General features: G+C 37.3%; 1 protein-coding gene across 4 annotated transcripts; it reads right to left on the bottom strand.

Annotated features, from left to right (window-relative positions):
- Window positions 1–36,146: 36,146 nt before the first annotated feature.
- On the bottom strand, window positions 36,147–222,039 carry CSRNP3 (cysteine and serine rich nuclear protein 3). Of its 4 annotated transcripts, XM_023623064.2 has the most exons (7): window positions 221,920–222,005; window positions 205,351–205,521; window positions 181,206–181,294; window positions 107,520–107,690; window positions 56,322–56,581; window positions 43,020–43,316; window positions 36,147–40,998 (listed from the first exon to the last, which is right to left on the bottom strand). In XM_023623064.2, the coding sequence occupies exons 3-7, from the start codon at window positions 181,216–181,218 to the stop codon at window positions 39,946–39,948; spliced, it is 1,794 nt and encodes a 597-aa protein (XP_023478832.1). In that variant the 5' UTR covers window positions 181,219–181,294; window positions 205,351–205,521; window positions 221,920–222,005; the 3' UTR covers window positions 36,147–39,945. The 4 variants fall into 4 exon arrangements, with proteins under 4 accessions (XP_023478832.1, XP_070098080.1, XP_001496053.1 ...); XM_070241979.1 differs by lacking the exon at window positions 181,206–181,294 and having other exon boundaries at window positions 221,920–222,039; XM_001496003.5 differs by lacking the exons at window positions 181,206–181,294; window positions 205,351–205,521; window positions 221,920–222,005 and adding an exon at window positions 126,107–126,531.
- Window positions 222,040–260,889: the final 38,850 nt, after the last annotated feature.

Genomic DNA, 260,889 nt, shown 5'->3' with positions numbered 1-260,889 from the left:
TTTAAAGTTTCCATTCTTCTCCTGAGTTTCTCAATTGTTCATGCATGTTGTCCACTCTTTTCACATATTTTTTTAGCTGTTTTAAAGTCCCTATCAGTTATTTCCAACATCCATCCACTCTCTATGGCTGCTTGTATTGACTATGGATAACATCTTTCTGCTTCTTTGTCTTTCTTCTTGTTCTTTCTTCTTGTTATTTTTGTATTTTTTGCTGAGCATTGTATATGAAAGAACAGTGGAACCTGAAGTGATTAATATTTACCTACAGAAAAGAGCATGCTCCTTCTGTCTAGCTGGCGGAGTTGGAGACTGGGCCAATCTAATCTGTTTTTAAATTGCATCTGAATTTTGTTACAACTGTAATAGGATTCAGTTCATTACTGTCTAATTGTATCTTGAGGACAGGATTAGGGTCTTCCCTTGAGCAGAGCTTGAGGTTTTAGCATCAGTGAGATTTCAGAGATCTCTCTATGATATAGGCGAGAGAGCTCTCCCTACTTTATAGCCTGACTATCCAACTCTGTGGGTCACTGGGAATTATATTTTCTGTCTATGATGGTTCCCCTTTTCTTTAACTTGGGATCCTTCTCTTTGACCTGCACCCGTTTTCAGTGGGCAGCTGGTGAGGGTCCACTGCCTCTCAGAGGGACTTCTCTTAGCTCTCCTGCTCCACTACCAGACTTATATTGAGATGGCTTCAGAACATCCCACTCAACTCTACTGCCCCGACTCCAGTCTTTGGTAGACTGCTGCCAAGCACTTGGGGAAGCACTTTGCTCCTTGGGGTGGGAGGTATATTTCTCAGCTCTTATTCATACCCCTAGTCTTTTTTTTCTTTAAGATTTTATTTTCCTTTTTCTTCCAAAGCCCCCTGGTACATAGTTGTGTATTTTTATTTGTGGGTCCTTATAGTTGTGGCATGTGAGACGCTGCCTCAGCATGGCTTGATGAGCGGTGCCATGTCCGCACCCAGGATTCGAACTGGTGAAACCCTGGGCTGCCGAAGCAGAGCTCACGAACTTAACCACTTGGCCACGGGGCAGGCCCCCATTCCCCTAGTCTTTATTATGCCACCCAGCAGCAATTTTTAGATCTGAAGTACTGATTTTGTTTCATTACATTATTTTATTGAGAACCTCAAGGTCGTCTATCCTTGTCAATTATTCTTTTCTACCAGTGTCTTCTGAGAGATGGCAAGATTCCTGTTTGAATGAAAGAATAGGTGTTTTCTGTCATGTTTAAAAGCAAAAATTAATACTTTTACTGTTTTGTTGTATATGCTAAGCAACTTCTCTAGTAATTGTTTTAAAGTCACATCAGTTTTGTGGTGCTATGATTCTGTGATCTTTGGGAACTTGCAGAGACTAAGTATGAGGAATTTTTACATTTTCCTTTCATAACCTATTTTTATAACAGATTCCTTAATTGAACACATTTTCATCTATTTCCATTAGAGATAATAGATAACAAAAAGGTTTAAGAAATATGTTGTTCTAGTGCTTATGTCTTGAACTGTATTTTTTCTCATGTGCTTCTATGCTTAAACTACTTTTGACTAATAACTTGCAGACTTGAACACACTATTCGCACACTTAAAAGTCTATAATGGCTTCCTTCTCTGTCAGATAATGTCCAAAGACCCAGTGTAGTATATAAAGATCTTTGTAATTTGACCCCAAATTATATTTTCAGGCATTTCTTCCCCTTACTACCTTTTCTAGCCACATAGATCCAATGCACTGACCTTATTATTGCCTGAAAATGCCATTCACCTTTATATTACCATATTCGCCTCTTGTCTCTTCACTACCTTCCTTAGTGTTGGAAATTTGTATTGGTCTTTTAGACCCATTTTAATTATTTTTGTGTGAAAATTTTTTTTCTATGCATTGTTTACATTCTTAATTACACCATAAAATGAGAGCACTTACTACATTTTTAAAAATTCCCGGGCTCCCAATATTTAGTATACAGTGCCTAGCCTCTCTAAAGGCTTTCAATAAACATTTGATGCATGAAAATGTACACACACACATGCAAAACTTGTTGTTCTTTAATGAATCACTTAGAGATTGAATTGTAGACATGATAGCTCATGATCCTTAAATATTCCACAGTATTTCACACAAAGACACTCTCCCACATACTAATAATACAACCATCTAAAAACAGATAATGTTAATACAACAATACTGTCTAATCAATTCCAAAGACTTCATTCAAATATCCCTAACTGTTCCAATAATGTCTCTTTTTCCTTCCTGGAAAGGATGGGGTTCTGGATCATGCATTGCATTTAGTTCTCGTATTTCTTTAGTCTCCTTCAATCTGGAGCAGCTCCACAGTCTTTGCCTGACTTTTATGTAGTTCACAGTTTTAGAGTATAAAGAATGTCAGTTAACCTAGAAGCACATAATATTTCTTCATGTTCAAACTCAGGCCATTCATACTTATTAGGAATAGCATAGGAATGATGTTATACTCATAGTATTACAATTACAGGAGCCCTTCAATGTTGAGGCTTCTTACTGCTGGAGGTGTTGACCTTGATAACCTGTTCAAGTTGGTATCTGCCACATTCCTGCACCATAGGGCCACCATTTTCCCCTTTGTAGGTGGTATTTTGTTAAAAGATACTCCAAGACTATACAAACACATAATTCTTCATCAAATTCCTACCCACTGGCTTTAACATCCACTGATGACTCCTACCTGATTCAACTCCCACTCTGACGTGTGTCATCACTCCTTCTACATTAACTTGTTGGCATTATACTGCATTATACATCTCTTCTTATTCATTCATTCATTCATTTATTCTGCCTTGATGGATTCCTACTTCATTCAATGGGTTATAATCTGGTTACTATTATTGTTTATTTTCCTGATCCAGTTGTCCGAAATTTGGCCATGAAGCCTCTTCAAGCTAATTCCTATGAGATCTTTTAGCATATTCCCGTCATTCTTTGGGCGCTTCTGTACTTTCTGACTCATTTTGTACTTTCCCTGGTCCAGCCTTGGAATCAACCATTTCTCCATGGAGCCTGGTTCTTTCTCGTGGAAACGTTTGGAAATCAAGATCTGAGTGCTCAGTGTGCTCATGACTGTTAGGGTATCATCACTTCCAGACCCGCTTGGCAGACAGAGATATGTTTATATATCTATATCTATACTATCTAATTATATATCTATACACACATCTTTATCTATTACTGTATATCTATCTATCTATCTACCTATCTATCTATCTATCATCTCTCAATTGTAATCCAGTACCTTAGCCTTTACATTTCTATCTTTATAAATCCCTTCTCTGACAGTGACAAACCTGGCTCCCATTTTCTTCAATCTATTTACTTATTTGCTCAATCCCCCTGCATGTAACCAGTCTTCTGACTATGTCATCAGCCTTCTTGGTCTCTGGTGCCAATATCTTCTCAGCCCTTAGCAATGCCATTTCCTCCTTGTTCTTCTAACTTCCTCAGCTCCCAGCCACCTCCAAGAGAAGGGAAAGGAAAAGGAGAGAAGGAAGAGTTGAGGAGAAGAGAAAACAACTTCTTGTTGTTTATTAACACTTCTTAAAATAGAGAAAAAAATATCTGAAGCCAAGCTAGACCACTTAAGTTTTGATCAAATTTTATCTGCTTTACTCTGATTGAGAATAGAAGTATGGTGAATGCACTTAAAAATAGCACAAGTCATCAGGGGCATTTTGATAGCTTTGCAAAGATTCTGTATATTAAAAAAATTGGAAAAACATTTGCAACATGTATATCAGTTTCCTACTGTTGCTATAAAAAATTACCATAAAGTTGGTGGTTTAAAACAACACAAATTTGGGGCCGGCCCGGTGGCGCAGCAGTTAAGTTCGCACGTTCTGCTTCGGCAGCCTGGGGTTCGTTGGTTTGGATCCCGGGTGTGGACATGGCACCTCTTGGCAAGCCATGTTGTGGTAGGCGTCCCACATATAAAGTAGAGGAAGATGGGCACGGATGTTAGCTTGTGGCCCGTCTTCTTCAGCAAAAAGAGGAGGATTAGCAGTAGATGTTAGCTCAGAGCTAATGTTCCTCAAAAATAAAAAACACAAATTTACTACCTTAAAGTTCTGGAGATTAGAAGTCCAAAAGGGGTCTCACCGGGCAAAAATCAAGCTGTTAACAGAGCAGTGTTCCTTCTGGAAGCTCTAGGGGAGAATCTATTTTTTTGCCTTTTCCAGCCTCTAGAGGCCACCCACATTCTTTGTCGCTCCGTGCCTCCATCAGCAAAGCCAGTAGTGTAGCATCTTCAAATCTCTGTCTGACTCTGATCCCTCCTCTGTCTCTCTCTTCCACTTTTAAGAATGCTTATGATTACATTGAGTCTACTGGATAATCCAGGATAATTTCCCCATTTTAAGGTCAGTTGGCCAGCAACCTTAGCTCCATTGTTAACCTCAATTCCTTTTTAACATATAACATAACATATTCAGAGGTTCTAGGGACTAGGATGTAAACATTTTTGGGAGGCCATTACTCTGCCTACCACAATATAAGACAAACAAAAGGTTGACATCTTTAATTATATAAATAACTCTTACAAGTCGATAAGAATAATAATGCTCTAACAGAAAAAGAAGCAAAGAATATTCCTAAGTAATTAATAAAAGAAAAAGTAGGGGGCTGGCCCAGTGGCGCAGCAGTTAAGTTCGCACGTTCTGCTTCGGTGGCCCGGGGTTCACCGGTTCAGATCCCAGGTGCTGACATGGCACTGCTTGGCAAGCCATGCTGTGGTAGGCGTCCCACATATAAAGTAGAGGAAGATGGGCATGGATGTTAGCTCAGGGCCAGTCTTCCTCAGCAAAAAGAAGAGGATTGGCAGCAGATGTTAGCTCAGGGCTGATCCTCCTCAAAAAAAAAAAAAAAAAAGAAAGAAAAAGTAGAAGTGGCTCAAAACTTTTAAAAGGTTTAATCACACTAGTAATTAAAGAAATGCAAATTAGAGAAAATATAGAAGACAAGTTTTCACTAATCAAATTGGCAGAGATTTTTTTTCATAATTGTCCTCAGTGTTGGTGAAGACTGAGAGAAAAGGACACTTGCATATTGCTGGTGGGAGTTGAAATTGGCATAACCTTTCTGGATGGCAGTTCAGTGTTATGTATTACTGGCCTTAAAATTGTGCAAACCATTTGACTCCACAATTCTATTTCTAGAAGTTTATCCTAGGATAAAAAGAAAGATATTTGTAATATTTTAGTGTAAGAATATTCATCAGAGTTTTGTGAAAGATTGGAAAAATATAAATGCTTATTGGAAGGAGATTGCTTGAATAAATTTTGAGGTATCCATATTATGAAATATATATATATATATGTTTTATGTACAAAATATATACATAGTGTGAGAGTAATAAAAAATATTCATGTCTTTAAAATCATGGTTAGACACTCCACCCATCCAATCCTCCCCATAAAAAGCCCACTTTTCTGAATTTTGTGTTTATTTTCCTTTGTCTTTTGTTATGATTTTACTATATGTGTATAGATTCATATACAGACATTAAACGTTATTGCTTTAAAAGTGTATTTATTGAGATGGGAAAACATCCAGGATATAGTGAATGAAGAAAATCTGATTAAAAAATGGTATGTTCAGGGTGACTCCATTTTTTGTGAAAAACATGTATTAAATCTGGGAGGATATACAGTAATGTAACATGGTTAATTCTTGGTAATGGGGTAATGTCTGATAATTTAGATATCTTCTTTTTACCAATTTTTATTTTATAGCCTCATTATTAAGGTGCTTATCATCATAGAAAGCTATAGTTAGAAAAGATTATTTAAAAGATAGTAGCATTCTTAATACTTTGTTCACCTGCTGTTCACCTCCTAATCATAAGAGTAAAAACAACTTCCAGTTGTGTTTAAAAAGTAGAAGGAGATGATTAAGTCTCATTTTTATTTATTTAGTACAATACACATGTGTTTGGTTTTAGGCAGAAAAAATGAAAGTGAAAAATATTTTTTGTAACACCTTATTTCATGTGCATCACTGTGGAATGTGCAGATGACACAGTAACTGAAATATCTGCATGAGTTGTGACATACCTGAAGCCAGGAGAATGCAAGCAGAATTCACAGAAGCACCTTAACAGAAGAGATACTCAAAAGTCCTCATTCCTGATAAAGTCAGGGTAGCATGACCGCATATTCTGCCTTATGCTTTTTGATCTTGGTATTTAATTTCAATTAGGTTTGTACACATTTATAAGTTAAACATTGGGTGACTTATTAAAATGAATAAGATAAAATCTATTCCCTCAAGGAGGATCCAGTTCTCCCATGAGGAAGTGGTTATAGCTGGGGATAGAAGTTAGCACAAAGTGCACAGGGAGTTGAAGGGGTGACCCTGCATACAGCATGTGTGTGTGGGTGTGTGGGTGTCAGGGAAGTTTTACTAGAACACAAGACGGTGAGCTGTACTTTGAAGGACTCCTAAGAGTTAGCCAGGTGACTGGCCTTTAGCTTCCCACCAGTAATCTGGAGTTCACTGTTTGCATAGGATAAAAAGGGTGATCGTTCACCTATTCTTGAGAGCAGGAAGTTCATCATGGTGAACTTAGAAGCAGAGAAGGCAGAGCTGACCCCTCCCCTGACCCCTTGGCTGCCAGACCTCCAGCTCCAGACTCATACCCCAGATACCCCAGCTTTGGCAGTCCCACCTTCCCAATCTATTTCCTTCTGCTTCCCTATGAATGACTTTCATAAACTCCCAGGGAAATGGAAGCCATGCTATGATGGAGAGCCTGTCAGCTTCTTTTGTTCTAGGAGATGTCCTCTATCAGTGGATATTGATCTTTTTCTTACACAGATGGGCTTGTGATTGCTACAGAGTTCTAAAAACTAAACCATGTATTGTTAGAGCGAAACCATAGTAATAAAACTTTAAAGAATAGCAAAAGTCTGGATTAACACAAAAGTCGGGATAGCGGTTACCTTGGAATTTGGAAGGACATGGATGTGATTGGGAGGGGACACAGGATTGTATAAGGTACACTCTTTCTTAAGGTGGGTATACAGGTGTTCATTTTATTATTATTCTTGAAAATGAATATTTATTTTACATAGCCTTATGTATATGTATGAAGCATTTCATAAGGAAAAGAAAAAAGGACAGGTGAAAAAAGCAGGAGTGTGAGGATGCTGAAGAGGTAAGTGAGGGCAGGTGCAGAAGTGGGCATTTACATCACAGGAGATGTGGAACTTAAAATATTTAAATACTTAAAATACTTTATATGGGCCTACTGGATATGAAGGCTGAATAGCCAAAGCAGAGAACATTGAACAAATGCAGCCTGAAAGGACTTGCGTTATGTTCCAACCAAAGAGCAAATGCATTTAATGGAGTTATAAAGGAACCATGGGAATTGCGTGTTTATATAAAGCAGAGTTCAAAGGGAGTTGCCACGATTTCAGTTAGGAAAGGATTTGTGGAGGAAGCAGAATTGCTGGAGCCATTTGATAGAAGTAGGAGAGTTTGAAATGGAGGGAAGAAAATATTTCAGGCTTTGAATTATTTGTGGTCCTGTTGCTATTTTGACTACTATGGAGCAGGAGCTGCCTGCATGGTGATCACTCCAGGCCTGCAGTGAATTGTCTAGGAATGCTCCACTGCGGCTTCCACCTCCTCTCTGGCAGTGCTTGCCCCAGACCACAAAACCCAAATGAATGTGTTTTTCTTCTAAATGGGCATGGCTTTGAATATGAAACCAAAATTTTTGGTTTGAGAAGAGTCAACGTTTTGATGGCATTTATATTTCTGGTCCTTATTTTTCAACTGTAGCAGCAAAGATAAACTATCCTTCTCCATGTGTGCTTACGTCTTTCTATAATGAACTGAAAAGTGGACACCACAGACTCACCATGTTTATCACTCATTCTTGTCTGCTTGTTACTTACTGTTAGATCTGCTTCTCTCAACAATTGAAGTGTGCCTGCCCTTTGGCATTCAAATTCACTCCATCATGAGAGAAGAAAAAAAGTTGCCAAAGGCCTTATGAGTCAATGTTTGGGAAAGATTATTTCAGCATCCTCTCACCTAACTCTGTTTTCTACTTCCTTCTTCTATGCTCTTATCCCTTTTCATTGTCCTTCCTCCTCCGCGTCCCAAAGTCCTCTTGTTCTTTTACCCTCCATCTAGCAAAAGTCTCCACATTGGAAAGACTCTGATAAGTTCCTCCAAGAGAAGACTTGACATAATATATCACTCCCACCCTATTGTCCATCACAGGAAAATTTTGCCTTCACCATCTAGAGGATGAAGGACATAATTATGAGTCTAAACCATTGCTTAAAATTGGCCCTAAAGAAGTCTATTTATTTTTGATAGAAATTTTATCCAGTCATGGAAGAAGTAAAATGGAATTATTTTTATATTTTCTATGTAGAAAATGACACTTCAAAATCTCATTTGAAGAAAATGTGCAACTAAAAAATGCAGGAAAAAGTACTACAGAGACATGTTAGTTAATTAACAAAACTATTATTTTTTTTATTGATTTGGTGACATTTATGATATTTGTCAGGTTTTAAAAATGTTTGTTTGTTGAGATTTATATTCCCATTGTAGATATTTATCTTTATATTTCATGTTCATAATTTTATGTTTTATTTCCATAGCATGAATCCCCCAAATTGTAAAAGCTTCCACCTCCGCAACGCTTGGATCTGCCCTTAGTGCTCAAGAAAATAAACAGTTGCAAATGTGAAAGACGAGCAATAAAGGAAAGCGGCTTATTTCCGTACCCACTTAGGAAAATGAAAGGGAGCTTCTCTTATGCTGTGTTTATGATGTTCCTGGTTCTGCTTCTTAACCCATCTTTTTACATTTCCTGCTATTGTTTAGAACCGTTTTTCCAAATAGTCAAGTTCATGTTGCACTCAATCATTTCAGAACATCCACCACCTTCTAATTCAGAACTGTGCTTTTCGATTTCCTGGAAACCTGCCCAGTGGGCATTGCCGTTGTGTACCCATTTGATATAGTGCTTCCACGAACTGATGTTTAATAAATATTTAATAGGGTGTGTTCGGCTAAATTAGGTCAGCAGCTAAGGTGGGAGGGAACTGTATTTTTTTTAATATGGGAGCAGCTTTGGATGTCAGAAGGCATTAGAAAGCAAAGGCCCTGACAGGTTAGACAATAGCTACTGCCCTCTTTGTTTCAGGGGACTCCAGAAGCTGCTCTAAATTCCTGAGGAGTTTCAGTCAACAGAAGCTTGAGTCTAATGTTGATCTGAAAGCCCAGAGAGAGAGAGATCCTGACACTCCAGCCCATGTGCTTCAGAGGGTTTGAAGACTCACCCAGCCAGCAGAGTGGATCCAACTCACTGTGGAATATTAAAGGATTTAGTGGTGAAGGGGAATCATTTCTGGGGCATACACTCAAATGATTCAAGAGGAAAAATATTTGAGCGATAAGTCACAGATGGTAAAATGTAACATTTGGGGGATCTGAGTGAAATGTATACGGAAATTTTCTGTACCACTCTTGAAACTTTTCTGGGAGTCATTATGTTAAAATAAAAAGTTAAAAGAAAACAACTACAATAAACTAAAAACAGAACAAGACAATAAGAAAATAACCGTAGATCTCTATTTTGATCCTACTTTTTTCCTTAGTGTAATCAAATGACTGTGATACAAACCATTTAAATCAAGGATTGGGTCCATCTCTCTTTACCTGCTGTATTATGGAGAGCTGGTCATTGTTGAGATTTTTTTGTAATTTAAATTATTTTAAATGCTGCCCATTTAAGAGACCTGGTGATGCGGGGGTCGGTGAGCTGAGGAGTCGAAAGAAAGATTTCTTGGAGTCTTTAAGATCTGGCAGTAGCGCTCTTTTATTTAGAGAATAGTATGGAATAGCATGGGGACAGGACACACGGGCAGTCAGAGCTGCTGCTGGCATGGGGAGCTGCTGCTGTCGCTGGCATGGGGACAGGACCCATGGGCAGGCAGAGCTGGTGCCAGCATGCTGCTGCTACTGCTGCTGCTGCTGGCATGGGGAGCTGCTGCTGCTGCCGGCATGGGGACAGGACCCACAGGCAGTCAGAGCTGCTGCATGGGGACAGGACCCATGGGCAGGAGGAGCCGCTGCTGCTGCTGCCGCCACCTCCGCTTCTACTGCAAACATGGGTGGAGAGTAAGGCTAAATTTAAGGCATAGTTATGTGAGTTATCTCTTTACAAGACAAAGGAAAGAATATGTAAAAAATTTAAAATGGTATCAGTGCCCGTAGGGTCCGGCCATTGGGCAGTCCCACAACTTTTAGATAAGAATCAAACCGGATTGAGTAAATGGCAGAAGTCACCGCTTAAATATTATCTTCAGCTAAAGACAAAGGAGGATTGGGGGTGGGGGGGAGGTCAGTTACATGAGGTAAACAACTTAAGTTCTTGCCTCTGGCATTGATTAAGAGTTTCTAGAGATAAGGCCGTCCCCCTTCTTCCTGGCACAGAGTGGGAGGCATCTTTACAGATGGAGGTTTCCCTTACAAATGTAAATGTTTCCCAACAAAGGGCAAGCAAACTCCAGTCCTGGGAGCCTGCTTCTCATCTGCAGTTTTAAAATTAACCAGCCTAAAATCCTCATCACTGGGACTGTCTATGAATGAAAGGAGTTTGAATCTTTTAGGACTTGATAGAGAATTTCTTATTTCAAACAACATAGGTACTACAAGCAATAGCACTCTCAAGTTTTTTTGCAGAGTGGGATAAAGTTAGAGGCCCTGGCTTTCTTGCATGTAGCCTGATTTCATTGTTTTTCTTCATTTTTTTATATTGCCTAAAAACAAGGTAAGTCCCGTTGAGATGGTAAAGGGATTATGAAAGAGATCAAGGCTTCCTGTTAAATTTAGCAGAGATTTTCACACTGTGCTGGAGGAACAAAGAATTTGTTTGCTAAGCAGAGGAGAGCTTTGACAGGGGTGATGTCAGCCCGCTTGGGGACTAGCTATGAGGGCACCACAAGCCAGAGGAGAGAGGTGCAGAAAAGACAGTGAAAGATGAAAAATCATTTCCTTATAGTAGACCCTACATTCAGAAAAGAAGAGGAAACACATTTGCCCTTTTTTCCCTCTTTTCTCACTTCTTTGTGCCTTCTTCTCTCCATGACCCTCCATTTCCAGAACTTAAGATAGGTCTATATGGACTGTTCTTCTGCTGTGTTATTTCAAATAGACGTTCAGTAGCTGCAAAAAATCTAAAAATGTATTAAGCATTTGCACCATTTACAACCTCTTCTAAAAGATATTTATTGTGGTTCAAAGCAAATAATTTAGAGGTGCCTTTAGGAACAAAGGCTGTAAACTAAGAAATGCATTATGGATTTTCACTTCTGAATCAAAACAACTTTCAGTTGTACATATACTCAGTTGGGTACAGCTCTAGAAGAGGAAACCTGATCTTAGCCGGGAAATTGGGAGTCTCAAGTGTCTTGTCCCGTATGCAACAGCAGCTGACTGACTGTGTCCCCAGCAAATCTCTGCCTTCCCTGCTCTTGATTCAATAGGTCTTTAGCAGCCCATTCTCACAGTCCTGACAAAAGTTCCCATTACATTGTTTAGTATCATTTCTATCCCAGAAGTCAAGCCAACTGCTTTCTATCTTTAATGTTCAACTTTGAGATTTTTAGTCTTTTGAAATGGAAAGAAGTAAAAGATATAGCATCAATTCTTTAGACCTAGCCAATCACTAGGATCCTTGAGGAGCTTTTTTTAAAAAAATTTTTTTATTGTGGTCATAATAGTTTATCACATTGTGAGATTTCAATTGTACATTAATATTTGTCAGACACCATATAAGCATGCCCCTTGATCCCTTGTGCCCACCCTCCACCCCCGTTCCCCCTGGTAACCACTAAATTGTTCTCTTTGTCGTAAGGTTGTTTATATTCCCCATGTGAGTGAAATCCTGCAGTGTTTGTCTTTCTCTGTCTGGCTTATTTTGCTTAACATAATGCCCCTTGAGGAGCTTTTTAAAACACAGATCTTCAGATTTCCACCTGGAGGTCTGGAGCAGATTCCAGAATCTGTATTCTCAAATAATAGCTCCTAATCTAGCTAAGTTTGGGAAACAATGCCAACGGAAAGAGGAAATTGGAAAGTCTCCCAAACGTTACTGAATCCCCTAGTCACTCATGCAGGGAGACATCCTCATTAACTAGTATCCACGTAAATGATGAGCCTCATTGTGTTTTCCCCAATGTTCTTTCTTTAGGTAGTCTCTGACCTAATTTCTCTCCCTCTCGCCCACCCACAACAGTGTTGTAGGTGAGGCAAACATTTAAAGGGAGGAGAAGCAGCTAACGTTTATGGATCACCCATTACAGGAATGTGGCACTAGACATAGTATTGTTTTTAATCCTCAAAGCACTTCTACAAAGATCTGTATTATTATCCCCATTTTCACAACGATGGGAGAGGGACTCAAATAAGTTCAGCATCGTGGCCAGGGTTCTCCTGATGGTGGGTGGCAGAGCTAAGATTCTAATTTAGACATGTGTGACTGATACTGATGTGGATTAAGGCTGCCCCAGGTAAAGAAGCCCAAGGTGACCTGGCCTACATGCCAAACTATATGACCCGGTGGATTTTTATGGTATGAATTAGGGCTGCCCCAGGGAGAGAAGCCCAGGGCATCCTCACCTACATGCCGAGCTATATGACCAGATTCGTATCTAAAGTTATATGACCACACAATAACCAAACCCCATCTGCACTGAAATCATTTAATGACTTTTTACATCATCTTTTCTTTTTCCAGTAAAAATAAGTCACGTACCCATGCCTTATAAATTTAGCCCTAACCCTCAACTCGGGGCAGCAGCAGGAGCTCTGACTGCCCTTGGGTCCTGTCCCCATGCAGCAGCGGCAGCAGCTCTTCACTGCCCATGGGTCCTGTCCCCATGCTATTCCATACTATTCTCTAAATAAAAAAGCACTACTGCCAGTCCTTGAGAGTCCAAGAAATCTTTCTTTCGACTCTTCGGCTCGCCATCCCCGCATCATGACCACCAGGTAAGTGCTGCTAAAATGTTGTTTTCTGGGGAGCAGTATACATTCAGACCCTGTCTTTTCCATCTGTGGTAGCAATAAGACTATTATGCAGATGATAGGCTTGAGACTATGCAAGAACTGAACATACAATATTCACTATGCTTTATTTACTATGGCAGGAAGAATAAAGACATCTAATGGGTTTTTTTCTGATTAACCTTAAACTAGTTTACCACATTTATTGGGTTAATTAGTTCTTAGAATCTACAATGACTTCTGATAATTACTATTGAATATGAGTATGCATGTAGTTTGCCAGATTTTCTCAAAAACACAAAACGGAATAAAATAAAGAAGCCACCTAGGTGATCTGATACTAGAGGACCTGGCAGTCCCTCTAGCTATGTATAAACTTTCCTTCTTCCTTTGACTCATCTCCCAGAGGAGCAAGACCTCTGGAAATTGAACCTTAGCTCCAGTCTTCTTTATGACAGGCACTATGCCAGCATTTGTCATACAATCATAGCAGGCAGTGCCTTGGCCTCATGGAATTTACATTCCCAAAGGAAAGAGAGAATCAAAAAACGTAAGAAGTATCAGATAATGAGCATCATGAAAAATCTGAAACAAAGTAACAGGGTAATGCATTTAGAAAGTAACTGAGTGCCACAGATTGGATGGTCAAGCAGGGACTCTCAGAGGTTCGAGTGGCAAGACGAAGGCAGCCATTCAGCCATCCCTCCAAATTTCTTCACAGCTGGGAGAGTGTTCTTTCCACCCATTTCCTGTTGAAGTCCTAAGATTGTTTGCTGTGAAGGAGAGGATGCTATAGTGGGACTGATGACCTGAAATCCACAAATCTATGAAAAGGGGAAAGATTCTGGCTAGTACCTGGTAGCTGTACCCCAGTTTCTGGATTCTTATATTAATATAAAAGTCTGTGTTCTCTACAATACAAAAGACAAATAACCCAATTAAAGAACAGGCAAAAGATTCAAATAGGTGTTTCTCTAAAAAAGGTAAACAAGTGGTCTATAAAGCACATGAAAAGATGTTCAACATCATTATTCATCAGGGAAATGCAAATCAAAACTGCAATGAGATACCACTGCACACCTACTATGATGACTATGATTAAAATAAAAAAAGAAAATAACAGGTGTTGGCAAGGTTGTGGAGAAATTTGAATCCTCATATTGCTGGCAGGAATGTAAAATGGTGTAGTCACTGAAACAGTGGGAAACAGTTTGGCAGTACCTCAAAAAGTTATACATAGGTTATCATATGATCCCACAATTCTACTCCTAGGTGTATACCCAATAGAGTTGAAAACATGCTCTCAAACGCACATAAAAACTGGTGCACAAATGTTCATTGCAACATTATTCGTATTAGCTAGAAAGTGGAAACAACCCAAATAGGTATCAACCAATTAATGGATTAAAAATGTGGAATATCCAAACAATGGAATATTATTCAACTATAAAAAGAAATGAGATTCTGATACATTCTACAACATGCATGAAACTTGAAAACATTAAGTTTAGTAAAAGAAGTCGATCACAAAAGACCACTCATTGGATGATTTAATTTATGTGAAATAGGCAAATCCATGGAGAGAGAAAATTGATTAGTGGTTGACAGGGGCTAGGGTGGGGGAAGGGGGATGGAAAGTGTCTGTTAATGGTTAAAATGTTTCTTTGGGGGGGAATGAAAATGTTCTGGAATTAGATAGTGGTGATGGTTACACAACTCTGAATATACTAAAAATGACTTTAAAATGGTGAATTTTATGGTATGTGAATTATATCTCAATAAAAAATATGGGGCCAGCCTCGTGGTGCAGTGGTTAAGTTCGCACATTCCACTTTGGTGGCCTGGGGTTTACCGGTTCGGATCCTGGGTGTGGACATGGCACCACTTGTCAAGCCATACTGTGGCAGGCATCCCACATATAAAGTAGAGGAAGATGGGCATGGATGTTAGCTCAGGGCCAGTCTTCCTCAGCAAAAAAAGAGGAGGATTGGCAGGAGATTTTAGCTCAGGACTAATCTTCCTCAAAAAAAAAAAAAAAAAAAAGAAAGAAATGTGTTTAAAAAGACCATGTTATTCCAGTGAGATGTAAATATTCAGGTTGTCATCTACAAATCAAGTAACTGAGAAGATTTTAATTGCTGAAGCGGGAAGTTATCTATCTACACTAAAAAAACCAATAATTCAAGCTCATTACTTATTATTAAAAACTTGTTGAAATAAGTTAAACATAATTCATTACGAGGTAGAACTTGAAAATCCAGGCACTTGGCTTGGATTAAAGATCTTTAGTCATCCATTCCTGCCTCAGCATCACTCTACTGAGCATCAACAAGCCCCAGAGTTTCACAGATCACCACACTGAGGAATAAATAGACTGACAGGGCATTCTTCTTTTTTTTTTTTTTTTTAAAGATTGGCACCTGAGCCAACAACTGTTGCCAATCTTCTCTCTTTTTTTTCTGTTTTTTCTCCCCAAATCCTCCCAATACATAGTTGTATATTTTAGCTGTGGGTCCTTCTAGTTGTGGCATGTGGGACACCACCTCAGCCTGGCCTGATGAGCGGTGCCATGTCTGTGCCCAGGATCTGAACCAGCGAAAACCCGGGCTAGCAAAGCGGAGAACGGGAACTTAACCACTCGGCCGTCGGGCCGGCCCTGGATTCTTCATCACGATCTCTAAAGAGTAGCTGTACTGACCCCAAAAGAGTTCAGAGGTCAGTGCTCGTCTGATGCTGGATAGCTCAGGAAGAGGCAGGACTTGACCTTGAACGAAACTTAACATTCAAGAATGTAAGGACTTAAGGAAGAGGGAAGAATATGCGCCAAGAGAGTGAAACAAAATATGTGCCTTATGCAGGGGGACAAAATATGTCTACTGGTTTGCTTATCCATTGAAGTAACAGGATAACGTGGGAAAGGCTGGACTGGATCGAGGAGGACAACCTGAATCCCAGGATAAAGAGAGAGAAGCAAGCAAACTAAGAGAATTCCACTTTTGTCCTGGACTCTCCCTAAGTCCCTGAGTGAAGTTGGATAATTTACTACACTCTTTGTGTTCAAGGTTGCTTTCCTATAATGGGAGGTATTATTGAAGTTGATTTTTACAGAAAGTGTTTTATTTGGGTTAATGCTGTATTTCATGGATCACTGTATTAGATTCTTATTATTGCTGTAACAAATCACCACAAACTTAGTGGCTTAAAACAACATATATTTATTATTTTTGAGGTCTAGAAGTCAGAATTCTAACATCAAGATGTTGACAGAGCAGTATTCCTTCTGGAGCTTTCAGAAGACAACCTGGGAACCCGTTTCCTTGCCTTTTCCAGCGTCCAGAGGCTGTCTGTCTTCCTTGGCTCATGGCTCCTTCCTGCATTTTCAAAGTGCGTCACTCCCACTGCCGGTCCCATTGTCACATCTCCTTTTTTTGACTTTGACCCTCTTGCCTCCCTCTTATAAGGGCCCTTGTGATTACATTGGGCCTACCTGCATAATCTTCCCCATCTCTAGATCCTTAACTTAATCACGTTTGCAAAGTCTCTTTTGTCATTTAAGCTAACTTATTCACAGGTTCTGAGGATTACAATGTGGACATCTTTGGGGGACAATTATCCAGCCTACTACAATCACAAGTAACAGATTTACTGGAATCTTTAAAATATACAGATTTTGAGTGGATCGCCTTGTAAACCTCCAAAAACAGGGTCCAGGAATATGCGTTTTAAACAAACTTCTCCAAGTTTGAGAATTACTGCTGTGAGAAAAGTCATGTCACTCAAGATTTTTGACGATGAATGAAATTAGTAAAACAATATTTTAACGTAAACTTTGAGCTTTATAAAATCATGTAAGAGTTAAGCTGTCTGTGTTGGGGGCTACTGAATTTTCAATCTACAATTGCTTTTTTTGGAAGAGAAGATTCTACATAGAATTTGGATCAAAAAGAAAAACAAAAGGCAGATGTTTTAGGTGTGAGAAAGCAAGCCTGCTTTTCTGGTCTGTGAACCACCGTAGTTATTAAACTCCTTTGCTCCTTATGGGAATCCTGCTTTAGAATACCTACTTTCCTACTGCCTTGCCTGCCACAGGGAAGCCTTTTAAATCCTGTTGCAACCTGACTGTGTACTTGCACTGCTGTCTATGCACACGGGAAGGAATTCAGAACAAAGTTGGCAAGTTCTTTCTTCTCCCATCAGATAATTATTTTTCTGCACTGCCTTCCTTCCACTTTTGCATGTGACAGAAGCTTCTGAGCCCTAAGGCTCAGAATGGAAAATTCTTTGTGTCATGGTTAGTCAGTCTTCAAGTGGAGAGACTTGTTTGGGCGAGGTAGCTTCCTCATCTCAACTTGGGCTCTTTTCCCTACCGCGAGTTCACAAAATTAAACATCAACCAAAATGCCAAGGGGTTTCTCCTGGAGTCGGGTTCGTGAAGTTCGAGTAGGTGGCTCAACAGAACCAGGTGTCTGCAACCACATCTGGTATGTCAGCCCTGCCTGCACACTGGAATCACTTGAGGGTCTTAAAACAAACAATCCTCGGGCCCCATTCCTAGAGATTCTGATTAAATTGGTTTGAGAAGGATCCCTGGCATCAGTATTTTTTAAAACTGTCCAAGTAATTCTAATGTGAAGCCAGGATTGAAAGTCCTTGGATTAGGGCATTTTAGGTGGGTTCGGGTTAGGAAGTAGCTAACAGTAACAATCATTATAAAGTTTTTTAAAATGGAGTACAGTTAAGAATTCTATTTTTGATTATATAAAAAGAGCATTTGGGGGCTGGCCCCGTGGCCGAGTGGTTAAGTTGGTGCGCTCCACTGCAGGTGGCCCAGTGTTTCGTTGGTTCGAATCCTGGGCGCGGACATGGTACTGCTCATCAAACTACGCTGAGGTGGTGTCCCACATGCCACAACTAGAAGGACCCACAACGAAGAATATACAACTATGTACTAGGGGACTTTTGGGAGAAAAAGGAAAAAAAATAAAATAAATCTTTAAAAAAAAAAAAGAGCATTCAATATGTTTAAATACATGGCACTCACTTTAGTGATAATTAAGAGTTGGGAGAGATTTTAGAAATATTCTTGATTTAGTAGATTTAGTAGAAAGAACTTGGGCTTTTGGAAGGCAGAATTGGGTTTGAATGACTTTTGGCTGTTTCAGTTACTAGCTTCCTTACTACCCTCCTAAGCTTCAGTTTTCTCATCTGTATAATGTGCATAATAATCCCTAATTTATGGATTTGTTAAAGGAAAGAATGAGATTTAAATAAAGCCTCTGTCATATTAGTAAACACACAGGAAATATTATCCCCCTTTTCATACAGAGGAGGAATTTTAGGCAAAAAAAACCCCTCTATTGCATGTCTTCTCTGAGAAATGCAGTTAACTAGAATGAAATCTGAGACTAGACAAGATAACTTCTAGTTAGGATCCAGTTCTTTTGCAGAATCACAGTGATGTGGCTAATATATTATTTAGAAACAGTAACATCTTTCCCCTCTAAGATGTGCTTCTAGGTATTACCTGTAATGACCCAGATCATCGTGCCTCCTTTTCCTGCTCTTTCTTTAGCTGCATAATGAAATTTACAAGAGGCAGTTAGAGCTGTGCAAGGCATATCTATGCACCAATGACAATAAAGTGCTTTAGAGCAGACAATAGGTATGTTACTTCAAATGAGAGGAAGCCGCTGAGGAAGCCTGGCCAGCTGTAGGTGGTACAACTCTCTGGGCTTAAATTTGATTCTAGAACTGTGCTGTTCAATACAATTGTCCTAGCCACATGTAGCTGTTTAAACTAAAATTAAAATGAACTAAAATTAAATAAATTTTAAAATTTAGTTACTTGATTGTACTGGCCACACTTCAAGTGCTGAGTAACCACATGTGGCCAGTGGTTCCTGTATCGAGCAGCACAAATATGGAACATTCCCATAATCACACAAAGTCCTGTTGGGCAGAGCTGAGTTAGAGGACAAGTTTGTTCTTTGGATGTTCCATTATATCCAAATCTGTGAGTCACTCTGTTAAGGACTGTTAATTATATAACTATAAAATGGGAAAAAAGGTTGGGTATGATATGAAAATAAGCTGAGAGGGAGAGTAGAGCAAGAAAGAGAAAATAGAGTTCGTCTGAACTGACATCTGGCTATTGATAGTTCAAGCAGGAATAAACTGTCCCTTAAGTTAGTGAGCAGAAACACCCTGGCTGAAGAGTTCATGCTGACATCTGAAAGGCTGGGGAAGGTCCACGGTCTGATACAAAGGTCTGGCAGCCAGTGTGCCTACTGGGCTCCCAGTGGGTTCCCACTAGCAGCTGTCACCATGGCAACGCTCAAGCTTGAGGCTGCAGCCCTGAATGCAGCTACTCTCATGCCATAACCCCACTCCTCACACGCATCCAGACTGGCCCTAACCAGAGTCTCACCAATCAATCATGGTAAAATCTCCAGAGAGCTCAATTTATTGCAGTAAAAAGTAAGACTTAGAAGTTCAGACATTACACTTAATCGACAAAGATAATGTTAGGCCTCTTTCTGTTATTAAAAAATCAAAATATAAATTTCATTGTGTCCTGTTGCTGTACCTGATCTTCAGCTAAGAAGCACTGTCCTCCTTCCTTGCATTAAGATAAAGTTCCCCATTTCGTGTGAGTGTGGTAGTTACTAGTGCTGTTCACCAACTTCCTGTTCTCCTTCCAAGCACGTAGTAGGATAGCATTACCCCACCCCCTTTTTTTCTATGAGAGATCAAAGTATCTTTGTTGGGAATCAATTAAGACAATAAGAAGCAAAATGCAATTCTATTTCTGTCCTTCCAATGTATTTTCGCCAATGCAGTGGTAGTGGAAGTGACATTACTTCCACGTTACTTCCAGCTAGAAACTTTTAAGAGGCAGTGCATAATTAGTCACATTTCCTCCTCCTGCCTGCATGGTTCCAGTGGTAGCGGCTTCATCAGTCTCAATGCCTGAGTGAGGACAAGTTGCACCAGAGCATCTCACTCATTTAAGATGGACCTGAAGTGAGACCAGCCTTTAAACCATTGAGATTTAGAGGCTTGTTTAACTCTAAACATAGCAAAATTTAGAAAACCTCTTCACTAACACAGTGGATATACTAAAATAAAAATAAAAGAGTGAAAAATCTAATGAACAATTTTAATATAAACTGTTAATTTCAAGAGTATCCTATCAATTGCAGAATCAGCTTAAATAAAAAAATCAGTGTACTAGTGTGATTTTTTCTTCCATGCTGATATCATTTGTCTTGGAAGCCAGATTTATTAGTCTTGGTTTTAGATTAAAGCAAAAAATTAACTTTGTACTAGTGACGGAACTGGTCTTCTCAGACTTCTTGATGACAAAATGCACATAAAAATATTTGATAATATCTATGTGTAAATATTAAAAACATTTTTAAAATAAAATATTCCAGTCCTTATATTTAACTAAATAGCCATATACACAGCTTGTGGGAAAGGTGAGTGATATATACTTAGTACATTATTTAACATTTTTAAGATTATTTTGGGGAGAATCCTGGGGAACAATTTGGAAGATATCTATTTTATTTTTATTTTATTTTATTTTATTTTGTGAGGAAGACTCACCCTAAGCGAACATCCATGCCAATCTTCCTCTATTTTTTGTATGTGGGATGTCTCCACAGCATGGCTAGTGAGTGGAGTAGATGTACTCCTGGGATCTGAAGCCGCAACCTGGGCTGCCAAAGTGGAGCACACAGAAGTTTAACCACTTAGCCACAGGCCCACCCCCATATTTTTATTATTTTAGGTACAATGGTTTATTAGTTCATCCATGTTTTAACATAGTCGATTCTGAATAGCTTATGGATGTTACAAATGTCAAACAGATTTTAAAGTATTAATATTTGCCACAATTAAAGCTATATTCCAAACCATAAATCAAAACAAGAAATTCAATATTGCTTTGAACAATGAACAGCCTCCTTACCGTAAGCCTATAGACTCCCCCAAAATGTAGCTCATTTACATGTATCAATCCTGATGTGTGTGTTTGTGTGTGTATCTCACACATCACCTTAAATAGTTTTTAAAATTAGATGTGATATGAACACTTAAAAAGTTAAAAGATTTAAAGCAGTCATAGTATTTTATAATCACGAATCCTAACATCAGACTCTCTAAACATCCACTGAGATTAAATAAAAATCACGAACTAGTTCTAGAGGATTTTATAAATGCCATGACTGAGATTTCCCTTCTTTTACTTTGATCTTCCAAAATAAAATCCGCTTTAGCAAGTTTTTTTTTTTTAAGGCAGGAAACGTAGAAGTTAAGTAGGATGCTCAGTGGTGTGTCTCCCACTTCTCTTCAGGATCTAGGACGTTCTGCCAGTTGGCCAGTAAGGGGAGCCATCACAAAGTGGTTACAGATACATTTACATGACAACATTTCCTCATAGAATTAAAGTTTGTGAGGGTTTTCTAACGTACATCTTGCTCTTCAGTAAATTTTCTAGGTCATGACTGGCCATGCTTTGTCTGTATGCTCTCAGGCTGTTATAGCAGCGGGCCACCAGATAGTAAGCGCTGTGGAAAAGCTCAGACGCTGTGCTGTTTCTTTGGAATCCTTCTTTCCCTGCGTCTCATGCTGTTAGAAAAAGCTTCTATTACATAGGATCCAGGCCAAAGACTCTGATCTGAGTCCCGCTGCTACTTTAATGCCTGCCCCTACTCAGGTCTCTTTATTAACTCCTCTCACCCTTCCAATAATAAATGTAAATTACATGTTGCTTTCAAGTCCATCTACCCACTTCTTTAAGGACAAGCCATTGTTCCCATGCACCTGGAGCTAATTCTCACTTCTTGCATCTTATCCATTGAGCCAACCTCCTGCCCTGCCGCCTCCTCTCAGACTCCCCAAGATGCCATTTTACCTCTTCTGGAGGCTTGAGCTGATGTGTTTTCAGGCTGGCCCAAAATGAAAGAATTCAAGTATTGAGTTTTCCCAGATACGGCATTTCTTTGCATTGTTTCAGATACCTAAAGAGATGAGGGCAAGCGCTCGAGTGTGGCACCTAGCCAAGCATAGTTGTTTCAAGAAAAGTCAATAATGCATATTACAAACATGTTTTGGTGACCAAACACAGCCTCTCAGCTATAGGTCTCCCCTAGAAAAGTGAGGCAATTATCTCAATCAGTCAAGTGAAAAGGTCCATTTATGCTTCACTTCTCTAGCTAATTCAGGCAAAAGTAAAATTTTCATCTGAATGATCTCAGTAATTGGCTTGCTGCTTTGCTTTACCAGTGAAAACTTGACAAAGAAGCAGAGGCTGTTCCATACCGACAGGGTGGTGGTAATCATAGGGAACTTGTGCATAGAAAACATCTATGAGAAAGCACATTAGCAGAGACTTTGTTGAGCAATTTCAGCAACGATAGCTCCTAATCATGGATTATTAGGTGAACGTTAGAATTCAGTCTTTCTTTCCTTCCCTTGCCCACCCACCACTCCTCCGTCAGTGTTTCCAGTCTAGAGCAAATGTACCACTAGTTGCAAATCAAGAAATTGCTCTATTATCCTTGACTCCCTTCATCTTCATTCAGTCTTTTACACATCTTTTGAACATGTCGCCCCTCTATTTTCCTCACAGCCATTATCTTAGTTCAGGCAACCACTGGTACTTTGCTCAAGCATTCTCTCATTTGATAGATATTTATTGAGGCTCTTCCATTTGCAGTTATAATGCCAAGCACTGCAAATACAATGATGAGCAAGACAGACAAGGTTCCATTGATCACAACTACTCTTAATTGGTCTCTTTGCTTCCTATCTTGTGCACCTCCCCTAATCCAGTTTACCTTGCTGTCAGAATTACCCTTTTAAAACTCCAAGCTGGTTGCCACTGCTTAATAGCCAAAGTCCTGTGTATGACTTACAAGGACCTTGATGATCTGGCACTGACTACATATGCATTCTCCCTTTTTGCCACTCTCTGTGGTCTTATATTTGGTGAATCTGAACTTTATGCAGTTGCCTGAGATCACTGCTTTGATCAGAAATGCCCCCCTCCCTCCCCTCCAACTGGCTAATTTATACCTGTACTGATTTTTCATTTGATTTCAATTACTAAAATTATCTTCCCTATATTACGACAACTTCTGCCTTTCTAGACTTTTAGCTACTAATTCCACAGGGAATAATTTCAAGCCTCTCTAGGTATATGAAGAAAACTTCTACTTAGTATAAACATCAATTCTTTTAACTAGCCCTCTTCTGTTGTTCTTAGCCCCTTTACAAGTCTGATCATTCTCCTCTGAACACACTCCAGGATGTGGATATTCCTCGTAAACTGCAATAACCAGAATTGAACTCAGCACTCCATGTGAGATCTATCAGGAAGGACAAACCTGTCCTGGTAAATATATGTGTTCACTTTTTAAACCTAAGTTCAAGACAGTACATCTATTTCATAGCTATTACATGTCTTTACTTGTTCTTTTGATGTGACGGACATGGAGATGTACCACTCAAATTCATATTGAGGATGACTTGTTATCTCTCTTTCAGAGATGGCCTTAGCTGCAGAGAGATGCCTTGCTCAAAAGCGTGACCTACCTGGGGTACTCACATCCATTGACTGATCACGGCGGGGCGATAAAGACCTGACATTTTTGGCTCACTAGGGGGCAACTCCAGTGGGCCATATTGGCTCTGGAGCTCCCTGTGAGTTGCGCTGAGGCCTTCAGACCTGCATCACAGCTCAACTTATCCCTCTGTTCAATTGCTTCCTCCTCCTTGCTTCCACAGGTGTTGATACCTAATAAATATACTGCATGTCAAATTCTGTTTTAAAGTTTGCTTCTAGAAAACCCTGCCTGACATTTGGTACTGGGAATAGTCCCAAAAAGCAGTTAATAATATGCAGTTTTGGAGCTATACTTGCCACTTGGCCAGTAATGTGGACCACATCACTGATGGTATATGGAGCACAGATATTTCCTGGCCCAAGGTGGCAGGCCAATGGGGATGACAGAATTCTAAAACAATAGAGGACAGGTGGTGGCACGGAACTGCTCAAAGCCAGGAGGATGCAATTGTCATAATAAGCAGCAGAGTCAGAGAGGCAGCCAAGGGGTCCTGGCCCACAGAGAGTTATGGAAATGGTTAGTAGGAACTGGTATATCTAGAGACAAAATAGATGGGCAGCCAACATGGGTACTTCTCAGCTTATACCATCAAAAGTAGTTAGGATCGATGACCGGGAGGAGCCTGAAGGTAGTCACTCCAACAAAATATAATATCTTTTGCCCAGTTTCCAGACCCGAGTTATTCAGACCCTACATCCATTGACCAAAGAGGAGGCCACATCCCTAGGAGGAAGGACACAGCTACATCATACAAGTGTACATGGTAATGCTTTCCCTCATTCCTTCCAAAAAGGGACCTACCAGCATTTACTAGTATGACCGTGCACCAGGGAAAAAGAAATTACCCAAACATGCGGAGGACTGTTTGACACTGGATTAGACTTGACAATGACCTGGGGAATTGAAGCCTCACCCTGTTCAAGAGGGTCTATAAAAGAACCAGATAATACACAGAGTCCTGGTCAAAGTCTAGCTTATAGTGAGTCCACTAGGTCTGTAGACCCAGCCAGGGTCACTTCCCCATCTCCAAGTACATAATTGGGATTGGTATATTTGGCATACATGCTATCCCCACACTGGAGCTTTGGTTTGTGGAATAAAGGCAATAATAGTGGGAAAGGCCAAGAGGAAGTCTCTGAAACTGTGCCTGCCTCCTCCCCCAACAATCAGGGTGAAATAAAAAACAGGTTTGCATTCCAGGGAGGGCAGTGGAAATTAGCAGTACCGTTAAGGACCTAAAGGGTACAGGGGTGGTGGTCTCCATCATATCCTCATCTAAGTCACCTTAATGCAGTGAGTAGCGCCTGCAGAATGCAGATGGATTCTGGAGAATGAGAGTAGATTATTGCAAATTCAACCACGTGGCAGCCTCAATTGCAGTTGCTGTGTCAGATGTAGAACCTTTGCTACAAGGCTAACCAACCTCAGGTAGATGGATGAGGCCATGACTTGGCAAATGTATTCTTTTCTATTCCAATTAGAAAAGAGGATACAAAATTGTTTGCTTTCACATGAGTGGGCAACAGTATATACTTAGTTTTGTACTCTGTCATAATACAGTATAAAGAGATCTCGATTCTCTAGATGTCCTGAAGAATAACACTCCATTTATGATATTATGCTAATCAGGGCAGATGAGCAATAAGTTGTCAGCATGCTGGAGGCCTTGGTAAAACACATGTAGTCTGAAGGGTGGGAGATTAAACCATTTGAAGATTCAAGGACCTGCCATGCCAGTGTAATCTTTAGGGATCCTGTGGTCTGGGGCATTCTAGGACATCTCCTTCACAGTAAAGATGAATTACCGCATCTTGCATCTTCCACCAGGAGGAGGGAAGCAGAGGCTTATCAGTAAGTCTCTTCACGTTCTGGATGCAGCATATTCCACGTGGGGAATGCTGCTCTGACCATAAACTGGGCAATGTCAAAGACTGTCAGCTTTGAGTGGGACATAGAGCAGAAAAGGTCTAGGTAGCAGGGCGTGGTTGCAGTGCACAAAGCCCTTCTGCTTGGGCCCTGTGACCTGGAGACACTACAGCATTAGAGGTACCAGCAGTGGCAACAGATGTAGTGTGGAGGTTATGGCAAGCGACAGTCGTAGAAGAACTTAGGCTCTGAGATCCAGTCGTTGCCATTTGTGGCAGTAATTTACATGTCTTTTAAAAACTTCTGATACATTAATGGGGGCTTATAGAGACTAAGTACCTGGCTATGGGATACCAAATGACCATGCCTCTGGAACCATGAATCATGAGCTGGGTTCTAACAAAGCCACTAGGTGAAAGGATAAGACAGGTCTAGCAGTAATTCACTGTAAGATAGAAGTAGAAAAACTGGGATCGGGCATGAACAGGACTGGAAGGCACAAGGAAGTTGCATGAAAGATAGCCCTGTCTTCTATGTCATCCACCACTATTGTACCAGTACCTCTTCCTCAGCTTGTCCCTCACTCCGTACGGAGGATTCCTTATGATCGGCTAATGGAGGAGGAAAAAACTTGAATTTTGTTTAGTAAGTGGATGCAGTGCAAGCTGAAAATGGATGGCAGCTGCTCTGCAACCTCACTCAGGGGTAGCTTTGAGATACAGTGGCTGGGGAAAACCTTTAAAATGGGCAGGTCATTGGTGGTACACCTGGTTGTTCTCTTTGTGTGGAAGACATGGCTCTGTAAGATTATATATGGACTCATGGGCAGACATGAATCGCCTGGCTACTAGTCAGATGCCTGAAAGGAGAGGGATTAGAAGACTGGGGAAAAGGAGAGCTGGGCTAGGATCACGTGGATGGACATATGGGAGTGGGCACACAGTGTGAAGATCTTAGCACCATCACGAGTTAACACATACTAGAGAGCATCCACCACAGAAGAGGCCCTAAGACCAGTATGGACCTGTGCTGTTCAGTACTGTATCCACTAGCCACATTTGGGTAGTCCAAATGAAACGTACTATAAGTGTAAAATACACACTGGATTTCAAAGACTTAGTGGTACAAAAAAAGTAAAATATTAATGATGATTTTTTATATTGATTACATGTTGAAATAATATTTTTTATATAATAGGTTAAATAGAATATAATATTAAAATTAATTTCATCCATTTTTAAAAAACATATTTAAGTTGGCTACTAGAAAATATAATATTACATATATGCAGCTCACTGATGTGGCTCATATTATATTTATTTTGGATAGTATTGATATAGACAAAATAACGTGGACATTTGACAGCAGCAGCCTTAGCCACTGGCTACTCCAGTGCTGCCATGACAGGCACGTGATGTGGGTGGCAGAAGGAGACACGAAGGCTATGTCTGGGCCCAGGAGCACAGCTTTCCATTTACGAAGGTTGACGAAGCTACCACTGCTGCCAAATGTACAGACTGCCAGCAGCAGAGAGTGATGCTGAGCCCTCAATGTGGCACTGTTCTCTTGGAGTCTCACCAGACACTTGCTGGCACATTGATTATTTAACTTCTTCCATCCTGGAAGAACCAGAGGTTGTTTTTTTTTATTTTAATTTTTTGTATGTATATATATTTCAAGTCTGATTTGCCTTTCTTAGCTGCAGGGCTTATAGTGTATTTGTTCTACCTATATGAGACCCCACATAACATTATTTCAGAGCAGGTGAACTAACTTACAGGAAAGGAGGTATGGCAGTTGGCCCATGATCGTGAGGTCCACTGGTCACATCATAGACTCAGAAGCTCCTAGCCTGATAGAGTGTTGACAGACCTGCTGAAGGTGCAGTTGGAGTGCACGTTTAGAGGTGATACTCTGCAGGATGGGGTACCATGCTCCAGGATGCAGTATATACATTGGATCAAAAACCTTTATATAGTATTATGTCCCCAGTAGGAAGAATACATGAGTCCAAGAACCCATGTGTTCCTGCATGGGATGAAAGCAGGAGTGGCCCCATTTAACACATCTTACTGGGGGAAATTGTACTTCCTATCACACAACTCTGTAGGCTCTGCCAGGATAAAGGTCCTAGTTCCCAAATGGGACACATTTTTATCAGGGGACTAAAGATTCACTTAGAACTTAAGCTACTGCTGCTGTCTGGGCATTTTGGGTGGGGAGAAGAGTCACCATGTTGATAGAGGTAATTGATCTTGATCATCAGGAATAGATAGGTCTACTGTTATACAACAGGAACAAGAAAGAATATCCACTTCAATGCCTCTTGGGTCTGGGTCATACCACAAAGTGAGCCACTGAGACTAGCAGAAGTGGTTGCTGAAGCTGAGGACAATGTAGAATTTTTAGTGAAAGAAGGAGATGATGAATGTCAGTTGTGGTTCTAAGACCAGCTAGGGTGGCAGGGGTTGTAGTTTATTCTACTAACCAAGCTATTCTAAGTTTTCCAGAATCCTAGAGAGCCTGCTTCTCGAAATTTAAATGAAGACACAGATCTGAAGGATGAACTGTGGAAGACAGAGAGCTGTGCCACCTCCAAGTATTCCCTTTCAAGGAAGGCCTTTCCCAGCTTCTGCAAGAGCTGTCAGCAGTCTCCAGCTTTCAGCTCTTTTCAGGTGTTTCCACTACTACAGAGCACCAACTCGGCCCAGAGCCCTCCCTTCCTGGAGGAGACTTTATCTAGTGACTGACTGTGGAGTGGCTATAAAGGCCCAGTCATTTTCAGGCCACCAGGCTCAAAGGAGCCTTTTACGCTCCAGAGCACCCAGGTGGGGCTGGCCTGGCCAGTGACACACTCATTCACTCCAAATCTTACATCTTTATCTAAGCTCTAGACTCATACTTCCTTCTGTCCATTGGTTAATTTCATTGAGTATTCTAGCATCAATTCAATGTCCAGAATGAATGTGTCTCTTTCTCCTTATAACATCTTAATTTCTGTTAATGATGAATCTATTCTCTTAAATACTTCTCCATACTCCCCCTACAATATTTTAATCTTGCTGTCACTCTTAATCTCCCACGCCCAAATAGATCTTCAAATAACTGGCCTTTTCTTTGCCAAAATCACCTTGATCCCTGTCCTCACTTGTCTGAAGGTCCCTGCCTGTCTTGTTCACTGTTGCTCCCTTGTTCTTTAGCACAGTGTCCTAAACAGAGTGGTCCTCAACAATTATTTTTTGAATGAACAGTGACTGCAAGAACTACAAGGAAGATTTTTACTCTGGCATTCCCATCTTCCCAAACCGTCTGTGTACTGCAACCACACTGATTCCACACTGCTAAACATGACTCTTACTTGGTCGAACTTCCTCTTCCAATACCAGGAATTCCCTATTTCCCGAAGAGTACAAGTCAGACTCTTTGGACTGGTCTTCAGAGCTTTGAAATATCTGAATTGATTCTCATCCGATTGCTCATTTGTTCCTGAAGGTAAATCATCCGCTCTTAGCAATGTCTTGCCCTGCACAGAAGGGGTGACTTGGTTCTGACTCAGCCTTTCCTCAAACTGTTCCATAATGTGGAATACGGAATATCCCCACCAGCTGAAATACTCCCTCCCCCGAATGTGACACCTTCTCCAAGCTTTTAGCCAGCCATCTTTCCTTCATCTGAACTCCTGTGAATGCACCACTCATTTTTGTACAGCACATATATCAATAAGCATGTTTTAAGTGTCTACTATGTTCCAGACACTAAGCTGGACGCTAAGGAGGACAGTAACAAGACACATTTTCTGTTTCCAGGGAGTCCTGTAGAGGGAGTAGATGCACAAATAAGTGAGTATAATGAGACTTTAAGGGGCTCTAAGAAAAGTCTGCATTGGGCATAAAAGAGCCGATAATAAATTTTCAGAAGAATCAGAAAGGCAACATAAAGGAAGGGATATTTGAATTTTCTCTTGAAAAATAAGTAGATGGTCATTATAATTGTGCTGTCAGAATGGGTTTGTGGGGGTGTATAGTCTGGGCACAAGGAGCAAGCTGAACAGAGGCAGGGGAAAAGGTAGCTGGTGAAGTCTAAGCAATCTGTCTTGTGGGCAAGGGAGGACCTGAGAGGCAGAGAGTTTGATGAGCAAAAAGCCTGGAGGGTTTGCTGTACCCAGATCTTAGGTGATCTTGTGGGGCATTCCAAAGAGTTTGGACTTTATCTTGTTGGCGATGAGGAAGGAACACTGCAGAAAATTTTTCAAGTAAGTGAGCAACATGATCAAATTTGAGCTTGAGATGATCAGACAATTTACATATTATTATTTAACTTTGAAAAACATAGCTCCAGTGTCTAGATGTAAGAAAACAAATTGTTTGCATATGAAGGGAGATGAGGAAAGATCTGTTTTCTTTCTTCTTTGTTCTACTGTCAAGGAATGTAAGTTTGCTTACCTTAAGTCAGCATTATTAAGAAGATAGGCATATATACGTACATGTGCGTACACATACATTCTAAACACCAAGTCACACAGAGTCTGCTTTAAGCAAAGCAAAACAAAATACTACTAAACAAGTGAATTACAAGATACTACTTACAAAAGGTTGGATTTGTGTTGGTAAAAATCTCCTAGTAAATGTCATTTGAATAGGGAGTTCCTCTCTGGCCTTCATGTTTGTTTACACATTGCTTGATGAAGGGGTTGAATAGTTGAGGAAGAAAACTGTTATTAAGCATCTCCACTTAGAGATCAATCATAATAAAGTTAACACATCTTTGAGATGATAATGTAATGAGCCATTTCACAGGAACGGGCTTCACACACAACTTTTCAAGAATGTATCTGTTACACAGAGGGAAGGAGATATTCTTGCCTTGTGTTGTGACAGCTCAGGATGTAAGAACAAACGATTTACACAAAATGCAACAAAAATGCAATAGTAGATACAACTTAGAAACCGGTTTTACTCTGCTGCAAACAGATGGACAAGATATTGTACAATATATGATAAAAAGTACAGCATAATACAAGTGCCACTAATAAAAGAAACTTAAAGATAAGACTTAAAAATGCTTATTTGTAATATATATATATACACACTGCAATAAAAAGCCACAATAAATACACGAATTTCCATGTCATTCATAATAAATACTGAAAATATAAATACAGAAGACTACAGCTAATAGGAATAAATTATTACAACATAAGGTCCAGGTTAAGTTCTGTTGAATATTATTGTAGCTTATTTTATATACCCTTTGGCATCTTTGATGTTATAACTTATACACAAGAGAAACCAATCTAGAAATTGTGTGACATACAACATGACATTTTAGTGTAAAGTGATTGTGTATATGAACTGTAGTTTGATTTTCTTCCCTTTCAACCTTTCTAAGTTACTAGATTGAACACAATGGTAATAAAATATCTATTGAAATTCTATTGATGTTGAGTAAAAGTAATAACAGAAATCATCTAAAAGATAAAACCAATCACAATGTAAAAAAAAAAGTTACAGTGAGTTTATCTCACTGCGTTTTACTTTTTTTTTGCCAGCAAAAAGCAAACAACAAACAAAACCAAAAAGACAAACAGTCTCAAAAGACTTCCCTTGTGTACAGACCATTCCCGATGTCCGAACGTTTCAACATAGACTGAAGGATAACACCTAAGTGCTTTGGATAATTTGATCTACTGTTACATTCAGCTCACTAGAATTCACCAAAATTTGCAAATGTACCAAATTTCTATGGCAGCTGGAAAGTGGAGACACAATTGATATCTAAGACTATGGTCAAGGTAAAGATACTGCAAAAAGTGACATTTGTCTATGCAACCAATTATACATATATATTTTAAATGGGGAAAATGCATTTTTGACTAATGTCAAATGACCTTTTCCTATCAAATTGATATACCCTGTGACATTGAGGGAAACACATTGAAATAACAAAGTGCCATTTTCTGCATTAACAGGCATTAACCAGTACATATGTATTAATAATTCTATCTTAAGAGGCTATTACACCAGAAATGCAATAAACTAAAATGAAAGCAGATCAACGTTACTAAGACACAATCAAGGCTGAGGTTCTTAGGAACAGAGTTGTAATCTACAGGTTTTTAATGTTTTTAACTATTTCTGTACTGTAAATGACTAGCGTTTATTTTACATCAAACACTTTTGAAACATGTTTCACAAACTACGCCTCAGACTTATTTCCATAGAGGTACCTAGAGTCAATTAAAACATGGGCCAAATGATTCAACATTCTTTACATAAGCATTCTATAGCTTTTTTTTTTTTTTTTTTGTAGAAGCAAGAAAGGGTTATTTCCCCTAGTGTTATATGTGGGGAGCAACCACACTGATGTGGCTGTCATTTCACAAGAGCATCCGAATTGGGGAGATGAGCAGCTGTACTGAGATTCAAAAAAATCCCATGGAGAAAGGAAACTGACTTCAGGGGTGCTCCCCATCTTCCAGAGTTGGAAGCAACTCTGAGCAAACAGAAAATGCTCTGAAAGCTGCAGAGGGGGCTTGGATCAAGTGATGTAATCAGAAAAAATATCACCACCCTCCCGGACTCCTCCCGTCATTTTCAGGCCTTGTCAAGATGACAGATTTTTTAATCATTTCGCTGATCCCTGAGCAGGCAAGCAGCCCTTGTTTAAATACCATGGGGACAAAGGCTGGGATCAAATGGTGGCTGAGTAATTCTCTGGAGTCATTTTATTCCACATCAGACTGTCTACAACTAGTCACATCTTCCCCAGAAAGAGTGGAAAAACTTGAGATTCTTATTTGTCATTTTAGGGTAAAGAAAGATTAACGAGAAGGTACTTATTTAGAAGCAAGAAGGTAGAAAATGCTCACTTTTTGTAATTGTAACTTCTCAGAAAATTGAGCAGTTTAAAAGTTGAGAACTTGATCCTAGTTCTGATGTTTGTCACTGGGGATCTGAAACAGTCACTTTTCCTGACATTGCCTCCTGACATCACAGCAATGGTAAAACAAAAATACAAAAACAAAAAACAACTCTAGCCATATTTGTCAAGAACAGGTCATGTTACTGAGCATTGTCTCAGTACCCACATCTTTATTTTTAAAAATCTAACTTCTTATGGAATCATCAAATGTAATAATCATCAAAGGTAGGGGAAACCCAACTTTTTTCGAGTCTCCCAGGACAATGGCCCAAATCACCACAACTGTTGCCAGGTGCCTAGCTCATAACGAGTGGCCAAGATATTTTCTTATTGTGAGAAAAACCTACGAGAACCGGATTGTGTTACCAAGGTAACCGCCTTCCCTAAAGATGTTAAGAATAGATGGGTATCTATCCTGTTGGGCATGCCTGAGTGACAGTCCTCTCTGGAGGTAGATGGATGAGCCAGATGACCTCTGGAGATCTCTTCTAGTCTCAGGACTATAAAATTTGAAGAATACAGAAGAATATCAAGCTTTGCATTATTCACACACAGTTGGCCATTGTATCTTTGAAAAGATTAAACTATTCTGAGACTTCCGTTTGGCATGACTAGTGCCTAATGAATCAAGATTCATACAGTAAACTTTGGTAGTAGACTCAATTTGCTTATGGTACAACAAACAAAATGAGTTTGCCAACGAATACATGTAAAATCTATCAAGTTCAGATTTCATTTAGGTATCATTAAACCATCCAACGATCAACACAAAATTAAAATAAAACAAAGCAAAACTAAACTAACCTCAGGCAATTTATTTCGTAGGTTTAGATATTTAGGTTTTTCCTCTTTAGGAGAATTTGAGATTTTGATTTTATTTCATTTCTTCCTTCTCGCTTTCATATTTAAGTAAAATTTCAAAATGTTGTCTAGATCTTTGACTTTGTTTTTAAGATGGATGGTTTATTTAGGGCTCAGGAGAAAAGGTTGGTGGCCAACATAAAACAGAGGAACAAAACAAAATTGGATAAATTATGCTACAAAGTTAGAAATTTCAATTTCATTTTTTATAGGTTCCCTATTTAGAGACAACAGCAAGACCACATTAGGAGGCCACATCCTGACAAGAGGGTTTCTGGTCTTACCCAGCATAGCAGTAAGACTGGCTGAAGATCTCTGGTGATACACGCTCCTAGATAATTTTTAAAGAGATATTTTCAAACTCAATTGCCTTCTGAATACTCATTAATAAATAAATTTTAAGATACTCCAAAGCCAGGTCAAAATAATGAGAGAAAGACAAAAGAGAAGGATATCTAACAAAGAAGCCATTCCAAAATTACAACTGAAACCATCAAAGCAGGTCACATAAATTAACTTAGAGAGAGGAAAGGCTAATTTCTACCATAAATTTGTCTTCTAAATCCTTCTAATCGATATACATTATCTTAAAAATATTTAAGTGGCCTCATACATGTCACTAAAATGAGTTATTGAACTGACTTGACTATCACCATGGTAATGAGTAATGCCGAGAAAGGAATGACGTCATTAGCATGTTGAATACAAACATTGTCCAAAAGAAATTCTATCATATTCCTTTGAAAGTATAGTTCTGCCAGAAACTTTTATGAGATGAAACAAAATGACACACTCGAGTTGGCTTTTCTTGAATTATAAGCAAGCATAAGGTATCAAATAAAAAGCAATTACCCTGTATAGTGAGATATTTACCACAAGTGGAAAAAAGCAGTAACAACGTGACATACATCTTTGAAATTACTTCATTTTCCATGAATGTAACAAGTGCCTGTATTTACTACAATTCCAGGCTATATGTTAATTAGATTACAAAAACTGCATACAGGAAATGAACTGGTTTAGGCTTTGAATCTGGCTGTATACACGCTTCCCATAATTCTGTCTGAATCACCACCGTCAGGATATAAAACCTAAGGCATAACATTTACTGTCCAGACAGCACAAAGTTAGACAAACCCCAGGACTGCTCACAGGTAAAACCCAGGTCATATTAAGCTTTTGAGATTGAACTTCCGATAAGAAAGAAAAAAAGTGAAATATCTGCAATGCTTAGGAAAGGGGGTCTCATGGTCTAGATTGAAAGCTAGGAGAGGAGTTGAAGCAAAACTTAGAAGTGACTGTTTTTTTAAAGAGTCCCATTGAATATACAGATTTGGCAGGTAAAATGGTAAAGAACTCTTTTATTTCCATATTCATTATTTTTGACAGTCATTTCAATATAAAATGTGTTTAAACCTTAAAAATAGTTTCTTTAGCATGTTGTAGCTCTTTTTTTTAATTTTTCAAAGCCTCAAATGATTTGTAGATTATAAGACATAATTGATGTGGATGGTGGGCAGCAGATGTGAGTACCAACTGGGTTGGGAGGGTGTCCACATTGTAACTGCCCCTTCTAGGGTTCGGGCTGCCATTTGTGAATCTAGTTTTTCTAGTATAATAAAGTTCTAGCATTTCAGCTCTGCTAAAACTTTATGGTTCCTAGAAGACACCACCACTTATTAAACTTATATTTTATCCTCACCCCACCTGAACTTCCATAATTCTGGTAAGTTTTCAATTTACTGATATTCAGTTAAATTAAGTCAATTAAATTCTTTAATGCTACAGAAACCATCTGATGAACTGTGTTGTTTGTGCAAATCTGTGGCATTTGGCTTAAACGTTTATGTTACTTGAGCACAAGTTAGCAGATCTCAGAAAGAATAATGTAATCTGTAGTCACAAATTCGTGTTTAGAGCTAAGAGTGATTAAGGCTTTAATAGTTCCAGTTTCAAATTACAGACAAGTCTTGCATTTGAAAGTATGAGGGTAATTCCCATTTCAGGTTGATATTTTATACACTGACTTCAATAATGACACTCTTAACTCTGTGAGAGAATACGGAGTAGATGCCATTTTAAAGAGAAAGATTAAGTCATATTTGGAGAAATGGAAGGCTTTGTGGCATCTTTTAAAAAGGCAGTCTCTGGTTGACTTCTGAAGATGTCAATTTTCCACTTGCTAATTTGATGGTTTGTCACCCCAGCTAAAAGTATGGGGGCCAAATGACCTCTCTGTTTTCTACAGGTTGCATGGTAATGCCTTTGGAACTTGGAACTAGGGTTTTGCTATTTCGATAGGCTGTTTAGAAATAGAAGTAGCAGTGATTGTGCTCCACATTGTTGTTTCAAAGGTTTCCTGAAATGTTTCCTGGGTTATGCATGAGTCAACCTGCCTTTGAAACTGTCTGGTAGGAGTTTGCTGGTGTAAGTTTAGCATCATTTCTCTAGGTCTAACACTGAAGAAGCAATTAGCTCAATATTTCTTTTTCATTCAATCCAGTTCTTCTAGCTGAGTCCAGATTTAATTCATAAATTTCAGATGGGGGAGACAGAAGGAGGATCCAGCGAGTTCCATTAATTTTCGAAAAAGAAGTATCCTTTTAGTTGCAGCTTGCATATAATTAGATGAGAATTGATGTCATTTTTCTAATATCAATTTATAAAATCACAAATTAAAAGGATTACATTGAGGCTTGATTATTTCATACTACTCTTCGTCATCATCATAATCCCTTAAAATTTGTATTGTTCCCCTCTTTTTACCACATAGGACAGCTCCTCTAACATAGTAGGTGTTCAATAAATATTTATTGAAAGAAAGTACTGATACTTAATAAATTCTAAATATCAATGAAAGGGTTATAAACTTGTACAAAAATGTCAGAGGTTTAATCAAAGAACCAGTGATATATCAATTTATACGAAATAAATCATGACATATTTTCCTGTTTAATGACAACTAAATCAGAATTTTGCCTAGAAGTCATCTGTCAGAGTGCAAAATTTTAAAGAACATAATCACTTATAATCTCTTTGCTTCTCTATTAGTTTATGGCCAGTGTTTCTGTAAGTCATAGCTTTTTCTTCCGAGGGTGGGTATTGCTGGGCCATATATGATTGTGAGGATTTTATCACTCTAATAAATATTAATTTCACATTTTATATGTGGCTGGCACACTGGGAAAAATACAGTTTCATCACAAGAAAAGGCTTGGCTGTCAAAAAGCAACTATGCTATTCAATTAACCAAAAGACATGAGACAAACGGATTTTACTTAGGTCTTAATAATCAAAGATCAAGAGATGGAGAAAAAACTTAAGTAAATCTCTTTCATTGACTTTCTTCTCTCAAAGGAAACCTAGAATAACAAAGGAAATGCAAGCTGCTTCAGCCACTTGACTTGCAAATCAATTTGGCCTGGATTATAACTGGGAATTAAGCCCCAATAAAAGGTATAGGGCTGGTACTAAAACAACAGGCACCAAGGCAAGAAGCTTTGCCATTGACAGTGAATGACTAAAAAGCTGTGTGTCAAAAAAGACTATAATTTGGTTAGATGTGCTAAGGGGGCAATAGAACAGCTGCAGGTCAGGTTATTGTGTCTTGGCATAAAGATCTTAAATATCCCAACTGGCTGCATCTAGCTCGATCCCCATTTTAAAAAGCTTAGAAAAACTGTAGCACTTTCCTGGCATGTGGGCAGTTTTTGTTGAATAAAGGGCTATTAAAGGAAAAAAAGTCAGATGGAACACTCTGTTCTCTCAGCTTTTCTGGGAAAGTAAGTAACAATGAAAATGATTTCATCACTAGTATTCTTTGCAACTTTGACCCAATATTTTCAAACTATAGCTTTAAAAATTATCCTCTTTTCCAGATCGCATTTTTAGATCATAAAACCCAACCAGATTCTAGGGTGGGAAAAATTCAGTACTCATTGGCCATTGCCTAAAATCTGTCATTCTCCAGTGTGTGGTATACATCTATTTGTGTGTGTGTGTGTGTGTGTGTGTGTGTTGGGGCGGGAGGAGGAAGTAGGGATGTTTTAACAGGTAATCTGTGTAGGTAGATTGTGGGAGATGTTTAGGGGTTAGATTATGCATATGAAAATTTGGAATGGAAGCTGTCATGATTCGAAGGTTAGTCTTCTGTGTAGCAGTAACTTTCAACCCCGGTTAGACAGATAGGGGAAAAAGCTCTGGTTTTGTGTTTGCCTGTTTCTAGGTTAAGCATCCTTTGGGAAATGAAGCTACAAAACAGAGACCCAGCTAAACGTAAAGAAGTAGATGTCAACCTTCTTGTGAAAATAAAGCTGAACTAAATTAAATATCCATACTTTCAGAAACTGGACTGACATTCTACCTTTCAACTCTGCCTGCCCCAGCCAGTTGCCTCTCCCCCACTCTGCCACATTTTGTTTCAAGAATAAACTGAGTGCTTCACATGTGAATACTTCAAGGGCTTGTAATGATCCAGAAAATATGGCACACATGATTCTTTCACGTGCTTGAATGAAGGAACAGTAGCCGTTTGTCCTTTTCTCTTTGGGCCTGTGCTCTTTAGATTGTATTGATGGGGGAAAAAAGTTGGAGATCAAGCACTAAAAACTGTCACTTTGTAGTCAACATGGGATATACTACAGAGATTTGAGCAAAACCCCAATCTGGTTAGCCCAAAGGGCTTATCATTCAAAAGGAACATCCCTGCCCTCATTACTACTACCTCCATAAGGACAAACCCCAAACTCCTTTAATGTTAATATTTATGGTTATAAATTTGGCCCAGTCCTGGGTAGAGAAGGGGCAGGAACCAACTGCACAGTGGAAGAGCTGCCAAGTAAACATGTTTTCCCCGAATCAAGTTTTAGTAGAAAGTTTTCCATTGGAGGACTTTCTCTAGATCAAAGAGTTTGATCTCTAGATCAAAATAATATTTTTTTAAGGAATTAAGAGCTACAAAACATTTATATCCATATTTCTAAACATCCAAGGCTAAAAGACATAAAAAGCAAATAGCAATGCAGTCACTGAATAGCAAGGCATGTCCACATTTCAAAGAGGCATAAAACGTGAAATGATAAGGTCAAAAATGTGAAACAGATTTAGCATAGTCATACTGCATTGAAAAAAATGTAGAACACACTATTTAGTTACCTAAATTAATTTACAGGAAAACGGGATCTTAGAAGTCCTCCGACGAACCAAGTGCAGAGAATCTAAAGGTGGGGAGGGCATGTTTTATTTCTATCTGTCCCCTTTAATAAGAGAACGTGAGGTAATTAGAAAGTACTCAATGCATTCTGGACTATTCTGCTAATTGTCCCAGGCAAGAGAAATCAAAATGCTTCAGAAAAGTAAGGCCTCGCTGAGTATTCGGGTAGAGGCCCCCCTTCGATCAGCTAGTCACTAAATGGAAATGTCATTATACACTCATTTTGTAGAGATGGATTAGTCACGCTGTAGAAAAGGCTGGTCGCTGAGGATGTGTCTCTTCCACGTTCCCTCAGCCTCCTCTGCTTTTACAGAGTTAGGTCTTCAGAGTGGCGAAGGAAAATAGGTCATTTTTCCTTCGTAAGGTATCATTGGATGATTCCTCTAGATTAATTATATGAACCCTATAATAGTTACAGATTTAAAAAAAATTTTTTTTAATTTTTCATCTCAAAGAGTTCTCAGTCCCCACCCCTCAGAAGGTACCATGAAGGGGCACTAAAGTGCATTTTAATGTAGGGGAGTAGAGTTTAAAGGTGCTGTCCAAGCTAAGAACCAAGATGATGCTGTTTAAAAAAGAAAGGCAATTCCTTCTACCTCCATCTCTGGAGTCAACTGAGGGAGGGCAATGAACTCGACCCTCACCAGAGGATTGTCCTAACTCTTAACTTTAGAGAAAACTGTGTAAGGACCTGCACATATAGACTCATTTATTTGTCCAAAATAGCAAAAATAGGCCTATTTCACCCTTAAGAAAGTATTTGCAAATCTGATCAGTCATGATCATAAAAACGTGAATGGATTTCAGATGCAATCCATGTGGGCATGCTCGGTGGTATCTAACTATGCATCTTCAGCTTAAAAGAACATGCTGCTGTTCATTTTCATCAAAACATGACTTCTAACTACCATAAATAAAATACACATGAAACGATTAAATCTTTTTCTTACAATAATTACTTTTACATTAAAAAGTCACCATCATCTTCAGATATATCGAAAATTAGGACTCTAAATCTTATTTCCCAGTCTTAGTTAACAATCTTGCACAGGCCCGATAATCCAAAACTTGGAGCTCTGATCTACACAGCTTGGCAGGTTTCACACAGTTTGACAGGTAGGCAACTGTGAGATATGCTTTTTTAAAATTAGCATTTTCTATCAAAACAGTCTGAAATCTTTTAAAATCCGCAGAGAGACTGTATTTGTGCAATGCCACAGTCACGTAGCTAAAAAGGAGAAAACAAAATACAGTCTGGAAGATTCACCACAGTCCAAGTTTTCTTGGTCCTCAGTTTAAACCACCATGAGCCCAGGAAATCCAATTAAATACAGAGCTTTAAATAGGAGAAGAGTTGGTCCTAGAATAACTTAAGCTACTAAACAGGGACGGTCTCAACCACGGGTGATTTGATGCACTCTTCGTGCAATCTGCTCTTTTCTGCAAGGCTCAAAGTATTTTCAGCAGGATGCTCTGAAATGTGACTGTCACCATTCAATGTAGAGACAAACCCTTCCTGGGAGGGGCCTTTCAAGTATGAGTGAAATTCCACTTGAGGATGACTGGACCTGTGTTCAGGATATAGGCTATTGCAGGGCACACTGCTGTCATTTTCTGAAGAGGAGCAGCAAACGATGACCGAGGGGTTGGCAGCTGGGTAGTGGGAGGTGCCGTAGGCTTCTGCTTGTCGGGCATAGTCAACGAACTGCTCCGGGGTCATGGTGTAAGGCACCAGCGAGAGGGTACCGTTTTTGACAGTATCTCTTTCAGAATAGTTCTCAGAGATCTGGTTAGGAGTTCCTGGAATGTGGCTATCTATTTGGTAATACAGAGTTGAAGAGTTGGCATAAAAAGAAGCATTTTTTGTGTGGCTTTCGTGAACGGCAGTGCCGTCCGAATAACAAAGGACGGAAGGAAGAGGAACAACTTCAGCGTGGGTACCCAAACCTTCCACGAAGCTGTCCCCTTTCTCATCATCATCATCCTCTTCCTCCTCCTCCTCTTCCTCTTCCTCTTCCTCCTCCTCATCGGACTCGCTAGGTGCCAAGCTTTGTGTACTAGAATCAGTGACTCCGCTGCAGAAACTGCTCCCGTCCTCCTCCTCCTCCTCCTCCTCTCCTTGGCAATCTAATTCCTCAGCAGACTGCAGGTGCAGCACAGCAGCCTGGGGTTCAGTTTCAATCTCAAAATTGTCTGCGATAGAATATTCTACGGAGTGAGCGACAGGGCCCATGGAACTACTGTGAGCACTTATCTCACTGTGGCAGCCGTTCAGTGTGGGGATTTGCTGCTCTCGGTTTTTCTCCAGTTCAAGTTTCATTATTGTGTGCAAAAAGTGAGTCCGGACACGGATAGGATTAAATTCAATTCTACCTGCTGTGTTACTACATCCTTCTTTAGTGCAGCCACATGGGAAAGACATTCGATCCACCTTGGAAGGAAGAACACAGATTAGCCCCATGGAACGCTTACAGACCAAATAAAACTCCAGTATCTTTCCGCAACCCCTTTGAATCTGGGATTACTTAATTCCACTTATGCCAGAACAAATGACCATCAAACTGCAAGCAGAAATGAAAAGGGGGAAGTAAAGGCTTAAAACTTAAGAGTTAACCTAATTTTAAAACCTGTATTCAAAATAAAAATAACCTGCGGTTATAAGTGTATATTTTTAGTGCAGTGACCCCTCCTGTGCTTTTGTTACCTTTTACTCCATTCTCCCTTTTTTCCCTTCTCTCCATCCCATTAATTTTGCTCCTATTTGTCAACGCTTCTATCCTTCCTCTAAGCTCCCTTTCCCTCCACTGTGTGTCAGTTCACATGCCCAATTTTAAGCAAACAAACTTACTGCCCTCATCTCCACCTGCTATTTTTGATCTAAATTATATGACATTTCCCATACTAGCCATGCCCTTTTTTCTTTCCCTATTATAAAATGAACTTCTCTGCCCAAGGTGTCCAGATTGACACCACTTAGTATCATGCAGCCTGATAGTTTGCTCTCATGGATTTGCCTTCTCATTCTTTCAGATCCTTTGTACGTGGTGCATGTATGTGGACTGCAGGGCTGCGATGGGTATGCACATTTATGACTGTGACTGGTGGACTTGTGTTTAGCTCCTGGCTCCCTTCATCCCCTCCCCATTCCACCAGACTACAAACTTTTCACGGGAAGGAGACGTTCATTTACTCAACATCCCCAAATCAGATAGAGTGATTGGGTTCAGCAAGAGCCACTGGACTGAACTCTTGACTCAGGTGAGAAGTGGAATTGCGGGCAATCCAAACACACTCCTAAGACACTTGCTAATTGTTTCAGACCCCACCAACTAAGCTGTATGCAGGCCAGAGCACAGGCAACCAGAAAGAACTTGCCCTGCTTGTCACCTTATCCAAGTGTGGGGAATTTCGTGTGCCACAGAGGAGAAGCGGATGGTAGCATGATCATCCTGGTCCCAATAAAAAGTAGTAGCAGATGTCCGAGCCAGAATCTATAGCTGTTTCCTTACTCATGAACCCCTTTTCTGTGAATCCACCTCAAGTAATTGTTCAGCTGATGAGAACCGTCTTCTCCTTTTGCCTGCCCGAGGGCTCTCCTTATTGGAAAAGCCAAGTTTCCTTGTAAAATAACACCACCTAACTAATCATGGAGTACTAGTGACATTATAGATGGATGGAGACCTGAGAATCATCTAGCCGAGGGGTTGGTAAATTTTTTTGTGTCCCTGATCAGAGAGCAAATATTTTAGGTTTTGTGGGCCTTATAGTCTCTGCGGTAACTATTCAACTCTGCTGTAGAAGAATGAAAGTAGTCACAGAAACATGTAAACAAACAAACCCACAAAATATGACTGTGCTGCAATAAAACTTTATTTACAAAAGCAGCTGACAGGCCAGATTTGGTCTGTGAGTTATAGTTTGCCACCCTCTGATCTAGTCCAGTCCATTCATTTTAGTGATGGGGAAACTGAGACCAGAAAGTTTGCCTGACTTACCGATTTTACATAGCTGGCACAGAGCAGAGCCAGGAGTAGAACTTAGTTTTCTTAAGTCTCAGTCTAGTAATTTTTCCACTAGTCTATACCACCTCTAACCAATCATCATTTTATGACCCATGGATGGATCAGAAAATACAAACTTGAATATTAGGGATGTCATGATCTCCCTGAAGCTTGTAAAAAGCTAAAATAAGCTAGTATAACAAATGAATCCAAGAGGAAATAATTTCAATGGGCTCAACTGCAGCTTGGGTTGCCTTTCACATTATATCTCACCTGTATAAGCATATTATGTGCACCCATGAACGTCCTTGACTTTGTGTTTCTCTCCGCTTGAATCACGTGTCTTGCCTTGCCCCAAAGTTTCCTTCCACATTATCTGTAACACGACTGCCTCTTTAGAGGGTGATGCATAATGTCTCGTCTTTAGATTCCCTGAAATCCCAATCCTTACCTGACACTTAATGCCTGCCAGGCTGCAGGTACATGTTTCTGGATCACAGAACACTCGGCAGTCACAGCCACAGTCCTCTCGCGATAGGCGGATGGCTCGCAGCTCATGCTTTTCTTCCACATCAATCTTTTTCACTCCAGAGGCCCGCAGCAGTGCCCTCCGTTTTTTGGTTGGCAGGGGTTGTAGAAAGAAGTACTCGTCTACCTCTGTGTTGTCTAAATCAATATCATCATCAGAAATGTCGTCCACTGTAAGAGTGCTAGCTTCTTCAGATTCCACCGTGCCGTTCTTAGTCATCTAGAAATGCAAAGCCGCAAATAAGAGACTTAGCACGGGCAGGGTTTAAAATTCCCACTCTCACACTTGGCAGGAATGAAACTACTATATAACATCATGTCCTCAGAATCAATTAAGTGTTTGTGGGTCAAATCATTTCCTTTTATTTTTCTCTTTAGAGAAGTCAAAGGGAGGAAAATGAGGCATCAAAATGCGAGGCTTTTAAGTGTCCCGTAACAGAGGACGTAATTGTAACTCTAAGCTCCCGAGGTTAGGAGCTACAGCTGTTAGAGCTTTCAGCCAGTGCGACGCGAAAGAGACCAAAGGTTACGGATGCCCATCAGTGAAGGCTATCTTTAGACTCAGTTTGTGATGGGCAGCTCTGAGTTGGAATAAATGTGTCCTTGTTCAGAGGTGATAGCATCTTAGCGGAAGCCATTGCCACCTCAATCAGCAAACATGTTGTCCTTGAAATAACAACCCTGTCTTGGGCTCCAACAAAACCATGGACGAGGAAATAAAGTTATGTTGCACTGTGCTGTTGGGATTACAAACACGGTTACCCTACCGAACATTCCAAGAATGAGGGCTTGATATGAAGTAATCAGTTAGGTCAGCGTGCTCTCAGAAAGACAAGGAGCAGAGGGCAGTGCTGGCGGGCTCTCGCCAACAGGAAACTGAAACAATAAACTCAGCCCTCAAAGGAGTTCATAAGAACCTTTGCCCAAAGCAATAGCTTCTGCATAATAGCTCATGTGGACAACTATGTCTCATATACCCTTAACTATTCTGCTTCTATTTATATTTCTTTTCTAAATTAATTTCATCCATCAGTATTTCACTTTTCACTGTTACACCACCACATATTATGTTTCCTTTGTAACAAAGCATTTAGAAAGAGATATTTTGTTTGAATATGAGCAAGAAATGTATTCTGAGAAGCAGCACAGGAATAAATGCAAAAACTTCATAAGGGATTATTCAAGAAAGTTCTAAATACAGAAGCTATTTTAATTTTTTAATTTTTCAGTGTGTTGCATCATAAACTTCATCAATTGTAATTATTACCATGTTTTTTGATCTTAACAACAGTTCCGTCTTTACACAGTTAAAATACTCTGGTGACATCTGACATCATTCTCTCATATTTATAGGAAGAAGACCAACATTTAGATAGGAATACTTATCATTGACCAAAAAGTCGCAAACCAGACAACTGTGAATGCATTGAAAACAAATAGAAGGCTAGTCTTTCCCCTCAAGTGGAGGAAACAATGCAGTATAAAGCGTATATTAAATATAGGACAAAGGTCCCTGAGAAGCATTTTCAAAAGCTACTAAATTATATTTTTTGAATATTTCAGAGCTTAACTCTATGTTCTTGCAAAGATAGCCACTCCCTTTTAATGGGCTTTGTTTCTTGCTGTGATCTGCAATGCGTTTCCTTTCTTGGTATTTCTTTATAAATATGTACTGGTTACACTGTTCATGTTCCTGTGATGTCTGCTATTAGGATGCTACTTTGATTGGTTGCTGTCATCATTTTTGTTAATTCTTACCTGCTAACAGAAGCATCTTTCTATCTGTAAAGATCTGATTGTCTACGGAATTCGAATGTGTAATTGCCTCATGTATACTCAATCCTCTGTGACTGGTAAAGCTGCATTAACAAGCAGGAGAGTTACTTCCCAACTTGTCACCTCTGTGGCATTTAGATTTGTTTTCATTAATGCTTGGCCTGCCTACGTGAATTTCATCAAGCTTCTGACTCCACAGCACTTGTAGAACACCCAGGGCTGGATTAGCATGATTCATTTCAATACTTCCTTCCTACTCAGTCTCCGGGTTCTCTAACACTTATCCTCCTTTGTGTAACTGGTAATATCACAAAAACAACAAAAAAAAATCCCTATTTTATATTAACAGGTTTTGATTTTTAAAAAAATAATGGTTGCTATCATATTAATGAAAAATTTTAGGGCAACGTGAATAACTAATTGGCATCAAAGAATTAAGAAAACCCCAACTGTATCTCACATAAACTACGGATGATGCTTACTTCAAATATAAGTGGAATAAAATCTGCATCTCTTACTCCCACATACAAATCATGGTAAACAATTTCATTTCAAAATAAAAATCCCATTAAGAATCTAAAAGTCCTCCTCATAGACCTACACACTGTTTTCACTCTTGTCCAGAAACCCACAGGGGCTCTAGTCTAGATTTTCAAAATCTCACATTAGTATTGAAGTGACCTGGCAAGGTTTTCTCCTTGCCTCTTCAATACCATCTCTGCCATTTCTAATGAAGACTGGAAATATTCTAGTTCACCAATTGGCTTATCTTCCCCTCCTCATAGTTTCCAGTTTGGTGTATAGCCATTGAGAGAGATTATTCTTTGCTATCCCCTCAGAAGTCCTTTACCAGCTATCTCCTCTGGTCTACAGCCATTTCCTTCTTTGAAACCCTGGTCAAATCTACCGGATTTAAATACTCTTTAAAATAAGATTATTACATAGATTATTTTCAAATGCATCTTCTAATATTAGAGCAATAGGGAAAAAAGTCAATGAGCTCCCTATTTCTGTTCGCAACTAGTGCAAAGAAACCAGGGAATCATCCAAGATTGCCCCATCTACTTTTTGCTGACTCCTTTACTCCTTTGAACCCTTCTTCACAAGAATGTTCATTTTGTACATTGTTTTTCTCCTCCCCTAACTTTATAGAGATATAATTGATGCATAACATTGTGTGAGTTTAGGGTGTGCAATGTGTTGATTTGATACACTTATATATTGCATAAAGATTACCACTGTAGCATTAGCTAACATCTCCATCACATCACATAATTACCATTTCTTTTTTGTGGTGAGAACATTTCAGATCTACTCTCTTAGCAATTTTCAAGTATATAACACAGTATTGTCGACTACAATCACCATGCTCTACGTTAGATCTCCAGAACTTATTCATCTTATGACTGGAAGTTTGTACCCTTGGTCCCTCATCTCCCCATTTCCCTCACCCTCCAGCCCCTGTTAACCACCATTCTACTCTCTGTTTCTGTGAGTTCTGTTTTTTTGAGATTCCACATATAAGTGATATCACACAGTATTTGTCTTTCTCTGTCTGACTTATTTCACTTAGCATATTGCCCTCAATGTCCATCCACGTTGTCGCAAATGGCAGGATATCCTTCTTTCTCATGGTGAATAGTATTCTATTGTATATATCTATATATAATATATTTTACTCTTGAGATGAGTGTTACCTTTAAATGTCTTTTTTTATATGGCAAAATAGATTCATTGAATCTTCAGACTTTAGTTCATCAGATGCAGCCTCTTTATATTATGCATAAGGAGGCCCAGATTAATTTAGACCTCTCCAAAACATGCTTATAAAACTAATTCCCTAACCCCTATTTTGGAATGCTTTTCCTTATATGTCACAGATAGATTCCAAGTTTCTGATAGTACATAATGCAGTGCTGGGACTCCAACATGGAATTAAACACAATGTGTCTAAAAGCTATTCTGTTTATAAAATAAATGCATGCAAAGTAATCAGCACATTCGAAGGAATGCTTTCTTTTGAGATAGATCCCTTAGAAGGCAATCTGGGCCTTGGACCATTTCTAGTTCTGTGCTCTCTCCCCAAAATAACCTTGCCTTCCCAAGAGCTCAAAGAAAGCGTGCCAAAAATGTGGCTTAAGGAGACCAGCAAATAATCTTAATTCTCAAACCTGCTTTTGATCCTGTGTCCATGTGGGTGTAAAAAAAAGAGAGATTGGAGGGAGTGAAAGAGAGGTGGGAGAAAGAGATATGAGATGATAATATTAATAACAACAGTTGTTGAATCTGGGTGCCCGGCATTGCTCTAAACACTTTATCTACATAACTTACTTAGCATCACAAAAAATCTCATAAGGTAGATATTATCATTATCTCCATTTAACTGATGAGGAAAGTGAGGCATAGGAATGCTAAATAACTTGCCCAACATTGCAAGTAGTGAGACTGTGCACCAAGTTACAATCCTGGATATTTGACTGTACAGCTTGTGCTCTTAACTGCCAAGATAATTACATATACACATTGTTTTTAATATATATTTAATATATACTGAATAGTCTTTTGTGCTCAGTTTGTATTAGGCATTAGTTGTATCAATGCGCAAGACACAGGTCTTGATCTCAATGGATTGGAGTAAAGAGGTGAGGAATCTAGTAATTTTAATCTAGTTCATGAGGATTTTCTAGCTGAGGGTGAACACAGGGCATGAGAGTATGTAGGAGGGGCACCTAGAGGTGGGGCTGGCGGTGAGGTGAGGAGAGAGGACTTTCACATCTAGGCTTAACTCTCAAGATGGAGTAGCAGTTAGATGAACAAGGGGAGGCAGAAGGCATTCCACACGAAGCAACAATAGTTTCAAAGGCCTGAGATGGCACAGAGCATGATGCTTTCATTGGCTTGCAAATTATCCAGATGACTGGACTTGTATGGTATCCCCTCCTGTCTTGGTCCGTAAGCAAAAGAAAATAAGTAAATAAAGAGTAGCCTTTACAGATAGCTCCTCTGTTCTCCTGCCTTACCCCCTTAGAGGTGATAAGTAATGACTTAACTCATAATCTGATCTAACAATCTTTATCTTATTTTATACTTATCTTACATATGTGTGCATTTATTTATATTATATTGGAAGGATCTCAAGGTCAAGGACTCTGGTGTGTGTGTGTGTTTGCTTGTTCCAATGATGATACTAAGATGAAACTCACTTGTTGAGCCACTGTGTAAACTTGTCCAGACTCATTCTACAAATGACTATAACTTTTTAAAAATAGGCATAATTTAAACATCTTAATTTTGAAAATTTGTCTGATTTATAATGATAAGTATGAGCAAACAGTTTCCAAAGCCCAGTAAAGTAAAACCTTTGCCCATCTAAACGCACTTGAAGGATGGGACACATAACTGTCAGAATCAGTGCAGTGATTCTCAGACTGCTTTGGGTCAAGTACAGCGGCGGCTTAAATAAAAATCAGCAGTCAATCTTTCTTTTTTTTCCCCATATCATGTAGTGGCTGAATTCCACTATAAATCCAATGAGATGAAATTTTGGGTGAATTAAATGCCTGAAAAAAACTAATTCAATGCAAAATGATTGTGGAGAGGGAAACAATACCGCAAATGTGGACTGACTAAAATGAGCAAAACAAAAACCCACAAAAATAAAAACATTTCCTTTCAGCAGTTAAAAGGTGTTCTTAGTAATAAAATTTCCTGGTTATTACAAAGTTATTAACACATGTAAAACTGATAGTGGGAATAAGAATGTGAAAACTAATTCAATTCCACAAACACTGATTACTTCTTATTATAATGACAATGATCCTGTTGAGAATGTTCCAAGCTCCCATATATTGAAAACCAGTAAGTGAGCTCCATACTTTATATAAATTATCTCGCCTAATTTGCACAACAATATAATGAAGTATTTTTTTATAACTGAAAAAATTGGAGACTTGAGAAGATAATTTGCCAAAATGTAGCTACATAGTTAATTAGTAATTGCACTGAGACTCAAACTCAGGTCGATTTGACCTCAAAGCTTAAGCAGACTCACAAGACCAGTTTACAGGAAAAATTCTTACAGTAACAGTAGAAAACTATATATAAGAAAGAAAAAACTATGGTTGCAGCCACACTCCAAGAGCTGATTTCAGCGCTGTGGGGCAGGAGACGAAAGAACAGTACAAGCTTCCTGAGAATTAGCTCATTCAGAAATGAAAAATATGATTCAGACACAGAGAAACAGAGCTCAGAAAAGAAGAAAACAGGAAACAAGCTGAAAATACATCTTCACCAGTTAGCATTTCCTCTGGGTACCTATTTTGTGGGCAAGTGAAGGTGGCCTTTTTTTTTTTTCCTGAGGAAGATTTGCACTGAACTAACATCTGTTGCCAATCTTCCTCTTTTTTTTTTGTATGTGAGCAGCCACAACATTGCCACTGATAGACGAGTGGTGTAGGTCCACGCCCAGGAACTGAACCTAGGTCACTGAAGCAGAGTGTGCCAAACTTAAGCATTAGGCCACCGGGCCGGCCTTGGAGGTGGCCATTCTATAAAGATGCCAGCAGAAGCTGTCCAAGTGATAGCTGCTACTGTTGAACTAACGTGTTACTCTTGATTTTCTCAGCTGACTTTTAACTTATTTACCCTGGCCTGCATTTCATCAGCATAGTATGCTGCCTCATTTTGTAATAATATATTAGTTTTGGTGATCGGTTTTATGGATGTTTCCTCCATCATAATGTGAACACAGATTATGTCTGTCTTGCTCATCCCTGTATCCCCAGTACCTTGTTAATTGCAGTCCTATAGTAATTGACCAATAAATATTTTTTGAATGAATGAATCAATATTCTTAATCACCATGCCATATTACCAGTTACTGTACTAAGTATCAGGGTTTACGATATATGGCAATTCTGCCATCTAAGAAGCTTCCAGTATGCTGGGGAGATAACCATGCAATAAATACAATATAGTGTGGTGAGTGCAACATAAAATATGTGCAAAGTATAGAAGTAACAGGGAGGAGGAAATGATAGACCAAGAAAGTTGAAAGGTAGATACAAAGACACAAAGCAGAATTATTTGCTTCCTATTCTGATGTCATAGTGTCTATCAAGGAAAAAAACCTTCCAACCAGAAATTGGAGAACAGATATGTTAGGAAGGATTTAATATAAAAAAGAAGTGGGGAGACAGTGAAAGAGTATTCAGCTATTTTATATAAGAATCCCCAGTCCAGACAATTTATGCTTTTGAGCAATAAAAACCCTTGAAGTTATGATTGCTCAGTCTAATATCTGTGAAGAGTCATAGGGAAAGGAATTAAAAGATGATCAAAATGGGAATGAATTGTTTTTAAAAAAAGCCAATTTTAGGTAATTCTAGAAAGAGTTATTTAAACAGATGGTCTCTACATATGAAGAAAGACAGCAGGGACTCCTAGAGTATTACTTGGGCTCACTAAAGAGAGAATGTCCATTTGTCAAATTAAACTCTACGCAGAACCTCAACATATAAAACAGATAAAAGTAGGAGAGAGGTGTACGAGTCTTAATCCCATGGAACACAACTGGGAAACCACTGATCTAGTCCTGAGATTTTCGGACAAAATTTCTTATGTTCTTTACATGGAAGAATGGAATGTGAGCTGATTGAGAGTATGGTTAGATACATGAATTTCTTGTTATTTGAACAGTTGAAAGTCTCTCCAAAAACAGCAATGCTCAGCTCTTTTGCACCACCAGTGGGGCTGGGAATGAGGGTGTGGCACATATACATCCTATCAGTGGCAGTGGCCCACCCTGGGCGTGAGTCTCAATGGAGGTCATGGTGGGATGGTGAGGGGGAAGCTCCCCCTTTGTCTCCCGACGATCACTACTCTGAGAAGATATCCTGCACTTGGCCCTGTCTCTTTAAATTGTTTTTAAATCATGTGTTGTGTGAAGACCTAAAAGGCAGGCTTATCACATCTGCAGATTACAAGATCATGTTTATTCAGATTAAAAAAATAAAACTTTATTGATTATTCTTTGTATCCCATGTCCAGCACTAAAGAGGATTTTTGTCCTGGAGATGTTGTAAAGTTTTGATTTATATAATGATGCAGACCTGGCTTATCTGGGTTTTGCTCGTTTCTTGCTTGCTGTTTTTCGTTGTTGTTGTTTTACCTACTACCAGCTTAATGTGAAGAAATAAACTGATCAAGGTCCAAAAAGCTACTGTAACTTTAGTGCATACCCATGGATAGAGCATCCACATCTTGGGGGTGGGTGGATAATGTAACATGTTCCTATATACTGGACAGACTCCTTCTGCAGGACCAAGTCCAGATCAAGTATCATATTTTGGGACAGACACTAAATAAACAGCATTATATCCAGAATAAGGTAACCAGGGTGATAAAGTGTCTGAAAACCTTGCCCTGGGAGGTTTAGTGAAAAGAATTAGGCATGTTTAATCCTATAGAACAGAAACACTTGGAACCCACATAACCTATTGCCAAACATTTGCATGTCCATCAACACTGCTTTCAAACACCTGGAGTTTGGAGACTAGGGACCAGATTGATTCTGTACAGTTAGAGTGCAAAATTAGGATCAAAAGGTATAATCAGATGGTGGCAGTTTGGTCAATGTAAAGAAGACCTTTCTAACAATTCAAGCTGCAAAAATGGAATGGGCTATCTCAAAAAGCAATGTGCTCTGGGTCACTAGAGATGTGCAATAAGAGGTTTCACATAATACATATTGGAATATCCAAATACATATTGGATATGTATTTGAGAGAAGGAATTCCTGGTTTTATGGTATGAGTTGGATAAATGACCTAGTGACTAAGGTCTCTGGCAAACTAAAGGAAAACATTCATATCATTTTGATATTCGGTCAAAGCTTGCAGTATAATTCTTTGGCTCATTAGCTGTTAATTGCAGGTGGCAAATTGGAACCAATTTAATTACGCCCTCAAAGAACCAGGACGTTTGGTTGTTTTGTCAGCCTATAGGAATTTCAACAACCTGAATTTATGAGTTCTTGACGTACATATCACCACAGAGGCACCAGAAAGGATGATAATATCAACATGTAAGACATATAAACTTTTCATACCTTCCTTTATTTTCCCTTCTGGTTTAGACCACCATTGCGAGCAAACCACCAAGCATTGCATAAGAAACACACGGCTCAAAAATTGAGAAAACTATATAACCCTGGAAAGCAATTGGAAATCGTACCAGAGCAGAGATAGACTTTGATCTCAGAAAGGTGAGGAAGAACAATTAAGATTGAAAAGCATTGAGAAAGAGAGGCCAGTCAAAGCAGTGAAAGCTAAATTAGATTTCCTACACCAAGGTGGTAGAATCCAGTAAGATACAACCCAGAGGCAATTGGAATGCCAAGGCTCTTTGAAACATACAAATGGCTGCCTAATGCATTTTACAGATACGTGTGAAATGGGAATAAAGGCTAATGCAATTGTTCAACAATGTGGTGCAGATGATGAAATCTAAGCACTTAATTTGGAAAAGAGTATAGTATTAAGATGACTACATTGATTACTGTGAAGAGTATGACAAGTTTGAATGGGCTCGACAGAGAAATAGCAGTGTGCTCTGTAATTTAGAAATCTAAAGCTTGTTATTTCTTCTAGGAACATGCATTTTATTCAATCAGCTTTCTCTGTTAATTGTTTTTAGACAGTATTTGGAACACCAACATCACGAACAAAAAAGACACATTTGAACCCCCAAAACTGAATCAGATTTGTTCTATAAATCTAATTGAATAGATTATTTCTCAATATTTAACCCATAATTTGATTGAGATGAATTACTAAATAAAAAGCAATTTTAAAATCAAAAAGTAAATTTCTATTCTTACTTTGTTTCCAAAATATTTATTATAAGGAAACATCAAGAAGCATGTATGTGTAATGGCTTTTTTTTTTTTTTTTTTTTTTTTTACTAATCTTTCACTATTAAGGCCTCATTGGGGGAGTGCCATTGGGAGAAAGAGAAATTTCTTACTGTTCTGGGGCTGTTTCTCAAATAAGTAGGAAGGAAACTTCCTAGTCCCAAGTCCGGTGAGTTTCTTGTGGCATTTTATCTGGTTTCCACACTGAGGGCTTTGAAAAATGTTTGATAATGAGGGCTTTGGAAAGTGTTTCCCTTGTCAGACGCTCCCTTCGCTCTTGTTACTCAAGAGAGTTCACTGCCGTTCACAGAGGGCCACCTCCGGGCAAAACCAAGGGGCAGAGTTTGTCTTTAACAATCCTCGCTTTCCTCTTCCGACTTTCTCTGGGTCAGTAACCCTCCTGCTGCCCCAGTTAAAATAATGGAATCAATTTAACTACATTTATTTTGTTACTTACCACAGAGGTATTTATATTTCAAAATAAATGTTATATTAAAAGTGAAATTTCAAATAGAGTGAATTTTTGGATAGCTTGTTTTTGGATAGCTAACGTTAGATTTTGGATAGTTAAACCTTAGACAAGTAAGGTCAATGATATTTTTAAAATCATAAAAGTTAATATACTAGAGGAATTACAGTTAAAATATACGTTTTCCTCCATTAATTTTCCTCAGGGTTTTTAGCAAACGGGTCCACATTTCTGTGATCTTTTATTAGTTTCATGAGACACGTGTTTCTGAGTTTCTGAATACTTTCTGTACAGTGAGGCTAAGATCGGATCCCCTTAGAATCCATGGTCTTTTTGTTTGGTATTCATTTGGAAGGAGCAATGATATCCAGAGGCCTCACGTTTACATCTTCACCAAAAAGGAAACCTTCATGTTTTCACTTATACATGACAAACCAAGACGTGACACCCACCTGGATGAGTGCGTCTGCAACTTCCAACACTAAGCACAATGCAAAAAAGGAATCAATAATAAAATGCTCCTTTTGCTTCTTTTCTTCTTCAGCTTGTTAAAAAAAAAGCATAGACGCAGCTGAATACAAATCGTATTATCAGAATATATCACTGCCTGATACAGAGGAAGGTTCCTGTAGGCATGTGGCTCCCCCTAACATTCATCACATGCACTATGTGCCTCAAAGTTCACCACAATAAATCTTTTGGTTCTCAGATAGAATTATAGTCTCCCAGCTGTTAAAAACCACGGAACACAGTACCAACCCCAAGAAAGGGCTGGCTCCCTATGGGTACAGAGATTGTCTTTCCCTATGCCTATAGGGGATAATCAATTAATTCTAGAAAAGGAAATAACAAGATAATATAACCAGTTTTCTACTGCGTGAGCCAGTCATTTAACATCTTTGTGCTTCTTTTTCTTCAGTTGTACACATGGTCTCATAATTCACCTAACCCACTGGGTCTTTGTTAGGATTAAATTAAATAATGTTTATAAAATGCCTGGCAAATAAAAATCACTTAGTGAATGGCAGCCATTGCTACTGTTCTGCCAGTCTTTGAACTGGAGAATGACTTCACTCTTGGAGTAGGGGACAGAGTTGGTTTGCAGTGGGTTAGAAAGAGAGAGGGTGGATTTCAGAAGTAAATCTGAGAATTATTATTAAATTAAGCTACATACAAAGCAATCATGAAAAACAACAACAATAATAATGGATTGCTACCAAAAAATCTTAAGGGACTCTCAATGAAATCTGTCAAAAATATCACCAAAGGAAATATGAGCCATGCTTTAGGCTAGGCTGTGCTTAATTTAAGGAACTGCCTTCTTTTTTTTTTGTAAAGATTTTATTTTTCCTTTTTCTCCGCAAAGCCCCCCACTACATAGTTACATATTTTAAGTTGTGGGTCCTTCCAGTTGTGACATGTGGGATGCCACCCCCGCATGGCCTGATGAGCGGTACCATATTGCGCCCTGGATCCGAACCAGCAAAACCCTGGGCTGCCAAAGTGGAGCGTGTGAACCTAACCACTCGGCCACAGGGCCGGCCCCCAGGAACTGCCTTCTTGTACAATTGGGAATAATGCACATACATAAATTGCAAAATACATAAAAACAAGGCATTTAGAAACACATCACACCTCTGCCTCCTGACTTTATACTGGAAACTAAAGGTACAGGTAACACAGGTGTGCTTATGCTGTTTCATCTATTTAATGAATGGCCCTTTATGTTAAGTATCCTGGATTATCTAGGAAATATTTCCTTTGTCGTTAGATAATGATAGGACAGCATTTCCCATATAATGATAGGTTGATGAATCAATACAAAGAGTGCCTCTGATCAATGAAAGAAGTTTCTGAGCTATGTTTCTCTCCACTTGATGTCTAATGTGGCACAATAGATATCTCCACCTGGACATCTCCCTGCCATCTCTTTAATAACGCAAAAGCCTCTCAAAATCAGTATGTCCAAAATTGATCTCATTATCTACCCTATTCCCCACCAAGCCCCAACCTACCAGTCTTCCTGGATTCCTTGTCACATCCTCCTCATAGAGAAAGGTACATTCACCCACAACCTGTTCAGTTTTGCAAGCCAGATATTTAGGAGTCATTCTGGATGGTCCCCCTCTTTTCCTGCCAAATCCAGCCCATCATCAAGGACTGTTGCTTTTACTTCCTAAATTACTCCCTCTATCTATCTCTCTTCATCACCCTGACCATCAGTCTAATCTAACCTTCCATCATCTCTCTCCTGGACTATTGTAATAGCCTCTTAACTGGTCTAACTCCATATACTGCCCCCAAACATGGTGCCCCTACCCCAAAACTATTCTCACATCATAGCATGAATTAGATCATCTTATCCCGCCACCCCAACTCCACACTTAAAACTCTTGGATGACTTCTAAGAAAATGCCTTAACATGACCTACAAAGCCCGGCCCCATGTCCTTCATGTTGCTCCCCTCTTTTTTTCTCTGCTCCAGCCACACTAGCCTGTGTGCATTCTCTGTGCTTCCTCCTGACACAAGCCAGCTTGGGTTCTTCCTGCTGCCTGAACTACTCTTGCCAACCCTTTTCACCTTGTTATCTGTTCAGATTTCAGTTCCGACATCACTTCCTTGATCTGCGGACCACATCCATTCCTTGTTACATACTTTCATAGTTCCTTGCAACTCTCCTTCACAGCACTTAATGAAGCTGTAATTTTATTTTGTCTATATAATTAATATTTTTCTTTCCTATTAACATATAAGTCCCAGGGAAGAAGGGACCACATCATTTTTTGGTACCAGTGAGCCCCAGTCCAAACACAGGGTCTACAATCTAGCAGCAGTCAATAATAAATATTTATAGAATTAATAAATAAACAATGCCAGGTAAGCTTTCCACATTGCTTTCAGTGAAGAGACTATAATGGTTTTGCTTTAAAAAAAAAGCCTCAGCAGGCAGTCTCTTGTGTGAAATGCCCAGTTTGGCCTATGAATATAAATATGAAAATGGGTAACGCAACCACATTGAGGTAAGAATATGAGGTTTTGCAAAAAGCGAGTTTCTACTGTTTTTTACCTTTAGTTTTAAAGAGTTCAGTTTTTCCTCCCTGAGGTGTTCTCTCAACATCTCCCGGTGGAGCCTCTCCTGCTCTCTCGCAAATTCGCCAAGAGTGTACTGGCGCACGCTGTTATGACGGCTGGACATGCCCAGGGTGCTGCCCCCTTGACTGGGCACGCTGGTGAAGCCTTGCCTCCGGGTAAAGTAGTACACGGTGACACAACTAAAATGCACATTCTTCGTCCTCAGCCGCTTCTCCCTTTTGAGAATGGAGGAAGCTGAAAGAGAAAGAAACAATTCAGTGAACACCTAGGGCAGCAGTTTTCAGACGAGGCGAAGGATTAGAAAATGCCACTTGATGATCTTGAATCTACGGTCAACCCTTTTTGGCTGGGAGACACTGAAAATGTTATATCCCAGAGTTAGTACAGATTTCTATTTCCTTTCTTAAATTTTCTTCTAGCTGTGGTGTAGACTTTTAAGTCCTTCTAGAATGGTAGTCTAAGCAAACTTTTACAAAAGTTGTCAATAGTCTGTGAATCACTGGCAGAATTTAATTTCTTATTTCCCCTAATCCCTTAAGTTTTGGTTTTATGATTTTCACATGAGTTGCATCATACTATAATCAGAAAAAACACATACTACAAACCCATATTTTGATATGGAAGGTGATTAGCGTGAAAAAAAATGTATATTTTTGAATTTTAGAGGGGCTACTCCCATGGAGTAGTAGTCTGGTATGCTCTGCTTTGGTGGCCTGAGTTCACGGGTTTGGATCCCAGGTGCTGACCTACAACACTTGTCAAGCCATGCTGTGGCAGCAACACAGATGCAAAATAGAGGAAGATTGGCACAGACGTTAGCACAGAGTAATCTTCCTCACCAAAAAAAAAAAAAAAAAAAGAAGTCCATTTTTGAATTTTAGAAAATTCCAAAAAGAAATAAAAATTCATGAAAAAGGCTCACTGGCACTATTTAGATATCTTTATAATCTAAATCGAACATAGCTTTCATTTGCTAAAGACCCCGCTAAATAGCATTACAGACAGAAGAATTTTAATCCTAGTATATATTGAGAAAATTGAAAATGTCATGAGATATATCAGAACCTTTATTATTAGTTACAGGGACATCAAGATGCACACAGCATCATGGAGGGTTGAGACACACACTGTAGTTGAGAGAAAGAGAGTCACACATTATAATCATGATCTTCTGGAGCTGGAAGACATGCGATTATCTAGCCCAGTCCTTTTATTTTATAGTGAAATAACCCAGGCTTGCAGAATTTGAGTGATTTCTTTCAATGTAGATAGTTAATGGTAAAGCTAAATTTACACCTAAAAACTCCTAATCTGGTGCCATATTATATGACACTTCTCCATTGGGGAAGGAAAAGTACACTGAAGTGAGGAGAAAGATACAGAATCATGCTGTTATGGTTTGAATTGTGTCTTCCCCCGAAAAGTATGTTGAAGTTATAACCCTCAATACCCCAAAATGTAATCTTATTAGGGAAGAAGGGTCTTTACAGAGGTGATCAAGTTAAAATGAAATCATTAGAGTGGGCCTTAATCAAACTTGACTAGTGTTCTTATAAAAAGGGAAAATTGGACACAGACATGCATAAAGGGATAATGTGAAGAGACACAGGGAGAAGCCCATGTGAAGATGAAGGCAGAGACTGGGATGACGCTATCACTGCCAAGGAATGTCTAGGGCTACCAGAATCGGAAAGATGCGAGGAGAGATCCTTCCCCTACAGCTTTCAGAGGGAGCAGCATGGCCTTGCCAACACCTTGATTTTGATCTTCTAGTTTTCAGAACTGTGAGATAAGAAACTTCTGTCATTTTAAGCTGCTGAGTTGGTAGCACTTTGTACCAGGAGCCCTAGGAACTAGTATACATGCTCAAGTAGACAAACATACAGAAACAACGAACTCAGAAGAAATCCTTGGAAGTCAAAAAATAATATAAGCTATCATTTATGGAGTACTTCCCAAGTCTGTACCATGTAAAGAACTTTGTATGAATTATCTCATTTTATCCCTTACAACTCCTTGGGTTGATATCACCCATGTCTCCATTTTGAGGAAGCCAAGTTGCCAAAGTTTAAATAATACGGCCAAGGTCTTATAACTAGTGGTGAAACTGTAATTCATTATTCCAGAGCCCAGGCTTTTCACCATCACATCACAGCAGAGAGCTGAGGCTACTCTAAAGGAGCTTAACAAGGCTGAGATTTGGTGTCCTACTATTTTTGGTAGATGTCAACCACTGCTGACTTTCATTTCCAGTGATGAGAAACTCAGACAGAATGAACAGGCTCAGAAGATTATCAAGTAAGAGAAGGGTGACATTTGGACAAGAATTCAGCTTCCCACCTTTCTCTCCTCTCCACTCTTCTACTTTCTCCAGAAGAGATTGCCAGAAAGCAAGTGTTTTCAATCATGTACATAATTTTCCCATTTATTTATGTATATGTTCACGGCAACATACTTGTACTCCCGGCAGCAGAGACAATTTTCAACTTTGATTGAAAAGCTCTGAGCTATTTCATAACTGTATGTTTAAATCATCTTAAAACAGAGAAGATTTGTCAAAACGCAAAAGATCACCATAGAAAGCAAAATTCAACAATGTGCCCAGTAATTTGCTACCTTATCTGACAACCTCATCCATCACCACCTTACGGCAGGCTAGAGACTCTGGCTTTGGGTGATAACCTTCAACCTTTTCCACTCTTGATATCATGAAAATGATGCCCTTAAGACATATCTTTCAGGGCCATAGATTTACAGAAAGAAAAAAAGGTTTTAGTGTATTCATTTAAAATAATTACTATAAACACCTCTGACGATTTTATTACTTATTTTTTAGACAATTCATGGTACTCTAGACAAATTTCCTTTTTAAAAATTTGTTTAGATCTTGTACCTGTATTTTTAGATTATAAGAAGAATTCTTCAACTTTCTGGATGACTCTATTGCACCACCCTTTCCCAAAGGTCAGATCACCCTTTCCCAAATGACAGAGTTTAGAGATGATTTTTAAGGTTTTGAGGATGACAATAGTGGCAGAGAACAGGGGCCCTTCACCCAGGCTCTTGGCCTTGCTAACACTGTCAAAGTGTGCTAGGATTAGTGCCTCATCCTATCCACTAGGGCTTATAATTCAAATGTACTTATGCTTGTTTTCACATGTGCACATTATAAATAGCACTGTAAAAACAATGATTGAAAAGCCTATGGAATATATTTAAAAAGAAAGCTTTGAAATACTATAAGATCAGCCTTATGGGGAATATTTTAAGTGTGGTTTTCCCAAACTTAGGAGTCACCCACATCTCTCTTCTAATGATTGAATTGGAGCACTAGAATGGGCCTTTATGGGCTATTGCTTGCCTCTAGGCCCCAATTTGACTAACATCACAAAATGAAGTCATAAAAAAAGAGTCTGTATTCTTCAAGTCTGGGAAAAACAGACTAAATTCACTCAACACATCTGCCTTAGGGAATCGGAAACCTTCCTGATATACCTACCTAGTAATTGGTGCCCTTTGCAGAATGATTGAACTCTACTTTGTGTCTCTACAGAGTTCAGTATTCATTTTACTACTTGTGAAGTCAAGAGCAAGAAAAAGAGGGAGGAGAAAGTGGCTTTCATTACTGCTTTGAAAAATAATTAGTCTGTTTTCATGCACAATACTAATTTTTTGGAGTCTTTCAGCTCCTTTTCTTTTATCTCATTCACAGTTACCACCCTGGAGCAGAAGTGTCTAAATGCAACAATACTTTGTATACTGCCCAGGACACAGCTCTTGGGAGTACCATTATGGTTAGCACAGCAGAGCATCCTGGTATTACTGTAAAATGGTCACATAACAGGGACATAATATTGACCTTTGTAAATTAAAGGAATAAACAGCACAGAGTGGCTGATATTAACTATCTGCAGAAACTATCCATCTTAAAAATGCTTTAAAACAGAATGGAGAAGAGAATTTGGAAATTGACTAATTCGCAATGCTAGGGTAAGACTGTCAGCAGATGAAATAAAATAATCTGTACCATAAATTATATAAAGATTTCATGAACAGAGTGGATTAAAAATGGAATAGAAGCCAAAACTAAGAATTGGACAGTGTGTTTCCAGGACCATCCAGGGGAGCCACTGCTCTGGGCAGACAAATATTCTGAATTTTCTCATCCTTAGAGAAGACGAGTATATCGAGGTATCAAAGTTGAATTACATTAAGCTTTAAGAAAATTCAACCAACTTTGCTCCATTTCCACACTCCTAAACCAACCTGTTCACACAGATTGGAATATATTTTCAAATCAACAAGACTATCTGGTTGACTTGTCAATTTTATTTCTTGCTGAAAATAATCAAATTTGTTTTCAGAATTATACTTCAGCCATTTATGAATGTGGTTAGTGAACGTATGTCATTCCATCTGAGACTGCCTTTTCTGCATGCACAGAGACCATCACGTATCCAGGCATGTAAAACTGAAGACCAGATTCCGGACCATTGATTCCACCATAGTGCAGCCACTGTGGAGCTGATGCTTGAGCAATGAAGTGGTCACCCTCTTAAGGTACACTTGTTCTTTTTAGTGTCAACAACTTTCAGCAAAGCCCTGGTATAGCTGGAAAGGCAGAAAGTAGTAAACAGAGCTATGTATTTTGGCACTTAATTTGGCACATGGTCCAGTCTGATATTAAACAAGGGGTAAATTGTGGAAAATAGTAATTCTACCATTTGGGTCTGAAGTTAATAGTACACTTCTCTCTCCTACGCACTATGCTCAAAAGGAAAATACCAGATGATTTATGTCTATATTTCGGGTTTATTTTTCATTTATTTGGGGCCAATTTACCAGAAGCAAAGTGAGAGTGCTGAAATTAATTTGTTTATCTTGGTAAATCCTGGGCAATAAAACCTTGTGTTTCTAAATCATACTGACCAAATTAATCAGGGGCTCTCAAAGTGTGCACATTGTTTCTTACCTTTTGAAAAACAAATTAAGATCAAATCAGTTATAAAGTCATGAAGACTAGCTTACAAGAGAAAATCCAATTTCATCAGAAAATATTTTGTATAGAAATTAGCATAACAGCTTGGATATTAAGTCAATTTCCAATGGTTAAAGTTATTAAGATTAAAAAAATACGTCCTTAATCTTTACAAGTGACTTCTGCAAATTTTCTGTGATCATATTCTTGCATCTTCTCCAGCTTGACATGATTGCCAAGGTTGGCTGCTCTTGATCAGGGAGAGGTCCCTTTGAAAATGAAGCTGAGTTTCTTATCAAAAGCAATCCTTCCTTGTTCTAACTGCCCATCTTATTCCTTTAAGCTACATCCTTATGTTTCCCGAATACACTTGCCCCCGTCATGTCTTTCATTGTTTTGCTCAAGTAAGGTATTTAGGACAATAATAAATTATTCAAGTGGGAGAAACTCCAAAAGACTGATAACAAGGAAATATCTTGGGCCATGGGTGAAGGAGAGGAAAGATGAAAGTAAAGACTAATTGGATATTTTCTTTCCAAGCATGAACACAACTCAAGTTATCTGAAGTATGTAACATAAAGTGACCTATTACATATGGTCAAATCAATGTTGCATTATTTTATATTCAGTACATTATTTTATACTCAATTATGAAGGGTAAAACACACAAAAACAAAAGAAAGAGACTCTCCCAAACACTGGACATGTCATAGGCAATACTGGGGTATACCCAATATTTCTGAATTGAAGTGTTTCGTATTTCCAAAAAGGTAATCAGAACTAAGACAGAGTCAGTAAATGTAAGAAAATGTCAGAATGCACCCAATTGACAGGAAATCAGGGGCCTTTTTTTCTTTTACTCTTGCCCTTGTTATTATGAAAGTAGCATTCAAAAACAAAAATCAAGGAAAAGCAGCTCCCACTTACAGTGATGCTCGTGATGTCAAGTCTAGGTTTCTATCTGGTTCCCAATAGTGTGAATGACAGCTCTAAATGCTTTTAGAATTGTAGCACATCTTTCTCCCCACCCTCTAAATGCCACGTTTCCCCACCTCCAACCAACCAACTTATGTACCAGTAAAGCAGCAAATAGATTGGACAGTATAAATATGATAAACATACATAAGGACCAGTTATCATTCTGAGTTCAGTCCTGCAGAGGAGGAATAGATTTATAATTCACAGACAAGATCAGGTAGTTTAACCATTTAGCCATAACCATTTTTTATTCTAATATTAAGTTGAAAATATTCACAATGGATTGCCCTTGAGACTAATAACATTTTTCATGCATTGCAGCTTCTGAGTGAAATAATTCAAGACGAGACTCTTTTGTTTAAATCACTCCTTTACAAAAACAATACAAAATAAAACAAACCCTCTAATATAACACTATGTGAATAAGTTTCTATCAAGATATGTACAAATACTGCATACGCATTTAAGTAAAAATATATTAGCAAGAATAGGAGTAATATAAAAAGATGACTCCAGAGGCTGGATGACTAAAGCTTTGTTTTGGATCATGAACACACACATCACATCGTCATCTATTCAGTCTGTTGGCTATGTCTACACAAGCCCAGGTGAGAGATCTGTGAGGAGGGAACCAGCTCGCTCCTGAGTCTCTCCTGACAGCTTCAGCCCAAGCTGCTTAGCACACCGCCAGCTGAATTTGACATTATAGTGCTGGTTTAATAGCATAATCATCTATTTGCAGTTCTCAGCTGGGAAAAAACCATAAGGTTTAAGACTGAAAATTTTGATGTAAATTCAGAAAGCTGCACATAAAAATTAAGTGTAAACTTTGACCTTCCAGCTTTGATGTCATAAATAATTAAAATGATTAACTCACAAAGAGTGGTCATTTTTCAGAACTAGCTATTTTTCATCCACACATTTCTTTTTATTAAAGATGCCCCCTGCACTTTCCCTCTAATTCTTGTGAGTAATCTAAAGAAAAAAAAGGGAGGGGTTATTTTGTTCTCATACTTGTTAGGACAAAAGGAACAAATACTATATTTTAAAGTCATAAACTTGAAATTAAAGAATTGAAAGAGCAAAAATTTAAAAAAGAAATCATGTTCTCTTTTATATATAATCTTAACATATATTTGACTTAGCACTGACCCTCTCCTGCCTACAGTAAACTGATGTCCCACTGAAAATGGGATGTGACTGCAGAATGCCCAGCCGTCAACAGAAAATGCAAGTGACATTGAGGATGGTGAACTGTTAAACTAAACCAAATTTAGATTAAACTATAGATGAAAATAGTACCACTAACTGAGTGATCTACTGATTTTCATGTTACTATCCCTTTTTTCATCAACGCATCCATCAAATCTATAGTTCTAGGCATCATGACTTTTGATGTTCCAATTCTATATTTGCCATGCTGTCTTCCTTCTGGTTCAATTTTGCCTTTACATCACACATCACTTAAATAAAGTTGACACATTAAAATCTTTGAGCAAAATATTTGAAACACAATGCAATATTAAAGTGTTTTTCTAAATCTAGGCCCTGCATTCTGCTCAGTCCTGTCCAAAGCAGACCTGGAAGTTGGGAATTTTTTTCTTCTTCCTTATATTCAGCTAGCCATCTGACATTATCACGGGTAAAAACAATTTTGCAGAATTTTGATCAATATTATCAGCCCTTTTCTCTTTTCACAGTATGTATATTTCTCTAGATAACATTAAAACTTTCCAAGGAATTTTTAAGATTTCTGCAGAGACGAAGTTAACATTTACATATAAAATATGCATTATTATTGACGTATTTACTTGTTTTCTCATTTTTAAAGAATGCTTCTTTACTGTAAACATATATTATTACTAACGAATTAGAGAAAATATTACCCTATTCTGATAACTGGAAAATAATAAATTGCTAGATAATGCAATCAATTAAAAATCTGTTTTCTAATACTTGCTAAGATCCATTATACAGATTACATTAATGAGCATCTGCTTTTCTCATTTCCTCCATTAATATTTTCAGAATTATGTTTACCTACCTCACAGGAATATTATCAGAAATAATTACCGTTGTAAAAAGCCTTAAGAATCACAGACAGAAAGCATTACATACGCAGCGTACTATCTTGGTGATGTTGTTAAACCAAACAGAAAACACATTCGTTTATTATCAGTGAGAAAATAAATACCACCTACTTCCCAGCTTGTTTCCTTAATCTCTCATATGTGCAATTAAACCCTAAAACTTCACGCTTAAGAAACACATTTCACTGCCACTAAAGTAACAGCTATTTCCAAAATATATAAACCTATACTCCCGTTTTATTAAAATCACAACGTGGATACCGTCTTAAGGACATACCGTTTCTTATGGGGAAAAAAGGTAGTCGTTACCAAACATAAATAATCGCAGTTCTGGCTGCAGTCCAAGGTGTAAGCACTTTCCTCTGCTGTCTCAGCAATTCTCCTGATGTCAAAGACACATTAAAATAAATGGGAACCATATGGCTCCGCAGCAGAATACCGGCGCTCTTACAACCGAGAGGGCAATGCAATTCATTACCACCATCGAAGAAATATTTTGGGGACATGGAATATCTCAATGCAAAATAAAGCTGCATGAGGCAAGCCATTTGATTAAAATTCTCACACAATGACAGAAGGAGACATTTGCTGTTTTTCGGCTCTACGAGCCTGTTTTGCTGCTTTTTACATTTTCTCAATATCATCGTGAGCCTCTCCCATTAGAAGGATTAAACAGCACTTTCCACCTGCTCAATGACTTTCCCACACAGTATTTCATCTGGTCCAAAAATATAGACCCATCAAGCCTAATATATCATGATAATCTAGGTCAGAACATCACTTAACCACAACAACAAAATGCAAAATCCTCAACAACAACAAGAGCAATGAAACTCTTCTAAGAGTAAGTCATTCGCGAGAGCAGCATCAGGTCAAAGATTATGTGCTTGAACTTTGAACTTTGCCAGGAAGGATGAAATCTGGTAGCATGAGGGGTTTTTTTTATCCTTAATCCTAAAAAGACTTTACTATATTTATCCCAAATAAAAATCCAAATCACTGGAAAACATAAAAGGAAGAAATTCATCAAGGCTGTATTACTGGCTCCATACATCAGAAATTCTAAATTTAATTAAAAAGAGATCCAGGGCTGTGGAGTCGGGATTAAAGCAGAGGTTGGGAAGGCAGCTGGGAGAGGGGCAGCTGGGGTGACTACGGTACCTTTTGTTTCCTGGCTGTCACTGAGTGATTTGGGAGGGTTGTAAACATCAAAAACAAAAAGAAAAGCTTTTAACTATGATTTTTCTATAAACATACATATTTTATAGCTGAGCATATGCTTCAAGTTTTCATAATCCCCTCGTTGTCTGTTTAACACTTTTTAAAGCTATGAATAAAGGAATTGCTTAAGCACAATGTCTGGCATAGAATTATCATCCAATATCTACTAGAGAAATAAAATTGAGACAGTTCAAATGTCAACTCCAGGAAGCCTTTCGTAGAACCCCTAGGATGAGGTGAATGCCCTTTCTTCACATTTCCAGATCATTCCTGCCGTGGGACTGCTAATATGAGTGTGTATCTCGCACTCCTGGTTAAGACCAAAGGGATGAAGATTGCCTCTTACTCACTGGGGAACCCTCAGCACACAGCACACTGCTGGGCACCTAGGACTCACTTGCTAAGTGTTTGTTTAACTAAATTAGATGAATGAATGACTAAACTATGGGCTAAATAAATATTTACAGTTCCTAAATACGTTTTCCTTAATTTTAAATGTAAGATGACATTTGACAGTTTCCTCTGAAACCTCATGGTCAACATGTCTTCCTTCCTTAGTTATTTCTAGTCACTTTATTTTCTCAGGGTACTTTTCAATGAAAAAAATGAGGTAGTGAAGAGAGGACACATCGCTCTCATGGCTTGAGGGTATACATAACTTTTGTATTAGAAACCATTTGAAATATGCTATATTTTACATATCAGAAGATCTAACATAACAAACCAACCCTGGCACCGTAATAAACCTCTAAACAATCCATTAATAACGAGCGTGTAAACCCAACTCTAAAAAGCAAGTTGCTGGTATGGGGAAGACTTACCTGAATAATTATAAAATGATTTTGAAAGAGAAATCCTGCTGACAAAATATCACTAATTGGTACTGACCTCCAGCAAGAACATGACTGAAACTCCTGCCGTTAGCAATCTATTAGTGATAGATCTAAAAAATGATTCTATCTCTTAGTATTTAAATTGCTATCTTTCCCTTAAAGCAGTGACTGCCCTGTAAAAATAAAATCATATTACTCAAGATTTATTAATTTCCTATGAAATTTTATAATATACAGCCATGTTCTAAGACAGGTAGTTTTTCTCTTTTTGGTGGTAGTTGTGATGAGACATAAGAAAAAGGCCTAGTTGATATCCTGAGACAAGGAACAGAAATAAGCAAGGAACATTTTAAATTTTTATTAAAATATAAAAGTAAGACAACTGAAACAATGTGGGATGGAATATAAGTCCAATGAGGGCTGAGATTTATCATATCTGGGACTGATTTTACCCTGAAACTAAAAAGTTATCCTGTTAATGTTTCACTGATGGGGGCAAAAGATACAAGACTCCTGGGTCAGAAACAAACTACTTTATTATTCACAGCACAGTAAGCAGCATGAGCATCATGTTTTTGTTGGTACTCCTTGTCCCCCAAATTCCACAGGGACAATGTGGAGGGGCCAAATAAATGCTACACATACAGTAGGTCTGCATGGTACCAAAGGCACGATGAGCTTGAGAACCCACCATTTTTTAGCAAGCAATAAGCAAGACTGTTCTTTGTCCCAGACAGAGATATTACCTCATCTCTGACGGTTGCTTGCTACAAACACAACACTGAGAAATGGCCCAGGGAAAGAGGGATTAGGGCAGTGCATTCTTAGCATCCTTAGAAAGACATACAGGAATGCAAAAACCTATGGAGGCAAATCTCCCAACAGAATTTTTATTTATTTTGTTCATTTGTATATCCCAAGCACCGGGAATAGTATCTGGCGTATAGTAGATATTGAATAAATAGTTGTTTAATGAATGAGTGGAATTTATTGATAGGTTTATACTCTAAACACTGTAATTCTTGTAAAATGATAATTTCAAAAGCATGTATATTATAGCTCTCACTTAGTATGTAAAAGCAATATTCAGAACACATAAAGAAACAATTTTCCCCTGCCAAGAGTCTACAAACTAAAGAGTTTCCTAAAGAATGCTTAATGAAGTATTTTTATTCTTGTGATATATAGCATTTTTCCTCTAGGTCTCCCCAGAGCTCATATATATTTCCCTTTGCAAGCATCTTGCCAAAGGAGACAATCAGTCCAAAGATCTTTGGAATGATTTTGGCAGCTCCCAGAAGTGGTATCAACTACAGCTTTGCTATCACATCTATGGGACACACAGGGAAATATATATATATATATATATATTCCAATATAAAGAGACCAATTCCCTCACCAAAAGGGTTCTTGGGCTATATACGTATACATATGTATATTCTCAGATACCTGCTTGATTCACAGAAACAGTCCCAAAGGATCTGTGTTTACCCTTTTCTATGCTACTTTTATGACATATTTGTTACAAGAAATATTTTTCCAAAGCCAAATATAACCTCAGATTTGGACCGTATATGGGAGAAAAAAATGGTATAAAGAGGTTTCTTTTCCTCCTACATTTTAGGAGTTTATATTCCTTGGGATGGAAGAGAAAAAAAAGAGCAAAATAATGAGTACACTGCATTTTGTAAAAGCAGGATTCAACTTCTTCTATCTTTAGAGAGCATCACTTCTCAACGATTTCTGTTTCTTTCATTATCTGAAGCAAACTCAAATTCTGAGCCTTGGTTCTCAGCGTTCTCCGTTAACCAGTTCCTCTGACCTCCCTCTCAGGTACATGCAGTCTTCAGTGTCTCTAAGTCTGATTTTTAAGTGACTTCCATTAACAAAATATTCATCTCTGACCCCTGCCAGAGACCAATTCACTCACCAAAAGGGCTCTTAGACTTTAGAGTTGGAAAAAGGAAAAAAATTAGAAGCAGAATCAATTTGAGGTAGACCCTGCCTTGGCCCCCAGACTTTTGGCCTTTGATGAAGGATTCAGTAAGGACAACACAGGATGTTTCTGAGTATGTGAATAATCTTGGGAGAATTAAGGGACTATTATTGTTCCCAGATGGTACTAGACATATCCAACCACTTTCCTTCAACAGAAGTCATCCCTTTTTCTTTAGTAAGTTATTGGAAGAAAGACTGCAAGAGGCCATAGGTAGCTTTGAGCAAAGAACCCTTTGGGGAGGGGACGCCTGTGTGCAACAATCCAGGGTGCCCCAGGGCAGGTCAGGAGCATTGGAGAAAGACAAATAAGAACTTGGTGAACCGTTGCTGTGGTCTAGTTTAAAATTGCCTGCAATCTATCACTACAGCAATACACTTCTATAATTTATACATAAAAAGAATATTGGTATGCATGACAATTTTATTGATAGGGGTGTTGTAATCACAAAAGTTTGGAAATCCACTAGCACACAAGAGGTGACACTGTGTAAAAGACAAACTTGGATAATTTTAAAGTGTTGCCTCTATTAGTGACGTTTTACCATGTGCCAAGGACATTTCTTAGTGCTTTATAGGTATTAATTCACTGAATCTTCACATCAGTAAGATCATGGCTTTAGTAGGTAGAACTGTATTAATTTTATAAATGAAATTAAGGTCCAGAGAGGTGAGGTAATTTACCAAAACCTCACAGCTGGTAGCAGAGCAGCTTGATCTGAATGCAGCCAGTGTCAATTCATAGCTCAAGCTGTTAATGTTAACGATATACTGCCTCCCTTTCTTAGCTCTGGAATGGACTAATGCTTTTTCTTCTTCCTTCTTATATTCCTGAACACCTGCTCCCAGGACCCAGACAAAATCTAGAATTCAGGCAATGAAAACCTAGCTGCATTATTAAGAAAACAGGAAGAAAGCAAGCAAGTTGCCTGTGTCTCAGAAGCAGTTGGAAGTAGCATAAGTAGTAAACTATTGTAAGCCTCTGCTGTTTCATTACCCGACCACTGGTGGCCTGGAGCTATAAATCCTAAAGACATAGGATTTGAAGTCAGACACACCAGTGGGTTCACAGCCGCCTCAGATCTGTTACTCAACTCCTGTTTCCTTATCTGAACTTTCCTACGGCTGTTGTGATGAAGTAGAGGTTATAAACACGAACTCTGTAGCCAAAGCATTTAGTTCAATTCTGAGTTTGCCATTTACTTGCTGTGTGACCTAGGACAAGTTACTTACTCTGTCTATGCCTCATGTATAAAACGGTCTTAATAACAATACCTACTCATAGTGTTGTTATAAGAATTAAATAAATTAATATTTGTAAAGCATTAACCAATGCTTGGGGCATAGTAAGTACTATGTAAGTGTTTGTTAAGTAAAAATAAAGAAATCAATAAACCATATAATTTGAATTCACATAAATCATTTATATAAAGCAGTAGAGAGTATGAAATAGAGCGATCAATGTGTGTTAACTGTTTATTGGCAGAAACTAGTCCCATATGACAAGGGTTTACAAAGAAAATGCTTTATTCTGTACTTTAAAGGAACAGTATTCTGAACTTTAGATACATTTGTTTTTGTTTTTGCATTCATTTTTGGCACATTTTGGGCATTGAGTATCTGACAGATAACTGACATACATATATGTATACTTGGAATTACGCTAAGTCTTAGAGTTATAACTGTGAATAAGACATCAAATGTACCCCTAAGAGATATTTAGTGTAAGGAAGATATTTTAATCTCACTTTTGGTTAAGATGGAGAAGAAAATGGAGGCTCAGAGCAGGTCTCACCCAAGGTCAGAAGCTGGTAAATGAGACTCACGTGCAACCCTGTCTGGCTTCACGCTGGTGCGCTTTGCATTTCCCTGTCTGCTGTTTCCCCTCAGGTGTCAGCATATTGGCTTCGCTTTCTCAGTTTTGTTCTTTCTCTGCTGTGGGTATGGCAACTCCTGTCTGTTTGTCAAAATTATAGGCTTTAAAGGACATTTTTCTTTTTACTTGTTCCCTTGAAAATGAATTGATTTATATTTATCCATCCATTCATTCACTGCTTTATTCACCCATACTTATCACCATTCACCTGTGGCCAGATCACTACAATATGAAGATAAAGTCAATCTTCATTTTTCATGGATTCCATATTTGCAAATTCACCAACTCCCTAAAACTCACTTGTAATCCCAAAATCAATACTCATGGCACTTTCATGGTCATTCACAGTCATGTCTACGATGGTGAAAAATTTGAGTTGCCTCAATCCTAGCTGAGGCCCAACAAGGTGACTGCCTGCCTTCTTGTCTTAGCTCTCCCAGTGTAAACAAGCATCCTGTACGTGGTATGTTTAGTGCCACATTATCTGCACTCTTGTGCTTTTGGTTCATCATTTTTCTATTAAAATGGCCCCAAAGCGTGGTGCTGAAGTGCTGTCTAGCATTCCAAAGTGCAAGAAGGCTGTGATGCGCCTCATGGAGAAAATGTATGTGTTGAATAAGCTTCGTTTGGACATGAATCACAGTGCTATTGGCCATGAGCTTCATGTTAATCAATCAACAATATATATTAAATAAGGTGTCTTTAAATACAAACACACTAAACAAGGTATGTCTTGATCAGTGGATGAAAATGCTATGACCAGAGGCTCCCAGAAACTTAACCTTGTGTTTCTCCTAGGAGCAGTGGTTCAATATTTGCTAATTTAGTGTTTGCTGAAACTTTACAGAACATAACCACATGAATAATGAGAATCAGCGGGACTTTTTCTCTGTTCATGGGCCATTTTTCTACCAACTGATTGAAGAGCAAAGTTCATAAATAAAAAGGTGACAAGAAATAATATTCAAATATTTCAAATATCTAGTGTTCAACCTCACTAATAATAAAATAAATAAAAATCAAAACAATAACAATGTATAATTTTCTCCCATCTAATTAGCAAATAATACAAAAATTACACTAATTTTAAGTTGTGGCACTAGTATAAAGAGATGAGTACTTTTCTATACTACTGATTGGTATATAAATGATTACAGTTTCTGAAAGCAATTTCTCAACATATACCTAGAACCTTAGAAAAATCTTCATCTTGTTTGAATAAAAATAATTCTGAATCTAGGAATCGACCTTGAGGACATAATCAGAAATTTAGAAAATTACTTATATCCAAACACATTCATTATTAAGTTATGCATAATACTGACACATTGAAAACCACCTAAATGCTGAGAAACGGTAGAGACGGCTGAGTAAAACGAAGTCTGTGCATATGGGGAGATATTTTTGTAGACAATAAAATTAATAAGATTTTGCAGATGTTTTAACAATACTAGAAAATGCCTAATATAGTGTTCAGTGAAAAAAAGAGCAGATTAGAAAAAGACTGTTTAACAATATGTAGCAACTATACAATAATACACAAAAAAAATACTGAGACAATACATCACAAGGCTAATATTGGTTGTCTTGGGGTGACAGGGTTATAGGGTTATAGTTTTTAAAAAAAATCTGTTTCTTTACACTGTTTTGAACTTTCCGACTTTCATACAATGAATATCACAAAAAGCAGAAAGCTTACAAAAACTATAAATTCTCCCTTTTGTACTTTAAGAAACACTTGTATAGTTTTCTGAACATAAGACAATAAAGTTGTTTAATGCAATCATAAAGTGGCATTGCTATAAATGAGTCATCCTATACCCTAGCATTTAGGACCATATGTTTCACATTTTCAGAATTCCATTAAACATAAGCACAAGTACTTATTCACAGAAATCCATAACGCATGTTTAAGAGCATAAACCACTCCATAATGGTTATGAATGTGCTATTCCTTGCCTGTCCCATCACGACCAGCTGTAAGTACTAATCCCACCTAATTCTGAGCCAATCGGAATGAGCCTGGAAATAGATTAACAGCTCCAACTGCATGAGCATGCCAGGTATACAATTAGTCTGTTCTTCCTCTCAGGGCACACCTGTATCCACTGGATAGCAGTGTTTCTGCCAAATCTCCCTATAAAGACCCAGACAGTTGGATGTAGCCTCATTCTTGGTTCTGGGTTCACATTCCATTTCTCTGTTAGAACTGAAGCTTTCCTTGTGAGGACCCTTGTCTCATTTAGCTCTTTTCTCCTACTCAGGACTTGGTCTTGTTCCTTTAATTCTAAGTGATTTTACGAGTTCTTGCTATAGCCTTGTTGAATTAATCTAAAATCATAACTCTGTGACCTGCCTCTTTCCTTTATCCAGCAATAATTTCTGCCATACTTATTCCCACCATAGCAGACATTTTAGCTAAAAATGAAACACAAACAAAAAACTGACCTGGATCAGAACTGAGCATGCCATGATACTGCAGTATTGTGAATAAGGATGGTGGTTATCTTACATACGGGTCACCCTACTGCCCATAGTCCCAATCCATCAGTCATAAACCAAATCTTTGTGCGCTCTGCTCCAGCACTGCTAAAAACCAAGAGAATTTTTAGCTATGAGCCAACTAATGGTTAATACACTAATTATTTAAAAAATGTTGCAGTATTAGCATAATGGAATATTGGAATGGGTGTAAAAATATCCAGAGTCTAAGTTTGGCCAAAATTTAAATATGCACGTGACTTCCTTATACAAATATCATATATGTACGTTTTTACAGTCATATACCCATTTATGACAGGTATATCTGCTTGATTTGCTAATTTGGTTATACGGAAGTCTAAGTCATACAGGGTAATTGTGATCACCTCTCCTGTCTTGCACATCAATGCTGTTAGTTACAAGAACTAAATGGGAGGGATAGATTTGAATAACACAAATACATCAACATTACTGGGAAAGCATCTCAAGACACATCTTACTGATGGAGTCAGAACAATTATCCTCATACACAGATCTCTAAAAACACACAGATCATCTTCCTATGTTATTCATTCCTTCAAAGAATTCCTCACCTATACACTCTTAATTCATCCCTTCCTTCACGCATCCAATTATGCATGCATGCATTCATATTTATTCATTACTAAATAAATATATATTAAGCACCTATAACCCAGGCAATTTCTAAGTGGCTTCTGCATAAATTGCCAATCTGCTTTCACATGGGTTTGTCACTGGCCACAGCTGATAAGAACAAGGAAGTTCATTTGACTTAAGAAGGGACATTATTTCTGTCAATGTTGATAGGAATACTATTAAAACAGTGTTGTGTTTGCATAGATTCAGGAAACTCGGTTACAACAGTTAACAGGTTCCTTCACCCTTGAGTCTTCTACTCTCCATGCTGTGTTTGGATACATGAGTTTGGGAGCAGAAGCTGGAAGGAATTAAGCGGCTTTGCATAATGGAAGAAGGTGATTTATAGCTCTCAGAGGAGCAATTCAGGAGGAGAAAAGAGAATGGACATGGAGCGAGGAAGAGTAGAGCCAGGGAGCTGGGGGAAGTTTGAATGTTTTGTTGCACAATGACAACCTATGACTCTGAAATAGATTTTCAATTCTACAGAATTGTGTAAGTGTGGTCTGCAATCTGGGTCAGCTGCACTGAACCACGACCACAACAGCTAGATACCTACTGTCACCCAACAAAATCTAGATCAATCTAGACTAGTCTTACCGTTCGGTAAGATACTGTGTATAGACAAGAGAATGTTGTCTCATCTGTAAATAATAAACAAGATTAGGGATTCAAAGTAGGTATTTGTCCTGTGTGTGGACATTCTAGGAGGCCATGTTCTTACTTGAGCACAACTTACTCACTTGCTGTCTTTCTTTCTGCCTCACCAAATGCCAACCTCCCTATTAAAGCAGCTGATTATCCCAGAGAGTCAAATCTCAAATGTGCCTCTGAGCCTGAAGGTAAGGGTTTCTGAATACTTGAGAATTTAAAGTTTTATTCAAAATTCCTCTTTTTCTGGGAGGAAAATAGAGGCAGGCTTTTGTCAACCAAGATGAATCAAAGTGTTCCATGTGATGTTGGGGTACAATTTTGATAGATATGGAGAGAAAAGAATAAGAGGTTCTGCCCACTCATCTCCACTGTGATCACAGTAAGCTTTTCAAACAGAAAGGAAGAGGATGACCTCACAGGCACCCCAGGGGCCCAGCCCAGCCACACTACTTTGGCAGCTCTCCCACTCATCAGAAACGCTGCCACGGGGCTTCTCAGTGTGTACAGTAATTCACAGGGGGAGAGCAATCAGCTCGCTCTGCTGAGAACACCAAGACAGGAGCTCCAGGCGGCTCCTCCCCCGGCTCCAGCTTGAGCGCTGGCACGGCTCCCCTCAGGACTGCACTGGCTGAATCCAACAGCCTGCTGGGCCTCGAACACATGGGGACGGTAAGCACTCAGGGGCATACCAACATGAGCGACACATGGTGACTTCCTGGACGAGACTGCAATATAGTAAAGAACACAGAAGCACACGAAATAGCAAGGCAACTCTACCAGTGTCAGAATGGCTTTCCTCCACAGGCAGTATTAGTGTACTTTCCACACCCTAGAGTGCAATTATTGTCCCCAGCAGGTAGGTCTTTTCACAATGTTGTGAGCAAGGAGCATCTCCCCTGGTCTTTATACTCTCAGCACCTAGCAGGAGGCTTGCCTACCTCCTCATGTAATCCAGATCTCTGCTCACAGGCCTTTTCCTCAGACTGGCCTTCTCCTTAGACAGGCCTTCTCTAACCTGCCTGTCTAGAAGAGCCACACATCCATCATTCTCCATTTCCTTTTCCTCCTCTATTTTTTGTCAGAATCTATATCAGTGCCTGATGTATGCATTTGTCCGTTGATTACCCATCTCGGCCGTCAGAAGATAAGCTTCGTAAGAACAGGGCATTTGTCAGTCTTGTTTACCACTCTATCCTCAGTGCCTGGAACACTGCAGAAAAGGTGCTCAATACATATTTTACAAATAATACTTTACAACAAATAAATATTTGTAGAATGAATGAACTGCTTTAACAGATGTAGGCAGTGCTATGAAAGTTCAGTGAAGAAATTAATCTTGGCTACTGGAAGATCAGCAAAGGTTTTGTGGAGCAGGGCTTTGAAAGTTGTGGGTAACATTTCAAAGGTTCTGCAAAGTAACCCAAAGTTGTAAGGGGCAGAACACATCCAGGGAGCCAGAAACAGTGGGTGGCTGAAGAGGAGGTTCTGTTCATACTTCAGTTACTAGCGAAATTTAACAGATATTTATTGAGCAGCTACTATGTGTCAGGTGCTGTTCTCAGCACTGAGGAAATGAACAAAGGAATAAGACACAAGACGAGTATTCAACATGAAATAGATGAATAGGCCAGCTTGGTTTTAAGCTTAAATCTTGTGATCAGGAGATTACATTTTATTCTATACTCAGTGGGGAGTCTTGGAAAGCTTGTGAGCTGGGGGATTGTCCTTATTATGTGGAAAACAAAGAAAGGCATTAGAATGTTGAATAAAGCAAGACTAAAGAAGCTGCAATTCTCAGAAGAGACTGCTTTCATTTTTAATTAAAAAGTATCTAAATATTTTCCAAGCAGGTTCATAAGAAATTCTAAAAAAATAACAAGATTAAAATATTACTAATGCCAGAATTTGAGGCTTCATGATAGGCCATTAAAGACAGACTCAAAACCTGCTGACACCAGGAGGTGAATGTTCCATATTCCAGTTTAGTTACAGGCGATTTAAGTCATAGAAAGAAACAATAAAAGTCCTGGCTGCCTTCCTTTTAACAATATTGTTGCATCATCAGCCCTTTGGAGTAGGGCATCCCTAGGTTTCAGTCGCTTGAAATGGTATTATCAGGTGACGATCGGGATGAATGTATTAAAAGACATTAAACAAGCTTAACCACACAATCAGCGTCTGGTTCACTCAGGGGGCCCTTTTTCTAAGTTTAAGGTGGCAGGATCCTTTGCATTAAGTATGACATAAAATGTGTTTACGTATTGCAGAATATATCAAAAAAAGGGAAGGAAGCTAACATTTTTCACACGTCTACCACAGTGCTAAGTGTTTTTCAGGCTTTATCTCATTAATTCTTGGCACAGCTCTACAAACGAGATAAAGAGTTTCTATTTTGCAGATAGGAAATGGAAATTGACAGCTGGTAAGTTGCTTAGTCCATGTTGCTCAACTGAACTTGAGAGTGCAAAGGTCTAATGAAAACAGCAGCAAGATAAAGATGTGGCTGAATCATGGGGTATGCCATAATTATAATTATTAGAAATATGCCATAAAGAAATATTCATTTAATCCAAATTTTTGTTGTTGTTGTTGTTGTTTTTGGTGAGGAAGATGTGCTCTGAGCTACCATCTATTGCCAATCTTCCTCTTTTTTTGCTTGAGGAAGATTAGCCCTGAACTAACATCTGTGCCAAACTTCCTCTATTTTATATGTGGGTTGCCACTACAGCATGGCTTGATGAGAGGCATAGGTCCATGTCTGGGATCTGAACCCACAAGCCCCAGCCATCGAAGCAGAGTACGCCGGACTTAACCACTGTGCCATGTGGCTGGCCCTCCAAGTTTTTTTAATGAATCAAAATGAAGTATTCTGATGGAGAATTTATTAGAACATGAATGGTTTAGATTTGTTGATTTCTCGATTTAGATTGTAAAGATGTAAATGTAAGGCTCTAAAGTCCCATTACAGGGACAGACTGTTGTTAATAAAGAAACGGAGAACAACATTTGGCTGTTCTTATTTCACTTCTTTTTTTCTGGACAGGATGACAGATTTGCGACATTGATAAGAAAATAAAAAGAACATTTTCTCATTAAATTCAGAATTAATACCTGGGCTGTATTCTAAGCACTCACAAAATGCTTAATGGTTTCCTATTATCATTAGTGTGATGATGGTCATATTTCATTATCATTTCTAGGCCTGGCCATGCAGCACAGAAATTGTGAAAACACTACAAGCAAGTCTTGAGTCACTTTAAATGCCAATAGTATTTGAACCTATCCCTTTGAAACAGGTTCACACATTTTATTGCAGGGGCCATATTTTTCTGTAAAAGGCCAGAGAGTAAACATTTTGGTTTTGTGGGTCATTTGGTCTCTTGCGACTATTCACTAAAAGCAGCCATAGACAATATGCAATATGTGAGCGAATGAGAGTGGTTGTGTTCCAATAAAACTTTACGTATAAAAAATGGCGTCAGGACGGGTTTGACCTGCAACGGCTGTAGTTTTGCTGAACTCTGATTTACAAAATAGATTATTGCTATAAAAATGTCATTTAAACACAATGACGTATTCTGACTGTCTAATTACTGATTTGTGTAACTTATCTGTTTCCATCTCTGCCTCTTTAGCTAGATTGAGGTCTTTTTGAGCATGAAGCTTCTTGCTTTTCCTTAATATCCCTAATACACTCAGGGCAGGATAGCTGGGCAGTTGCAAGTGCTCCTATAAGGGTATCCATAATGGGTTATAGAATATGATTGTAATAAATTTAAGACAAGGTGCCATTAAAACTGGATTTCCGGGGCCGGCCGGTGGCCGAGTGGTTAAGTTCGCGAGCTCCACTACAGCGGCGGGGGGTTTCGCTGGTTCGGATCCTGTGTGCGGACATGGCACTGCTCATCAGGCCACGTTGAGGTGGTGTCCCACGTACCACAGCTAGAAGGACCCACAACTAAAATATACAACTATCTACAGGGGGGATTTGAGGAGAAAAAGAAAAAAAAACCAACAACTGGATTTCCACAGGAGACTGGCAACTTGTAAATTGGTCTTGTTCCTATCAAAGTAAACAGCTCCTATGACTGAGAATATTTTTTCACTGGCACCACTCGTCTCTGTTGAGGATACCCATGGCAAGAACACCAAGCTGCTCCTTGCAATGACAGGGAGAACCAAGTGCCTGCACATACACTGCATACACGCCCCCAGCACTAGTCAGCTGCCTGAAGTCGCAATCACCAGGAGCTGTAATTCTGAAAGTGCATGGTGCATGGCATAACTGCTGTTTACCAGGAACATGGGATTTATTTTATCATTTAAATTTAAAACTCTCTTATATGCCTCCTCAGAAGTTATCTGGTTCAGAAAATTGCAATAGCAAAGCAATTATGATTAAGTTATAATGTTACATAATGTTTAGTGCAGGTAATAAATCTCTCATTTTGAACATAATGGAAAACGTATACAAATAATTGAAAATCCTGGCCCTAATAAGAAAATGTTGAACAAATAATTAACCTCCCTGGGGGCATTCACATGTCCCTGTATGTCCCTGGGCAGGCTTTTAACACGTTTGTTGAATGAATGAGGGCAATAGGTCTTTGCTCCACCTACTCAGAAGAAATGAAGAGCTGACTTTGAACATGTTGAATATAAGCAATTTTATGATATGAGAAATAAAAGAATTTCTGACAAAATTCCCACTAGAGGATAGCTGTGCAAGGTCAATATTCCCTAAAACGGTGTTGAAACTCACAAAGGGTGAGAGATAAATCCATGTACAGAGGATGTACAAAATGTCTCCTTTGTCTTCCACCTGGTATCTGGGAGAGAAAGAGATGCGGTGTGAGAGCAGTTTGGGAGAGGATGCTGGACAGGCAGGCTGGAGAAGCTGGTGACCAGCTGAAAAGACAAAACACCATCACCGGCTCCCCTGGGTATCCAAAATGTGTCCACCCCTCACTGCAGTTAATGCCCTGGGCGGGGTGGGGAGGATGACAAACAGGAAAAAATATGATACATTTCAAGGAGAGTATCAAGGAGAAAGCGTTACAAATGGGTAAAGTGGGAAAGGCAGCAAAGCAGGGGGAATAAACACTTGGAAAAAAAGGGAGTCAGATTAAGGTGCAGAAGACATAAAAAACCACAATTCTAAATGCTGTCTTAGTAGAAAACAAAAAGACCAATTTGAAATACAAATGCATGAGTAAGATTAATACATTGTTCACTGAGAACACTAGGATTTAATTTTTCAGGCAGAAAAGGAGACAAAAAGCAGCTGTTTTATTTCTTCAAAAATCAAAGAACAGACACTCTTCTTGGATGGTTCACCCCAGGTCTTACACTAGTCTACCTACAGATACGATGATTAAGCTTTTGTATAGTCTGTTGAGAGTCTTTGAAAGTAAGCTTGTTTTAAACAATCAAATCCATCTGACGACAAAAGAAAAAGCGGCAACCTTTCTTTTAAGTGGTTGAGATGGGAACCACAGGAAATCAGCTTGGAGCCATCCAGATCTGAGAGAAGGAACAATTTGCTGAACGCAGCAGTCAGGGCATCCAGGAATAAAAGAGGGAATCCATGAAAGGTAGAGTGAAAAATGAAGATAAATAAAGATGAAAACGTTTAAAGGGAAGAAAGAAAGGGTGATTGAATAGGATTGATGCTGGGCTGCAGCTTCCGGTTTTCACAAACACGGTAATTTGATGGTTCTGGAGTTTAATGTTTACTAGTTTGATTTCTGAATCATACATGTCTAGAGCTGTCTCTAGCATTTCTCACTTGGTAAAATATTTCACGAGTGATCCTGGGGGGAGAAGATTACACTCTGCCTCTGACTTCGGCCTCTCTCCTGACTTGACAAGCAACCAAATGACCTTTGACAAGTCACATACCGGCAATGCTTCAGCCACTTCACTGAGATAGGGGGGTCATAAGTGCACTCCTGAATTCATAGCATCTTGGAGAAAAATCACGGGCATTTTACCTGTGTGAATGAGATCCATGAACCAGGGAATGAGAAAGTGTAGCTGCTACAAGTGCACTGGATGTGGGAGAGTTCCAGGGCCACAGAATCTGCTGCGGTTGCATATTATTTAATGAGGCAGGAGGAGGCAAGCGGTGAGTGCACACCGTATTCCTCTATCTGTCTCCGGAACCTGAAGCACGAAGGAGCGAGGAATGTGAGAACAAGTCGGTGAGAGCCTGAAGAAGCAGAGCACAGACTAATCCTCCTGAGTCGGGTGAGTGTCTGCTATGATCTATGAAAATGTTCTCAAACTTTAGTGTGGAACAGAAGACCTAGAGGCAGTAGTGAGCTGAGAAATGTTTAACAAATGACTCTGAAGATAAAGAGCTCTGATTTGTAGTGTCTGCCAGTTTCCATGGTGTAAATATTCTCAACATGGCCAATTTCAACCTACCAACATAGCATCCCTGAACATGCTTTGGAGGAAGAGATGCTAAGGCGCCTATACCAGCTGGCTCCAATATGCTACTACCTCGGGGGCAGATTGCTGGGCTTCACCCCCCGTGTTTCTGATTCAGTAGGTCCCACATGATGCTGATGCTTCTGAGTCAGGGACCACACTTTGAGAACCACTGGTCTATGAAGAGAAATTTTAGAGACAGTAAGTAGAGAAAGAAATTGAAAAGCGGTGGCACATTGATAAGCAAGAGGACAAGCGAAGCAGAAATGAGGGGAAGGGCATAAAAGAGTGTATCAAGAATTGAGTAGGGGCCAGCCCGGTGGCACAGCAGTTAAGTGCACACATTCCGTTTCTCGGTGGCCCAGCTTTCGCAGGTTTGGATCACAGGTGCAGACATGGCATGGCTTGGCAAAAGCCATGCTGTGGTAGGCGTCCCACGTATAAAGTAAAGGAAGATGGGCACGGATGTTAGCTCAGGGTCAGTCTTCCTCAGCAAAAAGAGGAGGATTGGCAGTAGTTAGCTCAGGGCTAATCTTCCTCAAAAAAAAAAAAAAAAAAAAAGAATTGAGTAGATCTGAAAGAAGAGTATGTTTGTGGTTGGGGGTGGGGAAATATCTCGAGTGTGTCCCTCAGGACTGATTTGTAATGTGAATCTACCAAACAAGGACAGGAATGACCACCCAGAAATCAAGTGTAAGGCCTATTTATAAAATGATGCCAGAGTGGGTTGCTCGAATTGTTGAGGCAATTCCACTGAGTAGGCTGAGGGTAAAAACTACCCATTCTCTTCAGGAATTCAACAATGGCTCCAAGAGAGTTCATTTGTTTGTTTCAGTAAGCATTGTGAGGCATTAACAGCTCCAGTACAATTTGTTAGGCCATGTGTAGTAGGCACTGGAGAGAGAAGGGCTCTACAGAAGAAAAGGCTCAAGTGGCAGCTCTCTGTTCACTGGCTGTGTACTGGAAGGGAGTTGCACAACCTTTCCGATCCTAGTTTTTCATCAATGAAAGAAGTCGCGCCCTGACCATGTCACTTGGTGGTGAGGATCAAATAAAGGCATTGGTCCAATTGCATCTACTAATGAGTGGGTCAGTATTTGTGAAAAGTGAGATGCAAGGTCTTGTGGCAAGAGGCAGAAAGCATTCCCTACTGGACAGAGTTTTCTTTTAGGTAGAAAGTGGTTATCATTCATAGAGAAGGACACCAAAATCATGGTTTACATGTGGTTCAAGCAATCAGTGTAACACAAGGGGAGAAGAGGGATTTTGAAGAGGAGAGAATATTAGTGCATTCTTTTAAAAGAGGCAGAAAAGGCTATTCCAAGCAGACTGCCACAAGTCATTTCTCAGTAAAGACAGGCTATACCTACTTCAAAGGCCCAGAAGGAAAGAGAAAAGAACTTGGGAAAGCTACTTATGGCTGTAACAGAAAGAGCAGCCAGTGCAAGAGGGTTTGCAGGGGAAACGGTAAAGGATTTCAGGTGATGGAAAGAAACAAACTAGCCAAACATGGACAATAGAGAAACCAAGAACACTGCTGGAAAATCATTGCTGAAGGGAGAGAGATGGGTGCGCTTGCATCAGAGGTAAAGGTCTTCTAGGCCAGGAGTAGAAGGAGAATAATGATGGGGGACATCAAGCCCAGTTAGATGGCTCCCTCGAGGTCTCAATGTAGTCAAGTATTGGGTGGGAATAACACTCATTAGTAAAGATCTGAGATAACTAGCAGGGGCTAAGAGAGAACAGTGAAAGAGGAGGTGAGGGAGTCCAAAGGAAGTCATGAGGAACTAACCTTTTCTAAAGAGCACAAAAGCACAAAGCCAGAAGCAACGAGTATCATGCAAGAAAGAAGGAGGCCAGTGACACAGGCAACACAATGGTGAAGGAAGTGCAACTAGAGAAAGGAAAAGAGAATCTGCTCATCGTGTTCATGGGGAAACGGGATGTAACTGAGGAAGGGGAAAGCTAGGGGCAGGAGTGGGGATTTTCTCTGGTTTGGAGACGAATATAAGTCACTTTATTCTTATATTAAAAAGCATGGAAGAATCGAGAGCTTCCACCTGTGGGAGAGATTGGTCCACACTGCAGTGAAGCCACTTGGCCACTGGGTGCAAGGCAGAGAGAGTGGTGGCAGAACACGAAGGTGGCAGCGGCAGGCACCCCGGGCTGACTTATTTGGAGGGTGGTGAAAGAAACTGTATGCCACAGGAATGAGGCAAAAGAATCAGTTTCAGGTATGTTCAGCTCTCAAATATGCTTTGGACAAGGAAATATTGAGTGTTAGTAATACGCAGAAACTTTGCAAGGGGAAAGAAAACGTTTATGTACCTGAAATACACTGATCCACATATACTGTAAGAATTAACTTAATCGTTACAAGCTTTTGAGTTAGTTATTATTAAATTCAGCCTTGGGTCTTTGCACTTTTCCTCTTGCCTGGAATATTCTTATCCCAGATATCCATATGGCTCTCTCCCTTAATTACTTCAAGACTCTGCTTAAGTTTCACCTTCTTGGAAAAGCCATTTCTTACCCTCCTTTCTTTCACCTTCTCTCTTTCTTGTTTTATTTTTCTTAGAGCACTTACAACTACATGATGTATATATTTGTTACCTGTCTCCCCACTAAAATCTTGGTTCCTAGAGAGCAGTGTGGTGTCACTCTTATTCACTGCCACACCCTAAATGCCTAGAGCTGTGGCTGGCACATAGGAGGTGCTTGGTAAATCTTTTTTTTTTTTTTGAGGAAGATTAGCCCTGAGCTAACTACTGCCAATCCTTCTCTTTTTGCTGAGGAAGACTGGCCCTGAGCTAACATCCATGCCCATCTTCCTCTACTTTATATGTGGGACGCCTGCCACAGCATGGCTGGCTGAGCAGTGCCATGTCCGCACCCGGGATCCAAACCAGCGAACCCCAGGCCGGCGAAGCAGAACGCGTGCACTTAGCCGCTGCGCCACTGGGCCAGCCCCGGTAAATCTTTACTGAATGAAAGAATGGCTCACTGGCCCCATTCTGCAGTTGAGAAAATTAACTTGGAAGTTCAGTGATTTGCCTAGGACACAACCAAAGTGATGGAGTCGGGATTTGAAACTGGATCTTTTGGACTGTCACATTGTTTCAATTATTCTGTATGACCTCTCTACAAACATTTCAAATACGTCTGAAGGGCAGTGTGACATAGCATCGGCTTCAGAGTCAGAAGGGATTTCAATCCTGGCTCAGCCAGTAGTGAGTTTCCCACCTTCTTCAGGCTGTGTAACTCTCTATGCCTGTGTCCTTTTTGTAAGATGAGAATATCTACCTTGCTGGGTTGCGGAGATTAACAAGTATAACATCTGGCACCTAAGTGATTCTTGGAGAAGGGAAGGTGACACTACTGAGGTCGACAAAATAAATAAAGGAAAGAGGTGTTAGGAAGGCGGTGGAAAGAGGGAGAGGCAGGGGAAGGAAAGGCGAGAACTTCAGTGTATTTGACTTTCCTGAGGGCTGGAGGATGAACGGACGGCTTCTTGGTTAAGAGAAGAAAACCCAGGCAGCTTTTGTGAAGAGGGATGACCTCTAAGAGGAAATTTATGAGGCACCATTTTAACAATGGATGACAGCAGCCAGCCAGCAAGGGACTCCCTAGGTACCACGGTCCCTCAAAATGAACAAACACTTACAAAGTTGCAGTTATGTAAGGTGAATAAGTCTAGAGAGCTAATGTACAGCATGATGACTCTAGTTAATAATACTATATTGCAGACTGGAAATTTACTAAGAGAAGTAGATTTCAGGTCCTCTCACCACACACACATACACACAACTATGTGAGGAGATGGATACGTTAATTATCTTGACTGTAGTAATCATTTTACTACGTATATGTATATCAAACATCACACTGTAGACCTCAAATATATACATTTTTATTAAAAATATAATAATGAAACATGTGTCTTGATCTTTCATGATAAAATGAAGAAAATCAGGGTTAGATGTTAAAAATATATCCTACATTGAATCGTACACTTTAAAAATGTACATTTTATTTCATGTGAATTTCATCTCAATGAAAAAAATACCAGGAGAAAAAAATGGTTGAACCCACAGAACGTTTGTAGTAATTTAAGTCCCTGAAAGTGAGGAAACTGTGAGCTTACATCAAAGGCGAAAAAAAAAGACTGACTTTGGAGAACATTTCAGGAAGAAGAAAGGACTGGCTTGATGGGAAGCCCTCTGTGGTGATTACAGAACAGGCACAGACGCCTTTGTTCCTTCCCTCAGGAGGTCCCACGGAACCAGGGTGGGGCACAACACATATATTCAGAATCCAAAAGCTGGGCCTGTGTTTTGATAAAGATTATTTTACCCTTTAACTTCTGAATATATCTAGAAACACTTACAATAAACAAAAATATTTGCTTAATAAAATTCCTTTATTTAAAAGCCAAAATTGTGGAAAATAAGGACTATTTTCCTTCTTTCCCTCCAAAATTTCAGGATGGTTTTCTTGAATCTTCTTTAGGGCCCAGGAAGAAAGAGGGCACAAGGTAACTAAGGTGGAGTAACAGTGCAGGATGGCTGAGACTCTTGTTATTGTTTGTAGGGATTTGGGGGCAAGAGGAAGCTGGAGAAGGATGGAAAAAGGAAGCTGAAGACTTCCTGTGCAGCTGTGACAAAAGAAGCCAGGGAAAAGCCAGACAAGGGGACAGTTGCTTTTGTGAAGAGGAGATGAGAAAGAGTCAACTCACTTGAGGTTGCTCTAAAAGAGAAGGGAAAAAAGAAAAAGTAACGGCAGGAGACAAAATGCCTAGACAACAGCCACTTAGAAGCAGACTCCAAGTCTCAGAAGTGGGAATTCAGGAGGGAGGGAAAGCGACAATCAGTGACTGCCCACCATCAAAACATCTTATGGCTGAAGACTCTGCTGTGTAGGGAAATCAAATGACCAATAATGGTAAATGTAGTACAAAGGCCTGACAGTATCAAAAGGCCTGGTATGGAGACTCTTCAGAAAGGTGAAGTACAAATGGATTTAAAGACAAGAGGTCTGGGCTGGAGGAGAAGGAAGTGGGCTGTATGAGTGTTGACTGGCAGTTTTTTCTCCAACATCCTGCCTTCTCTATGATATCATTTTAAGCTGGTCAGCTAGCCCCTGTGGCAGTTAAGTGGGGTCATGAAGTGACTAGATTTTGACCAATGAGTATGAGTAAAAATAGTACGTGCAACTTCTTAGTCTTGTTTTTAAAAGAAGTGTCTTTTCCCCCATTTCTTTCTTACTCTCTACCTACTGGCAGGAATTGAACATAGTGGCAGGAGACCAAAAGCCAGCCTTAAACACAAGATGGAAATTGTGTGTTAAGTATGGTAGATCAACAGGATAGAAATAACCTGAGTTCCCAAAGTGGAGGAGCTGCTTTCAGCCGTGGGCTGCTTATGATAGACCCCTAAGTTTAGGGAGAAATAAACCTCCATTTTGTTTAAGCTACATAATCAGCTTAAGCATAAATTATATTCTATAATGCAACTAAAGCTATTGTTATTGTTATAGCAGCCAACCCAATGCAAGCATACCAAAGAAAAAAGTATTTAAATGTATGCTTCTCTTTAATATATTGTTTTCTAAAAGGACATATTTTGACTCTTACAAAATGTACAGACCCAGAACTAACCCATCAGGAGATCTATAAAGCCAAGTGAGAATTAGGGAGGCTCAACTGAATAATAACATGGCGGAAAACATACCTACGAAAGAAGGGAAATGGGCTCCTAGAATTAAAAATATTTATTTGCAAGGAAGAACTTTTTGAATTCAATTTGAGACATACTCTTTTCTGATTGCCACAGTAACTTTAGAAATTACTTTGTTAATGTGGAAAATATGGCAGAAATATAGTAAGAAGCCTATTAGAAAGGAGATGTTTCAAAGTAGAATAGAAAGACCAGCCAAAGAGGGCAGTTCTGCCTGCCTTTCAAGATTTGTAAGAGTAGGGGAACGTGTTAAATGATCTGAAGAAAATTCTCTAAGTGGTAAAGCTGAAGACCTGAAGAGCAAAATAAACACTCTCATCTGTAGAAACATTCAACAGCACACACAGGTAGGAATATCAAGTGGGAAGTCAAAATAACAAGAGGCAGGGAATAAGTGAGAATAGGCAACAGGAGAAGCAAGATAAAGCAGGTGTGTGAAGTGTATGCATGTGCATATATGTGTGTGTACGTGCACACACAGGTATGATGACAAAAATTTGGTGAGACTGTTTAAAATATTCATTTTTTTTCAATGGTACAGACTATATCAAGAACAAGAAAAGATAGGGACAATGATGTGACCTTGTACAAAATTCTCTTGAATACAGAAATATTATTTGCAATGAAATAAAAATAAAACAGCTCAAACATCCCCTCATCTGAAAGACTTTCTTGGTCCATAGCCCTTTAAACAGTAACATTCTGCCTCTGTGCTGCTTCACACATTTTTCCTTATTCTACTGACTCATTTTATGCTTTACTGAAAACTGTTTGCCTCTTCTTTTCCCATCAGTAAAACTGGGAGTTCCTTGAGGGCCAGACCATGTTTTCTTTCTTTGTGTCTTCGATCTCAGCATATCAAATGAAAGAATACTTGAGGAAAATTGTGCCTTCTGGGAGGAAAGTGAGATGAAAAGCCAGAAAAGAAAGCTAGAATTGGCATCAATCGTATTTCAAAAAAAAGGATCAAAAGAGGCAAGCAGAACACAAATAATAATAGTTTGGTAGGAGGCCTGCAGTAAAAGCGGCCAACAACAGCTGTGGCCGGACAAGATTCAGCGTAACACCCAGGACTGCAGTGATCCAAGACTGCTTCCCAAGGACTCGTATTTGTTTAGTTTTGCTTCTGATTGTTAGCTTAAGATGTATCATAAGGTGATCATAGTCTTATGCTCTTTTACAATGGGGAAAGAAATTAAGAAAAGGTAAGACAAACAAGGTTACCTATGTGGTAGTCATTTCTCTCCTAAAGGGAAAATTTGAAGAAAAGCAGAGTAGAAAGAGGTTAGCTAAAGAACTGATCATCATATATATATATATATTTAAACATATATTAAACATATCATACATGTATATATCACACACACACACATATATGAAAGAGAAGATAATATTGGAGGATATGGATGGTAAAAAAAAGCTTGAGGCAATTTAATCCATAGGCAACTTTGACATTTTGGTTGCAGAAAATAATTATAATATAATATCCTTCAGATAAACTTCATCTATGAAAATACATGAGCATCCATTGAATGAGGGGGCACCTTATAAACACCAAATGTAAGCTATCAGCGGTTGCATTTATGGGCTACCAATATTAACACTACCCACTATGGGTTTACATTAGAGAATATAATGGAAAGTGCATCTCAATTTATCAAGGGTGTGCTTGCAATATTTCACAAATTCTATGGCAATATTCAAATAAAAGCTTTTCTGCTTTATTAACCTTCTACACAATTCTTAAACAAAATAAACATTTATGTAGTGTTGATTTGAATAAAGTAATCCATTTGGAAGTGATAGACATTTATGAGACACTAATAAGTGCTGAATGGTCTACCCTATCAACCCCATCGGACATATCTTTATTCCTGATTAAGTCGTATTTTAGTATCTAGAGCAATGATTTTTCAATCTTTTCAAGACTGAGGCTCCCTTTTAATCTCAAAATTACCATTTCCCACATTATCTTTTAGTTGGGAAATACATGGGGAAAAAGCAACTTTGAACTTGTAATTATTTTAAGTGAATATGTTTTATTTAACTTAACAGCATTTGCATAGATTTCCCCAAAAATGGGAAATTAAAAATACTTATTCACATTATAGACCATGTTTCATTCTTTTTTTTTTTTTTCCTTTTTTTGAAGAGTAGATGATCAAGTAACTTCGATACTTTTTGGAAGGTTTATACAGACATAAGCTCCAGCTGAATCAAATTAATCAAAAAGAAAAACTATAAAAATTTAAAGTTCTTATATGCTTTATCCTGTAACATTTTTAGAAAACCATGTAATAAGTATTAACTACAAAGCCACTTTTAATTATAATTTTAAAAACATTTTGCAATTAAATATTTTTGCTCATGTGGTATGTAAATCCCTAAAAATAGGAGAAGAAAAACGTATTTCCTTTGGGTGCCCATTTCAGATATATGTCCTCCATCTGAGAATTTTGCTTTGATTTCTAAGCCTTACTCTTACTAACAGTCTGTTCCTCCAACCAGAGTAATAAGTTTAGCCTAATTAATAATTAAATGAATGACTTCACTAGTAAGTTTGAAAACTCTTTAAACTCTTTATCCTTGGAATTCCTAAGTGCTTCTGACTTAGGTGGTTGTATAAGCGATTCAGTATCTTTATCTGATTGAGCTAGCAGAGAAATACCCCAGGTCAAAATGACCTATATTAGGATATTTGCGAGCGAATGAACTCCAGGATATCAGGCAAGAATTCCTGAGCCACCAACTCTTCTTTTTGATAATGCTTGACATTGTGTGTGTAGAACTTCATAACTGATCTAAAAAGACATAGTCCCTCTTGATTGATTTTGCCAGCAGCTATGAGGTACAGTATGGGGTGGGGGGGAATCACACATGGCCCCTAACCACTCAACTCACCAAGAAGCGCCCTTTGTTCCCTAGGCTCACCGATGTAAGCAAAATATTTTGTGGTAGCAAAAAGAGCCAATGTGATTCCATAGCTGTAATCTTCAGATTGTGTGAATTTGACTCAAAAAGAGTTTAGGTAAGAAGAAAAAATACCCTGTGATTTTTAATTTCACAACTCAATAAATGGAAAATTAGGACATAGAAGAAGAGATTTTCCTATAGTAAATCCCTCATCTACTTTGCATTCTTCTAGGAACAATTTTAGGTAAACTCATAAATTAGAAGAGATTTGTCTTCAGTTGCTTTTTTGTTGCTCTTTTTCTTGAATTGTGGATTATTCTATAATTCAGATATGCAGACTACTGGGGTTCCATGTACCTTCTATTAGAAACAAAGTCACTCACAGTACCTTGGGTGTGACTGACAGCTTTATGACTCTAAAGCTCTAATATTAACCATAAGAATGGGAAGGGTGGGTCTAAATGAAATGGAATGTGTTCCTGACATGTTACAGCACTTTTGAATGCCTCCTAAACTCACACCACATAAATCACAGCATTCATAAGGATAATCCAGCATAATCCTGCTCTATACTTCTTTTTCCAACCTTTAACACATTACCCAATCATTCTTTAAGTCCAACTCAAAATTTGGTTCTCCTAATAAACCCTCTCTCATTCACCCCAGAGCAATCCTCATCCTTGTGAAGGCTATTATTTCCAGTAGTCCATTATCCTTCCACATATATAATTTGCTATGTTTGGCTGTGGATGGGGGAAGAGGTGAATGCATAGCAAAGATTTCCTGATGCTGGCTGTACGATTATATGAAATGGTGTAATCGGTGTAAATGGCCATTTGTTTAGTTCTTGGGTCATATGGTCTTCCTGCTACTACTGCTCCACAATAGCAAGGGTGTCTAATTTTGTGAATTTCATAGAGTTCAATTAAATGACAGTACTATCCAGGTGTTAGTAAATATTAGCTGATGTTAATGACAATGACAGCCACATTAATAAGATAATATACTTCAGTTTCCAAGAGGGGAGAAAAAACACTCATAGTTTTTCAAGCAGCTGCTTGAAGACAGCACAGCAAAAGACCTGTCACTACTGTGTTGAAAAGTCAGAGATGGAATATTTTTCTTGGTAGGCTGTGTGTGACTATGATCAGTGTACACAGATCACGGAACACCACATGCTTTGAAGTATGTTTTTCATTTAGTTACTTGTCCTCTAGCCAGTTCCTGCAGCTTGGAAGAACGGACAGCGTAGCCATCAGATCCTGATTAGAGCTAGCCTGCGCCAATGGAGGAGGATGCGGCGGATCCAGCAGTCAGTCTGGGGCTGAGCCTGATGTTCACACTCAGATCCTACTAACTGAGCTAACTGACCACAAATCATACAAAAGCTTACAGAAAAAAAGCTTCGAAATAGTTGAGGAACATAAGAGAAAAGCTGGATTATTATTATTATTATTTTAAACATTGGCACCTGAGCTAACAACTGTTGTCAATCTTCTTTTTTTTTTTCCCCTCCCCAAATACCCCCAGTACATAGTTGTATATTTAAGTTGTGGGTCCTTCTGGTTGTGGCATGTGGGATGCCACCTCAGCATGGCCTGACGAGCAGTGCCATGTCTGCACCCAGGATCCAAACCAGTGAAACCCTGGGCCGCCAAAGCGGAGCGCGGGAACTTGACCAGTCAGCCACAGGGCTGGCCCATGGATTATTTTCTTTTAAATATTTAAATAAAAAATATCTACAAATTATCACCCAAATTCTTTTTTCATTTCATTATAGTGAATGGCATGTAATTCTTTTTTTCCCCAAATTCTTACAGTTTTAAGAATTTGCAATGAGTTAATATTTATGAAAATTAAGCAGATATCATTTTATCAGTTAAACACTAAAATTTTATGCCCAGGGCATTCGAAAAAATAAAAGTGCAGAAAACTCTAAAAACACAAAAAACTTGTGGGTTTAAAAATAATCTTAGAGCTAATCCAGTAGTATTCTGGTAAACGTTTAACTGGCTCCGCACAAAAACACATACGTTTACTACAAATTTTATTTATATAAAGAATGCATAGCCCACGATTTACAAATAATAATAAAATAGAAATGCTCTTTATAGTAATTCCATTTAATCAAGTGATTCTCACAGAATCAACTGTTAATGATTTTTGCCTAATTTTTATATCCTTTGCCAACTTCTTGTTGCAATTGACAGATGAGTATAGTTTGGACATGAACATTAGTTGACACTTTCATTTAAGTAAACAAGTGAAAGAAAAATGAAACATCGAAACGTTGAAACTTCACTCATTCCTCAATGACGTGAATGACTTCTTTGCTAGGTAGAATAATAATTTTTGACTACTAGAAGAATATTTATGCATAATGTAAAAGCGACAAAAATGATATAACTTTAAGTTTAATTTGTGTTATTCACATTTTTTTCATTGCTCTTGAGTCTACACAATCTACAAAACTATAAATTGATAGCCCTGATGTGTGGTGTTGGCCAGTTTCCATGGTGTAAATACCCCAACTATGGCTGATGAATTAAGTTAATATAATTTTTTATGAGAATGACTCAAAGTACTAAATAAACATACAGGCGAAAGTAAAAGAACTATCAGATATGGGTAAAACAATATTTTTAGAATTTCACTGTTTTGACGGTTATAACTGATATTTTCACCCATTCATCCAAAAGTCCTTAAACTTTTGGAAAAATGAACGCAGGTCAGACAGTACTCCTATACACGCTCCTCCACACATGCATAGGTCTATTATTCAGGAATTAAGGCAAGTGACTTTGCTACTCTATACAAAATACTATTTTGAAACTCGGAGAACTAATTGATTACCAAGAATAACCATAAAAATAATGTTTAAAAAATCTTTGCATATGGCATAGCATTTAATACTTTGGCAAGCATCTTGTGGTTTTGTAAATATTATCTAAATAGTATAGAGGTAATATTTATAAAAAGAGTTAAAAGCAAAAGCAAGTATGTTAAATTATAGGTGTTTTTACTTTTTAGGCAAGACAAACAAGAGCTGTACAATGAAGACTTTAATTAAATCATTTGATGATTTTATAGTTAGAAAATTAAATCACACCCACTTAGATTTTTGCCAGTGTTAAAATCAAGCCTAGATTATGAACTGCATATCAGAAAAGAAAAAGGTTTCATTGAGCAGGTCCTCTGAGGCTTTCATAGAAAGGCATATGGTTAAGAATTCAAACACTGGAATGAGGCTGGCCAGAGTTTGAATCTGGTTCTGCCACTTACTAACAGTAGGACCTTGCAAAAGTCACTAAACTTCTTTGAACTCCAGTTTCATCATCTGTAAAATCAGGATTAAAAGTAATACCCATTTCCTAGGATTGCTGTGAGAATTAAATGAGTTAACGCATGTAAAGTGTAGCAGTAAACATCACTTTTTAAAATCTCACATTTCTTTAACCATTAGAAAAGAAACCCCCTCTTCTTATGAAATTACAATTTCTGATTCTGTCTCTTAACCAGCAACTAGGAGATGCTAACTGGAACAGCAGCGATTCATTTCATAATGCATATTCTTATTTATACCCATTTGCTTGCTGTCTGTGCTGTGTGCCTGAGCCAAGCACGGGCCTCCACCCTGCAATGCTTTTCTTGCTACTCCTTTTCCTTTGCTAATCCCATATTCTGAATATATAAGTATACATTTCAGTCTATTGACTGCATTATCTTCTCTCTCCCTCCCCCCTCCCTCTCTTTGACTTTTAAGACTCAAATTACTATCCATTTCTTCTAGTAAATTGTCCTTGATAAATGCCAAAGAAAAATTTCCAGAAATACCTGTGCCAACACTTGTTTCTCTGTTGTGGTATTTACACAAAAGTCACACTTTGTTGATGTTCAGATTGTGCCTAGAGCTAGGGAGAATAAGTCCAAAAGACATCAAACGCTTGCTATGACTATTTCCCATAAATCCTATCTGGGAGTGCACTCATAAAAGCTCTCACGTTTCCATTAAGATGGTCTATAAGAGAGCTCTGTAAATGGCTGATGCTAATGAGCCTACGGATATTTTTAAAGCCTGATGTGGTCAATCAAAGGGAGGTGGCTGCCAAGACACCCCTTCTCTGTAGCTCTGAAGCACTTCCTGCAGGGAAGTGGGCCTGGCTGGAAGGTGCCACAATGCCCAGTCTTACTCCCTTAGTCATAACAATGTCAGCAATTCTTCCCTGCTTCTTTTGCTCTGAAAAGAATATACCACTCAGAAAAAGACGAAGTGGTTTAGCTTCAGAAAAATCTAAGAGGACGAAGTTCTGATTATCAGCCATGGCATTTTTTGTTTTTTAAAGATTTTATTTTTCCTTTTTTCTCCCCAAAGCCCCCCGGTACATAGTTGTGTATTTTCAGTTGTGGGTCCTTCTAGTTGTAGCATGTGGGATGCTGCCTCACCATGGCTTGATGAGCGGTGCCATGTCCGCGCCCAAGATTGGAACCGGCGAAACCCTGGGCCACGGAAGCAGAGTGCACGAACTTAACCACTCGGCCACCAGGCCGGCCCCCCAGCCACGGCATTTAAATACAAAAGTTTACGATACCAACACATGAAGGAGTTAGTAAGTAAATACAGCTTATTCACTTAGAATTCAACTCATGTAATATTTACTGAGCTTCTCTCATTTAAAATGGAATGTATGCACTATTTTATTAATTAGCAGTAGACGACTATATTTTCTGAATTGGATGCAAACTCTTAGGAGATGTTTACAGAAGTCTGAAAAGTGACGCTAGAATGAGAAAGATTGATAATGCTGCTTTCAACAATAATTATGGGAAACAATATAATATAATGGTATAAAAGTAGAGGATCCAGAATCAAACTGATGTAAGGTCAAAAGCTGGCCCCACTACTTATTAGCTTTGTGATTCTTGGCAACTGCTTAAATTCAGCATCAGCTGCTTCATAGGTTGTGCTAATTAAGTAAGACAATGCATGTAAAATGTAAAGCAGTCCCTTGCATTGAATGTTTAATGCAAGTTAAATAAATGCCACTTATTACTGCTACAATTATTATTCTGCACCCTGATGAGATTTTAGGACTAATGCTGGCAAGATTGGAAAGAGTATACTCTGGAAATTCTTATTTCTACAGCTGCTGTGGTTGAATTTCATGATGTCCCCTGAATAATGTCCTATCCCCTAGACCAGCAGTAGCAAACAGGTAGTTTGCTACTTGTTAAACAGGTAGTTAAACTGAATATAGCCTCAAGAAGAATTTCATCGGGTTAGATAGGTTGATTATTATTATTACTCTTCACTATGAAGCCTTCTAGGAAGGTGTGCTCTAGTCCCACCATGCCCTCTTGTCATATGCCTGGCTACTTTCTCACAGTTCTAAGACTTGCCTGGATCTGACGATATCTGGATTTGCATCCCTAATCTTTTCCAGCTTCTTTCTCCACTCTACCAAAAACATAGCTATCACATGTCTCTTTCCTCTGGAGACCTACTCTCTGTATAAGTAGTTTTCCAGAATAGCTGTTAATAAAATTTGCCTTGTTCCTCATTAGAAACGTCATCATCATCATCATCATAGCTAACACTTTGGGGCAATTACTAAATATGAAGTACAATGCAAAGCATTTTGCCTGTATTTTCTCACTTAAGCCACCATCAAACTTAGAATGTAGGTACTATTTTTTTTATCAGTATTTCTGGACGAGGAAACCAAACATCAGAGCTATTCCATTACTTGCCTCTGAGTAGACAGCCTTTGATGAGAATCTAGGCAATCTGGGTCCAGACATTACATTTTTAACTACCAGATGGACTGCCACCTATATGTGGATTTTAATAGTCATCCCAAAGGGATTACATTAATGGTGGGAATTTCAGTCATGTGGTAGAAGATATTTTAGGGTAAATATAGCCTCTTAAAATATACTGCCTAAATGCCTGTACATTCTGTTGACAAGTAGGGTTGACCTCACTAACAGTAAAACACTATTAGCACATAAATGAGACAAATGTAGATATTTAGTTTTATAAATAAAATTTCATGATATCAAATGACTGTGCATTTAAAAAATGTTCCAGATAAATCATTCCTTTTATTTATTCATTCTTTTGTGATTTTCTTTAGAAATTTTCAGTTAGAATATTCCTTTGTGGTAATGAGATGTTCCACAGTGAACACGTACACATTTCAGCTAAAGACAGCTTTAAAGATAATTTTTTAAAATTATTGAGTACATGAATATTCTATTTATTTCTCCAATTTTTCACTGTCAATAGACCAACAAACACAACTTCTTACTCCAACCATCATTATTTATTTTACTCATTCCTATATTATTAAACTTTTTTTTTTACAGTTCCAATATACTATACTTTGAGTGCATTATTTATTTAATCAAGATATCCCTCCCCAAAATCAATGAAAATAATTCACCTGATTTTCATTATTTTGGTATGGAATTTATAAGCTAAAAGCACCAAGTGGGAAAGTCTATTGGACTCACATAGAGGTACACTAATAATATACAAGCAGACACGTTGAAAACACAAAGATATCCTCAAATATGATATTATAAATAACCCAAGCAAAAAGGACTATAAGAGGCATATATATTTGGAGGGAAGAAGGATTACCTCAATCTTATGCAAGTTATAATTTGAAAATCAATCTATTCTCACATTTTCCAAATGACAAGACAGGTTAAATGATTTAACCCCAGAGCTCCTTGTAACAGAACTAAAACTAGAGTGAAGATCTCCTTTCTCCTAAGTTGTGGCTTTTTCAATGACAACAAACTGAACGAATTTGCAGTACAGTCCTGTTCTCATAAATTCAACTGATGCACTAGGGGAAGAAAAATCATGGCAAACTTATTTTCTTTCACAATAGCTCCCAAACACAAGCGACCACTTCACCGATGATCAGCTGAAGAAACAATATTCTCTTTTAACATCATAGGGGGAAAAATAAGCTTATGTAAGACTTACTGTATATATAGTGTAACAATGTATTGTGTATTTTATAAGCACAAGAAGCAATTTCCAGGGGTGATTTTTCTAAATGTCACTGGAGAGCCTAGAGCCTAACACCTGGTGAAGATATGGCTTCCTACATTTTTGGACATAGGCAAAAAAGGTGTGTGAGAGGATTTCAGGAAAACATTTGACAATGTCATTTGGCTAACACTGTGGACAAGATGAAGGCTCTGAATGAATATCTTAAATTTAGTTCTACTCAACGACCAAATTTGGCCTAGAAGTTTCTAACGTGCTACAGGGCTCTTCTGCCTTTCCTTATTAGGAATACAATGGTAAACAAAACAGGTATGGAAGATATACCATAAACAGATAAACAAATAGTTGAAAATTATATTACGTACTATGAAGAGAAAAAAAGAGTGCTGAGAAAGAAACAATGGGGATGAGGATGGTGGAGGTGCCCCACAGACCTTCATCCCGAGTGAAAGGTATGCAAAACTTGTTAAAAATTACAAAATATTTCAGACTTCCAGAAAATAACATGTACTGACTACCCATATTTAATGGATGTTAATATTTTGCCATATCTACTTCAGATTACTCCTTTTATAATTAAAAAATGAATAAAAATAAATAAAAGTGAGAAAGTACAGCTAAAGCACCCTCCGCCTATTCTTATGCATATTTTACTTCCATAAAATATGGTATTGTTCAGTGTGTTTTAATTATGTAAGGGCCATCACACTGTAGTCTCGCAACTTGCATATCTCACTCAACAGTATATACACGTAGACTCGGCTATTCAGTTCAATCTGTTATCCGTTTTATCATTATACGAACAAACCACAGCTTAGCCAATCCTATACTGATGGATAATTAGTCTTTCTTTTAACTTTTCACTACTAGTTTCCTAGGAGATCGAACCATCTGATGGTTCAGTGCCATGCCAACATTATGAGAGCTCCTGCTTCAGCACGTGCTTGTCAATACAAGACACTGTCAAACTCTAAAATTTTGTCAATCTGATGATATGACATGTGTGAAACGCGTCTCCTCTCAATTTTAATTTCCCTAATTCTTAACAGAATTGCACATCTGCTCATAATTGTATTAGCCTTTTTACTCCGTGTATTATCTGTTCGTATTCTATGGCTATTTTTTTTTTTTTTAAAGATTTTATTTTTTCCTTTTTCTCCCCAAAGCCCCCCGGTACATAGTTGTATGTTCTTCGTTGTGGGTCCTTCTAGTTGTGGCATGTGGGACGCTGCCTCAGCGTGGTCTGATGAGCAGTGCAATGTCCGCGCCCAGGATTCGAACTGACGAAACACTGGGCCGCCTGCAGCGGAGTGCGCGAACTTAACCACTCGGCCACGGGGCCAGCCCCTCTATGGCTATTTTTTATTGCATTAGTTCTCCCTTATTTTTGTACGAGTTCTCTTCATATTCAAACACAAATTCCTTGTCAGTTAAGGAACTGCAAATATCATCTTCCACTCTGTAGTTCATCTTTTCACTTTCTTAATGGCATATTTGGTCATACACATGAGTTTAATTTAATGTAATCAAATATATCATATTTTCTTATGATTTGTGCTTTTGCATCATACCCTGACATAAAGATATTTTCCTGTATTCTTTCTACAAATTTTGCAGTTTTGATTTTTTTTACATTTAGTTATTTAGTTCATTAGGATATTATTTTAATGTATGGTATGAAGTAAGGTCTAATTTTATCTTTTTCAAGGTGGCTGGCCAGTTGTTAAAAGGACATTTGTTAGAACAGTCCTTCCTTTCCCAACTCATTTTCAATGTCTCCTCTGTCACATACCAAGTTGCTATTTAAACGTGGGTCTGTTTCTAAGCTCTCTATTTGTTCACGTGCAGTCTGTCTGAGCTAATTCTGTGTTTGAACTAGCATAGCAATTTAAGTATTGAAATATGTTAGAGTAAGCACACTCTCCCCTTTCCTTATTCTTTTTCAAAAGTGTACTTGATCAGTTTTTAAGCCCTTGACCCTTGCACAGAAATTTTGGAATAAGTTGGACCTACACATATTTTTTAATGTATTAAATTAAACATTTAATTACATAAAAATGTGGGGAGTAGCACAGTAAACCCCAAGTTTCAACTTTTTTTCAATCTCACTTCATCTTTCTCTCTTTTTTTCTGCATTATGTGAAAGCAACCCCAAGATATCTATCATTTCTCCTGTAAACGATTTTCTGTAAATTTCTGTAAGAAAACATTTCCTGTAAATTTTTCCATACATATCTCTAAGAGATGAGGAGCGTGGACCTGCATGCCTTGGATGGGGTGATCAGGGACACTATACTAGAGAGCTGATATTTTAAGCTGAAACATGAAATATAAAGGCTCAGTCATGGGAAGACTGTTCCAGGCAGGACCTTAGGGAGAGAAATGTTTGTTATGTTCAAAGAACTGAGTAAAGGTCAGTGCGGCTGGAGTTTGGAGATGGAGGGAAGACAGGAGAGGATGTTGGGAGGGGAGCAAAAGCTCTATCATATGGGGCTGTACAGGGTTTTGGAGGCCACAGTAATGAGTACAACTGAAAGCAACTTAAGGATTTCAGTAGGAAAGTGATGTGATCAATTACACTCCTGTGCAGAGAAGAGGCTGAGCTCTGACCTGAGAAGCAGCAGAGAGAGCCGCTGGAAGGCCCCTGCAGCAGTCCAGGAGAGAGATGAAGGTCATATGGACTTGTGCGGTACAATGCAAATGGAGATAAGTGGACAGATTTGAGACATATTTATAAACACACGACTGAGGGAGAAAAAGCAAATAAGAAGACAAAAACAGAATTTAAAAAATCTCAGTAGGCTGAAATGAAGACCTAAATCTAATAAGTTGCCATTTATTAAGGCTAAATGTAAGGTTCTGATCCTGAATTTCAACCAAACCAAATAACTAAATGAACTGTACTTATATAATGTTAGTGATCTGACTTGGTAATGCCTTCTTTTTCTAGCTGATTCGAAGGATGGTGAAGGTGAAAGCAACTTGGATTTCCTCAAGTGTGTTATACAGCTACTGCATAAATAGCTGTACAGCATCCAATTAAACAGTGATGTTTCTGCCTGGGAAAGCTATATATAAGCAAATGAAAACGGAAAGCTACATGTTAGGAATACGTAATTACAGTGGGACCCTATTTAAAACACAGTCCACCATTACATGTATTCAGATTCAAAAACTGATAAATCAGGATTCTGATATATCATAATGACATCCATCAAGATCATGAATGACAGAGTTAGCTTGTAAATTGGTATTTATTTCCACTAATGTCCATGCCATTATGAAGTCCTACAATAAAAGCATCTTCATTTTTTTTTTTACTTTATATGGTTTAGTTGTACTAAAAAAAGACAATCTTTACAAAGCTAAGTGTTATTTATCAAGAATTTAACAGTAATTGAACCAGTACTAGTCTGAGTACTGAGAATACATGCTTAAGCTCTATAAATCTCCAGAAGAGATAAGGTGTGTGCACAAATAGCTCCAATGTAAAACAGAATACGGTAAGTATTGGCGAAGTGCTAAAGCGCTGTTGGACTGTAAGTTTCTACAGAAACTGGATCATGTGTCACTTACTTTTATATTTCCAGCTCCTAGTACTAGTGCAGTGAATGGCAAATAGTAAATGCTTAATAAGGTCCATTCATTCATCCATTTATGCAGATATTTATTGAATGCTTACTAGATGCTCAGCATACAAAGACCTAGTTCCTGCCTTTAATAAGCTTACACACATTCCTTCAAACCTCGTTTTGAGTGCCCTGCTTAAAGGTGGAAGGTAAGGACATGCGGATAAGGATAAATATGAAAGATGAGAAGGCAAGGAGACCTGCTGTATATGAGGTAGGAAGGGGAGTGACTTGAAGAGTCTGATAAACACTCAGTGCTTTGACATGGAAGAGACAATCAAATCAACTGGACAGTGTCCAAGTAGGATGGTTGTGTGGCAATCACGGGCAGCCGAGTTTGAAAAGACACAGTTCTGTCATTTTCTCCAAAACTATTTTAAAGTTTTCAGATGTTCTGAATAAAAAGGGAATATGGAGTGAAGGATAGGGGAGGAAAATGGTTGAGTCCTGGCCTCTAAAAAAACAAAAACACCTGAAATAATGGAGCAAATGGTAAAGGGTGGAAAGATACGTAAAGACAAGTGATGGGTGCTATGTTGGGGAAAACAAGAGGATGATGTAAAAAGTGGGTAGGAGGAGGAAGGAAGTGGAAGCAAAAGGGGTTGTGGTCTGAGTTTGGAACAGTGAAATTTGGTATGTCTGAAGTAGAGCTGTTCTATTTGTAAAAATATTCTGAGTGAGGCTGTGACATAAGCAGCTAAATGGAGTGGAGGGAAAGAACATGAGCAGAATAGAAGTGAAGACTCCAGGACAGAGGTGGTCAAGGAAATATGAGGCTAATGGTTCAATGAGCCATCACATGGCTACCGACATCATGGTTTAGTGGAAAATACTGGGATAGAAGCAAGATAGAAAAGCATTGCCAGAGTTTTGAATGTTAGTAAAACACCAGGAGACTCAGGCAAAGAGCATGAGTAGAATGAGAGACTTGGTAAAGTTTCCACGGAGGAGGAAATATTTGCTATGAACCTTGTAGCAGGTATAGAACTTTACTGAGGTTGGGAGGCAGAGAAAACATTTCAGCCTCAAGGATGATCTAAGTAAGGTCAGAGGAAGCATCAATGGTTAACTGTTTCTGATTCATTGTCTTGGATCTCTCAGATGAAATGCTCTGGAAACAATTCCATTGTATCAGTTAATGGGCTTTACAGTACAATCAAGTGAGTATTTTCTAAATGGACCACTAGCTCATATCTATCTTCCTTCACTCATAGTTCCTATATCTCCAACAAACTAAACTTACCACCTAATGATTCAACTGCTCCCTGTCTGGTGTTCGTGTTCAGTACAAACATGACCTAATATAGTAGATCTACAACTGGTTCCAGGTTTGATCCAACAAGCCCGGGCTAATTGGTTCTTTTCCAACATTAGGGGATGCAGAGAGGCTGGGGATCTCTTAATTTAATAATAATAGTAGCTTTTATAATAGCTTTTCAGAAGTGTTTTGACCTACGCTACTTATCTTCTCCTACTTGGCCTTGGCCTTGGCCTCTGACTTAAGATGCTATTTTGATCCTTGTTCTTAGAATTGTATTATCACAGAGTAGAAAAGAGCGTTTGAGGGTCATGTGATCCCACCTTTGCTCAATCAAAGACTTCCCCTGAAATTTCCATGTTCAGTTTCTGCCTGAAGACTCCTCTGTTGTTTAAAAAATCATGGATTCAGAGGTAGCCTGTTACATTTGTCTTTGCTATAGTAAGTTCTCACATTAATACCACAATGCTGGGTAAACAATCTGTCACTGTATCTCCAAGTTGTATTTAGTACTTGTAGTCTGTCATTTTGACATGTCTGAAAGCACCTACCACAGAGTCTGTAACATAAGATACACTAAATTTGTTGAAACTGAATCTAAATCCTCAACATATTTTAACTGCTTGTTAAAGAGAATAGATATATTGAATTATACTTCCAGTACAAAGTTTCATGTCAAAATTTGTTTTCTATTGATTCTTCATCTCTAATCCCATTATGAAATGTGCAGTCAGTGGGAGGGAACTGACACTGGAGAAAGGCTCTGATTTGGGTGCACACGGTAGCATATTTATGCCCCTGTGTATTCAGAGAGAAAAGGGAATGAAGGGAGAAAGGAGAAAGGAGGGAGGGACCATAGATCTTAACCTCAGCTCTTGGGTAAATTGTGAATACACCTCTGAATATTAATCTCTACTTTTATAAAATGGGTACAATAATGGCTCCTAATCACATAACAATTTTGGATATCAAATGAACTCAAGAATATGAAAGTGTTTTGTAAATTAGAAAATCTCATCCCTATGTAAGACATCCACTACCTGCTTTCACGTGCAATTTCAAGTATCTATGCTTTTACCTCTTGATATTTTCACTTCCTAAATGCTGTATATTTATTTGTGGAAACACTCTGTTTCAAGAAAAATAATGTGTTCCTTCTGGGAGGATGTTTCATCACGCAGCTTCTCATTACTCGTGTGAAGTGCCAAGAACCTTGAGAGGGCCGAAAAAAATCATTCCTCTCTAGCTTCTCTGTAGCTTTCCTTTTGACAGTGCTCAAGTACAGGCTCATTGGCTATAGAGCCACAGGGATTTGATAAAACAAAGCATTCCACAGCAACACAGAATCCAGCTGCTTCTATCTCAAAGTAAGTACAAGATATGACCTTGGTGGATTGCTGGTAAGCATGCTAGTTGCCTAGCAAAACTCAGAAGTCCAAGAAAAAAGGCATAATGCCTTTACTGATCTATATTTTGAAGCTTTTCATTTCATAATGTGATGTGCTACAAATGGAATATTTTTACATAAACCTTAGAATAGCGTGGAATTTTCTACTACCATCGCTGCTGACATGTACCAAAAAATCTTATCAATTTCTATATTTGTAATGATAACAAAATGTTATGTTACACAATATGTTAGCGCTCATAAAGCACTGAGTATATGGGGTATTTTAAATTTGAAAGATGAGCTCATGATGAGTGAGATTTAAATAGCCATATTTTAAAAAATCTCAATGTAAAACGAAATTTGGTTTCCTAATGTTACACAAATTTGACAGTCATCGAAAATCCTTCTTCACTCTAAGATAGGCAGTAATTTTTATTTTTGAAAGCAGAAAAACATATTAAAGAAATAAGATTAATCAATAATAACACTGCCAAAAGTTTAAGTCCATAGATTCACATGCAGATAATACCATGGTAGAGAAGTACATACTTTAATCTAGATAGAAAAATCAATAAAACATTTTCTAAAAATTTGTGTGTCAATTTTTGGACTAGCAAATAATCTGAAAAACATTTCTGGAATCAAGAAACCCTTCCAACTATTCCTCTCACATTGGTTAACATGCTCAGATCTTGTATACAGTAAATATTCTAGGTAGAAATTTTGTCTTTTGATTCCTTATTTTTTCCTCCCACTTTTTCTCCCTTTCCCTAACGTGAATATGGTGAGCTAAGCAGACTATTAAATAAAAAGGGCACTTTTTATTAAATCAATCATTTAATTATCTTTAAAAATCATCAAAAATCTCTGCCAGATTTCATTTAATACAAACTTAAATCATTGATTTAATAAACTATCCATTGTCAATTACCACTGATGATAAAAGATGAGCTGAAACATTCCAATAACTTCTCAATGTCATACAATATGTGTATTTTCTTCAATGGGAAAAATAATTTCTGTTGGACATAACTCATAGAAAAGTCTTAGTTGGCTGAAATATTGCATAGTTTAGCTGGTCATGCCATTCAATCTGCTGTTTGCATATATAAGCACAATCTAAACAATAGTTATTTTAGTTTAAATTTAAAATTTATTTGTTGTAGGATACATATAGTACTAACAAAAATAAAAATAAATAAAAATTAATAAATATGAATGCTCATCCTTCATTCTAATACCTCAACAAATGAAATCATTTTCAGTTTTTAGGGCACTTGACCATTCTTCGCCCTCATGCATTCTAGACTTTCCCTGACAGTACAGGTAAAATTTTGTGTTCTGCTTTTCTTAACATGATCTCATAAGCACTTTACATATTGCCATAAAGTCTTCATAACTATCAAGAAAATAAATTAATTGTGTAAGTTACCATAACTTAACGGATCATTTCCTCGCTTAGAAATGTTACCTTCCTCTTGTCTGCCCCAAGCCCTGTTTTTGGCACTACCGTCAAGCACCAGCATTTTTATTTACACAGTTTCCCCATTGTTTTTGATGTTTCCCCCTTCAGATAAATTCTCTGAAGTACAGACTTACAAATAGGAATATTATCATGGCTCTTATATTTCTAAAGTATTTTCTAAATTTGACTGCCATTGATAGCAATGTAGGTACCTACGATTTGCACTGTGACCTTCACCACCCCTTAGGTATTCGTATTTTTTATTGGAGGAAGGAGCACTAATTTCATGGAGATGAAACTTCTATGATTTCATACTAACGAAATCTCATAAGTATTGTTTAATCTGCATTACTATTACTATTGTTCTTAAATACTTTGAAATATTTGTTAATCATATTTCCTATTATGTAGATTATCTCTAGAGTTGTGTGTCTTAGTATTTATCTCAAAAATTTACGTGTGTGGTTTTTTTTTTGTTTTTGGAGGAAGATTAGCCCTGAGCTAACTACTGCCAGTCCTCCTCTTTTTGCTGAGGAAGCCTGGCCCTGAGCTAACATCCGTGCCCATCTTCCTCTACTTTATATGTAGGATGCCTACCACAGCATGGCGTGCCAAGCAGTGCCATGTCCGCACCCAGAATCCGAACTGGCAAACCCCGGGCCGCCGAGAAGCTGAACGTGCGACCTTAACCACTGCGCCACTGGGCCAGCCCCTATGTGTGTTTTTTATACTCTATCTGGAAAATAACCCTATACCATACTAATTGTAAATATTTTTTCCCAATATAGATTGTTTTACTTTTACTTTGAGCTTTGGTTTTTTTTTTGGTAGCAGATAAGTTTAATATTTTAATATTATTAAATATGTTAAGTATTTTGCAATGTGACTTTTTTCTGTTACTTCAAAGCTCAGATAATGGTCCTACCAAATGTCTGACAAATATGAAAGTTCCCCCATGATTTGATTTAAAAACATAGATATTTATCTGTTTAATCCATCTGGAATGCATTTTAGCATATGTTGGGAGATGTGGATCTAAATTACTTCCTTTTCAAACTTGCTAATACCCCAACCATTCATTAAATTCTCCTCCCATTTCCATTGTTCCATATGCTCTACTATTATACATATTAATTCTAATATACAACATGTTGAGATTTTTTATACTTTACTAGATCTAGTACAGAACCAAAAAAGTTAAATTATATCATTTTTTATGATTTGATATCTGGAATGGCTTTTCAACATTTATAGCTTCTTTTAAAAAATATCCCTTTATCATCATCAGCTTATTTTTCCAAATAGATCTTTATCATTCTATCACCTTCCAAGGAAATCCAGTTGAACATTTTATTGAGATGATACCCTTATACTTATAAATTAATGTGGAAAGCTTTAATAGCTTAATCTTTATATCCAGAAACATAACTTGTCTCTTCACTAATTCAAGTTTTTTTCTTTATTTTTTTGAGGAAGATTAGCCCTGAGCTAACCACTGCCAATCTTCCCCTTTTTGCTGAGGAAGACTGGCCCTGAGCTAACATCCATGCCCATCTTCCTCTACTTTATACATGGGATGTCTACCACAGCATGGCTTTTTGCCAAGCGGTGTCATGTCTGCACCTGGGATCCGAACCGGCGAACCCCGGGCCACCAAAGCAGAACGTGCGAACTTAACTGCTGCGTCACCGGGCTGGCCCCTCAAGTTTTCTTTTATAACTCACAATAAATAACGTTTTAAAGATATGTCCAGGGCTGGCCAGGTGGCCGAGCAGTTAAGTTCCCACATTCCGCTTCTTGGCGGCCCGGGGTTCGCTGGTTTGGATCCTGGGTGCGGACGTGGCACCACTTAGCAAAAAGCCATGCTGTGGTAGGCGTCCCACGTATCAAGTAGAGGAAGATGGGCATGGATGTTAGCTCAGGGCCAGTCTTCCTCAGCAAAAAGAGGAGGATTGGCAGTAGTTAGCTCAGGGCTAATCTTCCTCAAAAAAAAAAAAAAAAAAAAACAGATATGTCCAATAACAAAGGGTCAGAACGAAATCATGGAAAAGGTGAAGCTATTGGAGTGGGACACATATATATATCTAGGCTCAAATCCTGTGTGATCTTGGGCAAGATGCTTAACTTATCTGAGCCTCAGTTATTTCCTCTGTAATCTGAAGGTAGTAGCACTTCCAGGATTGCTGTAAAGAGTAGGGATAACATATATAAAGCTATTGGAGCATAGCCTGTTTCCAATAAACGTTAGCTCTGATCATAATTTTAAATATAACGTGCTTAGAACTTGACATTTTACAAAGTTCTTTCATGTGTATTATCTCACTTGCTCTGTTTGATCCTCAGGAAACTCCGTTACATGATAATGATGCTGTTGTTGTTATCACTATTAAGACCAAATAGGTAAACATTTCTCTTCTTTTGAATCAAAAGCACAAGCTTATTTCATATCATGCTATATGTAAATGTAATTGAAGATCATCATCACACAATGACCTTGTCCCTGAAGATCTGATGATTTTTTTTCTGCTATAATATTTGTAATTGCCTCTTCACTGTATTTCCTATTAGTTTTACTTGCTTAAAGGAATGCTGTTGATTTTAACATATTTCTTTCATTTTCAACAGTTTTGTTGAGTTCCTTATTACCTCTTAAAGATATGGTTAATTCTTTTGCTTTTCTGGGTTATCACATTTCCAAAATAAATTCTATGTTATGGAATCATGTATTAATAAAATCAGCTACTTACTGGAAAAATGGAAAAACTACGACTTGATATCTGTCTATCATGATATCATGATATATTAAAATCTTCCTGTTGGAAACATAAATTCAAGAAGATTATGTAGCTGTTACTAGTCAGTGTCCTTTGGCTTGTAGGTTGTATTATCTTAAGTATTTTTCTCACCAGTCCTTCAAATCTCACCACTCCCTGCCTGACAGGAAAGGGCTGATGTTATAGTGTGGCAGAAAAAGGACTCAAAGAGAAAGCATACGTCTGGTTTTTTCTTCTTTGTGGGCTTTAAATATCATCCTTGGGGATGAGAGAATAAAGGGATGAGAAGGGAGGAGGTATACACTGCACTGACGTGCTCACTGGGAGAGCTCTGCTGCTTTGCATCTCTTCTTAATGTGCGGCTGGCTGGGCGCTTTCTTATCATTACGTAGAGCTTCCTCTCCCAAACACACCCTTTTATTTTTGCTCCCAGAATATTGTTTCAACAATAGGATACATTTTTTATACCTGGCCTTGTCTTCCCTCATCTATTCCCAGAGTAGGGTGCTTCCTTGGAAAAGGAATGATAATAAATAATAAAATGTCATTTTTTCATTGAATCAGTTGGTTAACATGATCAAAATAATCCACTGCCCAAAGTGATCTAAGTAAGGGAACCCACTGAGTTGCTTCAAAACCATTTCATTTTTACCTAATCATATTTTGTTTTTAAATCAGTTATTAAAAAAAAAATAGCAATAAAGGTTAAAAAAAATGACCAAGATGAGACAATTATTTTCACTGTAGAACCAGAGAATCAGCTTCAGGTATGGTTTCCGTACTCACGGGGAAAATGATTAGAAGTGGATGGATTGACACTGTCCCCACTGTCAGCACTTTCACTGCTGGAAACTTCATCATCTGATTCCCGCACAGAGGAGCAGGGTGAGGAGCCGTCAATTTCTTCAAACTTCCTCTTTAAAATTCCACTCATAGCTGCAGCGCTGTCACATGTACCTGTAACAGGAGCGGGAGCAACGAAGCATTGAAATATTTGACCGCTGACTGTGTAGCCAAGGTCTCTGGAGTCATTTTTATGGGGCTTTTTATACATGAGCTGAGCTTTTCCTTGAAAGGATCACTAAGCAGTTTTTAAAAATATTTTCATATTAACAAAAGTGAAATTAAATTACATACCAGCATTTGACCATTTGGTTACCAAAATATATCAACTATTTGAGACACAGCTCAATGTAGACAATTGAGACACATTTTAATGTAATACCTCTATTCTTTTTTGTTGGCAAATTGAGAAAATCCACCCGAGTCCATGAAATTCTGTAACGAAAATAAATGCCAATGTCCCCCAAAGTCCTAAGTGATTACTCCCTTATATAAAATTCATCCAGAAGAAACACAGATAAGTATGAAAAAAAATCATACTCAAGTTTTAAAATGCAAGAAACCTAATTAGCTGAGCACAACAAAGTGCATGAAATCAGTTCTAAATTTTAAGTAGTTTCCATTTCAATATTGCAAAAAGGTGCAATGTGTCCCCATGATACTTCATTGCTGAAGATGTTGCCACTATTTTGAAACTTCCTGAGGGTATTTACCTGGGAGATAGCACTGACTGAGTGGGAAGGGTGAGGGGTGGGGAGTGGGCATCCTTTCTCCTAAATCCTTTCTCTAGAATGAATGGACTTTCCCCCTCTCCTTGGGCTGCCCTTTCTCCACCTTCCCCATTGACTTTGACATATGCACAGCCAGCTAAAGGGCATAAACTTTCCTTGCAGTGTAAGGATATTTTCAGGAATAAGCTATATATAAATTAGCTTAGACATATGTACATGGTCTTCCATTGCTATATTAGGTTAACTTAGCTGGAAGTATTATTACTAAGTCAATTCCATGCATTCCATCTTCCGTCTCATTTATGTCAGCTGATTTTAACTCTTATTTGAGTTTTAGAAGCCATTCGCTCCTTTTCCTGCCAGAATGTAGCCATCAGTCCCTGTTGATCAGGAGGAAGAAAGACCCTTAAACGATACTGATGTCCACTTAGTTACACTATCCAGGTACTGTTCTCAGAAATCTCTGAAATCACCCCTTCTCTGTGCAGATCACAGAGCAAGCAGCCTGCCCAGATCCCCTTAGCTGGGCCTGCTCTCCAAGCCCTAATTCAGAAGTTCTCAAAGTAGGATACTTGGATTAGCAGCATCAGCATCACCTGGGAGGGAAATTGTTAGAAATGCAAATTCTCAGGGCCCACTCCAAATCTACCAAATCAGAAACTCCCAGGGGTAGGGCCAGCACTCTGAGCTTTATGAATCCCTCCAGGTGGTTCTGATACACACTCAAACTAGAAGACCACTTGAATAATTTTTATTCTGCTCTCCAGTGGCTCTCTCCCTGGACTTTTCCTTACTTGAGGGTGTCCACACACCAGTGCTAGAGACTCACATAACCCTAGTCAAAATCTTGTTGGCCATCCTGGTGTGAGTTCTAGTAAAATTAAGTACAGTATTAGATGTCTCATAAATATTTATCATTAATTTCAATTTCTCCCACTTATCTAAGCACATGTTGAGTAACTGGTGTGTATATGCTTGACCCCTTTGGGTGGAATAGGAGATACAAAAGGGAATGAACATGTTACCTGCCCTCAAGGAGCAAACATCCACTGTGCTGGGCTCCACTGAATTGAAATACTCCCAAATTCATGTTCTACTGCCTTGTTTTACTAATCCATGTCTTTTGCATGACATATTAACAATGGAGATAACTGATGGCGATAAGAAAATATTGCATTGTCCACTCTTTTGAAAATAAAATCTCTATTCTGACTCTGATTTTACCACACTTCAGATTAGCATATTATTTTCTCCATCTTAAAGAGTGTGAAATGCATAAAATGTTCATGTATATCTGAGCAGGGCGAAGAGAAAAACGATATTTTAAGTAAAGTTCTTGAAATAAAAGTAGGACAGGATATAAATTTTAAAATGGTTCACTTCAAACCAGATGCAAAGTAATTCATGAGGGAGAGACTCCAAGACACAAAGTAATACAAGATGGAAACCCATGTTTAAAAAGTACATTTTTATAATAAGCTATTGCGATGGGAACAGTTAAAAACCATGTCCTTCAGCTCCATTTCCCAGCTCTCCTCCCCCAGCTTTCTTAGGAAAGGCGGATTTCTCAAGAATCAAAGACACTCAATTGGGCCACAGAGAACCATGTTTCAACACGGCGAAAGGTCGTACTTGGTGTTCTTCTCTTCCTTTCTCACTTCCTCAAGAATGAGAGGGAAAATTTTTGGAGGGATGATAAGGGAATTGAAAAATCTCTTTTTCCTTTTGTTATTCCATTTGGGACTGGCAAGACTTGAAATAATGGAGTTAAAAGTAGGATGTAATTTCTGTCTACATTTTGGGACTGAAAGAACCTGAGCCAGACCCAAGTCAAAGGAAAGAAGGAACTGACCACTTAGGGTGGGATTAGTATCTAAGCTGGAGATTAAAAATTTAAGTAATTACATGGTGGCATAACTTTAACACATACCCATGAAACTGGGTAAGTGCTAAATTGCTTGTGCAGCAACCAAACATAATACCTGTCCAGTTTCACTGCCTTAAAAAACTGTTTTGTGAGCATAACAAGATGTCATAACAAATTATGAGGGCCAAATGACTCACAGTTTACCAGTATAAAGTATACCTTGATCTAGACCTAATAGTGGAATGGTAAAGGGAGCATGTGGTTTTCTCCTGCATCATCTGACTATTTCACTAGGGAAGAAAGAATACAAGAATTTACGGAGAAGGCCCTGCTAATAAAGAAGTTGTACATACTTGTTTTGCTTGTATCCTGCATTGGTTCTTTCAGAATTTGAGGATAATATGTGACTAGTTAGGTACAGATACAAGTGAGTAGAATGAATGCCTGTCCTATGGCTGCCATAGCTTCTTAAATATCCACTTAGTATATTTTTGTTCCTAAAGATGAAGCATAATTAAACTTGGTAGATATGAAGCCAATGAAAAAATGATCAACATTTCAAACTGAATTTTCATAGCATCAAAGCCCAGAGAACAAAAGATAAATCTGGACAGGCATTAATTAAGCCTAAATATGAGAAGCTGAAACTCTAATCTTTGGTAACAGCCATTTTAACGCAACTACTGTTTTCCAATTGATGAAACACATGCTAGTCAAGGGCATCACCATTTCTCACTTGGACTATGACAAGAGCCTCCTAATTACTCTCTCCCATCCACTACAGTTTGCTTTCAATGTGTCTTCCAGGTTGCAGGCAGAACGATAAATTTAACATGCAAATCTGATCATGTCAGTCTATAGCTTGAAACTCTTAAGTAGCTTTGGATTGCCTTAGGATAAAGTTCAAAATCCTCAAAATGGCTTAGAAAGTCCTTAACAATCTACTTTGGCTAACCTCTTCATCTTCATTTTGAGCCACTGGCCTTCTTGTCAGTATTTCAGCTTTAATAATCTTTCAGTTTCTCCAATCTGCCATTTCCCTCTGGCCTCTAGGCTTGCTGATATACTGTTTCTTCTGGTCTACTTTCTAATTTCTTTTCCCATAGCATTTACCACCTTCTAAATCCATATTATCTATTTCTGTATTTCTATGTTTATTACTTATTGTTTTTACCCCCTGCTAAAAGATACAAGGGCAGGTATCTTTGTTTTCTTCACTGATGTTCCAGGGGTCTAGAACAAACAGTGCCTTATATATAATAGGTGCTCAATAAATATTTGTTCAATGTATGAATAAAACCCTTCCATTTCAATACTTAATTACCTTATCAGTGTCTGTTTTCTCTCCTAGAATGAAAGATCCATGAAGCAGGAATCATGTTCATCTCATTCACCACTCTTTCTCTCCCGACTAACAAAATATCTGGCATATTTGATTGAATGAGAATCAAAATGAGAGATAAAATTGACCTCAAAACGTCATACAACTTTTTTGCTTGCAAGCAACCCAAAAGCCAATTCTAGCTAACTTAAGCACAAAGACATCTGTTGGAAAAATACTAAACTAGTTCATGCAATCTAAGATGGAGCTGAAATCCAAAATTGAGGAAATGCACGAATTAGGACAGTTTCTAGGGTTACAGCTGCAGAAACACCTGTATCTTTTCTCAAGAGCACCACTGTTACCAGGTTTAAGTCCAGCAACTTCCCTCTTTGTCTCGCAGTTCAAATTTAATGTTCCAAGGAGTGAGCAATTTTTTTGGCCCATCTTGGTCAGGTGCTGGCCCCTTGATTACTCAACTACATGGCCAGTAGGCAGGGAGCCACCCAATTACGTACCACTCCAGAGAATCTCACCCAGAGGCTTCGATAAGTTCAATTGCATTTCCAAGCCAATATTCTCTCCTTATCTAACACTGATTCATCTTTTTTTTTCATTTATTAATATAGTCCATGCATTCACCACTTGGCCAACTTCTCAGCTTGGGATTCCTCTTTCCCCATAACCACGTGCCCTTTCTATTGTCAAATTTAATTAAGAACCACTTTATTTTAAAACTCCAATAAACCTCTTGTGATTTTGGATATCTGTTATTCTTAATTAATGTATTACTATTTATGTATTCCATATTTGTGTAAGACATAACCACTGCCCAGGAGCCTCTGAGCACATTTAATGAAAAAATAGTATAAAAGTATGTGTTTCCACCTCTCTTCTCAAAAAAATACTGATAAACTACACTAGCTGTTCTATGGTTATAAGTACAATTATTTTATTTAATATATTTCTGGCCTATTGCAAAAGCAAAGAGAACGATGAGCCCAAAGGAAAAGTATCAAAAGCCAGAAGGATGTAGAGTGAAGATAAGTGGGAGAGTTTGGCTAAGAATACTGATGGGGTTCAGGGCAGGTGGCCCCAAGATGCACCACTCGTATGCAGATTATTTTGAGCTGAAGACAAGAAAGGCTCAGAACACTCAGGAAGAACATTCCCAAAACTGCCTAAAAGAATTTAGCCTAGAAGGCCTGCTCCAGTTAGCAGCTAGTACGATAAGAGTATAATGTAAAATAGATGTGATAGAAAGGCGCCAACAAGCCCATTTTGGGCCCAGTAAAACTTGTTTAACACTTGCATTTCGATCTCCATGTAAATTGTCTTCCTCTCCTCTGAACTCCCAAGCCACTACCCCCAACATCCTCCTTTGCCTTTAGCTGAGGATGATATTTAAGGTGGCAGCTTTGGCCAGATGGCCAAGTTGCTCAGTTTTCCCAAGTTTCTCCCATGTATACACGTTATAAAGCTTTGTTTGATTTTCACCTGTTATTCTGTCTCATGTCAATTTAATTCATAGCCCAGCCAGAGGGACCTAGAGGGTAGAAGAACTGTCTTCCTCCCCTACAATTCCAAATCAAGAAGTTGGATTAAAGTGAACATTTTAACGTCTTTTGAAGAATGGCTGAAGCTAAGCTTTGGGTATTTGTTGGAATCTTGTTTATATCACTCTCTTTTGACAGGCTAAAAATTTTGCAACTTTCGTAGATAACTCAATGGGTTTTCACTATCCTATTTATATTCATCTAATGTTTTTTCTTCTTACATTGTCCCTATTTCCTAAGCTTTGCTATCTATTGTAAGGAGATGAGCATAGAAAATATGCCTTAAGAGTATCATCAATCCCTGAATTCTGTGGAGCAAGTTACCTGATTTGCAGAAGAACCACTTTACGCTTGCCAGATTTAGCAAATAAAAATACAGGACACCCAGTTAAATTTAAATTAGATAAAAATAAATAACATTCAGGACACACTTTTACTTATTATTTGTTGTTTACCTGAAATTCAAATTTAACTGGGCATCCTGCATTTCCTCTAACAACCATAACTGGTGCTCTTGGCTCTTGATGAGAAACAAATGAATTGTGAAATCAACAAAAACATCTACAAGAGAAAAGCCATCTACCAACTGGAACTACCATACATGAATATTCCTGTCCTTTACCAATCAGGTGAAACCCAGTGAGTAAAACATGTGAGGGCATTAGAGTGAATCATGAGTTTACTAACAATTGAAAAAAGATGAGGGGTGGTTGGTTGGTAATAGGTTAAGGGCAGGCATGGACTATCACTGATGCAAGAAAGTAACTTTGTCTTGGCAAGAATTTTCTTATATGGTAATGAGGAGGTCTGTTTAGTGAGATGTTGGCTCTTCCCTGGCCTGATGAAAAAAAGGATGGTGAGCTGTGAGTTCCTGGTTCATTTGACCCGGTAGGTCCTTATTCTTTGGAGGCTGCTTAGATCAACCAGGAGCCTTATGTGCTACTCTCTCAGGAACAAAGGGAGGCTAGTTGAGCCCCTCTGTTCACTTTTACTGGGAGCTTGGGATTATCCTTTGCATTGCTTCCTTGCTAGTTTTGTAATTAATCAAAGCGTGAGTAATCTTTAAATGCAAGGGTCATTAACAAAGACCCTTCCACCTTGGTGACATGGCATACATCAAGGGGGCATATTAAACAACTTGCGTTACAACATGACACGGAGGACATTTCTTCATGATTTGCCAAGAGGAAAATCATTTATTTTACGTCCTCATCAAATTCTTCCAGCAGGCACAAAAAGCTCAGAAACTATGATAAAGTTCTATTCCAACAACTTTGATACGGTAAGGCTACTTGCTTCAATCAGCAATGGGCCCCAGGCCCAGGAAACACCAATATCAGGACTAAGTTGCATAGAAAAGAAGCTTACTCTTCTTTGCTTTCACTCAGAATGGAAAGCAATTTTGATGTATCTTCTGGTTTCTTCACCAAATTCAAATGATGAGATGAGAGGCATCACAAACAAGCCGATGAAAATACTGGTGTGTGGCTCATCTGTGATAACAGGTGGGAAAAGCTTAGCTGACAAAAGCAAGATAATTCACAATGTCACACTTCATCAACCAGATTGTCTACTGGACCAGAGAGAGGATGAAGAGGACAGTTGCTTAATTGATTGTGTACAGGTTTTATTCCAATATTTAATAAAGGAGAGCTTAGCTAAAAACCCACTATACTGTGTTACTTTTATTTTTGGTGTGATATCTTTTGTTATCCAGATGTGTTTATAAACATTGGGATACAATTTTAACTAAGTTAGTTTATGCTAGATTCGTTTCGTCCTCAATTTTTTTAAACCATGATTTTGAGTAACCTGTGATGTTCTGCCCTAACACTGACACCACTAATGCCCTTACACTATCATGTTAATCAAACACTGACTATACGCTAAAGTCTCTGCTAAATAAGATAATCATAATTCTAAGAAGAAGGCATCAGATTTTAATGCCTTGCACCCTTTGCACTCCCCACGTTCTCAGAATGTTTATGCATTTCTCTTTAAAAAGGGAGATATCTTCTCTCACAATAAGAGGGCCATTTCTGCTTTAACCCATTTGGCAAGAAATTAACATATCTGCCGCCAAGAGGATAGGAATTTGGCAATGATTTCACAAGGTAAAATACTGCAAGGTGTTTCCATGGGGCACCACCAATGTGAAAAATGCTGCTGGTGGCTTGCCAATGTAAGAAGTGCAAGTCAGCCAAATACACCTCTCTTGTCCAGGTGTCTGCTTAAGCCAAGAACCCTGGAAGCACTCCTGTCTAATGAATATTTTTGTTGGAGAAATGATTGGAGGGTTCCTCAATTATGTATGAATTCCTTGTGCCAGAGTTGCTGGTGACCTTGAATTCAAGTCTGAGTTACTTTGTGTACTTTGGATTTCAGCATTTTTGTTGCTTGATGATTTGCAGTTTGAGAATTTGATGAAAGAATTGAATGCTTTCCCCAGAAAAAAGTGCACATAAACACGAATGCATGCCCTCTATCCGTGGACTCTCTGGTTAAGAACCTCTGCTCTGGTGATTTAGACCATTCCCCAGCTATGGTGGCTAGCCAGAACTTGGAGAAATGGTTCTTTGTGAACACATTAGTTCAAAGTACCAAAGAAGCTTGAGAATCTGTTGTTTCCTGTTCCTTTTACCACCAGGATCATCCACTTCCGAGGGCAGGGCTGTTTCCGGCTCCCTGTTTCTTATGCCATGTGTGCCAAAGGGTCTACTGCATCTCCTGGGGACGTTCCCTACCAATTTTTAAGGGTTCCTTTCTTCAGTGCTCTCTTGGCTGTGATGTACTACTCTACAACTACCAAAACCTGGCCTCACCTGTAACTTCGTGGCTTGCTGAATGCTTGACTAGCACGGTTCTAGGTTGAGCTACACTTTCCCAAACACAGGGTCTGTCTTTCCTAAAAGGTAGTAAGATTGTCTTGTTCCATTTATAATAATACCAGTCAGCATTTCGTGAGCACCTACTATGAGCCAGACATTTTGTACATGTTCTCTGTAATCTTATTCCAAACCCTGCAAGGGAATTTTAACAAAGAAAACTGAGATTTCAGAAACCTAGATCATTTGCCCACAAGGCCTGACCCAAAATTTCTCCAAGAAATATTTCCTGAACAGCGCCACACTGGGTTACATGACCTTGATGCATTTGTCAGCACTTATTACATATACAATATTTTAATTGCTGGTTTACCGGACATTTTCTCACACTTGACGATAAGCTTCTTCATGGACTGAATCTGTACTCCAGTGCCTGCTCAGTAAATGAATGGTCATCAATTTGGAGTCTAATCCTGGATTAGCGACTAACAAGTGGCCTAATTTTCAGTAAGAGGATTACTTCTCTGGGTCTCAGTTTCCACTTCTATCAGAATAAGGGGCAGGGCATAACTAGTAAGAATAGGCTGTAATGCAATGCAGCTCCTACTACCTGGTGGTAAATGATAAAAGCCATGGCCTCTACCAAAGGCTGGTGCCTCTAACTGTCCATCCCCTCTGCCCTCACTGTGAACAAACTGCAGAGGCTAAATTGATTTATGTCCTGCTGATAAAGGGAAAGACGGCTACTCCACTTACGAATGATAACGGGGTTCATTATGACTCTTTCTGCCCGGGAGGTCCCCACGATGTTTTCCATGTTACCTGCCATTGGGATTAGTATCCATATAAGAAAGCCAGAACTAGGTTTCTAATCCCGCTTAACCCTAAAGATTGATCACTGCTTGTATTTGGCAACATGGTAGAATAGAATACATACGGGCTGGGAGCCAAAAGTCCTTCTCTAAAGTTAACTTTCAGGATGCTCTTTTAGTTAGCAAGAGCGGAGAAAACCAATCAAGAACATGAGAAGGCTTTTAAAACCATTGAAAATTGATCAAGTGCCTGTTGTAAGCCTATTTTTCCTACTCTAACAACAAAAGTACCAATGAAAAATTTATTTTATATGCTTTCTATTAAGACTAAAGAACAGTACTTAGCCTAATTTCTTTGATGACTGGCAACATTTACCACAATTAAGGGGAAAAAAAAAGACCACGCAGACATAGAAGAATTCAGAATTATTACTGAAGCACTGGAAGATAACATTTTTTTTTCTCTTTAGCACTTAAGAAGTTTCTCTTTAGTCTTTTAGAAAGTTTCTGATTAAATAATAAAGTAGACTAGCCAGTGTAGATCAAAGGATATTTTATAGATATGATATCCTTTTCCTTCAGAAGAATCATCAGAATAGTCTGAAGGGAAAAGAACTTTGAAAGCCATGAAAGTACTCCTGGAGTACTCTAAAGTGGACATCAGAATAAAATATGGCCAAGCTTCTGAACCATACCCATCCAAGAACTGGGATCCTGCCAATGACACCGTGTGGAAAATAAAGGAGATTTAAAAAATTAGAATAAGTCAAAAGAAGTACTTTGGACGTTCTTTAAAATGAATCACCACCTTAGGCAAGATATAGATTTTTACTATTTAAGGCAGAGAACAATAGTTATTCAACCTGCAGCTGACATTGTATTAAGAGGCAATTAGTAAAAATAATACAGAGTGTAAGATTAAATACCTGGATTTTCAAGTTTCAGTGAATGTTCTACTGGCACAGATTAAAACTGGTTCACAATAGAAGTAAGTCACACCAAACTCATACAATCTTTTAAAAGTTGGAAACCCACTATTTAGAGACATTTCACCATTCAGACAAATTCACAAAAGCAGAGAGTCATATTTCTCCCCACCAATTTATCCAACACTTGTTACCAATGTATATTATCAGAAAGTACTGCTAGGTATGCTACTATTAAAATAAATTTTAAGTTAAAAATGTAGATATATTTTCTAAATTTCTTTTGAAAAACCTTGTGACTAAATCAATTTCTGCAATATTTCTAAATATCATTATGATACAGAGGAAGTTTAAAATATCAACAAATCTATGACCTGGAGATTGTTTCATGATTCAGATAAATTAGTACTTTTAAGCCTTTAAGTAGAATTAAACTCTTTAATGTTAAAATATGAAAAGATGTGCATGTTAAAATTATGAAACGCAGTATATAACTGAAAGAAAAGATTTACAAAACAATATGTATCCTTACTATGTATGATAAGATAAAAACATGTTACATGAAATAATTTTTATCCAAGGTTAAGTGCAACATTTACTCTATCTCATATTTTAAAATATTGGTTGTGAAGTACTAAATTTGATTTCATGACCTATTAATGGCTCATGACTTGCAGTTTGAAAAATATTGCCAAATTAGAATACTCTATACAGATGTTTGGCAGTGAAGAGAAGGAAATGGGGTAGGTGTGTGGAATTGAGTGAAAGCTGTTTTCTAACTTTGGTTGCTAACGCGTTTTTATAAGCTAAAGAAATCCACCAATGAGTAGAGAGTGACAGACTATATTAGAACAGGTGAGAGATGGGGAAAGTATTGAAAGAGCAAGCTGTATAAGGAACAAGGCAGGAGGAGAGAATTAGAAGAGGAAAGAAATGTAGAGACATTCTTAATAATGAATATTTTTCTTCCTTTCTTGCTTAATGGGGCTCATGAGGATTTAATTCTATTTTATTGATCTTTTAAAAGAAAAGATTTTTGGATTTATGTATCCTTTCTCATTCCTTTGTTTTTTATTTCATTATTTTGAGATATTCAGTCTTCCAAGTATTTTTTAGGGAGAGGGACTGTGAAATGTTGCTGTTTTTGGTTAACATATACACCATTTCTTTATCTTTAATCCTACTTAATATTGGAGATATTTACAGTTATATATTTTCCTCCAATTACATTCTTGTTGGACTTTAGGATCTCATATGATAGAGCCTCTTTCTCCTTGCTTTCTATGGATTGTAATCTTAGGTTATTTTAATAATATGATTACTACTTGATACACATTCATGACAAAAAATTCAAAGGTACCAAAGAGAAAGTGATGTTCCCATCCGTGTTTTCCAGTTACCCTTCCCAGTAGTTCATCCTAAATATATATTCTGTGCATAAACAAAAATGAAAAAAAAAAAGAATTAGACTCCTTATGCTCCATAACAGCATTGGCTCCACAAACCTTTCTTGGGTATGTAATATGTGACAGGCTGCCTCTGTAATTGAAAAGTCCGTAGTCTACGGATGATACAGGACCTCTGGATGGAGCAGAGATTAATAACTAACACTTTAATTGTAGAAAGTCAACATGGAAATGAAAAAATAGTAGAGCAAAGGCACAAAGATGAAAAATTTAAAAGCAATAAAGGAATTAAATGAAAGCTCAGAAAAGTACCTATTGCCCAACCACATCTGAGGATTTTGTGGAGATTGTGCTTCAAGTTGGAAAGATTCAAGGTATCCATAAAGCCACACACAGTTTGCTCGTTGATGACTATGGTGACTGCCTTCTCCACTTGCCCCACCTGAGCAGAAGGTATCAGTGCTCAGTACTACTACCTTGATATGATCACCAAAAAATTCTTCATGGGTTTCTATTTTGGGAAAACACTGCTCAGCCTCATCCATTGAAATCTAACATGTTTCATCAAGATTCTCTATACCTACGGGCTTCAGCTGAACTTGCCTTATCACCACCAGGGTATCAACTCCTATGGGTTGAAAAATAGTAACATATGCTATCATTTTTGATGCTCTTTTATGTGCCAGACATGCATTATGCCATTTGATTTTCATAAAAACCCTCTGATATAGAGATAATTATCCCCACTTTGCAGATGAAGATGAGGCTTACAGATCTCAAGTACCATGTAAAAGGCCACATGGATTGTAAGTGGCAGCACATGTCTTGGAAGTGACACCAGGGATGGAACTTGAACCTCCTAAACACTGTCTTATTCAGCCTCTTCACACTCCATGATATAGTTTGAACTCACATACCCAATAAACGACATAACAAAAGCACTTATCCATCAAGAAAACGCTATACAGTATTTTTCTTAGTTGTTCATGAATTGCCCTAAATTTACAAAGTTTTATTGTATTAAACAAAGTTACACAGGTTTGTTAAAATAGTTCTCAGGCATTTTAAAAAGCTAATGGGCAAAAGAGGACCAATACTTTGGACTAATTCTCATTCTTACAGAGTATCTTTTGACACTAAGTTCATGGAACCAACATTCCTTCAGATCTTCCAACTTCTTCAGAGTGTATGAGAACACCTATTGGCAAGTATGGTATTAACTATCCTGTGTATTTTAACACGTACATTGCATTAGTGAATTTTCAGAGAAATAGGGATTGACGGCTCAGTTGTCTTACTTTCCTTGTTTGTGACATGCATGCACACACACACACACACACACACACACGAATGGCTAAATGCATTCCTAAATGAATATGGGGATTCATTAGCTTGCATGGAGGTAAAGGATTGCCCAAGTAACAACTCTTCCTAGCTAGCATGGCGGTGTGAGGTGGGGAATCTCAAAGCCCCAAGGATTTGAGACTGAAATAGACTATAACACCTGAAATCGGCAAGAATAGGTATATGACACCAACGATCAGTCAAATGCCACAAAAAATTGGTCTGTGTGTTTTCTTTGTCATACCTCTAAGAGATTCCTCATTTCCCTATTAAACAAAGTAATTTCAAATTCCTGTTGATGGTTCAACATGACAGATTCTCATTGTAGCAATAAAAACAATTTCTCATTTATCTAGAGTTTGAACATGATTTTCAATATCCTGAACATAGGAAAAACTTAGATAAATTTTGTTTATGTTCTATGTTCCTGTGCTCAATATACTATGTATATGCTTGTGTCAGAAGTTCAGTACATAGGAGAAGTATGGAGGGATGTTTATCTTTCTCCCTTTGCCCACCAAAGTCTAAATGATTTAGAATTTAATGTAAAACAAAGTGCATAAACTTGATTTTTGATTTGCTGTCAGTAAAGGAGCAATTATTAACTGCACTAAAAAATAATAAATATTAACATGAGAAAGGAGAGAGTAAAATTATAACAATCATATAAAATTATATACAAAAAGCATATGATGGGCACACCATTTGGTGTTTGGGAACAGTTGACAAATGGTTTTATCTTTTGCAATAAGTCAATGTAATGTTGGGAACAATGATTCTTATGCCATGAAGAAAAGCCTAACCTGATTTCCACTTCGGTCCACAAGGCAGAATGATATGTACTATATTTTGCTTCTGTGAAAGCAATTAACATTTTAAAAAAACTAGCCATAAAAGTTACAAACTTTACCTATTTGGAAAACTGGTTTATTTAATACAGATTACTTTCTAACTGCTCTAGACAAAGTATTACTATAGCATTGGTATGAGTTTAATAATACGAAATGAAAATAAGATCTTTAAAATCATTTTGCTTTTTTACATTTTTATAAGTACAATTGTACTTACACTTTTCAATTAAATTGATCAACTCTATTTAAATTCCAAAATAGATGATAAAAATGCAATCATTTGTTTTGATTGTTTCTTAAGAAATGCCAGGTTAAAATAAAGAGAGAAATGTGATTGTTTTCAATACTCAATTATTTTGAGCATTTTCGTTCTATATATTATAACTAATTTTGTTCTTTTCTCTTTTTCATAGGCACCAGAAGTTCAGAAGGACAAATGCAGTGATAATACAACTTAAGGCCTACACATGTGATTTTGAGATGACAACAGTTATTTGTAGATTTTAGACCATGTTCCATACTGCTAGACCGAGTACAACATGTTTGCCCTAAAATCTTTTCCAAGCTTACAATATGGTCTCTCGTTTCAAGCGATGACAAAGACAGACTGGTAATCAGAAAGCAGGAAATTCATTTTTGAAAAATTCTTAAAGATTCCTTTGAAGTGTGATATAACGCCATTTCTTCAAGTACACTGACTGCATACCCTTCAATGACTTGTTTTCACATGACTATTTACTCTTGTACTTTCCAAATTTGATTTGAATTGCATTTACACAAATACATTTTTCTATACATATTTAAAAATCCAGACCATGAACTTACTATACATATGCTGCTGAGATCTGTATGGAAGTTGTATGGCTCCAGCTAATGCAAAAAAGACTTCAAAGTTTTGAGTGAATGTGCATACAGACATAAATTATCCAAGATATTCAAAGCCATAAATTTGCTGCAGGACATATATAGCTCTCTCGTGGGCCGCGGAAGCACAACAATTCTCTTTACTTCACATTTGTCTATTATCACATTTTCTCCAAAAACCGTCACAGGCTCTCCTTCTCTGCCCACACTGTTTTTATTTCTATATTCAGAATGTGCTAACTGGTAGCAGTTGCATTTACAAAGTTAATAGTATTGGACTGCCCGAATGAATTTTAAACAGTTCTTTCCTCCTTCCTATGCTCTTAGAACACACACAGATGCTAGTAGATGCAAACTATGGGCGCAACCTGAGTTAAAAGTAAAAGGAAAAATTTTTTTGTCAAAATTATTGGAATAAATATGGTTGACCACAAGAAAGACTTTATTTGGCTGTTTTAAAAGTATTATTATATATAATCTAATATATACATATATAAAATGTATGTATACGTACATATTTCTAACAAATTTCATATATATAAATGTATATGTTAATATACATTAATACATAAAAATATGCTGTTTGAACAAGAGACAACATATTTCATTCAACGTAAGAAGGAAACTGTTTAAAATATACTATCTTTAAGCTGCAGTTATTACTGGAAGTTTCAAAAGAGAGAGTTTAGAAGAAAATAGCAGTGTTTGCATTTTTTAAAAACTCGCCTAAAAAACATGAATTTCTTTTCCTAAAGTAATCTCAGGATCCTGGATAAATGTCATAATGTCCCCACAGAGTGATAAAGGGCGAGAATCCGGCCCTGAATGACTGCTACAGAGTGATTTCAGAAATATTTGAAATAACTGTCCTTCACTGAAGAGGCCATCCTCCTGTTCTGGTCCGCCCTCCACCCACTCCACCCCTCATTTTTAAATAAAAGATATTGTTGCCAAACTACCAAGTCTTAATCATTATAATAAAATTAACACCCTCTTTTCAGTGTAAAGAAAGTAATTAAGTTTATCTAAACATCTACCAGCTCTTTGTATGGAAGCTTCATAAAACCCACTTCTAAATATCTTATGCAAATATAAAAGCATAAAGTGGTAATTTCATGACTAAACATTATTTTGCCTCTTCATCTTTCAAACATACTTTCATGCACATACAACCTGTAATATAGACAGATGCGCACTTGATGCAAATTAAAATAACATTTCTTCCCATCAACAATGTAACTGCTGAATTGATAGATTTAAAAATTTTAACGACATGGATAAACATAGTCTGATAATGCTGCTTTAAGTTTATTTAAAATACGTTTTCTAAATAAAAAAGCAATATGAACAATAAAAGGGAGTACACATTTGTTTGGCACAGGTCAGACTTTACTATGATGTAATCACACATTTTACAAAAGTGTGATATTTAGTACATGGAAAAAAAAGACTTTCATCCTGCCTGTGACATTTATCAGGATCACTTTACAATCCAGACAACTGAAAGGAAAAAGTCATAGGAAGTTGAACATGTTGAGTCCAAAACAGCATTGTCTACAAAGTCCCCCTCAAATTAATAACAAATAGGAAAGTAGAGGCATTTAAGGATGTAACCCAAAAATAAGAAATTATTTCTCTACTAAGGTGTTTAGCAATAAAACACAGAATGAAAACTTCCAAAACCAAACCGTCTCTTAAAATGAAATGAAATTATAACTTATTAAAACTGTCCTTATGACGTTGTGTGGGATATGAACAAAAGAACTCCATTATTTAATTCCAGATACCTCACAAGAATTTTAGGATAGGAACCCAGATCTTATTTAAAATACATTTCTTAAAAAAGTGAAAATCCTCTAAAAGTTGTAAGTCCTGATATTTATCTAAAATCTTCAACCCAGATATCTCTCTGCAATCAGAAACTTTCCAAAAAAATTGGAATTATTTAGAAGACCAAACCCAATTTTTTCTCACATGAAATTATTCCATTGGAACAAAACACCCATGTTTCAAATTGAGAAAACATTAAGAAGATTTAATAATCTAGTTAAGGCATGCTGAAAACCGAGAACGCCCTGCCAATTTCCACATTGAATTAAAACAGCCAATCCTCAGCAGTGTCTTTTATGGAAATAAAATCAGGCGCATCATGAAATCTGTCACCGTACCTGCGTGCACTTTAAGCGACTACGGCACATACGCTGTAAAATCTTCACTCTGAGAAATCAACCACAGTGCATTTAACTGCTGCAAAACACTGCTGCAGAGGAGTCCAGGGCATTTTTTTTTCGGGCAACTGATCCAGCTTTCCACCAGCCCTGTGACCTTTGAACTCCCTTCTGCCCCCCCTCCTCTCGTTTCTGCAGTCAAAGCCTCAGAGCTGGTCTCATTTGCATAAGGCTCAGGCAGCCCTCCAGCAGCTGAGACGGAATGCTGGGTAAGGAATTGTGGAACCGCAGTTCTGCCAGAATACCTGAATCACCGGAGAGCCGGAATCCGCGCGGGGGAGTGGGCACGGATTTCACCCGGCTGTCAGCATCACAGCCCCCCGTGTCTATTAATGGAGAAGTGTTTTTAACCCTTTGTTTTAAAGTCCTGCTTCCCCTCCTCCCCACCAAAAGAAGCTGTCAGCAGCGACTATGGTAACCAAGGAAACCCAAATAGTCAAATACTTCATTTAAATACATGTGGAAGGCCAATTTAAAATTTTCATTAACTTCTCTTGTTTTTGAAACATAGCTATTTCTTTTCCATGGGAATACATATTGCACGCATAATCAGGGACATGGGGTATTTCTTTTTTGTTGTGGTTTAAACAGCATCTTACAGGCATAAATTTATTTTAGTTACTAGACAAATACATGAAGTCACTATAGTAATTCTATAAAACGTTAAATGTGTCCTGGTGTCTTAAAGACGATCATCCTAAATGGTGTCCAAGAAATTAATTGTAAGGAATTTAGGTCCCAGGATGCCTTTAAAACAATACAGCAGTAAAAATATACAGCGAACTTAAACTATGTATTTAAATCTAAAGATTCTTGTAGCAGTAATGCTTGCCTGCCTTTGGCAAAGATGTTCAATGTTCTGCTATTATTTGCTAGAATTATTTCTTCCCTTGCCTTCCTACACACAACAGTCTCTCCATTTAAAACATAAACTTCTCTATTGCTCATAAACCTAAGAAGTGGTTATTTTCGAGATACAGAAGGTCATGTGTGTACATATTTTTATAAATACACATGAAAGCACATATTCTCCTTTTCTAAACGGTAAGTCAATGGAAATAGGCATCACCACATAATCCATTCTTCTTTTTAAAATTAAGCTAATTTGTTTTTGTCCATTAGTGAGTGAATAATATCTATGAAATGAGGTTTTATGCAATAATATTTTCCATCTATCAAAAGAAATAGAACATGAAAAATAAAAGGCACACAACAGATTAATGTAGGTATGTAATATATTACTATAGTTAAACATAAATGCATTAAATGCATTGTCCTAGGAGCTAGCATTATTATTTCAAAATTTTCTTATTTAAAAAATTTTTTATTTAAATAATTAAATATTCCAAACCTTCCTCTTGCAGTATACCAAAAGACATCAATAAATTCTGAGTGATATATTACCCCATTTATAAGACATGTAAACTATTGCAATACAGGATTTTTTAGTACTTAAAAAATAAATTTGAAGCTTTTTATTTGAGCTATTTATTAGTAGTATCCTGCTTTATATTATTTCTGCATATATGGAAGATAAGAAGTTATTGGATGAATTTTTCTTACCCATAAATTTTTAAATAGCATAAATAACTTTTCAGTTTACTATAATCATATAAACCTTTCTCTATCACATCTTACTACATCAACAATTGAATCACCTTGGGTCAATTCAAGTGCATCCTTCATATTACACACTGCAAATATCTTGCAAAGTTTTTGTTTAAGGCAAAACACATCAGCCCATCCTAACTGAAATCCAAACAGAAGGAAGTCTTGGAGTAATTTATAAAATCACTGACCTGTTCAAATAGCTGTAGTCTTAGTCCTTGCACTCTTTATTCATTAGAATCCAAAATAAATTGATTATCATTTTAGAATATGTGTCAGCATCACCGAGGGCACTGTTCTTCCTGGTTCAGCGGAATCGTCTTAAATTTGCCAGCCCTGTGTTTTATTGCTGGTACCGTATGCTTTATTGTTCAGCGACAAGAGCTTCACTCTGCACAAAGCCTCATTACCTACTGCTTGCTGCACGGCATCAGCCTCACTGAGGCTGCCTATACGTGATCACATGGGAGTTTTGTCTGAGAAAGCCAGGCATGCCACTGACTTCACTGTGTCTATGGATATTTTTATCAGCTGAGGTCTGCTAGGAGGAAGGAATAACAGATTATGAAGCTGCTCTAAGTCATTAACGCAGCACAACTTATGGAAATCCCTTCACAAGATTTTTTTTATTATAGAAAACGTTTGAGCAGACGTTCAAAAGAAGTTAACTAGATTTTATTTTAATAAGAGACTGAATAATAATTTAAGGAAGGGGAACTAGCAAAAGGCTGTTTCCTACCTTCTGCTTTCTGAAAGTACTTTTGTAAAATGTTATAAAGAGCCTGGCTCAACTGAATAATCTGACAGTGTGTTTTAACCTTTAGATGGCTGGTGTGTCTCTTTCTTGGAGGTTATTTTCTAAAAGGATAAGTGGCTGTTTGCCTCAAACTCTCCTCGAGGAAAATCTCCATCACTAATAGATACTATAAATGAATAAAAATAAAGACATTCTAATTACTTTTGATAAAGTAGATGAGAGGGAGAGTCCCTTTTATTGATGTATGTAAATGAGGAAGATGATTAATTTATCTTCTCAAAAGATGACACATTCTTACAACAGCTGACTTAAAAGAACAATGGAGATTTCATTGTAAAGATATGAAGGACATGTGGTTCATATTAATTCTTAAAATCGCGGTAACTTATTTTAGACAGCTTCCCTCAGTAAAGCATACAGTTTACCTTATCTGATTTCAGTGTTATCAAGTAGTTTCAGAGATGACTACTCAACATATACAGGGGTTTTCTGATGTATAGATATCAAATTAATATATATACATATATATGAGTATGTGTATATGTGTCTATACACATATATATGTATGTGTTGTATATATATCTATATATACACACACGTGTATATATTTATACACACACACACACAGATTATCTTTCTAAAATATTAAAAAAAATAATTACCTAAAATTATTTCTCAGAGTTTGAAAATAAATTGTGGACTTCCAAATGAAAAAACCATTTACTTATTGGAATTTGATGAAAAAAATTGATTTCTTATCTCTTTAATAATCTGTCTAAATTGAATTGGTAATTGAAAGCTTGTTGCTTGTTAATGTCAGTGGAAATCTTATGACAAATACATGAAAAGTGTAACAAAGAGCACAGAGGGAAAAGTCAGAAACACTGTAAATGAAAAGCAGAAAACAAATTTTCGGTATAGTTAGATATATAGTACATTTTAATAGTGTTTCTAAATAATACAGTAATCTTAAAAATAGTAAATATATATACCTACTTAAGCTTTCCATTGAAATTAATTATTTTCTGGAAATAATTATAACTTAAAAATTTTCTGTGTCAACTGAAATTTTTAAAAATAATTTTAAGCCAGAATAGGGAATTGTGGCTATATAGTCCGGTCTTGATGATTTAACATCAGTCTTTATAATATTTTTTTGTAGGGTTAGCATTGACTTAGAATGTTTCATGGCTTAAATAAAAGTCTTTCGGTGGATTTTTCTTAACATTGAAAAAAATATTCAGATATGTTGCAAATGCCACCATTTTAATGCATTTGTTGCAAAATGCTCATATTCATTTTTTCCTCTGCACACAAGAGCTGTGCTAAAGCTACAAAATCTTGGGGCATTAAAAGAAAAAGGAAAACAGAGCGTCCCTGGCTTATGTATGCCTCTGGGTTCTTAAAGATATGTACATTCTAGCTAATATCTTTGATGATGTCATCATGTTAATGTACAAGGAAATAAACAAAAGGCAGCCATTTTTCTCTTACTGCATCACTTCAAAAACAGTGAAATAAAATGGTTGCCAAATGGAGGGGAAGAATCAGCAGAAAACTAAGTTACTTCCAAATTCTTGGGAGAGGGAGGGGGAAGGAGTGTGAAATTGGACATTAAAAACCATATATATGCAAATTTTGTATGGATGTATGTAAAGAAATAATTTATAATAAGAAAGAACTATAAATAAATACAAGGAATATAGAAATAGCTAGCAACTAAAACAAATTACCAGTAGAATAATGAGTCTCCAGTGGAAAGACTAGAGTCTATAAACTTAATGTATTAAATGTAAGGGCCTATTAAATTGATTAACATTGAAAAAAGTATTTAAAGGTGGACAACAGAGCTAGAGAGATCTAGAAAGAGACAGAATGATCAGGAAATAGTAATAATCTTCCCAGGACTACTATTGTCTTAAATGACTTTGGTGAGTTATTCTAGCATCTTATGCCTTAGTTTTCCAGTCTGCAAAACAAAAACAGAAAAGTCATTGGAAAGCATGTTATGGAAAATATACAGCAATATTTTTGTACTACAATTCCCTAAATTGGCTTTAACCAAGCATTGTCAACTAATATTACTAAAATGAGAAGAGATGATGTAAAATTCTAGTGATTGTTTAAAAGAATTTTAAAATGCTTTATTCTAATAGCAGAAACAAACAAATGTAGTAAGTAGATAGGACTTCTGGAAACAAAAGGTGATTTTTTTCTAATACATGCAGAAAAAATAAATTTAGTAAGTAATTTGAAACAAATCTCATAAAATTGCCTCAAGATTAAAACAAATTACAAAATATACTCATCCTTCCAATGAAAATTCTGGAACTCTCTGTCAGCAACATGACAAGAGAATTGCAGCAGAGTTTCTGATTTTCACATTACACAATGAACAACGGTGCCTCTGCTTATATAACAGTTTCATCAGCCAAGAGGTCTTTAGATTTGAAATTACCAGAGAAGCACAAGATCACAGTTTAAAGAAACAAATTCCATCCAAGATTTAAAAAATGTTTTAATTTACTTTGTAATATTAAAAGCTTTGATTTGAAAAAAATATTTTGATTCTTGCTAGAGTCTTATTAGCTTGGTTTTTCTCTAAAGACAAAGATGCATCATAGAATAATTTTGTTTACTCCCTTTTTCTACAAAATAACTAAAACTTATCAGAAGTATCCAAATTGTTTGCTACCCAACTCATGCAGTAATTTGGGCGTAGACATGCTAAATGGATGATCCCTTGAACATTCTACTGCATGAAGAAAGATGGAGATTTACTGGTACGTCACCTGTGTTTCCTAGGTCTGTATTAATTGGCATGTATACTAGTGCCTCCTGTTGGATTTACCTTTTATTAGGCTGGATTTTCTTGCTCCTTTTCATCTTCCTTTACAACACATTCAGAGAAGTCAAAAGCTTGGCCATATCTACCTCAAAATTCAGGACCAATTCAATTCAATTGAACAAACATTTATTGAGAGGTTACCATGTACCAAGCTCTGAAACAGTTGCTAGGGATACAAAAATGAAAGACACACTGTTTCCAAGAAGATTATAGTCTGTCTAGCCAAAAAAAAAAAAAAAAAAAAATTGCTGAACACATTATGGGAGCGTGGTAAAGCAGGAACATACTTTTTAAATTTGAATATTCTACTGACTTAACATGTGTTTCATGTACAATCAATACAACGTATTTATTTTCAATATTGTTTCATAAAATCAAAGTCATTATTGTAACCAAAAATCATTTATCAAATGTCAAATATATATATGATAGCTGCAAATTCTATGCTATCCTTCTCATCAAGAGATTGAGTCTAATTTCCCTCACCTTTATTTTAAGTTAGTCTTAATGATTTGCTTAACCAATGGAGGCTGTAGAAGTGATGTTCTGGAGATTCCAAGGCTAGTTCCTGAGAAACTTTTCACTTGAGCATCTTGGAACATTTTCTCCAGCAGCCTTGAGCTGCCATGTAAGAGGGTTGACTATCCCGAGGCTGCCATGATGGAGAAGCCACATATAGGCACTCGGGTCAATAGTCCCACAACTGATCCCAGCATTCTAGCCATCCCTGATGCCTGATACATGTGTAAAGCCATCTTGGACCCTCCAAACCCACCCAACCACCAACTGGACACCACGAAGAGATCCTAGTTGTCACTAAGTGAAGAAGAATCACTTAGCTGAGCTTTTCTAAAATTCTTATCCTATAGAATTCATAAGACATAATAAAATGTTTGCTGTTTTAAGCTACTAAGTATTGTGGTAGTTACTCAGCAATTGATAACTGGAACCTATTTACACGTGTCTCACAGAGGCAATGTAATAAAACTAAAAGTACCTGAAAGGGCAGTCTGATATACATATTCAATGAAATCAGTGAATTTCATTCAATGAAATGGATGCACTTAATGAGTGTATTAAAAGAAAATGCAACTTAGGAGGATGGAGAAAAAGAAGCAAAAAGATGCAGGGAGTGTCCAAAGCAAAGAAGACTGAGTTTTCTGAGAAGAGTGTCTGGCAGGAATGGGGTTTCTGAACTACTAGGAAAGAGATCGCATAAGTAGCTGGGAGAAAAGGGAATTTCCAGTTGCAAAATGATACTTTGGGAAAAGCCCAGAAACAAGGGCAAGAACTTTACTAACTATAATGAGAGGAACTTTGAGAAAATTTGGGTGACAGGAGATTTAGGCATGTGTTGGAAAGCTGAAGGAGAAAAAGGAAGTCTGAGGTTCCTTCTTGGAGTGCTCTAAAGCTTGAGGTGAGGAGATTTTTGCAATGTATAAGATGTGAAATCACCAAGGCATCAGGAAAGAGGTTTGGTCAAAGTGATGAATAAAAAAGACGTCTTTGACAGTTGAGGAGTGGCTAGATGGGTGGGGCACTGAGACGGCAGCAGGGAGGCTGATGAAGAGGAGGTAGAAAGAAATGATGAAAGCCTGAACTGAAGGTAGTAACCGAGCAATGAGGAGAAAGGAACTCATCATAGAAGAAGGAATATTTAAAATTGGTTAGATAAGCTGGTCTCCGATCTCATTTATAGCCTTGAAAGTCTCTGGTTCTGTGATTCAGCTACCAATTAGATCTGACAAGTAGAGAGCATTACACCAGTTTTGTTAGACAAATTCAGTAATTTCACAGGTGTTTTGATTTGTATTGGCCTCGGGCTGTCAATTTTCAAATATTGTGAAAAATTATTATTATCAAATATTGTTACTGTTGTGTTTAGGCTGCAAAGACTGTAAAACAACAGGATCTTCCTTAAATAAAGTACACAGTGGAGAGTATATTTCTTTCTTGTGTTTGATTTCTAAGTTAGGAAAAAAATGTAGGGAAAAGACAAATATATCTTAGTTTTGCAAAGATTAATAAGAGATAATTTTGGATAATGCAAACTAAGATTTAAAACATACACACACACACACACACACACACGCATGCACACCATACCTATTAAAGTAAACAAGCCTTTGGAGTTTTATCCTTTTGATTCTTCATTCTATCTGGACATTAGACTACCAAAGTAGCAGATGTTGAGTTAAGCGGCCAGTAACCGGCCACTAAGAATGATGCAGGTTAAATGTTAGGAATAGCGCTGTAATTGCTGCTCCTGCATACACAATATGTATATAAATCATTTGAACATGGCTGTAAAGAAGTCTTTATGCAAAATGGCCCAGAGAAGAAAGTAGCCAGATTTTCCCCCACCCTCCTGTCTCTTCATCACCACAAAGGCATCAGAAAACAGCATTTATCAAGAGAAAAGAGTAAATGAAGCAAACCTCCTCTCTGAGAACACAATGGAGACATTTATTTCTTAGTGACCATTAAAGTTGATTATAATGATTTCTTCTCATGCAGGATTGGATGTCTAACCTGGGACAAAACAAAATATGGAGGAAAACAGCATATGCAGAAGTCAAACATAATCTGAGCAGGTGGGGAAAAAAACCCCATAATTTAATAGGACCAGTCGCTTTTCCATGTCAAGGGGAAGGTTGCTCTATAATTAAAAGGGCTATGACACTGCTTCTGGAGTCAAGGCACAAGAAAAAGAGCTTCCTGTATTTTAGTTCACCAACACAACTCCGCAAATACTTGGCTAATAGATTGAATCTACTTTGATTTGTACAACAGAGATATACAGAAACAGCTTTGGCATATTATTTACCTGAGTTCATTCATTCATTCACTCACTCATACATTTATTCGTTTTACATTCACTGAGTACTATGTGCTCAGAACCTGGTTCAGTACTCTGACAGGTTAGAGAGGTGAATAAGTCACAGTCTACAAGCTAAATGGCTCTCCATCTAGAGGTGAAGACAGAGAGAAATGGATAGTTACAGCATAATAGGATAAGTTCTATAATCGAAGAATATATAAAAACATAAAGACAGGAGTGAACAATACTATATAAAAATAGCTAATAGTGATCAGACACTTATTAGGACCATAGTGTTTTATTTGACATATATTAATTAACTCATATAACCGCTGCAACACACCTATGAGGTAACTACTTTTACCATCTCCATTTCGCAGATGAAACAACTGACGCACAGACTGGTTAAGTGACTTGCCAATGTGACATTCAGTATCCAAACCCAGGTAGTATGGCTTTAATGCAGTGTGACTCTACTGGGAACATGTTACCTAAGGTAGCCATGGTGGGCTTCAGAGAAGAGGTGACACGGAAAATAAATCTTAAGGGATGAGTAGGAGTTCTTTTGTGGTAAAGGAGAGGAGTATTCTAGGCAGAAGGGCTAGAATATATACAGATTCTGAGGCAGGACCAATGTCTGCGTGAAGGAAACTAAAAATTTCCCTGAGAAAATGATAAGATTATTTGATCTTGATGGGACTGTGCATTTGTAATGCTGGGATGTTTGGAACTCACAGTAAGTTTGTACTCATATGGGTTATTTAAGTGGGTTGATTACAACCGTGTTTTGTTAGGTAATTCTGGAGAATGAATTGGAGAGAGGGCCTGGAAGAAGGAAAACCAAATGAGACTGTTGAACTATCCCAGAAAAAAGTTGTAAAGCTCTGAATGAAGACAGTGGCAGCCCTGAGGATGGAGAGGAAAGACATTGTAAATCAACGAATATTTAAGCTGAGAGTGAGGGAGAACACTGAATCTGGGAGTTTTAATTTGGGAGACATCATGGATGATGATACCATGAACCAAGATTACAAATACAAGAGGAAGTTTAAATATGGAGCCATTCAACGGTAAACATTGAATGCTTACTGTGCACCAGGCAAGAGTATAGTTTCTAAGGATACAAAGATGCCATTTTGGCTTCTGAGAGTTCAATGCCTGGCGAGGAGCTCATAGATAAAATCTATCACCCAGGTACACAATTCCCTCCATCACAGCTAAATTTTAAGAGTATAGAACTTCAGTCAGTGGCCTGATTAAAGGTTAAGAAAGAACAAAGAATGACTACCTTTTGTCACAATAAGACTTCAAATCTGGAATAGCATTGATTGTGGTGCTCATATAAGAAAACTATATAAAAGTGTTCTATGCAGATTAAAATCATGATCTGGATCACAAAATCCACCTCCATCCTTTCTATTAATCATACAACATGAAGAATACAAGAAATAAATTAGATTTCTCCTTTAGGCAAATGTTTTAATGAGCTTAATCCAGTGGCTTGCTATTAATGCTAGGGACTGACTTCTTTGAAATGAGGTATGCATTTTCTTTCCTGTTCATACAGTCAGCTTCCTATTTAGTATTCATTATTCATATCTATTTTTATCAAAGAGCACTATTGCATGAAACCATGATTCAAGCATGTTTGGCTTTAATTTTTATCCACGGAGGAAAGGAAATTATACACTGTTATTGTACTGGTATATGATTGTTCTGTACACATGTGATCATAGTGCATATGTGTTCCTTCATATTAGAAGGTGGTGCTATTAATTTGGGAGGTAATAGGACAGATATCTCTTTCACACCTGTTTTTGGTTTATAACATCAACATGTCATTGAGGAAAAACCATAGCCTTGTAAATTAACTAGTAAAAACAAGTTTTGATCACAGTCTTAATAAAGTCTATGTAGATATTCTAAGAATTTCTTATGTGAATACAAAGCACGTGGGATTAAGACTAGAAAGAAGTGTACATACATTTTATCTGAATATTATGACCCCTGGTAACTTTAGCCAATAACAGTAGATGCCACAGCAATTGCTTCTCTTTGGCGCCATAGCATGATTTGGATCTTTGCCTGTTTAATTACTGATAGTTATCTACGGAACATGCAATTACGATGGCTGAGACAAAATTGGGCATTATATTGCTACTGTTTCCCACCCATTCACAGTGAGGTGACAGTAATGTTGTCTACATATGTTTGTTCCATTGTATTTACACAATATTTCTTTGACCTAGGAAGTCTACGTTGCTCCGTTTCCCTATTACTCTAATTTATTATATGCTATGGCGACATGGAACCAGGTAGCAGCAATAGATTTATAGTTTAATGGACTACAGGAAGAATGAGGCTTTTAAATACAAAGATATTTCAAGAAACCATACTTACAATAAAACTTGAAGTCACCTAAATATACTTAATATATATTTATCAACATAGGAGAATATCAGACAGCCATTAAAATCAGAATCATTATTACTATATAAAGACAATAAAAATGTTTAAAAAATAATAATTAGTGAAAAAATTTACCAGAAATATAAACACATATGATTACAACTGAGATGTGCAGAAGAAGACTGGGGTGGAATTAAAGGAATTAAGGGATTATGTGTAAGTATAAAGCAATATACACACTGTGATCTCAATATTTTAAATATATAAACTTAAAATAATTGGAAAATAGAATCAAAATCATAATAGTTGTCTCTTGGACGTTAGGTAGTAGGTGATTTTGATTTTCAACTTTGGCTTTTTAAATATTTCACGAGTGTTCTGTTTCCTGATACTAATACAATATAAAATTTTATAAGATTAGAATTGTTATTATATTGAGATTAATTATGCTAAAATTAATTTCATAATAAGAAAAACAGATAAAAATAAGAATATTGTTAAATAATTTCAACTGCTGTAAGTTGAAGCTTTTAGATACCAAGGAAATTGAACTCTGCCTCCACACTCCACTTTTAGGCTGGATTTGACACTGATGCCATCCTGTCTCCTAGGCTCCCTAAGGACATCATTGATTTTGAGTGATAAACAGATTCCTTTTCAACTTTTTCTTCAAGCAACCCCACACTATGGTGCTTTTCTAAATTCGCTTTTGAGGCTCTACAAGGAGCTTCCCCTATCTACTCTCACTCCTTCTCTAAGTGGCAACGGACCAAAAGGGGTGATTAGAGGTGGCACAATAAGGTGTCAGTCAGTAACACTACTCTTGCCCAGCTGCTGAGCCCTATATTATGATAAATTATTTTACTTGCCTGGAGGAGAGAGATTGTATTTTCACAAAAGAATGGTAAAAGCACTAAAGAGATAAGATAATATTTAAATTGGAGGATAATCTTGAGAATTCAAAAAGAAATCTGTAGCTCGCCATTATATAGTTCCAGTTGAAATTTAACAGCAGAAAAGCTGGAAAGCCCAGCGTGAAAGCATCTAATTGGAAAAATATACCAATATACTTGGTTGGCATACTAAGTCTTCCTTGTGCCTGAAGGGCGCCTATGATGCAAAAGTCCAGCAGTAGAACTCTTGCTTTCTTGCAATTCCAGAAAGAGATGATGTTGAAGCCATCTAAACCTAGACATACTATCAGTGGGTTTTGTTATGATTATTAATTGTACACTGAAAAAGAACCAATCATAACATAGTTGGAGAGTGTTTCCCAGGCGACTATTTGAGGGGCAACTTTTAATCTGTGTTGACCAATAAATCTTTGGCTATAAATAGGAGAGTCTGAGATAGAAGCCTGTTCCCAGTCCACAGCACAGTATTAACTGTAAGGTGGTCCTCTGATTTCTTCCACTGTCTTCTTCCCTTCTTCAGGTGAACTCTTGCTCAAAAGCCTCTCTGTAAAACCTATTTCCATATCCTTTGTACGTGGGAAGAAAAGGTCATTCCTTTCTCACTCTTCCATGTTTCTTCATTTATTACTCTACTATACATTTTATGCCATCATACCGTAGTAATGTGTTTGTATGTCTAGAAAGTTACCAATAAGCCGAGATCTCAAAAATAAAGCCTCTGCCTTGTTCATATTTATATCCTTAGAGCCTACCACAAGGCTTTCATATTAGACATGATCAGCGTTATTGAACAAGTTCTTGCAAAAAGTGTTTTTAAAATACAGACATAAAGTGTACACAAGCTTTTAGATAGCTATCTTTAGAATGGCTGATAATGCTGGTAACATGCAGGTTGTTATTCAGAGGACAGAATTATTGTTGTTTAATACCAGCTTCCAATTTGTGTCTTTTGAGCTTATCTAACTAAAAAGCAGATGAAAAGCAGGAGCTATTGCACACCCTTCCTCCCCCCACCCCCACACCAGGGTTATGAGAATTGGATCAGACAGGATATCTTGCAAAATCTCTCTTCTTGTAGCCGTTCCACAGCTGGTAACACATTTTCAGCCTTGTTAAAGATTTCTCCAACTGATAAAACTTCTTGGGCCTTTTCTTCAAGTACCAATCATCATTACTACTGCCTCTGCCAATGATTTTTCTCTCCCCTCTTTTTCCTTCAAGTACAGAAAAGATGCGCTTCCATTGTTCCCGCGTCCAAGAGCAGTCCCTGTCCTTTGCACATACTTATTTATGTAACACAGTCTCTTTGAAGCCACAGGTAGATTTCTTTCAGAGTGCAGAAACTTCACACCACGTGTAGTTCAGGCTTTGCTAACGGGCCTTCACAAACATTTTCACATTTTGAATCAACATATCTGCCAATATGTAAGCCATTTTAAGAATACTATTTCTGTCAACAGAAGCTTTCTGTGTTAAATTAAATTATGTAAGATAGACTAAAATGTCCATGTGTTAATACTACATATAGAAGAGCTTTTTCTTTATATTCATTCAACATTAATTTCACTAGACTTTAACAGTCATTAACATAAGAAATACTTATTGAGACATTGATTGATAACGAGAACCCCTCCCACTCCCCATCAAACCTACAACAGATGGACCAGAAAGAAAAAGGGTTTACAAAGTAGAAATTCCTTACTAAGTTTTTGTCTACCACAATTGTCTATTCTTTCCACTTGAGGCAAGGAACATACTGTGCTGTGGAAAATAGTAATATTTCAGTTTAGTTGTGGAGAATATCGTAGCACAAAAGAGATTATAGTGTGGCCTGTACTGCAACAATTTTAGCATTGGCATTAAAATCCAAGAAGAGACAGTAAATGTAATTTTATAATATTTGTAGAGAGAACAAAATCCAAATGAACAATCCACTTTTGGATTTAGTGAATATATTGCCAAAATTGAAATGACTTTTTGTAAACTATCAAGAACACAGAATAAACAGAAGAATTATTACTGAGTTGGAAAAGTAAGAAATTATTCTTGGAGAGGAAGAAAAAAGCTCTCAACCATTCTCCCTTTATGAGTCCAATATCATATGGTCTTTTAGGGGGGTTGTGCTGCCTAACTTGAATTTATTCAACCTTTAGATGGAATTGAATTTTCTTCTGAGATGTTTTAAACATTTTGTTTCATTCTTAAGTAACCATGCAAGGTAGAAGGACCACTTGTAACTTTATCACGTTTTACTGACTGGAAAAGTAAGGCATAAATATTTCAAGCGACCACTTTCTTAGCTTAGACTAATGCTCTTTTCACTCAAGCGCTCTGGCTTTTTATTATTAACTGCAGAAATGTATTTGACAAGTGATAGTCTTTAGTAACTACTATAAGGAATTAAATTATTTCCTTTTATATGTTAGATAAATGGATAGTGTTTAAAGGGAATTTTCCTGGCCCTAAACGCACTATGTCAAAGTGGAGAGCTGTAACTAAATATGAAAATAATAGAATTTTTTGTCTCTTGAATGTTTAAGCTTCTGTGAGTCAAATCACATCATGAACAGTAGTGAAACAAACAGTTCAGAGATTAAAGCCTGATCACTAAGGGAGCAGTTCTACAGGCAAGGTACATAGAGGGAAACGTCTGCTTTCCCATACGGACCTGCATTTCATATCTGATCGAGTAGTTAAATTACACATAGATATTTTGAGCTTTGCTTTAGATAGTAACCTATCACCTGATCACTATGTTGCTTTCCTTGTCAAAACCAGAATGATTTGAATAACTCAAGCTCAGTTTGGTAGCAAACGCAACACGGCAGTCAGGCTTCTGGTGGTTTGGGTGGACGCTGCCAGAGGAGATGGGAAGGCTGTGGGGCATAGAGGGAATCACTCGGTGAGAACCATATGGCTTAAGGGTAGAGAGAAAAGACAGCATAAAGCTTCGGTTGGCTATAGAGTAACATGGAAGAAGAGGATGCAGGAAAAGAGATGGAGAGAGGAGGATTGCTCATGAGTAGCTACGAAAAGTGTGGTCGAGGTGAGGGCTAATGGGGTTGTAACTACCCAATTCTCTTTCTACACAGGCCAGTACCAGAGGTCATTTTCAAAAAAGCCTCACAAAAGTCGCTGAGCAATTTCCTCTGCCTCTAGGAGTATATCTATGCTATTTAAAATTGATATTCCCCTTTAAAAATTAATTTTAGGAAAGAAGTCCGTTCAGCTCACCATTTAAGAAGGGAGAAATTTCCAGGTAAAATAAGAAAAGGGCTTGTGAGCTTCCTAAGAAAAGTAGTAGGACCTAAGTGTAACCTTTTGTCCTTGGATTAAAGATGAATAAAAAATGGTCTGTTAATTTTTAAAAAGTATTACGCACAGAGTAATTCCATCATATGGGACAGGTAGGAGACTAGCAGGCCAACTTAAAAATGTAAATTTAGTATTTTTCCTCTTTGCTTCTAGATCTCTTAATTTAGTTATAGTCCCTTAAATTCGAATATGTCAGTGCTAAATGGTGACAGTAGAACCTGGTTCTCCTCATTAGTACAACTATTAGTTCCATTACACATCCCTTTTCTTCACTCGTGGGTGACTCTGGGATTCATTTCAAGGAATAGTCTGCTAATAAATTATGTTTTGTTCATTTTTTTTTCAATTTCAGCTTCCCAACATTTATCTTGGTCTGATGCATTTAAATGTTGTTCAGTTAGAAAACCTAAAATAAGATACTTAGTAAAAAGCATGTTCAGCCGACGACCACATCCTGTTTCTCCCGGCCTCTGTCTGTGAGGAGCTGAATACCATTTAGCACAAGTGATCTTAAAGGCACACCTCCATCCGGAGAGAGCAACAGTTGACAGACTGTATTTTTATGGTTATTTCTCTCACCTTCACAGACCAAGTCCTGTTTGTTTCTGGTACCAGAGTGATTTATTTTTTGTTTTTATTTTTTTTAAATGGTGTTTTATTGATTGCTTGATTGATTGATTTTTGAGGAAGATTAGCCCTAAGCTAACTACTGCCAGTCTTCCCCTTTTTGCTGAGGAAGACTGGCCCTGAGCTAACATCTGTGCCCATCTTCCTCTACTTACATGTGGGACGCCCACCACAGCATGGCTTTTGCCAAGTGGTGCCATGTCCGCACCCAGGATCTGAATCCGGCAAACCCTGGGCCGCCAAGAAGCAGAACGTATGAACTTAACCACTGTGCCACCTGGCCTGCCCCACCAGAGTGATTTATTAAAGAAAGTGGGAAAAACTCAAAATTTTTTATATGTTGAAAAATAATGCAATCAGAAAGAAACTAAAACTCCCATATTGAAATTCCCATATGAATTGATTAACAGGAAAAATATTTTGCTTTTTTTTTCCTTGCACATTTTGTTCTTTCTCTCCCTTTCTCCCTCAACAGCTTCTGACACATCACTTTAACTTTGTGCTGTACTATAGATGAATCAGACAAGTTTGTAGATTAGAGGCTGTGGCACAGGAGTAGGAAAATGTGCCTAGTTACTATTATGTTGCCTGTATAGACATGTTCTCTATCGTTGGGCACTACAACACTATCGTCAGTCACTTGAGAGAGTTTCCTACAGCAATCTATGCCTTACTAGAAGATGAATGATAAGGACGATCATGCCAAGATGAATATCATTACAGATCGTCACATGTATAGCTCCCTTTGGAAATGCAAAGATTTATTGGGGAGACTCAAGAACATCAGATAACTGGGTGCTTGCAAAATTAATTCTTACATTCACAATAGATTGAGTAATAGGCAAAAATCACTGACACTTTCACATACATGCTATTACTTTTTCTAAAATTTGGTGCTTGTTTATTTATCGAGATATAATCGACATAAGACACTGTGTAAGTTTAAGGTGTACAAAACGTTGGTTTGATGTATTTAAATGCTGTGATACGATTGCCACTGTCATGCTGTTACTTTTTAAGTAAACAAGAGAGATCTGGTGATTGAGGTGATTGAGGTGAATATGGGGACGTTCATATAAACATACATGTATGTGTGTGTACAGGTATATTTAAGCCATGATAAAAGTGAACTTCAAGCTGGTCATCTGGACTGTTCTTGTGCTTTCAGATAACTCTTCATTAGCAATTACAAATTTAAATACTTTTCAGGTTCGGTCTGGCAATATATTTGTAAGAGCAGGTGTAAGACACTAAAAATTGGGACAATGGCAGTGAATGAGTAGTGCATATACAAGGGTGTTAAAAGTCACTCTTAAAATTCATCATCCTGGCTAAATAAAATAACTACGGGTTGCCATTCATCCTACTCTATAATAATTTTTCACCCTTAACATTTCAACTTACCTTGTGGTTCTTATTTTCTTTCTACTTGTTAGTAGCTTAAAATAATCTGTTAATGCTTTGTATCTGTATAGTATTTATTCTTAAAACCCCTCACTGATTTATAGAATTATTCATGCTAATAAAGGAAAAACAGGCTAATTTTAATAAGAATATTAACTCTCCCTGACTGTATTGACTCCATTTAGTGAACTGAAAATTAACTGAATAAGAAGCCAGCTTCCATTTTCTTCACACCACTAAACATAACATCAAACTTTAATAAATGTGGGTCCAGACAGTAAGAGAATTAAATGCAAGGCCCTAAGGGCAGAAGTTTCTAGGAATGTGCTTATAATAGAGTTTCACCTGGGATTCAATTAAATATTTAGTGAGAGTGGCTGAAAGAAAGGCCCTGTGCTGAAAGCTGTGGGAGACAGAGATGAATACGACACAGTTTTTGTCCTCTAGAATGTCATGATCGATGGCAGCCAACACATTTAACTTAGAGTGTGGGGTATATGTGATGGTGCAAGGAGCTCTCTCCTCTTTCTCCTCCAGCTGTAAACCTGTTTATATTTGCACAATCCTATCACTCTTTTGCCCAGTTTCATAGGATGAAGTATCCTTTTTCCTGTTTGAGGCCAGTACTTTCTCTACATGTGCCCTTGATCCTATCTTCTTCCTCTCTCTTCTCAGAAATTATACTATAAATCAGTGGCCAACAAGTTTTTTCCATAATAGGCCACATAGTAAATATTTTAGGCTTTTGAGAGACATATGGTCGCTGTCACAACTACTCAGCTCTGTTGTTGGAATGGGAAAGCAGCTGTAGACAATACGTAAACAAATGGATGTGGCTACATTTCAATAAAACTTTATAAATGGACATTGAAATTTGAATTCCATAAAATTTTTATGTGTCTTGAAATGTTCTTTTTCTTTTTCCAATCATTTAAAAATGAGAAACTCTTCTTTGTTTGAGGGCCATATAAAAAGAGATAGTGGACTTAATTTGGCTCTCAGCCATAGTTTGCTGACCTCTGCAATAAACAATTGCCATTCTTCCCTATCTTCAATTCTTCCCTTTGTACTTTCTTCCCCTTATCCTATAATAAGACTAAAGAGAATATTTAAAATATTTAGCAATGACTCTAGGTACTAACTAATGACTCTGGATTCTGACGAATTAGAATAGATAAACAAGCCAATCAGATCTGATGTCAGCTATAAACAATTAGTGGATAATCCTGATGTGCACAGGCTAAATATCAGCCCAGATCACACCCCACCTGATTTGAAAAACAAAACAAGCAAAGCTCTTCTTGCACGGCCATCTTCTCTCCTCTTTATACCCAATATTTTTGAAAATTATTCTAATTTGTCATAGTTTCTCCATTCTTCAATAAGGCATCTGCTTCCACCATTTCTTTAAAACTGACCTTTCCAGAAGAAACTTTCCCATTCTTGCTTTTTCAGCCCTTTTTTTCCTGTCACTTGCATTAAATTCCCACCTCTTGTCTTCCACCTCCCTGACTTTTGATTCTTAATTGCTATGGCAGGTTCCCCTTCATCCAACTGTCTCTCCTGCAACCATTCCCACCTGGTATTCCCCAGAGACCTTGACCCAGAGCTTCCTGTTCCCTGTTCTTGCTTTGGCAGTCTGATCCATTCTCAGGTTTGATTTTCACTTTTATGCGCATAACCTTCACGTCTACGCCTCCGACCTTTACATCTCTCTAGACCTTCAGATTCTCTTCACCACTTTGATTTCCCTGAGGCACCTCAAAGTCAGTGTATCAAACAATGAACCTGTAGTCATTCCCACCAGACATCCTTCTCTCGCATCCCATATCTCAGTCCAGCAGCACCGCCCCTGTTGCTGAAGTCAAGAAACACAGAATCATCCTCAGTGCTTTCCTGCCCTCACTCCTAGTTCTACTTAATTAGGAGCGAAGAATCACTGACTTTTCCTACAAATGTTTCTTCCTTCTGCCTCTTCAGTGGCATCCCTACTACTACTGTGTTAGTCCTGGCCTCTTTGCTTAGCCCAACAATTGCACTAGACTAGTCACTGGGCTCCCTCTTCACACTGCCACCAGGTGGGCAATTTAAAACACAAATGTAATCAGCGAACTCCCCTGCTGAACTCCTGAGTGACTCACTGCCAGGTTACTTAGCACGGCAACAAGACCCTTCACCATCTGGACTCTGCTTCCTGCTTCAGCCTTATCCTCTAAGTGTTTTTTTTTATTCCCCAGTAATAAGGACCTGAAGATAAAATACTATATACCTCCATGTCTTTGCACATGTTATTCCTATCACCAAAAATATCTCCTCTTTTCTTCATCTGTCTAGTGCCTACTGATCTATTAAGATTGAGTCTCTGAATTCATAAAACTGGTCTAAGAGCCTCTCCTCATTATCTCCAGTTTATTTACCAAGTTGTATTGAAAGTACAACTTCTCTCTTCTGTAATCATCCCAGCTTCACCATGAATGAGTAAGCAAGGTATGGTTAGTCATTGCCACTCCAGCTCCTACTCCAGGGTCTGGTAAACAGGCCTAGATGAAGCGTACTTACCAAACTCTGGGAGTCAGACTGCCTGGGTTCCAGTCCCAGAAGCACAGCTCACTTGCTCTACGGTTTTGGGCTTCTACTTTCTAAGCCTCATCTTTAAAATGGAAACTCAATTCATTCTTGAAATACTTATTGAACATATACTCTGTTTCAGGTATTCTTCTAGGCACAGGAAAAATTCCTCACCCTCAAGGAGCTTTTTTTTAGTGGAAGTAGGGGAAGACGGGGACAAAGAAAATAAATAGGTAAAAATAAAATATATGGTATATCATATAGTTGTAGGCACACAGGGAATAGGGAGTGAAGTGTTGGGATGCAGGAGGTGGTGGGAAAGCTTTAAATAGAATGATTAGGGAAGGCCTCACTAAGTGATATTTGAGCAAAGACTGAAGGAGGTGAGGAAGTGAGCCATGAGAATATCTGGGGTGAGAAGAATTCCAGAAAAAAGAAATAGCAAATTCAAAGGATCTGGTATGTTCAAGGAATAATGAGGAGATGAGAGTGTTGGAGAAGAGAGGGAGGGAATGAGGAGGAGACAAGGTTAGAGATGTGGGTGAGGTGGTCAGGAAGTCAGAAGAGCTGCAATCGCTGTTATAGTTTGTCGCCTGTCGGAAGGACTTTGACTTTTACTCTGAGTGAACCAGAGAGTCACTGGATGGTCTTGAGCAGAGGAGTGAATGATATGAATGAGGTTAAAGACGACTGGTTGCTGTGTTACAAATACACTGTGGGAGAGCAAGGGTAGAAAGAGGGGCTAGTTAGGAAGCTGTTATAATACAGTCATGGGTTGCTTAACATTCTCAGAAATGTGTCGTTAGGAGATTTCATCATTGTGTGAACATCATAGAGTGTACTTACACAAACCTAGATGGTATAGCCTACTACACACCTAGGTTATATGGTACTAATCTTATGCAGCCACAGTCGTATATGCAGTCTGGTGTTGACTGAAATGTCGCTATGCAGTGCATGACTGTAATCCAGATGAAAGATTATGGTAGCATGGACCAGGCGAAGGCAAAACATGGTTTATTTTGAATATATTTCAGAACCGAGTCAAAAGGACTTGCTAGATGTTGGGTGAAGGAAAAGAAAGGAGACAAATCTTGACTCCAAGGATTCTCATTGTGCAATTACAAGGAGGGCATTGGCAGTTTGTACTGGGAAAGGCTGCAGAAGTTTTCCAAGGGATGGGTAAGAACAGGAGTTTAGGAGAGGTCAAATTAACTTTGAGATATCTATTATATATTCAAGGGAAGACGTCAAACAGTTAGTTCTCTCTTTCTCTCTCCCCCCCTTACTATCTATCTATGTGAGTTGAAGTTCATGGATGGATTTTAAGCTAAAGATAAAAATTTTCCAGTGAACAAATAATATTTACAGCCTCTGGACTGTAGGTAGAGAAGGGAAGCAGTCTGAAGACTGAGTGCTGTGTGCGCCAATGTTTAGTGACTGGGAAAATGAGGAAGAACTAGCAAAGGAAACTGAGAAGAGGCAGCAAACACGGTAAGAGGAAAACCAGGAGAGTGTGGTTTCCTGGCACCAAAGCAAAGCCAAAAAACTAAAATAGGGCAACATGCAGGAGGGAGTGATCAACTCTCCCAAAAGCTACCGATGGGTCAGAAACTGGAAGCCTGAGAATTTACAATTAGATTTGGAAACACAGAGGGCACGGTGACCTTGACAAGTAGTTTGGATGAAGTGGTGGAGGCAATGCCTGACCTGAGAGTGTAAATAGGTTTTTAAAGGCATTTTGCTAAGTGTGTGGTTAGCAATGGACCAGTAGACAGAAGATGATGTGAGAGAAAAGAGATTCTTCATTTTTAAAGAAAAAAATATATACTTATATGATGACAGAAAAGACATAGTAGAGGGAGATGATGATATAGGAGAAAGGGGTAACTACTGGAGCAATATCTTTGGGTGGGCAACAAGGAATGGGATCTAGTGCACAAGTCGAATGTCTGACCTTGGATGGGGACATAAACAGTTCATCCATAATGACAAATAGAAGGTACAGATATGCAGCAGAGCCTATGAAATTTCTCTTCTGCTGCTATTTTCTCTGTGAAATGGGAAACAAGATCATAAGCTGATCATGAGGATGGTGAAGGGAGGTGTTGGAGTTTTGCTGTAGGAAAAGAAAGAATGCCTTCTGGATAGTGAGGGACTGAGTGGACCTGGGAAATGAGATACGATTAGTGGCTACCACCAGAGCTCAGTTGAAATTAGTGGTTATGAATGTAAATAGAAATAAATCAGCATAGTTGTGCATTTTTCTCCAGCCATGTTCAGCGGGAAATAGACATGAAACAGGCAGTGTTAGATTGGACCTGGGCTGGGGTCATGCCAGACATGTACTATAAAGCAGGAGAGATGGGCAGAGGGAGTTGAGGGTAAATTAAAGGAAGTGATAACAATAATGGGCCATGGAATCCAGTTTATTTTAGGAAGAAAGGAAGATATGAGTGAAAAGGTGGTGGGATCAATGCATGGTAGGTCTCGGTGCGGTTGAAGAATCATAAGAATCAGATTGCTAGAAGGAGAGAGCTAGAAAGACAGGAGGTAGTAATTTGAGAATGGGCAGTTTGAGATTGAGATCATGGAAGACTTACAAATACTGTTTACAAAAAGTTGTATGGTATGTACACAGGAGGAAAGTGAAAAATAACACTATTGGAGAAGGTAGTCACAAAACTACCACTGGAAGGTCATCTACATGGACATTGATATAACCAAGAATTATGAAGGTGTGATGTTAAGGAGAGTAGCAGTCAGACAAGAGCAAAAATCTTCAGGGAAGGAGGGGGTGATATGATGGCTGTGTAGGAAGATAAGGATAGTTTATACCTTTCTGGTCGCTGAGGATTAAAGATATAAATATAAAGTGATTACTGGAGTAATAGTCCATGGCAAAGTCAATAAACACTAACTTTTATCATCGTACCGCATCCATTGCTGACAATTATGTTGCCAATGCCAAAGCATATAATACCTTAATACCGACTGATGAAGGATGAATTTTGACTGGAATGGCTGGCTGCTTTTCTATCCAGATTACTGATCAGGATGATTGCAGGGGTCTGAAGGGGGGCGGGGGTTAAGAGCACAGGGAGTAGAATTTCTGTGATGGGATGATTTTAGTATATAATACACATATTATTCAGGAATTCTATAAAATTATAATCCACCTATTTGTAGAAAAACTAATAGTTTTTCTCTTTTATTCCCACTTGAGCCACTCTGCCCAATATGCTTCTAAAGGAAAGATGTAGGGCAAGAAAATTCATCAGAGATTTTATGTCAGAACACTGGCCTTCCCAGCTATACGAGTTCTCCATATTTTAGAGGATAGTATTGTTCGTAAACCAAGGATGTAGGCTCTCTTGTTGATTTATCATCATGTCATGAGAATTAATAGGTGAGATTCTTCATTGAAAATAAATATGAATGCTTATACACACTTTTCATGTTTATTGAATTTCTGTATTTATTTAGCAACTCTTAAAATGTTCTCTGAAGATTTCCTTCTGCAGATCCAGCACATATGAGAACAGGGTGACATTACAGACTAAACTTGTATGGAGTTCTGAGCTGTTCTTTTTGGAATAATCTACATATTCCTGTTTTGCTACGAGATCCAGAGTGGTAACCTAATATTTTATGATACATCCATAGAGTTCACAAATCAACACTTTAGTGAACATAATTTTTGCTTTGTTATGAAGTGCTATCGTTTAGATTCCTCTGGGAATACAACTTTGTTCCACTCCCAGCTCTCTATTTTAGCAATGAACAGCTAGAATTAGAAAGGAATAGCTATTATCTAGACCTGCAGGCGCTTTTGAAACTGACTTCTGCCGTTGCTGGATACACATGAGAGTTTTTAACATGTAATTTATCCATCTCCACTTGTGAGTTAGCACTTAGGGATAACAGAGAAAGAGAAAGATGAGTGGCACACCAACAGACAGCCAGGAGTTCCCACTATTCACTTGGGTATTGGGAGAGACTAAAAGATTTTTGGGGAAATAGATAAAGCGCTATGGAAATAAGGTGTGAAGAATGCTTCATATTCCCTTAGTGGGAACTTTTAAAATGTCTATTTCTACATTCTTCTATAGAGTTCACGCTGGGGTGGGGAGAACACATAAGGTGTGTCTATCCTAGGGCTCTGCGTGGAGATGGAGTGGCTGGAGGTATTATCCTGATCTAGCAAGTGTGTGAAACAGGAGCATCAACACTCCATGTGGGAACGACCTTGGAATTACATTTAAAGCTTGGGCAGAATTGGAATCAAAGAAAGAAGCATAGGACGGGACTATGAAAGCTGTCTAGCTCTGGAAGCAGATGAAAGAAAAAGGTAAGAGAAGGTGGATCTGAAAGAACAACTTCAGAGGTGAAAGAAAATAAATCTTCAGGAGGTGAGATGGAGAAAGTGAAATTATGCGATAAAAGTAAAAATGGAGAGAAACTGTGTTTAAGGAAAGGCTGACCACTGTTATTTTATCAAGCAGCTGTTCTTATCAGAGCCCTGGATCCAGTGCGGAACAACTGATGAGAAAACATGACTCACCTGCAGAGTGACGGTGTCTTCCTAAGTCATAGTCAGCGAACACGAGCTGGAGACAGAGGGAGACAGTAGGCAGCAACGAATGGGGAAGATTCAGAATAGATTGGACCAAATTTCTCTTGAGAAAATTTATCTACATTAGTTTAAATATAGAAACTTAAAAGAATTTGTGCCTTGACAGTGTTCTAGAAAACAAGAATGGATGAATCTTCACTGCTACTCAGCAAGTGAAAGCTTTTTTGGTTTGTTCTGTTGTCAACAGGAACAAACGTAAGCACGTTTTAGTTCACATTTATGTGAAACATAAAGCAAGTTAGAATAGCTAGAATTTATTTGTCCCAGGAAGACAATGACTCTTAGCTAATTCTAAACTGTTGGCGCTTAATTGAGCTGTTAATGCCATTCCCACTCTATTCAAAATAAATTGTCCGCTCTGTTCCCCTTGATTTTTCTTTCTCCCACAGGACCGCATCGTAATTCATCCACAGGCTCACTGATATATTGAATTGCTCTCTGAAATAAGGCCTTATATACATAATATTCTACAAGATCAAAGTAACACTTTCCTTCTTTGGCATCTATTTCTTTCTTTCTCTTTTCTTTTTTTGTTCATGCATTGCCAGTGACATCTGAAAGTTTGGTGGGTTTTCATTAATGTCTTTGTTTTAGGCCTTTAATCACTAACAGTGATCAGCGTGGTCTGGGAAGAAGCTTTGTCCTTTTACTACATCTTGAATTCCTTGCTAAGACTGGATTATTTAGCCAGATCTTAGAATATTCAAGGTCCTAGAAATATAGCAGCAATTTAATTGCTAAAGCCTTGATATGCTTCTCACTCTAAAATGTTATGTGATTCTTCAGTGAGGAGGGACAGACTAAAGGAAAATGATGGGCTGGGTTGATCATTTTTTTTTCCTCTGCACATTTCCAAGGTCATTTTGATGATTATCTCTAGGCATCAATACAAATGTGAAAGGACACATCATTCGTACCATATGGGCTACAGAAAGACAGAAAGCTCCCTTAGGCTGCCATAACAATGAATCTTCATTGCACTCCAGAGCCTGCGTGGCCTTGCAGGGGGTTTTAATGGGTAGAAAAAATACGGTCTCTATCTCCTTGTCATTCTAGACTGTGTCATATTTCCCACCCCTTCAATTCTTCCCAATTTGAGTGCTAGTGAAGAGATGTGTCTTTCAGAAATTTTGTGAAGATTTAAATAGAATAACAGAAGAAAAATGTAACAGCTCATTGAGAACAATGATGTTATATGTAATTGAGGGCTACCACATTTAAGCTTAAAGTAAGGTTGAGTAAGTAACTAAGGTATATTTTGTAAGCCAATCAAAAAATTGACTGAACCCACCACTTTCTTCGTCAGCCTAGTTTCATAGGCAGACTGTTCCTATTAACTTGCACTAATTGACTATAGGTATAAACTTTCAAATTGGTCTCTTGAATTTAAATTTACACTTATTACCCTGACTTTCAACTCTCTCAGTTAAATGAATAGATTTGAGTTGTGAATCTTGGAAATGGTATCATATTTTCACATCGAAAAAAATGACAACCAATTCTGGGCCTTACCAGATTTAATAGGCTTCTGAGGTGAAGACTTCGAAACAGTAGAGTCTCTATTAGCACAGATTATAAGTAGAATCATCTTCACAATGTGAAACACCAGCTCAAAATTATTCCTTCAAGAACTTTCAGGCAATTCCAATATAGCTAAGAGTAGATTAGGTAGTCACATTCAAAGAATTCAAAAATTCAAAAGTAGTTTCTCTGAGGTAAGCCACAGGGCATTTGCTACTTAAAAAAAATCATAGACATCACCTCAGAAAAACAATTAAAAAAATAACTTAAAAGGATAGGAAAGTAAGTAGTAGGAAAAGTTTTTAAAAGCTAATTTCTCATTTTATTTAGATTGGAATAGAAATTCCTACAGGAATTTCTTCTGAAAAATGCCACAAATATGGATAGTATTAATTTTTGACATAGTTCTGACTAAACCTTCTATTTAAAGACCATCCTGTTGATGACAGATTCTTCACAGAAATATTGTGATAGCAAGATTAAATTTGCCACTTTAGTGTCACTAAAAAAAACCAACAACAACAAGAGGCTACTGGTAGGTTTCATGTGCTTGCTCATGTGCACACTTCCCCTAAGTTTTAGAACAGAATGATTTCCAAACAATTTAGACTCTTTTTGATTGAAAATAATAAATGTTATGGCCTAGCAAAGCTCTTGTGTTTTATATCACAACACTTACAAAGAAATCTCGTTTTCCATCTTTGTGATAAGACAAAGGCTTTTGGTGATAAATAAATAAGGTGAAAATAACATTATCGTCTGTATGAATCTAGCTGTAAGGTAAATATAATTCTATGGAGTAGTTTGGATAATTCAAATTCAAATCATATTTATTGGGCACTTTCCCATGTCGGGCAGAATTGCCATTTAATCCTCAGAGTATCTTGGAGAGGTCTGTGTTACTAATCCCATTTTACAACTGAGGGGGACTGAAGTAGTTTTTAATGTCAGACCATTAGTGAATGTCAGAAATGGAAATCGAATCACGTCTCCAAATCCCAAGGCTATGTTTTATCCACGATACTTCAAGAAAAGTAAAATTCTGTGATTAATTATTACTAGAGCATATTTTGAGGGAATTTCCACTTCACTATTGCTTACGTAGGCCTTCTACATGGGTCTGAATGCCAAAATAATAAGGCAGTTTTTGAGGAAGTAATTTAGCAAACCAAAAGTTCAGCTTGTGCAGGGGCAGAGGAGAGCAGGAACGTTTGAGTTCCACATCATACTTTTTTATATATTTGCATGCTTTACCTTAAGTGTACATTATTTTCACAATAAAAACAAAATAAATCAAAATTTAAAATGATACTTAGGTTTCAAAACAATATCTATAATCTGTTGTCACTTTTGGAAAATGGTATGCTACAAAAATCATGTAAAGTATATATATGTACCCAAATGTTAATAGTGGGTACCTCTAGGTGGTCACTGTAAGTGATTTTAACTTTTTTCTTCATAGTGTTAGTAATAGTTTTTTAAAAAAATTTATTTATTTAATCTTTTTGGTGAGTAAGATTAGCCCTGAGTTAATATCCACTGCCAATCCTCCTCTTTTTGCTGAGGAAGATCAGCCCTGAGCTAATATCTGTGCCCATCTTCCTCTATTTTGTGTGTGGGAGGTCACCACAGCGTGGTTTGATGAGCGATGTGTAGGTCCACCCCCAGGATCCGAACCCTCAAACCCTGGGCTGCCAAAGCAGAGCATGTGAACTTAACCACTATGCCACTGGGTCAGCCCCTGACAGTTTTTTTTATAATAGTTCTCTGCACAACTGGATCCTTTTTTTCTAACCATTATCACAATTTACTTTTATTGTCAAGAAAAAATATCCAAAGAAAGAAATACTTTCTATTTTGAAAATAATGACCTGCACATATACTGTTATTTCCTAGGTGGAATTTGGAATACTTCAGTAAAATCTAAAAGGAGAAATCACAGAGAACCTGACATATTGCGAATTCTGTGCAGGTACTTAATAGAAAAAACAAATACCAACTGCCAATGTACATATGAAAAGATGTTCAACCTTTCGAATAATTGAGGAAATGCAAATTAAAGCTTAGCGATACCAGTAAAACACACACACACACACACACACACACGAGACCGGCAGATTTTAAGACTGATAATATCCAGTGTTGGCAAAGGGCTGTGATGGTAGGCTTTTGCTTCCATCTTTGGGGAACAGCTTTTTTGTGCAGTAATTTGGCATTATCTGTCAAAAGTTTTGAATGCCCAAATCTTTTGACCAGCAATTCTAAATCTAGGAATATATTCTCTGGAAATACATAGGTGCTTATTGTAGCACTATTTGTAATAGTGAAAATTTTAAAAGAATTTCAAATGTCCTTCCATATGGAAATAGTTGAATAATTACACATTCATAATATGGAATACTCTGCAGATATCAAAATTAGTGCAATTCATCAGAATGTTCCAAAGCAGACAACGCCAGGACAACACTTTTTTACTGTACACAGAAAAAGGCTTGAAAAGAGACACAGTCAGTATTGACTGTGCTCACCATTTAGGAGGGGAGTAAATTGGAGGGAGTTATAGAAGAAGTTTTCACGTTTTCTTTTTTTTTTTGCTGAGGAAGATTCGCTCTGAGCTAACATCTGTTGCCAATCTTCTTCTTTTTCGCTTGAGGAAGATTCACCCTTAGCTAACATCTGTGCCAATCTTCCTACACTTTATATGTGGGTTGCCACTACAGTATGGCTGCTGATGAGTGGTGTAGGTCTATGCCTGGGAACCAAACCCGGGCTGCCAAAGTGGAGTGAGCCAAACTTAACCACTAGGCTGAAGGCTGGCCCCATTACTTTCTACTTGATATATTTAACATTATTCGAAAAGATTTTTACATGCTTACTAAGGTACTTCAAATTTTTAAAAAATCAGAACATAGCTAAAATTAACTTAAACTCTGTACTTTTCTCTAAGTCAGTAGGAATTCCATCTTTGAGAAAAGTAGAAGTAATTTATTTTCTGCTTTGTAATGTTTTCCAGGGTCCCAAATTATGGATGGGTTTCACTACTGTAAGCTCCTTCTTTTCCCCCACCTCCCCTTGGTTATTAAAGATAGGTATCTATCATAAAAAGCAATCTGGCTACACATCATGTTATTAAAGGAAAATTCTCTGAACATATTCAAATGTGCTTCTACATTTCTTAAAAGGCTACTAATTAAAGATACTCTTTAAGTCAAGATAAAACTGCTACTAAACAGTTCTGAATTTATGTGGTGAAGAAACTGATTCAAAGAAAACATTACTTTAGGTTTTTGGGTAATATTTGTGTGCAGGGTACTAGTGCTGCAAAAGACACAGAGATTTGTGAAGTAGAGGATTGAGTTGAAAGAGCAGTGAGTGAGACAGACCTAGGATGAGTCCAGGTCTTTCACTTCACATTGTGATTTCAGGCAAGATACTTGACATCTCTGAGCCTCAGTTTTCTCATCTATATAAATGGAATTATAATATCTTACTACATAAATGCAAATCTTATCAAATTATTGGCATTATATAGTATTTAACAAATCACCCAAGGCTGACTATTTTTCAAATATTGCATTTCACTTGAAATCACCAGTTATAGACTCTTGGATCCATTTATCTCTTTAAGATTAATAATCCTCATTCTTTAATTTAAAAAGTAATAAATACAAATGAAGGAGAAGAAAAAATATCCTCCTCACCTAATCAATCAATTAGAAAATATTTATTAAGTACCTATTTAATGTGCCAGGATCCATCCTAGGCACCAGGCACACAGGGTAGATAAGCTAGATATGGTCCCCATCCTCATGGCCCCTGGTTAAGAAAGAAGTGACAATAACCCCAGACTCTTATCCACCTGTACCCTGAATCTTGTACTTTTTGAACTATTTATAATGACCCTGTCATTATATAGTGTCAAGTATATTAAAATTTCTCCAATATGCACCTTTGCCTTATGCACTAGATCCAATCTCATCTTGCTTGCTCAAGAACACCAAGCCAGCAATTCTTTCCTTCTCCCCTGTCATTAATTGGTCACTCTCCACTCGATTCCTCTCACATAAACATGCTGTTATGTCTCCCATTTCAAAAAATTACCATCTTCTTATGACATCATTTCCCCTCCAGTTACTGCCCCCTTTCTTTGCTCCCCTATGTGGCAAAACTCCTAGAAATAATTGTCTACATACACTCTAAATCTTCTCCACCCATTCTCTCTTAAACTCGCTTAAATCAGGCTTTAATATTGCCAGTCCACTAAAACTGCTTTCATCAAGGCCATCAGCGGTCTCCGTGATGTTACATGCAATGGCCAAGTCTCTGTCTGCCTTTTACTAGACCTATCAGAAGCAAGTGGCCCAACTAATCACATCCTTCTCATTGAGGCACATTCTTCACTTGTGGCCCTGGAGCCACATCTTTTGGGTTTTCTCCTGCTTCACTGATTGGTCCTTCTCAGTCTCCTTTGCTGGTCCTCCTTTTCTCCTCAAGCTCTTAATTAAATTGGAGAGGGTCAGGTCTCAATTTTTGGCCCTTTTCTCTATTTACTGCCTTTGTGATCTCATGCTCTCTTACGGTTTTACATGTCATCCATATTCTGAAGATTCCCAAACCTATACAGTCTGTCCAGACTGTTCTCCTGAACTCCATGCCCCAACACCTGTCTCTTCACTATCTCCACTTGGAGACACAATGAATATTTTAAATTTACTATATCCTCCCCTGAACTTCTGATTTTCTACTCAATCCTGCTATCCATGGGCTTCTCCATCTCTACTGATCATATTTTGACCCCAGTTGCTCCATTATCCTATCTCTTCTCTTTTTCTAGCACCTCACAACCTGTCAATAAATCCCACTGGAACTACCTTCAAAATAGATCCAAAATTAGATCACTTTTTATGCTTTTACTGCTATCACCCTGGTCCAAGCCTCCCAAGAGGTCTCCCTTCTTCTGCCTTTTTCTCTTTTACAGTCAATTTTTAACATCACAGCGGGGCAGATCTATTTAGATATCTAAATCAGATCACGTCACCCTCTTCTCCAAACCGTCCAAAGCCTCTTCCATTTACTAAGAGTAATAGAGTCTTCATTAGCCAAAAGGGCATATATAAACAGGCCCCTTTTACTTCTTTGACTTTATTACCTACAACTCTTTCCTTATTTATTCTTCTTAATCATTTCTGCCACTGATGGCCTCATTGCTGCACTTTGAAATGGGAGCTCCCTCTCGCCTGATGGCCTCCGTTCTGGTGGTCCCCTCTGCCTGGAACACTCTTGCCCCAAGGAACCCTTGGCTACCTCCTCCACTTCTTTCAATTTCTTCCTCCTCTCACTAAAACCTACTTTATTTAATACTATAATCTGTCCCCTATTTTGTACTTCAGATCCCACTTGCCCAGTTCTATTTTTCTTTTTTCCTATCACTTTCTAACATACTATATGATAGTCTATATATTTTATATATACAGAATATATATTATTTCATATAATATGCATGCATGATCTATATAATATACAAACATAACATAATATTACATTAGTTGCTAATTGTCTATCTTCCTTCTCTAGAAAGTAAGCTCCTGGAGGGCAGCAATCTTGGTCTCTTTTACTGATGTGTTCAAGGCCCCGGAATAGCACCTTGCACAGAACAGAAGTTCAATCAATATTTATTGAATGAATGATTTAAAATCACTGATTTTATTGCAACTTTAAAATAAGCTAAATCCTACTATTTCAATCAATTTTTCCCTTCATCAGGAGAACATCACAATTCTGAATAGGAAGAAGATAAGTGTGTTCGATGACTGGGAAGTCTGTGCCCCTCCCCCAAGTAAACCAGGTTTTTTTTTGTAGACAGAAAATAATATGGTTGACCTTTTAAAGCTGTAACTAAATTATCCTGGAGATGCGGTAATAATCACATATCCAGTTTCAAATTCTGATTAAGATATAATTTAAATGTTCACAAGATCTTAGGTAAATCATTTCAAGTAACTTTTATTTCTATCTTTACTAGCTAAATGTGCTTTTAAGATGCATGCCTTTTGCTACAAGTGTTTTCTTCTATTAATAAAAAAAGCAAACTGGTGCCTGCCCGGTGGTGCAGCGGTTAAGTTCGCACATTTCACTTGAGTGGCCTGGGGTTCGCGGGTTCGGATCCCAGGTGCAGACCTATGCATTGCTTATCGAGACATGCTGTGGCAGGAGTCCCATGTATAAAATAGAGGAAGATGGGCATGGATGTTAGCTCAGGGCTAATCTTCCTCAGCAAAGAGGAGGATTGGCAGCAGATGTTAGCTCAGGGCTAATCTTCCTCAAAAAAAAAAAAAAAAATCAGACCAATTAGATAAATATTCCATTGATAAAATGGATAGCAAACATAAGAATCCAGGAAGGCCTTAGAGACAAGGGCAGCCATAGCTCTGCTGTCCAGGTAGATGTCTGGCATAATTAAGGAAGATGGATGAACCAACCTGGTCTAGCAGAGGCAGAAGAAAATCCCAAGGCCTCAAATTAAATGTGAGTCAATTGATGGTCCAACCATCCTAGGAAGCCAGATAACTGTCACCCTCAGCCTATTCAGGAGAAGACACACTCACACAACACATTTAAACTGCTAATAAGAGCCACCCAGTTGTTTGATCTGTTTTAGAGGACTTTAAGAGTCCACCATTGTTTACTAAAGCACAGATTCTTGGTAAATTCAGAAAAATACCATTCAAATTTACTCCCAGATTCTCCATAAAAACCTTTCACCAGAGATCTTAAAGAGTATGAATATTCGTGAGTAAGCATGTCTATTCCAATGTAAAAACCAATCTACTACTGAGAGAAAATGTTACAACCATTTGCAATTAGAATACACAAGATAAATGCCCATTGATTTGTCATTTCTTATTAAGAGTCTTAAAATTAATTTCTGGGAATTTATGCATAGAAAACAATCATTTATGTATTTAAAGATTTAATTCTAAGGACCACTATGGATAGTGGGAAAATATAAACAGCCTCACTGTTTAGAAACAACAAATGTTGGAGAGGGTGTGGAGAGAAGGGAACCCTTGTTCACTGCTGGTGGCAGTGCAAACTGGTGCAGCCACTATGGAAAGCAGTTTGGAGTCTCCTCAGAAAATTAAGGGTAGATCTACCATATGATCCAGCTATTCCACTGCTGGGTATTTATCCAAAGAACTTGAAAACACAAAGGCATAAAGATACTTGGACCCCTATGTTCATTGCGGCATTATACACAATAGCCAAGACGTGGAAGCAACCTAGGTGCCCATCAAGGGACGAATGGATAAAGAAGATGTGGTATTTACACACGATGGACTACTACTCAGCCATAAGAAATGACGAAATCCGGCCATTTGTGACAACATGGATGGACCTTGAGGGTATTATGCTAAGTGCAATAAGTCAGAGGGAGAAAGTCAAATACCATATGATCTCACTCATAAGTAGAAGATAAAAACAACAAAAAAACCCCACACAGCATTGGAGATTGGACTGGTGATTACCATTGGGGAAGGAGGGAGGGGGGAGGGCAAAAGGGGTGATTAGGGTCACATGTGAGGGGAGGCACTATAATTAGTGTTCGGGTGGTGAACATGATGTAATGTATTCAGAATTCGAAATATGATGTACATCCGAAAAAAATAAAAATTAAAAGAAAAAAGAATAGATGAAGTCTGCCTCAGGCAAAAAGAAAAACAGAAAACACATATGTGCATGTAATTGAAGCTCAATAAATAGCCATTTTAAAAATGAAAAAAAAATAAGAGTAAAAAAAAATAAAATTACAAAGCTGAAGGTGACCTCAGAGGAATTTAGTCCATTTTCCTATTTCTAGCTAGGAATATATCACTATCCCAGATATATGACTCTAGAAACTATTCTTGAGTTGAATGAGGGAAGAAGATTCCCTAACCCTGTCCAATGTAGTATCTCAGAGACTTGGTGTCAGGAGCACAGGCTTTGGAGGTAAACAGACCCTTGGACCAAATACCAGATAAAGGACTTGGACCTTTGACTCTGATTTTATTACTCTCTTTCAGTCTCAGTTTCTATGAGGATACCATTGCAGGGTTTCTCTGAGGATTCCATGAGATAACGTACAAAGAGTGCCCAGCACAGTGCAGGTATTGAACATATGCTAGTTTTTTAAATTTACCGTGCCTTTATCAAATCTCTATTTCCTTACATTCTTTCTACAATGAAAAAATACCCACACACCAATATTTATTGTATTAAATATGCCTGAAAACCATTACTAAGCCCTCTAAACTACTTCCCCAAACAAAACAAAACTAATTTACTTGACTTGTTCTAGAGTCTATTTTCATAATTCTTTAAACATGCAGACACTCCTAATTTGGGGGACCCCAAATTAGGATATATTACCATTGGTCTGCCCAGTGATACAGATGGTGAGAAATTTAACCATACCTTATATATTATCATGTTGATGACACTATAGCAAGAACTTGCTGAATTCTTACAAGTTAAAAACAAACAAACAAACAAAAGAAACAAGGGATTTATCGTATAATTTGGTAAACCTATGCAGTATAATATTACTCAGCCACTAAAATTATGAGGTCATTGAATATTTGCTGATATGAGAAGAGGTTCACAATATATTGATAACAGAAAAAAACAGCTAATGTTACATTATGAATTATTTGAGTCTTTTTGTTTAAATATTATGTTTATATATGTATAACTTACACACATACACACACATATAGTATCTCACTATATATGTTTCACAATATATGTCTCCTATATATTATATATAATTATATATATAATATATATATTCGCTAATGCTGACAGAATCAAAACCAACTGGTAACGTGAGTTGTAAGGGACTCATGAGTCTTAGGAAATTATATGCAAAAAGTTTTGTGTACAGGTTTTTATTTATTTATTTTTTTCCAGGAAGCTTTATCTAATTCTCAAAGGCCTGGTTCTTGACACATTTACTTTCTTCATGCCATTCACTTTCACAGAACAATCCCATCAGCGATATTCTGCATTAGGCAAACTAATTTTCCAGAGGAGGGGACAGAACATCAGGGGTGTTAGGATAAAGTATCAAATGTTCTGGAAGCGAATGGACAATCTGAAAAATAGTCTCTGAAAATTCCAACTGCTGTTCCAAGGCTACAATTGCTGGATTTGGAAACGACCAGCAAGGATGCTGCAGTAGTGAACAGATTTCCAAGCTCTAGACTTGGCCAAGACTTTGGACAAATCACTTGACCACACAAGGTCTCAGTTTCCTCATTGGTAAGAAGGCAATTTTGCCCTGTACCTACATGACCTTGCTTTTGTGACACTACATAAACACTGAAAAATATAAGATTTGTAGAAGGGAATAATTGGCTCTATACTTCACTACCTTGTCAAAGATGAGCATTCACCCTAAACCTAGGGTGATCGGAGACTTGTGCCTTCACTGAGTGCACAGTGGAAGGCATGGAGACAACTGCTTAGGTTATGACCCAAATACTGAGAGTACAAAGAGCTACTGAGGGATGTGAGATCTATAGTGATGACATGAGAGTTCAGCAGATGTTGCATCCAGATTTTTGGTCTCTATAGGCACAGATGACCTAACTTATCTTTGTATCCCATGGGGTGTGTCACCTGGGCTGAATGCCCCACAGTGCTCTAGATGTGTGAGGAGAAGAATCTGTGCTATAAAATGGGCTGAAAACATTGATGGGAGGCACAACCCATTACGTGGTAGACAGACCTCCAATTTCAGGTCATCTTGAAATAGCTAAAGACAGAAGAGAGAAGCCTTAAAACAATCAGTGTCCTATAGGACTGTCTCTATAGTGCTCATGAATCACTGAGAACTCGAATTCTGGAAGCTATGTGAAAAGCTATCGAGGAGAGAAAAAGGCAAAAGGACTTTTTATTTATAAACTTGTATCATCACCAATATGTGACTTACACAATAAGTGAAAACTTGACAGCCCTTCTTCACTGTCTAACAGATCCATTTGGTAGAGAAGATGTGATCATCTAACAGGTGATGAGGTTAGAGAGAGACCAGAAGCTCCAGATAGGGATGGAGCTAGAATCTGAACTCTGAACAGTAACTCATCCTTCAGACGGATGTTTAAGTCAAAGAGGTTGATTGTTTGATGGAATATGAAATACTGACTCCAAACTCAGGCAGTCAGGGCAATACAAGATGTTGTAATACAACATTTTCTATGGAAAGACATACTTTTCAGAGAAAACCATGCCGCATAAAAATAGTTGATTTTTAAAAATATATGCAAAGTGTTCCTGTTATGTTATTTCTAGATGCATAAATTAAACAAATTATCCAGAAACTATGTTAAAGATAAATATAGAAGAACTACCAAACTACCAACCATAGAAAATGTATTGTCCCTTCCAGGCAGCACCAGGCAGCTGAGTTCCTCCTCTAAATTACTAGGATCCAGAGTTGAGGCTCTAGAGATTTAGACTAAGTGGGTAATTCAGAATGCAGCCAGAATCCTGCAGGGACAAACCAGCAAGGACTTCTGTGGAAAACAAAGAAGTGGTGCAATAAAACTGGAAAGATCAATAAGGTGTCTTGTGGAATACAGGGGGAAAGTCTGCATGTGTCTCCAGGGCTCAGTGAGTAGACAACGGTGAGAAGAAGCTGACTTACTTCACAGCTAAGCCTTGGAAGGAGGTGAAGAAGAGGATGCCTTGCCCAGCAGTAGAGCAAAGGGTAAGACTGTAGTTATTAATTATGTTTCCCAAAGAATTAAGATAATTTTAAATACAAAAATAAAGACTTTCTAGGTATTGGGTAAAAGACGTCCAAACAGAAGATAAGCTTTATAAACTTGTGTCTCAGAGAGAATATCAACTTATCCAATTTTGTTTATACTAATGGAAATGTTACTCGGCTACAAACTAAAATTAAAACACTACCAGTGTACTGAATTTAACAAAGACAGGGAGTAATTTGCCAAAGCAAGCCACTGAAGCAAATAATATAAACAAGTTCAACAGTCTATTCAATGCATTTTAGAGCAAAAAGAGAGGAAGAACTGGTTGCCTGCCAACACCTTGCCTCGGTGAGACAGTGCACTCTGTTGTCCAGGAATAGCAATATGTTAGAGGTTTGGGCTGGAGAGTATTGTAATTTTGCGTTGTTTTACTGGGGATGGACTACAGGTCAATTACTTCTGGCATTTCATCCTTTTGGTTTATTGGCGTATTACCAGCAATGCTGGAGACCTCTCAAGTCCAAGGATGTGGCTTTACCTGTAGATTTACTCTGATTTCCAGCACCTCTAGTTTTAAGTCAAAAAAGTTTCTTACAATTTGCTTCAGCATAGTCACTAACAGACATTTGTAACCAAGACTCAGTCTCACACAAAAACAAAAAGAGCCCAAGTTAAATTAATTTCTAAAATTTAGACCATTTTTATATCAATACTTACTACTGTGATTGCCTGCTTCTTTTTTATTGTTATAACCATATCTCTAGCAGGCAACCACTTGGAGTGCAATATAAATCCACATTAGTTCAAGCAAGAAGGTCATATAAAGAAAGTTGTGGAAAAGAAATCTAAAAATCTTCATCAAAATGCATTGATTAAACATCTTGTTATGCATTAGCCGTGCAAGTCACACTGTAAATTATAGACTAGAACAAAGCCCTTGTCCTCTTGGAGTTCTTAATCAAAGACATCTAGAAGGAGCTGGGTAAAAATGTTTAAAATACACAAGCATTAGGGGAAAATAATCAAATATTCGTCAATTAGGTGAGGCGTTTATATAATGTCAGGTGAAATGTCAGCTTACTTAGGAATGAGGGAAATATGGGTGTGCACACGACTAGGAAGAAAATCAAGTAGGTTAGTCACGAAAATTCAGTGTCCTTATTGAGCAGGGTGAAGGAAAAAGGAAATTCTTCTCTATTTGTGCTTCTCTATCAGAGGAGGTGTTTTGGACTTAATGTGGAACCAGAGTAAAAACAGTGCACATTGATCTGTCGCTTTTACTGAAAATACTTACAGAAAATGGTGTAAGCAATCAAAACATCCCATTGTATTATAATAAATGTAATTATACCATAGAGTTTAATGCAAAGAGTTGCATGAATTTTAAAGAAAAAGGACAAAACTCAAAGAAAGTTTAAGCCTGTCATGGTTGCTTAAATAACCCCTCACCTTCTCGACTCGCTATCCCACTGTCGTTTGTGTTTGCTCTGGCAGCTCATCATTAAGACTATTTCCACCAGATGTTGGAAAAACCCGAAATATATTTGGGGTGATTTTAAAGTAAGAAGTGATAGAAATGTTGTACATTGCAGTTTTTGCTACTTGAGGATCTGTTCAGGCAGGTACCTAGCAATGGCGATAGATGCCAGATCCTTCACAAATGAAGAGTGTGTCCTTAAATAGTCTTCACAAAAGCATTGTCATATTCCAGAAAGTACGTCAAGACTCAACACAAAGAGAAACCATTTCATTATTCTTTGCTTAAGGAGAGGGGAACTCTTCCACTGAAGCAAAGGAATAGACTATCTATTTCTAGTCCTGGAGATGACTATGAAAAAAATGGGAGAAATGCCAAGGCAAGATACTAAGGAAGATGCCACTGAAAACGTCAATGGTACATTTCAAAAGCAATTCCACAAAATGGCTCCTTAAGGCCATGAGGAAATAATGAAAGACTAGACATCCCCCCTTTCCCCCCAAAATCATGGAGGAAGATATAGACTGGAAGTGGGGGCAGTAGGTCAGTCATACAAAACACACAGGTAACTACTTTATGAAGGGTATGGGAAAGTACAGGCAGCTAATATAATCTGCAAAGAAGTGAAAATACAAGTGAGAGGGGTAAAGTTATCACTGGAAATTAGAATCCCAGAGCTTTAAAATGGCTTGTCCCACTTTTCTCCTACTGGTTTGTGGGAAATAGTACAATTAGAGGCAAGATAGTATATAATGATAATAATAATAAGAGAAATTACCCAATACACCATGGGAATCCCAAATAGGGAGGGCTTAATTAACTAGATTTCTCTCAGGGGTATTTGTATTTATAGACATTCCTATAGTATAGAATGAAAGATTTTGCCCTTTTAAGGAATTGTAGGTGCTGCTGAACTGCTGGGGGACCCTGCTGGAGCAGTGGGTTCTCACTGATGATGCTCAAGATAGAGGCAGCCTCTGTCCTCTTCCTTTATCACAAGCATTCTGCCTCTGGTTTTCTTACCCCTCCTCAGAAGCCAGAGAAAAAAATCCCCAGTTTCCTCAAGGCAGAAGCTATTTCTTCTTCACTTAACGATTCTCAGTGCCTGTACATATGGTAGATAATAAACGTTTTCTGAATTGAACAAATCAAAAAGAAAAATGAAAGGCAAGCAGCAGTTCTAGGTCATAAATTTAATTAAGGTGAGGGGAGGGAACTCTAAGATCGATAAGAAAAGAAGAAAATAGAAAGGGGAGGGTGGAGAAAAGGAAAAGCAAGTGGAAAGAAGTGAGGAAACATTAAGAGGACACGGAAAAGCAAGTTCTGGGTGAGTAATCTAATGACAATTCTTTGAGGTTCCAGGAATGAAATTTTAAAAAATATTGTGAGTTCTCTGAGAGGAGGTGTTACATTCTGAATTACTGCTAATAATTCATAACAAATTTTAAAGTCAGTAATAATTTTTCTCTCTTGTTTACACTTACGATACTGAGAAGATATTAATCAATGATAATTAAAAACTTTCAGCTACTCCTAATACAACACCGATGTGATAGAGCAGATAAATATCATTCACAGTATCTCTAGGATCCAGAGATATTCTCATTGGAATACTCAAGGTAAAGTTTCCGGCGTTAAGGGCCCTCAGGTCCCCTGTTCAGTCGCTGAATATCTTTACCATGTGGCCAAGAAACCCCTCAAGCTCAGTATTCACAAGGTTGGGATACATAAACCCACAGGCGCTCAGCTTCTTTGTCCATTTGCCACAAACACGAAAAAGCAGCAAGGAGTTGAATGTGTCAGCAACAGTCGGGTTTGTTGTCCACCATCCTTCTCTCCTGACATTTGAACAAGTTGATTTATTTTCTGTCCTAGGCAGCAGAAACAATAAAGCGATGGGAAAAATAGAGATCTGGACTGCTGCGGATAGTTCTTTTGGAGTCCATTGAGACTTCTCATTGAGAGGAAAGGGAAGGCAGAGTTTCCTGTCTGATTGTTTGTCTTATGTATCCTGTTTTCAATTTCCCTTTGGGGATACCATAGATCTGATACAATATGGAAACAATGGCTGCACTCAGTGCAACATGTCGTCTTATGGCAGATCTCAATTAATACAGATTAATTGCTATTAATGCATATTATTTATTCATCTATTTAATTGGAAACACAATTTAAAATCTTATTCTCCTGCGATATAACATTTCATGTGTTTAATAACTGACACACATGAAAGAACTACATATAGTGGATCATGATTAAATATCACTTTTGGAAGAATGAGCAGATTCTGCCAAACTCTGTGTCTGTACTAGTTTCTCTCTGGAAGAGTCAGAGGTCAAACAATCTTACGCACGTTTCTGTTCGTTGTATTGAATTGAAGGACTTGACACATGTATAACATTACACACTCTAGAAATTCTAAGAGTAATTTCATAATGGTGAGGTCAATAAACACCTAGGAAAATACAGAGGTCTTAAAGACAATTATTATCTATTTGTCACCTGACAGAACAAATACTTTAAATGATAAAGTATGGTTTTCATGTGGTCATTGGATACTGGCATGTTCATTGACACTGAACGACATTCAGCTGAAATTTATGAAGACGTGGAAAGCTTAGTCAATTGACTCTTAGGGAAGAAGTAAAAAGCACACTCAGATGCACTTTGAATAAACCTGTTTAAGCATGATTAATAATAAATAGATGAACAAGAGTAATTTGAGGTCAAATGAATCTGCATTTGAAAACTTTGAGGCTACCTGTCCTGAACTAACATTAAAACAGCAACAACAAAATTGCTACCATTTGACAAGCACCCAGACAAATACTCAGAAAAATTGTGCTGACGTACTTGGTTAAGATTTAATTAAAATGAATTTTGGAAGCATACTATTGGCCCACAGATGTGCATATATCCTGAGCTTCAAAACCAGATTGTCTTTTCTGTCACTAGTGTGAACCTAGGAAAATCCTTTCAAAGTAAAACCAGAGATCTACAGATAAGTGAAACTCTGATTTTTACATGCAAACTTTCATACACATTTTTCTGAGAAGAGGAGTCGGTTTCATGGGAAACAGAAATTTTCAAATGTTACCAATTCTGGTGATGTCTAGAACGACTAAATATACCATTAAATCAACTGTGTAAATATATATCATTCTGTCAGCTTCTCATGTGGGTTTTATAACATCAGCCTCACCACACTTAATTCAACGCCTTTCATCTAGTGGGTTCTCAGTACATGTTTGCTACTGGTAATGATGACTATAGTCCAAGCAATGATCTCATTTTCCAGACTGTGATTCCTTTTTTATTTTCAAGTTCCTCTCTAGGCCAGCAAGGTTTTAATTCTCTCTCATCATGGCAATAAACCTGTCATCGTGATCAGGTCAGACATAAAATTTTCCAAGGCTAGCACGCAAATTCCTTCTCTTGCATGCAAGCTTGTGTCATTCTTGATCCCATCCTTGATGACAGGAAGGTCATCTTGTATATCATCTGTCCATTTGTAAGCCAAATGGTCTACAAGGACTGGGCATCTAAATTTTGCCAAGTTTATTTTGCAAACCACTGCCTAGTTTATGATTAAGGCAGAGATGACAAATTTTTCTTCTCAATAGCAGGAAGAATATGCTTTTTCTTTCCTTTCAAAACAGGTTATTACAGAATTTTAAAATATGAATCAGAAGAAGAGCTATCTAAAGCATTTAGAATAGACCTGGTCCGCAGTGTAACATTTTAATGAGGCTCCAAACATGTTTCTCTCTTAAGTCTGTGAAAAATATGTACCTAAATATTTGTGTTTTCTTCTTCCTAAGAATGAGTTAGATTTTAACGACTGTCCCTCTATCTCTAAAAACGCATTTTATACATTTAAATAAGAAATAAAAAGTAACAAAAAGCAAGTGAACATAATCCAACATGTGTCAACAATTTGAACCATATCATATACCATTATTCATACTGTATCAATAGCCAATCTATGCCTTGGGTATAAATATAGGAAAATGATTTCTTATCTGATTTTGTTTGGATGGCGGTGAGGAAGATTCACCCTGAGCTAAAATTTGTTGCCAATCTTCCTCTTTTTTTTCTCTTGAGGAAGATTAACACTGAGCTAACATTTGTGCCAATGCTCCTCTATTTTGCATGTGGGATGCCTCTACAGCATGGCTGATGAGTAGAGTACATCTGCATCTGGGATCCGAACCCGTGAACTCAGGCTGCCAAAGAGGAGCACGCGGAACTTTAACCACTTGGCCACGGGCCGGGCCCACTGACAATTTTTTTTTAAATAGTTTTTCAGTGTTTTGGATGTTTATAGTTTAGCTTTTTATTATGTGTCATATATGTTTGCTCTGATAATTTAAATGTTATAGGAATATGGGTTTAGAATACATGAAACCCACCATAATCTCACCCTATTAAGGATAGCTACTATTACCAGTTTAGTATACAATAACAACACACTAACGTGTTATTTTAATAATAGGAGATAATTACTCCCTGAAACATGAAAATATTTTGCTATTTCTTTTTTCACTTAATAATATTCATTTGATGTCTTTCCATGTCAATGTATACTAGAACTACCTCATCCTTTTATTAAAGAATTATATAATATTTCATTATATAGATTTACTATAATTTATTAAACTAATACCTTATTGATATGTATTGGGAATGTTTCCAATTTTTCCCTCTTCATCAATGTGCCAGTGAACCATCCTTTTTGCATATATATGAGTGTTTCTGTAGAATAACTTCAGAGAGACGGAAGATTCAAAAGAATTAATGTTTTAGTAAATACTGACACCCTCAAAAGCATTGTAAAGAATCTACATATCTACCACTAACATAGAAGAGAGTCTGTTCTACACACTTGCTCATATTTTTAAACTCATGAAATAACAGCTTTTTAAAGCTGGCATTATAGACTCAGAATACTGCAGGGCCAGACAGATAACAAAATATGTGAAATAGTGCAGAGTAAGAAAATGGGAATTGGTGGAAATTCAGCAAATTTAATGAAAAGAAAACACAATTATGATGGACAAACAAAATATATCTTCAGTTCTCAGGCTGCCAGTTTTCAACCCTTGTTTTCATGGAATTCAACGAGTTTTGATTTTTTATTTTAAAGCACAGATGTTTGTTTACTAGAGAAAGCAATATAATTTGTGATAAAATAGCTAATTTCACTACATACATCTTATTTTTGCCTTTTTTCTTTCTTTATATATTTTTTTGAATTTTACAGTTATGAGAAGAATTCATCCTCTCCTAGATTTGGGATCCACTGAATGTTGTATTGATTTTATCAACACAAATCTTCTATAATAGAAAACAATAAAAAATATTGTTTTATATGTTGCTCACTCATAGACACAATTTTCTAACTCCAGTCAACTTGGCGTAAAGCCTTCAAACAAACATAAGATTTTTTAATCCTCTTATTATTCACATATCAGTAACAGAAGAAAAGAAATAAAAATACACTATTTACTCTAAATATAAGCAATATCCTGCCAAGATTTATATTTAACCTAGTAAAACATCCTTGAGAAGAAAAAAGAAATCCCGTTATTTTAGCTTGACAAAAAACAGAAGAGGAAAATTCTAGTTTCCTTTTGATAACAGTGGTTATCTTATGGTCCGTGAGAGAGGGTGAAGGCCATAGAGAAAATTGGTTCTGCTTTCAGTTTTCTAGTCCCACTGCATCAATAAACCTCTGGAAGTTTCAATATAGACTACACTATGTGAGCATGAGGCAGCTTGGCCTCTTTTAGCACTTTCTTATACCCTTTGACCTTATGAGATTGTCAAGCAGAGATGGCTAAGTGAGGAATTCCCACTGCTACAGGATGTGTCAAAAAATAGCTTTCAAAGCAGAATAGTTCCTCTCTCAGTCTAAGGTGAGGGCAATGATGATTAAGAAGGAGAGTTTGGGAGTGAGTCAGTCATGCTATTCTAATTGCCCTTTTGTATTTTTGACTGTTATTTATGCCATATTTCCTTCTTTAGATACCTAAAAAATAGAATACGTAGAGATAAAATTGCAGCCATTTTTTTAACCCTTCCAATTTATATTTAACAAAAAGATAAAGCCACCACCTCTGCCATATGTAAAAGAAATAGTTGTATGATATTGACAATTGGAAATCAAATCTGTGTTGAAGACGATTCTTTAAAAGTTTATGTTCAAACTATATCATATTATCCTATTTTGAAAAATCATTTTGGAGAATAAAATTAATACTAAGGGATTTTTTTTAGATGTTCTGAAAGAGGTTCCATCTGTTGGTTTTATTTTTTCTTGATGGATGAGGCCATATGAGAAATATCTCATACAATGTATTCATTTCTTTCGATTCTTAAAGGTAAACATGAGTGAAATAAAAATAACAATGTTTCAGGAAATGTATTCCTTAGAGTAGGACAGAATGGTCCAAGATGAACACAAATTTTTAGGTGCTTATTTTTGACTTGATGTTAAAATCCTAAGGAAACGACTAAATTAGAATCAGCTCTGCTTACAATAAAGGAGGGCCAGGAAAACATAGAGCTACAATATTTTATAAGAAAAAAAAATCCAAGAGGGCCTGCTAATTTATCATGTTCATAACGATCTTTTAAAAATACCAACTAGAAGAGAAAAATTCCTTTCCAACATCTGATGTTATATTTAGGAAAATACGTTCAACTTTACCCTGAAAGAACACCAAAACACAGCTTCTAAGTTTTTTTGTTCATTCATTTGTGTGTCCATTTTTTCTTACACAAACCATAAAGATGACTTTTCTTTACATTTTCCCTACATTCTTTGTCTGTAATTATAGATAACTGGAACTATAATTTTATTAAAATTAGGAGAGTCATTCACTCTAAGATAATCAAACTTATTTGAATGAGATTCCTCTTTCTGGTTTAGCCTTCTGGCCCTTCTGTCAGATTAGTATTGGAATTAATTGGCAGATCTCCCAATGCATATATAAACTGTTTAAATTGGGCAGTGGCTTGTAAAGGAAATTTTTAAAGGACTTTTGAATTCTTGTCTCGTGTAATTGGGGTCAATGAACATACTCTATTCTCAAAATTTCATTTGCTTTGAAAATGTATATTCCCTTTTATAAATCATCATAGATCTTCTAGTGTGTGACAATGCTGCATTTTTAGCTACCTTTTGGAAACATTTAGCATACATCTGTGAAACTTTGTATTCCTCACAATTTTGCAATTCTGAAAGTTAGCGTAATATGGATTTTTTTTCTCTGTTGCTTTCTACTTTTCCTAACTCTCATATGCATCAAGTTTAGTAAATAAGAGAAAGAATTTTCTACCTTAATCTAAATTTTTATCCCTTCATAGTTAACTTCATAAATGTGGATAGGAGTTGGCTAAAATTTTAATTTTAGTTAAGTTCAACAGAGTCCCTGTGTGCCCACACTTTGCTATATGCTATGGATAAATAAGCTTGCCCTTGCGAAGCTTTAGAGAAAGATTCTTCAAGCATTTTATATGTTGTATTACTGTAAAAATACATTATACATTTATATATTATATATCATATAATTAAGTATATGAATACTTAAACGTAGAAGTTAGAAATGATGAAGAAACATAAATATAAATACTAATATTTTTACTTTGCTTCTCAAAACATTTTGCTCACCTCATAGGCTGTATGCATTATACTTTGGAGCTCACTGGTCTTGAGAGGATAACATGTAACTAGATCATTTGAATAAACTGGTCAATTATCTGATGGACAGTAAACATAAGGTGCTAGAACATGGGAAAACTTCAGAAACACTTTCTGGAGGCGGAGTCACTAGATCTAAGCCTTTCACTATAAAGAAGAGCTAGTGAAGGAAAGAAAGAGGAGACGGTGAAAACAAGAGCATCCCAACGAGAAGAAGTGTCTATTAAAAGCACAAAAGTATGAAAGCAAGGGGGGCACTATAAAAGAGTCCAGGACTGAGGAAATGTAAAATCAAGGTTGAGCATGGTGAGCGAAGCTGCTGAAGAAGAATGCAGAAGTTAGGCAATTGAGACAAGTAGCTTGGATCTTATCAATCTTTGAAGAAAAATTGGGAAATCTTTAAAGAAATCTAAGAGGGCGGATGTAGGTCCTGGGCAGACATTGGTTTTGGATGAAACCTCCAAGCAGCTGGATTGAGAATGGATTTGAAGAGACACACACGGAATCAGAGAAACTCATCAGTAGCCAATCATTTTATCCAAGTGAGAGGTGAAGAGCAACAGAACTAAAGGGGTGGTAGTGACAATGCAACTCTCGAGAGGGGGTTAGAAGTAGCAGGAGGAAAAAACTCAGTAGAATTTGGTCACGATTTTCTGGAAGTGACTGGTGAGTGAGGAGGAATAATCTCAGTTACTTTGCACCTTCCTGACCTAGATGACAGGCTACTTTTAACTGAGATGGTGAACACAGTAGCAGGAAAAGATTGGGGCAGGGAGAAGACAAGCAGATTTTTTTAAAAATTAAGATTTAGGTGAAAATTAGGAACATTTAGAAACGAATAAAGAAAAAAGAACAAATTACTTCTTCTTCTTCTGAAAGGAAATATTCGTATTTCAAATACTATTTATAATATCTATATAACAATAAAGTATTTGTAAACGCTTTAATTTCTCTGTCTTTTATTTACATTAATGGCCCTTTATGTATTTAATTTATATGATATCCTTTTCATACACTTTTTCTTGTCTTTTTTTCTCATCTAACATACTGAGTATTTCTCTTGTCATTAAAATTTCTTGTAAATTAAATTTTAGTAGCTGTGTAATACTATATCTTCTGGATGTAACACAATTTTTAAAACAATTCTCCTAATACAGGACATATTTGTTATTTTTACTATTTCACACAATTATACATAACGCTATGAAACATTTCTTTTTGTCTGGAAATCTACTATCTATTTAAGATAAGAAAGCATAAGCATATGAAAGTTTCTTGACATATTTTGCTGCTAACATATTTCTATCAACAGTATATGTCAGTGAAATAGATGTGTAATAAAAAATCTTTGATAATTTGATAGGCATAAAATTAAAATATTTTATTCCCATTTCTTTGAGTACTGTTGAAGACAAAGTTTTTTTATATGTTTGTTAGCTATTTATATTTCTTTTTTATGCAAGTTGTTCTTTCATTTCTTTTAGCTGATTTTTCTACTGGAGTCTTATTAATGTTCTTATTAATTTGTGGATGTCCTTAAATAATAAGGCTAATCACCCTTCACTGTTATCTATGAAATAATAATGTTTTAAGCAGTTGGCTGTTTATATTTTTATGTAGTTTATAATTTTTTATCTTTTTATTTTCCATATTTTAAATTATACTTCTTTATAATAATAAGATGTGTTTTCAGGAAATTTGGAGACTGCTGAAAAACACCAAGAAGGTAATAAATTAAATCTATACTAATCACCCAGACATAACCACTTTGTGTGTATGTGTGTGTACGTGCAAACATACACACACACGCATTTATGTAATCATCCTTTTTTCCATGTATATACATCATTCAAGAGCACAAGTGGCACCATACTGTGAAAGCTGTTTCATAGCCTCTTTTTTCACTTATTGGTATGTTTCAGATAGGTATCCAAGAATATAATACGCTGTGGAAACACCTTTCTTTTAATTATCTCAGGATATTAGTTTGCATGGAAATTTAATAACTTATTGAATAACTTCATTATTTTCAGACATGTAGATGTTTCCCATTTTCATTATTTTGAATATTATCTCAATAAATATCTTAGTATACATAACTTTGTGTTCATAATTGATTATTTCATTAAGGTTTTTAAAAGTTTGGAATCCCTAGGTCAAAGAGTGTGCAAAGAGTAAGCTTATTTGATACATAATGACAAATGCCCTTCTAGAAAAGTTGATCCAATTTACCTGCCCATCCCTGTAGTATGATACAGTTCTTTTCTCCACATCTTCACCAACATTAAGTGTATCAAGATAATAATTCACATCTGCATGTTTAAAATGTGCCAGACTCTATATCTACTTTATTGATAAAGTGTTGGAACATTAAAAAGTTTAAGCACTTTGCTAAATCCTCACAGGCAAGTGGAGAATGAACTCAAAGTTCAGTCTGACCTTAAAAATGATGCTTTCAGTGTGCCATATTATTTCCCAAAGTTTGGTATGTTTATATGACCATTACATATCAAGCATCTTTGATTCCTAGTTAAGTTTAGAGGTCACCAGAACTTCTGTGTAAAAACTTCCCACAGGCCTTGCCAATTATCCTAATGAGATTTATATTTTCTTAGTGAAATCTAACTCTTTATGTTTTAATAATATTGCCCATTTGTATCTTATATATGTAGTGAATATTTTTTCAAATGTCTTTTTTTAATTTAAGTTTAATTTAGAGCATTTTCTAGTATATATCAATGAATTTTCCAATCCAAAATCCCAGGAGAATTTTTTGTACATATCAACAAGCCGATTCCAAAATTTATAGGGTAAAGCAAAGGAATTAGAATACCAAAGCAATTTTAAAAAAGAAGATACACACTATCTGATCCCAAGACTTACTATAAAGCTATGGTAATCAAGGCAGTGTGATAATGGGAAAAAGCATAAATACATACATCAATGGAACACAATAGAGAGGCCAGAAATAGATACACACAAATATGATTGATTTTTGACAATGGCGAAGAGGCAATTTAATGGAGAAAAGATAGTCTGTTAAAAACATGGTGATGGAACAGTTGGATGTCTGTATGTAAGATACTGAACCTCAATCTCTTACCTTATACAAAAACTTACTCAAAATCGATCCTATATCTAAATGTAAAATACGAAATTATAAAATGTTTAGAAGAAAAATAGGTGAAAATCTTTGTGAACTTGAGTTAGGCCAAGAGCTCTTAGATACAACACCAAGACCATAATCCATAAAAGAAAAACTTTGATAAGTATGACTTCATCAAAGTTAAAAACTCTTACTCTGTGAAAACCAGTCAAGAATATGAAAAAAAAAAAGCCACAAAAGGAGAAAAGTGTTAGTAAATTCCACATCTCCCAAAAGATTTTCTTCCAGAATATTTATAAAGAACTCTCAAAACTCAACAATAGAAAACAACAATACAATACAAAACTAGGAAAAATAAAATACAACTAGAACTCTTAAAACTCAATAAAAAGGAAATACACTATTAAAAATGGGCCAAAGACCTGAACAGACACGTTACCAAGGATATATAGATGAAAAATAAGCATATGAAAAGATGTCTCACATCCTATGTCATTAGGGAAATGCTTAAAACAATGAAATACCACTACACACCAATTAGAATAGACAAAATACAGAACACTGACAGCACCAAATGCTGACGAGAATGTGGAGGAAGAACTCTCATTCATTGCTGGTTGGAATGCAAAATGTATGGCCACTCTGGAAGACAGTTTGGTGGTTTCTTACAAAACCAAACATATTCTTACCATGTGACTTAGCAATTGTGCTCCCTGGTACTTACCCATGGGAGTTGAAAACTTACGTCCATGCAAAAATCTGCACATGACTATTTCTAGAAGCTTTATTCATAATTGCCAAAACTTAGAAGCAACCAAGATGACCTTCAGTATGTGAATGGACAAATAAAGTGTGGTACATCCAGACAACAGAATATTTTTCAGCGCTAAAAAGAAATCGACGATCAAGCTACAGAAAGACATGGAGGAACCTTAACGCATATTACTAAGTGAAAGAAGCCAAGCTGAGAAGGCTGCATATTACATGGTTCAAACCATGTCACATTCTGGAAAAGGCAAAACTATGGAGTCAGCAGTTGCCAGGGGTTGGGGGGTGGGGAGAAGGGATGAATATTTAGCATGAAAGATTTTTAGGGTAGTGAAAATACTCTGTATGATACTACAGTGATGTATATATGTCATAATACATTTGTCCAAACCCATAGATTGTACAACACCAAGAATGAAACCTAATGTAAACTATGGACTTTGAGTGATAATGATGTGTCAATACAGCTTCATCAGTTGTAACAAATGTACCACTCTGGTGGGGGATATTGATAATGGGGGAAGCTATGCATGCATAGGGGCAGTGAATATATGGAAAATCTCTGTATCTTTCTCTCAGTTTTGCTATCTAAAATTTCTCTAAAATAAAATCTTTAAAAAAATTAGACGAGATATTTGAACAAACACTTCATGAAAGTATATTCATTGGTGGTGAATAATCACAAGACAAGATGCTCAATATTATTATTCATATGGACATGCAAATTAAATACCACAATGACAATTAGAATGGCTAAAATACAATAAATAAAAACTGACAATACCAAACGCTGGTGAAGATGTCAAGCAATGTGAATGCTCAGACATTGCTGGTGGAAATGCAAGACAGTATAAGCCATTGCAGTATCTTAGAAAGTTAAACATACTTAATGTGAGACACATAATCCCACTAAGCCATTTACCCATGATAAATAAAAAGATTCTCGCAAACATTTTTACTTGGATGCTTATAGCAGTTTTATTCAAAACGTCAAAAACTAAACAACCCACACATCATTCAGTGGGTGAGTGGATGAACAAACTATGGTACATCTATACAATGGAATACTATTTAGCAATTATAAGGAACAAGCTACTGATAGTTGCTACAGCATGAATGAATCTCCAATGCATTATACTAAGTGAAAGAGGCCAGAAGTGAAAGATTACATTCTGTGTGCTTCCATTGATAGGGCATTCCAGAAAAGGTAAAACTATAGTGACTTAGAGTAGTTCAGTTACCAGAGACTGAGGTGGGGAGGAATTGACAAAGGCCAGCTCAAGGGAATTTGGGGGGTGATGGTACTATTCTGTATCTTGGTTGTGGTGAAGGTTACATGACTATGCAACTGTCAAATCTCACAGAACGGTACAGTAAGAAGAGTGCATGCCATTGTTTCTAAATTTAAAAATGAATAAATGACTTTTCATTTTTCTTCTTTCTTACATTGCTTAAATGCTTTCCTAAACAAAAGACACATAAGTACCTGAAAGCTTTATTTATTGAATTTATTCAATGTTCAATTATACTTAAAATTTAAAAAATTATTTAATTTAAAATATTTTAAAATCATACTTTAAATCTTTATCTACAATTTACTTTAATATTGTATGAAGTATAGATCACACCTTATTTTTTCCCCAAGGAGTTAAAGAATTGTTCTAGTACCTTCTGCTTAGTAAGCCATTGTTCTTTCCTGCTCTCCCCTTGTTTGAACGCTTTCTTCTTCAGACACTAATTAATTATATGTATTTGCGATTGCTAATAGCCTTTCCTTGGAGGGCCTCCCTACTGACTTATGATTATTTCTTTGTTGCATTTTATGATTGCATGTATATACTGTTTTTGGACTTTTCATTTCATTCCATTGCTTGATGGTTTGTTTGTGTGCGTGTCCTTGTTAGGCACTGATATCCTCTATACATGTGTGCGTAATATGTAATTCTGTAGCTTAATCGAAGGAAAGAGTTGGAGTCATTGCTATCTATGTCATTAACAAAGTCACAAGAGTGGCTTTGCTTGATCAGGAAGAGCAGGGAGGATAGATGAGCAATAAGCTGAGGATGGACCTCTAGGGAGCACTGTCATTTGAGCAAGAGTGAAATATCAAGAACTTTTGTGGGCATGTTGTTTGGCCTCTCCAGTTTTTATTGTTTTCAATTAGCTGATTTCACTCATTCGTATTACCTGTGGCCATCTATTGGTATTTGAGTGTGTGATTCATAACTTTGTGAAAGAACAGAGAAAGCAGAGCCTGTGAAAGGGAACTTTATAAAAGAGTCTACGAGGTGTGAGGCAAACCAAGGGGGGGAGGTGTCACAATCGCCCAGGGAGTGAAAGAAGAAAAATGAAGTTAACAGCATCAAATATCCCAGAGAGAGCCAGTCAAGATAAGGGCTGCAGGTCATCTGAGCCTTTAGAGAGAGCGTGCTCTGTTAAATGGGGTTAGGAATCAGATGGCACTGCGCTGAGGAGTGACTGAATCTTAGAAACTGGGGATAATGAATACAGACTGCTACTGTGGAGAGTTTGAATGAATCAAGGAAGAGAAATTGGATGGTAGTGGCGGTGAAATCTAATGAAAGAGAGGTCAGTTTGTTTTTGTTTGTTGATTTACTTTTTTGGATAGAAGTTCGAAGAACTTATATAGGTTGAAGGGAAAGGGCCAGCAAAGAAGTAAGAGCTGAAGATAAAGGACAAAAAGGAAATAACTAATGGCAAAAGCCTCAGCATCAGTGATAGGGAATAAAATCAAACACAGGCTTTGCCTTGAATAGCAGGAAGGACTCCTGATCCTTTAAGGCTAGAGGAAAGAAAGTAAGAGTGTTGACAGATTTAGCTCTTTGATGCTGGAGGGAATTGCAAGGATGCACAAGCAGTTTCCCCACAATGACCTCAATTTTCTTGCTAAAACAGCAGGTGCCCCGAGAGTGAAGGGGAGAGACTGTATGGCTTGAGTGAGGTGATAAACTTTTGAAATAGTGGCTGACCACAGTCAGAGTGAAAGGATTAGTGAATGCTGTTGCAGGGCTACCTCAGCTTAGAAAACCATAAATCTGCAGAGCGGCATAATTTACTCCTGCAGCACTCATGTACCCAGGTGGAAGAAAAGAGAAGATTTGCTATAGTTTGGATTCAAGGTTGCATGTACAATGTGAGAAAGGACAAGCTACAGAAACATAGAGGGTAAGCTGCTGGTGTCCAAGCTCAATTCCAAGCAAGACTTGGAGAACATGAAAGATCCAAGTCTCACTGGATTCGAAGAAAAAGAAATGAGAGGAAAAGTGTTTATTTCACTTGTAACCTAACATCACTCCTGACGTAGTCTTATGTTTTTACCTTAATTTTCCTTTTCCCCTAAATCTTCTAATTTGTTTTTATATTCACTCATTATTTTGTAAGATGTGTTTTAGATAAAAGGCCAGGTATAAGCGAATAAAAGGAAACTAAAAACATACATATGGTCAAACAGAGGTGAGTTTCACTTTAACTAGGGAGGCTGAGACTTAAAGCATCTCCGTTGAATTTTAATTGAGAACAAGATCTGTAGGTGGTTAAGAGGTTTTGTGGTTGATATGGATAGAATGTTTACTGAGGTTGTGGAGGTTAGGGTTTGATCAGCGGTTCTCATCTTGGGATAATTTTGTCCCGGGGATATTGGGCAATGTCTGGAGACATGTTTGGTTTTCATGACTGGGGGATGGAGTACCCCTGGCATGCCAGTAGTGCCAGGGATGTTGCTAAATAACCTGCAATTCACAGGACAGCCCTCACAGCAAATAATTATCTGATCAAAATGTCAATAGCGCTGAAGTTGAGAAATCTGGATTAGACAAATTGTTTACAAGGATGACAGAAGAATGAGAATGGTAGGAAATCACCTGGAGAACCATTGAAGAAAGGTGGAGAAGGAGGAACCACCCAGAGAATGGGCATGCCAGGTGATGTGAGATTCAAAGACGTATATTTGCAGGTGGTGGTTTCTGAGAGGATGGAAGAGTCATTATTTGGAAGAATCCGTGGGAAACTGGATTTGGGGTACAAATTTGCAAATGGTTCCTGGGTTTGACTTTTGTAAAGCAAATACAAGGAAGATTGAAACAAGGGAGTTTAAAGGAAGCATATGTTATTTTCTACCAGCTTTTGAAAAGTCATATTTACCTTAAAAAGTCCTATTACCCTTGTACACAACAATTTCTAGTTCTTTCCTGCAAAGTTTCCAGATGAAGGCAACAAGGGTTCATATTGGATTGGAAGGAATCTATCTTTGACACAGTGACATTACATGAGAAGTCATTGTTTTCCCTGTAACCTTCCACCAACCCTCTGCATCTCTCTTTTTTTCTTTTCTTTTGGTTTTCCCAAAACAGACAATACCAGTTGCCTCATTTTGGTTAGCCTCATAGAGCTGACCATCTTTTCTGTTGACAACACAAGTAATAGATACTCTCTACTTTGGTTTAATTAAGATAGACTGCTAAACAATTGTGATCTTTACTTTGTACTTTTTTTTAATACTCTAATACTGGACATTTGTCTCCTTTAGAAGATACACTGTTTATAATACCTGCCTTTTGGAAGATTAAAGGAGTTGCAAAATTTAGTAGATTTTGAGACCTCCTTATCCAAATTTTGTTTATTTGGATGGCTATATATTCCTTTCATATTGACTTATTAACAATGAAAAAAGAATTGATTAAACTACTTTTTTTGCATATGAAATTGGCTAAACCTTTCAATTCTATCCAGTAAAGTCAAGACTGAATGACTTTTAAGATAATGTCAGTTTATGTGATGGGTTCATCCATAGGTTAGATGGGTTGCAAAAAATGGGCTGAGTTATCTGGACTGTAAACACCTCCAGACTCCTGTGCTCAGCACCCAACATTTCACAGAAAGGTTCCAACCAGATTATCATCTGAAAGAAACCTAATGACTCATTTGTTGATGATTACAAATAGATTAATTTATTTTAATTTCCAAATCTCCATCTATCGCCTAATAAATTGAATGTACAAAGGAAGACATATGTCCTTTAAAAAAATTTACTATGTGAATGAAGTGGTATTTAAATCATTCCATTCTGTTTTCAATCCCAATGCTCAGAGCTTTCCTAGTGACAATAAGACTGACGACAAAACAACAAGAAAATTATATAGAACCTTCTGACACCATGTATCATCTATCTGTATTGTCACAGAGATTCTTTACTTTAGGTTTATAACATTTACTCAATTAAAAAAAAATTTTCCCCCATACACAGATAAATAGTTATAGTCTTTACCCCTTCAGTAAGTGAATGGACTAACCCACATTAAACTGTATATTTCCTTATTGCAAACATTTTGACAATATTTCATGTACATGTGGTAAATGTATTATCATTTTAAAAAATATCTTTTTTTCAGGTGAAACTGAGGAAGATATATACTAGCTATTTTACATACATTAATAACATTTGCCTTAACAAATGACAATTTAGAAAACATTTTATCACACTTGTTCTTTGTTGGCACTATGCAAGCAAAAATGATACCTATCTCTTTTGTGTAAATTATGCAGTACTAAGTCACTAGGCTTATTTAAAAATTCCACCACTCCTTACACTCTATATTCCCCTTCCTGGTTTCTTTTCTCCGCAGCACTATCACCATCTAACGTTATATATAATTAACTTTATTTTTTATTGCTTATATACTTCCACCTTCCAGAATTTAATTTCCACTAAGACAGGGTATTGGTGTATTTTATTCACTGCTGTTGCCACATGCACATAGCAGGAATTTGATAACTATTTGTTGAATGATTGTGGTTGTTATATAAATTAATTTAACCACTTGTCTAACGGCATGATTAAGCAAAGGCTGTCTTCACTGACTTTTCAAAAAACGAGTTTACTATTTTTAATGACATGACTGGCTTTAACTTCTTAAGATATCACCTTTTTAAAAGCTTTTCTTGGGAGCACAGTGCTGTGCAATTCCATTTCTGGACTCCCACTCCATCGCAAATCTCTTTACTCACTCAGCTATTATTTGCATGTGGATCCCTTAGGGGTTTATAACATTCAATTCCTTTCAAAGCTACATGTCTTCTAGGTCATTGGGGAAGTGATTTAATTCTCTGGTGAGCTCTAATAAATGTACTGGATGTGCTGGAATTTAAAAAAAAGCAAGTAGGCAATACTCACTTTTGTTCTTTTCATAGGTATTTGCATAGCTGTTTTCTACAACATTAAATTTGCAGTTTTGGCAAAAAAGAGATTTTCCTTTTTTAGACTCTCACATTACTTACTTGTATTGTACTTGAAGAGCTACTTCAATAAAAGGCACATGTGTGTGGTGATGGATTGTAATTAGTCTTTGGGTGGTGAACATGATGTAATCTACACAGAAACCAAAATATAATGATGTACACCAGAAATTTACACAATGTTATAAAACAATGCTATCACAATAAAAAATAAAAATAAAAGTAAGTCAAAGATCAGTGGGGTGTGGGTTGTAATGGAGCAACACTCATTGTCATAAACTCTCAGTATTCTAAGTTAATCAAAGCCATAATGTGAAAACATGAATAATCCCCAAATAAGTCCCATTGCACTTTAGAATTCATTACGTGAATTTAAATCTAGCTTGTCATTTTAATTGTGTTGTTTGTGTTAATGATAAAATTAATTTCTGAGTAACATATTGGTTGGGCAATTCTTGAGAACAGGAACCATATCTTAGTTATTTTGAAACAACCAAGGCACTTAGCCCATTACCTTGTATATAGTAATTCCTAAATAAATTTTGAATGAATATATCCTGGGATTAGTGAGGAAAAGATGTAAATATTGAAGACAAGCCTGACCAGGCAATAAAAATAAAAGATCATTAATACTTTTCATTTAAAATTATGAATATGTGATATCAAGTCCCACAATACAAAGAAGTCAGAAATCATCCACTTTCTCAAACTATCCCATTAGAGTGAACAATTTTAACCTACATTCAAAATGAGTATTTTTACATTGGTCTATTATTATAATAAGCTGTTTAATAAGGGTAGGCTTACTTTGCTTTTCTTTTCCAAATTTATGACTCTAAACAACTTAGAAAAGGTCCTGAAATACCCTTTTGCTCATTTATATTATTTTATTGAGGCCACATTTTCCAACAAAAACATAATTTCTTTGACTGTACTTAGAGAAAGTCAGAGAATGGGATTCAAAGAAGTCTAGGATTGTTGGTCAGCTATCCTTCTAAATTATGTGTATTTATTTGTGTGTGTTGTAGCCAAAGATACAAAAGAAATTAAAAATTTGCTAAATATGTACATATTCCTTAAGAAATCAGAAATAAAATTTTATAGGGAAGCCTAATGTTTATTTATATGTTAACAGTGCTACCCTTTAAAAAAGTGAAACAAATTTAATAACCAGCGATTCTCTACTAAAACAATATTTTCTTCTAACCATCTCCAATTGAGCTGAATAATACATTTCTGACATAACTGAATTTTTAAAAATCTTGAAGACATCTTGTTAAAAATGTGTATTTTAAGGACATTTTTCCTTATTATCCAATTACACATTAGCAATAACAACTTGGAACAGTTATACAGTTTTATCTCAGATCTTTAAAAACATGAAAATAAGAATGTATGAACTGCTAACCTGGAGATCTCATGAACTCCAGTATCTTCCTGAAGACTCTATGCCTCTGAAAACATCTTTTCAGTCTGTTGATATCTCCTTATTTTTTCCTTAAAAAAGAAAATATGTTTCAACATGTTACATAAGGCTATATTTTCAAAGAGTAAAACTGACTACACAGTGTAAATATAATATGACACAGAGGACAACCAATAGGAATCTTGGAATACATAAAGGCATTAAATAGAACTGAATGATTGTACTGTCTGTAATTTAGTTTAGAAAGACTATCCAGCCTAGAAGAATGTGATACATTTCTAATTATTCATACATACCTTTGTTCATTTATTTGCCTGTTATTCAATCAACAAATACTACTATGGAAGAGAAGTTGAAGGCATTCCATATTATTAATTGGAATTATATTATTTAAATAACTTTCTAGTCTCTAGGAGCTTTGTATATTCAAGACACAAAAAAATCCAGGAAAATCAACCAAAATGTTGTGGCTAGATGGTTTACGAAAATCACAATGAATATTTATTATGTTTTTTGATTTGCTTAAAGGAAAGTATTTAATTCTAGAATTAATTCAAACATTTATATATTCAGATTTTAAGATAACAGGCTCTATGAAAATAATTTAAACAAAATATTCTTTAAAACAACATGCTTTAAGAAAAATCTTGTTTTTTAAAAAAATGATTAGTGCAATAACTTAAAGAGGTGATGGAATTTTGGCAGTAATTACATACTTTTATTTTCCCAGACTAAAATGTGTATAATCACGTTTTCTAAAGCATTAATGAACTTTCTATTCTAACATGTCAAGGTAAATCATTATGTCCATACACAAATGTAAAAGTTTTCCTAAAACATGACGAAGATAACCTTGTGAAGCGTGGTTCGTTTATTGTGTTTCCACAAGAGCCAGAAACGAACTATCACTGATTGTGGCCAATTACAATAGCTAGGGTAGAGATACTAAAAATGGGTTACTTGAAGGAGGAAATAGCCTGAGTAAGCAACTTATGCTGATGTTCAAATAAGCTTAAAGCATCAAAAATCTTTAAGAAACAAAATTGTCTCAGGAAGATTGTATCTTTCTCTCTTTAAACTTATCTACATGAATATGCATGGATACATGGATTTAGAACAAACTGGAATATCTGTGGCACCCACAACAGCAGCAAAGTGTTATCAAATTGTGGTTAGAATCATAGAGCTAACAGAGGTTATTGAGTCCACTTTAGTTTTGAGGAAGCCCAGATTCAGCAGAATCTGGGAAATTTTGGAAAGAGTCATTCAAAATTTAATTGTAAGTATAATTTCAAGTATCTTAAAACTCTGCTGAGAACATTATACATTCAAACGATGACATAGTAAAGACCATGTAAGCAATATCTTCGTCACCTGTTACACTCATTTTGAGGTCTGAACGTAACTTTTTCTGTCTTCTTTGTTAATGATACATATCCTGAGATTGCAAGTGAAGCAATTAGAAAACAACAAGAAGGCATGCAAAAGATCTTGGCCTGTTTGTAATGTGCCCATTGAATACAGACTTTAAAAAATTATTTGCAGGGGCCGGCTCCATGGCCGAGTGGTTAAGTTTGAATGCTCTGCTTCAGTCACCCAGTGTTTCACTGGTTCGCATCCTGGGCACAGACCTAGCACTGCTCATCAAGCCATGCTGTGGTGGCATCCCACACAGCACAACCAGAGGAACTCACAATTAGAATACACAACTATGTACTGGGGGGCTTTGGGCAGAAGAAGAAAAAACAAAAAACGACTGGCAACAGATGTTAGCTCAGGGCCAATCTTAAAAAAAAAATTATTTGTAATTAGAGCAAAATACTAAAAATAAATTAGATGCTGAGCTGAATACATCTATAAATGTCATCCATAATCTCAACTCAAATTTTCTTGTAAATGAAAATGAATTCCATATTATTTAAATGTCATTTTACCTATTGAGGTATCATTTAAGATTTTTTTTTTTTGAGGAAGATTAGCCCTGAGCTGACTACTGCCAATCCTCCTCCGGGAAGTAGAACATGCACACTTAACCACTGCACCACTGGGCTGGGCCCTCATTTAAGATTTTATCCTAAAAACAAAATAAGTTTTTGCTGCTATAAAAAAGTGGAGAGGGACCAGCCTGGTGGCTCAGTGGTTAAGTTCACACATCCCACTTCGGTGGCCCAGGGTTCACCGGTTTGGATCCCTGGTGTGGGTGGACCTATGCACTGCTTGTCAAGTCATGCTGTGGCAGGTGTCCCACATGTAAAGTAGAGGAAGATGGGCACGGATGTTAGCTCAGGGCCAGTCTTCCTCAGCAAAAAGAGGAGGATTGGCAGATGTTAGCTCAGGGCTAATCTTCTTCTTCTTCAAAAAAGTGGAGAAATTAGTTCAGTCTCTCTATTTTACAAATAAGAAAACTGACTACTATATATTTGTGACATGTAGCTAAACCTAAAGGAAGAGATTAAGTATTTTTTACTACCAATGGTTAAAACTGAAATCAAAAACATAATTATATTTTAAACCAAATAAATAAAAGACTTTCTTTATGCATTTAAAGTAGTCTATTGAGAGAAGCAAAAGTATTGAGAAATCTAGCGATCTAAATTTACATCCCCATAACTAACTCTTAATTTAGATAGAGGCCAAGGGATCCTTGGCAATGAAAGAAACTCGATCTGACCTGTTTTAAGGCAAAGGATATAAAAATACATTTGACGGACAAGATGGCCCCTAACAGAGGCCGTTCAAGCCCTTGTAGGGAGTCCATCACAAAGGAAGAGGAATTCTGGAAGAACAATTAAGTCGATGCGATATTCAATGCAAAGCTCCAAGTATCGGGGATCTGAGATCAGTGCCAGTTCTGGGCACACTGTACAGTGGTTAATGCTGGAAACCATTCCAATTCAGCACCTTGGTTCTGCGGATGTGACATGGCCACATTGGCTGTATATGACTGTGTGAGAAAGCGTGTGTGCACACATGTGAAAGAGAGAATTTAAACAGTTGTGGTGCTAAGATCTATAAATCAATAGCACTCAGTCCGAGACCCAGGCAACTTTGTAGAGTAATGATCCCTAGATAAGATACCTCAGGAAGATGGAGAGGCTGCTATTCTTCCTCTGCAAGCCCTGGGGGCACATCAGTGATGGTCTACACAAGATCAGTGGGAACTGCCATTTTCCTGGAATCTGATGTCTGTGACATGATCATGACCTGAGTTGGGTAGCCTCAGCACAGTCTGTTATACCACTACTTGAGTGGGATCCCAGCCCTATGGGTGGGCTTGGCAGTGAGAATTGATACCTGGAACTGATTTGTCAATAAGTATTATCATTCCAGGTACTAAGAAAAATATTCAAGGAGGTGAAATTTATAGAGACGTGGAACATGTATACTAACGTAAATATAATGTCATTTGTTCATTTGTCCTCACAAATCTTTTGTTGTGCTCTTCTAAGGAACATCGGTTTCTGATTATGAATTCTATGAAAAATAAAATTGACATAAACCTTTATTATCATTTAGAAATGCTTATGGTTCATATCTGGTCTTTTCTAATATCTGGGATTCAATTGAGAAATTCTCTGAGAACCAATTTTTTACTTTTAGAAATTCCTGCAATATTGCAGGGCTAGAGGGAAAGGTGAACAGCACCTCTCCTTGTTTCAGGCCTCTTGGCTTCCTGGGTGCCCATGGGCCTTACTATGGATCATCCTACAAATCCCAGCAGCCATTCGGAGTGCCAACGGTCAAGGAGCTCTCCCATATGTGTCACCATTTTCTCTAAAGGGCGCCTTTCGTAGGTCAGTGAGGCACAAAGCTGTTGTTGGCATATTTTGATCAATAGCCATGTTAGACTTCACTCAAGTCACACAGCCTTGACTGAGCTGTAAGATCAGCTTTGTGGATGATTTTTAATGGATGAGTCAACGATTAGCCATAAGGAAATATAACTTGTTTAAAACACTTTTATCTTGTTCCTATCTTTTAAAAAAAAATCTCTCGTGCAAATCCTGGGGTTTTGAGAAGAAACATTCCTCCCAGAAAGAGAGAATTTGAGAGCCCCAAGCTGATCACTTGTGCCTGCCTGGAAGCCTGGCTCATATCACAGTTTCAGTGTATCAAAAGGAAATATCAGTCTAGGAACACAAGGGAAGAAATGGGAATTTGCTGTTCAGTGTTTCTAAGGCGAGGATAAGACTTAAGTTCAGTGCAATAGGTTAATTGCATTTGCAGCTGCATCTCAAAATACAGTATTGCATAATTAATAGGCCTGCAACCAGCAAAAGCATCATTCACCGTGAGGGACAGCTTCCTGACAGGAGCAAAGGGCCGAGGGCAAAGGAATCTAGCGGGAAAGACCAATCTGCCATGTAAAGTTTGACCCGATTTTTTAAAGAGAATAAAACCACAGACAGTCAAATTGATTCTATTTAGAACTATTTCTTAAGTAACAAAACCGCTCCAATTTTGTACCTTTACACATACGCGGAAAGGCAGTTATCAAAATACACGCAGCCCTTAATCCACTCATTTACCAAACAACAAAAAATGAATTTCCGTTTTTTCCTAACATGTGTTGAACTATAATAAAGCAGCATCACATGACCAAGAAAGTTTCTAAAACGATGATAGCACTTAGTCATTCTATTTCAGTAAAGTGGACAAGAGTTATCAAAACAAATTAAATCAGGCCTAGTGAGGCTATTTATATCTCAGGTAGTCGCCGTGGGATTCTTCCACTCGATCAGCTGTGCTCAAAAGGGTGCAAACAATTCTCTGAAATTATTCAGATAGAGCTCTATTTAAAGGCATGGGGAAAGGCATAACTACAATTACTGGGAATTTATAAGAATTATAAGAGAATCTATGTGAGCATTTAGGTAAAAATTTAAAAACCTAATTTCCCAGAAAACTATAAATTAGCAAGACTGACCCAAGAAGAAGTGCTCAGCTGACTAGACCGACTATCACGAAAGGGATTGAAAAGATACTCCAGTTTCTACCACCTCAAGGGAAATAAGATCAGCAGGGTATGGGGAAGCCTCAAAGAAGCTGTGCAACAAGTCTCCAAATGGTTTAGGTCATACCTTTCACTAACAAAAATGCTTCTTGACCTCTACACATTTTCCCCTCGCCACACTCATGTTCACGCTTCCCCACTTACCTACTTTAGGGTCCATTATGCATCATGCTCTCCCCCTTGCATGTATACTCCCCAAGGCTTGTCTCTCTCTTCTTCAAATCAGTGTGACAAAAAAAAAAAAAAACCACCTGGTTAAATTCAGCTTTCTTCCTACTATGAATCTGCCTCTAATAGCTGAACAGATGATTAGAGTAGAGAAAATGTGGGATATGCATTACTGACCGAAGTATTCATATATGACCACAAACTTCTAGTGGGTCCCTAGTGATGCCTGAGAATCTTATTGCATTTTCCTTGAGTCATGCTTCACCTCTGATACCACTAAAAAAGTTACCTGGGCTTCTTTTCAACTCTCAAACATTTCTTCCTACCTCCTCTCTCTCAGTTTATGATATTGCTTCTAAGAAAATTGGAAGGACCACGATTCAGTTTCATCTTCTCACCACTATATCGTGTATACCTTTGACATTTGAACCCATCTAGTCAGCCTTCAATCCTTTCATCATGGAGAAACTGTTCTTTCTCCCATCTAAGCTTAACTCCTCTTAAGCCTTGGATTTCATCTCCTGTCACCAATTTTAGGTCTTTGCTGCTTCAATTATCCCCTCTCTTGCGTCATCATTTTTTCCGCATTTTACGGGATTATTCTCATCTGTCTGCAAATGTGCTGTAATATCTCCCAACTTAAAAAACATTCCCTTCACAGCATTTCCCCAACTCAATGTCACCTTATGTCTCCACTCCATCTTAGAGCAACTTCCGAAGAGAAGGCATTTCCCATTCCTCAGATGCAATTCTGTGTTGAACTCCCCCAAATTACGCTTTATTTTCACAACTCCACTGAAATAGCACTTATCAAGGTCAGCAGTGAACTTGGATACTGCCAAGTTCAATGGTAAATTTTCAGTCCTTATCTTTCTTAAAATCTCTAGAGAGTTTGACTCAGATAATCACTTTCCTTTTCTTGAAATATTTCTTTACTTGGCATCTAGGATACCATGCATGAGGTAGGCCTGTCTTCTACCTTGTTTGCTGCCCTTTCTCAATCTTCTTGCCTGATTTCTTTCATTCTTCCTGACCTCTAAATCCTTTAGTGGATTGAGGTCAGAGACTTCTTCTCTATTTGACTTTTTCCTAGGAAAGCAAAACCAGTCCTATATCTTTAAATACCACCATTTATTTATGAATCCTAAATTTAGATCTCTAGCTTGAACCTCTTCTCTGAGCTTTAGATTCTTATATCCACTGCCTACTCTACATTCCACATGAATGGTTAATAGGCTTTTCAAACTGAACACGTCAAAAAAATAATAACAGTAAAATGAAAAGAAGACGGAAGGAAGAAAATAACATACTCTAAGCTTCCTCCTCCTACTCCAGTCTTTCACATTTCAGCACGGCATCACCGTTTAGCCAATGACTCATTAAAAATCTTGTTGTTGTTAATGCCAGCCAGTCAATTCTGACTCCTAGTGACCCTGTGTGCAGCAGAGCAGAATCCTGCCCAGTCTTTTTAGGCCATCTTCTCATCTTTGAGCTCTATATCAAACATGCTCCATTGTTATTTACAGGGTTTTCATGGCCAATTTTTTTGGAAGTGGGTTGCCAAGTCCTTCTCCTAGTCTATCTTAGTCTGGAAGCTCCACTGAAACCTGTCCACCACGGGTGACCTTGTTGGCATTTGAAATACTGGTGATATAGCTTTCAGCATCACAGCAACATGCACTTACAGATGGGTGGTGTGGTTCCCTAACCAGGAAACAAACAGGAGCCATGGGCAGTGAGAGTGCCAATAATTAACCATTAGACCACCAGGGTTGGCCATTAAAAACCTAGCTTTTTCAGAAATGGCTGATTCTAGGATTGGGGCAGGGTAAATATAAGCTGATCCTAAAGCATCTTAGAGTGAGGGAAAGTAAAGAATGGAAAGAAAAAAAGATAGGCACAGGCATGTCAAAAGGACATAAGAACCAACCTGAAAGAACTCTCAATGATCACAGTTGGATTAATTTAAGCAATAAAAATTAGTGACAGTATTAGATTATAACTCAAAGAATAAAATGAGTATCTATAAGTTTATTCTGATGTAAATAAATAACTGAATAAACAAATGAAAGAAGGAACAAATCTTCCTTACAAAAGAATTCCAAATAATACATACAGATACTCCCCATGCTTCAAGAAGTGGAGCTTGGTCCTTACCCTCACCCGAAGTATGAGCTGTGTTTAGTAACTTGTTTCCAAAGAAGAGATAATGGAAAAAAGAAAATAGTAATGTTAGAGGGGGGAAACCTTGCAAATACCATCTTAACCAAATGACTAACATTAATAGCACCAATGATCCATCACGCTGATACCATCTGCTCCCTGATGTGACTGACAAGAACATCGCTTCTATGGTAGTCTTCCTCCAGATCATAACCCCAGTCCAATCCTGAGGAAACACCACAGAAAACTAAAGTTGAGAACATTTTAACTTTGCCTTTCAAAAAAGTCATGGTCATGAAAATTAAGGAAAGACTGAGAAAGCATCACAGATTGGAGGAAACTAAGGAGACATGATGACTAAATTCAATATGGTATCCTTGAGTAGATCTTAGAATAGAAAAAGGGCATCTGTGGATAAACCGAAATCTGGAAGAGACTGTAGTTTCGTTAATAGTACTATACCAATGTTAATTTCTTCGTTTGGACGAGTGTACCGTGGTTATGTAAGATGTTAACATTGGAAGAAGCTGAGCAAACGATTTATGGGAACTAACCCTGTGCTATTTTTGTAACTTTCCCACAAATCTAAAATCATTCCAAAATAAAAACTTTAGTTAAAAAATCCTAGGAATTATTCATGTTTCTTTCTTTCTCTTATACCCCACATAAAAAACAACCAGCATCTCCTGTCAGCTCTACTCTTAAGATGTATCCTGACTCTGACAGCTCCTCACAAGTCCCGACATCTCTCACTTCCACTACCCTGCAATCACCTCCCCCGCTCTCAGACTCCTCCGTTGACTCCCCCATCGCCTATTCACACAAGGGTCAAGATTTTTGCTGACATCTTAAATTTGGTCTTGTTTCCCTCTAGAAGCCTACTTCCACTCCAGAAAGTGCATGGCCCACTTCCTCATTTCATCGAGGCTCTATCAAAGTAGCATCTCCTTGGAGAGGACTTCTATGATCATCTTATACAAAATAGCCACCCCTATTCCTTTCCCCAACCCTGCTTTATTTTTCTTCACAGTGCATTTGTGACATCATCATACTATTCATTTATTTGTTTACTGTCCTTCTTGACTACTAATGTAAACATCATGAGAGCAGGGACTTTATCCTGTTGAATGAGTAAATAAACACCTATTGCTTGGGGCTTATGAGAAAAAGACTAATTGCATCCAAAGCTGGTAGAAGTATGTGCTTTGCTGCCTTTTTGAAAAAGCAATATGCCAATACCCATTAAGTCAATGCTCCCATTCTTAGGAATCTATCCCATAAAAAGTAAAGCACCAGTTAGTGAGGACATTTTTAAAAGAACATGTATTATAGCTTTGCTCATAGTAACATAAAAAGCAAGCTGAAAAAAATGAACACGTATAGGAGAATGACTGACTAAAATGTAATATATTAAAACCTTGGAATATTTTGCGGCCATTAAAAAGAATAAAATAGAGCTATGACAAAAAGCTTGGGGATTTTCCATAACATATTGTTCAATGGAAAAAATTAAGATGAAGAAAAATATGTACAATATGATCCATTTTTGATGAAAACCTTTTGTGAGAACATGAATATGTGTTTATCTATCATTATGTGACATTGAAAAAATATGAAATGACATAAATACAGTCAACAAGATTACCTCCAAGACCAAGAGATGTGGATGAAGGACAAAGGGGAAGAAGAGAGAAAAGTCAACTAAAATAAAAAGAAAGGAAAATAAGGGAGGAAAGGAGTGAGAGGGAGAGAGAGTGTGTGAGAGAAAAGAGAAACAGAGAGAGAGAGAAAGACAGAGAAAGAAAGAAAAGAAATTAAACAAATTCTGTAATATATTTATGACTTCATATAAAAAATCATGTGTGTCTGTATGAAAAATTATTCAGGGAAATCAATTTTGAAGCACAGAATGGTTTTTGGACATTGGACCTACCATTTTCTTCAAGCAGAAATCAACTTTTAAACATAAAATTGATTGCAGGACTCCTTAATCTCACAGAGAAAATAGAGAATTGCTGCTAAAGTTGATCAGATTCCCAGGAAACGCATAAATTCTTACAGATGGTCCTGGGAACACAGCTAAATTGCAGACTATGTTAGTCAGTGTACTTTTATGCTCAGCTGCAGAAAATAGAAATCAAACCTAAAAAAGAAAAAACAATATCCACTGACAGGAATACAAGAAAAAGATCTCTACAGCCTTGGTTCACTCAAATTTTAGTTAAAGCAGCAGCCTATGGGATCTACTTTAGTTGTTATCATGGGCATTTTCCCTCATGGAAACCACATAGTTACTGTCCTGCAGTGTAGGAACTCCTGAATAAAGTCTTGAATGGTTGCTGGGCTGCCCTGACAACTTTCATTCTTTTTTAAAAAAAACGAGGAACAAATCCCAGACTTTCTGTTACATAAGAATATGTCCTTATCTTTTCTGCCACAAAAGATGTAAGGAGTCTCACAAATATTTCCCTGTAGAAAGTGCCCAGCAACTAGTAAGTATTTAATCAGTGTTCACGTACTTTCTCCACATTTCAGAAACATTGCGTGATGTGACAGAAGTGAAGTATATATAATGGTGTAATTAATCGAGCCTCAAATTGGTCTGCTTGTAGTACCATGGAGCACATCGTGCCAATGTCAAGTAAAAAGTGTGGATAAAGGAAAGAGGGGTCCATTCTGGATGTTATAGGAGGGAATTTCAGTACAGAAGTCTATCTGCAGATAGGCTTCGTGATAGATGACTTTACAGTAAAGGGATTTCACCACAGGGTAAATACTGAATGAACCCTCGGGAAAATTTTCAAAAATTTCAGTACAGGCATGCAGATTCAATGCAGTTCCAGAGAGAAATATTAGTGGCGTGATAATGGAATGAAAAATACTCAGGCTCTGAAGTAACAAAAAACAGAGGTTGATATCTTCCTGACGTTTTCATCTTTCTTACCCCTGTGACTTTGGGCAAATTATATGTAACATCAGTTTCTTCATCTGTTAAATGGGCATATGAACTCCGATTTTGTATTTTGTAGGGAAAATAAGTAAGGTACTTAAAATAACATGTGCCTCATATCAGATTTTTACGATATTAATTTTCTTTATTAACCAGAAAAACAAAAAAAGGACAGAATATGATAGGATGTTCATAAATTTAGAAAACAATTGACATGAGATATTTCCACTCTTCATTTATGAAGAATTTTATTATGCAGTGCTGTTTATAAAAAAAATATTTAATTTAGTCCTTCATGTTTATTAACTATAGGATCAAAATGAATTACTAACATGATAGCCATTATTATTGGTGGCCCAACAGGTTTTTCTTCCTCCCGTTTTTTTTCTGATAACATACTCCACATCTCCTTCCTTATTATCATAAGGATGGGTAAATGAACGAGATCTAGCCAATCAAAGGACCTCATCCCTTGGCCACAGTGATTGATTCAGTGAAGTCAATGCTAAGTGGTCCAATGGAAGGAATTTCATAAGATGAACTAGTTGTAAAGGTTTTTTAAGAGCTGAGATGCCAAACAAAACAGAGAAAACAAAGGAACTCAGAGATTAGCAACAATAGGAAGAAGCTGACACCCCTCCAGCTGGAGGCACAAAGGAAGGAGTGATGTCACCAGAGCTCAAGACCTGGTGCTGCCTGGTGGGAGCTGGACCTGTGGCGAGGCTGTAGTATGGGGGCTGGGATCACAAAAGCAGGGCCATTGCAGCAGGTGCTGGGACCGTGGAGGAGATACAGTGGCCGCTGGAAATACCACTTGAGGCATGAATGAGTGGGCAGGAATACTCTGGTTTATCTCTTCATCCTGTCCTCGCTTGTCCCACCAGTGCCTCTTATTTGCTGAATCCATCTGGAAGTCAGTAGGCAAGGCACTCCGGAAATGAAATTTTCAGAAGTGCAGAGACTGGATCTGAACACAAATGGGCATACAGTTGACACACTAAGACAATCCTCACGAAGGCACTTGATATTTCACCATCTAAACTGTTGGAGCCAGGAGTGAAAGAGACTAACTACTCCTTGCCTTCAAGAACATAGTGTGTGTCTGTGTGCCGGCAGATATCTTCCACAGATCATTAGGTAAACCCATAACCCCATATGCAGTAGGAGAAAATGAGGCGCTCCCATTGTGAGAAAAGAGGCAAGTCACAGGGGTGGGGAGAACACTGAGGTTGTCGTTTGAGCCCCAGATCCATTCTTGCCTGATTTGACCTCATGACCTCAGCCCTGTCTTTCTCAGTTACATGAAATAAGATATCTCTTTTTTGTTTAAGCTAGATTGTATAGGGCTTTATTTCACGTGCAGTAAAAAGTCTTGCCTACTGTAACCATGACTGTTAATTAAACATTTTAAAGAGGTGCTAGGACAAATGCCAAGTATTACCAGTAAAACAAATGAAATTAAAGAATGGATATAGTTATATATTACCGGTAAGAGAAATCAAGTGAATGTAGCTATGTTGACAGGTCTCGGTTGACCATAATGCTGAATGAATTCTCTCTCTTTTATCTTAAGTAGGGAATTTAAATACCAAAAAAAAAAAAAAAAAAAAAAAAGAAGAAGAGGAAGAAATCTAAAAAGGTAATTTCTCCCAGCCTTTTAAGATAGAGGAACCAGCTGATTCCTTTGATTCATGCCTGGTAATCAGACTACAAAAGGAATGCAGATCAATGCCAGATGGAGGCTATCAAAACAAAATGGGTCACAAAGAAACAAAAATGTACTTAAAGTTAATCTGCAGCTACAATATCCAGGATGCCAAACAGAGCAGTTTTGTCCTCTTTTATCCTACCTCTGCAATTGCAATTTTTTTTTAATAAAGTGGGTGATTTATCCTTTAACTCATTTGCAATGAAGTTGCATGAATTTATTTGTAATCAACATTAATGATTCTAGCTTTTCCTTCTTTCATATCAAGCAATATCTACACTTTATCTTTTTACTACTCTCCAATTAGGTGGAAAATACAAACCAATGGGCTTTGCATTATAGGATAGAAATCTTTGGAATCCTAAAGGCGCCTAGCAGTTTTTAAAATCAGAGTTAATTTTTCTCCATTCTACACAATGTATCACTTGAAAATGGTATTTCTCAGCATGTTTCATGTCTATTAGTTTGGACTTCTCATCTAGTGCGCATGTTCCCTGGGACAGGGGCGTGTTTCTACTCTGCCCGTACTCTGCGATACATCTTCAGTGGAGTCTTCAACACACGGTGTGCTCCATTCATTCTCTTACGATAGAATCTTAATTGACTCTATATCTGTGAAGAATTTATATCCCTTCAGTCATGGGAGGTGTTAAGGGCAGGAACACAAAAGTTTCAGCATTCAACAAAACAAATTTTAGTGGCAAGCAGTATAGATGGGTTAAACTTGACCAGAATCTCAATCTCTGTCACTTTCAGTGGTATTTCATCTTATTCTAACAAGTATTAATATAGATGAGGACATTAAATACAAGAACTGTGTGTATTTAATGTATAGAGATTTTTGAAAATTAAGGATTTTGAACACACAATATCTGTCACATGGCATGGAAATAGAATGATTATTTTTATTTTCTTGTGGATTTTAAATCATATACCACAGTGTACTGGTGAAGTATGCTGTCTCTGGAGTTTGAGTAGGTTTTTATTCCAGCTCCAGCATTTACAAGCTGTTTGAATTTAAGCACTTTAATTATCTTTTCTGCTTCTCAGTTTCCTCATGTGTAACATGGGAATAATCCCACCAAGACCATCCCGCTTACTCACCTTGTAGTTTGTCTTGTGGGCATTAAATGAGATAATACTTCAAAAGCATTCAAAAATAAAATGAAGGATCAAACCTGCAAAGGTGATTGGTAGTGCTTTTTGGCACCATTCTCTTATTATCATTTTTGTGAATTTGAAACATATTTTGATACATACTTTATTTCATTTTATTTTTGGTAGCCTTTGACCAATGTCTCCCCATTTCCCACACACTCCAATCTCTGATGACCAACAATCTACTGTTTCTATGAGTTTCTTTTTTGTTTTTTGAGATTTCACTTATAAGTGAGATTATATGGTATTTGTCTGTCTTTGTCTGACTTATTTCATTTAGCGTAGTGTTCCAATCATGTTCCATCCATGTTGTGGCAAATGGCAGGATTTCCTATTTTTTAAGGCTGAATAGTATTATACTATGAATGCATACCATATTTTCTTTATCCGTTCATCCACTGATGGACACTTAGGTTGTTTCCATGTCTTGGGTATTGTAAATAATGCTGCAACAAATGTGGGAGTGAAGATATCTCTGAGATAGTGATTTCATTTCCTTTGGATACTTACCCAGAAGTGGGATTGCTGGATCTTATGGTAATTCTATTTTTAATTTTTTCAAGGAACCTCCATACTGTTTTCCATAGTGGCTGCCCACTTTACATTTCCACCAACAGTGCACAAAGGTACCCTTTTCTCCACATCCTTGCCAGCATTTACCTCTTGTATTTTTGATAATAGCCATTCTAACAAGTGAGATGATGTCTCACTGTTGTCTTGATTTGCATTTCCTTCATGATTAGTAATGTTGAGCACCTTTTCATATACTTGTTGACCACGTGTGTGTTTTCTTTGGAAAAAGTCTGTTCAAGTCTTTTGTGCATTTTATTTTTATTGGATTGTTGGTTATTAAGTTGCACAAATCCCTTATATATTTTGAATATTAACTCCCTATCATACATGGTTTGCAAACATTTTCTCTATTCCATTAAGTTGCCTCTTCATTTTGTTGATTGTTTCATTTGCTGTGCAGAAGCTTTCTAGTTCGATGTAGTCCCACTTGTTTATTTTTGCTTTTGTTATTTATGCTTTTAGTGTAATATCCAAAAACTCATTGCCAAGACTGATGTCAAGCAGTTTTTCTCCTTTCTTTATCTCTAGGAGTTTTATGGTTTAAGGTCTTACATTTGAGTTCTTAATATATTTCAAGTTAATTTTTGGGAATGGTATAAGACAAGGGTCCAGTTTCATTCTTTTGTTTGTGAATATCCAGTTCTTCCAACACAGCTTATTGAAGAGACTATCCTTTCTCCATTGAACATTTTTGGCTCCCTCGTAAGGTATTAGTTGACCATAGGCGCATGGGTTTATTTTGGGAGTCTCTATTCTGTTCCATTGATTTACATCTCTGTTTTTATGTCAATATCATACTGTTTTAATTACTAAAGCCTTGTAACATAGTTTGAAATCAGGAAGAGTAATGCCTCCAGCTTTGGTCTTTCTCAATGAAATATATTTTTAAATGGATTTTAAAATAATCTTGAAGTTTTTTTAAGGTTCCCTTAATGCATTGCCAGACTAAATTAGATCCTCATGTGAGATTAAAGAAATTATTTTATGATGAAATAGAGTCAAAGGCAATAATACTTTTATATTAGGAAAAATATTTTCAGTTTATCATATTAACAGGTTCAAGAAAAAAGGGATTATCCTGATATATACTAATGAGGAGTTTGATATAACTTTATACTCATTACTAATTAAAAACTCTTAATGGAAAGATACCCTCTAATATAGGATAAAAGTCATGCTGTAGCCAAGTTAAAGGTGAAATCCTATAAGTATTTCCATTTAAAGAAAAAAAACCTATGCCTTTCCTAATACCAAAAATAATATGTTAGAACATGTATTAAAAATTCTTATTCATAATAAGTGCAAAAATATTTTTAAAACTTAAGAACTCAGCAAGGAAAATACACTGCAGGAAGAAAAGCACAAAACTGTACTGTGGGTAAAATAACAGTTCAATATGGAAAGATATCTGGCATTCCTGGAATGGAAAGGCAATATCATAACGATGTCAATCTGCCTTGTGGCCCAAATTAACCCATAAATTTAATGTAATTCCAATGGCATAGCAGTGGTTTGTTTGGTAACTTGACAACATTCTTCTAAAATTCAAATAATAACCATGTGAGAGCAACTTACAGAGTCTTTAAAGAGTATGGTAGTGTGTTGTGTTTCCATTCATAGAAATGGATTAGGAAAAATTGGGAACTCCTACGTGAGATAATAAAACTCGCTATAGAGTCGTAAAGTAAGACTATTGTTGGTTTAGGAATAACCATCCAGATCATGAAAGAGAAAGGAAACCACAGACACTGATCCTACTATATGTAAGAATTTAGTTCAAGATAAGAACAGAATTTCAAATCAATAGGAAACATTATATTATTCAGTATATTATTTTAGGAAAACTGGAAAATTATCTTCTTATTTCACACAACATGACAAAATAATTTTCAAATGGTCTAAAGATTTAAATATATGATAGAAATTTATGGAAATTCTAGAAGAGATTGTTTGCGTGCAATTAATCTTGGGAGCAGCTAAGGTCTGCTAAGCATTTCCTAAAGGCCAAATTCATGATACATTTGACTGCATAAACAAATTCCTATGGAAACCATAAACAGGGTTAAAAGACAAATGTCAAAATAGGAAAGATATTATTGCATATGTGTTGACTAAATAATCCTTAACATTATAAAACAATAAAAGAAAAAATTATCATAATAAAAAAGAAGCAAAACAGATAATTCACACACACAAAGGCAAATAAACAAACACATAAATAATTATGCTTCCTAGTATTCAGAGAATTTCAAGTTAGAACATCAATGAGATATCAGTTTTTACCTACCAAATTGGCCAAGGTATCTATGTATGTATGTACATAATATGCATACACACACATACACACACACACACACACACACACGCACACAAATACACACACAGAATACCAAGTTAGTTTGGCAAGATGTTGGGGAAATAGGCTCTCAATTATCAGAAGTGGGCATATAAATTGGTAAGGCTTTCTAGAGGGCAATTAAAGCAATACGCTTTGAACTATGATTTCCATCTTTAGGAATTCATTCTAAGGTTTACCTACAAGCATGTCACAATAGCAGTAATGATATTCCTGAAAATTCTAGAAAGCTATTATAATGAATGAACACAATAAGTCTTGTTAGGCTAAAATATATGAAAATAAATTGAGAAAATATATAGACATTGTGAAATGAGAAATATATAGATTAAAAAATTACCCATAATTCCACTGTCCAGAGAGAACTTCTCTTAAGGTTTTCTATATTTCTATAGGAAATATGTGTTTTCTTTCTACTTCTGAATTTTATTACATTCATATCTCATACACAAGATTTTGCAAATGGGATGAAACTAATATAGTTTTACAAACTTCTTTATTAATGTGAGTATATTTTATGTCAATAGATATATTTGTTCAACTGTTTTTATTGGCCACACAGTAATGCATTGTGTGGTTTTCCATAGATTATTTAACCAATTGCATACTGTACAGGTTCTATACAATTTTTCATCCTAAGAAAAAATATTGCAAAAAGGATTCTTAAAGCTAATTTTTTTATACATTTAGCTTTTTAAATAAATAAATGTTAAATACATTGATTCAAAATGTTTCGATGTTTTAATCTTAGAATATTGAATTCTGCCTTACTAACAAATTTAAAGGTCGGTAAAACTGTGTAGGGAGTTTGGAGAGTGATTTCATTTATACTGGCAATATTGTATGCATAAATTGGAAACTTCACAAACGTCTGACATGAAAACATTTTTTTCTATGGATCTGTACCTATTGAAGAAGACTAATTGTATCCAACAATCTTAATTAATTTCTATACAATTAGCCTATTTCAATTCATTCATAACATGTTGAAGATAACAGAAATCATTTGATCAATTAAGTCATATCTTTTTAGAAAAGTCATGAACATGCCAAGCAAAAATAAACTTATTTAGGACCTAACATTATGAGAATCAAATGAAATAATTTATTTAAAGCATCTAGCACAATGACTGGCGAATAATAAAATGTTCAATAAAGCTTGCTATTATGGTTATTGCCATTAAGCAATGCATGGGGGAAATATAGGATGCAGCCCTTGTCATCAACGAGCTTAAAACAATAGCAATTATAAATTTCAACCATTTCCATATTCTAGCTGTAAAGCTAGTGAATGCTAAAAAAGGAAGAGCTATTTTGTTGAAAATAGCAATGTTTATTTAGGCTGTGTTTATCCTTTTTGGATTCCGTTCATTTTAAAATTTTTCATCAAAACACTTGTTTATTTCATATTGAGGAGAAGTTTTAAATACATGTGCTCCTTTATTAGTGTCCACAAATTACTTAGTCACGTTTACCCTCTTGGTGTTTTTTTTGTAGTCTCTCTAGCTTTATGCGTATTTTTTAAAAATCTAGGTCAAATGTATGATATATGTTTTGTGTAGTCATGATCTTAGCATAACATTTAATATTAGTACTGATTAATGACTACTATAATTGTCAGCGTAATCATCAATTCTTTTGGTAAGTAAAAGTTTCTTAAAGTGTGTGTGTATCTGAAAATGTATATAAATCTGAAATATGTACCACTTTCTCCAAGCTAAAACGATAGTTGTCATAGAAACAGCAAACAGCAGAAGTCAGATTTGATATAGCAAGAAGATAATGGACAGCATCTTTGGGGAAATTATGAAATATAACAAGCTATATTAGAAAAATTAACTGTGTTTAAAATTAATAGTCATTATTTCTTCCAAGCCAAGTTCCTCAAAGATGGAATTAAATACTCCAAACAATGGCATTGTTAGGATTTAAAGTATAGACTTTAAAATTTTTTTTGGTGAGGAAGATTGGCCCTGAGCTAACATCTGTGCCAATTTTCCTCTATTTTATATGTCTAATACTGCCACAGTGTGGCTCAACAAGTGGTATGTAGGTCCATGCCCGGGATCTGAATCCGCAAACCCCAGGCCACCAAGGCAGAGCATGTGAACTTAACCACTATGCCACCGGGCCGGCGCCTGTATATACATTTTTTAAAACATGGAAGTTGTAAGCATTAGCGCAAACTTTAAGTTGAAATATTTAAGTATTTTTTAAACTGTGAATATTTAAAAGTAATTTTATTAATATAAAACTAAAATATGTGCATTTTTCATCTTACAGTATATCCACTAACATCATCATCCAATCATAGCATGAAAATATACAGCATTGCAAGCACTTCAGGTCTCCACGATGTCACAATTACTAAGACCCACTACTCATTTTCAGTGAGGACTATTTAGTGCTTTTAGCACTCTGTCTAGGATCTTCACCAGCTTTCACAGTGCTCTGGAAATTATTTTAATAGTTTGGTTTTGGGGGGTTATTTTTTGTCGTGCTAATTAAGACCATTGCAGATATCTATTAAGGATCTTAAGGTGATTTAATAGTTCATTATACAAATCAGGTTTCATACATTTCATTCAAATTCCTAGAATTGTAAATTACATAAATCAGTCTTTAGTACTGTTCCATTATTATAATATTTGTGAGATAAGATAAAACAAATGCGACAAACTGAGCATCCATTTCAATTTTAACTCACTACAAATACCTTTCTACTTGAAAATTAAATATCATTGAAAGAAAACGCCTTTCTAGTTTTCATGTGTTGGCCTTTGGTTGAAAATCAAACATTTATCTTTTATTATATTTATTATGAATGCTCTTTCTTCATTACATTTAAAAACTATGCTTTTACCCTTAATCCGACCCTCAAAAGAATTCAGTAAATTTGAGATATTTAACTTTTCTAGTTCATGCCTGAGCGAGTAGCTGAACAAATAAAACATATGGCACATCAATTCAGTGGCTCTGAAACATTCCCAGTTTATTCCCAAATTCCTCAGACAAAAAAGCAACATTTTCAGAGTGCAAACATGTACTTTCCAGAGTGAAATGGTTAAATATTGCAGCCAATTCAGAAATAGCACCAACTGGCTTTTTTTTTTTTTTTTAGCAGGCACAGGTTAATTCTTTTCTGCATTCACATGCACACAAATATACTTCCCTCAAGCTGTCAGAAAGCATCAGCTTGCCTGATCTGCATGGTGAATTTTAAAATCTTTTGAGAAATACAAGGACATTTGCTTCAGGCACTATAATTTCATCATTACCATTACAAACAACAAGTACAAAGCTAGTCAACCTCTGGTATTCAAACTAAAGCCGAAAGATCATGGTACTCTGAAAATGGTTATTAGAATTTTAATCACCTAAATTCATTGGAATCCATTTTTAACTCACGATATTTTGCAGTGGAGCAATCACCTATTTATTGCCCCTGCGCACAACTAGGTGACCCCAAAATAAGGATGTGATTCTTATCAAGGGACTTATAAAAGCCAAATGTTCTAAAAAATATTTGTAAACAAATTACACTGCCAGATGAAAATATTCTGTTCACTAATGTGAAGGAGTCTTTAATATTTAATAGCAACTCTAATTCTCGTACTCTTTATGAAATATAGCTACAGTATCTATTCCACCTATAGACATCCTGAGTAAATAATAGATGTGGGAAATCAGAAGAATTTCTATGACGTATTTCGGATCTCATGTTCACAGGGCCATAGCCCTTGAAAGAGGGAAGAAACAGTCCCATTAACACCACCAGGACTGCCTTTCTATTTACTGTTTTATGGTAGCTAACTCAGAGTTAAAACCACAAATGATAAATGTTTTTCTAGATTCACTACGATATCGATATATAAAATTGTATTTGAAATTTAGCCCAATTGTGCTTTTAAGTTTAAAGCCAAATTTAAGTTACATTTTCCAGGGCTTAAAACAAACAAGCAAATGTAAAAGCCAATTTTGTACCTAGCCAGCAAAATGGAATATAATTACTCCATTCAGTCAGAAGCTGTGACTAAATGAGTTTAATCGAAATGCAAGGTAAGTGGGTTTCTGAAGTCTTGAATTATTGAACAAGTAATGTAGGGTCCTGCAGTTCAAGGCATGGAAAGATATCATTATCTTTTTTTCAGGGAGTCCAGGATGCCCATTCACCCCTCTGGTAAAAGAGGAACGTACAAAGGTTTTACTTTTAAAGTAAATGAAATAACCCTCTATTTGTCAGCTGCCATTAAAGATGCATACTGCATCCTTCATCTCACCTTCTTCTCATTGTAACATTTTCACATTATCACAAGTAGCATTATGTCACCAAGACAAACCAATTTCCTTCATGTAAATGTAAAACAACATGTTCGCTGTAAGATATTTCCATCAAAGTCAGTGACATACAGGGAAAGTCTCAACAGCCTGCCCTGTCACTTACTTACAGAAAGGGCAAGAGAAACTGTTCATTCACACTCAAATTGAATTCTCTGTCCACTATTTCTTTAGCTTATTGAATTTATTCATAACCTCATCACTGGCACTGTATTACAGCAAGGAGATATTAGCACTTTCACCAGAAACCAATGGAAAAAAAATAAAAGACAACAGGAGGTAAGATGTCAATTACCTTTACCCAAAGAAGAACTCATTCTAGTTCTAAGAAGAGCTGGCACAAAAGATACAGCCATGTCCTTCACTTGATGATCTGGGTCCTTCTACTTAGTGCCAGTGACGCAGCAGCCCCATCACGGAGCAGCACAGTCTAGTGGAAAGGCAGACCCCAGGGATCTACGCTAACGTCCTCCGCCACTAGCTCACTTTTGGATTCTTATCAAGTCACCCTCCCTGGGCCTCAGTCTCCACCTCAGCAAAATAAGGAGTCAGCTTCGATGTTCTCAAAAGCCCTGCTAGGTCTAATATTCTTTAAATTTGAAATGAGGGTTGACTCTTACGATTGTTTTTGCCTTACCCTGTCATATACAGAGCATTGGATCCTTTCAAAAATAATTAAAATGGGGGGCCAGCCGGTGGTGCAGCAGTTAAGTTTGCATGTTCCGCTTCTCGGCAGCCCGGGTTTCGCCGGTTCGGACCCCGGACGCGGACATGGCACCGCTTGGCACGCCATGCTGTGGTAGGCGTCCCATATATAAAGTAGAGGAAGATGGGCACAGATGTTAGCTCAGGGCCAGTCTTCCTCAGCAAAAAGAGCACGACTGGCAGTAGTTAGCTCAGGGCTAACCTTCCTCAAAAAAAAAAAAAAAAAAAAAAAAAAAGAATTAAAATGGGTTTTCTTCTTCAATTTGCCCAACTTTACAAAATAACCAATAAGGTTTTATATTTGAGATCAGGCTCACAGTAACAGGAAGTATCCCGTAGATCGCATTTTCCATCTTTTCTTCCTTACCCCTCCTCCCCACTGCGTATCCAAATCATGGTTGTGATCACACATTCAATTACAAGTTGTTCAACGATGCATATCAACCATTTCCTTATAGAGCAGTATCAGTAAATATTTCCCTCAAAACCCTTGAAAATTCACAAAGAAAAGTACATTAACAGCAGTGCTGGAAAAAGCTAATCAGACTTGGCAGCTGCTCTCTGTACTAGCCTGACTTCTGTAAACAGTGGCTGTCTCCTCCTCCACAGACTCTTAAAATGGTGATGAAACAGAAAAGTTATGACCAAATATAAAAATAGTTATCAAATAGTTTATTTTATCAAAATAAAACCACTCTCCACTCACTTCGACACTTCCAGGCAACTGTGCAGATGCTCATGCTAAGTACCTGACCTGCAATTTTTAAAACCCCTCTAAACCTCCGGAACATCACTTTCATCTGGAAAGCATCCTGAGCCACAACTATAAGACCTGATGGTGTTTAAATGAACATTATAGGTACTTTGTGAACTCACAAGCCATAGAAATCAATAGGCATCTTGCATAGAGAAGTCCTGCAATTGATTTTTCCAGGAGAGGCTCAATTTGTAACTTTAGGAGCAGCATAGACACCAGGGAGGTTGTAAGTATGCTGGAGGTTTAACAACAAAATCACAGGAGTGTGGAAAGTGCTGTGCTGCCCTAGTGAGGTAGTGTCGCAAAGAGATAAGGTCTAGAATGATGTTTTTCAGTAGTGGCTAAAGGGAAAAAAGTAGAGAAATCCTGGACAGCTCTTGCAGTGCTCTGAGGCTTGGAGGAGAGCTCTCCAAGGTACACAGAAAAGGTATTTGATAGGCTGCTCCTGAGGATCTTGAATTGAAATGTGTACTGTTGCTTTTCTAAGGATAAGGATATCCAGTGGACTCATTCTCTTTAGTTTTTGAAAATTGCCTGAAATTATAAAAATAATGTATTCCACACTTGAAATTTGCCAAGAGAGTAGATCTCAAGTGTTCTCACTGCCACCAAAAAAGAAAAAGGTCCTATGCAAGGTGAAGCAAATGTTAATTAGCTTGATTGTGGTAATCATTTTACAATGCATATGTATATCCACATATCATTTTGTGTGCCTTAAACATATACACTTTTTATTTGTCAAAAAAAGTGTGGAAAAAAAGAATTGTCTAAAATTAATCCATTCACTCAATAAAGAAGTCTAAGCATCATTCAATGCTCAGCGCTCTTATAGGCACCACGGGTGACAACAAATGTGTGCCTTCCACAGGCTTCGGTCACTTAGAAGAAGGGATTAAAAGACTATAGAAAGATCCCAACAAAACAGATTCCCCCAAATCCACTGACTGACAATAATCCCTCTATGTAACTAGAGAATCTTGTTCTCAAAACATCTATGGCTTTCTCCCTCTCCCAAGTGTTTCCCATTTTCTCCTTACTTTTTTATACTTCCTACAAGTTCAGGAAAAATAAGTTCTATTTTAGGCAAGAGATGAATAATACAGAGGTTAAACATTCTTATAAAATTATACCTATTTTTATTCTAAATGATGAGGGAGAATTCATGAATACCAAACAAAGTTTTGAATTATTGAAGGTGAGGAGAAGAGGGTTAAAAATGAAATTTTAGGAGATCACAGAGCCACACTGTATGAACTTTAGTGTGAATTTTAAAAGGCTATTTTGGTGAGTTAAAAATCCCCAAACACAAATGCCCCAGAAAAATAATGCTGGAAAAAACTATTGTGGGGAAAAACACAAACCTCTATTTTGTGCTTGATAATTTTTACCCCTACCTATGGAATGCTGTTTTAATAGGCAGTTTATACTCTTCACCCTCTAAGAGGAGGGTAAAGTTGTGGGGCTTTAATTGACCTTGTTTAGTTTTGTTTTGCATGATGTTAACTCTTCTAAAAAATAATTTGGAAATCCCTCCTCCCCTAATGACTGGGATTGAATGGACACAGAGACATTGGAAAAGATTCACCTATTTCAAAATCTTCTTATGTGCATCTGTTACAAAAAATGCAACTTGAAATGGCTAGAATTTTAAGTTAGAACATATCTCACTAAGCTACACGTTGTTCACATCAACTGCTTGGAGAAGTACACGCGTGCAGAAAGCTGCACTTACTGTAGTGCATTAACCTGGCCTTGAGTCTGAGGTTTATTGGTGTCCAAATAGCTATAGAATCTCAGGGCTTTCAAATCTTCGACTTCAGAGCAGGATTCTTTTAAAAGCGAACATCCTTTTCTCACCTAGAAGTGAATGTGTTGTACTCAGCGCTGTGAGTATTCCACAACTCATTGACCAGTATTAGAAATGCTAAAGAGCTCAGTCGATTAGATCTCGAAATGGTGGATCTTTCAGACAGCTGAGGGCACGTATGAAATCATTTTCACTTGTTATTTGCTTACTTTTGATTGGCCTCCTTTCTGCCTTTCAGACGCCATTGAAATGAACAGGAGTGTACAACTGGGACTTAATTAACCAAAATGATTTCGTGTTTTGCAAATAAGTCTGGTATGATGAAAAACTTGGGAGCAGATATAAGCCAATGGATAAAGATGGAAACTCCAAGAATCGATCACACAAAATTATTTGGAGTACAACCTGAAATACAGCTTCAGGTACTCACCAGTGAAATGATTAGCAGCGGACGGATTGACACTATCAACACTGTCAGCACTGTCACAGCTAAAAACTTCATCATCTGATTCCTGCACAGAGGAGCAAGGCGAGGAGCCGTCAATTTCTTCAAACTTCCCCTTTAAAATTCCACTCATAGCTGCAGCGCTGTCACATGTACCTGTAACAGGAATGGGGCCAACAGAGCAATAAAACATTTGACCACTGATTGCATAGTCAAGGTCTCCAAATCATGTTTTGAGGGCTGTAATTTTTTGAACCGCATCTACCACATTATCCTATCCATGCAGAAATTATTCTTTCCATAATGTTCTAAAGCATTGACAACAATTCTACCTTGATTCATTGTTATTTTCTTTCTCATCCTGACAACAGTATTTTATGAGAAAAAGTCAAAATTAAGAATGTGGAATCAGAGTGCCGAATAAGGAAATATGGTTCAGTGCTTTGAAACGTCAACACAGGAGTCAAATACATTTATTTGATTTGTTCTAGTAAAGCGTGTACTGTCATTGACAGAGCCAGAGTTCAGAATGAAATAGATCACTCACTTGCATGCTATCATACTCCGAGCATACTGATTAGGGCATGTCTATCTTGCTTGGGATTTCTTTTTTCTCAGGTACAAAGGCATCTACTTTCCTGGGGCTCTTTGTCCATCAAATATCAAATTGGTTGCTAGGAATGGCTATACCTACAGAATTTAGATGCCTTATCATGTTTCCAGTCAATTCAGCAGAAGCACAGGGAATACTTGAGTCCTACGCCAAGGAGGCTGGCTGAATAGATTTTATACAAGGTAAACCACACTCCCTAAATCTTTTACTGGACAAAATATTAATTTAAGTCTCTTCAGTCTCTGTATCAACATGGTCAATGAAAGCCAGTCGGAGGTAGCTGATGCATTTTTAATAATTTGATAATGTCAATTTAGAGGAGTCATTAAACCTCTGAGAGTAATAATTTCTTCATAGCTATAGAGTAACTTGTGAGGTGCTCAGTGGTTGCAAACACAAATTCCTATAATGGCAGGCAACTTCAATGAGTAAAAAAGATGAGATTTAATAAAATCATGAAGTCATCTTAGTCTTCTCTTTTGTCTATGGTTATTTGTAATGAAAGTATCAAGAAATACTTCTCCACCCTAAGGAAAATGATAACATAGGAACAATGATAAGTGGTCTCACAACCAGGGAGACAGTAGGTAGTAAGTAGCATGAACTGTAATTGAACCAGACATGCATTCCTAGGCCAAAGTGGGAAGCTGCTCCTCAGGTCCAGGCCATTTTGGCTTCATGCTTTCCAAACTTCATCCACTCCAAATCTGGCCAACGCCCCATCCACATTCAGAAGCAGTCCTTTACATCCTTAGATTTCACATGCTCCATCCTCCTTTCCCTTAATAGTTTTTTTGTAAAATTAAAAGAGTGATTTTTGGATTACATTGTAATTTAAAACCCAACTTGGACTGGCTTTACAAAATAGACAAAGAATGGTTCATATCTGTGACTTGGAAAGATTAGACTAAGCAATCAAAACATTCTCTTCCCCATCAGCCCAACAAAACACCTGAAATGACTTTGCTAGAGATACATCAGGGAGAACAAACTTATTTTACAAAAGAAACCTGCACGATATTTTCTCCCAAGGAGAAGTGACATCTTAAGCCATCAAATCTCAGCATAGCAGTCCTATCTACTCCCTTTGGTAGCAAGGAACAAGTATAACTAGAGTGACTTTCTAAAAACGTAGCAACCATGGGACTGACCACCTGCTTGTGCCCCTCATTCATCTCATAGTTTCCCTTGGTTTTGGTAGCTACATTTCCTTAGGATATATTTGTTCCAGGTCTTTCTGGTGACTGGCTTTCTCTGTTTCTGTATTTTCTGCTTCCTCATGTCCCCAGCTAACTCATGGCTTTGGTGTCTGACAGACCTGCCTCTACCTCACTGCATTGTGAAAATCACAATGCTGAACACCAATTGACAACACCAATGGGCTCATTCTTTCAGTAGATCTTTGTTCAGATTGTTGAGAAAGGGAGTCTGAGTATCCTCATTCAGCATTCACACCATCCTATGGAAAAGAATTTGTTTGTCTTCTGCCCTCTGTTTAGGGGCCATTTACTACTTATTCAGTAGACATCTATTGAGCTTCTATCATATACCAATGACTAGTGTAGATGCTGGAGAAGGATAAAGTAACAACACAGAAAAACTAGAATTCCTTCCTCTGATGGTGGTCACTTATTGGGTGTTGTTGGGGAAAGGGGTAGACAAATAATAACCAGATAAGTCAATTAAAAATCTAGTATGTCATATGGAGATCAGTGCTATGGAGAAAAATAAACAGTTAAGTGGTGTAGCAACTATAAGTCTGGCAAATAGAGAACACTCCATTTTTAATCGATTGGTGAGCTGTTGTCACAGTGAGAAAGTGGCATAAAGACGTGGAGGAGGTGAGGGAGCCAAAGATTTTGACATGTGGGTGAAGAGCAGCCCGCGCTAAAGGAATAGAGGGGCTGAGCACAGTAGGCAAGGAGGTTAGACAGATACGGGGGCTCGATTGTGTGGAGTCTATGAGGACTCTGGCTATTACTCCATGTGAGATGGAGGCCACTACAGGGCTTAAGCTGTGGAGTGACAAGATCTGACATATTTTAAAAGTGGCACTGATTAGCCTGCTATTTCATAAGAAAACAGAATGCCTACGGTAAAGGAAATGTCCATTTGATGGGAGAAGGGAAAGGTCTAGAATTAAGGAAGATACCTAAAGAGGATTTAGCAGCTCAAACAAACAGTTAAAGTCAGAAAACCTAACCAATCAGAGGGCTGGAGAGGTCACTAGTTTCTTTTGAGGGGAAAGAATTTAGAAAGAAGTTAGAAGGGAAGGGCAAGTCAAGTGCTTCCCAAGATAATGTGAGTACTTAATTTTACCTAGAACTATTGTCTCTAGATTTACCAATTATTTTATGATCCTAGAGGCCATCTTACCTGCTAGGTTTCAAATAGGACCAATTCAGATACATTGTGCCAGTTTATGGTATTTCTTTGGCGAATAAAATTAACAATAAAAAATGAAACTTTCCTTTGTCACACTAAAGGAATAAATCTTTTAGTTTGGTAAACAAGAGGGAAAATAGAGATGGTGACCGCTATCAAGGATTTACTTATTTTTGGGAAAATGGAGGCAAAGAGTTAATAACCACTTTACCCACCATCCTCCCTAAAGTTACTTACTCAAGATTTTTAAAACGTCAAATATACAACCACTGCCTGCTACTGAAAGGATTATAGGACTCTGGTTCTGGGTTGACCTTGTTTGAAAGCAAGGCAGTCTCCATCTTAAAAAGTCACTTGGTGACCTAATGTAACCATTATTTGGTTGAAGAGACTCTTATCTTCAACTGACTTATGGAGATTTTAGAAAGCTCCTAAGGACCGAGAGCTGTTGACAGATTTTTTTAAATGTTGATATACCTTAAGCTTGTCAGTTATAGGAAATTGTTTGGAAATATTCCCTTAGCTGACATGAAATTGATGTGAATAATTTGTGTGGATTTGTTCACATTTATACTTTTAGTTCCTGGTGGCCTTAAAGAATCTTGCACAAAGTCATTAAAGGCAGATTGAACTGTATGATTAAATATCATACACAACAAAAGGATGGGAAAAAATGGCCCAAAGCACAGCAGACACTTGAGAGAGAGAAAGAGAGAGAGATTCATTCTACTTTGTGTTGGTCAGAAAGAGAGATTCATCCTACATGATAGTGTGCTCTGGTTGTAGTACTAAATTGTGATGTTGCAATCATTGCCACAGCAACAGACAGTGAAGTCATGCAGGGGAAGGTCAGTGGAGAGACAGATTAAGATGCTATCGCCATTCAGATGTCTGGGGTTATAGGTGGAAAGGAAGAATGACTGAGGGAGAACAGAGTTATTATGCATGTCCTTGACTGAGTTTGTTCCATCCACATAGTCAAGTGAAAGCAATCCTAAACAATATTGTCCACCCTATAACACCAAATGCTGTTTTGAGAGTACTTGGCTGGAAGAAACTGTTAGCAGACAGAGGAAAGTACAGATGACTTGATTCATATTTTTAAGCACCGAAAAAAATGTGATATTTGTTTTGTGTTTGTTAGAGGTCAAAAGTTTTAGAATTCTAGTTCAGGGTCCACTAATAAGGTCCTGTGTTTCCTAGGTCCAAGAAAATAGAGACTTCTTAGGTTTTTTTTAATCTCTCTAATGGGAATATTTTATGATTATGGAGCCTATATCCACTAATTTATTTTGAGAAGTACATAAAATAATATAATTTCTTTTTTTTAAAATTGGCACCTGAGCTAACATCTGTTACCAATTTTTTTTTTTCTTCTTCTTCTTCTTCCCAAAGCTCCCCCAGTACATAGTTGTACATTCTAGTTGTAGGTCCTTCTGGTTGTGCTATGTGGGACGCCACCTCAGCATGGCCTGACTAGTGGTGCCATGTCTGCGCCCAGGATCCGAACCAGCAAAACCCCAGGCTGCTGAAGCGGAAGGTGAACTTAACCACTCAACCACAGGGCCGGTCCCTAGTATAATTTTCTTAATACTGCTCCTAATATGAAAATAGTTACAATTTGTATGTTAGTCAAATAGTCAGATTTTGAATTAAAATGTTCAAAATTACAGTTTAATACTTTTATACCAACCCAGAGACTCAAAAGATAAAAGAGATTATTAGTATTTAACAGTAAGAGAAGAAAATAAGCTATTAATTTTTATGTTAATTTATGATGTAATGAGAAATCAAATCGAGACAGATCACTGAAAAAATGTAAAGGCAAAAATATAATTTTCCATTTTGAGGTCAGAACTACCATGAATCTTAGGTAAATTGACCTTTCTACAAATGGCAATTGTTTTTCTAAAAATAATAGTTTAGGGCTTTTATGGATCTCCTCCAAGAACTTAAATATTTGTTATTATTTGGCAAGTTTTACAGAATAAAATATCCAATGGTTGATTTTATGATAATGTAACTATGATGCCAGGGAGCCCAGATATACTAACTAGTAAACCTGCACAACCATGTATGTATTTTGGTGTTCCTTTCATTCCCCCCCCGCCAGGATACTTCCTATAGAGCTGGGGTACGACCATGGGCTTGGGTTGACACCAGAGGTCCACTGGCAAAAATTAAAAGAAGAGTGAGAACAGATTGTTGGAGCTAGTGATGGATGAAGAATAAAGGTGAATAAAAGTAAAAGTAGATTGAATGGTCCTGGGAATGTGGAGGGAAAGTAGAACATGAAAGTCTGAGACAGATGGAGGGAAATTCCCAAAGGAGAAATGAACAATTTAGTGACTTGAGAGATCGGGGCATCAAGTTTTATTGAGAATTTAGTTGCAGAAGAGCAAGAGATAGAAGAAATTAGCCGAGTTCTAGGGTCTATGGAGAAATGCTAGCTCCAAAAATTATGGAGTTTGGGACATCTCCCTTTGGGTTGAAAGAGAAATGGGAAGAATTGCTTTACGCTGAACTATGGTGACATCTGGATCCTCCAATTAAAACACATCTGTTAATTTGAAACTGAAGATCTGAGAGGCTGGAGGTGGAAAAAGTTTAGGAGACAAAAGCAATCTGCACTGTTGCCACTAATTTGCCTTCCGGTATAGGGACGGAGTGATGCGCACCGCAGCGGGATTAGATGAGGCTAATCATTAAAATCCTGGGGAGATTTTAAAAAACAGAGAAAGTCCTAGGAACCATCAGGATTATGGTATGATGCAAAGAGTGATGCCAGTTGCTTCAAAACCGGATTTCATCATTTCCTAAATGGCAGTTCTTCAACAATTTACTTAATTTCTCTTGAGCCAAGGTTTTCTCACCTGTAAACTGGAGTGAATAATAGCTATTTTATAGTGTTAGAATGTGCACTGTACGTGCTTTCCTACTAAGCGTTAACTTCTACATCCTTCATTTGTATGTATTATGTGTTCCAGATGCCTTACATTATAGCTAAAACAAAGCAAAAGCCATACTCTTAAAATCTTGGCTGAGAGTGTAATTTAGCCAGTTTAGTAGAAAGGTGGGCTATAAATTAGGAGTGACGGACCAGATACACTATTTGCATTTTGAGGAATTGAATGAATGGCAACAGCACAAAAAATGAGGGTAGATGATACAAAGTCTTTTTTTTAGGATGCCCTTGTTGTTTTGATAGATTGGCATGACCACGCAGATACCATATGTGCAATTTTGTAAAATATAATTTCTCCACTTACAACATGAGAATGTTCCCTCTCATTCAATATTTTTCAAAACCACATGTTTTTGTTTCATTCAATTTTTATATTTTGTGTTTAAGGCTACACAGCATTTCATTGAAAAGCTATTCCATGATATTTAACTAAAACTCTAAAGGGAGAGGCTTAGTTGCTTTTTAAGTATTTATTATTATAAATCAGGTATAATTAACATTTTCTTTCATATATCTTTGTGTATATCTCTGATTATATCTTTAGGATGAATTCCTAGAAATGGAAGTCCTGAGGTTTCAGTACACATTGCCAAATTACCTGGAAGAATGTTTCTACAAATTTATGTTTCGTTAATGGTGCATTGGGTTATCATTTCACCACATCCTTGCCATTACTGTGGCATTGCTATTTTCTTTTTAAATTTATGTGAGGTTTTCAGATACTCAAAAAGAATAATAGCTAACATGCATATAGTGGTTACTTTGTGCTAGGCACTGTCCTAGTATCTTACATATGTATTAGGCTGGTTCTAAGGTGGCATACAAGATCCCCCACATCCTAGTGTGCGTTACTTGCATAACCCCAGGATTGCAAATGTGGTGAGATATCACTCCCATGATTGTGTTCACATTATGTAGCAAAGGGATTTTTGCATGTGTAATTAAAGTCCCAAATCAGTGACCTGACACAGAGACTATCCAGGTGGGTCTGACCTAATTACGTGAACCCTTTAAATCTAGAGGTCAGAAATTAAGGGTGAGAAGGATTCAATACAAGAGAGATTCTCCATGGCTGGCTTTGAAGATGGAAAGCTTGCTGTAACAAGGAACTTGTGCAGCCTCCAGAACCTCACAGCAGCCCCAGCTGCAGCAAGAAAGAAACAGGGACCTCAGTCCTATAACCACAAGGAACTGAATTCTGCCAACAAGAATGAACTTGGAAGTAGATCTTCCTCCAGGATTACCAGACAAGAACTCAGCTGAGCTAACACCTTGGTTTCAGCCTTGTGAGATCCTGAGAAGGAACTTAGCTACACCATGCAGGACTTCTGACCTGCGTTACTATAAGCTAATAAAGTGCATTATTTTAAGTTGCTAAATTTGTGGTAATTTGTTACACAGCAATAGAAAACTAATACAACATATATCATCTCACGTAATCCTCATCACTTACATGAGGTAGGCATTATTGTTAATACCACTTTCAATTTAAAAACTAGAGCAGAGAAAGTGAGTTGAAGAGGCCAAGATCATAAAGCTAATTAGTCTCTGGGGCAGCGTTCGAATCCAGGTGTTTTGGCACCTGAAATCAGACTTTTCATCATCACTCTCTTCCTTGACTCTTAAGGTATCTTACTGCTTGAAAAGGGTTTTTTTTGAATACTTGTTAAGCAGAACTTTTTTCCCCATGTGTTCTCTTTTTATTCTTAATGAGTTTCCTTTCTAGTGTGTACATGTGTGTTTTTCTAAGTTACTTAACATTCTTTTTCTCAGTATACATGAATATTGTGTTTAGAGACATTTTATTATAGCTATAAAGAGGACACTTTGGTTTGTGATTCTTAGTATTTTTACATTACCTTTGCAGAAGAAATAGGTCATGAATCCTCTTCATATCTAGGTGACTTCAAAGAGTTTAAATGAGAATTCTTTGGGATTTCTTCATATTGTCCATTATGTTCTATGTTTTTTTCTCCATTAATAAATCGCTTTTCTTTTAAATAAATAGATCATAATAATGTTGCTGAGTCCTTATTTGGTGTTAGAAACTAAATTTTGTGACTATATTTTCTCATTTGCACTTACAATGACTCTGAATAAATAGTATTACCTCTTTATCATTGAGCAACGTGAAGCTTAGAATGTAACTTATGTATTTTGGGTGTAAGGCTCTTTTGGCAGCAAATATTTTGAAACCTAAGTATACATTCTGATTTGTAAAAGTTTAAAAACAAAACATGGAAAAAGAGAGGAAATAAAATTTGAATACATTACTTTTTTTTAATAAATCTTTTAAGATTTTATTTTTCCTTTTTCTCCCCAAAGCCCCCCAGTACATAGTTGTATATTTTTAGTTGTGGCTCCTTCTACTTGTGGCATGGGGGATGCCACCTCGGCATAGCCTGATGATTGGTGTCATGTCTGCGCCCAGGATCCAAACCGGCAAAACCCTGGGCAGCTGAAGCAGAGGACGTGAACTTAACCACTTGACCACGGGGTCCGCCCCATGAATATATTACTCTTATGAAGAATGAACACGTAATGAACTGAATAATCTTGGAAATGTTTTTATATTGGAAACATTGGAATTACTTTTATGTTTAAAAAATTATAAAAACATAGACTGTGTTTTAGCCTTTGAGTTAGAGATTCTTCAAGAGGTAATAGGTATGCATATGTCTTAAAAATGATTACAGTAGTATACACCAAACTTGATCCACAAGATTTCAGTTGATGCTTTGCACTGGAAAGGAGGTCTATGACCAAATAAGTCTGGAAAATTCTGAATACTATCTACCCTTTGTGGAGAACTTCACTGCTCATTAGCATAATAAAGGCTCTGCAGGAATGGGTATTGTTTAAATTTTGTCCAGATTCTTCCGGTTATTTAACCACAGAATATTTTTTTCATGGACTATTCAATAACCTTTCTCAGAACTTATGTCTCAATTTGGAAAAATCTTCACCAGTTTGACATTTTGAAGGTCCTACCATTGCTATTCATTAATGATTTTAGGATTTGTTTTCACAATTATAAAAACATAAGATAGATAGAAAAACACTATCTCATACAATGCTAACTTCACCAGCTAAAGTCCAATGATTTAATTGCAGTTAACATGGAAAAATAGAAAAACTCTCCAATCAAGAAGCTAGCCAATCATGGCTTTTTAAAATCCCTCAGTAAGTGATAATACTTAGGAAGCCATTGAAAACCCTGAGTATTATTTTGCTCCTTCCATTCTTGGCTTATAAACAGAAAAGGATAACTAGCAATAACAACTAAAATTGCACACAATTTCTTATTATGTCCCAAATTCTGTGGTGAAAAGTGTTCTATCCAGACCTGTCAATCTACAATATCACTCAGGTTGATAACTGAATTTTACAGAAAGGGAAACAGAGGCTCATATAGCTGAAGTAACCTGCCCAAATTTATAGAGGCAGTAAGATAGCGTGTCTGGGAGCTGAACTACATACTGCCTGACTGCAAAGTCCATTATGCTTTCCACTGATTATTATGCTGTACTGCCTAAAGAACTGTTAGGGAACCCAAAATTACAATACTCTATTAGCTCAGGGTATGCATTTCTAGAAGCAGGTATGCTACTAGCTGGCTAAATCGTCCATTTGAGGGATGTATATACATATATCCCTAAAATATATATATATATATATACCACAGTGCAGTCCCAATATAAATGAGCACATTTTTTGTAAATTAGCAATCACTCTTTCTCTTCAGATTCTCAGATATTACATTAGGGCATGACATTCCCTTTTTCTACTTGGCTCTGGTAGACTCTGAAACTTCCACCAGGCTCATATTATCTGCTTCCCTTTACCTTGAGACACATTAAATCCCAGGAAAATGAGTATATTAACTCTCAGCATGCAACTTTGGTTTCTTGGTAGCTGATTCAGCATTATCACTTGCCAAGGATTATTGCTTAGATTTGTCCACCAGAACACAATATAAATGGCAGCAAGTGAGGCCAGAGCAGAAGAAAAACATTTCTGAGAAATTTTAACTTTTATCAAATGTTACTGAAGAACTTTAACTCGAGAGTGGGGATTCATCGAATAATAGTATATGTGTGAGAACACTTAGAGATTGGCAAAATACATATTACTATATTTTCTTACACAAACATTATTTAATTGCTTATATTCCATATTAATCTAAAAATTGTAATTAATTACATTTAATTTACAATTAATCCATAGATTCAATTTATGATGATGTCTGTGTGTGTATCAGAAAGAGAACAGTAGGATAATGAAACAGCATAGTGCAGGGAGTCACGGAATGGGGAATGTATTCAGATGAAATCCCCTGTTAAACTAGGGGGGCTCAAATGGAGTTTGTACAATAAAAGTCTGCAGTATAAAATTTACCTGGCTTAATGACATTTATGTTATGTGGATGTTGTCACACTGAAGAGCATTAACAGAGAAGCACATGAAAGGAAGGGACCATCTTAGGAGGTAATGAGTGTGTGTCATTGGGAGGGAACAAGAAAAGGGTACGATGACTATCTAACAAGATTATTCACTTATTTATCCAGTCAGCAAAACAATTTTGGAGCATATAATATGTATCAGGCATCATATTCAGTGTTGTTGATACAGAAATAAAGGAAACCCTCTGCCACCCAGAATTATAATTGAGATAGTTAAATAAAAGATTATAGAGAGGTCAAAGAAGTGACTGCAATGACCACACCAAGAAGCCAGAGCAGGGAGCACAGGACAGGCCTGAGGTAGCCCTGAGGCTGCTCTCGTTGGCCCTGACCATAAGTTGTGTGAAGATCTCGGAATGTGGAAGGTTATAATGGAGTCCCCAAGCTCGGTTTCTCTTCTGACAATCAACCCAAGGGGACTTCGGTGGGCATCATGGGAGAGTCTACTTGAGGCCCCTCACCAACTCAGATAGCACAGTGGCCAAATAATAGAAAATTTTAAGTATAGGTTTTAGGAGCTACAAAGGAGAAATTTTGAGAAAGTAAAGCAATAATTTTTTTAAATAACTTTTGGAAATCTTTCCCAGACCCTTTCTGCCTCAATATGCTGACAGCATTACAACCAGTATTACCTGGGCAATGACTGATGACAAATATTGATTTTCCATGGCTAGCCTAAGCTGGGATAGAAAAGGAAATGAAATTTTTGTAAATACACTCAGGAGTCCTGTTTAGGAAAGTATTTGCTTCATTTATTAAATATCCTGTGATATATCCATAACATGACAACAACTAACTGTATCAACACACACTTAGAAAACAAAACCAAAATGCGTTTTTGACCCTGACAGCAAACACAAAAAGTCAAGGAGACTGAGACAGTAAGTCTAAATAATCAGGCTCACAGGATGCTAAGGGCAGGACTTAAGTGGAGAGTTCTGTGCAACTCTAAAATTCCTGTGTTGTGGTCTGGGGACCATCTGATCACCCCATGCTTTTTCACCTTCTTCCAAAGCCTTCCTAATCTCTGCCTTTCTTTCATCCAGTATTTAATGCATTACACCCAATACATAGTGTATGGCTGTTGTTATTTTGCAGAAACAAATGCTCCGTTTCCCACTAAAGAATCATTGTGGGAATCCCTCTCTGAGACTTACCTCTGTCATAGGTAAAATGAACAATCCAGGAAGGAATTAGTTCTACAAGCCAGTTCTATGCTTCAAGGGGAAGGGAAGACTAAAATATTCAAAGGGGATACATGAGAATCAAATGAGTATTTGCCAAAGGACTTTATAGTCAATACTGTTTAAAGATATAATTTGTATAAGAACTACTTTCACCTGGTAGTTGGTGGTTTTTGTTTAAAATAATATTGTTTCATGGGGCTGGCCCCATGGCCGAGTGGTTAAGTTCGCATGTTCCACTGTGGCGGCCCAGGGTTTCGCTGGTTCGAATCCTAGGCGTGGACATACCACTGCTCGTCAGGTCACATTAAAACGGCGTCCCACATGCCACAACTAGAAGGACCTGCAACTAAGATATACAACTATGTACCGGGGGGATTTGGGAAGATAAAGCAGGGAAAAAAAAAAAGATTCTCAACAGTTGTTAGCTCAGGTGCCAATCTTTTAAAAATAAATAAATAAATAATATTGTTTCAAATGTGCATGTGAGTCAGGAAAAATATAGAAATGTGTTTGTGCACCACCCTTTGTTGTTGAATTGGAAAATAATGTGTTCAGCTCATCCAATTGAAGTACAAAGACTCTGGAAATAAATCACATGACTACTATTTACCTTTTTGGCCATGAGACTAAAATGAATGGCAAAGTTGATCTTGCATCAAGTAGTTTTCTTGTTAAAGGGTGAGCCTCTGAATTAGCACTGACATTTATTAAGGTCATCATAATCTTGAATTAAATTCTTGAAAAGTTATGTTGAGTCTGTATTCTCAGAGCATGCACATTCAACAATTTCCAGGTCCAACACTTTAGTCTATTATAACAGACCTAAACAACTGACTGAGCAATTGAAGGATCCCAACTGATTCATTGAGATATGTGAAACAGCCAAATGTGATCATTAGCTTGAAAATCAAATCTAGTCCTTGCTCCTTGATTCACAAAATGGTAATTAAAGAGTAATAATGCTGCTTAGGACCAACACCCTTTCTATACCTATAAAAGTCTTCTATTATCAGGTATTAAATTTATACGAAGTAAAAAATAACTCTGATCAATAATATTTTGAGTTATGGCCTACCATAGTACAAAAGTTAATTCGATTTCTCATTTGTTCGAATTACCCATAGCACAATTTCCGCATTGTGAAAGCTGTCCCAAGCTTTCTTACCCTGGTGTAATTTCCATTTCTCTAAAATCTCACCCTTCTAATTTCAGCAATGAGGGGTTATTCGCCAAACTAGCATATTTCCATTACAGACATAGAGTTGTCTACCTATGTTATAGGGGAAGCTATTAATAATTCATTTTACTGAATCCATTTTTGTGAGACATAAGAGATCCAAGTAAACTCACCTATGAATCTAGCAAGTGACTTTTAGCAAATAAAGAAGTATGAAGCAGTAAAGAGACACTACTAAAAAACCCTATTTAAAAATATACTTGATAATTTTGATTTTGCCTGACGTAAAGGTTTTTGCACAGGCTGTATAATCCATTTACTAGTCTATCTGATTTGTTAGCCTGCTCTTTAATGTCACCTGTGTTAATGCTGAAAGTGCTGCCCCTGAAGTGCTTTGCTCATGTTAATTGATAAAAACTAAACACTTCCCATTATCCTAACTCTTATTGAAAAATAACATACTGACATATCAAATCAATTTAACTTTAAATAATGTATTGGCTAAATATTAAATATATTAAAACATGGTTTAAGCATGTAGTACCTTATTTGCTACATTGCTAACACTAAATCTAATAGACTAAGGTTAACATTATAAAAATAAAGTATACATCAGAATGTTTAAATGAATGGTAAAAGAGAAAATAGAGTTAGGAATCTCATCTGAATAATAATAAAGTAGGAAAAGTGTAACAGCTTTATGATGATTTTCCCTCTCGCCAAATACAGGAGAAAAAAAATGTTATAATGGAAATGTTTTAATTTAAGAAAGTGCCTAGGGTAAAATATGATGATAGATGTGATTTTTATTTCAAAGCCACATAAAATGAATTTTTTATTTCCAAAAAAAAGCAAAAGGTTTTAAATTAAAAAAAAAGTATATGTGTATCTTTACAATAATCTGTATTAAATTTCAAATATAATCTTAAAACAAACAGTTTTTAGGTTGCTGCAATGTGTAATTTTTTATATATGAGATAGATTACAAAGGTAAGGACATGGCTGCATTAATGAAGCATGCTCTGGACATTAAGTTAAAAAAATTCTTAATCTAATATGTCAAAACATGTATTTAATCTTCCTCGCTGTCCATAGCCTGAACATAAATTTCAAGCTTTTTTTAATGATTAAAATGACTGATACTTTAAAAAATATTTCTTGGGGCCAGCCCTGTGGCCAAGTGGTTAAGTTTGAGCACTCCACTTCAGCAGCCCAGGGTTTCACCAGTTCAGATCCTGGGTGTGGACCTAGCACCACTCATCAAGCCATGCTGAGGCAGTGTCCCACATGCCACAACTAGAAGGACCCACAACTGAAAAATATATACAGCTATGTACTGGGGGACTTTGGGGAGAAGAAGGAAAAATAAAATCTTAAAGAAAACTGTTTCTTAATTTATTCTCTTATTCAATAAATTACTAATCACTACAAATATAAAGAGAAAGAGGAAAGAAAGTATTGTGCAAAAGGAGACAAAGTTGTATATAGTGGTCTCTGTTAAAACCTACATTTGAATCTTAATGTTTGCACTAAAGGAAAAACAAATGGTCTTGCTTGGCCATCTCTCACAGAGCAGCCTTACATGGTTTTCATTTGCCTTGTTTCATCCTTCACTTGGACAGGAACCTCTTAACTGTTTTCTTTCATGCTTTTTTCCTCTCTCTTGCCTTCACTCCAGCACACACACACACACACACACACATACACACTCTCTCTCTCTCTTTCTCCCTCTCTCTCTCTCCTGTAGTCTCTGCAGTAAAAGCTACCACAGTTATCTCCCGGAGCTGTCTCATGCAGACATGTGCCAGTGGATGAGAGGAAATGCTGATTGAGAAAGGGTTTGTCTACTTTTCATCCAAAACATATGAATCACTAAGGAAATTATAAAAAGCAGCAACAATATACTCTGGTTTTATTCAGAACCTTTCCCTTAGCGATTATTAAAAGGATGATATTTTTAGCCAAAGAAAGCAAAATGCATCTGCAGCAGCTGGTTGCCAAGGAAACAGAATAATTTAAAACCATGTGGAACTCTGCTCTCTAATTTTCATCAATTCCCCTTCATTCTTGGAGGTAGCTTTACTTGGAATTTATAATTTCCAAAAAATATAACTGCTTGGACTTATTTTCTCCAACACATTTCAGGAGGTGAATATCTGTATCACCTTAAATTCCAGTCTAGGAGGTGGATTCGTTTCTACTATCATTTTGTGTTAAAAACCAAGATCAGAAGAAATTCATCAATAATTAGAAGCATGGCAACATTTCAGTAAAATATAATGATTTTTGAAATCTAGAAATAGTACAAAATAAACCATGAAAGAATATTTGCTTGGGTCAATGTGACACTTACATGTGTAAACATACTATTAACTATATTTAGTACATTTAGGAAATTTAAGATAGCTCTCCATTCACTTAGATAATCTTTACCCAATATTCAGAGGTTTATCGTCCCCTTTTTTAAATTTTGCAAGACCTTTTAGGTTTTTGTCTGCTATTCAAAGACAAAATCCATCTCTCCAACAAAAACAAAAAGCAAAGACAAGTCCAAAAAAATCCTTAGAAATGATGCATACGCATTCCTATTAGTTTGTGATTCATTCAAAGGAAACATTTTAAAAATAGATGAACAAATCATTTAATCATTGAAAGGCTTTTATTTTACTATCATAATCAACAAGTATTCATTGATTGCCAATGTGCCCAAGTCATTAACAATCTTTTTAAAAAGAAGCTAGATTTTAATGAAGTTCCCCCATCCTTAGTTGACCTATATTTATGAACTAAAATAATTAAATGACTTGGAGCAAAATTATTTTTTTATATGTCTTTACTGTAAGTGTGTTGTTTAGCCTACATATTTAGAACTCTCCCCTATTTTCCCTCATGGAAAATAAGAGATAATATTAAGAGACATAAGCAACTGGTAAAGTAAAATCTTAACTTTTGAGCTGTTAAAAAAATATATATATTGCCCTCGGGATATTACCAACAATATAAATGCTGTGATGGAATTCTTGTCTAGATATATTTGATTGATACATAAAACTACCATTGAAACTTGCCTATTAAGATGCTATTTTTTATAGCAATGTTAAATCCTTCACAAACAGGTTTCTGAGCTTTTAAAATGAGAACGGCCCCATGCATGTTGGCAAATATAGACAGTTGTTTAATTATCATATAAGCTTACAATTTACTAAATAAAATGATACAACTACTCAATAGCATGAGATTTATCAAGAGCAGTAAGTTAAACAGAAGGGCTTAAATGCACATGAATCATTCATTCTAAATTAGCGCAAAGAGTCTACAACCTCCAAAAATTATTTTCCTTAACCATTTATTATATTGTAAACATTAAAAGACATCACAGGAAATTAAATACTGTATATTCAGAGAAAGCCCCATTTTCTCAGGACCTGTGGAATTTACCCAGCTCTCCTCATCCTTTGATTCCCAATAACATAAGATCGAACAAAAACAAAAAAGGACAGATGATGACTCATTTTACCTATTAATTTTGCTTCAATAACACTTGCTTAGAAAGTTATCCAGAATAAGACATGCCTCGGGTGTTTTTATGAGCTAAGGATTTTGCAGAAAGAACAGCTCATTGCAAATCTTCCTCAATAATGAAAGTGACAGGCTTTCGGGAAATGACTTCAGAATAATTATCATACCATAAAATTGTGTCAATAAGAATTGAGAAGCATTCTCTTTTGAGGAAAAAGAATTTTTTTCTTCTTTTTTGCTCTTACCTGTAAATATGGTTTCTGTACTTCGGCTCGGTCAGAGCAGACTGAAGAGTTCACTCCTCCCTCGTCCTATCCATCAGGCAGCAGCCAACCAATCACAAAAGCCAGATCCTGGCATTCTCGGGCTCATGCTCCCTGCTCTGTTTCCATCCCTTGTTCCCTCCCACCCTCATTCTTTTAGAGGACAAATCCTTGCAGTTGGGAGAGAGGAAAAGAGGCGAGAAATGGAATATGGAGAGGGAAGAAAGAGGTGAAAGATCTTTCAAAGAATAGCTGCAAACCATGGAAAATATCTTCAGACGAACTCACCCGAAGCAAAATGTGCTGCTTTGGATTTAGGAAAATAGGGCTAATCAATGCCTCTCCAACCTGAAATCAAAGCAAAACGCTCATGGTAAAACCTACGTAAATTGTCTATTTTTGCAGCTCCCACTCATCTTCCTCAGTGAAAAAAATTTATCTTCTCATTGTACATTTTGATATGTAGATGGAAAAAGTTGAGACTGAACATCAAGATAATTCATATTCAGTTTGTATATTCAGTTTGCAAAGAGATAAAATTAAAATGGATCAAGACCCTTTACATTGAGGTATCCTACTATTTGCATTTGAATCTCTGTTTGGCACTGTTTCCGTTTTAAACCAGTTTCAGAGCCTAATTATTATGAAAAAGACATTTTATTCTGAGTATTAGAATATTCAAATATTTCAGTTATGTGGTTTGTGTTACTTCAGATTCCTTAAATGTCGACATCGATTTGCCTGTGTGAATAATGGAGCTTGTTAAAGATTAAAAAGAGATCTTGGTTGCCACGTCTCAAAGTGACTAATTGAACTTCAATTTTATTCTAATAACCTTGGGCAAAATCATTTCACTCCTGAACTAAGAAGCATAATATGTACAAGAAGACAATTGAGGAAAACATCAGGTTAGAGTTCTCCAAAGCAACAAAGCAAATTTGTTCACAGCTTAAAGGAGGGTAGGCTGGGACTAAAAAAGAATTCAAACTATGTACAGGTTGTATTCTTAATTCAAAATATATAATACAAACCATGGTTCTTTATGATAAAGAGCGCTATTAACTGAGCTTCTGCTAGTGGAGGTGGTCCAAAAAAGTTTCCTTGGGAGATGTAGACTAAACAATGATTTTATTTCCACCTTAGAGGTGTGTGCTCTCTACCTGAGACATTTATAGGCTTTGCTATTAAATTTCTTAAATCAGTAATGAGTCCTCATGGAAATAAGACCAAAGGGAGAAAAAAAGTGAGAAGCACCAAGAAAGTATTCTTTAGCTCCCAAAGTAACTGGCATAAGGGCAAATCATTGGTAGTCCAGCAATAACTGTACAGAAGGGGCTTAGGGGTGTCAATCTTGTTAGGAGGGGAGTGGCTGGTGACTTGACCTGAAACCAACTTTAGATGAATGCGCGCTGATTTTACTTAGCTTGCACCGTATTTTGGAGTAGCTTCTGGGAGACTCTGCTAGAGATAAAGAGAAGGTTAAACTACCCTTTATTCCCACCTTACTGCTGGGAACAGCTGGAGGAATCCCTAGGACAGCAGTTCTTAAAGTGGGGGTTGGGGGCCATCTACATTAGAATCACTGCGAGGAGACGTTAAAAAATGCGGATCTGTGGGCCGCCCTGCAGACTTAAGGAATCAGCATTTGAGGATTTGTGACTTGGCATCTTAGCAAGCTCTCCCAAGTTCTTATGCGAAGTGTGCTGTAGGTCAGCAACTCAGCAGACAAGTGTTCCTTGGGCATAAACTCTAACTACATTGCTTCTAGTTAGATTGCGGCACCATTATCTCAGCTAGAGGAAGAAAAAGAGGTTTGGAGGGGAAAATAATATTTAATTTGGACGTTTTGAATTTTTTGAAGATTCAGATTGAAATATTAGGTAGTCAGCTGAAATCAGGGATAGATCTGGGGTGTAAGCATAATCTGGAAATCATCTAGGATGTGGTTAAAGCAATGAGAGCGGATGAGTGCCCTTAGGGTAGGGCTTCTCAAAATTGTGAGCCAAGGAAGTCCTTTATCTGAATTAAAAAAGCAGACTCGGGGCCAGCCTGGTGGCATAGTGGTTAAGTTTCTGTGCTCTGCTGAAGTGGCCTGAGGTTCGCTGGTTCAGATCCCAGGCGTGGATCTACGCACTGCTTATAAAGTCATGATGTGGTAGTCATCCCACATATAAAATAGAGGAAGATGGACACAGATGTTAGCTCAGGGCCAATCTTCCTCAAAAAGAAAAAAAAAAATCAGACTAATAGACTCCACCCCATACCTGCTTAATCAGTATCTCTCGACTGGACTTAGAAAGCTCCTTTTTCTTTTTTTCAACTGAAGATGATTTGCCCTGAGCTAACGTTCATTGCCAGTCTTCCTCTTTTTTTTGCTTGAGGAAGATTAGCCCTGAGTTAACACCTGTGCCAGTCTTCCTCTATTTTGTATGTGGGTGGCCATCACAGATTGGCTGATGAGTGATGTAGGTCTACACCCGGGACCTGAACCTGTGAACCCGGGCTGCCAAAGTGGAGCATGCCAAACCACTAGAAATCTCCACTTTCAATACATTTCCCAGCTAACTTTCACATACACTAATGTTTGAGAACTATCGCTCTAGAAACAGAAGCAGATTGAGAATGAAACTCTGGGGATTATGTACATTTAAAGAACAAACAGAAGAAGTGCAACGAAGTAAAGAGGCTTAGGAGGGACAGTTAGACAGGAGGGAAGCCAAGAGAGTGGTGTAGCAAATCCAGGAAGATGCAGGATCAAAGGCTATGGCAAGTCCTAGTGCCTTGCTATGCAAAGTGCAGTTCACGGAAGTCAGCTAAGGTAGCCCCTGGAGCTTGTTATGATGCAGAATCTCAGGCCCCACCCCAGTAAACTGAATCACAGTCAGCATTTTAACAAAATCCCCAGGTAAGTCATACGCACATTTAAGTTTTATTTTTTTAATTTATTTTTTTCATCGAAACATATTTGACGTATCACATTGTATAAATTTAAGGCATATAACATGTTAATTTGATACATTTATATATTGTAATATGATTGCCATTGTAGCAATAATTAACACCTTTATCATGCTGCACAATTATCCTTTCTTTTTACTAGTTGGAATAATTGGCTCCTAGTCTTTTAGCAAGTCTGATGATTATAATGCAATATTGTTGTCTATATTCACTGTACTGTGCATTACATCTCTAAGGCTTATTTACTATTTGTTGTAAGTTTGTACTGTAGGGGAGCAGAATTTACCACCCCAAAATGTGGTCTCTTTGGTTTTAAAAGACTCAGAAAGAAACTGTCACCTTTCCCTTAACTGCCTTAAGGAATTTAAGATAGAAGGCCTGTTCCAGGAAGGAGGTATCACCATAGACAACTATGGTATAATATGAACCAGGAAGGGTAGACGGGGAGGAACCCAGCAAGGCCCATTTGATCAAAGTCCTCCATGTGTCCCATTGTCTCTGCATGGCATGGAAAACATTTGTTTACCAAACATTTGCTTTTCCATCTCCAGGTGAATTGTCTTCCTTCCCTCTGAAGTCCCAAACCACTACCCCCAACATCCTCTTTTATCTTTAGCTGAAGAAGGTATTTAGGTTGTGGCTTCAGCCATTTTGGACAGTTACTCAATTTTCTTGGGTTTCTCCTGTGTATACATGTTATTAAACTTTGTTTGATTTTCTCCTGTTAATCTGTCTCACGTCAATTTAATTCTTAGACCAGCCAGAAGAACCTAGAAGGGTAGAGGAAAATTTCTTCTTCCCCTACAGTGAAATTGAACGACAGCTGTCCTGTCCCCCTAACTCCCATGCCTTGGTAGCCACCATTTTATTCTCTGTTTTTACAAGTATGCTTTTTAAGAGTCCACATATAAGTGATATCATACAGTGCTTGTCTTTCTCTGCTGACTTAATTTTTAGAGCCCTGTTGTCTATTGAATTTGACTTTTAGTTCTTGGTGAACTGAAAGAAAACAGTTTCAGGGGAGTAGTTGAGGCAGGAGGCATACTGAAGTGGTTTTAAGAATGAATGAGAAATAAAGAAATGAAGACAAGTTCAGTGCTTCACAAACACCCAGAACAAGGATTTTCTAGCACATTGCTCACCAGGCTGTTTCTTCAGTCTGAAGAATCTGAATATGAACAGAGGCATAAAGTGGCCTTGTGTGCTGTGGCAGGTCTCTACCTTGACCGCTCTTCTGACAGAAGTGATGGGGATAACGGAGGATGATGGTGAGAGAGAAAGATGCTTTCCTAAGGACCAGTGACAGTGGGAGCCTTGATCACCACAGGAACTCAGCTGCATGTTACCAAAAGCAAAGGGAACACACCTTCTGGGAGTAGTCTCAGTAACTTTAAAAATCTTCTATGACAAAGAAATCTTGTAAAATCTCTAAGGTTAAATACCATTATTAAATAATTGAAGAATTCTTAAAAGCTGGAAAATGAAGATAACCTGAAGGAGTAAAAGAATTGCCAGCAGGTTGTAAGAGGAAGAGACTTCAATATTTTATGTATTAAATGAGTGAAGATTCCTCCAGTTGAGCTGTAGAGGTAAGGTTCTAGGATACTACAAATGACCGCTAAGGAAATAGATGAGGCTTGGCACAGACCAAATGCTTAAACAAAAATTACTCATGCTTATCTGGCTAAATAGACATCTTATAAAACCAGTATTTTTGAGAGTCAAGATCTTGCCAAGTGAATGGAATCGAGATGATCTTGGGGAGAGGTAGTACACGTGTCCAAAATTATGTCGTTCAGGAGCAAGAAAACCCTTGCAAGGAATCAAGCTGTCAAAGATAAAAGACCTTCAAATATATTAACATAAGCTGAAGGATCAGTGGAACTATTTCATGTCTGTGGTCTCATAAACATATCAAGGAATAGAAAAAATATAGAAAGTCATTTTTTCATTCCAGTCTTCACTGAGGAAACCATTAAAGAATTCCTAAACTGCCTTTTGAAAATGAGATTCAGAAGTATCAAATCAAAAGGTGATAAAGAGTACTAAGACAACCCTTGAGCTAACTGAGCCACACATGTCAGCAAGACTTGTTGGCAAGCCCCCAAAGGTTTAAGAACTCAAGGATAAAATTTGGTGTAAGTGGCCAAAGTATTATGCAAGTTGCTATAAATTGTCTGGGTGCCAGGAGGCTATTAGACCATCATTGTGGCCTCTGCCCATGTGAGAGGAAAGCCAGAATAATCATCAGACGGCAAGGGATGCTCAAAGACACAATAAAATCACTTAGGTACCAACGCAACGTAATAAAAATCTATTCATTAGTTGCCTGTAAGAGATTAACAATGTACTTCTACAAGTATGAATTCACAAATATTTATTGAGCATTTGTATGTGAAAGACACTGTTCTTGGTATTAAAATACTGTGATAAAAAATGATTAAAGAAGACCATTTAGGGGGCTGGCCCGGTAGCACAGCAGTTAATTGCTCACGTTCTGCTTCAGTGTCCAGGGCCTCGTCAGTTCGGATCCCAGGTGCAGACATGGCACCACTTGTCAAGCCATGCTGTGGTAAGCATCCCACATATAAAGTAGAGGAAGATGGGCACGGATGTTAGCTCAGGGCCAGTCTTCCTCAGCAAAAAGAGGAGGATTGGCAGCAGATGTTAGCTCAGGGCTAATCTTCCTCAAAAATAAAGAAGACAATTTAGTTGATACAAACAAACTTTACTTACCACTTCATGAAGTGGACAATTTCAGTTTGAAGAACTGCCAAATGGGGCAGAAGGCAGGAAGATTTTACAAGACAAAGAACCAAGAACAGGGGCCAACCCAGTTGTGGAGTGGTTAAATTCTCATGCTCTGCTCAGGGGCCTTGGATTTGCTGGTTCAGATCCTGGGTGTGGACCTACACACTGCTCATCAAGCCATGCTGTGGCAGCATCCCACGTATAAAATAGAGGAAGATTGACACAGATGTTAGCTTAGTGACAATCTTCCTCAAGTAAAAAGAGGAAGATTGGCAACGGATGTTAGCTCAGGGCCAATCTTCCTCACCACAAAAAGAAAACAAAAAAGAATAAAGAGCAAGGAAGAGAAAAATAGAAAATATATGATTGGCCTAGCCCACATACCTTGTTAGGGTGAGAAGGCGCAAAGAAATAAGGATAGAGTCCACAGTTGGCTTGATGTTTCTGGACTGACTGACTGGATATACTCTGTTTCTGGTCAAGTGAAGAATTTCCAGGGATGCAAAAGTTATCTAAGTTTCGGTTTTCTGGTGTGGCACCCTGGGCAGAAGTGGCTTCATCTTGGGCCTCAAAAGTTATTTTAACACTGTGGTACAAAACGAAGTCTCTGACTTTGTGAACCTTCCATTCCAATGAAGCAAATTATATTCTCTATATATACATTCATGGTCTACACTACAGAACTGGAGTGCTGAACTAGTCCATGTGTAGAGCCCCAAATTAAACCACAGATGTAATTCCTGCCCGTGATGCATCCCAGCAGACTGCATAACAAAGAGGAGGATCATGAACTATAGCAAAAAGTAGGGGAGCAAATGTAACAAAGTATTTTTGTGAGAAAAAAATGTGCTTTATGATCTCTTTGTTAAAGAGCTTTTTTCTTTCTTTTTTAAGATTGGCACCTGAGCTAACAATTGTTGCCAATCTTTTTTTTTCCCTTGAGTACATAGTTGTATATTGTAGTCGTGAGTGCTTCTGGTTGTGCTATGTGGGATACTCTCTCAGCACGGCCTGATGCGGGGCCATGTCCGCACCTGGGATCCCAACCAAGGAAACCCTGGGCCGTGGAAGCCAAGCATGTGAACTTAACCACTCGGCCACAGGCCAGCCCCTGTTAAAGAACTTTAAGAGTATAAGGTTTTATGTGGGTAAGTGATCCTTTAAAAGATTGCTTACAAAACCATCAAAAAGTATGACATTTCAGTTAGAAGAGGCTCTGAAAATTGACGTATCAACAATAAAGAATTTGCTGGGCTGCCCCATGCTCGAGTGGTTAAGTTCACAGGTTAAGTTCGGCATGCCAGGGTTTCACCAGTTCATGGATCCTGGGCGTGGACATGGCACCACTTGTCGGGCCATGCTGAGGTGGCGTCCCACATAGCACAACCAGAAGGACCACAACTACGGTATACAACTATGTTTGGGGGGCATTCAGGAGAAGAAGAAGAAAAGGAAAAAAAAAGAGATTGGCAACAGTTGTTAGCTCAGGTGCCAATCTTTAAAAAAAAATTTAAAGAAAATAAGGAATTTGCCTAGTAATGAGATGCTCTCGATAAAAATAAGAATGATAACAGTGGTTTTCTCGGAGATTCTTGCCAAAAACAGCTGTGATTAAGACTGTTAATTTTATAAAAATTAAGCAGTATTGATAAAATGTTCTTGAGGAACAGTAAACTGGTAAGTGTTCTGATTCCACTCACATATCCTGGGGAGGACCACAATAAATAAATGAGAATCAACTACAGAAAACTCTACAGGTCAGCATGAATGGACAGTAAAGTAGTAGGCAATTTTCATTAGGGGTAGATACAAAGTTGTAAGTTAAGAACGAGTAATTCAAACTTTAAAATATGATGATGTTTGAACATCAGTTGTAAATCGGGAAAAGATTGATATCACTTTAGACTGGTTTTTAAATACATTATTTTATGTTGCCGAAAAGTGCTCACAAACCTGCTTGCCTTCCGGAAATATAGTAAATGAGAAATTGAAAAAAGAAGTGTGCATTTATTTTATATAAAAGTGCAGATTGAAACATGGTTGTCACATATCAAGAAAAACATAAAATAACTAAAAAATATCTGGAGAAAGACAAGTCAAGTGATCATTGGAATTAAGGGGGTTTCAGATGAGTTTGACCCCGAGAGTTGGATGTCTTGAAACTGGTAAGACGAAAATGGAAAAAGGACATGATCCAAACCTTTAAAATAGTAATGATTATGGATAATGTAAACAAAAATTTCTTCACCAAATGGTAGGCAGCTTGAGCATCTGAGAAGAAATCATTTTATGATCAATAAAAATAAGGAATTCTTTCCACTTCCTCTCCTCCCAAACATTCTACATCTTAATTATCCAACATGGATGGGAAATGCGATGATTTAGACTGGACTGGTTTCAAAATAATTTAAGGTTTACCTTTAAGATTTGGAGATCCTGGAAGAACTGTATTTTAATTAATATTTAAATATGCAAAGCATAGCACAGTGACTGGCAAATAATGTGTTCAATAAATGTGGGAGATACAAATCCACAGCAAGAATGGGAGTGGAATCAGGGGAAAATGTGGAGAAAAAAGGAGAAAACAAAAAAGATTGAGAAAAAGAGAGAGAGAAGGAGCATGTGCAAATCAGCACTATACAGATAAATGGATCTTGTCTTAAATTTGCCTACCCTTTAGAATTATATAGAATAAACATTTCAAACTCTATCAGTAATGCCAACTTGTGGAACAAGGAGGTGAGATAGAGATCTTAGAAATAAACAAGCAGTAACAGGCTCGTGAACCAGACCTTAAACTGCTACTCTCCTTTGGTATTCATCTATCTAATGATTCTCTGTCCGGAATATTCTGAGATGAATAGAAGTAGAGGAAAAGCAAAATTATGCCAAACTCCTTAATAGGAAACAATTTGGCAGGTGATAGTGAGAGAGAGCCCAACTAACACGGAAACATGCAAAGCATCTCTAAGATCCCTGCTGATTTTTTGGTTAGGTATCTGAGCCAAGAATTTGAAAGGATGCTTGCATTTACGGCTGGTGAAGACTACAGAGAAAGCCTTTACTAAAGTGTGAGTTGGCTTTCCCCCAAACATTACATTACCCTTGAATGGAAAATTGATCGGATGACATATGGTGATAACATCTGCCACCCATGGATAAAGCCGTAGTGCCATGTGGGTGGTAATGGAAGCTGTAATAGTGAGGGTGGAGAATTTAATGACAGTATGTAACGTGGAGGAAAGTAACAGCAATCTGAAAGAAAGGAACAATTTGTGTAAATCTCTACGATGGGTACTACAGAACTATACATCCTGTTCTTCTGCAGTCATTTCAGAGGGAATGATAGAAATGAAAGATGCTTTGTCATTTCATTACCTCAAAGTTGATCTCAGCCATAACCCCCAGGGAGACATTTCTCCCAGACAGTATTGTGGGTAGGCACTTCTTCCTTATCAGTAAATAGATATTTATTACAAATAATAGCAAGAAATCATAGCAATTTAGGGCTATTTATATTAAAGACAAAATTGAGGGCAAACACATTACTTCTAAGAATTTCTGAAAAATATTATTTAAATGTGAATTTTCAGGAAGTAAAAGAAAACAAGTAGCAAAATAATTAATAATGTTTTATAAATGAAATATTTAAGTTCATTTGTTTTGTCCTACTCATACCGGAAGAAAATAAATGTATCTACAGCTGTGCATTGCAAACAGAAGAGTTTTATTTGCAAAACAGCAAAAAGAACAAGGAAAACCTTGCTATGGTTATACAATAATGTGAGGTTTGGCTGAAGTTTTCTATGGAATTCAAATATTTGAAACAACAGCAGGAGTTCAGACAGACTTGGGCAGTAAAAATTTTTCATGTGAATTTTCTGGGTCTCGAAATGGCCTTAAAAACTAAGAATTCTAATGTAATTTTTAGAAGTGTTCTTGATTAATTCAAAGGTAGTTCTACGTTTCCTTAAATTTCAAAGAATGGCTTTTGGTTTTCCTCTTTCCGAAAGTAAAAGAAAGCAGTGGCTGGTTTCCGGTGCAGCTCTCATTCTCAGCAGACTCCACGCTGACTCTGTAAAGAAGTCCACAGGGGACAATGGGAAGCCCGGGCCAATTTTTTCATCCAGTTTAAATTTTTCGTTCAGTTTAAGCCAGTCCAGTTTAAATCGAAACGTTTGCTTACCGCTCACACACACATATATAGTCCTTTCAGTTTTTCTCCCTATCTCCATTTGTGGGAACAAAAACAGCATCAAGATTTTAAGTTCTGATCTTGCCAAGGCAGATGCTGTGGGGTGCTTTATTATCATCGTTTTCTGATAAAGATCAATTTGCAGTTGTGAACTTATTTAAAGCAAAGGATTAAAAATAAACTCTTACACTTACAAAAGGGTAAAAATGAATAGGGTGTGTTTTATGATATTTTTCTCATCTAAGTGTTTGAAGCAAGTCGCAATTGATTGGTGAGAGGCGTATATAATCAGCCTTAAAATGTCTCTGCGTTGTACCTTGGTTTTGTGGATTTCAGGAAAAATTCTTTTGGATTAAGGCATATACACTCTCTTCAGGAGGAATAAAAGAAGTTACTATGTTTGAAGATCTGTCAAATAAAGCACTTGTACTAGAGAAATAGTGAGAAAAACAAGAATAAATGTTAATTGTTGTCTAGTTGTGAAGATGAAAACACAGCTTAAAATCGCAGCAAATCTACATGCCAAGTACTATTTCATACTTCAAGTTCTGAGGAGACACAAAAGTGTATATTTTTGGTAACCTGCATGAGAAGCATTTGACACCTAAACTAAAAACAAATTCCTGTCTCTCATCTCAGGCTTGCAGAACGAAAATCATGGAGCCTTTGGCCCAAGATCTATATTCTCATAAGGTAAATTACGGTACATTCTTTCACTTCTTATTAAAGATAATTTCAAACAGATACAAATTTAGGAGAATATATAAAATAACTCCAATGTACTCATTACCCAGCTTCAACAATGATCAAGTCATAACTGTTATTGTTTCATTCATACGCCCATCCACTTCTCATACTAAAGCATACTGTCAATGTAAATAAGGAGGTAAACTGTGGCAAGCTCAAATTACCAGAAATTGAGTTTATTTGGGAATAGCAGAGGAGTTATAATTCAGGAAATGCATGCTTTAGCAAGCTACAGGCTGGTGCATTGAGGCTTTGGAGTGGGATGTTATGGACAAGAAGTGCAAACAGGGAGAAGTCCAGTCAGAGTGCAAGCAGCAAGTTTATTGGCTTGAGGATGAGGAGAGATTCTTGGCAAATGTTCATTGATCAGGAGATGATTCTTGGTCTTCTATGTGTCAGGCATTCATGGGAAATCATTCTCTCAGTTCTCATGTTCCATTCTTCGGGCATGTGCATGAGATTCTCCATTTCATCTCCTCCGGTTCCATATTAGAGTGAAATCCTCTCACAATAGTATAGTGTAGGGGAGGAAAAATAATTTTCCCTTTACCCTTCTGAGTTCTTGGCTGAGACCCTTGTAAAAAAAGACAGATTAACAAAAGAAGAACAAACAGAAGTTTATTAACAAGTATCGCTCGTGTATACCTGAGAGATCCCAGGGAAAGAAAGGTGTGAGGAGGCGGTTCTGGGAAGGTTTCCAGGAAAAGCACAGTAAACAAGGGTAAGTCTTTGTGTGCAGATTTGTTGGTGCCTTCTCCATTGACAAGAGTTTCTTGTGATTTAATCATCCTCTCTTCCTGGTATGGAGGGGGAGACGTTCTAATAAATGGAAATTTCCTTTTTAAATGTAAATTTCCTTTATGAAAGGGTAGCTTCTACTGTTTTTAGAGCTTCTCCTGTGTCTGCTGTTTCTCAAAATAATCAGCCCAAAATAATCCCTATGCCAAAGAAGCATATTTTGAGCGGCGTATTCTGCTACCCTTCATTCTCAGCCTTTGAAACTTCCCCAAAAAGTTTCGTAGTCTAGAAGTTGAATTGGTGGATCGCCCCATAGCTCACCGAGCCAGTCTCTTCGTCCTGAGAGTAGGTCAGTTCAGTTAACCAGTTGTGTCTCATTTCAGAAGGTGGTGATGCAGGTGGGCTCCCAAAGTTGGGTTTATACGGTATGAGCAATCAGGTATTTAATAGGAGACATTTCTATGGAAACAAAAGAAAAACAAAAGTTAATAATTGTAGCCAACTATAAACCCAGTTTGAGTCCAGAGGGCACGCAGTCGAGATTTCTAGATGTTGGGTTCAAATCTTCTTTTGCTGTTTGAATGCCTCTGTGATGTCATCAGGTATTCTGGTGGACTTTCTGAGTGGGCCACACAGCAACAGGCATGAAGATTACCTATACATGAACTCTTGTGATTTCCCTTTATTTATATCAAGTTGTCTAATTTCAGCTTGCAGGGCTTTGAGAAAAGAGCAATTTTTGTTCTTAGTTATTCCAACACAGAAGGGTGGGAGAAAATTGGAAATGTTAGTTTGGAGAGTCACAACCAGATATTTGAGGAAACTAAGAGAATTTGGGATCCAGTCTGGCTTACTAGTAAGTAACAAAACCTCAAAGAAAATGCACAGCACTAGAATCTGATATCCACAAAAGTGTACAATAGTTTTCCAATGAAATATATTTTTTCTGTCTACAGTCATCCCCATTTCTATCAAACATAACCACAATAAGACTAATTTTTTTGCAAAATAGTCTCATTAAACTTGGCGTGACTAATTACACAAGTGCAACGAAAATAGTGATGACCATATAGGATTTTTTAGTGTCTGCTTTGCTGGAGTTTTTTATAAGTAATCTCAGATTGGACTTTTAAGAGCCTCTTGAGGGTAGGAAGCCAAGCCAAGGAGTCACCATCAGACTTCACCTATAATACCTATAGATTTGAGCGAATTTCTCTTTTCAAGATCCCCAAAATATCCTGAGGTTCCTGGGCCTGCCAAGAAGTGATCTTTCTTACTCACCTCTAAGGGTACCAGAAACTTGGACAGCAAGAGACTATGCAGTTTTTTTGAAGGGGGATTTATTGACTCAACCTAGTTCCTTAAAACTGTCTGGTCATATCTTATTCCACATGCATCACTCTCAAATATGACGTTCCAGTCAAAACCTTGGTAATATAACCAACACTTCCAATTGTGTGCTGTTACAAGGAGAACAGATTCTTATTGAACTAATGCAAATAACTATATAGTGTTATTATTTTTTTTTTAAGATTTTATTTTTTTCCTTTTTCTCCCCAAAGACCCCCAGTACATGGTTGTATATTCTTCGTTATGGGTCCCTCTAGTTGTGGCATGTGGGACGCTGCCTCAGTGTGGTTTGATGAGCAGTGCCATGTCTGCGCCCAGGATTCGAACCAACGAAACACTGGGCCACCTGCAGCGGAGCCTGCGAACTTAACCACTTGGCCACAGGGCCAGCCCCAACTATATAGTGTTATTTAACATGTGTCTCTGTTACTTGGATCTAGAGGTTTGATAACCTTCAGGCTTTTACTTCCTAGGTTATGTATGTACTTCTATCAGTATAAGGTTAGGTTGGTTTTTTCTATGTGATATTAGGTGTTCATAGTCATAACTTTGTTAAAAACAAGACAACAGGCCCAAAATGGAGTCACTTATGCTAAACCTCATGTCACGAAACCAAGGCTTAACTTACAGTTCAGCTCTTTCAGAAATGGAATCTTAAACCAGTCAATTAGGAATCTCCTAATTAGCACTAGTTAGGTAATCTGCCTAATAGACCCCTGCCATCCCCTGAAGGAATGTGACTTTGCCATAACCCGTCTGATTTTTTGTCTAGTATAACTTTCTTGTTCCTGTTCCCTTCTCCCTATAAAAGTCTTTCATTTTGTACTGCTCCCTTCTATCTGCTAACTTGGATGCTGGCTGATTCCTGAATTGTTAAATAAAGCCAATAAGATCTTTAAAATTTACTCAGTTGAATTTTGTTTTTTAACAACTTAATTCATTGCTTTATTAGAAACAGAAAATTAGTGACAATCTAATCCTATCATTCCTTGTACATTTATTAATTAGAATCGAGAGACTTACTTTCTTGAGTTTTTACTCTGAGTTAACAGTTCATATAGGAAAGGCAGGATAAATCTTATTTTTCACTTTATTGACCACTTTTCAAAATAATGAGATATAATAGGTTAAAGATTATATGTGTGCAATTTTGCCAGAATTTAACAAATTACTTAGAAGCTTCTGCCGTTTTGTACCACCACCAGAAGCCATGTTTAGAGTGTTTGTTTTGCCATATCCTTGCCAACAGAGTATTTTGTCAAACTTTTGAATTTTTGTCAATCAGACAGGTGATAAATGAAATACAGATTTTTTTTTTTTTTTTTTTTTTTGGTGAGGAAGATTAGCCCTGAGCTAACATCTGCTGCCAATCCTCCTCTTTTTGCTGAGGAAGACTGGCCCTAAGCCAACATGTGTGCCCATCTTCCTCTACTTTGTATGTGGGATGCCTGCCACAGCATGGCATGCCAAGCAGTGCCATGTCTGCACCTGGGATCTGAACCGGCAAGCCCTGGGCCGCCAAAGCGGAACGTGTGCACTTAACTGCTGCACCACCGGGCTGGCCCCTGAAATACAGAATTTTTGAATATAGAATTAATAATACATGATTAGATCTAGCATATCTTAGATATTTTCCTGAAAGAGTTGAGATATGTGCTGGAAATTTAAGTAGAATGGGATGGAAGATGCCTTTGGTTTCTGTGATAGAGTTTGGGAGATATGTTCAAAGGCAGAAATTGAAAGAAGCTAATTGTAAGAAATGGTAAGAGATAAGCTTAGCAAAATCTAAAGATCAAAATCTATTTCCTTTTAAAAATGGGGTTTTCTCCTTAAAGGAATATTACTCTCCTTAAAGAGAAGAAATGGAGAGGCGTGGATCTTGGCTTGCAGATGAAGGGGAATTTCTCCCGGGCTGTAGGAATAAGGGAGCAGAGGCAAAGGGAGCCAGGGCGGTTTCTGAACAGCTGAAGGTGTGGTTGGAGCCTCTTTGGACTCAGGCCATGGCTGCTGTTGCAACTGGGCAACAGGGTATAAATAAGTTAAGTCCTAGGTCATTGTCATTCTCCGGGACCTCTACCTGACATGGATCCCAGACTAACCTGTTGGTCCTCTTTGCTTCTGACCTACTCATTTGGCTCAAATAGCTGCAAAGAGAAACCTTTATCTTGCCTCTAACTTCTAGGCCTTTCCTTAGGGTTACCCAAATATCAGTGGTCATGTTGTATATGGGCATTTTAAGAGATCCTTAGTTCTACATCCCTTCCTTTGACCATGCCCTTCACTTCTACCGCGAAGGATCTGATCCAACGAACCTACTCACAGTTGTATAACAGACAACACTTCTCATTTTTCTTTCCTAATCATTCTGTCTGTGCCTCCTCTTCCAACCAAAATGGGATCTTGGATTGGAAATTCTGAGAGTTCCTCTGGAAAACCTGATTAAAATTTTTTTTCTTCAGCCTGCCAAGGTGCACATTTCATGAGCTTCCTAGATAATTGGGCCTGAGAAATAACTTTTTGGCATAGAGTAAGTTGGTCTTTGGCCAATACTGAATCTCCAGGAAAGATTGCTTAAAAAGGAAATTCCAAGATAGTTATAAAGTGGGAGTGGTCAGTAACCAAATAGGCATGTTTCCCTTTAAACGCCATTACTAGTATAGAAAAATATGCATTTGTCCACAGATGAAAACACTGTTATGTCATGGTTTACTCTTTTTTTAAGGAGAGAGAAAGAAAACCCCACTCCATTTTCATGAGATGTTGCCCAGTGTGTTCCATCCTCTACTTTAAATTCTGATGTGTGAAACAAACATTCATAGCCAGATATCTCCCTAGTTACCACACAGGTGCAGCTGCTGAACATAGCACTATTGCAACTAGTTTTGACACCAGCCGTTTGTGCTTGAAGAAATGTCTAATTTTTTGCTTCCCTCAGATGGTTTCACACTCCTGTAGCAAGCGGGGGCTTTTATTATAACACTCGTTTTGGGTCAGACTACAACCGTTTTTGGGAACCCACCAATACAAATGTTAATGATATGCAGATCTGGCCTTTCCTAAGATGGCATTGCATCAGCCAAACTTCATTTCCTGGGAGGTTGCTAAGACAATTCATAGATCTTGCCAAATTTCATTAATGTGCTGAGTAGACCCGACGTTATCATATGGGTGTTTATCAAGAGCCAAATCTCTGTACATACATATTGATCATCTTTTTGTGTGTTTTCCCTGACTATTAATTTCCATAGAAATAGAAAGTTTGGGGAATTGAAATGAGTATTCCCTTTTAACAATATCCATCACAATATTTTTACATAATTTCTCACATGAATGTCAAATAGCTTGCCATCCTTAAGAAATAGTCTCATGATTTAACCCAGACTGGTTTCTGTGTTGGTCATAGGTCCTCTGTTGTTATAGCTCATGATATCTACCTCTGTGAAAAGTAGATTTCTCTTCAAAAGTCAACAAACTAGACACTTCCATCTCAATGTCCCACTGCTGCATACCTGTCCTGTCTTATCACTTGCCATGGCTTTGTTTGTTTTCTTAAATTCTAAGTTCATCATAACTTTGTAATTATGCAAAACTCTGATTTCTCTGCATTCATGCATTTTATTTCCTCTGTTCTCTTCCATTAAAAAACCTGGCAAAGTTCCACTTGGCTGTAGAGCCTCAGACAAGACATTGCCTGGTCTGAAGCTTTTCCTGTTTCTTTCAGCGGTATTTGGGAGGTCTCTTTTCCCTCTGCCCCTACTGTCTTTTATACTACTCTCCGTTATAGAAATGATGTTATTGTCTGGCAATTGTTTGTCTCATGCCTTACTCGTGCAATATGGGTATATATGGCTTATTCTGCTTATACCCACCTCCCAATGCAGAAAAAAACAAACCTAATCATAAAAATAAAGTGCCTCCTTATAAGGAAATTAGGGGTTGGAATTATGTACACATTTTCTACAGAAATATGGATAGGCATCATCATATTTGTTACGGACTGAAAGTTTGGGTTCCCTCCCAAATTCATATGTTGTCATCCTGATCCCCAATGTGGTGGTTTTAGGAGGTGGGGCCTTTGGGAGGTGATTAGGTCATGAGAGTGGAGACCTCATGAATGATCTAAATTCCCTTATACTAGAGACCCCAGAGAGCTCGCCCATTCCTTTCACCATGTGAGGACACAGCAAGAAAATGGCCTTCTATAAACCAATCAGCAGGCCCTCACCAGACACTGAAGCTTCTTGTGCCTTGATCTTGACTTCCCAGCCTCCAGAACTATGAGAAATAAATTTCTTTTGTTTATAGGCCACTTGGTCTATGGTATTCTGTCATTAGCAGCCCAAATGGACTAAGACAATATCTATACTATAACATATACTAATCTTGAGGTAATATTTCAAAAATTATAGATCAAAAATATTATTGATGCAAACACTGGATATTCCAAATGGATAGGGTTAGCCAAAAATTCTACGACCAACTAAACAGGTAATGAAAATAAGCTAAAAGTAATTAAAATTTAAAAGTAATAAATAGCTTCAGATAAAAACCTCAGATAACTCAAGACATACTTATAACAAAATGTTCTTCACAAAAATTGAAAAAACTTCAAGTATGTCTTTGTGTTTATGTGCAGTAGATCTGCAAAATTGTCAAGGGTTTTGAGGTAAATAGAAATTTTTGAAGCTAAAAATCATTGAATGGATTTCTAAAGCTCTTAGGAAAAGGACAAACATTCCTAACACTGCCTGAGTGGTCCAGCACAATCTGGCTTTAACACGTCACGGTTTTCACGCCAGTCTCTCCGTAACTAGAGTGTCTCAGTCACTTAGAATTTCCTTTAATTCCTCCAAACTCCCTCGGCCTCATGGCTTTGCTCTCTGTCTATGACTGCTTTCTTTGAACTCCAACCCCTTTTCCATTTCATTCATTGATTCAATTCTTGCTTATACTTTAGAAAGCAGCTCAAATCTAACTTCTTCAGGGATGTTTCCTCTTACCCTGTGAGATTATGTCATGTTCCCCATTATAGTTTTGTTCATTCTAACATCATGTATTTGCACTTCCAAGTATGTATTAATATTTGTGTTTATATATTTGTGTGCTGACTCAGTTAATATCTCTCTCCCCAACTAGACTGAAAGCTCTGTGAGGTCAAGGGAAGTGCTCGATTTGCTCCTCATTCAATCCTCAATATCTAGTACAAAGTAATTAAAAGCATGGGCCCCACATACAGAGCTTTGATTCCTGTCCTGGCTGTATCATGTAAATCTCTCTAAACCTTAGTTTCTTCTTTTGTTTAATGGAATTAGTAATAATACCTTATTGTAGGGTAGTTTTTGTGTTTAAAGAGACAATATTTATATTTATAACATTTGTACATGTGTCTATGTGGTACAATGCACATAACAATTATAAATAAACTCTAGATATTTCAGAAATAAATATTGGCTGAAAGAATAGATAAGAAAATGTTGATATAGATTTTTCAGTACATATCAGTAGCCCGCTGATTTTAATTTATAAATATTTAATTTTAGGAACCCTTAGCAACTCAGTTTTGAGTTTGTAATCTGACCCTTGGGTGTATGTGAAAGGGAAAGCCCATGGAAGTTTCTGTCATTCTCCCATCAGATGGGAGGAAACAGTTTAGCGTCACTTAGCCCTGGAAGCTCCTGGAGGGCAGGGACTTTTGTTCATCATCAGGTCCCCATTGTGTAGCATTGTGCCAGATGTGTGAAAAGGTGTTCCAAAATATAATTAAATAAATAACACTACTCTATGTCAATTTACATGGGGGTCTAAGACCAAATATATAGTTTTATTCCTATCAGTTTATCTCAATTTATAGGAAACAGGGAACTTGTTCAATGAGGGTAGGTAGGTGAAAGGGGTTATTATATTGACTACTTCAATAAAGTAACACAAATCCTTGCTAGGCTTTGAAATCATGGAACAGAGTCTAAATGCTTACATTTTTTTTTCTGTCAAAGTTCACAGAAAGGCAGAACCTAGTAAACTTCATGAACCAGATACAATAAGCAGCAAACTGAATTTAAGGTATATATTAAATATAATACTGTAGTCTGAATGAAATTTTCTTTTTCCAGAAGTGAGAATAAATACACTTAATAGAAAGAATTTAATAACAGAAATGAACACTTAATAACCAAGTAGTATCTGGTGAATATTAAGAGCTCCATAAATACTCATTGAGGAGAGGAACAGAATGTATTTCTTTTGACCTCTCTTTTAAGTGCTTGGGTCTTGATGTTACAGCAGTAGTGAACAGTAAAACAGCTTGAGCAAGTACAGCCTTAAATAGTAAAACAGCTTGAGCACTACAATTTGCACAGTACCCAAGGTAAAAGCAGACGTGTTTAGCACAGAAAGCAGAGATGAAAGTTGCCACCTACTAACTTCTTCTGGAGACATGTAGACAAGCCCACCTAGGGGAAAAAAGGAAGAAAGAAAAAAAAAAAAAGAAAGAATATGTCTGGTATTAGAAGAGCAAGCCTGGCAAATAGAGATTAACCAATTCCCACCTAGCTGGGATTTTTTTTTTCTTATTACTTTTAAAGGGCAGAGAAATTTTGAGAAATAAAGAACTGGATTTTTTTTAAAAGATTTTATTTTTTTCCTTTTTCTCCCCAAAGCCCCCCAGTACTTAGTTGTATATTCTTCATTGTGGGTCCTTCTAGTTGTGGCATGTGGGACGCTGCCTCAGCATGGTTTGATGAGCAGTGCCATGTCGGTGCCCAGGATCCGAACCAACGAAGCACTGGGCTGCCTGCAGCGGAGCGCGTGGACTAAACCACTCGGCCACGGGGCCAGCCCCAAGAACTGAATTTTATGTATATAAAATCATGTACGTTTATACGCATACACCAAGCACACACATTTGCTTCTATGCTAAGTCAAGGTCAGTGGTGTTTTCTGTTTAGTAATATGACTGATAAAGAAACCACTTCTGATAAAGGTAATACAGTGAATCAATATAGCATTCCTTGCATACAATATCCTCCTGGGGAAACTTAAAAAGATGTGTGTGTGTGTGTGTGTGTGTTTACTAGTGAGAAGGGATAGGAGATTTCTTGCTTTGTTCCTTCACTTTCTGGATAGGCGCAAACAAAGCTGTGAGGCTTGACCAGTCTAGACAATAAAAAGCTTTGTCCGAGCCGGCCCTGATGGCCTAGTGATTAAAGTTCAGAACTCACTGCTTTGGCAGCCTGGGTTTGCTTCCTGGTCATGGAACCACACCACCCGTCTGTCAGTTGCCATGCTGTGGCAGTGGCTCACATAGAAGAATTAGAATGACTTACAACTAGGATATAAAACCATGTACTAGGCTTGAGAAAAAAAAACAAAGAGGAAGATTGGCAATGGATGTTAGTCCAGGGCAAAACTTTCTCTGCAAAAAAAAAAAAATGCTTTGTCAAAGAAAAACAACCTCTTCCTATTATTACTCAAGCTCATGTGGAAAGCGTATGGAGGGTGAGCTATCAGAGTATCATCTCATTATTTTCTTGCAAAATCAGAACAGTGTATTCCATGAGCACATGGTGAATATCAACAGAAACTGAAATGGCATATTCATAACCCAGCAAGACTTATTTCATGACATCATTAGTTTGCCAGGTAGAAAAGGATAAAAGAGAGAGAAAAAAAGAAACAAGCATCAGAGGAAGACAAAAATTGTAAGGATGTCTGGTGCTTAAAGTCAATGGATCAAACATGGTTTACCCATAAATGTGCAGTTCAATAAAGTATGTTTAAGTATTTTACACAGTCAAAGATGTATTATTTACTCATCTACTTTATTGATGTAAGGAATCATGGATTACACTTCTGGAAAAGGGAAAGATCATTTAAATAAATAGAAAACAAACTCCTGGTGCTTTTACAAACCACGAGGTGTAAAAGCATGATCTCGTTTAATTCCAATGATGCTTCAAGGTAGATATCATGACTTCCAATTTACAGGTGGGAAAATGAGATCAGATAAGTTAAATAAATTGCCTGAACTAACTCAGTAAGGAATCTGAAGACAGAAACACCTGGCTTTCAAGAATATATCACTAACATCTTTGAAAAACCTTGAAATCTATAGTCTCTTGCCAATAAAAGACATACATGCAATATTTTGCACACAATGCCTGTCCATGGATGCTCCCAGCCCCATCCAAAGTCAGATAAGAAACCTGTGCAATATCAGCCTTCCACATCAAACAAGTCATCATTTTTCTTGCTCAGAATTGAAAACTTAGAGGTAAACACAAATTTTTGTATTGAGTACTTAGATAAAAGTGGCTTACTATTACATATATATTTTTTTAATATAAACAATTCAAAGAGAAATGTTAAAATGGTTTAAGATTTGGTGATGTCATATACGTTAATATAAAACATGAGAAAAATACATTAAGGCTCATATCTTTTTGAACATATTAGGATCTCAAGCATATAGTATCAAGCATATTGATGAAATGGAACTCGTTAATAAATAATAGAATACTGTTCTGCCATTTAAGTGACTGCATATTCACAGTAAGAAATGTATTTAAGGACATGGAAAGAATTCATAATATGTACCTTATGAACCAGCCTTTTAGTGTTGTGTGTATATGTGTGTGTATGTGTGTAGAAAGAATTCCAGAAAAATATATCAAAATGTTCATAATTTTATTTGTGGAAGCAGGGTCATGTGATGTAGGGTTTTTTCTCTTTTCTTTTGCTTATTTGCATTTTTAAATTTCTTTATAGTAAATACGCACTATACACAATTACTTAATAGGTTAGCCTATATAGACATTTTCAAACTTCTTTATAGTAAATATGTGCTACATTCAGTTACCTAATAGGTTAGTGTAGTACATCATTGCTCAAATGTCAAAACTTCACGAACATTAAAAACTCTTTGGTTAAAGCCCAAAATTACTTTTATAACTTGGAATCATTTTCAACACACAGATATTCCACCAATTTAGGTTGGGGGGAAAATGAGAGTTCCCTGCCAGGAAGGAGAAGGCACTTTTCCTGCTCGTGTATTCTGTTAGAAAAACATTCATCCTGACTCGAGAGTGGAGTGACATCTAGTGAACTGTTTCTGCAGACAATTACCGGGTTGTCTCCTCTATGGCTCCCTCTCCTGCCTCTTTCCTTTCAGTACACAGTCCTCTATATCTGTTCTCTTATAAAGCATGCATGTTTCCCCAATGTAGAGAAGGAAATATTTGAGTCATGCATACAGATAAGAAGAGTCTTCATTTTGTGCACCTTGGGAAGAGAGAACTGTTCAGTTTGCTGTGTAAATAATACACACCTTTTTCTCTGGAAAACAATGGTAGAGCTTCAGACTTTGGATTATGACTCATCTAGCTTGTTATTAACTACGAGTATTTGTTAGTAGTTAATAAGACGACTTCATTTTTGCTGAGGCTTGGGACAGGCAGCAAGACAGTGTCTACAGTCAGTCAGTAGGTCACAGACCAACACTCCACCTACCAACAAGCTTGAATTTACCAAGAAGCAGACAACTATGCCTGTGGGGTGCCAATAGAGGCAAAACCAAGGCAATTCCATAATCACTGGGTTCAAGACAGATAAATTAGTTATCAGTACTGAAGTTCAAGACCGAGACTGGACTACCAGGACCTACAACTTAATGCCAAGTTATAGATTACTGAAATGGAACCTGATCTCTAAAGTCAGGATTGGTCCTAAAGAACAGAGTAGATAATGGTCAAGTGGCTTTGGCAATGGGGAAAAATACTGTATGCAGAGTTTGTTGTTATATGAAACAGTCCTCTGTAATGATCTCACACAATTTAGTCTAGTCCCTCTCAGTATTGATTTTGTTTTATTGAGTTCATTATAGTTTACAACATTGTGAGATTTCACTTGTACATTATTATTTGTCTGCCACCATATAAGTGCCCCTCCACACCCCCAGTGCCCACCCCCTAGTCCCTTCCCCTGGTAACCACTGAACTGTTCTCTCTGTCCGTGTGTTTATCTCCCACATATGAGTGAAATCATCTGATGTTTGTCTTTCTCTGGCTTATTTCGCTTAACATAATACCCTCCAGGTCCATCCATGTTGTTGCAAATGGGATAGTTTTTATCTTTTTTATGGCTGAGTAGTATTCCCTTGTATTTATACAGCACATCTTCTTTATCCAGTCATTGGTCAATGTGCACTTGGGTTGCTTCCATGTCTTGGCTGTTGTGAATAATGCTGCAATGAACATAGAGGTGCATACGTCACTTTGAATTGTTGATTTCAAGTTTTCTGGAGAGATACCCAGTAATGGAATAGCTGAGTCATATGGTATTTCTATTTTCATTTTCTTGAGAAATCTCCATACTTTTCCATAGTGGCTGCACCTGTTTGCATTCCCACCAGCAGTATATGAGGGTTCCCTTTTCTCCACAACCTCTCCAATCTGTTATTTTTTGTCTTAGTGATTATAGTCATTTTAACGGGTATAAGGTGATATCTCAGTGTAGTTTTGATTTGTATTTCCCTGATGATTGGTGATGTGGAATATCTTTTCATGGGCCTATTGGGCATCTGTATATCTTTTTTGGAGAAATGTCTGTTCATATCCTCTGCCTCTTTTTTGATCAGGTGGTTTGTTTTTTTGTTGTCAATTAACCTCTTGTCAGATAGGTGATTTTCAAATATTTTCTCCCTTTTGGTGGGTTTTTAAAATTTTGATCCTGGTTTCCTTTGCCTTGCGGAAGCTCTTTAGTCTGATGAAGTCCCACTTGTTTATTTGTTCTTTTCTTTTACTTGTCTGAGAAGACATATGGTATTCGAGAAGATCCTTTTAAAGATAGAGGTCAAGGAAAGTACTACCTATTTTCTTGTAGAAGTTTTATGGTTTCACGTCTTACCTTGAAGTCTTTGATCCATTTTGAGTCTATTTTTGTATATGCTGTAAGACAGTGGTCATTCTTTTGCATGTGGCTGCCCAGTTTTCCCAACACCCTTTATTGAAGAGACTCTTTTCTCCATTGTATGTTCTTATCACCTTTGTCAAAGGTTAGTTGTCCATACATGTGTAGTTTTATTTCTGGGCTTTCAATTCTGTTCCACTGATCTGTATGTCCGTTTTTGTACCAGTACCGTGCTGCTTTGATTACTATAGCTTTGTAACAAATTTTGAAGTCAGGGATTGTGATGCCTCCAGCTTTGTTCTTTTTTCTCAGGATTGCTTTAGCTATTCTGGGTCTTTTGTTGCCCCATATGAATTTTTTGTTCTGTTTCTGTGAATAATGTCATTGGGATTCTGATTGGGATTGCATTGAACCTGTAGATTGTTTTAGGTAGTATGGAAATTTTAACTATGTTAATTCCTCCAATCCATGTGCATGGAATATCTTTCCATTTCTTTATGTCATCACTGATTTCTTTCAATAATGTCTTATAGTTTTCATAGTATAGGTCTTTCACCTCCTTGATTAAATTTCTTCCTAGATATTTTATTCTTTTTGTTGCAGTTGTAAATGGGATTGGATTCTTGAGTTCTCTTTCTGTTAGTTTGTTATTAGAGTACAGAAATTAAACTGATTTTTGTAAGTTGGTTTTATACCCTGCAACTTTACTGTAGTTGTTGATTATTTCTAATAGTTTTCCAATGGGTTCTTTAGGGCTTTCTATATATAAGATGACGTCGTCTGTAAACAGTGAGAGCTTCACTTCTTCATTTCCTATTTGGATTCCTTTTATTCCTTCTTCTTGCCTAATTGCTCTGGCCAAAACCTCCAGTGCTGTGTTGAATAAGAGTGTCGAGAATGGGCACCCTTGTCTTGTTCCTGTTCTCAGAGGGATGGCTTTCAGTTTTTCCCCATTGAGTATGATGTTGGCTATGGGCTTGTCATATATGGCCTTTATCATGTTGAGGTAATTTCCTTCCATCCCCATTTTGTTAAGTGTTTTTATCATGAATGGGGCTGTTGGATCTTGTCAAATGCTTTCTCTGAATCTATTAAGAGGATCATGTGTTTTTTATTCCCCATTTTGTTAATGTGGTGTATCACATTGATTGATTTGCAGATCTTGAACCAGCCCTTTGTCCCTGGTATAAATCCCACTTGATCATAGTGTATGATCTTTTTGAAGTATTCCTATATTTGGGTTACCAATATTTTGTTGAGGATTTTTGTGTCTATGCTCATCAGCAATATTGGCCTGTAGTTTTCCTTTTTTGCATTGTCCTTGTCTGGCTTTGGGATCAGGGTGATGCTGGCCTCATAGAATGACTCAGGAAGTATTCTGTCTTCCCTAATTTTTTGGAATAGTTTGAGGAGGATAGTTATTAAATCCTCTGTGAATGTTTGGTAGAATTCACCAGAGAAACTGTCTGGTCCTGGACTTTTATATTCTGGGATGTTTTTGATTAATGTTTCAGTCCCTTTACTTGTGATTGGTCTATTCAGATTGTCTATTTATTCTTGATTCAGCTTTGGGAGGTTGTAAGAGTCTACAAATTTGTCCATTTCTTTTAGATTGTCCAATTTGTTGACATATAGCTTTTCATGGTATTCTCCTATAATCATTTGTATTTCTGTGGTATCTGTTGTAATTTCTCCTCTTTCATTCTTTTCTTTTAAAGATTGGTACTTGAGCTAACATCTATTGCCAATCTTCTTTTTTCTTCTTCTTCTTCTTCTCCCCAAAGCCCTCCAGTATATAGTTGTATATTCTAGTTGTAGGTCCTTCTAGTTGTGCTATGTGGGACACTGTCTTGACATGGCTTGATGAGCAGTACCATGTCTGTGCCTAGGATCTGAACTGGCGAAACCCTGGGCCACTGTAGTGGAGCATGCAAACTTAACCACACAGCCACGGGTACAGGCCCTCTCCTCTTTCACCTCTAATTTTATTTATCTGAGCTTTCTTTCTTGTTTTCTTTGTAACTCTGGCTAGAGGTTTGTCAATTTTGCTTATCTTCTCAAAGAAACAGCTTTTTGTTTCATTGATCCTGTCTACTCTCTTTTTTGTTTCAATTGCATTTATTTCTGCTCTGATGTTTATTATTTCTCTCCTTATGCTTATTTTGGGCTTTGTTCATTCTTCTTTTTCTAATTCAGTTAGCTGTAGTTTGAGATTGCCTATTTGGATTTTTTTTTGTTTATTAAGGTAAGCCTATATTGTGATGAATTTCCCTCTTAGGACTGTTTTTGCTGCATCCTATATGAGTTGATATGGTATGTTTTCATTTTCATTTGCCTCCAGATGTTTTTTGATTTTTCCTTTGATTTCTTCAATAATCCATTGGTTGTTCAGTAGCATGTTGTTTAGTCTCCACATCTTTGTCCTTTACTCAGCTTTTTTATTGTAGTTGATTTCTAGTTTCATAGCATTGTGGTAAAAAAAGATGCTTGTTATTATTTCAATCTTCATAAATTTATTGAGGTTTGCCTTATTTCCCAACATATGGTCTATCCTTGAGAACATTCAATCTACACTTGAGAAGAATATGTATTCTGCTGTTTTAGGATGGAGTGTTCTGTATATATCTATTCAGTCCATCTGGTCTAGTTTTTCATTTAATTCCACTGTTTCCTTGTTGACTTTCTGTCTGGATGATCTATCCATTGATGTGAGTGGAGTTTTGAGGTCCCCTACTATTATTGCATTGTTGTTAATATCTCCTTTTAGGTTTGTTAATAGTTGCTTTATGTACTTTGGTGCTCCTGAGTTGAGTGCATAGATAATTATAAGTGTTATGTCTTCTTTGTGTAGTGTCCCTTTGGTCATTATACGCTACCCCTCTTTGTCTCTATTTACCTGTCGTATGTTAAAGTCTACTTTGTCTGATATAAATGTTGCAACACCTGCTGCCTTTTGTTTGCCATTAGCTTGGAGTATCATCTTCCATCCCTTCACTCTGAGCCTGTATTTTTCATTGGAGCTGAGATGTGTTTCCCAGAGGCAGCATATTCTTGGGTCTTGTTCTTTAATCCATCTTGCCACTCTGTGTCTTTTTATTGGAGAATTCAATCCATTTACATTTAGAGTGGTTATTGCTATATGAGGGCTTAATGCTGCCATTTTATCACTTGTTTTCTAGTTCTGCGTTTTCTTTGTTTCTCATCCCAGGTATTTCATACTGCCAATTTAGTTAGATAGTTTTTTCTGCTGAATTTCTTAGTTTTTTTCTTCTCATTATTTGTGACTCTGATCTACTTTTTGTTCTGTGGTTACCCTGAGGTTTGTATGCAAAATCTCATAGACAAGATAGTCCATTTTCTGATGACCTCTTATTTCCTTAGACTGAGCTGATTCAGTCCCTTTCTTCTTCCCATTCTAAGTTGTTTTTGTGACATCTTATTCCATCTTGTGCCATGAATTTGTGGTTAAAATGACAAAATTATCTTTGATTGTGTTGTTTTCCTTCCCTTTATCTTTAATGTTTTCCCTGAGTATTTGCTAACCTCTTCTACTGGATAGCTCCAATTTTCTGATTTTATTTACCTACTCATCTTCTTTCTTCTTCTTTTTTTTTTTTGAGGTAGTTTTGTTTTTCTCCATCACTTCTGAAAGATACTTTCACCAGATAGAGTATTCTCGGCTGAAAGTTTTTGGCTTTCAAAGATTTGAATATATCATTCTACTCTCTTCTAGCCTGTAAAGTTTCTACTGAGAAATCTGCTGAAAGCCTGGTAGGGGTTCCTTTGTAAGTTACTTTCTTCTGCCTTGCTGCCCTTAGTATTTTTTCTTTGTCATTGACTTTTGCCAGCTTCACTACTATATATCTTGCAGTAGGTCTTTTTACATTGACGTAGTTAGGAGATCTGGTGGCTTCATTCATGTGGATTTCCATCTCCTTCCCCAGGTTTGGAAAGTTCTCTGCTATTATTTCTTTGAACATGCTTTCTGTTCCATTCTCTTTCTCTTCTTCCTCTGGAATACCTATAATTCTTATGTTGCATTTCCTAATTGAATCTGATATTTCTGGGAGATTTTCTTCTTTTCTTTTTAGTCTTAGCTCTCTCTCTTCCTCCTTCTGAAGCATTTGCATGTTTCTATCCTGAATGATGCTGATTTGTTCCTCAATGTTGTTAGCTCTACTGTTCAGGGAATCTATATTCTGCTTCATCTCAGCCATTGTGTTTTTCATCTCCAATATTTCTGATTCTTTCTTCTTTATAGTTTCAATCTCTTGTGAAGTAGCTCCTGAACTCATTGTATTGTCTATCTACATTCTCTTTTAACTAATTGAGTTTTTTAATGATAGCTATTTTGAATTCTCTGTTATTTAGATTATAGATTTATCTGTCTTTAGGATTGATTTATGGGTACTTGTCATTTTCCTTCTGGTCCAGAGATTTAATATATTTTTTCATACCACTAACAGCATGTATTTGTGCTTCCGCATTGTGCTAGTATTTGATTGCCACTTCCACCTTTCGCCACTCTGTAGGGGTTAAGAACTGCATATTCTGAGCCCACTGGGATCCACAGGGACAGCTCCAAGGTGCTGGGCTGGGGTGCCAGGTGGGGAGAGGGGTGCTTTCTTCTCCTACATGATTTTGTGGGCTTCATGCTCTGCCCCTGCTATCTACTCTCTTGCAGTGTTGGCTTGATGAAGACATCCTCACAATAGCTAGTCCCTTCTGTGGAGGGTTTTCCCTGTGGCTGTGAGGGACCTCAGAGATCTATGGTGTTCCCATGAAGGGCTGCCGCTCCCTCCCCACTTTCCTCCTAGAGGCTGCAGGCACTCACTGGGTTGCTGTCCTTCAGGAAAGAAGAGAAGTGTTCTCTTACCTCATTCCACTTTCTCAGAGGGCTGGGGGCTCCAGCACCTCCACCTTCCTTTGTAAGGCTGCATGTATCTCTCAGACGTCTTTTATGTTTTGTGGATGTGCTCTGTTGGAATATGAATGTCCTTTTCACTGTATCTTTGAGAGGAGAGTTTATGGGGAGAGCTCATTTGGCCATGATGCTGACATCACTCCTGTTTGACCCTCTCCTTATTAATTTAAAAATTATCAGATCCCATTTAAAGACTTGCCCATGGGTGTAAATTATTGATATAGGTTTGGCATCATGACTCTTCTGGGTTTTAAGACAAAGTTTGACATTGCAAAGCTCTCAACCAACCATAAACAGATATTTGAGCACTGGATATTTTGTGGTATCATTTTTATACTAAAAAAATTTGAGATTCACTAAGCTCTATAAAGTTCAGAGGGTAGGAGCGGGGAAGGGAAGTGGTGAGAAAGCAAAGGGTTAGAGTCATATGACAAAGTTTGCTAGTCATCCTAAAGAAGCAGTTATTATATATTATCAATGTGTTTTAAAACATAAGGTTGACTGGAGATCCTATAACCTGGAAATTCAAATTCTAGTCAACAAATATCAAAGAGTAGAATAAACGGCTTGCACAATTGCATAAAAATAAACAGAGTAAACCCAATACTCAAAAATCCACAGCATTCTGGAGATTAAGTAAAATTGCCCAGGCAATTTTAAAGTACCTGTGTGTACCCATTTAACTAGCAAAAGTAATAAAGATCCATTGGTGGCAGGTTAGGGTGAAAAGGTACACTTGTATATTTTAAGTGACATTGTAAATTGGTTCGAATTTTCTGTGGAGCTGTTTGTGACAAAAGGTATATAGTGATTTTTTTCCTTTGGCCTAGTAATTTCACTTTGGGGAATATGCTCCTAGAAAATAATCTAAAAGCAAGCAAGTAATTTGTTCTAAGCTGTTCATACGAAGATGTTTATGAAAGGGAAAATTTGATAATAACTCAAATGTCCAATAATAAGCAATTGTTCAAGGAAACTAGTGTTTAATACCATGGAATACTAGCTGGCCTGTTAAGTTGTATGGACTATGTTAGTACAAGCCCATATTTATAGTAAATCATTACATGCTGTAAGAACAAGATCTATATGTGAAACCTGAGTAGAGTGATATAAATACATATGCCTTGCATGAAGGACCATCAGAAGAACTCTGAAATGAGGAGAGGGAGAGAATTGATTTATTGATATACTGAGGACCTCTGTGTCCTGAGGTCTGTACATAACTCATCTCTCTTGATCTCAGATCAATCTTGTGGGACAGATATTATTTATTCAATTTCTACTTAAGAAATTGAATAGTTTGCACAAGGTCACACAGCTGGACCAGTGAAAGAAATGGAATTCAAACCCTGTGTGGGATTCCAAAATCCATATTTTCTGGTTTATCGTATTGAACACATTTTCTGAAGTTCTTTTTTAGAAACATTGATCTCATCACATGATCCTCCAGAATTGATTGATTGGTTGAATAATTTTGAAAACGTGTTAAAATACATCCTCCTAATGTTAATTGGCATGAACTTTTGAAGTTTTAGAATAAATAAGCCAGTTTACATTTGTTTAAGACAGAATTTCCCAGTCTAGTAACTCATGCCTGCGTGTGTGTGTGTTTACACCCATACGTGAGTGTATGTGCGGCAACTGTAACAAACCATAAAACTCAAGATCTGCAGAACACAGTTTGGGAAATACTGATTTAAAGTTTTGCACTCACTAAACATACTTTTTTGAGGATAAGTATTACAACTTAAAGTTTTAAAATTAAAACTTACAGGTATTAAAGTATTAAAATTTATGAAAGGTAGTTACCTGTACTGTATAAACCTCTATCTGAAAGCACTCAGAGGATTAAATGCAAATTAGGGAATTGCTCAGAGCTTAAAGGTAAATAATGTATACACCCATATTTTCTCTCTTCCTTAAAGTGATAAGTGGCAACTCTTTAAATACTGGCACAGAAAATTACCATGGAATCCCTGAGGTTAGTTTCTCTTGGAGGAACAAGTTTGTGGCAAATTGTCCTAGTTATCCTATAGATAAGGATAATAAGAATTTTGATGTTTTGAGGGCAAAAAATTAGCTATCAGAGTGGACATTGAGGACGAAGTAGAAGATGAGAATTCTGAGTCCGCGAGGTGGTGTACTGGAAACAATATTGACCCAGCACCCTGGCAGGTGTCGGTGAATTTAAAGAAATGAACACTAGGAACTGTAACCCGCTGGGGTCAAGTCTAACCAGGAATGAAGGCCTCATCACTGAGTGCGATTCAGAGGACTGATGTTTTTCCCAAAAGCATCACTTTAAGGTCTGTGGCAGTGGCCATACTAGAGGATTCAGCCTCCTTCTCTGGGCCTAAACTTTGTGTTCAAGAATTGTTTTAACATCTAGTCATTCTAAAGTCATCACAGGAAGCACAAATAGATGGCTGGGGTATGTGGTTAATCCCACAATCTTCATCAGCCTCTCTTGGCTCCACTACTTCTTGTATTGCAAATAAACATATCACCTAGGTAAAACCAGTGTTTTTGTTTTGTTAATGTAACTTTAAGACAGTTTTCAGAGGGCTGTGCTCATCCCTGCCAGCCAGAGGTCAGCCTCCTACATAGAAATGTTGATGCTACCTCTGGAATGCTCTTACATCTTCTGTTAGGAGAACTCTACTGAGACCATGTATCTGAGCATGTCCTGTAAGTGGTGCTTGGTTCCATCAATGCCCTAATCTCCTCTGCTGCTTACCTCTGAGTCTCCAGATAATTGAAAGTTCTTTAGTCTTACAGACACAGGCCATTTTATCTGGGTGCCCTTCTACTGGACAGGGAAAATTGACAACTGAATGGCAGTCATGAACTCAATCGGCTTTGGCTCTTAGGATGAAACTAACCAAGGCTCTAGGTTCCCTCTTCAGTAGTCAGCACATCAATATGGGACTGAGATGGATTTGGCACTCCTCTCTAGATACTGATGCTGGATATCCCGATGCATGACAGATGCATGTGAGGATTCAGAGGAGGATTTACCCTACTTCTGGACCCATTGCTATTTCCACCATTTGATGGTACCACTACATGGAGACAGACTGGGATAAGATATCTATGTGCCCATTCCCACATCAATTAAATCAGAATTTCTGGTTGGGCATTGGTATTTTTTTAACTTTCCCAGATGATCTGGGCTGAGTCACTGATGTAGAAAGTCATCTTTATTAAACATTAGAATGTGCCTTGTGATTTTTTTTTTTGTAATGTGGACTTTCCTTAATCTTTGCAGCCATACTCTCTTCAGATTTTAGCCATTTCTGGACTGGTTGATCCTGTTTCCAATATTGTGTAGTTTGCGAAACAAGGAGCAAGGCATTTTGGGCCATCTGAATATAAAAATGTCATCAGTGGCCAAAATTTTATCTAAGGAAATGGAAATCTTACTTCTTATAAAAATGGTATGCTTGATACTATCAAAGATCTATTGGAAGTTTCTTGAACCTTTAGATAAAAGGCACTTTTAAATGCAGAAAACAAAATGCAATAAATGCAGGGAAAGAGATTATTCTTGCAATTCTGGTAGATCATTTTCTCATTCTCTAAATTACAACTAATCCCTAAGGGATCCATCAAAATAATAATCTAGTAGAAGCAACATAGAATATAGCAATTCCCTTGTCTTAGCAAAACCCTAACTGAAATTCAGAGATTGCTTTGTTTTTCTGCACAAAAGAGGTCGGAGTTGTAAAATAAAAAATTCAATGAACACAAATTAGACGTTACTATCTCACCTGACTCTCAGATGTTGGACCACATCACCTACTCTAACAAAGGCTTATGGTCACTTCCCCATCCACAAGCACAAACGTATTTTTGCTTCCATGATCAAAGATATAAAACAGTTCCCAGAGACTCCATCCCACAGAGGACATGCTTGCAAGCTTCCTTCTTGACTTGTTAAGGAAATATCTGCATCAAGTCACCAACATCTATGGTTGAAGAGCCCTGGAATTTTTTGCCTAAGATCCATGATGATCTTAGGAAAGTGTTTGTATCAATCTGAACCTTGGTTTCCTCATCTGTGAAATGAAGAGTTTGATCTGACTGCATTTTGAAAATTAGCAGCTCATGTACTAATTTTGGCTTGAAGAAATGTTTTATTTGACAGGCAGTACTTTCTTTGTGTGCATCAGTTACCAAGATTTAAAAATTGGGACATTTACATAAAAGTTTACTTTTGGATTTTCTTGAAAAAATTGGTAGAGCTGGCCTGCATTCTCATTTGGTAATAATGACTAGAGTTGAGTCTGCACTGCTCTCTTTGGTCTGGGCTTGTGTTCTGTAAGACATCACAGCCCCCAACAAGCCCACTTCACTAACTGCAGCACTGCCTGGCTTCAGCAGCAGTAGAAACTGGAGTCTGTGGTCTAATAGTCTCTTAGGTCCCTTCCAGTTCTGAAACCCTATGATTCTCCTTTTCCTAAAAGGCCAACACATAGAACAGCAAAAGATGAAAGGTGGGTAGAAAGGGATAGAACAGGATGAGGCGAGAGGGGGCCTTTTTGCTTCCCTTCTAACTGAGTGTGGATGTGTAATTTCTCTTGGATAAACAGGCTTAATCCCTTCAAAAATTTGATCCATAATTTCAGAGGGATTGGAGGGTGAGAAAAACATATAAACACCACAGTCATATTTATCAGGTAATGTGGAACTGAGAGGAACACCAAGGCAGAAAAGTACGGACTGAATTTCATTTCTGCTATTTTAAAACTTAGATTAGTTTCCTTACAGATTGTAAAAACCATGTATATTAATTGTAGAATACTTGGAAAATTCAGAAAGGTATAAAGCAGTACCGGGTAATTCAATTCAATTCAAATCTACAAGGGGAAAAAACATTTTATTTCAATTGATTATAACAAGCATTTATTGAGCACCCATGTGTGTGTGTTAGTTACTATAGGGATATAAAGAGAAACCAAAGAAACAATATTGACCTTCAGGAAGCACATAATCTACAAGGAGGAAATGATACACATACACTTACACATACCACTGATACAAGGCGAAAAGGTACAACTGGTGAAAGAAAAATACCAAATACAATAATCTCAAGGTCTATAATTCAGAGAAGCTTGCCTATAAAAGAATATAAAGAATTTTATATTTTCCAAGACAAGCAAAAAATAAAATATGTTCAAGTTTTCATTGTTATAACAAATAATGCAATTCAAAAAATAAAGAATTGGTTAAAACAGAACAATCGCCTACCACTGTGATGCATATATGTGATTATGCTTAGTCAAAATTATTCCCAGACAAAATATATTAAAGCATTGCAAAAACAAGTAGAAAATGGAGCCTTTCCCTAATCACTGTTATAGTAGAAGAAATGGAGTTAGATTTCACAGCTTACTGGATGAACATTGTACTTTGACCCAGACTTCACGGGACCTAGTACTGAAAGTAATTACCACAATTTAAAATACCTATGTTTGAAAGGTTTTCCTTCTCATAGCAGTCATAAACCAACAAGAACAGGATTTCAGTATGTTATGAATAATAGTTGAGAGAAAAATTATCATGTCCAGACATAGACTGGGAGAGCGAAAAAAAACTTTCTCTTGATTTAATTTAAAAATGATAATTGGTTCATTTTTCAAAGGACCTTAATTCTGAAAATGTTTTGCCATTGCATTTTTGTGTATGTAAAATCTAATGATACCCTAGATAACAAGTTCCCAAATGAAATTACAAAAAGTTAGATGCTACATATATTGTTTTCAAGTCTACAATGTTAGTAAATTATCATTGCTTTGCAAATTAATACATGCTCTCATTTTTGGAGTAAGTGACCAAGGGAAAATAAGGCTCAAAATGAATGTAAAACGTAGATATGAATCACTAAAATTTGTGGCTATTTTTCCCTAGAATCTTTTCCTCCTACATGAAAAATACAGCTTATAATAATAATAAAACATTTCCCCCAGCTTTTTATAGTCTTAAAGACTGGTACACTTACCATAGGATCTTCATTCGTCTGGAAAATTTAGTGGAACCAGCAGACTGTCCACTGGATAAAGCATATATAATAAATGTGATCCTTCAAATTTACTGCTGATTTATCAAATGTACAGATGTCAACCTAATCAATTCCTTTGATGGATCAACATTTCCATTACTAAGAGAAAATGTACACCTCTGAGCTGTATACTATTCTCTGCAGATCAAAAAATGTGGTTGCCATGGCAACTGCAAACCGTGGAGAGTCTGTCATGACCCAGTAACAGTATAATGGAGAACATCTGCCGGGAAATCATGAACGGGCACAAGGTCTTTGGGAGGAAGTATTTGTGAGAATTTAACCTTAAAAGATTTCCTCAATTCTGATCTCAGACTCTCCCAGTGCAAATATTTAAGATGGTGCTATTCTTGCCAACATTTGCAGCACACAACATAAAGGGAAATACAGAGAGAAAACATGAGGTTTTATTCATTGCCAATAATACAACTTTTAAGGAATTAAGTTAATTCTTGAATATGAAATTATTTATTCTAACTCCCCTCTCCTCTACCCAAAAAAGATAGGACAAATAATTTTCACTATTTGACCTCAATCCGTGGTCTCAAACTTAAGCATGCATCAGAACTACATTCAGGGCTTGTTAAAACGCAGATTGCTGGGCCCCATCCCAAAGTTTCTGATTCAGCAGCTTGGGGTGGGGACTGAGAATTTGTATTTCTAAAGTTCCCAGCTGATGCTGTTGCTGCTAACCTGGGCGCTGCATTTTGCGGATCACAGATCTAAACCAAGAACCTCAAAGAACTCTAAAAGCTTGCTAGCAATAGAATCTTGAGAGGAATAGGAAAAACGTCAGCTCTTATTACAAACCTCACTTCAACAATGTAGACTGCAGTGGTTTCTATACCTGGTCCTGCATGAGAAATCATTTTAAAAATGCAAAATTCCAGGTCCTACCCCTAGAGATTTAGTTTTAGCTGGTCTTGGATGGAATCCAGTGTCTGGATATGTTTAACAAGCATCCGAAGTTAATTCTGATGTAAACCTGTTCCTCTCCTTTGCTTGGAAATCACTGATTCAAGGCAACTTGTCGCTTTCTGGTGTTCAGTAATGACCTGTAAAGCTTGTTTTAAATTCTGATCATTGCCCCAGCTACTCAGATTCAGTAGGTCTGGATGGGACTCAGGAACTGAAATTTTATCAAGCACCCCCAGGACTTGTTGAAGGTGATGACAAACGTTCGTCTTCAAAGTGAGTTGTTCAAGACATTTATTGAAGATGGGGGAAGAAAATACTAGAACTCTTATTTTTATTTTTTAAAATTTTTGTCTGAAAACTAAGAAAGGCATTAAGCTTTACTCATACTTTGGCCTTCATAATGGGTCCGTCTTCAGGGTCACTCACGGGTCACCTACTGTGGGAAGAACGGTGGGCCTTTAACATGGAGGAAGGGTTGACAGCCATATTTTCATTCAGGTATTATTACAACACATAGCAGTTCACTGGGGCTTATTTAGGTGGACTTACGGATTTTTCTTCCCCTAGTTTTCACTGACCCAAGCCTTCAGAAAATGGATTAGTGGCTTAAAAATAATTGCAATTGATTGAAGACATTACAAATAATGCAGCCACAAGTGAGCTACCTGAAAATGACACAGCTGACACATTTCCTACTCTTAGTGCAAGCTGTTTCCCAACCTAATTAAGAGAAACAATCTCCTAAGATCCAAGAAGTTGATCAATAAAAAGAAAATAACTCTTTTCTGCAAGAAATGCAGGCTGGGGAAAAAGCATTTTGAAAATGGATGTTTCTATCATTATATAATTTTGTTGCTAAAAATATGCACACTTAAAAACGTGGACACAAAATTTTCCACTTTGATTAAAAATCTTCAAAAGAGTTTCAGTAGATTTTGAACCATTATTTAAAGATAATTGTATCTTATAACACTTGCTTAGTTAACAAGAAAAACTGATGGACTTCAGGAAATATTGAAACTTGCTTGAATTTCAACAAAAATCGTTAGTGGACAACGCAGAGAAATGAGTAGAATAATATGGTAAACAAAATCGAAAAACAGACATGTTTATTTCCACTTGAATCTGCATCTTTTTTTTGTCACTTAGGAGGGGCTACTAAACCGGAGTATCTAAGTAAGCTGCACTTAAACTCAGCCTTACAAATCTTTATATTATGAAGTATTTTATAAATAATGAGACATAGTAAATATAAATTTTGTCCCCTATTATTTTTAAAGAAAAAGCGTTTTATTCATTTTTAAATTAAAATAGTTTTAAGAGAATATTTATGCTATCCTTAGTTTACTTTTAAAAAAATTCCTTTGGATTCTTTGTAATATAAGGAATTTAGGAATATATTTCTTTATAATTTATAAAGAAATAAATATACATGTACTGGGGATATTTGCTTGAAAATATCTTACTGATTTGAGTATGCAAATAAAAATGTTTGGAGATCTGGCTTTTGAAAAGCTGGATTAGAGAAAATACTTTTCCTTAGAGATCTAGTGAATAAGTTAGAAATCCCTTTTTTCCTCATCTGTGAATTTAGGGGTAGGTACCAATTGATGATAATGATGTGAATATTAATTATCTAAGTGGTATTATAAGCATTGTATTAATCCCACCTGCTACAGATGTTAAAAACTTTTGTAACTATTAAATAACTATTGGGCTAAAAGTAACTGACATTTATTCCTTTTGTGAGTAAGTAGCATTTAGTGTCAGAAAAGGTTATGGCATTATAGTTGAATGGATGCTAATCAGGATCTTGAAATTGAAAGTCATAGAAATAAAATGAATATTTTTAACTAAATTGTATTAACCATCTTAGGAAATTGGTGAAGGATTCATCAATTAAAAAAATGTGATTTGATTTTCTATTATACACTGACTAGCCGTTGAGTACTAAACACTATAAATACTTCTTAAATGGTTACAAAAATATACAACACATGCTCCCCCTAAATGGAATGTGCAATCTAGCTGGAAATATAAGACATAAAATTGTACCCCGTACATCTTTTCACTTGGAGGGGAAGAATATCTAGCCTAGAGGTCTAGATAAATATCTAGAATAATTAGGTCTTGACAGTTTCCTCTACAGTTGATGGTGTACACTGTGACTAGCGAGTTCAGTTCTCACCACTACAAAGGTACGAATAGCACTGGCAACAAAGAAATGTTTTGCTGAAAGGTTATGTCAAAATTAGCAGAATGGAACTTCAGCACCTCCTCTAAACCAGCTGATTAGTTTTGTATTGCTGTGTAACAAATTATGACTGAGTTAGCAGCTTAAAACAACATCCATTTGTTATCTCAGTTTCTATAGGTACAAAGTCCAGGCACCATGGTACTGTATTTTCTGCTTAGAGGCTGCAAAGCTGCAAACAAGCTGTCTGGCAGGATGGGAGTCTTATCTGAGGCTCAGGAATTTCCTCCTCCAAGCTCAGGTGGCTGTTGGCAGAATTCGTTTCTTTACAGCTGTAGAAGTCATGGTGGCTTCTTCTTCAAGGCCAGCTTGAGAACAGTTCTGTTAGACTTCACCTCTTTTTAAAGGGCTCACCTTGATTAAATCAGGTTCAGGAAAGATAATCTCCATTTTTATTAACTCAGAGTCAACTGGTTAGTAACCTGCTCACTGGAGTGCTGTGCCATTATATTCACTGGTCCTGTCCACACTCAAGGGGAGGGGAGTAGGTAGGATGTGTACATGAGGAGGCAGCACTATTGGAGACTATCTTAGAATTCTGCCTTCCCCGGCAGACATGGATACGATCTTTAGTCACCAGGTCTTTGGGAAGAAATAGCAACTTATTCACACATTTTTTGGCTTATATTTAGTATTGTTCTTTCAGTTATGCACTATTTTCAAGAAATTATTTCTTCTTTATAGTCAACAACCTAGTTTAGGAAAACCTTAGTCTATAACAATTTCAGTTAGTTTTTCAATCAAAAAGCAAACCGTACACTTCTTGGCAGAGAGACTTTAATGAAAATTAAGTTAAAGGTTCTGATTCCACCCTTATTTTGGAAGGATAGTTTTGCTGGTTATAGAATTCTAGGATTAAAGGGTGTTTTTTCTTCTTTTTTTAAGTATTTGAAGATATTACTCTATTGAGCTTCTGACTAGCATCTGCCATCATTCTTTTCTTTTGTCCATTGTATTCAGTCTATCTTTTTTCTCTGGCTATTTTCAAGACTTCCTTTTTATGATTTGGATTTCAAAAATTTCTTGATGATATACCTATCAAGTAGATCATAATGTGATACACTTATTATTTTATTATATATTATTATATAATAATAGTTTTTTTTACTTTTATTCTGCTTGGGGTTGTTAAGCGTCTTTGAACTATTGATTCA

The sequence above is a fragment of the Equus caballus genome, chromosome 18 (genome assembly GCF_041296265.1).
Source record: "Equus caballus isolate H_3958 breed thoroughbred chromosome 18, TB-T2T, whole genome shotgun sequence".
Taxonomy (NCBI): Eukaryota; Metazoa; Chordata; class Mammalia; order Perissodactyla; family Equidae; genus Equus; species Equus caballus.
This window is presented reverse-complemented; position numbering and strand designations above follow the sequence as displayed.

What these genes read in the sequence shown, in the direction of transcription:
- CSRNP3 (XM_070241979.1), bottom strand. Translation starts at nt 205,498, where the DNA reads ATGAGTGGAATTTTAAAGGGGAAGTTTGAAGAAATTGACGGCTCCTCG. An exon ending in CGCTGCTAATCATTTCACTG is followed by an intron (nt 107,691 to 205,350) that starts GTGAGTACCTGA and finishes CTCCTGTTACAG; the next exon opens with GTACATGTGACAGCGCTGCA. An exon ending in CACTTCTAATCATTTTCCCC is followed by an intron (nt 56,582 to 107,519) that starts GTGAGTACGGAA and finishes TTTCTCTTTCAG; the next exon opens with CTTCCTCCATTCTCAAAAGG.